This window comes from Notechis scutatus, chromosome 1, assembly GCF_049901735.1.
Source record: "Notechis scutatus isolate UNSWTSFEM ecotype Mainland chromosome 1, rNotScu1.2, whole genome shotgun sequence".
Classification (NCBI taxonomy): Eukaryota; Metazoa; Chordata; class Lepidosauria; order Squamata; family Elapidae; genus Notechis; species Notechis scutatus.
In genome coordinates this window covers 27,869,101-28,106,051 of record NC_142009.1, presented here as the reverse complement: position 1 = coordinate 28,106,051, position 236,951 = coordinate 27,869,101, and the positions used below count along the sequence as shown (strand labels likewise).

At 39.2% G+C, this 236,951-nt stretch overlaps 3 protein-coding genes across 7 annotated transcripts; 2 read left to right on the top strand and 1 right to left on the bottom strand.

Annotated features, from left to right (window-relative positions):
• Positions 1 to 16,884: 16,884 nt before the first annotated feature.
• Positions 16,885 to 181,210, top strand: OTOF (otoferlin). 5 transcript variants are annotated; one of them, XM_087959842.1, is made up of 47 exons: positions 16,885 to 17,214; positions 30,864 to 30,922; positions 63,223 to 63,311; positions 89,502 to 89,601; positions 96,278 to 96,459; positions 119,374 to 119,450; positions 120,391 to 120,517; positions 120,951 to 121,005; positions 121,899 to 122,030; positions 123,484 to 123,546; positions 124,734 to 124,818; positions 125,375 to 125,534; positions 126,935 to 127,121; positions 127,708 to 127,894; positions 128,998 to 129,221; positions 130,057 to 130,165; positions 130,731 to 130,914; positions 132,066 to 132,186; positions 132,570 to 132,670; positions 134,052 to 134,142; positions 136,186 to 136,302; positions 137,026 to 137,178; positions 137,942 to 138,131; positions 139,225 to 139,349; positions 141,136 to 141,270; positions 141,821 to 141,982; positions 143,072 to 143,191; positions 144,010 to 144,171; positions 148,947 to 149,109; positions 150,239 to 150,309; positions 155,581 to 155,610; positions 157,269 to 157,400; positions 158,844 to 158,910; positions 160,948 to 161,105; positions 163,309 to 163,443; positions 164,744 to 164,881; positions 165,965 to 166,092; positions 166,456 to 166,626; positions 167,321 to 167,481; positions 168,141 to 168,283; positions 169,651 to 169,739; positions 171,333 to 171,431; positions 174,621 to 174,862; positions 175,280 to 175,458; positions 176,767 to 176,867; positions 177,101 to 177,304; positions 178,179 to 178,267. In XM_087959842.1, exons 1-46 carry the CDS (start codon positions 17,136 to 17,138, stop codon positions 177,279 to 177,281), a joined length of 5,964 nt encoding a protein of 1,987 aa, XP_087815968.1. In that variant the 5' UTR covers positions 16,885 to 17,135; the 3' UTR covers positions 177,282 to 177,304; positions 178,179 to 178,267. The 5 variants fall into 5 exon arrangements, with proteins under 5 accessions (XP_087815968.1, XP_087815957.1, XP_087815978.1 ...); XM_087959831.1 differs by having other exon boundaries at positions 150,179 to 150,309; XM_087959852.1 differs by lacking the exon at positions 177,101 to 177,304 and having other exon boundaries at positions 178,179 to 181,210.
• Positions 181,211 to 184,441: 3,231 nt separating this feature from the next.
• On the bottom strand, positions 184,442 to 211,941 carry DRC1 (dynein regulatory complex subunit 1). Its single transcript, XM_087959784.1, has 17 exons — positions 211,704 to 211,941; positions 210,290 to 210,377; positions 209,576 to 209,688; positions 208,619 to 208,802; positions 206,544 to 206,681; positions 204,643 to 204,729; positions 202,535 to 202,657; positions 201,935 to 202,074; positions 200,096 to 200,230; positions 198,140 to 198,375; positions 196,945 to 197,123; positions 196,672 to 196,761; positions 195,586 to 195,672; positions 194,896 to 195,107; positions 189,283 to 189,426; positions 188,358 to 188,460; positions 184,442 to 185,024 (listed from the first exon to the last, which is right to left on the bottom strand). The coding sequence occupies exons 1-17, from the start codon at positions 211,898 to 211,900 to the stop codon at positions 184,962 to 184,964; spliced, it is 2,319 nt and encodes a 772-aa protein (XP_087815910.1). The 5' UTR covers positions 211,901 to 211,941; the 3' UTR covers positions 184,442 to 184,961.
• Positions 211,942 to 218,083: 6,142 nt separating this feature from the next.
• Positions 218,084 to 233,753, top strand: LOC113414548 (uncharacterized). The gene is made up of 8 exons (XM_026671479.2): positions 218,084 to 218,583; positions 222,290 to 222,375; positions 225,985 to 226,012; positions 227,471 to 227,512; positions 228,924 to 228,951; positions 229,820 to 229,850; positions 229,944 to 230,022; positions 233,259 to 233,753. The coding sequence occupies exons 1-8, from the start codon at positions 218,419 to 218,421 to the stop codon at positions 233,751 to 233,753; spliced, it is 954 nt and encodes a 317-aa protein (XP_026527264.1). The 5' UTR covers positions 218,084 to 218,418.
• The last annotated feature ends 3,198 nt before the right edge of the window (positions 233,754 to 236,951 follow it).

Genomic DNA, 236,951 nt, shown 5'->3' with positions numbered 1-236,951 from the left:
GAAGCACTGGTTTTGTAGTTCCTCTCCAGGTGAAACTAGTGTTCCCAGAGTTACCTTATCAGGGAGTTGCAGAGCCTATAATGTAATACATACATATATGCATACCAAGAAGGCAAATAATAGTTCTGGATTTTTTCTCTTTCTTCCCTCAGTAATTGAGCTATAGAAAAACTGGATTTTCTTCTATTTTTTTTGAACTCGTTTTAGCCCAATTGCATTAAAAAAGATGTAAAACTGGTCCACCAGTATATATGCTGAGCATGTGGAGAATTCTTATTAAAAAGTTTCATTCAAAGCATATTTCCTCAAAGACTTATCCATAGAAAAGAAAGTGAGAAGAGATACTTGTTTTCCAAACCTGGATGAGAGGAATCAAGATGAATCCACTAATGGAGTGCTGTGACAACCTGCATTTAGACAGAACACCTGATGAACATTACCAAACTGAAGAATGGAACAGGCAGAAATTTCTTTTTATAGTAATTTTATTAAAGATTATTTTTACAACTGTAAATACTACATACTAAAAAAGAGAATAAAAAGAGTTGAATAAAAGATTAGTCGTGTAAATGTATCAGAAATATATACATCTTGTTTACACTGCTTTCTTTATCATCCCTCTATAACACTTCTGAGGATGTATAACTTATAATATTTAGCCTTCTTTCACATGCTTTTGAACAGGGATCCAATGATTCCTGTAACTGTGCAATGTGCATGCTAATAAAAGGTATTTTGCTGCATCTACCTCTATACACTTTGGCCCTTATTTAAATGGCATTTTCTCTTTTCCTGTTTTTTTTTAAATATTGTATATTGATTTTTCCATGTTTTGTTCGGGAGGTAATGAGGGGTGAAGGATTGTCTACTGATTCTCTTATTACGTAGTTTGAGCCTTGCATTAAATTGGTAATAGACAGCTTGATGATTTTTTTTCTTTATTTTCTCATGTTTTGATTGGCACTTTTTTGCACAGAATTGCTTATCCCAAAAGGGACTACTGTGATGATATGTATGTATGCATCTGATAGAATATGATCAACATAAAGAAAATAATAAAATAATAAGAGTGCCTTTTGATTACACCTGTCATATAGAATAGAATTGTTCCTGAGCTCTACATGGCACTAACCTTTTTATGCTTTCACAAAACTAGAAATCTGGCACTTTTAATAGACTTTGGATTAAGAAGAGCTGATCTACTCCCCAATAGTATATTTTGGTCTTTGGTTACGATCAGATGAGCTTCTTCCCCACAATACACTGCATTTATTATTGCTTATGGTTGCTGGCCTTTTCTTATTATTTATAGGCCCTTATTTTAACGTCAATATTGTGTAATCTGTCTAGAGTTATTTAAGTGATTGTGAAACCCTATAAGTTGATTAAACAAACAAATAAAAATTCAACTTTAACATCAGTACATCCAAGGACAACTAAAGATAAGTTCACTCACAGATTGAATACAAAACAAAGGCAACATCATGAGGACACAGGAGGAGGGAAAAGTTGCCAAAACACAATTATACTATGTTAGGCATAAATGAGAAAGTTCCTAGTTAGCGTTGGTTTTCCAAGCAGTATAAGCCAATTAATTTTGTTTGAATGTTTTTAAAGAATTACTTTTGTCATAGCTGGAATAGATGATTTATTTAGCTTTCCCCCAAGTTGTTGCTTTCTAGATGCATTGAATTTCATCTTTATACTTATACCAGAAGAATTTGGTTATTCTTTTAGGTTTTGTAAAATGGTGATTCCAGTTCACTTGAACAAATTTCTATTTGCAAGGCAATTTAAAATCCATCAGGGCTTCTAGCTTCTACATCAGGAGGTAAAATTCTCATTGTGAGTTTGAGCAATATAAAGCATCCAAATAGATACATAAATGTATGGGAATATCTGTCTGCCTGTCTTTCTGTCTGCCTGTCTTTCTGTCTACCTACCTAGATGTGGCATAGGACCTGGTTACTTTAGTGGACTACCTAACTTGCATAATATGTGCTTGGCTGATTTGATATGGCATGTTTGGGGCTTTGGGTACCTTAAAGAATGCCATCCATTTGAACCCTGGAAGCCCATCTCCGCTGTAACAGTGCCTGCCCTCTAGAACGAGGTTCCTGTGAGATCTGAATGGCCCCCATCTTACTGGTATTTCAAAAGGGCTTAAAAGACCTGGCTCTTCTTCCAGGCCTTTAACAAAGGTGAGTGAAAATAGATAGATAGATAGATAGATAGATAGATAGATAGATAGATAGATAGATAGATAGATAGATAGATAGATAGATAGATAGATAGATAGATAGATAGATAGATGATAGATACCCTGTTTCTCCAACAATATGGCCTCCCCCAATAGGAAGTCCCAGCATGTTTTATAGGCATGAAATGAAATTAAGCCCCCCCCCAAATTAAGGCCTATATTAAAACATGCGAAATGGGGGGGAATGGTGGGGGGGCTTGCCGTTAGGAAGTACTTTTGTGGCACACCCGGATATGGTGCTGCCTGCGTTGACCCCGATACGAAGTGCCCCACCAACGCCAAGGTCAACATCCAAGCCATCGCCGCCTGCCCGCCCAAAGATGCAAGGGGGGGGGAATTAAGTCACCCGCCGAAATGATGGCCCAGCCATTTTTTCAGGGCTCAAAAAAAAAATAAGACCCGGCCTTATTACATGAGAAACACGGTAGATAGATAGATAGATAGATAGATAGATAGATAGATAGATAGATAGATAGATAGATAGATAGATAGATGATAGATAGATGATAGATAGATAGATAGATAGATAGATAGATAGATAGATAGATAGATAGATAGATAGATTCACTCACCTATATATATAAGCCCATCATCATGTCAGTGGCTATCTTTTCCAAGATGTGGCATTTTCTAGTGTTTAAAATGTGACCAGAGAAAGCATTTCCAGGCCAGAATTCCTATTTCTAGCATCAGAAAAGAGATATTTTCTACAAGTAGAAAGTTTCAAAAACAGGGCTCTGGAACTCCGTGTCTATGACACATGAATGCAGTAAAGCAAGTTTCCAATCTAGACTACGTCAGTAGTGTTTCTTTTGGGATGCAGTCTATGTTGAAAATTTGCTTTATTCAACTTTATTTCAAAATTTAGTTTAAGAGCTAAACAGACGTTTGAAGTTCAGCTGGACAATAACATACAATGTACAATATAGATAGTCCTCAGCTTATGATCACAATTGAGCCAAAATTTCTGTTGTTAAGTGAGTTTTGCCCCATTTTACGACCTTTCCTGCCACGTTCGTTCAGTGAATCACTGCAGCTGATAAGTTAGTAACCCAGTTGTTAATTGAATCTGGCTTCCCCAGTGACTTTGCTTGTCAGGAAGGTTGCAAAAGGTGATCGCATGAGCTTGGGACACAGCAACAGTCATAAATATGAACCAGTTGCCAAGCATCTGAATTTTGATCACACGATCATGAGGATACTTCAAAGGTCATAACTCTGAGAAACAGTCATAAGCCACATTTTTCAGTGCCATTATAACTTTGAATGGTCACTAAATGAACTGTTGTATGTCGAGGACTACCTATATATGGAAAAGGATGCTTTATATGGTTTAACGCAAATTCAATGCTATAAATCAGGGATATCAGGCTCAAGGCCCGCGGGTGTTTAGATCTGGCCCAAGGGGCCACCCTGGAAACAGTAAAAGTCCAGTCCGTGGTGCCTCTGTCAGTAAAAAGAGCTAATGAGGCCTGTGCATGCCCCACCCCCACCCCCGAGCTCCATTTCCACTGGCAGAGGGCTGCAGGAGGCTGTCACGGCTGAAAATTGAGCTTGCGAGGGTCACATGCTGCCCCCCATCAGCGCCATTTTTGCTGCCAAAAGGCTAGCAAAAGTGGCATTTGGTCACAAGGAAAGGAGGCATCAAGAAATGTTTTCCCTTTTGCATTTGAGCATCCAAAAAGGGACATGAAAGGAGAAAGGGAAAGAGGAAAGACAAAGAAAAAGAAGGAAAGATGGGAAGAGAACAAGGAAGGAAAAAGAAGGAAAGGGAAAGGAAGAAGAAAGGAGAATGAAGAGGGAAGGAAAAAGAAGGAAAGGGAGGAAGGGAGGGCGGAAGGAAGGAGATTATAATGAGAGGGAGGGAGGGCCTGTGGCAGTGGTGGGATTCAATTTTTTTTACTATCGGTTCTGTGGGCGTGGCTTGGTGGGCATGGCAAGGGAAGGATAGTGTAAAATCTCCAGTTGGGTGGTATTTGCCGGTTCTCCGAACTACTCAAAATTTCCGCTACCGGTTCTCCAGAACTGGTCAGAACCTGCTGAATATCACCTCTGGTCTGAGGGAAGTCCTGCCTTAGCACTTGACCACCAGCAGCCCTGCTGCCCTTTTGCTATCCCCTTGTCTTCTCCTCCTGACTTCTCCTGGTGGTCTCCCATCCTATCACTGAGGATGCTTTGGTTACAAAGCCAGATCTCCTCGCGTGGAGAGAGCCTCCCTCTGACCCACAGACTTTGCTCTCGTGCACACACCATGAGCAACTTGGCCAAGGAGAACAAGAACAGCAGCAGCAGCCTTGAGGAGAAGATAAGCGTAGCTGAGCACTCCCTTGCGGAAGCAGGACTGTGGGAGCCTGGTGCCCTGGGAGCTCAAGGGCTGAGCTGGGTGCTTGCCCGCCACTGCCTAAGGCTCTAGATAGCCTGCGTCGCCATCTAGGGGTCCTCCACATGGCCTGAGAGGGACAGCGAGGCTCCTCTGGAGGACAAGGGTTTGGCCCTCTCCCTGGTCTCGCCTTCCTCAGATGGAGACAGTGGATCCCCCCAGCCCACCCAGTGTCCCCAACACGAATGATATTGAGCTGGCCATTCCCACCCGGTCCCCCAAGGTCAAACACAACCCTGAGGTGGCCCTCAATGAAATCGAGTTTGACACCCTTGCTATAAATGGTAACAGATCTTCATGAAAAAAATAAATTAAAAGTCTTAAGTCAGAATGCAGTCAAAACACCTAAAATAAAATTCTAAAGTTAAAAAAACCAAAATATATACACTACCAATGTAGTACATTTATCAATATTTACACATCCCAATCCTCACTTGAGATATTTTGCTCAATTCATGCTATGGAATTATAATCACACAGCAAATCCTTGTTGCTAAGAGACTGGATTTGGCAAGTAAAAGTGTGACCTTAGAGAGTCTCTGTCTTCCAAAGCAATTAGGTGTCATATATGTCTAAATGATCTGGATTATAAATCTAAACCAAGAATCAAGGTAGAATTTACAGTGGAATAGAAAGTGCTCCACCAACTCATTTTCCCCAAACATTGATGGGCATTCTCTATATCCCAATTTAATGATGTTTTAGAATGCAGGTTTCATAATATTTAAGACTTCCAGAAGTTCTGCCATTTTGATTAATTGTTTTAGCTACATCCAGACCTCAGGTTAATTCAGAAACCAAATTAAGCATATTATGAAATCAGTCTCTTGAGTGTTTCTTCCCTGTAAATTCCACTTACGATAGAACTGCCAAGGGAGCAAACTAGCATCTGTTTAATGAAGCACAGAAGTTAAGTTAAATGAAACTGATTATGGGTTGACAGAAATGAAAGGGTTCATGCAGCCATATTATAATATTACCCACCAGTCCTAGAGGTGGCAGAAAAGCATGCTGGTATATACTGTGCTGTTCCCCGCTGCCTCTAGGTTTTTGATCTGATCCAGTTAAGCATTATTTAGGGAATGGGCTCTTATCCGAGCTCAGCCTCTCAATAAACCATGATTAAACATCACCCAATTTATTGGGTGGCAGTAGGTACTTTAGACTCAAGCACAACTCTCTTCAATGACAGAAGAGTCAGTCAACACCAAATAGCTCCCCCAGACTCCACTGTGAGCTGGTAATGAGGATCTCATAATTACTGTAATTAATTCATATAACAAATCTCAACTTTGAAAGACAGTGGGCCCACCGCAGTGTCAAAATCACAAGCCCCTCTAGGAGAGTTGCTCTGACCATCACTCTGCCCTAAACGGTCATCAGATTAACAGAGTTGGAAGGGAACTTGTAGGTCATCTAGTCCAAACCCCCGCCCAGGCATTTCTGACAAAGGGCAGTCCAGTCTCTTCTTGAAAGCCTCCAGTGATGAAATTCCCACAACTTCTGAAGGCAAGCTGTTCCACTGGTTGATTGTTCTCAAATCCATCATGATTTGCGGCTGCCTCTGCTATATCTCTGTCTTGCTGCTGTAAAATTGGCCCTTCGCCATTTGCATTAGATCCCGACCCTATTCACATTTGAATGTCCTACTGATCTGAGGGAAACTTGCTCATATGCAATGCTCATATTTAAGGCTACATTAAACTGCAGTGTTTAGATTTAGATCTTTTAGTTTATGAAAAGTTTAATAAAATTCGCTTAGTAAAATTCAAGAGATATCAGTTCCAACCATTGGTTATTTTGAATTTCTTGTGCTTCCACCCTAGATTTGGAATGTAAGTGAGGACAAACTACAACTCCCAGCAATCCTACTAAGCATGGCCAATGGCGAAGAATCCTGGGAGTTGCAATCCATCACTCCATGGAGGACTTTTTTACCTTCCACATAGTTCCAATTTAGTCCCACTAAGGACTTTTCCACAGGGGCAATATTAAAGTACTGTCATCTGCTTTGGGAGCCAGCAGAAACTATGTGGCATACACAGAATACTGAGCTCCATTGTACCTCAACAATCAGCAGAATATGGTGCACCAAAAGAGAAAGACAGAAATAGAACGGGGAATGTCTTCAGTCACTGGCATCAGAAAGCCCACGATCTTCTGCAGTCAGTTCTCTGATCCCCCAGACTGATCATCAGGCAGCAAAAGAGCTTTCTTCTACACTTGTCTCCTTCCCACTTTTCCTGCTGTAAGAAGAAATCAACCCCCCCACCTTATCCCAAATAAAATGTTACCCACAAGGAAAAGCCTCAGAAAAGCCAAAAGACCAAGATGCTAATAAAAAAAAACCTGCCTGAAGACCATTCCACATTCCAGGCAGATGCCTAAAGAAAACATTGTAATAAGAAACTAACTTCAGAAGCTGGCACTTAAGGAGATAAGGAGCTTATTGAAAGAGGAAGCCAACTATCTAGATCAGGGGTGGGCAAACTTTTTGGCTCGGGGGCGCATTGACTTTTAAAATTTGACAGACGGGCCGGGTCAGCACAAGATATTTTGGGAATCGCCCTTTCCCCCTCTTCTCCTCCTTCCCCTCCCCTCGGAGAGCCCCTTGAGTCAGGAGTTGCTACCGCTGCGGCTCAGTCGCGTTGCCTCGGGAAGGAAAGGCAAAAAGGAAGATCGCGGCGGTGCTTTGCAACGGCAGCAGCGGCACCGGAGGCTCAGGCTCAGCGGCTCCTGGTTTTGCCTTTTCCTTCCCAAGGCAACGCGGGACTGGAGCCGTGCGAGCTGCGCCTGACGGTAACAACTCCTGACAGCCCCAGCCGGACACTTGAGCGGAGCCGGGCGGAACTGCCTGTTGCTGCTGCCGGAGCACCGCGGGTCACCTCCTCCAAGCAGCCCGCCCTCCCGCATGGGCTTCCCCTCCACCGTGCGGCTCGGGGCCAGGCGCGAGCGTCCGCGAGTTAAAGGAAGCCGAAAGTTGCTGGGAAGTTGGAACTCCCAGCCGAGGCCTTTGCAAAAGTTCTTCTTTTCTTTCCTACCCGAGAGCGCTCCGCACTGTTTTGCAGCTTTGGGGCCACGCTTGGCGCAGGGCAATACGCCACGCCCAGCGATTTTTTTCAGGGGCGGGCCGGTTGGACAGGCCAATGGCAGCGATTTTTTTTAGAGGCGGGCGGTTGGACAGACCAGCGGGCGGATCGTGGCCCAGCGGGCCATGGTTACCCACCCCTGATCTAGATGGTTCCATTCGTAAGGAAAGCAAATACGGCTGGCAGAAGTCCATTCAAGAACAGGATATTTCAAAAGCCGTTACAGCCACTTCGACAGCTAACAAAAACAGAGTCATAAGATTAGTGCTAGCAGCCCCTCGCCCAAAAATCTAACAAGGACATAGCCATCAGCCACATTAAGAATTAACCAGCAAGAATACAAATACAAAAACGAACAAGAATACAAATACAAACATTTCAGAATTCAAAGCTCATATTGCACAGATCCCAAATTTCAAAGTTACAGAACTATATAAGAACCCTTCCACTCACCCAGTTGGTTGGTCAGATGTATCAGAACTGCACACTCTGTGTGTGTATGTGTGTTGGTTCTGTTCACCAAACAGAATCTTTCTTTACAACCAACCTCCATTTTATTCCCAGTTTAGAACTGGACCTGGATATTTCTTCTAACACTGCCATTCCGATAAGAGAAGAAAAGGGGGGAGGAAATTGAGACAATGAATATAGTACTTGAGCCCTCCCCCCACCCCAAAAGTTAGGTTCCCTATACGCATGGAAACAGCAGCTACTTAGTGGCTTTTACCTTTCCTGCTTCCCTCATGCAGCAGGAAGCTTCAGTCACTCTTCCACCACCACTCCATGGGGCTACTCAACATTTAATACCAAGACAGCGGCTATAAAAAAAAAAAGACCCAATTAGCCTTGTCTCCGGTGGTGGGATTCAAATTATTTTTACTACCGGTTGTGTGGGCGTGGCTTGGTGGACATGGCAGGGGAAGGATGCTGTAAAATCTCCAGTCAGGGGTGGTATTTGCCGGTTCTCCAAACTACTCAAAATTTCCACTACCGGTTCTCCAGAACTGGTCAGAACCTGCTGAATACCACCTCTTGTCTCCCCTTTCTCCTGCCCTTCCCCCCACATAGAGGAGGAGAGAACCTGGGTGAGAACAACTCAATTGCTGCCGGTTCTCCTATCTCACCGGGAGATTTTTGTGTGGGATCAGACAATGGGCAGCAGAATGTTTTCCCCTGCTTTCTTCCTTCCTTTAAAGCTGCCCCCCTCCCACCCTCAGCAGATGAGGCAGCGTGGTGCTTAATTCACAGGTAGAGGGCATTTCTTTTGTATTTGTGCCAACATTCCTCATTCATAGATTATGCACTACAATTGAAGATGTCAAAACTCCACCTGTATAGGCTTGCTTTTCCTTTCCCCCTGACAGAAATATCTTTACTAGATCAGAAAACTGCCTGTTGAAGAATATTGCATTATGGTGCGGTATGCTGACTTGACAGCCGCGGATAGAAAGACACTACAGAGGGTGATGAGCACAGCACAAAACATGGTGGGTTGTTCCCTGATACCACTAGATGACATCGCTAGGGCTTGCTGCCTTAGAAGCAGAGGTGGTATTCAGCAGGTTCGGACCAGTTCTGGAGAACCAGTAGCAGAAATTTTGATTAGTTTGGAGAACCGGCAAATACCGCCTCTGACTGGCCCCGCCCCCATCTATTATCTGCCTCCTGAGTCCCAGCTGATCGGCTGGCTCTTCTTTTGTTGCCCTGCACAGGACAACGGAGCTGGAAAGCAGGATAGTGGGGTGGGGAGGGAATGGGGATTTTGTAAGTATCCTTCCCCTGCCACGTCCACCAAGCCATGCCCACAGAACCGGTAGTAAAAAAAAAATTGAATCCCACCACTGCTTAGAAGAGTGAGGAAAATTCTCAGAGATGACTCACATCCCAGTCAGCACTTCTTCACTCTCCTACCATCATGTAGGAGATATAGAAGCATAGCAGCCGCACCAACAGGCTGAGGAACAGTTTCTACCCGTGGGCTGTCAGACTTCTGAACGGAAAATAACTTCATGTCAACATAGTATGATAGACTTGCGGGGCTGGTGCATTGTGCAACAAGGTCACATAATGTAATAAGATTGGGACTGGTTTAGGGACTTCACTGTCCTCACTGATTGGGACTGGTTTAGGGACTTCACTGTCCTCACTGTGAGTTGTGTGTGGGGGTGCATGAAGGGAGGCTCAGCCAATCTCATTGTACATATGTTGTACTGTGACAATAAGGGTAATAATAATAATGATTCCTTCCAACCTATGGATCTGTTGCCAGATCTGTCAGAGTTGGCCAGAGAAGATAGGAGGTGGCTTCTATCTTCCCCCTGGGAGAGAGCCTTGACTTTTTCATTACCAAGAGGTGAATGTCAGGAGACCAGAGCCAGGGGAAAGCATGGCCACAGCAATGCAAGTGATCAAGAAAAGCACCTGCTCCTTAATCTATTGTAATGTTAGGCACCACAGATGGACCACACTGCATGGCTTGTGCCCAAAGAATCCAGATGTCCCCATTTTAAAACTAGAGAAAAGAAAGTTCATGAACCACTCTTAGAAATTCAGGGGTGACTTGAAGAGGATGTCATCCATTCATGTCCTCCAAATAGTGCTGCTGAGGCATCTACAAACTGCAGTTACCAATTCATGTGTGGAACAGCCCCAAACTAACATTTAATCCTTCAGACACGTGTGGCTCAATGTCCACTACTGATGCAGTCAGGAATCTTTGTTGTGATGATAATATATTGACCTTCAAGGAAGTTCCAGGAACCTTTTTAGGGTTTGGAAAGAATTAATGCCTCCTCCTATATCCTTATTTTGATTGTGAAAACGCTGCACATCGTTGCTGTTTTGCAAAGCAGGATTTGCTCTCAAGGGTTGCAGACTGACAATAGAATTCTAATTGAAATGGAAAGTGGTTTGCTTTTAGCATAGAAGATATTGAGTCAACTTTGAATGTAAAAAACAGGCTAAAAGAGAAGGGGAAAGGAAGACATAGTTTCTACAAGCAGTTGCAGAGAACACTGGCTATGTTCAGATTTATGAGAATAGCTCTCCTTCAGGAGCCAAATGCAGGGGAGGTTATGTCCAGATCAGCTACTGCAGGAATCATGGCTAATGTTTTATTTTCTAAATTATCTTTGCACACGGTGTGTCTTGTATAACTTCAGCAGCCAGTCTGCTGGAAATGGGAAACATTTGAGAAATAATGTGAATGCAACACCTTTCCTTTGCTTATACTCCCCAAGCTGTTAAATCAACAAGAAAAAATATGTGTGGCAAAAATTTCTAGCCTGAATTATTCACAAGCGATAAAAATTAACTAAAGATGACTAGCAACCATCCAAAATTTCCCATCCAAGGAATTCTTTCCCAAATGTTAGGAGCCCAAATCATCTATTCCTCATTTCAAAAATGGAATGAGAAACTTGTTAGCATCCATGGACATTTCTTCCCTAGCTGTGCAAAAATCATTGTGTCTTTACAGCAGCCTTTCCCCCATTAGAAATCTTCCAAATCTGTTGGATTACAACTTTCAGATGGTTTGGGTGAAGATAAGTGCTCCTGGAGGCATCTGGCTGAGGAAGTGTGTCTTGTGTATCAAGGACAGACTAACAGATTAACAGAGTTATTAACAGAAGGGATCTTGTAGGTCATCTAGTCCAACCCCTCATTCAAGCAGGAGACTCTATGGACAGTTTGTTGCCTTTCACAATAACTTCTGGGTATTATCTAAAGATGCTGGATGGATGGGGTTAAAAAGAAAAGTTGAGCTTCTATGTCTGTGAGCATATCCAGATGGCTTTCCCCAACTATAAAACATTTCTTTTTATTTGCAATTCAAGAAAGAAATGAATCTGCAGAATCAGTTGTGCTGGGCCAGGAACACCCTGTTAGCTTAGGAACTGGTTTTCAGCCTGTTTGTTACTGTTTTGTGGCTGGGTTCACACCAAGATCCAAGACCCTTGGACCTCTTCTTTAAGTCTGCAACAACTCTTACAGGTCTGTTGGCCCAAAGCAACTTGTGATAAGCAGCAGAAAAATAATTCTGCCTCTTTAGAGTTCCAAAGCCCCGCTGCTACCATTAGCTGAACTTCTCACAATGAGTATGGCTGAACATGCAAAACAATTAAAAAGAGACGGCACAGAAGCGAGGAAGAACACAATCCACACTCTTTTTCCATGTTGCACCTCCATATGTCTGCAGAATAATGCAACAGTTGTGAACTGGTGACAGTTTAGCAGCACCAGAGAAGCCCTTCCTAGGGAGGAGTGGGGAGTGAACAGCAAAGTTTTATTTATTTATTTATTTGGTTTGTCAATTGCTTACAAGATAACAGGTATAAGTAAAAACATAGTTATGAATACTTGGATACATATAAGAGAAATAAAAGAAACAACAGGACAGGGACGGTAGGCACATTGGTGCGCTTATGCATCCCCCCTACAGACCTCTTAGGAAAGGGGTGAATAGTCAATAGTAGACAGTTTAAGGTTACAGTTTTTGGGGTTTGGGAAAGAAACCAGAGTCAGGTAGAGTATTCCAGACCTTGATCATTCTGTTGCTGAAGTCGTATTTCCTACAACCAAGTTTGGTGCGGTTTACCTTGAGTTTGTATCTATTGTGTGCTCTTGTATTGTTATGGCTGAAGCTGAAGTATTCATTGACAGGTAGGACATTGCAATGTATGATTTTATATACTATACTTAGATCGGACTGAAGGCGGCGCAGTTGTAGGTTTTCTAGGTCTAGAATTTCAAGTCTGGTGGCATAAGGTATTCTGCTACGAGTAGAGGAGTGGAGAACTCTTCTTGTGAAATATTTCTGGACTTTCTCAACTGTGTTAATATCAGATATGTAATGTGGGGGTGGTTATCTACATAATTGTCTGTAGATGTCTGGCACACCCTAGAACAGTGATGGCTAACCATTTCGACACTGAGTGCCCAAAGCGCATACGTGCATCCCAAAAATGCAATGTGTGCATCCCCTGTGCATGTTCCCTGCCCTGTACATGCACCCCACACATGCATGAATGTCCCCCGTGCATGTGCATGCATCTCCTGCACATGCACCCCACCCTCACACACGTGTGTGTGTGTGTGTGTCCCATGCATGTATCCCCCGTGCATGGACCCCTCACCTGTGCCTGCGCCCCGCCCCCTGCATGCACAGCAGAGACCCGAAGACCAGCTCTCCGGCAAGAGGCGTGTCTGCATGGATGGCAGAGCTGAGCTGGGGCAGTGATGGTATTTGACTGGTTCTGCCCGGTTCTGGAGAGCCGGTAGCGGCGATGAGCTGCGGAGACCAAACCATTTCTCTCTGCTCTCTGTGTTTGGCCCGCCCTCCCGCCCGGGCTTCCATACTCACTTTAATGGCCAGAATTCGAAGTGCAGCTGCTTTGCATGGCGCAGAATAGTGCCGCGCGGCAGCTGCTGCAGCAACCAGCATCCTACAGGCTTGCAGGAGGCAAGTTAGAACGCCTCAGAGCCTGCGCAAAGTGCGCATTTGGCACGTGCCTGCACACAAAGTGTGAGCATGCACGCAAAGCGCGCCCATCAAGCCACGCCCACCAATCCAGTGGCAACTTTATTTGAATACTACCACTGAGCTGGGGCGACAGCTCATGTGCCTGCAGTGAGGGCTCTGTGTGCCACCTGTGGCATGCCCGCCATAGGTTTACCACCAGGAGTGGGATTCAAATTTTTTAACAACCGGTTTTGTGGGTGTGGCTTAGGTGGTGGGCGTGGCTTGGTGGTCATGTGACTGGGTGGACATGGCTTGGTGGTCATGTTATTGGCTGGGTGTGGCCAACTCAATATCACTCACATCGAGGCACACATCTCCTAGCCTGGCCTCTCATGACTGTGGGGATGCTGGAACAGTCGTAAGTGTGAAAAATGGTCATAAGTCACTTTTTTCAGTGCCATTGTAACTTTGAATGGTCACTCCACACAAGCAAAGTACCAGCAAAGGAGGGGGAATAAACTCCAGAGACGTTCCTGAGACAAGAAGTCTAGTCCTGCCAAGAATGTAATAAGGGTTAACAGAGAGGCAGTTTCTATAAGCAACACCAGAATGTTTCCTTCCTGCCTTCCTTACAGGATTAGCCCAGTAATTTCTTCTAACAACCGGTTCTCCGAACTGCTTAGAATGTTAACAACCGGTTCTAGAGAATAGGTATGAACTGGTAGAATCCCACCTCTGTTCGCCACCCATGGCCTTAGAAACTTCATTTTTTTTCAGTACAGGGAGACCTTATGGCCACAATGGAGCTCAACTGTTCTCTTGATAAGCAAGACAGTTGAGTCACACCCCATTTTAGACCTTTTTGCCACAGGTGTTAAAAGAAAATCTTTTAACTGTTTAGCTGTTAAGTGAATCCTGTGGTCATTAAGTAAATCTGATTTCTCTCATTGAGTTTGCTGATCAGAAGCCACCTGGGAAGGTTGCAAAGGGGATCACATGACCCCAGGATAGAGCAACCGTCATAAGTACATGCCTATTGCCAAGCACGTGAATGTTGATCACATGACCATGGGGATGCTGCAATGGTCCTAAGTGTGAAAACTGGTCATAAGTCACTTTTTTCAGTGCCATTATAACTTGGAGTGGACACTAAGCAAATGGTTGTATGTCATGGACTACCTGTATCTTGAAACCCCAGGAATCAGATGCTCCAAGAAAGAAAATTTCTCCAGTTAAGGACAATGTTTCTCAACCTTAGCAACTTTAACAGATAACAGATAATAACAGATAACAGATAATCAGAGTTGGAAGGGACCTTGTAGGTCATCTAGTCCAACCCCCTGCCCAAGTGGGAGACCCTACACCATTTCTAACAAATGGCAGTCCATGGCAGTTTCAAGTGATGGCATTCCCACAACTTCCGAGGGCAAGCTGTTCCATTGATTGATTGTTCTCACTGTCAGAAAGTTTCTCCTGATTTCCAGGTTAAATCTCTCCTTGTTCGGTTTCCATCCATTATTCCTTGTCTGGCCTACAGGCGCTTTTAAAAAAATAGTTTGACCCCTTCCTCTCTGTGGCAGCCCCTCAAATATTGGAAGACTGCTATCATGTCTCCACTGGCCCTTTTCTTCACTAGACTAGCCATGCCCAGTTCCTGTAACCGTTCTTCATAAGTTTCAGTCTCTACTTTCGTCTCCAACTTTAAGATCTGTGGACTTCAACTCCCAGAATTCTACAGTCAGTGCATCTGGTTCTACCATTTCCATACACTGCCTTATTATTTTATTTATTTTTAAACAAACTTATTGATTGCCCAACTTATATAAGGTGACTCCAGGAGACTTTAATGTCACTCCTGTCGGTTTGTAAGTATCTCGTTAACTCCACCCAGCCACAACTGCCCAGTCTTTCCTTTCACTTGACTTATTCAGTCTTCTTCTATAAATTCCTAACTAAATAAATGTTCATTTATTCTACATAGCATACAAACAAACCACCTCAACATACTTCTTTCACATTTTTTTATTCTGTACCACTTCCCCCAAATGTTTCTGCTTCTACCATAATTTACTTCTGCAGGAAAAGCTGGAATTCGTTACTGGTTAAGTTTGTATTCAATCTAGAACCATTCAGAACCCAAATTTTTTAGCTCCCATCTCTTCTCTTGCTGGTCATACATCTTATAGAGTTGACTATATCAGAGAAAACAGCTAGAATCAATGGGAAGGGGTTTCTTAAGATGTATGACCAGCAAGAGAAGAGATGAAAGCTAAAAAAAATTGGGTTCTGAATGGTTCTAGAGCAGAAGAGAAGCTAAAGGTGCTTTTTCAAAAGGCAACTGAGCTTCCTTTGTTTTTCTTTGAAGATATTTCTGAAGAAGAATTGAAGAAGTTTCTTGGATAAGAAGTGAAATACCTTCAAAGAAAAACAAAGTCAGGTTGCCTTTTGAAAAAGCATCTCTGGGACAACTCTGAATTGGATGACTGAGAATCTCCATAGATAGAATGGAGAAGCCATTTTCATTGCTTATGGCAAACAAATATACCTATCTTTCATACCCTGCATAAGTGTCATAACCTACATAAGAAAGTGCCCACACATTGCAAACAAATATTGCCACAAGCATTCGTATAAAGTACGAAGTATTCTTTTCTTTAATTTTTTCCCACAACAACCTTATGAGGTAGGTCAGGCTGAGTGAAAGAAGGAATAATTAGCCCAAAATTAACCTCTCCTAGTGTAGAGTGAAATTTGACCTTGTTTAGCACTAGACCAACACGTTAAACTAGGCATCTCTCTGAAGTGTCTCACAGTTGTAAAATGGAAAGAGATACAAATGGACAAACTTACTCCGTTTCTTCCTTTTCTTCCATGTAGTAATATGCTATTTGGGCAAATCGGTATTTAAATGGTTTTAGATTTAATCGAGATAATTAAGGGATACCTTCTCTGACCTGTCTCTGAGTTTGCATGCTGGGAACAGGGGTGCAGTCTCTGAGTTTGCATGCTGGGGTGCAGTTCTTCTCCCTCTTTGTGCATTTCTCCTGGGTTGGACCCCAAATGCAAACGCAGAACGGCGGTCGTCGTAAGGTCCTCACGATAAAAGCCACTAACCGAGATCTTTGCTCTCCACGCGCAGGGGGTGCAAAGAGAACCTTCGGGGTTGAGTGTTTTAATGTGTGGACGGATCGATAGAGAAAGAGGTTCGGTTTAGGAGCTTGGACTGAGAAGCCCGACTGCTTGCCTGCCCTTCCGATGCAGAAATCGGCTGGGGAGGGGCAGCCTGAGGACCGAAGCTGAGAACCCCCCCCCCCACTCGATCTACCTTCAGTCCCTCCCAGGATCGCGCGAACCCCGCTTGGCGCTTCTTTGGGGGAGTGGGGACGACTCAGCAGTGAAGCAGTTAAGGTACACCAGCCGTAGCTTCAGCCCCTGCCGGAGCCAGCGTGGTGGAGGGATGCTCCTCCGTTCTCCTGGCTCCCCCAGGCAAAAGTCACCTTGCTTTGGGCAGGAGAGGCGTCGTGAAGCGATCTCAGGTTCAGCATCCTCCTTCTCCCCCTGCTAAAGGCGGTGGAAGGATGGGGAGCGCCCTGCCTGGAACAAGGGACCAGCCCGGGCAGCGCGTGGAGAGCGCCGAGCGGGACTTTCCAGCGATAGCTCCTGAATAATTGAGAGCCAGCAGTCACTTTACTGCTCCCCAGGCAGCCCAATTGGCACAGCAGCTCCGCTTTTACCAGCTCCTGATCTGGACCGAGATGGGAGGAGGTCGCTCTCCGCCTGAAGAGCTGCACCGAGGCTTAGCAGGCAGAGAGAAGAGGCGGGTGACACAGCTCTGAAGGCAGCCCGGCTGGATCCCCCACATCTGCTCCCCACGTTGTACCCATTGCCTTTCATTGCCAGGCTGTAGCGACAACAGCAGAGTGCACTCCCGGCCACCAGCCCACCATGGCCTTAATCGTGCGCTTGAAGAAGGTCACCAACCTGAGAGGCAAAGCGGACAGGATAGCCAAGGTGGCGTTCAGAGGTACATGCCCTCAGTTGTGTGGCACTGTAGCAGAGGCACTCTGTGCGGTGCTGCAAGATAGGTGCCTGTTTGTGTGCAGGTCTGCATGTCCCAGGGAAGGGGAAAGTTCTCTGCAGAGGAGCCTCAACCCTGCAGAACAAGGGAATGACGCTGGGGAAGGATGCTCTCACTCCCCTAGAGCTTGGGTGGCTTCATTCTGGAAAAGAATAACTCGTGTGCCCCCTCACATTTTGCCTGGGCTAAAGCTTCTTGGAGTTGTAGCTGTGGTGGTTTAACGGGCAGGTTCTGGAGTCAGCAAGAGCCCCGGGGATGCAGCTCCCTCCATTTGGAGCCCCATTACATCTGAAGAACCCTCGGAGGTTCCAAACCAAAGTTTTCCCCCTCCAACTAAGACCTGGGAATGGAGTTAGCATGTTATTGTTGACTGTGGTTTGTTTTCTTATTCAAAGAACGATTGTGTTTGCCATTACACAAGTAGAAATCTCTGAGCTTTTGAAGGAGGGCAGACAGGAAGAAGAAAAGTGCCAAGAAGAACTTCAAAGCCACTGAAATGCCACATGCTTTGAAAATGTGTAACATGTGGCACACTCCTGCATTTCTGCAATGCTTCATGTTTTTACAATGAGGTACTCTTTCTGGTGGAGATAGCAAGTGGGTTGTGATAGGGGTAACAAGTAAATTGCCTCCTAAGCAGCGTTTTGTCAAACCCTGACACCAGAATTGGCAGAAACGCATCCCCATTTTGAGCAGGGGACTTTCTCAGCTTTTGCTGGAGATGCCAGGGCTGAACCTGGAACCCCTGGCATACAAAGTATTGCTTTGAGTGTATGCACACAGCTTTGAAAAATACACATTGCCAGTGTTCTCTACTGAATGCTCACTACATATAACAACCCACATTGTTTTTATACAGCACTGCAGAAAGTTTGTGCTCGTACTGATGCTGATTTGCAAAATGTAAACCTTTTGCTCTTAACTTCATGTTGTCTAGGGGAGTAGAGTTAGAGCTGAAATTAAAATGATTGGCTTCACTAAAGTTATGATATACTTGTTTTCCATTAATCATTTATAGCACATTCTAGCATTGCCTAATCATCACTGAGACAACGCTTGCCCCCACCCCTGTTACATTGGCAGAATAAGGGTTGCATTATAGTGAAGGGCATTATAAATGATTACTAGAGAAATGGTCTATGATTTGTAGTTGATATAAAATCTGACCTGACTTTTCTCAATTGATATGTTCTACTAGAATCACAGCTATTGCATGTCACCTCCATAGAGTGTGCATTTAGTATACATGACAACATGTGAACAAAGAATATCACAAATATTATTTCTGAGATATCAAATAAGGTTGTTTTTCTCACATGGGAAACATCCTGGACTTAAAAATGAAAAGGTTTGTATTTTCAGGCGTTTGTATTCTGAAATGTGGAACCAGTCATAAGAAAAACTAATACATGGATCTCACCAACTAAAAAGAAAAATCCACTTGATTTTCTGATGATGTCCAAATTATCTTTGGATCACTAGAGTTAAAGAAACCCAGCTCTCATTTCTTGATAGTTGTCTAACTTCTAAACCAGCTTATCCTTGTGTCCAAGAGTTTGAGAATATAAATATATTTATCTGTAAACTATCTCAGGTCAGGTCAAGCAGCAGACAAGAGTATGTGGAAAACCTAGCAAAATTTCCAAAAAGAGGTAAGCAGGCATCTTAGAATAGAAATATTATGCCAGACACACAATCTGGTGGATTTCTGATAAATTGAATTAGACATGTTGGATTAGATCCTGACTGTATTTGACTGGAATACTCCAACTTAAATTGTCTCCTTAGGCCCACATCAGTTCCAATCAACACATCTGCTGCCCCAATTCATTATAAGGACCAACCTTTCTCCCCCTTCCAGCTTTGAGCAGAAATAAAACTTAGGAAAAAAAATTAGAATTTAAACAATTGATGAGAGAAAAAGAAAGAGAATGCAACCATTTGGGTTTAAGCAGTATTTCTTTACACGCATTTTAATCTTAACTGCTAAAAAATGATGGCTTTTTATTACACTTTTTCAAAAGAATTTTTGAAATAGACAGTTGGCATAATGGGAATGTTTTTATATCTCTTATTTCAAAAAGATGGTGCATGCATATGTGTATATGACTGGTTTTTAAATGCCCGATATCAATTCTGGACACAGGCTTCAAGGACATTTTTCTTTAATAAAAGAGAAAAGCAGCTGCAATTTACATAACCCCCTACATCTAAGGTCAAGGCCAACTTGCAAACAACATCTGTATGTACAATGGCACACTTGTTACATATGAGGACAGGGTGACGTTCCAGTTCTAATACTTAGACAGAACTTTCTATCATATTGATGCTGATTCAAAATAATTTTTCCCAGTTCTTCTTCTTCTTTTTTCAGCATCTTGAATTTTGGAACCTAGCCTCCCCCGTTAGGCTACTCTTGTCAGATTTTACTGCAATCTAATCTGAAGCGCTCCTGCAAATGTTCCTTGCACATGACTTAGTATTGTGAGATTAAGTGAAACGCTCCTCATCCTTGAAAAAAAAATCCAAAGGTTTGAGGCATATTGCACCATTCAGAAAGCGCAGCTGCTCCCTGAGGTTAATACTGTAGATGATGGAAATCATCTTGAGGCATGAAATCCCATTTAATTTTTTTCCTTGAAATGCTGTTCTCTGCTTCTCTGTTATCGAAGATAAGGGAGGGCATTCTGGATATGTTAAGAGGTTCTCCCTTTTTTATAATCAGGACAAGTGGTACACAGAGAATTCAGGGCTAGACGAAGAAAATCCTACAGCAATCTATCCTGAATAGACAGTTTAATCTGGAGTGTTGTGCTGGGGAGTAAAGGAAAAAACCACCTTGTCTTGTCCATGTGATATAATACCGTCTGGTTAAATAAGTAAGAAACTAGTAAGGATTTCCCAAGTTCTGGGACCAATCAACCTACTGCGGGAGATTCTGCCAACAGTAACAAAAGTTGGTCACAGCAATAGGAAATTAAAAGCCACCAAACCATGACATGTGGTGTCTCAGGCAAAGAACCAATTTCCAAAGTTATTATCATCTAGAGCTATTCCAAATGCAATGGGGAATGGCCCTCTACAGGAAGTATCCCTGCAACTATTTTTGATGCTATACAATAACAACGACAGGTCCAAACATCTTGTACATATGCTATTTTATAGGATTTTATTTATGTTTATTTTTTTGTGGAGTTCTGGGTGCTCTCTGGGTTTGCCTGTTTGCTTGCAGATGTTTTATTACCCAACTAGGTTACATCATCAGTTCAAGAGAGTGTGGGATTTGCTCCGGTTTCTATGTAGTTGCTTGGCCCTGCCAGTGTTGGTGAGTGTGTGGTTTTCTCCTTGGTAGTTCCTTGATTGAAGTATTGTTTTCTGCTTGATTGTTTGTCTGGTGTTAAATCCCTGTTTGTCTGGGTATTGGCTGCTGAAGAGGATATGTTCTGGAGGACGTATTTTGTTTATTTTTCTGAATGCATATATGTAATATTATTAAGCTGCAAACTTAGAGGTTTTACAGAAGATTTACACACAATAAACAGTATATTATTTTAGCATTAAAAATGTGCATGGAAGGGCCCTACTGGATCCTTCCCTCCAGTGCCCTAAGTCTCTGCAGTTGGTTGGACTAGGCGCTTATTTCTTTCCCGCCAATCAATCCAGGTTCAATCCAGTGCTCCGTTCTGCCTGCCTGCCTGCCTGCCTGCCTTTGTTTCTGGTTGTTTCGGAGCAGCTTCGGCTGAATAATAACTATTCGCCTCTTTTACTCAGCCGAAGCTGCTCCGAAACAACCAGAAACGAAGGCAGTTAGGCAGGCAGGCAGAACGGAGCACTGGATTGAACCGCGGGCGGCGGGGTGGGGTGAACGGGCGCTTCGGAGGAGCTGCGCCAACAGGAAAAGCCACCCTGCCGGCTTCTTTGAAGCAGTTTCTTCCTGGGCTGGTGGAGGAGCGAGAGAGCAACTGAGAGAGGAACGAGGCAGACACCTGAGGGATGAGGCTGAGGGAGGGAGGGAGACACCTGAGGGATGAGGCTGAGGGAGGCAGGGCCGAGAGGCGGGGCTTCTCAGCCATCCTGCAGGAACTTGTCCTGAGCCGCGGAGACAGCCGTGGCCGCCGCCGCCCAGCGCTCAGTTTTGAAGGCGCTCCTCAGCCCGGCGCAGTTCCTGAATCTGCAGCTGAAACCCTCCATTTTAATGTCCCAATAGAAGAGAATATCTGTCGCTCAGGGTTGCAATGAGGAGGCATTGGCGCTCCCTGAACTTGGTGGTTTGCTGGCAGACGTTTTATTACCCGACTAGGTAACAACATCAGATGTTACCTAGTCAGGTAATGAAACGTCTGCAAGCAAACCACCAAACTCGGACTCTTCCCCCTCCCCCGGTCCTTGAAAAAGTGTTTCTGCGTGAAACTGGTCCCTGGTACAAAAAAGGTTGGGGACCACTGCTTTAAATCAGCCGTCAGGGGGAGCTTAACAGAATTCACATGACTTACCTACATAGGTGGCAGTATTTAGCTAGCCTTGACTCATTTCAGAAAATTGAGCCAAGCCAGATCTGGTTAGTCCAGGAGACCACCCAAAACATTCCAGAATGGAAATTAGATTGAGAACTTTAAAAACACATCCTGGAAGCAGACATTTAATAAACCATGTCTGAATTGTTGCCAAGAATAGTACATAGATATGTCCAAAATATCACCAGGAGCAGAACGTGGTTTGACAATAGCTCTTACTTATACCCCTTTCAGGGTTAAGTTGTACTTAACTGCCACAATAGCCTTTTAATTCCTACAGCTCCAAGTAATAATACAAAAAATTATGGAGGTTAATCTGCTGGACACAGTTGATTGTGTATATTTGCCAGTCACATCTAGTTTGCAGATTACTGGAAACTGGCTGCAGTAATATTATCAGGATCATTTTAACTAATTTTCCTTTTAGGAGATTTTTCACTAAAATTACCTTTCTTAGGCCTGTATTTCTTGTACAGAGGAAAATTCATCAGGAAAAATGTTCGACCAAAGACACATATACACATAGACGATAATTATTCCATTGTGATCTTTTTGTTGTAATTTTTGTAAAAAGGACAACAATAAATCTTGGAAGAAAGATGCAAGTTTTTGAGCAATATCTTGGCACCAATATCTTGACACCATAAAAAGAAAAGATTTGCAAAAGATTTGCAATGCAAAAGAAAGTATTAGATATTAGAAATGGGGATTTTTTTGGTAATGATGATACATTGGCTCAGATTCCAAAGGACTAGATGTACAACTTGTTGGATCTGGCATTTTTCCCCCTGCAAAAGGCTAAATGGCTTACTCTCTGCAATCGGAAACCTCTGCAAGTGAAATTTGATCAACCTGCTGAAAGAATAGCATACTAGCATACTTTTCTCTTGTAATTCATTAAAGTGAATCCAACTCGATGATGGGGAAATTGCTGTTTGCAATCCAAATAGGACTTGCCAAAGATCTTTTTCCAAAAGATACAGGAATAAAACAAGATTCCTGATCTGATTTTCCGAAAAGGATTTGACTGCATAATAGTTATACTTTAGTCTGAGAACTGACTTTGAAAAACAGATGGAAATGTAGGTCTTGTGGTAGGTCATCACACATAAAGAAGTTATGAAGTCTGAAAGCAACCGTCCTCAACCCATCCAGAAATATTTAACTTCTGTTAAACAATGGCTATAAAGTCCAGTTCTGTTTTTGCACACTGTGCTATAGCATTGTTGCACGTGTAATAAAGTGGCAGGGCTTCAACCACACAGTTGCAGCTATTTGGAACTTTAGTTTTGGAGAATTTTGGGGGGAATACTTTAGAGAGCCAAGAAAACAAATCAATGTATCAAATGAACCCAGCATTCTCACTCCCGACACAAATGACCAGGCTCAAATTATCCTACTTCAGATGCAAGATACAAAGTCCTAGCTTTCTGGAGAAGATTTCAATGCTGGGAAAGATAGAAAGAAAGAGAAGAGGGCAACCAGCAGCAAAATGGATGGACTTATTTACAGTGGCAATGGGGGAGCAGTTGGAAGAGCTGAAGGGCCCAGTTAGGGATAGATCATCATGGAGAAAAATCTATCTATTAGTCATTAAGAATGGACAATGACTTGATGGCATGTAATCAATCAAGCTTTGGGTGCCCCTGATATTGAAGCAAGACATTCAAATCAAAACAGGCAAACATGCACATTCCCCCCAATTATTGAAAAAAAGCCTAGGCCAGGGGTGTCAAATTCTATTTCATTGAGGGCCACATCAGGGTTGTGTTTGACCTTGAGGGGGAGTGTATGGGCATGGCCAGGGTGGGGGTGGCTGGGGTAGGCAAAGCCAGCTTGACGTCACTTATGCCAGGGGACACCTGTGGTGGCTTGGGCAGGGCTGGGGAGATCCTCTTGCAGCTCTCTGCCAGTGAAAACGGAGGCCGGGAGGCCCACATGCGACTCTCCCGGGCTCCATTTTCAGTCATAACGGCCTCCTCCAGCCCTCTGTCAGTGAAAATGGAGCCCGCGAGGGCCTCGTGCAGTCCTCCTGAGCTCTGTTTTTCCTGGCAGAGGCACCATGGGCCAGTCCTTTGCTATTTCCAGGGCAGCCCCACAGGCTGGATCTGGCCTGCGGGCCTTGAGTTTGACACCCCTGGCCTAGGCAGATGCAAAGTCAGGCTTAAATACTATCCTAAGAACAACCAATAACAATGAATATAAGGGGCAAAACTTCTACTGCATGTTCACTTTTATACCTACTTGCTTCAGAATATTGTCTTTTTCTTGAGTATCTTCAAAAGGCAGCACTTGATTGCAAGATTCGACCATTTTTGTTCCCTAAGAATGCTTCAGGCATTCAATAAAAAATAAAGATTGGCCCTGGGTTGTAGATTGTTCTATAGCTGAACAATTCCGAGTTAGTGCTTCTTTTATTTTTTTTTTAAAAAAGACCAAACTTTTAAACTTAATTTTTCTTGAAAGAAATGAAACCTGGAGAGGTTGGGAAAGTTGGGAGGTGATTAAAGGCCTCAAGTTGTAGAACTGGGATATCTTTCTGGTATAGCTGCTCCAGGCTATTTCCCTGCATCAAAATGTTCCTTGCTCACAAGGAAACAGAAGCTGCAGATCATAAAATCCCGAACTGTAAAATACAAACCATTAAGAACACCAAGGGAAAAAAATTACACTTCCAATCAATGTCTCATATATCGAATCAAGAGAACACCCACTAAAACGTACTTGCTTAAGGCTGTCTATGAGTCGCCCTGTGCAAATAGGTGGCAATATAATTTCCCTAAAATAAATAAACAAATGAATATGTCTTGGGAAAGATGGTAGAGATGGTCTTGGGAAAGGGGACAGGGATGACTGAAGAGCTGTTGTAGGAGAAGAGATTACTTAGTCCTGAGAAAATGGAAAGGGTGAGAAAGCAATTCAATTCTATCTTGAGTTTGTTTGGTATAAGATGGGGCAGAGAGGCTTTCAAGATTCGATTATGTTGCCCTGCGACAATAAAAAGCATTGCAATAGTGGCAAATATCTTGTAACTTGGGTGACGAAACGTTGGAAAACCAACTCATAAGCTCGGAGAACGAAACTTCACCCTCAATAAAAAGCATTTCTGGAATCTATGCTGCTTCTTTCTTTCCCTTCCCTTTCTTATTTTGAAGGATTGACCTGGCCAAACAATCTCCCTAAAGAAGAGCCCTCTAGTCTGAAAGGGAAGCCAATTGAGATGACTTCTGCTACAGGGGTATTTGTGCAAAGGAGCCCTGGACCAGGAAAGGTTCTCTCTGATGGAGCAATGTTTCCAGAAGAGGAAAGTAAACAGATCAGTGGTGGGATTCAAATTTTTTTACTACCGGTTCTGTGGGTATGGCTTGGTGGGCATGGCAGGGGAAGGATACTGTAAAATCTCCATTCCCACTGTACCACAGGGGGAAGATTACTGCAAAATCTCCATTCCCTCCCCACCCCACTAACCTGCTTTCCAGCTCCGTTCTCCTGTGCAGGGCAACAAAAGAAGACCCAGCCAATCAGCTGGGACTTGGGAGGCAGAGAATAGATGGGGGCAGGGCCAGTCAAGAGGTGGTATTTGCTGGTTCTCCGAAATACTCAAAATTTCCGCTACCGGTTCTCCAGAACTGTCAGAACCTGCTGAATACCACCTCTGAAACAGATATTACAAAGTATTTTTAAAAGAGGGATGATTGGTTCCTCAATAGCTTTTCTTTTTGTTTTTTATTTATTTATCGTCACATTTATATGTCACCCCATTCGTTGTAGCCAGCATTTAATTTATTTATTTTTCTTAAATATTAATTTTTAAGTCAGCAGCCATCAACTATTAGTATCATAGGTATTGAAATGGTCATGGGAAACTACACGACTAGTCCCCAATAGAATGTTTTTACAAAGTAGGTTTATTCAAACAATCTTTGAAAAATAATTTAACTATCCAGTTTAACTCTTTAATTAAATACAAACAGGTACTTACCTAAATGATGGATGTTTAATGTTTGACCCACCTCTTTCAGTCTCTCTTTCCTAGCATCCTTCTCAATTCACTCTCATAGTAGCAGTTCTAAACTTCTGTATAAGTGCCTCATATCTTTGTGCTTACATTTTTTTCTTTTAACAATATGTTCAAAATATTCCTAGTTGATTATTCCTATTATAACACTTTCTTTGTTTCTACCATTGAAAAATGTTGCTTGTGGAGTTTCGGAGATCACTTAAGGGAAAATAATATGAAAAGGGATTCTTCCCAATGATTCCAAATTCTCTCTAGAAGGTTGCCAGTAGTTTCATGCCTCAGACTGTTGCTGTGTAAATTTCTTTTTTATAAGCATGTGTACAAATCTGAAAAACACGTTTGCATGCGCTAGCAATACAAGTTGTGATTATTATATTTTTGTCCCACCATTTTATCTACAGTATAACTCAAGGTGGTTTTCAGTGGGGGACAAGGAATGGAGAATCAGTGATAGATGATGGCTGTTGTCCTTGCTGCTGTTGTTGAGAAAATCCTTTTCCAGGTCTTTTTAGCTAAACAAATCATTCCAAACAGGCAAAAGGAAGCTCAAAGATAGGTTGATGACCAAAACATGGCACTCCTGATTGAAACCACACAATGCACTTCAAATATTACATATTGCAAGGAGTTGTCTGGAAATACGGTAGCCAGAGTTGCTGGTGTGTGTTTTGTTTTGCTGTTTAATAGAGGTTTCTTTCAATAGTGTTAAAACTACGTAAATCAACCCAAGTCAATGAAGTCTTTGATCTTCTTTTTCATGTGTAATTAATATTCCATATCAATTCAGGGCTGGGATATCTCCTGACTGTGCTAGACTTTCTCCTTTCTCCTGGGGCACTGGTTAAAAAGCAGGGATAGACTCATAGAGGAGGGAAACCCACACAGCTTCCTTCAAGCATTCCAAAGCTTTTGTCCATTTACCAAGGTAATATACAGGAGGAAATTATTGGGATGAGGGTGGATTAAATGTGGGATTCAAAGAGAGCCCTAGATTTCCATGTCACTGGAGAACCTGGCACCTTTGTCCTTCTGGTGAAACAATGCTGGATTTCTCCCTGGAGGTAGGGATCAGAAGGCAGTCAACTGCACATTCAGAAGACACATGTTGAAGTGATCTTCAAGCAGGAGGAATGGAGTAATAATAATAAAAAAAATTATTGAAACATCCCCAAAGGAATTTCAAAGAGGGATACTTTAAGAATAGGACAAGAAATGGGGAGATAACTGGTTCCTTCTCACTGATATGATAACGATGTCTTGGTTGTTTCATCAATCCAGTTTCTAAAGAGGCCCTTATAACTCCTCCTTTCTCACTCCAAAATTACTAAGAATGTAAATCTCAACCTTTTGGCCATGATTGTTAAGTGAATCACTGCAGTTCTTAAGTAGATTATGCAGCCATTAAGCAAATCCATCTTCCTCTATTGATTTTACTTGTCAACTAGTGATTAATCATGTGACACCAGGATGCTGCAACCATCGTAAATGCACGCTGGTTGCCAAGCACCTGAATTTTGATCATGTGACCATGGGGATGCAGCAAGAGTCATAAGTGTAAGGATCTATTATAATAGCAATACCAATAGCACTTAGACTTATATACCGCTTCACAGTGCTTTACAGCCCTCTCTAAGCAGGTTACAGAGCCAGCATATTGCCCCCAACAATTTGGGTGCTCATTTTACCCACCTAGGAAGGAAGGAAGGAAGGAAGGAAGGCTGAGTCAACTTTGAGCCTGGTGAGATTTGAACCACCAAATTGCAGGCAGCTAGCAGGCAGCAGAAGTAGCCTGCAGTACTGCACTCTAATCACTGTGCCACCGGGGCTCATAAGTCATTTTTGCAGTGCTCTTGTAACTTGGAAACAAGTGGTTATAAGTTGAGGGCTATCCATATTGCTTGCAAATGATTGAGATTTGTTTGGTATTACTATCATGTTGTGGCCTGCCAGCGACCAGTGGAGCTGGCAGCAGACTCGGACAGTGAGGAGGTTGGGGAAGAACATGGGCCAATCCTGGAGTCTGGAGAAGGCTCTGATGAGTGCAGAGAAAGCAGAGATGGCACCAGAGCCATTTGACAGTTCTCAGCTGCCTTCAGAGTCAGAGATCAGTGGGGTAGAAGAACAGCTGGAGCCTGTTCCCAGTGTGTGCATGCACAGAGCTGCCAGGAGAAGGGAACAGCTAAGGAACAAGGGTTGCCTCAGGAGTAAAGGCTCAGGTGGACAGTGAATGGCCCTCCCATAGGGAATAAAGAGGAGCAAAAGGGGAGTGGTGTTTGCAGGAGACAATTAGTTCAATTCATTAGGGTGAAGATCTGTTCCTGACTTCTTGCCAAGTAATTGCTGCTACAGCGTGGTGTTTGGAAGATATCGGCCTGGAAACTCTCCAAGCCTGATAAAGGTCTGTAGCTGTGAAATCTCATGAAAGACCATTTGCCAGGACTTTGCTGGAGAGGAATTCCCTTTAACCTAAATAAAATGGGCTTTATTGGAACAAGGAGTCTGCTTCATGCTCTTGGAAAGCTTTGATCAGAACATATTACTGATAACACATACAACAATACCAGTTTGCTTTATAGAGAAATGACTGCAAACCTAACTGGGATTAGGTTTCTTTGCTTCAACCAGCACAGATGCTCCCAGAAAGTGGATCTATATGTGTAAATGGGGAGATGATTGCCTGTACCTAGTTAAGTAATAAATTTCCTTTTTTAATTACCCAAATCCTATTATAAGCGAAACTGCGACTGCAGTCCTATGATGCAATTATCAGGGTTTCCTATTTTATAATCTCTCTAGCTATATTTGAATTTTAAACTGAGAGAAAAAGTAATTAACAACAACAATTTCTGCCACACTATGTTACACAACACAATAAAATTGAAAATAAGCATATTTTACTTCTAGAAGGAGGCAGGTTTAATAATAGGCAAGTCCTGCTAGCTTTCAGGGGAGGTTAATTGGGAATTGAGAATATATACAGTATTTTAGCATTTTAATAACGTTTTCCTTTTCTGCTAAACTGAAAAAGTAGAGATCAAAGAAAAGGGTGGGTGAAAAGTAAATTCCATGTTATCATCTTCCCTTGTATGTGTCATTCCAGGATTAACAATTTCTGTTGTATATAGACATTTGCATACTCGTAATACTACGTTCTGATTGGATGACTACTGCCGCCAAACGATTGGTGGTTAAACAACTGCTGCGATTGGTCCGCCAAACGGCGGGAGGTTTAAAACAATGCCATTGGCCGCGAGCTGCGAGCAGCCGCTATAAAAGAGGCTGCCGCAGCTCGAGTTTAGTTGAAGTTACTGACATTTAATAAAGAGCTGATTTCAACTCCAGTCTCCAGTCCATCTTTGTTCCACAACAGAACAATTTCTTTGATAGTTTTATTCCATTCATAAGGAATGGGTCAAGGTTTTTTTAGGTTCTCACCATTGTACATTTAGGCTCCTTTGTTTAATGTTTTCTTTTCCTCCAGCAAATGATTCAATCAAATAGGCTGGAGATGAAAGGGATACAAAAGAATTCCAACTGATGGGAAAATTAGTATCCACAAGTCTTACAGAAACGTCCAAATGCCACCCATAAGTCTGGTCTGATATAGTTAATGGACTGAAAGAGGTTGACTCTTTATATTACTGTTAATAAAGTGAGGAGTCTCAACGAGCTTGAATAATAAATACTTCCGTATGAGGAATTTGGGGGGAAAGACCCACAAGGAAGGCTTAGGGGAAACCTGACAGCAGTCTTCCAATACTTGAAGACTGGTCAGAGAGAAGAGGGGGTCGATTTATTCTCCAAAGCAGGACAAGAAGCAATGGGTCAGGGGGAGATTCAACCTGGAAATAAGGAGGAATTTCCTGATAGTGAGATCGATTAATCAGTGGAATTGCTTGCCTCCTGGAGTTGTGGGTGCTCCATTACTAGAAGTTTTCAAGAAAAGATTGGATGCCATTTGTCTGGGATGACATAAGGAGGTTGGCCTAGAAGACTTCTAAACTCCCTTCCAGTGCTATGATTCTATGGTTCCATTTTGTGAATGGCTCCTCAAGAAAATTTCTTTAGCCTTCCTTAGTGGCCCTCCAGAAGTGGCAAACACTAACCCATGTCCTAGGCTACTGAGGGTTATGGGCACTATATCAAACATCTAGAGGACATTCAGATACAGGGAACTGTCCATGTAGCTCAACGTTGTTTGCCCTGATATAAGAATCCTTCAGAGGATGTCTATCTGACCAATGTTGTCTTGGAAAATCTAAATAAAGCAAGCATCCACCTTGAGCTGTTGGAGGAAAGGTAGTAGAATATAAATTTAGTAAGTGAAAAAATAAAATGATCAAGGATTATGAAATCATCTATATTTGAAGAGATTTTGTGTATAATTTTAGGCTTACAACTCTGCTCCAGAATTAAGTAATGAGACTTGACAGGCTTTAAAGTGACAAAACAAATCATTTCATCATAAAATCCAGGATGTTACAATGAGGTTAGGTACATTGAAGAAGAGAAAGACAATCTTAATGTTTAATGAGATCAGTTGAAAACCTAGCTGCTGCATGCAGACAACACGCTACGCTTGGTTAGGGATAATCTTACTTCCCTTTATGTATCCCAGCAGGTCAGACAAAAAATAGTCCATGTGTTTCTTTCATTTTACAGTAAATATATCATGCAAATACATCAACAGGGTAATGTTATTCAGTAACCATATAAAATATATTATGTAAATGTAACCAGTGACTATTAGGCTTTATGGCTGGTGTGAGATCTCCTGTTTGCCATCCGAATAATAGAAGCTACAGATAATGGAGAATTTCAGCTTTTCCCCTGACTCAGAACAAATCTGCGACTTGACAGTTCCTACTGTTGCATTGGCTTCTATGCAGATAATTAATTGCATGAAAAACATATCCACCTGATAAATTAATTCTATCTTATCTACATGGATACAAAATATGACACAGTGCTTTTAGTCCTTCTTTTACTCTTACAATCAGCTTTGTATTTATGCAGCATTTTATTAAAATAAAAAATTGTTTTCTCTTTGGATTTTGCAGGTCTCTCATTCTACACTCGAGTGCTTGAGAACTGTGAGAATGAAGCTTCATTTGATGAGGTAAGGAAGGAATTTCTGAATAGGAGAAAGGTTATGAATTGTGGCACTTTTGCATTCTCCCACTAATTAAAGATCTGTAAACAAGCCACTCTGTATTCCGTTTTGGCAACTGTGCTCCTTCAGTATACAAGCAAGTCTCTCTCTCTTATGAAATGGGCGACTATAACGAATATGATAAACAAACAAACAAACAGTCTTGAATATCTACAAGATCTGATCTTGAAGAACCCCAGCAATTACTAGATGTACCAAAGGAATATACAAAATTCAGATTCTTTGCTACCATCTAGTGATCAGCCATCTAATTTCAGTCTGCATATAGTAGATCTAAGGATATGAGACACAGTGTGGTTAGTTTTGAGGATCACATGCCTTTTCCTTCGGGGTCTCCAACATTTTTGCATCAATTGGCAATATGCAGAGAATAGGGTGTGAATAAAAATGGCTACAGTGGAAGAAGGACTTGCCCATTCATAAAATGTCTGCTATAATCAAGAAAAAGCCTGTTTCTTTAAATGATTCTGACAAGCTAAAAAAAAAAAAGGATTTATTCAAGAAGTAAACTTCAATAGGGAGGTATTATCCAAATGTTTAAATTGATAATTGAAAAACCCATTTTCTTGAATTAAATGGAGTGTGTTAAACCCTAACAAACTAACCAGAATTAAAACTAGGGATCTTCCCTGGTTTCTTGGACTGTAAAAATAAAGAGGGAGAAAAGTACTTTCAGACATGCATTATTCTGTTCATTTAATCTTACAATAAAGTTAGAGCTAGTACTTCTGGATGTGTTTCTTGTCTGAATTACCTCACAAGACTGAAAGTAATAGATTAGGGCAGTGGTTCTCAATCTCTTCTTTACCATGGACCCTATTTAAATACCTTTTGTGGTTACGGATCCCCCAAGACTTAACTCAAGATTTAAATCATAATATTTCTTCAAGCCTTCGTGGACCTCCTGTGATAACATCATGCCCCCCACCAGCAGTCTGCAGACCACAGGCTGAGAACCACTGGATTAGGGGCTTGGTAATAACACTTTCAAAAAAAAATATTGAAACATTCTTTGATTGCTAAATCTCTACAGAGATTCTCAGTCATCCAGGTCATGGTTGTCCCAAAGGTGCTTTTTTTCTTCAAGAGGCAACTGGACTTTCTGGTTTTTCTTTGAAGATGTTTCGCTTCTCATTCAAGAACTGAAGAAGCTTCCTTGGTGAGAAGTGAAATGTCTTCAAAGAAAAAAACCAGAAAGTCCAGTTGCCTCTTGAAGAATAAAAGCACTTGGGAGATCTTGAGTTAAGTCTTGTCTCTTGGCCACAAAAAGTATTTAAATTGGGCCTGTGGTGAAGAAAAGGTTGAGAATCAATGCCCTAATTTATTCTTTTCAGCTTTGTGAGATAATTCAGGCAAGCAACACATCCAGAAGTACTAGTACCAGGTCATGGTTGTCCCAAAGGTGCTTTTTTTCTTAAGAGGCAACTGGACTTTCTGTTTTTTCTTTGAAGGTGTTTCGCTTCTCATCCAAGAAGATTCTTCAGTTCTTCTGAAGAAGCTTTTTGGATGACAAGCAAAATGTCTTTAAAGAAAAAAATCAGAAAGTCCAGTTGCCTCTTGAAGAAAAAAAAAAGCACCTTTGAAATTACTTGATTGCAAACGGAATATGGGCTAGCAATGTGATGTGACTGTAACAAATGCAAATGCAATTTCCAAACCCTCAGGAGAAATTATTCTTCTTCAGCCTGTTTTGCTTAGAACCCCCTTTGAATACTGTGTGAAGTTATGGGCCCCATCCTTTCAGAAGTGCTTGGTAGACTTAGCGGTTGAGTTCTATGAAGAGAAATTGAAGGTGTTAAGTACATTTAGCCTAGGGAAGACAAGAACAAGAAGGAACATGATAGCACTCTTGAAAGGATGTCACACAGAAGGTCAAGACCTGTTCTTTATTGTTCCACAGTGCAGGATACTGAATAATGGATTTATATTTACAAGAAAGCAGAGTCTGATTAAAGATCAGAAATCAAGTACTAATGATAAGAGCACTTTGCAGAATATGGTTTTGCAAATGGCTGGATGGACTTGATGATCTCAATCACAATGTCCAACTCTATGAGCCATTTCCTGTGAGACAGGCTGCTATACAAATATGATTAAATAAATACATAGATTTTAAACTTTTCCGTTCTTAACCTCCAGCAAAAATAGGAATCTGGATAGAAAGCATACATTGTAATGCTAGGGGGTATTCTACAACAATATTTTGTGAATTAACCGCTTTTTAGTTTCCGCTGTTGATTTATTTTAATCTGTTTGGATCACTACAGTTCCAAAGCACAAAACATATGTTTTAAATATATCAAGTTGTACAAAATGCTAATTCATTGATTGTTAGACATCTCTTTGAAAAATGACAGAATTATCTGGGAGCAACAGGGTGTCAATCTCCCGCTCCCACTTTGCCAATATATAAGCAGTAATGTTAATCATCCTAAGTGACTTCCCCATTGCCCAGCCTGATCCCAGTGCCTTCAATTTAGAAATGGGAAGGATTGGGCAGGATTGAGAATTCAGAAGGCAATGAATGAGATTCCCAGGTAGAGCTAAAAAGACATTTAGAAGTTCTGTGACCCAAGGGTAAAATATATGTGTGTGCTGGTTTGTAGTATAAAAATGAGATCAGCCTTTAATTTTCAGTGGGAGAGGCACCATCCTGTGAGATATATAAAATGGTAGATAATTTCATAAATCAAGTCCTTGTGGCTCCTGAACTTGTTCACAAAGTTTTCCTGATAGCAAAATGGAAACGCTGTTTCCTTCTGGGTGTGTGTGTTTTGTTTTGTTTTGTTTTACTTCCCTGCCTAGCTTTTAGCTTCAGGATTTCCTGGCAGTCTCCTATCAAGTTCTAAGGAGATCCAACTCTAGTTAGCTTTTTTCCAACACAAATCAAATTTGGCTATGACCTGCTACCCACAGTTCTTTGGGATACAGTGATTTCATCAAAGCAGTGTCTCATTATCATAAGGTCAGCTTTGGTGCCTTTTATATTGGCTCGCCATATCACAGCATCTTACAGAAGGAGTGCAGTTTGGTGCAATACTACTTTTGCCATTTCTCTCTTGATCCCTTAGTGAACATCTTTGTTGACATCTGCGGCCAGCAACTATTTCCAGTTCTAATTTCTCTTCTGTGATCTCATTGTTGCAAAACGGCTTGGAGTCTCCTTCCAAAATTGCTCATGAGATCACTAATTTTATGGCACTTTAGTCATCCTCCCATAGGTTCTTATGAAATTTCAGTCATTAGGTGTGGGGTTTTTTTTACTAAGGTTTTGGGGAAGGATGTAGGTCATAGGAGTTTATGGATGCCTTATGTTTATGCATCCAAGTTGCTAATATTACTCTAAAGCAAAAAACTTGGTTCAAGTCACAACTGAATGTATTATATTCTTTTACTGGAAGTCCTGCATTTTAATGTCTGCTGTACATGAGCTGCCTGGGGTTATGTATAGCAATATAAGCTGTTTATGCTGCAAAGAAGTTTCTTTGTTCACATTCTGGATATAATCCTGAGATGATGCCTAGGGCAACCTCCTTATTGCTCAACTCAATGTATGCCTTGTCTGTAATCATAAAGTGCCTGTGAAGTTGTAGAGAATTTCTTAGGTGCTTCTCTCACCATTTATCCTCCTAAATCTGCAAAGCTGTCTCTTCCTCTGTTGTTACATAAACCACGGGTGCTGCAAACCTTATATAACAGCCTCCCTCTCATCACATACCCATTAAAATGCTCAGGTGGTAGACACTATCTTCCCCACCTACATTTTCCTTTTCCCTCTTTTCTTTTTCTCCCTTTCCCTCCCACACTTCACACTGTTTCTTTTCTTTGTGAATTTTACTCAGCTGCAGTCTTCAGAGCCAACTTATTTTATAGAGAGTAAGGCACAAACATTTGGAAGGGGAAACTTGATTACATGTTCAGTGCTTTTGACTAGGTGCAAATGCAGTGCAACTTGTTGCATGGAAAATTATCACCCTACACTTTTCTCATATGGAATCATCTTCCATTTCTTCCATTGTCTTTCTATGAAGCCTTTTCAGAGGTCCCAAATAGCTGTGACCTTAGAATGAGAGTTATTTCACATATACTGGGATATGCAAGTTTGTTTCTCAGCTTGGGGATCTACAGTTGTCATTAAATTAAACATGTCATGCTGGACTATAATGTGATTTTTTTTACTTTTGGTGTATTGTAGAAATTTAGCCACTGTGTTTTGTAAATACAGTTTACAGTTTAATACACTGTGTAAACCCAGTCAGTTGTGATTAAAAGCAAACTAGGAAGGATGTTCCCAGTGATGATGTGTTTCATCCATGTTCCACTAATGCCATCATCTTTGGGCTTTCTTTGAAAGGGTGACATGCTTAGGTAGAATCTATGTATACCTCTATATTTGGCTTTGCATACTTTACAAACTAATTTTGAGTTTGGCTTATTTCAATGCCCTATTCTCTTTGAGGATAAGAAATATATCAAAGAACATTTAAACAGTATGAGATAACCATTTTAAAATGATTAAAATGTGTTATATACATTTTATAATGTAAATGAGTGATTTGTGAGATTCACATAAAATATTTTTTTCTGATAGATTGCTTCATTTTACAGTACAGAAGAAAGAAAATATACAGATAAGTATATTGCTATTATAGGAAACTGAGCATAAATCTGTGGTCTTTGTTCTCAAAGCCTTAATTAGATTTTTATAATGCCCCATTGGATTATTTCCATTGTCCTTTTTTTGTCAAATTTACTTATCTTAATTAACACCAGACCTGAAAGGGGATTTCTGATTTGTTTCCATCCAATGTGTAAAAGCATAATCAAATTATTTAAAATATTAGTCCCACTGTGTTTTTACAACGTATCGAAGTCTTTGAAGTTAATAATCTTCAAACTGTATATGAGGTACTTGGATGAAGAGTGTCTGGACAAAATCAAGCACAATATTAGAAACTTTTGCCACTCTTAGATCAAAGACTGACAAACAATACATATCAACAATTTATTTGAGGTGTATTTTTGTCTTTCCATGCTTACAATCATTTTACAGCAGGCCCTTGTGTATAAAGTATCTGCAGTTCTTGGATGAGTTAAATATTTAAATAAGGCTAAGAATGAAGGTTTTAAGAACATTCTTTGACAAGTAGCAAATTCTATAATGTCATATTGCTGAAACTGAGTTGAGGTTCATCTTACTAATTGTGCCACGGAGAAGGCAGAATTTCAAAAATCAATATGAAGGAGACGAATGTATCCCATACCTTCGAAGCAGATGTTTGCGGAATATTCTGAGACCTTTTTATGAAAATGTATAAGATAAATATCCCTGAATATTTAATTGGAATGGAATAAAAGGCTTTATGCTACCATATTAGAAGTATAGGAAACATCCTTTCTGTCACTCTAAATTTTTAATAATGAATTGAAGGTACAGGAAATGCCAATAAGGGTGTAAAGGTCTCTTGTGAAAACAGCGGTCAAGGAAAGCTCTTTGCCTCCTAACATTCAAGCGTGCTTTTAAATCCGATTCTTTATTCTGAGCACTGAATATCAGGTCAATAAATCCACACAATGGGATCAAACAGGATGAACATTTGCCTGCTGGGATACAGTCCAGCAAAGATGCACATGGCTGTGAGAATTACAGGCTGCCTTGGTGTACCACAGTTGTGGCAAGAGAGCCTTAACTAAGACAACATGTCATTTCTGCAATTAAAACCATTTCAAGAAATGGAAAGTGCTTTGTTATTCTTGAGTAAATCTTTTTAACAGTGTTGCTGCCAGCAAAAATAATCTCTATGAATTGTGGAAAATATAAGAAAAATAACACTGCCACTGTGTTATTGTATATTCTGCCTTTCCTCTGTGAACATGAGTATGTTCCCTAGTTTTATCCCCATAGTGAGGCAGATTGGGCAGAGAAAGACTGATCTTAAATCATCCACGATACTAAATCATTCATGAGATTCAAACAGAAATTCTGTCAGTGTACCAACTGACCAACTCCATACCAATAAACTCCGAGACAATCAGTTCTTCAAAGTTCTATTTTATTAGAGTTGTCATATTGGCCCATCCGGGAAAACCTAAATCTGAGAATTGTGGGTTTTCCCTTCCCAAAGGGGAATTCAAAGATCCATCCCCTGCACCCATCAGTCCATCACATGGCCCAATCAAATCTTCATCCCAACTGGAGACATTCCTCCAGCCACTCCTCTCCAGGTGCAGGGCAACATGTCCTTGATTCTCCGAGAAAGAATGTTGTTATGTCTAATCTTCTACCTCACTATGAAATCCCCCCTCCCAAATTCCCAGGCACTGAATGTGGCAGCCTCAAAGCTTCCAAGTAAAAAATTCATGAAACTCCTGGTTGACTGGGTGGCTGTCATTCTCCAAACTCTTAGTCTAGAAGGTATCTCCTACATTATAATGGGCATATTCTAGTTGTCACAGTAACACATAATAGGTGTTCTTAAACATTTAGAGGAGAACTTCATTGATTGGCAGTTAGAATCAAAATTGTGCACTCAAACATATGAATCTTTACTTTTAGGTTTCTCTAACTCTATTCTCATGTCATGTGAGATGATAGTATAAATACTTATTGGTTCAGGAAGCTTCTGTTTTCTATTGTCATTTGATTGCCCAATGGAGATACAGCAGGTTTTGAAATTTTATAGCAGAAAGTAGAATGGATTAATTCTCAAAAGGATCCAGTCTGACCCTTATTGAAATTGCTTTTTGAACGGGCAAATCTGGCATGCAAGAATGAGAACATTTGTGTTTGATCTAGGTAGGGTTCTGTCACAGTCATATCTACAGTATATTGATAAATCTACTGGCAAGGATGACATCAAAAGGTATGCCTCCAAAAATCCAGTGATTCTTATGTCTGCTACTGTATGTTGTGAGCTAAAGCTTTCTTTTGTGAATCTCTTCAGCTATACCAATGAGGAAAGAGCTCTGGTAGCTGTTGGCATCCTCAGAGTTGACTGAATCCTGATTTTTTTGGAAAACCAAGAGGGGGGGGGGAAAAAAAAAAAAAAAAAAAAAAGAGCAAGGGGAAAACAAGAAGAACAAAAAAAGAAAAAAAAGCAGGGAAAAAGGGGGAAAGGAGGGGGAAAAAAAAAAAAAAAAAAAAAGAAGAAAGGAGAAACCCCCCCCCCGGCAAGGAAACCGCCCAGCACCAAAAGAAGAGAACCCAGAGGCAGGGGGCCGGAACCAACACGGGGGGGACGGCCGCCGGAGGCCCCCGCAAGCAACCAAAAAACCACCCGCCCGGCCCCCCCCCGGGAGAGAAAAGGAAGGGGGGGGGAAGAGGGAACCGCGCAGAAAAAAGGAAAAAAAACCCCACCCCCACGAAAACAGGAAAGAGAGAGAGGGAGGAAAAAAAAGAAAAAAAAAAAAGGGAAAAAAAGAAAAAAGAAAAAACCCCCCAAAAAAAAAAAAAAAAAAAAAAAAAAAAAAAGAAAAAAACACCCCCCAAAAAAAAAGAAAACAAAAAAACCCAAAAAAAAAAAAAAAAAAAAAAAAAAAAAAGAAAAACCGAAAAAAAAAAAGGGAAAAAAAAACAAAACAAACAAAAACAAAAAGGAAAAAAAAACAACAAAAAAAAAAAACAAAACCCCCCGGGAGGAAAAAAAAAAAGACAAAAACCCAGCCCCCCCCGGAGGAGGGGCCGGAGAGGGCAGAAGGGGCCCACAGAACCCCCCGAGAGGGGCCCCGGGAGCGAAACCCCCCCCCCCCCCCCCCCCCTTTTTTGGGATAGCAGCAAAAAGACCTTCCCAGAGCTTTCAAACTTAGTGGGTTTGTTTATGTTTTATTTCTTTTATTCATGTATTTATTGTAATAAGCCAAACTATAGCCAGGAGCTTCTGGAGTATGCAATACTGCAAAAATAAAACAAGAACAATATGCAAAATATCAAATAAGAAGAAAATAATACAAACCAGTTATGAAAAAAAAGGAAGGAAGGAAAGTAGGTAGGTCTTGGTAGTTAAATTAAAAAGCATGGGAGAACAAGCAAGTCGAAATATCTCTTAGAAAAGAATTCCAGAGTCAGGGCACTATTGAAAAAAGCCCTTTATTTATTTCTCACTTTATTCAAAGATTGAACAGTCTCCTGTATGCACTTCTATGATCTCAAACTTTTGTTCTTTGACCATCAAGCAAATAAATTAATAAACAAAGCCTCTATTCAGGGGCAGGGTGTGAGGTCTGACTGAACTTAGAAAGAAGTAGAAGGCATTATAAATGATGAAAATCTAGGCTCATTAGTGAGACGTCATCCATATTTACAAGGTGATTTTGGTCTTCCAAAAATGGCCTGTTTTCACGGGGGACAGGTTGTAACTCCTGGGATGAAAAGAGCTGTGTACTTTTGGTCTCCTTACCACAGTGTGGTTGTAATATTGACAGTGCTGACTTGTCATAGACCTGATTGGACCATTGTTTATTTGCTTAATATAAAGAAACTTACATTAACTCATGAATCAATTGGAGGTGGCTTCTTAGGGTTGTCAGTTAAGTTTTTTAAGCTCTGCTGCCTGCTGGTTGCCAAGCAACTGAGAGGTTGACTTTAGGAGGCTCTTTTGAGTATATAAATTCATATAATTGTTAAACTTTTTCAGAGGCAAAAACTCTTGTCTATCTGTAAAGAAATCACCATTTGGGTAAATGGAATATTTCTTTCGACATTTGATAGAATTTCCCCCACTGTTCCTAATACATACACTAGGATATACACTAGTTTGTAGATAATTTATATTATTTTCTTTCTTTACACTGCCCCAGCCTGCTTCTTCATCACCTTGTACTGATTGATCTTCAGGCTTGGAAAACTGTTTCTAGATTTTCAACAGAAAACATAAAGTCTGCAATCACACCATCACACTAAAGCTTAGGTTAATAAATAACAATTGTTTTGTTTATAGAATATGTTAACTAATTGCTAAATTTCCAAAACATGATGACACATTGTTGAGGTAATTCCCCGTTAGGAGAATGAGCGCATACAGGGAGACGTATTTGAGAGTAGTGTTTGAATAATACACACACAGAACACAGATACACTGTACAGTAAATGTAGGTTTTTACTTCCAGAAAGGTTTAAAGCAAAGTTCAAAATAAGCAGTCCAAAGTCATTCACGGGTAAATCAGTCAGTTTTTCAATCCAGGGATAATACAATAACGAAGTCCAGTGTCAAAAACAGTTCAGTATCAGACTTACATCAAATCCAGAATATCAGTCAGTTAGGAAAAATGGAGGAACGGTAATACTCTCCAACAGAAGGAAACAGAGAGACTTACTAAGACACTAACACTAAGACAAACCAGGTTTCTGGCTCCATCTTATGGCCGTTTGAGAAACCACACCCAACTACAGTTTTGCATTTTCTTAAAGATACAGTTTTAAAATGTTTATCCTGGTTTATATATTTCTAACCCAAATACCTGTTAGGTGACTTATATTCCTAACACACATATTGTACTTTACTACATTTTAGTGCAATAGGTTGTCTCAATTAAGCCAATTGTTAATGTTGAGCTGCAGTCACTATGGAGGAAACAGAATGAAGTTGGAATATAATCCCTCAAGATAACTCTTTGGAAATAAAGTACAGCATGAGTTCTTTTCTTGAGAATCTTTTTTGAGCAATATACCTATGCATGTGACATAGTAGAAGACAGCAGGATTGTCATATGCCTCCAGATTTCATTTGTAGTGATAAAATTGCTGCATACATTCTATTAACAGATTGAGATATACTAGTGGTCGGGGTTGACACTAGTTACATTTTGGAAACCATCTACAGCAGGGGTGTCAAATTCATATCATCATGGCGGTGTCACGTGATGTATTGGGATTTTTCCCCCTTCACTAAACCGGGCGTGGGCGTGGCCAGTGTGTGACACATCCGGCTCGCAAGCCAGGAGTTTGACAGCCCTCATCTACAGTATATTCATGTATACGTTGTCCCCGGAATATGGTTCAGGATCTTTCTGCAAACCAGACTAAGTTTTGTAGGTATCCTGCATTACACCAAAGAATTAAAGGACCCTGATTTTTGCCTCTTAATAGTGAATGATGAGCAAGCGAAAGTTGTGTGATTAAACAATGCTAATGGAACATGTCAGAGAAAACACCCTAATGGATGTTTTTAATCAATTGCAGTAAATAAATTATTTCCCTAGAGGCCATGTACAGTATGTGTGTTGTGTTTGTATCCATAAATGTGTGTGTTACCCACACAAACTTCAATTTCAATTGTAATAACACTTACTAAAGCAGGAGCAAACAAGTCCTCCTGACCATGTGCCATAGTTTGTTTCTTATATTGTTGAGCCAGAAAAGATAAGCCCTTGGGTGATACCTCTAGAGAGGGGAAGAATGAAATGCAGGCCCCTTTTAATTTGGAGGAAGGGTTGGAGGTTAAAGAGAAATGGCCACAAACTTAATGCACCTATTTTACTGGGAGTGTTTTTAAACTAGGGTTGTAACAGTGAATTGTTATGTTCTGCTACAGAAGGCTCTGTAGAAAAGAAATAGAGAGGGGTGGGGGAGCACTATCTATCCTGTATTGGATGTTACATTTCTTTATCTTCCAGTATTTTTATTTGTGTTCAGAGTAGCTAAGCTAGAAGATCACACACACACACACACAAAACCAATTGGAAAAAGTATGTCCCAGGAAAGACTTTTCTCATGTAGTGATAGTTGCATTTCTTTCCTACAATTTTACAAAGTTGTATCCTTTCTTCTGTCCCCCTTGTGCTTTCCCTATGACTTCTTCTGTCTTTTTTCTTATTAGGAACAAAATGATTAAGGAAGCAAAGGTGAAGGAGTAGCACGAAGTTTTTTTTTTTAACTTGGTAATGTAAGAAGCGATGCTGGAAGCATCCTTAATCTGTTAACATCAAACCTGATTATACTCTCGATTTATGAAAATACATATCTAGTTTGAAGGCATGGGTGGTTACTAGGGAGATGCCAGCTGATTTTCTGTGTTTTACTTTGCTGTAGGTAGCAGGCACAATGCCAGCCTGTGCCAGCCATAACACCAGAATGGCTTTGTTTTCTGTTGCCTTTCTGTATGTTATGGTTCCAGGAAAATGTGGGTATTCACTATTGAAAAGTGAAGCTTTCTCATAAAGATAACTTCTCATTACAGCCAAAGGCCAACCTCATTACCAGGGCCAGGCAACTTTGGGGGCCATGAATTCCCTTTGTCCATTTATTATAGGATGGATTTTTAAAATTTGTTAAATGCCATCCAAAGTCAGCTAAGTACGAATTGGGTGGCTAGACATCTTTGTTTAATAAATAAAATATATAATAAATTAAGTGGGATGCCTATAGGTGCAGACAGTGGGGCACTGGACTTGGTTCAAAAATTAAGCTGAACTACATTTCATCTACACCAGAGGTGGTATTCAGCAGGTTCTGACCAGTTCTGGAGAACCAGTAGCGGAAATTTTGAGTAGTTCGGAGAACCGGCAAATACCATCTCTGACTGGCCCTGCCCCCATCTATTCTCTGCCTCCTGAGCTCCAGCTGATTGGTTGGGTCTTCTTTTGTTGCCCTGCACAGGAGAACAGAGCTGGAAAGCAGGTTAGTGGGTGGGGTGGGAATGGAGATTTTGCAGTATCCTTCCCCTGCCACATCCACCAAGCCATGCCCACAGAACCAGAAGTAAAAAAAAATTTTGAATCCCACCACTGACTACATACATGTTATTGATTACTTTCAAGCATTAGGATTGCCCCCCACATATCGAGCAATTTCCCCCCTCTTGCTACATTAACATCTTTTGCTTGAGAGCAACTTTTGAAGGAGCTTCCTGGAGAAGAGTTTGAGGTCTGCATGCAATCCTGAAGCCTCAGGTAATATGCATGCTTGACCTGTTGAAAATTATACATGACTTATTGTCTGTGAGCAGGCTCATTGCAAACCTAAATAGAGGACACATAGATTTCACATTTGCCTACTGTGGATCCTTGGTTCTGTTACAGAATGCTGGATTAATAGTTGGATAGTTTCCTAGGCATCTGACTGCTAAGGCATCTGCGTTTGTGACATGGTTGAGTATGTTTGCTGCAGAGGTGGGCATTTTGCTGAAGTCATCCTGAACAATTCTGGAAAGCAATAGAAGGTGTAGTCATAATGTACACTTGGTGGAGCTGGGATTTTCCATTTCTCACCCTGGTTTATTTTTAGAAGTATGCAGCATTATTTAGGAAGAAATGATGTGAAGGTGCAATGCCGTGATCCACTTTTTCTCTTTGTACACATAACATTTTCTAAATTCCTTACACTTGAATTCACAAAGGGGTTACATAATAAGCCTTATAAAATTATAATTTGCTTTTCACTAAAATACCCACTTTACAATCCTCTTTGATTCTATGTTTATATTTTGAATTTCGTATCTGTATGATCTCTTGATACAAATAGATAATGTTCCTTTTTTGTATCTGGAATGGGAATAATAGATATATGAATGCCAAGGACAATATCTCAATTGGAATGTCCTTGGTAGTTATTCAAAGAATTGGGTTTTATCCAAGAGCCTGGCAAGAAACATGATCTGCATAGTTATGCCCCCTGTGCTATGGCAAAGTATAAAGATGGTAGGATATTCCAACTACTTTGATTCCTAGTTTAGACCAGAAGATCCAGGAAGACAATTCACACTATCTAGTTGGACTTAGAGCAGGGGTATCAAACTGGATTTCTTCAAAGGCCAGATCAGCATTGTAGTGCCACTCCAGGGACTGCCCCCCCCTGCACCATTTTGGGTGGCAAAGTGCTGCAGGTGCCCCGTTGTGGCTGCTCGAGGCAGCGCAGTTTGGTCCTTTATTTCCAGGCCAGCCCTGCAGGCCAGATTTAAGCACAGATTTAAACCTTGAGTTTGACATCCCTGACTTAGAGGATTTGGACAAGTAGGAGAGACATGTGGTGTGCATTTATTCTGTAGCTTTCTTAAGTTATGCTTAATAAAGCTCTTTGGTACTTATCCTGTTATGAGCCTGTTACTCAAATCCTAGAGCATACTGATCATCAAGTACCAGTACACTAATACCACCAAGTACTAGAATAGAATAGAATTCTTTTATTGGCCAAGAGTGATTGGATACACAAGGAATTTGTCTTGGTGCAAATGCTGTCAGTGTACATAAAAAGAAAAGATACATTCATCAAGAATCATAAGGTGCAACACTTAATGATAGTCATAGGGTACAATAAACAATCAAATCATACTAGGAAACAGTCCATATAAATTGTAAGGATACAAGCGACAAAGTTACAGTCATACAGTCACAAGTGGGAGGGGATGGGCAATAAGGAGTGATGAGAAGATTAATAGTAATAGTAATTCAGACTTTGTAAATTGTTGGACAGTGTTGAGGGAATTATTTGTTTAGCAGAGTGATGGCATTTGGGGAAAAACTGTTCCTGTGTCTAATTGTTCTGGTGTACAGTGCTCTATAGCATCGTTTTGAGGGAAGGAGTTGAAACGGTTTATGTCCAGGATGTGAGGGGTCTGTAAATATTTTCGCAGCCCTCTTTTTGTCTCGTGCAGTATACAGGTCCTCGATTGAAGGCAGGTTGGTAGTAATTGTTTTTTCTGCAGTCCTAATTATCTTCTGAAGTCTGTGTCTGTCCTGTTGGATTGCAGAACCACTATATTGTATCAAAAATAGGATTAAAAAACAAAACCATTCTGTGGGAGAAGAGCCATTGCGGAATGCAATATACCTTGGGAATTCTTGGGAACCATTAGGTGACACCATAGGTGTTGTAGAAACCTGAGATGTTTGAACATGGTGACTCTACACCCACAGCAGTAGTCAAATATTTGCAGATTTGGGAGAAAGAGTTCAGAAGAGTCAGGAAATAACCAGAAGGCATATTGCCACTTTAGTTGTTTGATATGCCAGCTAAAACTTGAAACCTGCTCTCAAAACAATTGTTATTTAGAAAGCATCTATAGCCACCCATCTTAAGTATGTATCTGGGCAGCGAACAATATATACAAAGACAATATTTAAAAAGCTATATGTACAAAATATAAAAAATATGTGCCTAATCCACAGAAGATAGGGGTACTTGTTGCACCTCATGACTGGTGGGCTAGAGGTTTATGGGGTTCACAAATCAGTATGAAATAAATATTTAAACAGAATTGGTCTATATTGCTAAGAAAAATAAACAACAGCCAATTAAGAGATAGGTATGTTTTGGGACTAAGAAGACCCCCAATTGTTATTTCTGGTGTTCCTGACAAGCAGAAGGAATGTGCTGTATGGTATAATCATCTATTATGAAAGGCCAGACTCTGGTGTACAGAATGCAGCTAACCTTCAAAGTTATGTGATTTGGTCCTTCCAAGTTATCATTAAGAAACTCTAACCACACTTTCTGATGGTGGAGAACATAAAATAAGGCACGTTGATAATAGATATTTTGGGATTTTCTATGAAATATCCTGGTTTAATTTCCATGTAGAAGCCACCCTGATTTGGCTAAAATGCACATTCTACTACAGTCGGAGATTAATATATCCCAATATATAGTATTTAGGTATCTTTGTTCTGTGGTATACCTTTTGCCCAGACAATTTTATATTATGCAGAAATGCTACATAAATTAGAAATGTAGGTTGTTTGAAGCTCACTTCTCTTCCCCTCCATTTCTCTGTGTGTTTATATAATAATTGTGTGTAATAATTCCACAGGGCTCTCTTGGCTTCAGATGACCTACACTCCATTCATGCATTACATTCATGGAGAAAGTTTCAGATTTGTTGCCAGGCTGATTAGTTGCAAATTCTTACACTGAATTTGATGGAAGCATCCCAGTTAATGGTGTAGTTATTTCTCATATCACATTTAATGCATGTTGCTGAAAATGGAAGCTTCTGCATGTTGCATCTTTAGGAGAGCTTATGAACAACTTGTAAATGGCTTCAAAAGAAATGTAATTGCTTCTGAAAGCTGCCCCAGTCCCTTGGGGGTAACTAGATGGTATTCCTTTTGTTTTCCTGAAGTATACACTCCTACTTTATTTATGACGTTGTTGATGAATGTCATTATTGTTTACCAAAGCTATTGATGCAAGCTGTAGATACATACTCAGTCCTTCTAACACGCTCAGGCAGTGGTGGGACTCAATTTTTTTTACTACCGGTTCTGTGGGTGTGGCTTGATGGGCATGGCATGGCTTGGTAGATGTGGCTTGGTGGGTGTGGCAGGGGAAGGATACTTCAAAGTCCCCATTCCCTTCCCACCCCACTAATCTGCTTTCCAGTTCTGTTCTCCTGTGTAGGGCAACGAAAGAAGACCCAGCCGATCAGCTGGGACTCGGAAGGCAGAGATGGGGGCGGGGCCAGTCAAAGGTGGTATTTGCCAGTTCTCTGAACTACTCAAAATTTCCACTACCTCCAGAACTGGTCAGAACCTGCTAAATACCACCTCTGCACTCAGGCAGAACTATAGTTGGAGAGGTGGCAGTTGTTGTTTAACACATTAACCATGCAGGATTTTTTTTACAGAGATAGGTTCATGGGAATCGGTCATAAATGTTTACTATTGTTTTAAAGCATGGGTGTCCTCTTTTTGGCTTTGAGCAAAGAAGAATTGTCTTGGGCTGCATATAAAAAATATAATACAGCATACACACACACATATATCTATATCTATATCTATATCTATATCTATATCTATATATCAATCAATCTATCTATATCTTAGACTTATATATCATTTCACAGTGCTTTTACAGCCCTCTCTAAGTGGTTTATAGAATCAGCATCTTGCCCCCAACAATCTGGGTCCTCATTTTACCCATCTTGGAAAGAAGAAAGGCTTAGTCAACATTGAGTCTGCTGAGATTTGAACTGCCAAATTGCAGGCAGCTGGCTGTCAGCAGAAGTAGCCTGCAGTACTGCACTCTAACCACTAAGCCACTGCAGCCCTTTAATAATCATATAATAATGTTAACAGTTTACAACCTTGGGAGCTGCATCACTACCAGTATAGGGCCACATGCACCCTGCAGGTTGCAGTTTGAACACGCCTGTTTTAAGGGTTATTTAGATGTTGTTGCCTTCTTTCGCAATCAGTTCATGATTTCCCCACTTTTCTTCTTTCTTTTCTCTTAATGAAGACAACAGAGCCATTAGATCAAAAACATAACTCTGCTAATGCTCACAGAATGCTACACTTGCTTGAGCATACTGCAGCATTTTCTCCAATATAGAGTGAATATATAACAATGATGCAGCCCTTTGTTCTCACAGCTTTTCACTGCTACAAAGACAGCAATTGGTTTAAGCATTTGTTGGTATTTTTGTCTGATTAAGTATGAAGAATATTTTTTAAAAAAACTGAACAAGAATTCCAGAAATTGTGGTCTTGCATTTTACTCTTATTTTCCCCACTCAGAATATTTTCATGATCATCAGACTAATTCCTTGACAAACATCCATCTTTTAAAAAGTATATTTGATAGTAGTGTAAAATATATGCACTGTACTGTAGCTTCATGAAAGCAGAATTTGAGAACCTGGGTCCTTTCCAGTTAAGCTGCCAAATTCTGATGGCATAATGTCTAAAAAAACAGCATTGCCATTTAGAGGTAGGAAAGGCACAATTACAGTACTGGAACATAAGTCATGGACTCAGAAAATATAGACACAGCCATGGAAACCTTGATCCACCCTTCCACCAACATGCACTTTTCAAATGGAAAATCATGATACTGCCTGTATATGAAATGGTTCTGCCCACCTTGCATCATGCACTTCCCTCTCCAAAATATTCTGGACAGAAGCACTCCCAAAGTTTCTGTGGCTTTTCTGTAGCTAAGAGGCATTTCGACCTCAATTGTTTAAAATACGTTTTCCACCCTCCATTCTTCTCATATAGCACCATAATTGGAAAATGGCAGTTGTTCCATAAAAAGTGAAAACTCTCTCAACATAAGCTCAATTTCTAGTGGATGGATGCATGGATGTATTCATATTGCATGGATGTATTCATATTGTTTTCTTGACAACAATCCAGAAATGGTTTTCAATTGTCACCTTCCATGGAAGGTTTTTGTTTTGTTTTGTTTTTCCTTTTTTTCAGTACTGAAATTTCTGGTCCTCTTCCACCCAAAACTAACCTTAGCTTTTCCAAGTTCAGCCAAGATTAGAAGCTGCCACCTCTGGATATTCACAGCATTTCTTTAACATTTAGATCAACCAGAAATACTTGAAAAGGGAGAATCAGTTTTCAGCCAAAAGGTATTGAACTTTGTGGTTTGGACTCATGAGAACAACAGAGATTCAGCTTCCTTTTACTTGACTGCATTTATGAAAAAGCAGCAAAAAAAAAAAGAGTGTAACAGCCAAATCAGTTCACCCATTTTCTCACTTAACAACATGCAGTTTGCACATTTAGCGGATGCTCTGAGAAAAATGATATGGCCCTTGCAGAGGGAGAGGGGGGAAGGAAGAATAGGAGATGCAGCTCCAGCCCCATGCCTGAATTAATATTACAAATTAATCATATCAGATTTGGTGGGGTAGCAGTAAAGATACAGACAGATTAACACAGCATTTAGTTATTCCTTCATCTATTTTTAAACTGATGATTAAACTATTTCTTACAAGTAAATGTGTTCCAAAATCCAGATTCCTTTGGCTATATGAAAAAACAAGCATGTTAGCACTCAACATTTTATTTAAGTAATTTTTTAAAGTTTTTGTTTAAACAACAAAGTTGTTTTTTACAAATCTCTAGAATTAAAATAATCCTCTCATTTGCAAATGCAAAGAATAGTTGACATTGGTACTAATTGTTTTCTCTTGTTTTTTTTCCAGAAAAAAATCCTGATTCATATTAATTTTAGATATACAGAGAGTAAACTTCGACCTCAACTTAGAATAACTTTATTGTCACTTTGAATGTACACTGATCATTAAAATGAAACATTAAAATGAAATTTTGTTGCATACAGCTCTCACAGGGTCTCCACCTCTAATATACTCTACATAAACATGACAAAATAAGTAAATGAATACATACAAAATTACGCATATACCCACATATATTATATGACACCGAGAAACAACACAGTTTGAATGTATACGTGTACATGGCGAGAGAAAACAAATCTTGTGAGCTGCCAGATGGATGGCATAGGGAACCAAGCTGTTACAGAATCTGGTAGTCCTGCTAGAAATACTTTGAAACCTTTTCCCAGAGGGAAGCAACAGAAACAGTCTGTGAAGTGGGTATGTGGGTTCTCTAACAATGCTTTGAGCTCTAAGCACATAGCGCTTATAAGCAGTATCCTGAATGACAGGATCAGAATACTGAACAACAGGATTCCTGGATGACAGGAGTAGCATAGGTTTATAGTGGGTAATCGTACTGTTACGCTATTGAACTTCAAACAAATATGCTGTAATATTTTAGATACCCTGTTCTGGCTGTCAGAATAGACAATTAGCCTTGAAAAGAGTAATGTTGCTACATGCTGAATCTATTAAAAGTGCAATTACCAATTAATCAGATAAGACCATGCCTTCTCTGCCTCTCAATGTTGCAAATTATTTAGCAGATTCCAGATTTTAGTAAAACATTTTCTGTTATATAAATAGCATAATTTCACCAATAAATAGCCATGGAAACCAACACTCTTATTTCTTATATACTATATTATCTGCTTTGTTCCAGACGAACTGTGAATCTTTTTTTTTGGCCAGTAATTTAGATTATCTTGATGCAGGAATTTAATCTTTATTTTTTCTTATAACGATTATACATAAAATCTCCTTATCCAAAGCATCCTTGTTAGTTGACATGTTTAATTGTCAGACTGCCTAACTTAGCAGCCAACTGAAACCTCTATTATTTGCAAGCACTTGATCTCAATGTTCTTTTGATAGCTATCACCCAAGCTGTTTCATTTTAGTATTAGTGCAGCATTAAGAAGCCATGCTTTCTAGTACAAGAACCAGGACAAATTTAAAAACAAAAGAAGGGTCTGCTATATTTTTATTAGTGTTCACTTTTTATGTATATACAGCAAACTGATTTTATTTTCAAGTTATCTTTGCTTCTTTGTTTGTTTAATCATTTGTGGCATTCCTAGCTACTGGTGAAAGTATTAAAGCTTATAACGGCTGGATTCACAAACAGCATTAATCTATAACATGGTTTGGTCTTGTCATTATGAATCCACCATCAAAGCTGGTAAATAGTGGCCTTATGACTACATTGTACAAACTTAACCAACTGAGATTTATTCAATAAAACAAGTTACATAAACCATGACTTAGCACAATGGATGAATTACATTGTGAATGAAATGAATTACATTCTTATTCCTCAATGTCAGCTTAGTTTAAAAATAGCAATGTTTTAAAGTAACCCCAGTCAATGACTTGTAGATCATTAGATTTCAGTTCCCATGCTGAATTACAATCAAACACAGTTGAGTGTGAATAGATTGGAGAAGACTATATTGATAAATTCTGGACAACTGTATTTGTTAACTTACAAGAGACAATTCTTACTATTGTCTTTTGTTATCTCTCCAGTTTCAGACTTAGACCTTAGGGGTGAAATTATTTGGAAAAGGAAAGGATGGTTAAAAGTGCTGTAATTCTGCTTGTAAGAAGAGCCAAAAGTGGTGGATAAAAATGTGCATAAATGAACCTAATTTGTTTCACCTGAAGCTTATAGATAAGCTAAAGAGAGCTTCTATGGTAGTCCTCAACTTAGACATCCATTTAACAACCATTCAAAGTTATAATTGCACTGGAAAAAGTGACATGACTGGACTTCACACTTACAACAGGGCAGCATCTCCACTGCTCACATGTTCAAAATTTGGGCACTTAGCAACCATTGGCAACTTTCTCAGGTGGCTTCTCATAAGCAAAATCAACGAAGGAAGCCAGATTTACTTAATAACCACATGGTTCACTTAACAACTGTGGCAAAAAGGTTGTAAAACTGGGTGCGACTCACTTAATAACCTTCTTGCTTAGCAATAGAAATTCTGGTCCCAGTTATGGTTGTAAACTGGAGGACTAACCTGAAATGGTTAAAGTAGGAATAGAGAGACTCAGGTTCAAGTACACCCTTAGCTATGGAAGTTCAGTTTTTAACTTTTGAACTAGTCCTTCTCTCTCAGCATAATCCACTTCAATATGGTCACAAGTGCAGGGAGGTCCCTGTGGGAGTCATCTAAGTGTCAACCTTAAAGCTGACCTGACCGAGGCCATTTTGAGGCTTCAGTGTTGCCACATTGGAGGTGAGGGATGGGGGGGGGGAATAGAGATAGCTGGGGTTTTGTAGGCAAAACAAAACACTTTCTACTGGGAACCAAGGAAATTCCCACAGGTAGTCGGAGAGAGGAGGAGTGAAGTTACCAGGCAACTAGACTGCATCTTGATTGGACCATATGACTGATTGTTTGGGGAAGGGAGAAAACTTTTACTTTTAATTAAGTGAAAACCACTCAGAGATGGTTTTCACCAACCTGTGCCAATATGATATATCCAAATAAATTATTCTTTGAGGAATCTACCTGCCTTGGAGTTTTGTTCATTATGGGCATATTACTTGGAATCCTGACATTAAGCTCTTAAAGAAAAAGTGGGATATATTTAAATCAAATAAATAAATTATAAAATGAAATGAATTCATGTGCCTAATAAAAAGTCCTGAGCTAGTGAAACAGTTTGCAGTTTGAAAAACCATTAACAAAAGTGTATTTTGAGAAAGAATAATATGCACTGTATTAGGAAACAGTGTGTTTTAAGTATGTATATTGGCAAAATGGAGTACAATATTCTCTTATTCAGGAAGAATATGCACATAATCATGCACATTTTTCCCTGATGAGTTTATAAATTGAATCCAGAAACAGAATTTAGAGTCTGATCCTCATTTTGCTCCTTTGGTGTAAAAGGAAAAGAAGATTCCTTGATGTGCATTCCACTGAGAATATTCTATTGATCTTGAATCTGGATAAACTCACTGAGATTGACATAATGAAGAGTTCACACTTTTTACTTAAATGGCAAAATGTTTTGATCTACTCTTAACCTTTCTTTGTATTCACAGCAGGATTATAGCTTGATTTGCAAACAAATATTTGCAGTGACAACAATAGGCTGCAGCTGGTAGATTGCTTTTGACAGCCTTGACTTGACTGTTACAGTGAAACATGAGAATGGAAGGATGTTGAGAGCCAGATGTTTTGAGGCTGGGAAAACAAATTGTCACTCTTAATAGAGGGCAAAATGGCATTTGGTATGCACCATCTGGAAGGGGGTTCAAGTTAATATATGTGTGTGTGTGTGTGTGTGTGTGTGTGTATGGTATTCAGCTTTGTTCTGGTATTTTCCCACATCATTATAGTTGTGCTTTTAATTGGAAGTATCTAGGCAACGTTTCGATGAAGTCTTATTCATCATCTTCAGGCTTCTGTCTTCAGCTCTGTGCTTCTCAGAGTGATGTGAGCTTGCAGCTGCTTCTTCCTTTTAACTGCTAGTGGGGGTGTGACTTGATTGGTTGGGGGTTTGGCTGTGTTCTGATTGGTTGGGGGGTTGGCCATGTTCTGATTGGCTGGAGGTGTGTTCTGTTCAGGTGGGGGCTTGGTTGTGCTCAGGTTGGTCTTAGTTACTGGGGGATTTGAGCTGGTGAGCTGTGATCTTGCTGTTTGGCTTCGAGTTCGTGGTCGTGCTGCATCTTCATGGTGGGGGACAGTTCGCTTCATGTATGGCTCAGAGGGGTTTGAAGTGACACGACCACAGACCAGAAGCCGCACTGCAGCTGCATCACTACCCACTTAGATTCTGCTGAAACGTTGCTACAACTTTAAAAGCACCACTACTATGACGTGGGAAAATACCCGAACAAAGCTGAATGCCATACATGTAAGTACCCGTGAAAACTTAAGAATATATATATATATATATATATATATATATATATATATATATATATATATATATGTGTGTGTGTGTGTGTGTGTGTGTGTGTGTGTGTATCATCTCTTCTATTTATGCTTTCTGGTTTTTTTTCAATCTCTATGGCTTCTCTGATGATTCTGTGGCTGGGGTTTTCTATAGTGGCTAGAAGTGGCTATAGAAGAGATGATTCCACCAGACTGTCAATCATTTGGAAGCCTGCACTCACAAACAAAAAAATATCCACACCACAAGCCAGGCAAACACCTGGGCACAAACAGATCCCCCCTGATACCTCCAGCTCAAACACACCCCAACCAGGCACCCAGATGAAACCTAGCTTCCTAATAAATGATAGCCGTCCATTTACCGGGAGCCAAGCTGCACTAAAGGCCTCCAATAAAGTAACACAATGTTGCCAGCCAATCAAGATACAAAAAGAGCCAAAAAACAGACAGAAGATATTAGAAACACCAATCAAGCAGAACACAGCAAACTCCAAGACCAATAAACACAGACCAAGACTCCCAACCAATCAGGATGAAGAAAAAACCATTCTGGCACAGCAATAGGCTGCCCCAAATTTAAATCTGAAACCACTGTAAAAGTCTGACTCACAGATGAACACTATACAGAAGCCTGATGATGGCAGATGAGATTCTGCCGAAACGTTGCTACAACTTTAAAAGCACAACTACAATGACGTGGGAAAATACCCGAACAAAGCTGAATGCCATACATGTAAGTACCATGAAAACTTAAGATATATATATATATATATATATATATATATATATATATATATATATATATATATATATATATATATATGTGTGTGTGTGTGTGTGTGTGTGTGTGTGTGTGTGTGTGTGTGTGTGTTTGAAATACTACTCACGCATCATCACAAAATCTCCAGAACTGTAAAGCCTAGAAACTTGAAATTTGGCACGTATGTTCCTCTTGGCTTCTAGGTGCTCACTAAGAAAAGGTTTTTTGAAATGACCATCAGAGCATTGGTATTTCGTATATTATTCTTAACATGCACTGATGCTAAGGCGTTCTAGTCCCCCTCCCCACCTGAAAAGAAATCTGTTTCAAATGCAAAACACAGAGGAGAGGAGTTTCAGTTTCAGTTTTAGTTTCACAGCACCAAGCAGCTTTAGTACAGAACAGCTGAGCTAAGCCATGCCCAGGCTCCTTGCTGTCTCCTTCTTGCTCACACAGCAAATACTCTTTCAGTTTCCAAACAGCCCTCAACTCTCTCACATACTGACAGGATGCTAGCCCAATGAATACTGATGGATGCTGGTAGGCAGAGGCAGAATTATTATTTCCTTATTTTCCTCCCCAAAAACTAAGCCCGACCACATAGTTTCCTAGTGAAGCATGGGTATCGAGCTCGTCCTTGAATACATTGCAGCTTCTGCCTGCTGTGTTTCATTGGCACCAAAGTATGTCATCTTGAGCTGTGGTGGTGGAGTGGCTAGAGTGCAGTACTGCAGGTTACTTCTGCTTGCTGCTGGCTGCCTGCAATTTGGCAGTTCGATTCTCACCAGCTCAAGGTTCACTCAGCCTTCCATCCTTCCAAGGTTGGTAAAAATGAGGACCCAGATTGTTGAGGGCCATATGCTGACTCTGTAAACCACTTGAAGTAAAGCACTGCGAAGTGGCATATAAGTCTAAGTGCTATTGCTATCTTCTCAATTTTGTTTACTGCCCCTGCTGCCTTCTTCATATTTCATTTCTTCTCTTTTCTCCAAGGATAACCTCTCTTCCTTCCTGTAACTCCACTACACCTTTTCCAGGCAGGCCTCCCCTCCAACACTTTTCAACCCTTGTAATGTATAAGGAAAGAAGACAGCCATAGCCAGGGACCGTTGGGCTAAGAGGCAGCTTAGTCTGTAGAAACAATGTGGATGTGGCAAATGTCCTAGAAGGGACCTACTTTATAATTTTGTGAGCTGTAAGGGCAGTGGGGGAGAAGTACACTTTCAGGTTTGCAAAATTATGTAAATGTAACCCTATAATAATGTAGTATTAGTTCACTTGACATGCTTCCTATCAGGGCTACCTCACTAGGCTGACCTTCATTCATTCGTTTGTTCATTCATTCAATTTGTATGTTGTGGAAATAAAAAAAAAAACACCACTCTTTACTTTTGTTTATTTGGCCTATTTGTAAGCCACCACAGTAATAATAAAACTCTCAGTGGTTGACATAGGAAAAAAATAAAGTGTAAAACAAACTCCAACCAATCCCTTTCCCCAGCAGCATTGCAAGGACAGGAAGAAAAGTAAAATATGTCCAGTAGATATCAAATCAACCCCAAATAGCCATAGATAGTTTTACTTGATGGTTCTATTTTGCTCTGATTGAGATACGTCTTCCTGCAGAAAAGCCAAGGGAGATCTCAGCTCCTGACCAGGACATCAACAACCTTATCACTGATGTGGTATGGAAGGGTCACTTGGGGGTAAATAAGAAAGTGCCACTTCTAAGTTGGAATAGATAAAGAACCATTTAGGTTTTTCTAGAGTAGGCTGAGAATAAGACAAAGATGACATAATGAACATATATATTTTTAAAAAGAATTAATCAGGATAATGGCTAGCAAGGCTTTGCCAATGCATGTTTGGTACAATGATTAGATGTTTGAATATTACATACCCCGGAAGAATGTAAGATCTTGCTTTTCTCCAGTTCAAGATCATTGGCCTGCCCAACTTTGTCCTGCCTCCTCAGTATTTCAAATGTTTTTTGTCTTCCTGGCTTTTCCTTGAGATCCTATGGACTCAACCGGTTGCATGTGCTACATTTTTACTTGTTTATTTCCTTCAACTGGCAGATGCTTTGCCAAATCCAGGGAGAGAAAAGTCTTTTGCATTCAAAACCCCATTGCTGAGCTGCACTGCAAGACTACAAAGAACCCATGTTGTTTTCTTGACAAAAACATTTAAATAGTTTGACATTGTCTTTCTTTAGAATGTTTTTTTATTTCTCTGTAATCTTAAGATTTCCTGCTGGATATTTTTTCTGAGTATTAGCCAAGCATGGCTTTGTTTAGCTTCCAAGCCCAGGCGAAGTTGGCCAGCTGCTGCCACCTGCTGAGAGGCTTTCCCACTAACTGTTACCTTTAAACAAAACAGCAAAATCTAGATGCTGCTAGATATTGATCTTGGACCTTTCTCAAAACAACACAAGTGAGACCTCTTATAAGTGTAGGAAGAACTAGGAATCTAATTTAAAACAGACACTGTACAGATATTGTTCTCTTTCTCCCTCCCCCCCTCTCTCTCTTTCCCTCTCTCCCTCCCTTTCTCCTTGCATTTTGTCCAGTGTGATTTAACAGTCAATGCACTCATAGTAAATACCTGTGTTATGAAAGTGCAAACAGTTCATAAAAGGGTGGTTGGCAGGACAAAGAGCCTCTTCAAACAATCTAAATACAAGATTGTAACATTCTGCAGGGTTCTGAAGGTCCATGTAGGTATTACTTTTTGAACCCCTCAATCAGATGGATTATCCTTGTTCTCCAAAATGAGCATCTTCTCCCACCTAGCCATACCCTCAGGTAGATAGCAGTCTCTAACAAGGTGCTGTCCAAATGGATTGCATTATAATGCTCTCATTCCCAGCCATCATTCAGACAGAGAGTAGAAAGGATTGCCTGATCTGAAGGATGAGACAGAATTATATGGAAGCTTTTTGGATACATTTATCATCTGAGCAAGGTCAATATTAACAGGGAGAAGGGCTTCAATATCCTGCTTATAAAACCCCTTTCCTGGAAAGTTGCACCAGGTCACAATACTATTGCCTTCACAGCACCCAACCTCTTACATTGTGATGAGTATTCATTTTGATGTGATTGCTTCTGGCATTGGTGTTTAACCTTGCTTATTTATTGGTTGATAGTCTCATTGTATTTTAATTATTTGCTTTAAAGCCCCATTGACATTTTTAATAGAAAGATATCATAAAACTATAATAATAAATCAAACCACATAAGCAGCTGAATAAGCCTGTGTGCCAGGAAAGTCTATTTTATCTGTCTTCAAATTTATGAGGACCGACCTAGAGTCATATAGAATTATAGAATTGAAAATGATTATCAAGTTCAATTCCCTTCACACTGCAGGATTCATTATACCATTTCTAACAGATGACTTTCCATTCTTTATTTAAAACCTCCAGCAAAATGGAAGAAACTGTTCCATGAGGTAACTATTCTACTAATTGACATATCTTACTGTTCTTCCTAGTATCTCATCTACAGCCTTGAAATTTCATCCCACTAGTTTTAGTCTTACCTTCTGGAGGAAATGAGAATAAGTTCAAGAATAAGTCTACAATATGGCAGGTCTTCAGATATTTGAAAGCTAACAATCCTCAACCTTCTCTTCCACAATAATTATAATTATTATATATGTTTATTTGTTAATTGATGACATGCTGTTTCGCTTGAAAAGACTCTGTTCAAAAATGTATTTTTAAAAGTTATACCCTGAAAAGGAGCAACACAGTACCCTTCTCTTCACTGAAACTGAAATGCCTTGTGTGTAGAAAGTAGAGTTTATGTCAAGAAAACTGTCAACCAGTGCATGGCATGCTAAAAAAATTGTAAGAATAACCCATGTAGTCTATCATCTTTTCTCCCACCACATAATTAAATGCTTTAAGGAATGCCACAAGTAAATTTCTAACATGCATGACAATTAAACGAACAACCAAACAAAAAGTTAACATCTATTAAACTACATTAATTATAGTCGTAACAAAAATATTTGTAAAAAAAACTATGATATTTAAAAACAAATTCCTTAATAAATTCAGCTGAACCCAGAGAACAATGAGAATTGAGATCTACTAGAGTAATAAAACCCTCTTATAAAGCTTAATATGGATGAAAGAAAACTGATTACGATTAACATAAATGGACTTAATTCAGCTATTAAAAGAAGGAAAGTATTTCACAAATTAGATAAATTAAAATTTGATATAATCTGCTTACAAGAGGTACATATTAAAAAGCAACATGAATATATACTAAAACAAGGAAAATTAGGGAAATTATTTACATCGCTGGCACAATCGAAAAAAAGAGGTGTGGCATTATATATTAAAGAAACAATTTTGGCAGAACTAATTTATACAGATGATGATGGAAGGATTTTGATGGTGGAGATAATGGATAACAGCATTAAAACACTTTTAATTGCAATTTATGCCCCGAATGATAAACAAGAAGAATTCTATAGGAAATTACATGCAAAAATAATTGATTTGGACTATGTTAATATCTTTATGATGGGTGATTTTAATGGAATAATTAATGACCGGTTGGACTATAAAACACAGAAAACAGCAAAGAAAGTTAGAAAGATACTACCAAAATCCTTCCTTCGAATAACAGAAGAATTTAATTTAAAAGATGCATGGAGAGAGAGAAATGCAGAAAGTAAGCAATATATTTTCTATTCAAATAGACACACATCCTGTTCTAGAATAGATATGATATGGATGTCAGCAGAATTATTGACTAATGTATGACAGATTGAAATAGAAACAAGCACATGGGCAGATCATAATCCAGTATCAGTTATTTGGAAAGGATACAAGAGAAATCTAGATGGACCTAAATAATATGATTCTGAAAGAAAAAGACTTTAAACAGAAAATAGAGAAAGAACTTGTTTTCTTCTTCAAAGAAAATAGAAAAGAGGATACATCTTTACAGAATCTCTGGGACACCATGAAGGCCTACACAAGAGGCTTGATAATAGATTATGCTAGGAGAAGAAACAGAAAACAGAAAAAGACATTTAAGATATTAGAAGATGAATATAAAAGACTGGAAAAATACTTACAGAAGTCCCCACAAAAAAGACATTAAAAATAAAATGGATATAATTAAACATAAAATGGGACTAATGGAAAAAGAGGAATTAGCACAAAAAATTAAAAGTGCGAAACAGAATTACTTTGAAGATGCAAATAAACCAGTCAGATGGCTAGCTTATAAATTGAGAAAGGAAAGAGAAGCAAGAAGAATTAGCCAATTGATAAATAAAGAAGGACAGGTTTGTTATGGAAATGAGGAGAAGAAAAAAATTATACAGGATTACTATGGATTACTATATTTTCAAGAGAATATTCAAGAAGAAAAAAATCAAGCAATATCTTCAGAAAGCTAACTTACCTCAGATACCCAAAAATATTGAAACAATGTTAGAAGGAAGTATAACGATGGAACTAACAGAAGCCTTTAAAAAACAGAATGCTGGGAAAGCTCCAGGTCCAGATGGGTTGCCAGCGGAATTCTATAAGACTTTTAAGGAAATATTGAATTTTCATATTCTAGAAGTTATGAATGAAGTTATGTTAAAGAAAAGAATACCAAAAACATAGTCAGAAGCGTACATTATACTTACACTGAAGGAAGGTACAGACCTGCAGCAAGTTAAAAATTATAGACCTATATCTTTATTGAACTCAGACTATAAAATCTTTGCTTCAATTTTGGCAGAAAGACTAAAAAGATACTTACATAATTTTATTCATACTGATCAAAATGGATTTCTGCCAAAGAGACAAATCAAAGACAATGTGAGAATCATTTTGGATACTCTGGAATATTATGAAGCACATCCTGAGAAGCAAATGGCCTTGATGTTTCTAGATGCTCAAAAAGCCTTTGACAATGTAAGTTGGCGATTTATTTTACTGCAACTGATACAAATGGGCTTTGGTAAGAAATTTATCCAAGCCATTGAAACAATATATCATGAACAAACTGCAAAGGTGATGGTGAATGGATAATTAACAGAATCCATAGATATAAGAAAAGGGACAAGGCAAGGCTGTCCATTATCGCCTCTGCTGTTTGTGTTAACATTGGAAGTGTTGAACAGGAATATCAGTGAAGAAAAAGAAATAAAAGGAATGAAAATTAAAAAGGAGGAGTATAAATTGCAAGCTTTTGCAGATGACCTGGTATTTATATTAGAAGACCCAATGGAAACAGCACCCAAATTAATAGAAAAAATAGAAGAATATGGAAAAGTAGCAGGTTTGAGAATAAATAAAGACAAAACAAAGATATTAACAAAGAATATGTTAACAAGACAAAAGAAAGAGTTGGAAGAAACTTTAAAAATACAGGTCATGAACAAGGTTAAATACTTAGGGATTTATATTACACCAAGATGCAGTACCCTGAAGGAAGATAACTATGTTAAACTCATACAGCAGATTGTGAAAAGACTTGATGAAATGGGAAAAATTACAACTATCATTGATTAGGAGAATATCCACAATTAAGATGAATATATTGCCTAGCGTTTTATATTTATTCCAGACAATTCCTATTCAATTAGGGAAAGAGTTTTTTAAAGATTTAAATAGAATTGCGTTGAAATATATTTGGCAGGGTAAAAAAGCAAGAGTAAAATTAAAGCTGTTACAAGATGCAAGAATAAGAGGAGGATTTGCCTTGCCCAATTGGGAGCTGTATTACCAGGCGACAAGTTTGATGTGGATAAAGGAATGGATAACACTAAGGAACAGTAGATTATTGACTTTAGAAGGTCATGACTTGCTGCTGGGATGGCATGCCCTTCTCTGGAAAAGGGAACTAAAACATAGGGGTATTTTAGAAGACATTATATTTGTGAGGCACTGTTTTTGAGTTGGGAGAAGATTAAAAGACAATATTACTTAAAAATTCCAACATGGATATCAACTATTGAAGATTTTTCTTATCCAATAATACTGTATATAAAAAGGAACAGTTAGATATGGGGAGCTATTGAATGAAAAGGATGAACTTAAATCTATGCAAACGTTGCAAGAACAAGGTGTAAAAATGAATTGGTTTTCTTATTTGCAAATACAATCTAGGTTTGATAAAGACTCCAAGGCAGAAGGTATTTATGATAAGTTGACTGACTTAGATAAAATTTTGATGGGTACTGATGAAAAGGTAATTAAAAAACTTTATGGACATCTATTAGAATTTAAATTGGAGGAGGAGCAAGTAAAAGAAATGATGATTGCTTGGGGGAAAATTTTTGGATATGGGATTGATTTGGAAAAATGGCAAAAATTGTGGTCTCAAAATTATAAAATGACAATGTCAACTGACATTGTCATTTTATAATTTACAGGTGGCACCTACCCCCGATGAGATTTGCGAGAATGTTTAAGAATAAATTGGATAAATGCTGGAAATTTCATTAGATACCTGGTTCATATTACTATATGTGGTGGACATGTTCAGACATAAAGAAATATTGGACTAAAATCCACACATGGTTGGAAAAAATGATAAAACAACATATAGACTTTAAACCAGAGATCTTTTTATTGGGAGTCATACCGGACATATACAATAAAGAACTGAAATATTTGATTGTAAATGTTTTAACAGCGGCTAGAATTATATTTGCGAAGAACTGGAAAAATGACAAAATACCTATGCAGGAGGAAGTTATCAAAAAAATTATGGAATGTGCTGAAATGAGTAAACTGACATTTGAAATTAGAGAACAAGAAGATAAGCAATTTTATATGATATGGGATTTGTTTTATCAATGGTTGGATAAAAAGGCATGGTAATATAATAGACTAGATAATTTTGTGATAGAAATCTAATAGATTGATATAAAACATAATAATACATAAATAATAATATATATATATATATATATATATATATAAATATAATATATACATATATATATACATACATATACATATACATATACATATACATATAACCACTGGTTGAAAGTATAACATAAATTTTAAGATAAAACTTGGAACATCTTGTATAAAACGATGGAATAAATAGTTTAGTCATGGATGATTAATAACTGATAAATATATAAACATATGTTAGTTTGACAATATGAAGACTGATATAAATTGTGAGTAAATGACTACAAAAGTATAGCACAGAGATATGTAACCAACTGACACACTGTATGTATATAAAGTGGAAGAGGATTTTATGTTTTTATGTTTTTGTATGTGTATGTTTGTGTTTAAAAATAAAAAAAAAACTTTATTTAAAAAAAATAAATTCAGCTTCTTACATTCTTTATCTATATACTATTGAAGTTTCTCCAGTTCAGGGTGTTGGAAATGAATCCAAATGACAAAAACTTGGATTGGTGAAAACACAGAGAATTTATTGTTAAGCTGTTTGCAAAGAGCGGTAGAATCTCAGCTGACCTCAACAAGAAGTTTGAACCAAGAACCACACTTAAGATTTCAATACATTACATTTTATAGTTCTTCTATCCCGACGCCCCCACACACACCCCTCCTACATCGACCCAGTGACCGAGCACAGCTAATCAGAGACGTCTTATGGAGACCACATCATCTCCTTTGATACCTCCCAATGACCACCCATCACACATTTTGCCAACATGGCTTTTTCTTATCTTACTTGGCATTAAAGAATGTTCCTTCGGCCGGGCCTCTTTCTAACGGTCTGAGAACAAAGAAATATCTATTCCTAACACCACCCTTGTTACATATTAATGTTACATCTTAGAACAACATGCATCTCTAACATATTCACCTAGGCAAAGTAAAACTCTGGTAAACTTAAGCAGATGCTTTGAAAAACAAAATCTAACTTCAATTGATTAAAGAAAGTTAGGGCAATGGTTTATCTCTTCTTCTATTGTCATCCTAATCCTGGAGGAAATAGGGGTGGCATTGCTTGATACAGGAGGATGTCTATAGAGAACTGTCTTAATGCTACAATATACTATTCTCTTCATCTACATTTTATTTTTGAATTTTCTTATTTCTAACAAGGGTAAGGGTCCAGCAATTTTTGACAATTCAAAAAAGCATACGCTTCTTCTAAATGATGGATATTCATCATCTCTTTTGATGTGACTTCCAGGCAAACCCAAACATTTTTTTTTTTTATTTTGAAGAATTCCTATGAGATCATTCTTGGAGAAAAGAAATCCTAAAGCATGGAATGTTACTTGAATGTTTGAGCCGGTTCTCATGATAATTAGAATTTAATTAAACAATTTAATAGTATTTTACTATTTAATTTAATAGTAATTTCAGATAGTAAACCGTAAATGATATACAGTATTTTATTGGTACTTTTATAGAAGAGCAACACATACGTGGTGTTGAGAAAGCTCAAGGTAGAAATAGATACCCTGAATATCTTAAAAAAATGTGTCTTAGCATGCCAATTGTCTTCTTGTTGTCTTCCAATATTTCTGTAGACATTCCGATGGCCCATCGCAAGCAGCATTGATGTCAATGAGATGCTGGAGATTCAGGTGTTTAACTACAGCAAGGTCTTCTCCAACAGGTAAGTGATGCACAATGGCAACTAGGATGTATTTGAATGTGTCTTCTTTGGCCAATCTTAGAAAAGTGATGGATGGAAGATAGCATTTCCACAGTGATTCTGATATTTTCAGCATTTTGTACCCATATACATTAAGCCTATTTATTCCACAACACCCTTCTTTAAGAGAAATAAGACATTTGTATATAGGTAGGTGATCTTGAAAACTATGGCATAACAAAAGTTTTGCTACACTGAGACAGCCTAAAGACCTAGTGTGGCACAGAAAGCATTGTGTGTGTGGTGAGTGGTTAGAGTGCAGTATTGCAGGCTAATTCTGCCAACTGCCACCAATTTGATTCTCACCAGGCTCAAGTTTGACTCAGGCTTCCATCCTTCCGAGGTGGGTAAAATGAGGACCCAGATTGTTGGGGGCAATATGCTGACTCGGTAAACTTCTCAGAGAGTAAAACACTGTGGAGCAGTATCAACGTCTAAGTGCTATCGCTACTGCTATTGTCTTCTAGCACTTCACTACCCATTTCATATAATTCAACATTTGCTGCCTAAGCAGCTACTTTATCCTGTTTAATAGAGAGAGTACCAGCCCTGACAAAAGTATCTGAGTACATATAAAATAAGGATGGATACCTTCTGATAGCTGAAAAATTACCACCAAAGGGTTTGTGAAACCTATCTTAGGCCTTTACTGGGCTTACAGTAAAATTGTTATGTTTTTCCAGTCTCCGTTTCAAAAATTATGCCACCGATTTTCAGCAGACGTAATTGGAGGTAACTTTTAAGGCTGTAAAGGTAGATGTAGGGAACGCTTGTAATCCTGGGCCATAAAAGGCTTAATCCTGATTTGTAATAAACCTGTCTGAATATAATAGATATCCTGTTGGATTTGGTTAAACTACAATTTTCCATTACTAATCTTTAGATGAACCAGCAGCCTGATGCTGAGTTCAAACCATAGGATAGAGTAATCCAGTCATCCCTCCTGAACATGTCCTATATCTCCTGCCAAGAGACATTTATTAGGTCAAAATAAAAATGGACTTGCTTTAAAATTGAGAAGAGATTTAGCAGAGGTGATCTCTAGAAAATTCTATGAATTCCTATTGCCAGGAGAATTCATTTGGAATTTTTCTATGGTTTCCATAGTACAGTGTTATTTGGCATCATTTGTAGTAGTACAATGTGAAGTCAATTCTCCAGGTGGGATTATGGACCTTCAGATATGGAGGTGAAATAGGCATCAATGGTGTATCTAATGGCTAGAGCAGCTATGTTGGATGGTTACCATACACTTACTCATCTATGTTAATGAATCTGCAGTAATGAGTATTGGCTATGCTTGGGTTTATACAGGAATCTATTCTAGTTCTATGTGAAGGTGCTAGGAATAACAAAAATCCTTTTCTTGCTCTTTTTCTTGCTGGATCATGCTAGTTTAAAACATGTGTACCATGATCTACTAGATTAGATGGATTTCACCATTCATTCATATACAATAACTGGGTATTTCTACTGGCCATCAATTCAAAAATCTAGTAACAACTTGCTTAAACAAAATGATTCTTAAATGATCGTTTAAGAAAATGCATTAAATAAATGTGATGATGATTTTGACCAGTTTTCCACAGAATTACACATGATCTCTAGTATAAGGTGATGCACCATGCAGGAGATTTGGTTAGAACAAGGTTAATTCTGTAATTTTGGAACAATATTTCAACAACATTTTAACACGAATTACACTGTTAATGCAATTTGCATACAACTCTTTTGGAAACTCTGTGTGTAATACACCAGGATAACTTATCAGTATAACAGAATAACAGAATTGGAAGGGACCTTGGAGGTCTTCTAGTCCAACCCCCCTGCTCAAGCAGGAAATCCTATAACATTGCAGGTAAATGGTTGTCCAATCTCTTCTTAAAAACCTCCATGTTAGAGAACCCACAATGTCTGGAGGCAAGTCGTTCCTCTGATATTAATCTGTCAGGAAATTTCTCCTTAGTTCTAGGTTGCTACTCTTCTTGATTAGTTTCCACCCATTGCTTCTTGTCGTACCTACAAGTGCTTTGGAGAATAGGTTGACCCCATCTTCTTGGTGGCAGCCCCTTAGATATTGGAACACTGCTATCATGTCACCCCAGTCCTTCTTTTCATTAATCTAGATCAGGGGTGTCCAACCTTGGCCATTTTAAGACTTGTGGACTTCAACTCCCAGAGTTCCTCAGCCAGCTTTGCTGGCTGAGGAACTCTGGGAGTTGAAGTCCACAAGTCTTAAAATGGCAAAGGTTGGACACCCCTGATCTAGATATATCCAATTCCTGCAATCATTCTTCATGTTTTAGCCTTCAGTCCCCTAATCATCTTTGTTGTTCTTCTCTGCACTCTTTCTTAAAGTCTAAACATCTTTTTATATTAGGGCAATTAAAACTGCATGCAATATTGCAAGTGTGGTCTTATCAAGGCATCATAAATTTGTATTAACACTCTGTATGATCTTGATTCTATCTCTCTATTAATGCAGCCTAGGACTGCATTGGCTTTTTTTTTTTTTTGGCAATTGCAGCACTCTACTGGCTCATATTTAAGTGATTGTCCACTAGGACTCCAAGATCCCTCTCAGCTCACAGTTACTACTATTAAACCAGGTAGCACTTATTCTATACCCGTGCATCTGGGTTTTCTTGCCTAAATGTAGTACCTTGTTTTTATCACCATTGAATTTCAGTAGGGTGTTTATCCAGGTAGTTCCAAGTCTACTTCAAACTTATTTTTTGGTTTGAATTCAAGCAGTTCTGGAAAATGCAGCCAAACTGCTACGATGAATCCTTTAAGGATTGTGAAAAGGGTATAATTATATTTGAAGTCTACAACAAAAGGCACATGTTATTAAACCTGGTTGAATATGGGCTTGCACAACCGTGATTATGCTGACACAAAGAGTCTGCAGTTTTAATGGGTTCGTGCAAGGCATTGACATGGTATAAAAAGCACCACCCTGTTCCCAAAGTTAATTTAAAACATGAAGGACTCGAAGACTTCTGGGAGTGATAGCTCCTGATCTAAAGTTTCTTTTCTTTTAGTCCAGACATTAAGAATTGATATTTCAATGATATAATATATACTTTGCTTGCTTTTAAGTGTTAGGTTCCATTTTTTTCCAGATCTCCAAGCTAATTGCACAGCATAAACTGCTAATGTTTTATTTGTATACCGATTGTTTAACTCAGTGGTAGTGGTTTCAAAGTAGAAAATGTTTCATTACTGCCTGGTTCTTTTAACCTGTGATATAATGGATTAAAGAGTTAAATCCTGAGTCTGTATATGTATTGGGCGTGAATTTTATCAATAGGTTACAGTCGAGCCAATAAAATGAGAGGCGAGATTATTTGAAGCAGCAAAGCCAAACAGAAGACTACAATCTAACAGTTCTAAGTTGGACAATCAGAGGTCTTGCTTGGTACAAGATGCCATCTAAGCCTTACAGTTATTTTATTTTCAGTTATATAAATTGAGAGTTAAAATCATATTAATACAAAAAATTAGTGCAAAAGAACAACAGGTAAAAAAGATTTCCATTATCAATAGGTATTAAATAGTTAACATAATTCAAAGTGCTTTTTGGTCTATTTTACAACTAATCTTATTGTGCTTATAAGTATTGACTGTATTGACTGTGATAAGGGTATACTCCTTAAATTACTGTGTCAATTTGCATACTTGCCAATTTGCATACAATTTGCACATGTTTGTTTTAATATTTTGGATTTTTATGAATAAAATTACCATAGAAGGAAAGCATAGCAGAGTACTGTAGCCATAGAGGAGGGCAGAGGACTTGTATTCTGAATTCTCTTCTTGCTTCCAAAAATCAATCAGGCATTGTTTCCATACTTTTAAGCAGTTGCTGATACCTTGTGTGTTCAGAAACCAGCAAACTGTTTGCCAATCTCAAACAATGAAACCTTGATAGACACCTTGGCTTGTGGGCAGCTAAAGTGAGGGCTATATATATATATTATGGCATATTGGGCATGTTAAAAAAAAAAACTTCAGTTTTTGGTACCTGTCTGTTCCACTACAACAATTTTTGTCTCCTGGTCTGGTTAGAACTTGTTCTTATTTACTGCATTCCGTTTGCAACCTGTTAAAGTACATAATGCTTGATTGTTTTTTTAAGCATCATGTTGATTGAATTCAAACGATTCCCTGCTTTCTGATCTTAAGGTAAACTTTGCAATTAAACCGTATCATAAAATGTGCGCACTGGTGAACAGACAAATGCTAGATGGGAACACTGTGCAGATGGGCCAGAATTGCTAATTAGAAGTCTCTCTTCAAAGACTAAGTGCACTTCAAAGCTAATTTAGAGTTCAAACCCACACTTCAGCAATGTATGTCAGTCCAGAAATAAAGTCCCATGTGACTCCAGCTGAGATCCTGGCAAAATATTTTTTTTACCATAAATTATAAGTATAACATTTTATTTTCTAATACAGTGGAGGTGCCACATTTGAGCTGCAAAAATCCAACCAACTCAATGACAGGAAAGAGAATTGTCTGCATCTCTTTGCTGCAACCTGGCAATCATCCTCAGTTTTGCAGCCCATGTCTTGCAGCTTTAATTACCAGAATCAGAGTTTATCAATTATTATTATTATTACCTTTATTGTCAGAGTACAACATGTACAGATTGGCTGAGCCTCTCTTCATGCACCTCCCCCCAAACACAACTCACAGTGAGGACAGAAGTCCCTAACCCAGTCCAAACTACCTGTATAGTGAGTACAGGTAGGGACTGAGCACACAGCCCTGTGGGGAGCCAGTGCTAAGTTTCAGGGAGGTGGATGTGACAGACCCAGCCCTCACTGTTCTTGGTCGGTCCCTCAGAAAGTCTTTGATCCAGTTGCAGATGGAAGAGGGAAAATCCAAGTCAGTCAGCTTTTTGATAAGGATGCTCGGCAGGATAGTATTGAAGGCCGAGCTGTAGTCAATGAAAAGCATCCTGACATAGTTTCTGGGTTTTTCCAGATGGCTCGCTACCGAATGTAAGGCAGTAGCTATGGCATCGTCTGTCGGCCTGTTCCCCCTGTAGGCAAACTGATGTTTGTCAAAGTCTGGTGAGAGGCATGTCCTAAGCCGTGATGGCAAACCTATGGCACTTGTGCTGGCACGTGAGCCGCAGGCAAACTTACCTCACTGCTCATGCGCGTACCTCACAACTGATTTTTTCCCCTGGTTGGTTTGAGGCCTTTTTCAGCCTCCCAGAGGCTTAGAAAAAGCCTCTGCAAGGCTTTTCAGGATGAATTATAGGCCCATTTCGTCACTTCCTGTAATACCAGAAGTGATGAAACGGGCCTATAATTTGTCCTGAAAAGCTTTGCAGAGGCTTTTTCCAAGCCTCTGGGAGGCTGAAAAAGGCCTCAAGCCAAATCAGCTGTGAGGTGCAGTGCAGGTAAGGGGGAGGATTGCATGCACGTGCACATGGGGTGTGGGGAGGTCAGCAGCGCATTGCATTCTGGGTGCTGGCATGCAAGTGCATGTGCATTGGAACGTGCCTAATTTTTGGCACAGGAGCCCAAAAAGGTTAGCCATCACTGTTCTGAGGTGTTGGAGAACCAGTCTTTCGAAGCATTTCATCACTACTGACGTTAACACGATAGGTGTGTAGTCATTTAGACAGTTTATTGCTGTTTTCAAAAATTCCCTAGTAGAGTAGCCTTGTTGATGTGTTGAAATATAACAAATATTTTTGTTTATGGGATTCAATATGTCAGACACTGGGCAGAAGAGGGATCCAAATCTTGCATAGATGATATTAGTGTGTTTACAGAATCATCATCATCATCGTTTAACAACCCCATAATCCCATGCATGGTAGAGTCTGGGCAACTGAATAGAGCTAGCAGTGTTTACTGGCTGGATGCCCTTCCTGACACCAATGAGGAGTTTCATTCAGCAGATATATTCTTATTGTGCCGAGAGAGAGAAATATCTGCTGCTATCTAGGATCGAACGCGCAGTCTCCTAATAGTGAGGCAAGAACTCCACCTCTAGGCCACCACACCACTCCTGTGTGTTTACAGAATGATGGTAGTAAATATAGATAAATGCAAAATTTTCAAAGTCTACTTTTTCCCCAACCTCCCACCTGAGTAGATAAGTCCAAGAAGTATTGAAATGCTGCATTACATCAATTAAAGGTCTGGTTGCTATATTCATACAATATACCAACATTTGAGTAGTTTCAAATTTGATCAGGGTTTTTTTTAATAGTTAGTGCATTGTGTAAAACCCATCTCATTAAGTATTCATATGCTGTACAAGCCAAGAAAATGGTTTAATTTAGTAACCTAGTTTATTGTGTTATGAAAAGCCAGCCTGTAAGTAAACTTTGCTTGTCTTTTGTGCAGTTTAGCACTCTAGATTAACTCTTATTCTTTTAGAGCGACAAGAGCATTTAAAACTGTATTTGCACTGACGTAAGTCATAAGAAGCAAATTAGGCCCTCCTCCAAATGTTCTTTGGGAGCAGATCTCTTGCTCCAAAATGGTTATGCACTTTTAATCGGGGTTTGTAAGCTATTAATTTTCTCCCGAGGAAAGAATCACAGCTGATAAAGCCAAAATGAGATACGAGAAATTACTTTTTCACATAAAGATGCAAGAAGCACACTCCATTTCATCCAGTTTCTTTTGCGTCCAAAGCCCGGATATGTGTATCATGCTGAATAGAAGTTTCTTGATAAGGGCTATCTGCTTACCAGAAGGAGCCAGAGATAAAGGAATGACACTCAATGCTGACTTGGGCTGAATTATTGATGCAGCTCTGACTTTTCATTATACAGCTTTGTGTTGGAGCCTTTCTATTCCTGCCCTGGACACTGAGCAGCTTATGGCTAATTAGATGGCAATATGATCACATCTTACTCCAGCCAGGTACTGAGCCTAAGAGGGCAAAACTTTCCTAAACTTTTAACCTGCAGTCATAGCCAGGTTTGCCTGTCTCAAGGAAGACAGGGAAAATGATATTGTTACATAATTTCCCTTTTTTCTCTCCCCCCACAAACATTCTTGGTTGCTTAAAAAGGAAAGTAATGCAAGGAAACCAAGCCACTGGTACCTTGTGTACTGGCACTTCCCTGTACTGAAAAAAAAAAATCCTTTGCCAAGTATGATTTCATGTAATATAAAAGTCAGTTTTCATGGTGAATCATTGATATCATGTCCATTGGAGTTTGCATAATTATTTGGTTCATGCTAACATCTGAAATTGAGGTATCCCTTAATCATGATTACCTCCATCTCTATATTCTTTGCTTATATATATATTAATATTTCTAGTTCATTATAAAGGCAGTATAAACTGAATGAAGGCTTCGGGAGAATCGGTTGTTAACTTCCCGAGCAGTTTGATGAACTGGTTGTTGGAAGAAATCATTAGGGCAGAGAACTGGTTGTTAAATTATTTGAATCCCACCACTGCTGGGAGGGGTACGGTGGGATGGCCGGGGCCAGCCAGGAGTCAGAATTGGGGGTTCTCTGAACTGCACAGAATCTTATCTAGGGGCTCTCCCAGACCCCTGCAAGCCCCCAGCAACCTAACCCTGTACGAAACTAGTCAGGCCACTGAGTAACGCTATATGTACTATATTTATTTTTAATCGCGCCATAAGAATTCACTCTGCATGACTGATCTCCCTAGTTGTCCTTCTCTGAATTTGCTCTGAATTTTCAAGTTGGTGTCTGAGATTTTCCTGCTTCAGATGGTGACGCTTCTTGAGCTGGTGGGTGTAATCTATATGAGTTTTGAGGACCTTATCAGGAGCCATCCTATGAGTGCTTCTATCTTCTGGCCAGATGAAGAGCTATGACCACTTTTCAGTAGTAGCATCCTGGATAGTGAATGCTCTTTCCCCATCTCTTCTGGTGTGAATGCATACTGTATGTTTTTAAACATCAGGCAAAGACATTTTTATTTCCTCCAAGTCTTTTTCAAGTCATTCTGGAGCTTAGTTTTCAACATGTTTTCACTGATGGCAGCCATCCTGGGAACTTCTCAGACAGAAATACTTTTATTTATTTATTTATTTATTTATTTATTAGCCTTGGGCCATATCAAAGAACAAAAATAAATAAAAACTGCTTACTCTGCTCATAAATGCAAAACAGAAGCAACTCAGTTTGGAAAAGTGTGACGCTGACTCCATTAAGGCATTCATCTCTCATCCTCCCTGCTGCAGTTTGTGAGTCCTGATAATTTTCTTTCCAAATTTGCTTGCAAAGAACTCAAGACCTCAAAGAACTGTTGATGGGCAGAACAAATGAAGTTGATTAAGCCAATCAATATTGGTTAAAAGGTGTTTTGCTTGTTCTTTTAAATGTAATTTATTCCAGAATTTTATTTTGATAAAATTATGTATTTTAGCACTTCTATTCTGCCTTTCTCTAAAATTCAAAAGATGACTTTGTATTGTGAGTGATATTTCCCATATGTGATACAGTCTTACTTTGTAAGTAAGGACCTTCAAAAGCTTCCAAACTACATTGTTTTGCAGAGATCCATCCAAGGACATCTACTGTCATACACAGGGCTCAGCTTATAACTTTCTACTAAAGACCTCACAGATTATCAGATCAACAAAGTTGGAAGGGACTTTTTAGGTCGTCTAGTACTACCCTCTGTGATCATATTAAGAGCAACTGTGTTCTCTTCGCTGATGATGTAAAAGCTATTCAACACCAACAACAATACTGCTACCCTTCAAAAAGACCTATGTATCAGAATGGTCAAACAAATGGCAACTTCAAATCTCAACAAATAAATGCTCTGTCTTACATATTGGCAAAAAAAATCAGAAAATAAAATACAAGCTGAATAGTCAAGACTTTGTTGATGATCCAAACTCTGTCAATGACCTTGGAATACTCATCTCTAAGGATCTAAGCGCTAGAACCCACTGTAACTACATAGCCAAAAAGGCATTAAGAGTTGTTAACCTAATCCTACGTAGCTTTTTCTCTGGTAATATCACACTACTAACTAGAGCATACAAAACATTTGCTAGACCAATACTCGAATACAGCTCATCAGTCTGGAACCCACATTACATATCTGATATTAACACAGTTGAGAAAGTCCAGAAATATTTCACAAGAAGAGTTCTCTGCTCCTCTACTCATTGCAGAATACCTCATGCCACCAGACTTGAAATTCTAGACCTAGAAAATCTAGAACTACACCACCTTCGGTCCGATCTAAGTATAGTATATAAAATCATACATTGCAATGTCCTACCTGTCAATGAATACTTCAGCTTCAACCTTGTATACAAGAGCACACAATAGATACAAACTCAAGATAAACCGCACCAAACTTGATTGCAGGAAATACGACTTCAGCAACAGAGTGGTCAATGTCTGGAATACTCTACCTGACTCTGTGGTTTCTTCCCCAAACCCCAAAAACTTTAACCTTAGACTGTCTACTATTGACCTCACCCCTTTCCTGAGAGGTCTGTAGGGGGTGTGCATAAGCGCACCAATGTGTGCTTACCGTCCCTGTCCTATTGTTTCTTTTTATTTTTCTTATATGTATCCATTTCATGTATTCATAACTATGTTTATACTTATAAACATAAGCGATTGACAAATCAAATAAATAAAAATAAATAAAATAAATACCACACACACAAGCAGTAGACCCTACATCATTTCTGACAGATGGCAGTCCAGTCTCTTCTTGAAAGCTTCCAGTGATGAAGCTCCCACAACTTCTGAACTCACATTTTAAGAGCACTTTAGGGTTGTTGAATTGGGAGAAACCCCATCAGGAAAAATGCTCTTCAGAATCAGTCAAAAATGATCTAACACAACTCATCCTCTCCAAAAATTGTCTTCATGCTGTGGGTTTATTAGCCTGGATTTAGAGTTACACTGCTATGTGAATGCAGCCCCCGTGTTTTGTATATGTGAATGAACAATAGGCAGGGGAGAAAGAAATGAGAGGCATGAGGGAGGGAGTTCAAAAGGGGTTTGGAGAATAGGATTTTATTGAATTATTTATTTAGCTATTAAACATATTTATGTGGCTGCTATCTCACAAAAAGAGTCTATGGATGGTGAATTATGATGAAATGTGCTCATGTTTTTAAGATAACAAAAGGGTTTTTAGTTTTCAGTCCCCTTTTCTAACTTCTTAACAGTTTCTCCAGATGATACCTTGCATGCTTTGAAGATGCAGTATTTTCCCTTATGATGATAGTACTACATGAGAACACAACATTGTTCTACAGATCACTGGTGGCAGACATGCTCATAGCTCATATTTGGGAAAGATACTGCTTCCCTCAAAAATATGCTGAGCCTTTCTTGTTGAACTGATGGCACAGCTCTTTTTTCTTCTTCTTCAAGGAATTTGACCCTTCCTGCTGTGAGACAAACAAGCAGAAAAACAGACTTTTCAACCTCATCAGAATTCCCTACAGTTGTAATGGCCAATAAGCAAAGTTAATTAAAACAATCCATCCTCAGCGCTGCTGTAAGCCGTCTAGCATAGGAAGAAGCTAGTGTGAAATGGGGATAGGGGCGGGAGATTGCACCAAGGTTAGAGTGTTAACTGGAAATGTTCCTAGAGTAATGATTTTGTTTAATCCACAGATCAGTAATAGCAAACACATCCTGTACAATATTTTTATGTTGCACAAACTCAGCAGATTTCCGGTAAAAACTGGCTGTACCTCAACATCAGTTTTGGCATAAATTGCAGGGCTAAAATGGAAGAGATGGAAGACCGGGATGCAAAAGCTTCCTCATTTATTTCCACCCATAGCACACCCTTTTTGCTTGGCAAGAATGCAGTGAGATGGGCTACTAACAAATTTAATTTTTTTTAAAAAGATAAATAAAATATTTCTTGTAGAAATAGGTTAGGATGACCCACCTGAACTAGCAGCTTGAGTTGGGACTGTGGCAGGGGTGGGATTCTACCAGTTCACACCTATTCGCTAGAACCGGTTGTTAACATTCTAAGCAGTTCAGAGAACCGGTTGTTAGAAGAAATTATTGGCCTGATCCTGTAAGGAAGGCAGGAAGGAAACATTCTGGTGTTGCTTACAGAAACTGCCTCTCCGTTAACCCTTATTACATTCTTGGCAGGACTAGGCTTCCTGTCTCTGGAACTTCTCTGGAGTTTTTTCCCCCTTCTTTGCTGGTACTTTGCTTGTGTGGAGTGACCATTCAAAGTTACAATGGCACTGAAAAAAGTGACTTATGACCATTTTTCACAGCATTCCCACAGTCATGAGAGGACAGGCGAGGAGATGCGTGCCTCGATGTGAGTGATATTGAGTTGGCCACACCCAGCCAATAACATGACCACCAAGCCATGTCCATCCAGTCACATGACCACCAAGCCACGCCTACCGCCTAAGCCACACCCACAGAACCAGTTGTTAAAAATTTTGAATCCCATCCCTGGACTGTGGTATAGATGAGTCAATCTCAAGCTTGGAGAAAAATAAACGAGCCAGACTTCTAATCAGAACCTGAAATTTATGCCCAGGGTTTACAATTCCAGACATAAAACTACCTGGTAAAGACACCTATCTTTGGTTTGGTTATTTGATGGCTTAATAGTTCCATATGCCCCATGTAGTAAAGCATGGGAGAAATATTCTGGTGATATTCTAGGAAAAATATCATTCTAGGCCATAATGTGCTTAATTAGCAATGTTTTGTGAACCCTGTCTATGAGAGTATAAAGCCCTGAATAATGATTTAACATGCCACAAAAAGGAGGGGATGAATTTATTCTCCAAAGCACCAGAGGGCAGGACAAGAAACAATGGGTAGAAACTAATCAAGGAAAAAAGCAACCTGGAACTAAGGAGAAACTTCCTAACAGTGAGGACAATTAACCAGTAGAACAGCTGTCAGGCTACAGAACTTTTCCCATTCACTCAACTAGAATGAACTTCTGAAAACGTATCCAAACGTATCACAAAAGAATTCTTTATTGAGATGAGACAATTCCTGTAGGAGTTCAAAGCAGGTCCCTCCTGGCTCTATTCTTGTGTCTGAAGGTAACCAATTATGGTTTAGTGGGGGGGAGGAAGCCCCTATAATTAAACTAACTAATGCAACCCAAGAACCCTGTCATCGAATTGTAAGCTTCAGCTAATTTCTAGCCTTGTTGAAGCAAGTTAGAAAAAGTTACTTTTGATGCTGTCAATCCTCAACTTACAACCACAATCAAGCCCAAAATTTCTATTGCTGAATGAGGTAGTTGCTAAGTGAATTGCTGCAGTTGTTAAATTAGTAACAGCGTTGTTCAGTGAATCTGGCTTTCCCATTGACTTTGCTTGTTTAAAAAAAAAATCACAAAAAGTGATCACATGACCCTGGGACACTGCAACCGTCATAAATATGAACCAGTTGCCCAGCATCCAAATATTGATCAGTTGGCCATGGGGATGCTGCAATGGTCTTAAGTGTGAAAAAGTCACTTTTTTCAGTGATGTTGTAACTTTGAATGGTTAAAACTGTTCTAAGTCAAGGACTATTTGTAATAACCTGTCTTCTCTTGTTGTGCCGTTGGGGTTCTCATCAAGACTAGAATGGGACAACACACCCTGTTAGATTATTGTACTTCAAGTCACAATTTCATGCCCTAGGGCAGTGGTTGCCAACTGGTGGCCGCGGCCCACTGGTGGTCCGCGAGAAAATTTTGGTGGTCCGCAGAGAAATCTCACCCTCAGAGCACCCCCCAAAGCAATTAATCCAGGCTGCGCAGAAACACAAGGCTGCGCCCCCCCTCATGGCCTGCAGGAACCCTCCCCACCCACTTACTCCTTACCTGGCAAACTTGCCTGCTAAGTTGCTATTATTCCTTTTTTTTCCTGACCATCAGCTGTTCTGCTGTGCTGGGAGATCATTGGATTTCTTGCTTTCTAGCTAATCTTTAGATCTTGGGCTCTGTGTTTAAGCAGAGCCAAACTTCCCTTAGGATGAAGGTTCTATTATTCAGTGCAGGTAGCCGATGGCAGAAAGATAGATCTCTGAATGAATCTGTGATTCTGTGAGCAACTGCCTGACTGCTTTGCCTGCTTTTGGGTAAAAGTTGCTCTTTTTTAAAATAAAAAATCAATATTTACATAAATATTTATAATATTTACATACAAGCCATGCCCAGCCACACCCACAAATTAGGCCACGCACAAGAACCATTTGTTAAGACATTTGAATCCCGCCTCTGTGTGTTTGTGTGTGTGTGTGCATGAGAGAGAGAGAGAGTGAGAGAGAGGTTAGATTAGATCTCTCTCTCTCCCACCAACATCAGCAAGCCACCGTCAGTCAAAATTCTTATTAATGGTCCCCGGGATTTAAAATTATGAGTTTGGTGGTCCCTGAGGTCCAAAAGGTTGGCAACCCCTGCCCTAGGGTGCAATGTTTTCCTTTTTTAAAAGAAACCTCTTAAGACAATACTGGATCCTATGCACCTAGAATCTAGATAAATCTAGATAAATAGAGTTGTGATTTCCTAATAAAATGCAAAATGAACTATTATCCAGTTCCCCCCAAAGGCATACTATAATACAGCAGATATCGGATATTTATTATTAGTGGAAGTAGGATTGCCCCCCTCCCCCAAATTAATATGAAGTAGTCTCTGTGGAGTCTTAATTCTTGGGACCACATACATTAATCACTGTATTGTTCTTCACTTGAACCTAATCGTGATACAAATATGTGCTGGAAATTATTATTTTTTCTACCCCAACCTTGGACATTGCCTTCATCTCATCCCAGCTCATCCCAGAGTGAGACAAGTCTACCTTTTTAGCTGAATTAGTGTTAAAGGATAGTGTTTGCTCACAAAGTTAACAGCTTCCAATGGCAATAACAAGATATATAAAAAGATTTGTTCCCTGTTAGGTTGGAGGAAGTCAAATTTGAACTTCAAATTAAGGGTTTGGATGTAGGATGGAGTAGATGAAGAGCTGCAGCTGGGCAGCAAACTTCATATTGGTATAGTTTTACCACACCACCATGAGTGGCATGGTGGCCTGGAGATGGAGCTGTTGCCTCACAATCTGGAAGCTGTGAGTTTGATCCTAGGGAGCAGCAGATATTTCTTTCTTTGGGTGCAATGAGTTCTTGTCTGCTGCAAACTTTAGGTAGGCATCAGAAGGGCATCCAGCCAGTAAATACTCAAGCTCTATTCAGTAGCCCCGACTCCACCCCAATGCAAGGGATTACAGAGTCATTAAAAGAAAAAAAAAATAGTTATTTTTTCACCTACACCAACTGTAGTGGACAACACTGGGGAAAGCATCTAAATAATATTACATAAAAGCAGCAGTCAATTCCCCAAATGACCATCCTATTTCTGCTTACTTTTCCCATGTCAGTCTATAATTTTATATTAAAAAATAATCTATTACTCTCCTCACACTTAACACATTTTTGCTGTAAACTACACAGGGAAAATTCCATTTTATAGAGTGACATGAACTTGCAAAAAATTAAAAAGTTATTTTTCTTCCTTTTGTAAATATCTGAAGTTTAAAATTCAAAATATGTATTTATAAGCATTGTATGCTGCCTTCACACAATTCTATGCAGCTATTTCTACTTCCCTATTATATTCACATCTATCATACCTTTTTCCAGCCTAATCTCATTGGGTTTGTTAGTTATAGCTTTTCAGTGCAACCCTCCCCTTCCCCCCTCCAAAAAAAACCAAAAAAAGGAACTGTAAAGAATATATTAATATTTTAAGATCAACAATATAAAGTCTATGTGCTTTTCCTTCCTGGCTAAATGTAGATTAGAATTGTAATTTTACAAAACAAATATCTGAGGAGAAGGGAGACCTTTTCTAAGGAAAGAGAGAATGAAAGTGGAAATATTTTAATATGTTTTAAGATTAAACTTTATAGAAGTTTGGTCTGTATATTGAATTTATATAGTACTACCTATGGTGGTATTCAATTTTTTTTCCTACCGGTTCTGTAGGCATGGCTTGTGGGTGGGTGTGGTGTGGTTTGGTGGGTGTGGTATGGCTTGGTAGGTGTGGCTTGGTGGGCGTGGCAGGGGAAGGATACTTTAAAATCCCCATTTCCATCCCACTCCAGGGGAAGGATATATTGCAAAATCCCCATTCTCACTCCACCCCACTAACCTGCTTTCCAGCTCCGTTCTCCTGTGCAGGACAACAAAAGAAGACCCAGCCGATCAGCTGGGACTCCAATCAGCTGGGACTCGGGAGGCAGTGAATAGATGGGGGCGGGGGCCAACCAGAGGTTGTATTTACCGGTTCTCCAAACTACTCAAAATTTCCACTACCAGAACCTGTCAGAAATGGCTGAATTCTGGCTCCAGAACCTGTCAGAAATGGCTGAATTCTGGCTCCAGAACCTGTCAGAAATGGCTGAATTCTGGTTCCAGAACCTGTCAGAAATGGCTGAATAACACCTCTGAGTACTGCTCTTCTAATACTTATTCCCCAACCCCAAATCCTGCTATGTTTCCTCATCATGGAGGGAGGGATGAGCAAATAACATCAAGAGTATATACCAAGAATATACACTCCCAGTAGGGTCACCAAAGATCTGAAAGTCATCCCAGGTGCCCAGCTAAAGCAAGCAGATACGTACATCTGGTGGCAATGATTCAGGAACGTGATCTTCTTTTAGTGGCCATAATTTGGACCAAGGCAATGGCAAGTCATTTCCGAAAAATCTTTTCAAGAAAACTGCAGGGACTGGTCACTCCTCCCTCCCAAAATAGAATATAGCTAGCAAGCAGGTAGTAACAGATAGCAAAACATAGTTATAATCCTGATGAAACTGCCTGTAGACTTTACTTCAAAGGAGGCCATTATAAATCTCAATTTCCTTGCGGTTAGTGTACTAGGGGCAAGTGACTTATAGCCTTATTGGCATCTGCAGCTCATTATCTACTTTCGTGTGTTCCTTAGCCTAATTTCTAAAGCCCATGCAAGAAATCAGTTCAGTCATCTGTCTCTGTTGCTTAAATGTGAGAGAAGTATCTGCAAGAGAACGACAGAGAGGAAAAGAGAGAGAGAAAGAGAGAAGAAAAGGAGGGAGAATGGGTATCTGCATCCACTTTTGGCCTTGGGGTCTTTGTTTCCATTCTGTTTGTCTCCCAACAACATATTGCTCCTGAACCTGAACCTGAAGAAAAAAGTGTTAGCTATCTCCAACAAGATTAGATTAGATTAGATTCCCTGGGTCTTTTAAGTCTCTTCCCTGTTGTGCTTGTTGCAGATTGCATACATACGTGAAGAACAGACTGGTCTTTATAATCTCTCTATATTATTTTCAGTAACAGAGAGTAAACACCCTGGAATAATAATGCATTTGTGTCTTTTTGTTTTTCTGTTGAGAAACCATTGTGCCAAATAGAATGCTGAAGGAGTTAGGTGTTTTTGGTCTGATCAAGCTTGCACTTATAATTTTAATAGTCTTAATGCATTAATATAGATGAAAGAAATACCTTTGATACCATTTGAAAGAGCTCTTTGTGACTGCCCAAGAGTCAGTTTCACTCTTTCATCCTGCCCTTTGCCTGCCAAGTTCTTCTTTGGTTAGATAGGGATATGATGACATTTGGTATATGATGAAATGAGCAAAGGCTGTCTTTAATCATTTGCCACGTTATGTAGCTTTAGTCTGGAGAGACTGAAAATTTAAAGCACAGTAGGAAAAACAAGGACCTTCTCATAAGGTTGGCTTTGGCAGAAGATAGGGAAAAGTCCTCCTTTTCCTCCTCTTCCTCCTCCTCCTCCCCCCCCCCCCCGGAGATTAGAGATAATGTTTTTAGAAATCGTGACTTCCCTTTCTGCATTGCTTATGGGCTTCTCAAAGTCATCAGGTTGGCAACTAAAGGACATAAAAATATGTTTAGTTTCCTCTTATGCATATAAGAGAAACATAAGAAATAATGGTGAAGGAATAGCTGCTGAGGCAGGTTGATACCTAAAGTACATTTTCTTTCTATTATAATGAAACAAGATAACCACCCCCGCAAATCCAAGATATATGGTTTCCTTCCACTGAAACATCTGGAGTTTAAATTAGGAACCCCATCTAATGTCTTAAAGTTTCAAAATTACCTTGTGAGAAACTCCTGTAGCTCAGATCTCAGACCTACCCTCTTTTAGTTCCTAAAATGATGGCATGCACACTCCATTATTTTGACAATCCTACAGATTAGCTGGCCAGGTGTAACCATCTCCTGCTTTTGCTTAATCAACGAGGCAAGACTTCCTTCCCTCCTTCTTTATGGAACCGGAGACCTTTAATTTGCATACGGATTCATGCTTTTATCTCTCCTGCTCTACTTTGCTGGACTAGTTTACTGAGCCCTGGTGGTGCAGTGGTTAAACTGCAGCATTGCAGGCAAACTCTGCCCACAGCCTGGAGCTCAATTCTGATGGAGCCCAAGGTTGACTCAGCCTTCCATCCTTTCGAGATCAGTAAAATAAGGACTCCAATTGTTGGGAACGATATGCAAATAATGCTTACATTATAAACTGTCCAGTAAGTGCTATAAACTGCCCAATGATTGCACTATGGAGCAGTATATAAGTCTAAATGCTATTGCTTTTAAAATAAAAATTCAGGGGGAAAAGATGTCTATCCACATCTCTTAATCATAAAAGAAAATTAAACAAAACCATCAGAGCCAGAGGAAGCATGCCTCTGAAAAATTATTGATCTAAGAGGAACAGCAGAAAATAGATTTTGTCTGGCATGACCTGCTATTTCTGCCGGTTTTTTAAAACAACTGGCTGGTTACTGATGGAAATGAGATAATGCTCTATCACAGGGGTGTCCAACCTTGGCAACTTTAAGACTTGTGGACTTCAACTCCCAGAATTCCTCAGCCAGCAAAGCTGGCTGAGGAATTCTGGGAGTTGAAGTCCACAAGTCTTAAAGTTGCCAAGGTTGGACACCCCTGCTCTATCAGATCTTCAGCCTTATCCAGCAAAGCTTATTTAGGACCCATAGAATAAAATCTTTCACAGAGCACAGAATATAACCTGTTGTGGCCTGTTGGCCACCGGCCCCTCCAGCAGCCAAATCAGAGGAGGAGGAGGCATGGAAGTCAGAGTCAGCACCAAGGCAACCTGAGAGCCCCAAGGGGGAAGAGGAAATAGAGCTGGCAAAGAGAGAAACAGAGATGGAGCCCGGGACATCCATCAGTCCTCAGATGGAGAGTCAACAGCCTCTAGGTTTAGAGGTGGCTGATTAGGAAGAGGAGGAACAGCTGATCCAGGGCCTGACATGCAGATGCACATAAGGCAGAGGAGAGGAGGGCAGTGGAAATGCGTGGGCTGATCCTTGGGAAGGAAGAGCCACCACTGGTAGCAAAGTCCCACCTTAGCTCTGGGGTTAAAAGGCAGGGGGTGGAGATGAATAGATGTGGCAGGCAACTATTCATCTCCCTGCCACACGGACTTGTTAGCCTGCGGTGAAAGAGAAACTTTTTGCCAGAGCTGCTGGTGCTCCTAATAAAGGAATCATTGATTTAACTTCAGAGGGTTTGTCGTGTTTGGGGAGCTGGGTCAGAACAGAACCATAGAATTGATTGTCACATGATTGAAACCAATATAAAAGAATGTTAAGACAGATTAATGGAGGAGAAGATGTCCGTTCAGTTGCTATTATTTCTGGTTGCTCTATATCCAGCACTGATAATGTTTCCTAGATTGGTAATAAAACATCTGCAAAATAACCACCAAGCTCAGAGAGCACCAAGGACCCTACATATCCAGTGGTCAAGAGCCAGCAGGGCAAAGCAATAAAGGTTTGAATGAGATTCAGAAACCAGATTTGTGGCTTCCAATTAGATCTTGGAGCTCCCTAGAGAACCTTTCTCCACTCATTATTTTTTAGCCCAACCTACTTTATAGGGTTGTTGTTGCAAGGAGAAAATGAGAAGAGCCCTCCCTGCCTGTACATTCCCTAAACTCCCAGAGAAAAAGTAGGTTATACATATAACAATGCACTTTTAAAGAATTAAAATTATATCCAAAATCAAAGGCAGAGTGCCACTGAGTACCATTTACTAGGGAACATGAATAGGAGGCTATTATTGTAATTATGTTGTGCTTGGAGGCTTCCCAGGGGCATTATTAAACTAAGAGACACTGGACTAGATGGGCTTTTGGTCTGTTCTATCCTTCCACATAAATGTTCTTGTTTATGGTTTATGTGCAACTTAAATCGCTATCTGTTTTCAACTTGAGTATCTCTGCTAATAAAGTATGCTTTGTTTTCCTCTTTTCAGCTAAGGACAGAAATTGCAAGTTTTCTGATGCTGTAAAATTAGTTTTCTAATTTGCAAAGTGGGATAGCAATTTAAGGAATCAAAATTACTTGTTTGTTTATTTTTTAAATCTGGATAGGTGGCGCAGGGGGTGAATGTTGTTCTGCTATATGTAGGAGAATTTTGTACCCTCACCTCGGTCCATTGTGCCTAGTATGCAGAGCAGGCAGCAATCCTAAATCTCCTATCTTTTTTTTTTTATGTGTTACACAACATTATATAAAAAACTGAAAACAAAAAAGGGTTCATATGCAAAGATCAGTAACCAAGAAAGAGTACAAACAAGTTGCCAGGGTTCCTACGGATGCCCTAATTAATTCATGAGCCTCAAGCCAAGTTTCAAAAGAAATCCAATTATTTATTAGGAGCAACAAGTCGGCACATTTCCCAAGTGCAGTCGGCTCTGCCCTACGTATTTTACTGCCCACCTATGACTCTGTTTCCCCCCTCCTTCCAGGGTGCATCATAAATCACCCTCTCCAACGGAGCACTTTTTTGGAGTGTAGAAAATACACCTCTCGGCTTGCTCTGGTAACCTGAGATACAATCTTGAGAAAGGTAGGCGTGGAATTTGCTTCTAGTCATAGCACCTGAACTGCTCCCCTCAGATCTCTCCCCTCTCCTTCTTATGGAAATTCAAGAGCAAGCCAGGAATGCTTTACGAGTTGACATAGATGGAAAGCAAGCATTTAGGATGAACTTTGATGAAAGTCACTAGTAGTAATAAAAAGGTTTCTTGAAGTATGTTCAGCACAAAAAAAGAATGAATGTAGCACCTGCTCAGTGAAGATTGAAAAATGCCAACAAAAAAACAGGGAGAGCCACATTATTCAATTCTATTTTGTTTCAGAATTCCCCTGGAAAAAAAGGATGTGCTTCACCAGGAAGTTGTGATGAGGAAGGTGAAGAGGTAGAATAAAGCTTGTGATTGATAGAAACATAGCCAGGAAATACCTTTTTTACTTTGAATAAGTTTAAAGGCTTATATGGGCTGCATCCTAGGGGACAGAAGGATAATCTCAGGGAATACATATACATTATCTTTGATAAAACGCAGAGAATTGTAAGGTGACTGGAAAATAGAAAATAGTCTCTTGTCTTCAAGAAGAGGGAAAAGAAAGATCCAGTCTGACTTTGCTAAGCATCTGAATAAATCATAAAGAGTTTGATTTGTAAGCATGCTGAAGATAATATGGGAATTATTAGATGTTATCTTGAATTTGTCAAGAACAAATCTTTCCAGTGTAACTTTATCTCATTTTTTAAAAAATCAGAAAATTCCTTAATAGATTGTGGGAATGCTTCTATACATAATATATTTTTATTTCAGTGAAGTCTTCTCTCAGGTAACCCCGATGACCAGTGGTGGTATTCAGACAGTTCGCACTGGTTCTTGTGAACCGGTAGCAAGGATTTGGCATGGGCTGTCGAACTGGTAGTAACTTCTGGCTGGCCATGCCCCCGTCCTGGTCACCCGGTCACCCGGTCACCCCTCACTCATTTGTCTCGCCCACCTGATGCACACCTGCCCAGTCACTCCTTAAAGTATTTCTTTTTTTCCCTCCCAACAATCAGCTGTTCCTAAAATCAGCTGTGCCGGAATTCCCCTCTTACTTACTGCTTTGCCCAGGAGGCTTCCCTGAGGCCCAGGAAGGCAAAAAAATGGTGGGGGGTACAGCACCCCTGCCTCCTCCATTTTTTGCCTTCCTGGCCCCCCAGGGGGGGGAACAAAGTGTGGGGGAATGCTGCATGCCCCTCCTATCCTCCATTTTCTGACTTCCTGAGTCCAAGGGAAGCATTCTGGGAGCAAAAACATCCCCAGGAGGCTTCTCTGAGGCTCAGAACACCCCAAAAAATGGGGGGAGGGGAGTTTTGCTGCAAAAAGCAAAAAAAAAACAAACCAAACAAACAAACCAAGCCATGGCCATGCCCCCTGGCCACGCCCCCTAGCCACGCCAACAGAACCGGTAGTAAAAAAAATTGAATCCCACCACTGCCGATGACACAGATAAACCTCCAGGTGGCCTCAACAACTCTCTTAAAAGAATTCAAATGTCCAGCCATCTGTAAGGAATATAAATCCTTCCATTCCACAACATCCAGTCAGAGCTGAAGAAGCTTTGTGGATGAGAAGTAAAATGTCTTCAAAGAAAACCAAGGAAGTCCAGTTGCCCCTTGAAAAAGCACCTTTGGGACAAATATGACCTGGATGACTGACAATCACCATAGACATCTGTCCAATAAAGAAAAGGTTAAGTTTAACTAATGAGAAACATGACTTAGGGAAAATATGATAGCATTCTTCAAATACCTAAAAGAATGTCACATAGGAAGTCAAGGCTTATTCTTTCTTTTTGTTTTGGAGTGAGGTCTCATCAAAGTGCTAATAGTTATGTATCTCTACCTCAACTATGATTGTGCTGGCATGCTGTAGAGACTTTGTCTTAATGTTTAGACTCTGTTGGGTCTGGGTCAACAGCAGTAACTTTAAGAGGGATCTAGGAGTCCTGGTGGACAACCACTTAAGTATGAGCCAGCAGTGTGCTGCAACTGCCAACAAAGCCAATGAAATCCTAGGTTTCATTAATAGGGGGAAAGAATCAAGACCACATGAAATATTAATACTTCTATACATTGCCTTGGTAAGACCACACTTGGAATACTGCACTCAGTTCACAATATAAAAAGATGTTGAGATTCTAGAAAGAGTGCAGAGTAAAGCAACAGGCAGCATTAGGTGCCTGAACATATGATGAATAGATGCAGGAACTGGGTATATCTAGTCCAGTGAAGAGAAGGACTAGGGTTGACTTGATGGCTGTCTTTCAATATTTGAGAAGCTGTCATAAAGAGGGACTCAACCTATTCCCCCTGAGGGCAAGAAAAGAAGCAATGGATGATCGCTTACCAAAGACTGGTCCAACCTAGCACTAAGGAGAAATGGTCTGACAGCAAGAACAGTTAATCAGTGGAATGGTTTGCCTTCAGAAGTTGTGCATGTTCCATCACTGGAGGTTTTTAAGAAGAAATGGGACAGCAATTTGTCAGGAATGGAATAGGTCTCCTGCTTGGGCAGGTGATTGGGCTAGAAGATGCCAAGGTCCCTCTCAATCTGTTATTGAAACTCTGTATCCTATTATTCTATTATTAAAATATAGCAATTCACTTATTGTCTGGTGAAAAGCAACCAGAAAGTACATAACATCTGCACTATGGGCATTGGATTGGCTTCCAATAGGTTTTCAGATGCAATTCAAAGTGCTGATTTAAAGCCATAAAGCTCTTTATAGCTTTACTAATTGTGCGGTCTGTTGTGATCTTAACAGCCAAGAGTCTTTTTGATTATTGAGGTTACAAAAGGGACAAATAAATAAAGCACTTAAGTTTCAGAAAAGCAGAATCCAATTTTAAAACCTCCCTAACAGTAAGAATATTTGACAGTAGATCCAATCATCCAGATTGCTAATATTCTGTCCTTCACTGAATATGTTCAAGCACGAAGCTACATAGTAATATTACTGGAGGCTTTCATTTAAATTCTTGGTCTTGGACAATGGCCTAAATTGGTTCCTTCTCTGGGACCAACTACTTTGTGAGCTGTTGAATCCCTTCAGTTGGTTGCATTCAAGCAGAGGCAGAACAATTATCAGTCAGGGATGCTTCCGTTTGGATTTCTGTACTAAACAGAGTGTTGGATTTGATGGTCAGATACGTCTTTCTAACACCATGTTTCTGTAATTCCCTAGTAAACTTAGAATGCTTCTTTTTTGATCTTGTGACTCTGCTGACCCTAAGTAACCATCAAATTTCAGCTGCAGGAAACAGTGAAAAAGAAAGATGAGTGTTTAGAAAAATATAGTATAAGCTGATATGGACAGTACCTTAAAAACACAGAAACAGGCTAGCCTACTTGCAAGACAACAGGGACCACAGGGTATGCATTATTCATAGTACTGCTGGGGAAATGAAACTAGCAAACATGAGCTGCTCATTTTTTAATAGGCTACATGTTACTTTATCTGTCTACAAGCAGAACAAATGCTGTCACCTGTCAGTTTCCCCAATACAAATGATAGATGAATGAACTTCTGCAGAGGACATGATGATGATGATCATGACAACGATAATTTTTCCATTTCTTCAAAGTAGTAGCAACTGCATATCCTCCTCTATTGTTTTATCAAAAAATTTAAGCTGTTTTTTTAAAATTCCCCATTCTTCTACTCCCCATCCCTGGAATTCCACTCCAGAATATTGCTATCCCTCCCCTCTTTCTATCAAATGTTTAAAACCAGGTTTTGTTTCTTTTTAATCTTTTTTATCCTCATATCCCTGTTTCTCAAGAGAGTATGAAACTTGAGTATGCTCACCTGTCAATTTTTCCTTTCTTGACTTTAATTTTCATTGCCCTTCCTATTCTCTGTTGGTTTCCTTGTAGAATTTTTGACCATGCTTTCTAAGGCTACAGAAGTATCTGATTTTTGCATTTTAAAGCAATAGCTAATATGGAGTAATAGAAGGGCGGATAACATGGAATTGTTGAACTTAATTGATTTTTAAATAAGCCTATCAAATGTGGCAAGATTCAGAGGATCTCAGTAAAACTCTGTGCTGAATGGCAATCCGTGTATACTTTTCAGCACTAGACTTTGGAGTACAAATGGGAATCTGATTGATCGATGCTTCGAAGATCATTATGTAAATCCTACTAATTTGCAAACCATTCTCAATACACGTTCTGCTTTTCCCCTTTTGCATGGAAAAGAGTAGAGCTGTATGGTGTGGTAGAAAGTAACTGTTTATATACCATCAAGTCAGTGTCACATCATAACAATCACATCAACCGATAGATTCTTATCCATGATGGTAGAAAACTCACCACTAAAGAAAACCAAAGATTGAGGAAATTCAAAAACCTGTTTCTTTACTTATAATTAACAAGCAAATATATTGGTCACCAGTGTATCGAAACAAATATCTAGACATCTTGAGTTACGCTATAATTCATAACATCAAGTGTAGCAGCTTGTTTATCACATCCATTTGCCAGTTGGGCTTGTTAGTGCTTTAAGAACCAGTCTGCAGCTCCAGTGAATGACTTCCCTTACAAATGGCTGTCCCTTACACTCTCCAAGAATGTGTCACCAAGTGATCTGGCTGGGCTCCAAGGCTGGTGCAGCAGGATGGAAAAAGAGAGACACAGATGTTTAATTAGGGCATAATTATAATTAATGGTATAATTTCTTCTGACTTTAGCTTTTGGGAAAGGGCAAAATCATATCTGGCACAATGTCCAAATATTGATATTGCAGTCAGAAGCTGGTAGATAGCAACGTGGTATGATTAGTCACAAGGAAGTCTGTGTGTCCCTTGGACTGCAAGGCGATCAAACCAGTCAGTCCTAGGGGAGATCAACCCTGGCTGCTCTTTAGAAGGCCAGGTCCTGAAGATGAAACTCAAATACTTTGGCCACCTAATGAGAAGGAAGGACTCACTGGAGAAGAGCCTAATGCTGGGAACGATTGAGGGCAAAAGAAGAACGGGACGACAGAGAATGAAGTGGCTGGATGGAGTCACTGAAGCAGTAGGCGTGAACTTAAATGGACTCCAGAGGATGGTAGAGGACAGGAAGGCCTGGAGGAATGTTGTCCATGGGGTCACGATCAGGGGTGGGATACGAAAGGGTTAACTACCAGTTTGGGATTTATGAGCTTCCTTGCCAGCTGTGAGCCGCACCTGTAAATCGTCACAAATTGTCATTAGCACCTAGAAGCAGCCTTTGAAACAGCCCTCTTTCCTTGTTTTTTTTAACTACAGCTGTGCCTCGTTTGGCAGCTGAAGTTGAAAAATCAGGAAATAAAGATCCGGTAAGAGCCCAGGTGGGGAGTGGGCAAAAACATCAGCAGACATAGAACTGGTTCTATGTCTGCTGCTCTTCAGAGCTACCGGTTCTACAGAGGTGGACAGAACCGGTAGAAACCCACCCCTGGTCATGATGGGTCGGACACAACTTCACAACTAACAACAAATACCATTGGTTGCTCATTTTTGTTACAGTCCTAATCTCATTATTGTTCTCCTCTAATGCTTGCTTCCTGCTGGTTTCTAGTCCTTAAAAGAATAAAGATGATATGTCAGTGGCAAGAGGATCCCCTGTGCATACTGTTATCATTTCAGCAAAGACATTTCACACAGGGCTGGGAAATAACTCCTGCCCGCAACCTTTAGAAAATGCTGGCAAAGAGAATAGAAAATTAATCATTCTTTGGATATATAGATGGGGCAAAGCTCATTGGGAGAGTATCTATCATTTTCAAAAGGTCCTGCTTTCAGTCTTCAATATTTCCAGTTAAAGGGGAGCTGGGGATGGGAAGGATCTTTCTTTGCCAGAAATCCTGAGAGTAACTGCCTGTCAAAGCAAACAGTCTAGGCTTGGAGAATCAGATGTCTTTCCTGAATGAAGTCAGCTCCCTGTGTCCCGACTCCCTAGCTACTTACAATTATCTACCAGTCTCTCTTCAAAATTTTTACCCTTCAACTGGATTTCCACAACACACTAGACCAGACTAAAACGAGCTTTGATAAGTTGGTTGATAAGTTGATGATGTAAAGTCATAATCTTGTTTATTTGCTTATGTTATCTTCTTTGAACACAGCAATTGTATTTTGATAATCTAACTTTAGAGCTTAAGAAATCACACAAATGCAAATTTATGCTGTCTCTCCTTTTCTTTCTAGCTATTTCTTCCTACAGGAATTCGATAATGCAGAAGTTTGTCTAGCTAAGATTTGTTTTCTAAGAATCTCATTGTCTTTTCTGCTTGCTTTCTAGACTCATTGGTATATTCCAGATGGTCCTGCAGAAAGTTGTGGAAGAAGGACAATTGAATCTAACAGACACCTTGATCGATGACAACAATGTGTCCATTCAAGTAAATATCGTAGTGTTGCCCAAGGGGAGGTGGAGCCATTTTTATTCTGTCCATGGTCTTCTGAGTTGATTGGGTTTTTTTTCCTCCAACAATGGTGTTTCCATAATACTTAGATGAGCAGTTGTGCATCCAGATCAAAATCCAGTCTTTTGCATAGCTTCTTTCACTGCCTATGGATGGTGATGATAGAGGCTTGCAGGCTGTCCTGAGATTGCATTGTTCGTGGGAAAGGGGTAAGAAACAATTTATAGCATTTAGGCTTATATACGACCCCATAACTCAGTTTACAATGTAAGCATTATTTGCATATTGCCCTCAACAACCCTAGTCCTCATTTTATTGACCATGGAAGGATGGATGGCTGAGTCAACCTTGAGCCCCATCACGATCGAACTCCACTCTGTGAGCAGAGTTAGCCTGCAATTTTGAATTCTAACCACTATGCCACCAGGGCTCTGTTAGTTTAAAAATGAGGTGCTGCAATATAAAGCTATCTTTATTGCTTATTTCACAGTTTGGTCTGGTCTTTATGCATTCATGTTATATTGAACCCATAGTAGAGTCACCATTGATTGATACTAAACTTTCCCCACTGAAATCAAGTCACAGGTTGCATACAGTTGACTTTAGGCAAATATGAAAATAATTGGGGATTTCCAATCAGTCCTTGCGGATGTTTGTAAGCCCCTTCAAGAAGTGCTTGCTAAAATCTTTGCCCAACTCCACCTGAATGTCAAGTTCTTGTTTAAACCTCCTCCTCACGACATGGAATGGAGAAATGTTTAAAAAGGTCATAGATCTATTCTTTTTTTAAAAAAACTATAGAATCATATTCTGACTGCATAAGTCCATAGAATTCCATTCCACAAGATCCCAGCTGTTCAAGGGTGCAACTTAATGGATTTATTGGAGAACAAGAAAGACTAGCATTTGAGGATTGTTGGGTTTTAAAAGAAAAAAAACCAGTGCAAGGTGCATTCTTTCTATCTCTCTGTTCAATCAATATTTAATTTCTCTTTCAATAAGTATACACAACAGGATGTACGGTAATATAAAAATCTGCTATTTTATAAATTGTGTTATGAAGTTTGCCTCTGCCTCCAAGGTTTGTTGTTGGGTTTTTTATTTGTTTTTTGGTCATACTTTGCTTTCAAACATTGCTTTTACCATGACCTTACATTCACCCAATTTTAGCAATCAGAGCTTTTTAACCCATGGCTAAAATCACCCAGTGCCTATGTCAGTATAGAAATGCTTGGGTAAGGCATGTAATTTACTACCTTATTCAGTAACCATGGGAACCACACATAGAAAAAGAGAGCATGTTAGGAACCTCCCTTCTATTTTTTCCCCCCTATTTCTGTTGTAGTTCAGTAGACCTGTGTCTGAGTTATCCGGAGAAAGAGATAAATAGAGACTGAAGGTAGAAAGTCATTCTGCAAAAATATTTAATCAGATTTACTGATTTGAAAGAGACTAGGGACGGGTTGCAAAGCTGTGGATTTAAAACATCGTTTTTGCTTTCTTTTGTTTTCCATTGCTCTCTGTCACTGTGGAACCTGAATGTATCACCCCCATTACAGGTCCATCTCTGAGGAGGAATTGCAACGGAGCTTGCAATTTTAAGCTGTTATTTTGATAGCAGGGGAGCTTTTGTTGACATGACTGGAGAGCAGACACAGCACACCACAAAAGTGTCACTTTTGGATTCAGAGGTTTATTAGAATTGAAAGCATAGTGAACAAAGCCTTCCCTGTAGGCACTTACATCACATTGCAATGAGGGTCAATTGAAGCAGTCAAAAGGGATGGCTTGAGGCCTATTGGCCACCTCCCACTGTTCAACATTTCATTATATACCTTAAAACCACAAAATCACATGACTTTCAGGATTCTGCCATTTCTTGTAAATGAATCACTGTTGTTAAATGAATCACTGCAGTTGTTAAATTAAGTTGTTTAACCTGGTTGTTAAGGGAATCTGACTCAGTGGTGGTATTCGACCAGTGGTATTCTGGTGAGCGGGTAGCAGCGATGAGCAGCGGAGACCAAATCAGTTCTCTCGGCCACTCTGCTGTTGGGCCCACCCGCCCCCTGGGCTCCCATACTCACTTTTATCTGCTGAATTTGAAGCGCAGCTGCTTTGCGCGGCACAGAATAGTGCCGCGCGCAGCAGCTGCTGAAGCGACTGGGATTGTGCAGGCTTGCCGGAGGCGAGTTAGAACACCTCTGCACCTGCACAAACCCCTCTGCACCTGCGCAAAGTGCGTGTTTGGCGCGCGCGTGCACGCAAAGTGTGTACATGCGCACAAAGCACGCCCACCAAGCCATGCTCACCGAACTGGTGGCAAAAATACTTGAATCCCACTACTGATCTGACTTTCCCATTGACTTTGATTGTCAGAAGGTCGCAGAAAGTGATTACATGACCCTGGGACATAGCAACCATCATAAATATGAACCAATTGCCAAACATCTGAATTTTGATCACGTGACCATGGGGATACTGCAAAAGCTGTAACTCTGAAAAATGGTCATGAGTCATTTTTTTCAGTGCCATCGTAATTTTGAACAGTCACTAAATGAACTGTTATAAATTGAGGACTACCTTTACATACATACTGTCATGTTTTGTGAGTTGGAATCGAAAGTACATTCCATTCACATTTTCTTCAAAGACTGATGGCTGAAGCTATTGCTGCGAAAAAAATCTAATTGGCTATGGATGCTTTTTGTTGGATGATGTACCCAGAGGTGTGATGGGGGGAAGAAGGATCAAGGATGACAGTAAATTACATATCTCAGAGTTGGCTACACCCAGGTTAGTGCGTAGAATGTTAACTTCAAATAAATCCTCTTTAGTTTTGGGAGTGTGGCTCAGGCTCATGATTTAATTGGAGTAACTGCCGGAATCCTGACACATACATACATACATACATGTGTATGTGTGTTTTCCAGTGTTTTCTGTCACTAAATAGTAAATGTGGCAGCTGATTGCAGGAATTGTATTCACTTCTCAGGCAGCATGAGTTTATAAGTCCTGATGGTTGCAAGAAAATCATGCTGTGGTTTGGAGCCTTGATTTTTTCCACTAAGTAGTCACACAAGGGGGGAAACCTCCCTATATTTTGACATCTGTTGAGATGATTCAGCTACATTCCATGTTTCAGCCACATAAATGCTGTGTTTTATCAAACTTTTCCCTATAGCAATGCAGCAGATGCTGATGACTCTGTAGCCAAAGAAGAAGACTGCATAACAAAAGGGAGGTGTTGTCATGCTTGTTATAGATTAACACAGTTAGAAAGGACCTTGTAGGTCATCTAGTCCAATCCCCCACCCACCCAAGCGGGAGACCCTACACCATTTCTGAAAAATGGCTGTCCAATCTTTTCTTGAAAGCCTTCAGTGATGAAGCTCCCACAACTTCCAAAGACAAGCTGTTTTATTGATTGATCGTTCTCACTGTCAGAAAATTCCTCCTTATTTCTAGGTTGAATCTCTCCTTGATCAGTTTCCATCCATTATTCCTTGTCTGGCCTTTGGGGGCCTTGGAAAATAGCTTGACCCCTTTCTCCTCTCTGTGGCAGCCCCTCAAATATTGGAAGACTGCTATCATATCTCCCCTGGTCCTTCTCTTCACTAGACTCGCCAAGCCCAGTTCCTGTAACCATTCTTCATATGTTTTTGTCTCCAGTCCCCTAATCATCCTGGTTGCTCTTCTCTGTACTTTTTATAGAGTCTCAACATCTTTTTTATAGTATGGTGACCAAAATTGGATGCAGTACTCTAGGTGTGGTCTTACTAAGGCTTTATAGAGTGGCATTAGTACCTCACTTGATCTCGATTGTATCCCTCTATTAATGCAACTTAGGATTGCATTGGCTTTTTTGGCAGCGGCTGCACACTGCTGGTTCATATTTAACTGGTTATCCACTAAGACTCCAAGATCCCTCTCACAGTTCCTGCTATTGAGCCTGGTTTCGCCCAGTTTTTTGTGTACTTTTGGTTTTTCTTGCCTAAGTGTAAGACTTTACTTTTCTCTACATTGAATTTCATTTTGTTAGATACGGCCCAGTGTTCTAGTCTGTCAAGATCCATCTGGATCTTGAACCTATCTCCTGCCAGCTTAGTATCATCTGCAAATTTGGTAAGTTCCTCTTCTATTCCCTCATCTAAGTCACTTAGGAGGACCTAACCTTAAGAAACATGCTATGAAGCTTCAGCCAACCCAATAGGCATAAAATTTTAAACTTGGCCTTTTTAATTTTTCTCAGCCTTGGTAATTTTAAGATACATGGACTTCATTTCCCAGAAGGCCCCAGCCAGATTGAGAAACACGATGTCAACCGTCCCACTCAGTCACCTAGGAAAGACAGACTCCTGGCCATTTGTTTTGCCAAGAATATACTTTGCTGAAGATTAGGTGGCTACTGAAAGAGAGTGTAAGCTGAATCTGAGTTTTTCCTGTGCACACAACACAAAGTAAAGTTCCTTCTCCTCCCATCCCTGGTTATCTGCAAAGGTCCAATCAGATGCTTGTATCTTGCTCAGGAAGCAGTTGCTCGGTTCCCAGCTCTGCATATCACTAATGACCTTCACTGGCTGGAGCTTCTCACATGGCTCAGCTGGGCTTTCATCTCTCCCCGCTTTCTTCGCACTCCAATCTTTCCCTCCTCCCCCACACCCTCCCATGCTAATGTCTGGCTGTCTGCTCATGAAGCTTAGATAGGTGAGATGCCGCCATGACACACGACATACAAGGATCAAGATACATTTTAGCGTTCTATTGTAGGTCCTTATCTATTCCTAATTGGATCAAAATTTCCCTTGCAGTTCTCACTTTTGTACGGAGAAGGAGCCTCTATTTTTCTCCTTTATTCTCAAAGATGTGTAAAGGTTTTTTTTTTAACTTTCTCTTGCTAGCGTTTAGTGGCAGAAACTGCCATTAGTTAGGAGTTATTGTTTTCTGTTACTCATCTTTCCATCGGTTTCTAGTCCTCTAATTGGCCACATTTACCACTCTGAAAAAGCTCGGTGGGAGTAATTCCTCCAGGATAACTTTTTTTTTTTAAAGATTTAATGGATCTGTTGGCAGCCAGAGAGGCTGGAGATTCCTGGAGAAATGCTGATATGGTAAGAAAAAGTATCACCTGGCTAATTTGTAGGTAGAGCTGTGAAAAAACACCATTCACGAGACTTTTGCCAAAATATATCTCTCCGTTGGAAAAAAATGTCAAAAAATGAAATTGTTTCATCAAAGGAAAAGAGAACTGGTTATAAAAATATGCAGGAACCTTTTCCTACTTGGCAATATTTACTTATAAAAGAAAAACTCTCTGGCAACCAACTTTGTAACCTACAGTTGTCCTGTTAACACAGTTGTACAGTTAACCTACAGTTGTTTCCTTCCTCCCAGTGCTTTAGGTTGCTTTTTTAAAAGTTCAGGTCACTGTTTTAGATTGTCTTATGCAAAGGTCACACTAGGTTATCAATTCCACTGTTTATATTAGATGCCTTAGTTTATTTTACACATTAGATCTATGTTTAACAACTATGTGAACTCTTCAATAACCTTACCAGGGGTGGGATGCTACCAGTTCTGCCCAGTTCTAAAGAACCGGTAGTTCTGAAGAGCAGCAGATACTGAATCGGTTCTGTGTTTGCTGCTGTTTGTCCCACCCACCCGCCCGGGCTCTTACCTGTCCTTTATTTCCTGCTTTTTCAACCTCAGCTGCTTTGCACGGCACAGCTGAGGTTGAAAAAGCAGGACAAAAGAGGCTTTTCAAACGCTGCACACTCACGCACAGTGCTTTTCAGCTGTCCGGGTGGCACAGCTGGTGGTTTTTGTACATGCGCGTGCAAAACATAGTCACCAAACCGGTAATAAAACTGGTTGAATCCCACCCCTGAACCTTACTAATCTTCAAGTTGAAACTCAGTCCCTAAGTATCTTATTATTATCCTTATCTCCATTATAATTATAGGATCAATTACTCCATTCTAGATAATAGGGAAGAAATCACATAACAACTATGTATGTATGTATGTATGTATGTATGTATGTATGTATGTATGTATTTGTTTGCCCCATTTTATGTACTTTCTTGCCATAGTTGTTAAATGAATCACTTTTCAGTTGTTAAGTTAGTAACACGATTGTAAAGTGAATCTGGCATCCCCATTGATTTTGCTTTGTCAGAAGGTTACACACCAAAAGCATCCTAAATATGAGCAATTGCCAAGGGTCCAACTTTTGATCATGTGACCAGGCGATGCTGCCACACCTGTAAGTGTGAAAAACAGCCATAAGTCACTTTCTGCAGTGCCATTGTAACTTCAAATCGTCACTAAAAAAAAAAAGGTTGCAGGTTGAGGGCTATCTGTATGCTACTTCAGTCATATAAGTGACTTATACAATCCAATATAGTGCAATATAAATGCAACAAACTTAGAATTCAAGCAATTGATTGCTAACTATCCAAATAACCTCTGCTTGTCAAGGAAAATATCCACTTAGTACTTTCTGCATTTCAGTCCATGAAGTTCTGCAAGAGAGCAATGTTTTACCTGCTTTTTTGGAATACCACGGGGATGGAACCATCCTTGACCCAGGGGAAAATGTGTTTGTAAAGGACGGGGTTCATAACTGTGGCTGTGATTTGTTTTTCTTTCAGACCAGTGTTTCCATTGAGATTCGGTACCAGGCCGTGGATGGCAGCGTTGGGGCTTGGAATGATGATGAATTCTTGGAGAGTCCCAGGGTCCATCCAGATGGTGATCCCTATGACACTGATGTCCTGCTTCCCAGCTACAGGCAGTCAAGCAAGACCAGCACTACAGAGAAAGCCTTCCGGAGGTATTAAGTCAAACCTACAATATAAATACTCTTGTGGAGTCCTGGGTGCTCTCTGAGCTTGGTAGTTTGCTTGAAGACATTTTGTTACCTAATTAGTGAAATTACCTAACTTGCTTAACTTACCAAATTACCTAATTTACCAAAAAAGCTAATGCAATCCTAAATTGCATCAACAGAGGGATACAATCAAGATCAAGTGAGGTACTAATACCACTCTATAAAGCCTTAGTAAGACCACACCTAGAGTACTGCATCCAGTTTTGGTCATCACACGATAAAGAAGATGTTGATACTCTAGAAAAAGTACAAAGAAGAGCAACCAGGATGATTAGGGGACTGGAGAGTAAGGCATATGAAGAATGGTTACAGGAACTGGGCCTGGCTAGTCCAGTGAAGATAAGGACCAGGGGAGATATGATAGCAGTCTTCCAATATTTGAGGGGCTGCCACAGAAAGGAAGGGATCAAGCTATTTTCCAAGGCACCCAAAGGCCAGACAAGGAATAATGGATGGAAACTGAACAAGGAGAGATTAACCTGGAAATAAGGAGAAACTTTCTGACAGTGAGGACAATCAACCAATGGAACAGCTTGCCCTTGGAAGTTGTGGGTCAAGAAGAGATTTGTCAGAAATGGTGTAGGGTCTCCTGCTTGGGCAGGGGGTTAGACTAGATTGCCTACAAGATCCCTTTCAACTCTGATTATCTCTTAGATGAAATATGGGCAAACAAACAACCAAACCCAGGACTCCACAGTACAACCCTGAGCTGTAGATATTCTGTTCCATTGAAAAATGCACATCCCAGAACTGTGTTCTATATCTGCTAATCCTGCTGATGGATTTACTAATTTACCTGATTTCAGATTGTCTATTGAATTCAAGGTCAGACTAACTGCTACCCAAAACTGAATCACTGGGGATATAGCATGAAAATGTATTGCTTCAGCATAGATTCTCCTGCATCTGAACAGCTTAGATGTTGATGTTCCTGGTGTTGGTCTGAGACCTGGTATAAATGTTGCCAGTTTTCAATTGTTTTGGGTGTATTCTGCCCATCTGTTTTGCAAGTAGGAGCACCTTACACAGTATAGCAAAGATCTCTGTTGGGCCAGGCGAAATATGGAAAAAGCCAATTTGTTATATGAAATGGCTTTGAACTATCTAATTGGAGCTGTAGGTCAACTACCCAGATCAATATGTAACCGTTTTGTTGCAGGGCAGAAATACGATGCTTAGTGTTAACAAGCATAATGTACCACTATGTGCATGGTGCATGTGTGTGTGTGTGTGTGTCGACATCCTCATTTAGGAGATCAAAATACATGTTTGATTCTTTCCAAACCTTGACAAGAAAAAAACTGGGAGTAGTTATTCAGAAGAAAAGGCAGCATCCATCAAGTCAAACTTTTACTAAGCTACCTAAAGAAAAACTACAGAGTAACTAAGCAATTTTAAATGCAAGAGAAGGCAAACAATAAATAGCTCAGAAGGTAATCGCACGGAGCTTGGAAATTATTTCTCAGAATGATCTGTCAGATAACTGGCATCAATATGAATTTACTCCATCTATGGCTGTTTTGTAGTTATTTGGGTGACATTTACCACCTGCCAGTAGACTACCAATTTTAAGCTTTTCATTAGCTGCCAAGAAATAATGGCTCAGGCAGCATAAGAAATCAGGAGTTGCTCCTGCAGCCCAAATAGCTCATTAAACTCTTAGAGACTGTCAGAAGTAACAAGCCCAGGGAGAAGAATAATCAAATATGTGGTTTTAGGCCCCCAACTCAATTGGTAGAAAATATTTCTTTGTTATAGCAATATGTATTTTTTGGCTACCATTTATTTTAAGAAGCTTTTCGATTGCAGAGAAATTAGGTTTTACGTAATTATTATGTAATTAAAGCATTTCGCTATTAGAAATGGTAGAAATTGAGTTGACCTTGTGCAAGCATCCCCAATCCCTGGGCTGCGGCAACTGCTGGGCAATCTATTTGCAACCAGGCCCTGTGAGCAATGGGCCAGCATGCATGCGCTATGCAGCTCCACTTACTCAAGTTGAGCTGTGCAGGTGTTCAAGTATACGCCAACCCACTGATTGTGCAAATCGAGTTGCACACAGTCGTGCATGCTAGTCTGTCACTTGTGCAGTCCGGGTTCCCCTCTTCCCCCACCCTTCTGCTGGTCCACCAGGTCGCAAAACATAAAAACATAAAACATCCAAATGATATTTCAGGATTGGACAGTCTTGTGTTTTTTCTAGGATTCAGAGGAGTTTATTGGTTTTTTTTAAAAAAATTAATGATGTTCCAAACTCCAAAATGTAAGATATGATTTTTAAAGCCACCTTGAACATCATAAGATTTCTAACAGAATCTGAGTAAAAAATGTTTTTTTAGGAAAATGAAGGAAAAGAGTCTACTAATGTAATTTTGTTTGCTTTTCAAGAAATGGCATTTCAGGGAGAAGTTGAACTTTCAAAGCTCAGATCTTCTCTCTTTTTCTTGCAGTTTCTGAATCTATGAAACAAAATACACAGAACCTCCTACACCATTAATGTAAGCCTTCATCACGAAAAGCTCAACAAATGAAACAACTGGTTAGCCATCCTCCAAATAATCTCCTAACTCTTGCAAACATATGTACATTTCTTGACAAACCATCACTGGAAAATTTCCTCCTCATCCCCTCATGCACACATACATTTTTATTTATTTTTTCATTCCTTATCCATTGAGTGAAAATATATGTCTCAGTTTTGGCTAGCTGCATTAAGGGTTTCCTCCAAAAGTTAGTTATTGTTGTGCAGCTAAAGTGAATCTATAACAAATTAGTTTTGAAGTTGATGCCCTCTAGCGTCCAAGTGGCATAAAACAAGGGACCGATCTGTTTAGGAAAGAGTTGAAAATTGCATTCCTGTAAGAAAAGCAGTAACAAGGTAAAAGCACTGGATAGGAAAGTCTTAAGCATCTCATTCATCTGTGTAGGTGTATACACCTACACAGTGTACAATAATGCAGTATTTTGCAGCATAAACTGGAAATGCATCTTAGTGCTCTATTGATCAGACATTAATTATAGTTTGTTCAGAGGGAGCACTCAAGGTATCAGTGATACATCATTAACTTACAGTATGCCTTCTCACCCTTAACCCATTCATGGGGAATTTGCCCAGCCGTGCTATTTATCTATCCAATTCATTTATCAATTATCCTAGAATTGCTTTTTCCTGCTCTCAGCATCAATCCTTGATACCTAAAAAAACCCCATAATATACAAACAGCTCTTGTATTGATCCTCATTATTCTAGGCAAGAAGATGATGAATTGTATTACCATAGTGATGATGAACTGCTGGGTGAGGGAGATACCATCAGCCAAGGGTCTTTAAATGCCAGGTATGAAGCTCAGCTATGCCTCAGAGTGACTCAAGTGTGCGGTGTTATGCTGAAGAAAGATTTCTTGGGGATGAGGTGTTTCCCCCCCGCCCAAGAAAACTCCAGTAATCTTATATCATTTACAATTTGCACTAAATGTTAATTTAAGCCATTCCCTGGATTTTTGTTGTGTAAACCTAGCCAGGGAATTCTCATAAATTGCCTTACTGGGTTGAAACAATCCCAATTTACTTTGTTCTGTGTTTTTATTACTTATTATATTGTGTTCAAGAGTTAATTTAGAATGGGGCAACACCTGAATTGAAATCAATCAACCTCAGAAACACACACACAAAAGCAACTTGCAGTATGGCACCAGTTTTCTTTCCTGAATGGCTGACTTATTTATGAGAACATTACATAATTGCAAATTTTTCTGGTGTGCTTTTGCTGAGCTTTATGTAAACCTTTCCAAAGAGCATACACGATGCAAAATGATGTCCTGGTAAGTAAATGTGATGAAGTTTAATCTGAATTCTCAGGAGGGAGGGATTGTGTTCCAGAGGAGCAAAAAACAGAGAGGTTGAGAGAGTTTGGGAAGAAAAGAGTCAGAGCAGCTCCTCCTTAGGACTTCTCAGAGTATGTGTTGAATAGTGTAAGTATTTGCTTTAGTTGGGCAAGATTTCTGTCTATGGGGTGGGATTCAAATTGTTTAACAACCGGTTCTGTGGGCATGGTTTAGTTGGTGGCTGTGGCCAACTCAATATCACTCATATCGAGGCACGCATCTCCTCGCGTGGCCTCTCATGACTGTGGGGATGCTGCAACAGTCATAAGTACGAAAAATGGTCATAAGTCACTTTGTTCAGTACCATTGTAACTTTGAATGGTCACTCCACACAAGCAAAGTACCAGCAAAGGAGGGTTAAAAAAAACTCCAGAGAAGTTCCTGAGACAGGAAGTCTAGTCCTGCCAAGAATGTAATAAGGGTTAACGGAGAGGCAGTTTCTGTAAGCAACACCAGAATGTTTCCTTCCTGCCTTCCTTACAGGATTAGGCCAGTAATTTCTTCTAACTACCTGTTCTCCAAACTGCTTAGAATGTTAACAACCAGTTCTAGCGAATAGGTGTGAGCTGGTAGAATCCCACCTCTGGGGAGGAACAATAAAGGAAACTCCTTAGAAGAACCTCAGTGTGTCTTTTCTTGGCTTTTAGAGCCGGACAGAAGGTGAGGTTTGTTCTGGTACCTCTTGATGATAGAGATTAGGTAGGTAACTAGTAGGTGGTAATCCACTAGGAAAGAATGATGACTGATTTTATGTGGGCCAATCAAGGAGCACTGGGTTTTGGGTGGGGTGAGTTACATGCAAACCAGAACAATATTTGTGCAAGAAGTGAACTGCTCAGTTTGGCTCCAGGCTCAAGAGGAGTTCTACCAGACCTACAATAATAAGCCTAAGGGCAACAAAGCCTAAACTGGAAAATCAGAGAGGGGACTCAGTTCACTCACTGGAGATAACACAGGAAATAAACTTACAGAAGCTAAACACTATTATGTCCTTTCCAAACAAAACATTACATTCCCAGCTTTTGTTTAACCTTTTGCAGATGATGTTTATTTGTTTCTGGAGTCAAGGCAAATGTCTACATACAATTCTGATTTAAGACCAGACAACCTCACCCTTAAGGTCTCTTTCTCATCATTCTCCCATGATGAAATTGCTGTTTGTGTACTTAGAGAGATGGTCCAGAAAGGGCAGATTGAAGCAACTTCTATTCCCCTTGTGGATGGCTGTGGACAGAGTTCCTTGAAACTATGTAAATTCTTAAGGATTCCTCCTCCCATCCCATTCCATTCTTTCTCACCAAATAAACAAGGCTAAAAAGAATTCTGATAGGGTTTTTTTTTTAATGGAAGTTGGCTATCTTAAGGTCAGGGATGGAACAAATAGAAGAGAGAAACAATAAGAGAGCAAAATTGCACAGATGCCAGGCTTCACTCAAAGGCAAATGGATACAATGCTTCCTAGCTATGGGAATTGTTTTAAAATTCATCTGTTTTCCAAGTGGGAACTGAGCACATGCCAGGCAGAATGACTATATTCCCATAAGGTACTTAACAAGATCCGTTTCAATCTGGTGGCTCCACTTGTGCAACTTCTGACAAGCAAAGACCTGATTCACGTAACAACCTTTGCATTCGTCTTCACGCAAAAAGAAACTATAGCTCAACCCACCAAAAACATAACTGTAAAAGACAAACCAGAAATAAAAGTTAAAATAAGCAAAAAAAAAAAAAATAGTAAGAGAACACCTGTCTGATCTTGATGAAAACAAATCGCCAGGGCCTGATGGATTACATCCCAGAGTTTTAAAGGAGCTGGCAGAGGTCATCTCAGAACCACTGCACCATATCTTTCAAAAATCATGGAGCACCAGGGAACTACCAGAGGACTGGAAAAGAACTGATGTGGTTCCCATCTTCAAAAAAGGGAAAAAAAACAGATCCAGGAAACTATAGACCAGGGATCCCCAACCTTTCACGCCGCGGCCCGGTTCCGACATCAGCTGGGCGCCGCCCGGTCCGGCAGTCAACTGGGCGCCGCCATCTTTTATGACGAAAAGGCGCTCCGTGATGTCACGAGCGCGTTGCATAAAAGAGGCGGCGCCAGCGTTGGTGAGCTTTTTCGGTAGAAATGGCTTTCACCCGGAAAAGCTCACGAGCGCTGGCGCCGCCATCTTTTATGACAAACAGCGCCCGTGAGCTTCTACCCGAAAAGCTCACCAGAAGCGCTTTTACCAAAAAGATGGCGGCGCCAGCAACCAGCGCCCGGTAAGGGTTGTTCGCGGCACGTCCGCGGACCGGCGGTTGGGGACCCTGCTATAGACCAATCAGCCTAACATCAATACCCGGGAAGATACTGGAAAAGATAGTAAAAAAACAGATTTGCCAACATCTAGAAAAAAAGTAGAGTAACAACTAGCAGTCAGCATGGGTTTGTTAAGAACAGATCATGCCAAACCAATCTTATTTCATTCTTCAACACAGTGACTAAATTAGTAGACCAGCAAAATACTGTGGACATGATATATTTCGATTTCAGCAAGGCATTCGACAAAGTAGACCACAACCTACTTCTTAGTAAGCTAGAAAAAAGTGGAATAGATAGCACCACCATTAAATGGACTCGCAACTGGCTGGCAAACTGTACTCAATGAGTAGTCCTTAATGGGTCTAAGTCTACATGGAGGGAAGTAAGCAGTGGGTGCCACAAGGTTCTGTCTTAGGCCCAGTACTCTTCAATATCTTCATTAATGACTTAGATCAGGGTCCCCAACCACGGCCGCGGACCGGCACCGGGCCGTGGAGCACTCTTTACCGGGCCGCAAAGAAAAAAAATTTAAAAAATGGCGGCTTTCTTCGCCCGTGAACTGCTGGGATGGGATCAAGGACACAAATGAAAGAAGGAGAGGGAGGAAGCAACCGAAGCCTGTCCTGCTCTCTGGCTCAGCCTCTCAGTCGCTTCTGCCTCCACCAGCCCAGGAAGAAACTGCTTCAAAGAATCGCCGCATCTTCACCGCCGCCGCTCGCCGGTTCAATCCACAGTGCTCGTTCTGCCTGCCTGCCTGTCTGGTTGTTTGGGAGCAGCCGGCTGAGAATAATAACTATTCGCCTCTTTTTATCAGCCGAAGCTGCTCCAAACGAAGAAGGCAGGCAGGCAGGCAGGTAGAACGGAGCACTGTGGATTGAACCGCGAGCGGGCGGGCGGGCGGGTGGTGAAACGGGCGCTCGGGAAGCTGTGGCGACAGGAAAAGCCACCCCACCCCCCACCCCCGGCTTCTTTGAAGCAGTTTCTTCCTGGGCTGCTGTAGGAGCGATAGAGTGACTGAGAGAGGAACGAGGCAGACACCTGAGGGAGGGAGGGAGGGAGACACCTGAGGGATGGGGCTGAGGGAGGCAGGGCCGAGGCGCTCCCTGAACCTTGGTGGTTTGCTGGCAGACGTTTATTACCCGACTAGGTAACAACATCAGATGTTACCTAGTCAGGTAATGAAACGTCTGCAAGCAAACTACCAAACTCGGATTCTCTCCCCCGGTCCTTGAAAAATGTTTCTGCTTGAAACCGGTCCCTGGTACAAAAAAGGTTGGGGACCACTGACTTAGATGAGGGAATAGAAAGGGAATTTACCAAATTTGCAAATGATACTAAGCTGGCAGGAATAGCTAACACCCAAGAAGATAGGCTCAAGATCCAGATGGATCTTGACAGACTAGAACACTGGGCCATATCTAACAAAATGAAATTCTATCCTACACTTAGGCAAGAAAAACCAAAAGTACGCATATAGACTGGGTGAAACCAGGCTCAATAGCAGTAACTGCGAGAGGGATCTTGGAGTCTTAGTGGACAACCAGCTAAATAGGAGCCAACAATGTGCAGCAGCAGCCGAAAAAGCCAATGCAATCCTAACTTGTATTAACAGAGGGACACAATCAAGATCAAGGGAAGTGCTAATATCACTCTATAAAGCCTTAGTAAGACCACACCTAGAGTACTGCATCCAGTTTTGTTCACCACAGTATAAAAAAGATGTTGAGACTCTAGAAAAAGTACAGAGAAGAGCAACCAGGATGATTAGGGGACTGGAGGCTAAAAGATACAATGAACAGTTGCAGGAACTGGGCATGGCTAGTCTAGTGAAGATAAGGACCAGGGGAGACATGATAGCAGTCTTCCAATATTTGAGGGGCTACCACAGGGAGGAAGGGGTCAAGCTATTTTCTAAAGTGCCTGTAGGCCAGACAAGGAATAATGGATGGAAACTGCACAAGGAGAGATTTAACCTGGAAATAAGGAGAAACTTTCTGACAGTGAGAACAATCAACCAATGGAACAGCTTGCCCTCGGAAGTTGTGGGTGTGCCATCACTTGAGACTTTCAAGAAGAGATTGGACTGCCATTTGTCAGAAATAGTGTAGGGTCTCCCACTTGGGCGGTTGGACTACATGACCTTTCAGCTCTGATTATCTGTCTGTTTGAACCTTGGCACAAAACCTTGGCACAAAAAAAGGTCATAAAATCACATGCAACTCACTTAACCCCCTTGCCAGAATCTTGCTCCCTCCCTCCCTCCCCACCTTTTAATTGTAATTTGTATTTTTATTTGTATCAGAAATATTTATTTCCATAGTTTTATTACTTTTAATGTTTTAAGCCATCCCGAGTCACCTTCAGGTGGGCAGCAGACAATCAAACCAATAAATAAACAGCAGTCATAAGTCAAGGACTTTCTTTTATTCAGGTTTTTAGGACTTTTTTCTAGATACAAATCCTCTGCTAATAGGTTGCAGCACAAGAAATCCCCCCTAAACCTCAAAACAAAACAAGAAACACTACCCCATAAATGCAGAATAACATAACATAAATAATAGTTAAAAGGAAAATGGGTAGCAGATAACATATATAATTATAGCCTAGCTAAAAGTTTAAAGAAATCTCAAATCCTCCAGCATCACAGACTCATCAAGAAAAATCCAAGTAAGCTGGTTTTTATTAGGGTGGGAACCATCTATGACCAGGTCCCATATTAAATTGGATTGTCTTGGACAGAGCATGTTTAACTTGTTTTCTGGAGTTGATTACTGGGATTCACACAAAACATTAAACAACAAATAGGTGGGATTTGTACCACTTTGTGAACCACAAAAATATAACAGTTATTATTAACTTATTATTAAGTATGTTAATTCTTTAACTGACTGATTAATTGTGTTAACAAAATCCAACAAAGTAATCTGGGCTGAACTGGCACCCACAAGAAGCTTTCTGTATGCAAAGAATGGGTGAAAAATACTTGCTTTCCAACACCTAAACTTAGGTCTACACAATAATGGTCATTTTTCAAGATTGGAACTCTTCTATTTTCTCCAAGGAATCCTAGAAGCAATATATTTCTTGGGCTAAATTATTTCAAAAATATGAAAAATTATTATTCAGAGGAATCCTCCCCCATCCTGCCTACGGAAAAATAAAGTAGCAAGGGAAGGATTTCATCATGGAATATAGAAATTCATTCAAATCTTCCAGTTACTTTCTGTTCTTGTTTGGTGTACAGAATGATTTTTCTGTTGTTGCCTTTTCAGACAACATCAATTAAAAAATCTTCTCCCTACCTGCTTAGCCCTATTTTGCCATTGTAATGAGGCCAGTGACAAATGCTGTTCCTAGTATTTTAATACAAGACAAGTTAAAAAAAAGCTACTGATGGATTCCTCCAGCTTTGTTTCTCCTTCCATCGTGGCTGTAGATGAAACCAAAGCAACCTCATTAAGATACAGCATACAGAAATTGTTATTGGGTCATGGTCGTGATCATGGCTATGGTAAACATGAGAATCAGCCATGATGAATGGTGTAAACTCATCTCTTTTGGCTAAGCTATTGTTCAAGACACTGTGTGAACCCATATCACAATACAGTAATCAAGTTAAACTTATTGCATGAATGCAGCTAAAATATGGTGGGCCTTTTACATGGGTAATAGCAGCATGTTTGTGTGATGATCCATCTGTCTCAGTGTGGCTGTTTTTCATATGTAAGCAATTAAATATTTTCTAACCAAATGAGCTATTTGTTTTAATTGCACGTATTCTGTATTCATGTCTGTAAATGGAGTAGCTTGGATGAAGATGCGGAAGATTGTGAAGGGTAAATATTATGTGTGCAGCAATCCATGAAATTTGAAAAAAGAGAAATAGTTACGTTTTCTTGACGTTTTTTTTCTTTTTATGAAGCAGCTCTCTTTAGAAGAAGTCCAGCATTGTACATTTTTCTAATCTTTGCCTTCTTGAAAGAAGATCATCAGAAATAAAACAAACAAATCTGTTTTACAGATAATTATAAAATGCAAAATAAACATTGGATTGCATTCTGCTCTTGTCTCTTCTCCTATTCCTGTTTTGGAGATAAGATATAATTTTCATCACTACCATCCACCTATAACGTTATTTTAATACATTTCTCTTTTAAAGTTGTTCAGGATGGGGGTCATTAGTGTCTTAATTATGAAGCTTATGAAGAATAACTTCCTTTTTCATCTGTTCAGAAATATCACACCATTTGGCTATTTTGAATGATCCCTGGTAATAATTTTATAATTAAAGAATATCTACCAGAGAGTAACAGGGGAAATGAGCCCAAGTTCCAGTAAGAAGAAAACAAATGAACTCTATTTATGAGAGCTCGGAGAGAAAATTATTGGAATTTAGAATTCACACAGTTACTAGTTTGGGGAGAGAGGGTTATAATAAGAATGTAATAAATTTTATATTGAAACTTAACTGGAATTAGACACTATGAAGAATCTTTGAATGTGTGTTTCCCTGTCCATAAATACCATCATCTCAGACCTGGATTTTCAGCTTCTTAAACTATTGTGGTTCGGTATAATAGATTATTTAATAAAGAATAAATGAAGAAATAATAAAGAAATTTAATAAATATCCCTTCACATTTTTATAGGCCTGTAAAACCATTTGTGACTTTATAGGGAGGACTATATTTTAGTTACTAATAAAGGTTATCCTTCAGTGCCCCAATCATCCATTATCTTCTTTGATGATATACCTTGGTAAAACTTTATGTTTAAAACTAAAGGAAATATGAGCTTCTTTCTGAGAACACACACAGTTTATCCATAAACCCCAAAGGAGGCTAGAATTTGCTGAACTTTCCTCCGATTAATCTTCTTTCAATAGAAACCTGGGTTGTCATGGGCACAGTTGTGCAGACACCCCGCCTGTGTATTCAAATTGGCCTCCTTGTATTGAAGCCTGCTTGCAATAGGGCCAGCATGTCTTATATATTAATATTTTGAGATCAACTGTGCTGCCTGACCGCCAATATTCCACTCTTTGCTTATCATGGCTGGCCTCTTTTATGTTTTAGGACAGTAAAATGTCAGCAGCAGGACATGATACCTGATCTATGTTTATTTTTAAAAATTAATAGGTAGGATGTAGCTTTGGAGCATAAAACAATCTGGCCCAATTGAATTATTCACGTTTCCTTTCCTTGGGCAAGTTTCCTTGGGCAGCCCTCACTTGGTACACATTTGGTGCTTGCCAATCTCTTATCTTCTGAAGCTCTGTCCATGGTGCTGAATTTAATCAAAGATACCCCCTAGGAGGCAAACTACAGGATAAGCAGAAGACACACAAAATAGCCCCTGCCTTAGAAGATTTCCTTTTCCAAGGCTTGGGAATCAAAGTTTGTTGTTATTGCATGGCTTCTGTGTTTGAGACGGCTGCTTTCAGTTTAATACCAATTTTAATATATTTCCTTTTTTGTATACTTCTACTTGTGCGTGCATGGTGTTTATACTGTGAAGTGGTTTGATAAAATAAAATTATATATGAAAACCTGCCTATATTAGCACAGAAACAATCATGAATGATGGAATTAGCTTATTTCACTCCCATTATTTGCCTAGTTAAAATCACCTTGCAACAGAAAAAGGCAAGAATCTACCATCTTTATCTTATAAATCAAAATAAAGATAAAAACAAAACAAAGAAACATTTATCTGCACAGCTCTCTTCTCCAATTGATCATTCATGACCCTCTTAGAACCATCTCTGGAAGACATGCTTGTATATTTTTTGTAATTCAGGGTGCAAATAATCAGTGAGGAGGATTCTGAGCATTTTTAAAATCAATTTACTTTGTTTTCATGCATTGGCAAAAGATGGAAGAACCTCACATTGTCCTTCTGGGCTAAATCTACTTGTAATAAGCCTTGCAGAAATAATGAGTAAATGAAAGGGAAGGGGGAAGTTTTTAATCCTTCCTTCCTTATGATTAACATATTTTTATACCACATCCCATAGCACATAGCAAAGATTTTCACTTTCACTAATTAGGACCCAAAAGACAGAATTTGAATGGAGGAAAACATCCAGGGAAAAGAAATTTGCCAGGGATAATCAAGAATTTGCCAGGAATAGTAGTAGTAGAAAGAGTTAAAAACTTCTCCCATCCATTGATTCTTTCCTATATAGCCTCTCATATCTCAGCAATTATGAATGGCTACCAAAGCAATGTATAGGCCTGTCCCTTTGTTCTTTTCATTTGGCTTTTTAATCTGCTTAAGCTACCAGAAGTAATGAGAAAAATTATATACAGTTACAATTATTTATTCTAAGGATGATAAACATCCTCCTTACTCTTTTAAGTCTCATTGTGTGATGGATTTGCATCACTGTGTGCATGGTTAGGATAAGAAAAACATCACTTCAAATCATTAACTTACATTGTTGTAACTCATCTGGATCAGTTTTCATAAAATTGAATGTATTTTCAACTGGGATAACTATACTATACAAGTAATATTCTGTGTCTTATATTTATATGGAGTTTCCTAGAAGTATCCAACAGGAAGGCCATTCTTCCAGCAGGAGGTTCTGGGTGGCCATGAAAAGCTCTGTTCCTACTAATTGTTTTTTCTTATCAACTTGAACAGGATTTGTGGATATTTCTGTGGGTTTTCTATGACCATGGAAGTTGGTCCATCATCTTTCCAAATGAACCTTGACTGAATTGGATAAATAAGTTATAGAAAGCAAAAGTGCTTGTCCATTTTGCATGCAAAATGCTCTCATGATTATTGTTGCCAATTTCATTTATCCTAATTGTGATTTTTTTCTTCTTCTGTGGCCTATTCCAGCAAAATTTCAGGATTCCAGAAAAAGAGCCATAATGGGTACAAATCTGTAGCCAGGTATATTAAAAATCTGTATAGTGTTTTGGAAAAGGGTTTTATTCATGCCAATCTCAATTCCAGAATTGATCAAAAAGTTGGGGGTTGTTTCTGTGTTCCTAAAACTATAGCAGATATTAGAGCTTTTCTGAACCTATCAGTAATAATCAGAAAATTATAAGTAACTCCATATGGGTAACCATGCAAGAGTAATAAAAGACTCTGATTCTGAAAAGCCTCTCATGTGTACAGAAGGTGATAGTTTATACTTCAAGATCTTATTTTAGAGGTCAACTTTAGAACTTTTGAGGATTGCCACATGGGTCCTCTCCATTGGGCAAGAGGTTGACTGGAATAACCTCCACTCTTAATTCACACTGTTGAGGTATCCATCAAATGTTCCTGCTATAAAACTTATGTAGGAAGATGTACCCTTGAATCACCAAGGAATTGGTTTCTGATAGGTAGAAAATACTGTTGGAAGAAATGTCCATCTGGGTTCAGTTCCAAATGGGGAGAAAGACATTGGAAACATGGAGGCTGACTGGAAAGATAGTTTATTGGTTGGCAAGACCACATGGGTTTGAAGTCCTGGTGCAGCTGAACACAGGGAATGGAGAGTGAGAGATATTGATACCCTTTCTTGGGCCTTGCCCTGAGCTTCCTGTTCCTGTGGCAAGGGCATGTATTCTATTGGCTGCTGTAGGGGCTATCTGCAAATCCTAGGAGTCTGTCTGAGATAAGTTTGGTTGAACTGTGTTGGGTGATGTAGGGGCTCAGTTGTGACATGTGGTGAGCTCTGCTAATAGATAATCCTATTACATCCTGGAGGGTCATGTCTTAATCCCATCATCCGGGAGCTGAGGTCTTTTGTTTTGTCGATATACTGGCCCAGTCTTAATATGTACCAAATACCTGCTGGGGGAAAGGAGCTGCATGGAGCTGCTTTGTCTTTAACAAGACAAAGGGAAATTCAGGGAAATATAATATTCTGCCTTTTTAATATTTCCTAAAGTATTTCATTCTTCTAAGATAGGTCGGTACTAGCTTTCTTCAATAGCTTGTTGCAATAGCCTGTTGACTCTTTTGACTTCAATGTTTTTCCCTGGCTTTCTTCTCTTGTGCAACAGGGATGACCACAAAAACTCCAGGTACATGTTGGCCCTTCAACTGCAATTCCTTTCCTTTTTTAGCGTGTGCATTCTGTGTGTGTGTGTGTGTGTGTGTGCTTCTTCTCTGCTCCTCCTTTAACAAAGATCTAAAATCAAACAGGCTTTGGAGACATTTGGAGATCTTCCTGTTTCCTTCCCAGCAAAAGGTGTGTTGAGGTCTACTCTCTACTGGAATATCTCTGAAGGACTCCATTGGTTGCTCTCTGAATTTTAGTTCTGTTATGAATTTCTGACAATCTTAAGGGCCAGCAAGAGCCATTTTTCTGCTTTCTCTGCTTTCTTGAAACCTTGGATATCTGAAAACAGAAAACAATCTATCTTCATAGATAGAGTTGAAACAAGCTGTGGATAGGGCTGGAGCCAAAGATTGGGATGCCCCTTCTTTCTATGATATCCCAATTTTCTATTCAGAAACCTTCTTCTTCATTCTCATGCACTTTCTGATATCCCCGGTTGCAAGGAAGGAAAGAAATAGCTCTTGTCAAAGGCCTTAGCTAATGTCTTGTAAAGGATGTTGAAAATAAACGGCTGTAGAATTATTATAAGTGGCTGTTCCAGATGAAATGTTTCTAATCCAAACCTCAACGCTAAGAAACTTTTTGATATCTACGTTGGTTTTAAATAATTCTCCACATTTTGTATTTTTTTAAGTAATACCTCTCCTTGTATGTTTGTATTTCTCTTTCTACCTCCTATGTGTGCATTTGCTGTGATTTTCCAAGAAAAATGTTTTTGCCAAGTAATAAAAAGAAGTTGGATTATAAGACTTCATTTTTGAAAGTTTCATACAGGAAGTTGTTGTTTTTTTCTTGTTGCATTCAAGCAAATTGTTTCTTAACCACGTGATTGTTTCTGAATCGTATTTGTACTTTCAGAGATAAAATTAAAGGAAAAGAGAAAAAACATCACCATTTGCCATTCAGGTAGCTTAATACATTCTATTATTTCCTTCTAATAATTCCCAGCTTAAATACCTAATCCTCAGCCACAATGGTATAGTTTCATAGTGATATCCATAGACTGAGGATTTTATTTTTCAGGCTGATTAATGTCAGTGAGTATTTGATAGACGAAAAGCTAAGCCTTTCAAATCAACCACGTCGGGAAATATGTATGGACTGAGACCAATTACCAAATGTATCACTGCCTTCTGGGCTTTGCAAATAGCTCAAGACCCATCCCTCTTTGGGACACTTTGTTCACTAGGGGACAATGTGAATGTACTGTTAATACTCAGCAAGATCATGATAGTGGTGGTGATGATGTACATCTTGAATTAGGTTATACAAAATGTTTTTAATTTGGAACATCTCAATCTCAAGATGATCCTTTTCAAATTTGAAACAGATTGTACTGATCTTAGTGGAAACGTTCTGACTCCGTTCCCACCATTCTGGATATATTCTGGGCTTGTGAGATAGCTCTGTTGTGAGTTCAAAACAAATCCTTGGCACACATTGTCAGTAGAGATGGTAGTTTTTAAAAGTTTTGTTGTGTTTAAGATTACAATTGGGTGAAAATTTTAGAGATACTCAGAAAGCACCATTACCGAACGGTGATGGAATGCATGGCCTTGACTCTAATGTTGAACACCCTTGTTTACAATTCCTGCCCAATATTTGAATTACTCTGGCATAGTTAATATTGTTACCAAATTCTTAGAACCTCCATAGGATTTGCACTCTCCCAGTTTGTGAGCTTAGTGAGCTTTCCCCCAAATTTTCAAAAAGTTGTTCTCTGCAACTCCATTTGATGGATAATGAGCTGCCTCAATTTTTCTCCACCAACCTTCACATTCTCTAAAGTAGATTTTATACTTCGGCAAAATAAAAAGTAATACACATTTTGTGTGGTATACTCATCAAATTCAAAAAAATTAAATTTTATTTTAAAATAAAAAGAACAGAAGCTTCACAGATAGCCCACTGTAGAAGTCATCATGTGGTTAGAATCCCTCTCCAGAATTCATTATTATGCCTTCTAGACCAGAATTCATCTTTTGTTATCATTTTTGGTATGGAGGCTTTGGTGCTTTGTAGTACCACAGATTACTGAAGCAAGGTCCTCTGGGTTCAATGAGATTTACAGTATTTCTAGGGAAGTAGATTAAAAACAAAAACTGCAATTTGTCATATCATTTTCAGGAGTGTAGCAAGAAAATGTATATTGCCATTCTCATCTCTGGATAACTCTCTGGAGAGAGGATGAGGGATGTAAGAGCTGAGCTGCAGAAATAGACATGGTCAAAAACTGGAAGCAATGAGACATCCCCAGATCTTATGTCTTTCCCATGATCTACAGCCATCAGGATTTTTGTAATTCATATCCTGTAGGCTTAGATAAGATTTTGGGGTTACAATATATAATCATTCTTTTTCTTCAACTTTATCTCCTTCACTTATTGGGAGAATAAAGTGTACATTCCTGAAGAAAGAAAAATGGGATTTAAATGTTTTTAGCTTGTGGCTGTTCTACTGATATTATCTTATGAAATAACCTCCTAGTTTTTTTAATTAACTTTTTATTAAAATTTTGGCTTTTTGCTTCCTGCCTGGCTCTGCTCACCCATTTCAGCAAGACCAAGGACAAAAAGTAGGTTTCTTTGTCATAATCTCTGCCTCTCTTTCATCTAAACTCTGTTATGCAGCTTCTTCTGTCATTAGTTAATGGTCAGAAATCAGAACATCTTACAATAGAATTCTGTTACTTTCATCACTATCAACACAGAAGGGGGTTCAGTAGATGAGCCCTCATTTGTCATATTTTTAAAATAAAGAGGCAGAACCTAGATGTAAGGCTGGTATATGCAGAGGTGGGGTGCAAATTTTTTAACTACCGTTTCTGTGGGCATGGCTAGATGGGCGTGGCCAGGTGGTCATGTGCTGTGTGCCCCCCCCCCACCCCGTTTTTGCTCCCAGGAGGCTTCCCTGAGGCCCAGTAGGCAAAAAAATAAATAAATAAATAAAAATTTTGGGCCTACTGGGCCTCAGGGAAGCCTCCTGGGAGCAAAAACAGGGTGCAGGGGACCGCACTGCACACAACCCCGTGCCCCATTTTTTACCTCCTGGGCCTCAGGGAAGCCTCCTGGGCTAAGCAGTACAACAGTGAGTGGCGGGAAATCAGCTGTGTCGCACGATTTAGATTAGCTAGAAAACAAGAAATCTTGCTTTCTAGCTAATCTAAATCGCTCGGCACAGCTGATCTTTGGAAAACAGCTGATCGGGGCAGGGAAGGAAATACCGGTTCGCTCCCAGCTGATCTTCTGAGTTACCGGTTCACTTGACACGGGCCAAACTGGTAGAATCCCACACCTGGGTATATGTCCATAATGCTTCATTTCACTTATTCTTTATTTATTAATCAAATTTACTATGGCCACTGATCTCACCAAAGGCAACTCTTGGCAGTGAACAAAAATCAATAATGAAAAATAAATAAAAACAAAAAATGTGCAATATATAAAACCTTATTAATAAATAACATAAAAGCAAAAATACAAATGTCAGGAGAGGGAGGATTAAAATGTCCACCTCAACAATGGAGCCATTAGACCAGGCCCCTGATCACCTGGGAGCCCCAGGTCTGACAACATAGCTAAGACATGAGGGCTTTTTGGAATACCAATTCCATGTTTCATTTGGATAATAAACTTTCATATTTATAAGGCACAATAAAAAGACAAGGCATCATTTGAAGATCATATGGTCCTTCTTGTTTGGACAGCATGAATGTGTAAAACTCTGGATCGATTTTTTTTGTGATTGAACCCACTAACTGTCCAAATCACAAAAAGTACCACTTTGTTTTCCAAATCCACTCTCCTCTGAAATGTTGATGTTTGCTTTAATTAGTTCCAATTGTCAAAATTATCTTTATCTGACTCTCTGTTCAACTTGTCAATTACCCATAGCTGTCTGTCTGTCTGTCTACATTTCTACCAATGTACTTACCTATCTCACATGGGCACATTTCATAACAAATGGATACTGGAGATTCCCCCACACACACACACAACTTTGTACAATACAGTAGCAGAGTCAGTTTCGATTGATGAACTGGTTGAATACCTGATCCTTCCAAATGCCTTTCCATTCCCAGTAATATCACACTAGATCAAATTATACTTTCTAAAATTTGATCTAGGTGGTTAAAATAGGACAATGTGATTATAGCAATAACAAGAACACTTAGATTTACATACCGCCCCATGGTGTTTTACAGCACTCTCTGAGCATTTAACTAACGTCAGCATATTGTCCCCAAAAATTTGGCTTCTCATTTTACTAACCTTGGAAGGATGTAAAGGGGTGAATCAACTTTGAGCCAGTCAGGAATGAACTCCAGGCTTTGGGCAGAATTTGCCTGCAATACTGCAATTCTAACTACTGAGCCACCAGGGCTCCTTTTTGATTGGTCCTTTCTAATCTTGATTGGGACTGCTCCTTTCTTCATCTTGGCAAGAGGTCAAAAAGGTAACTCTTGGTCTGGTATTTCCCAAGCATTTCTCCCAGAGAAAACTCCCATGTATCCAAGGGGAGGGCCCTCTGTATCTTTAAGTTTAATATGGATAGACTACAGTTGGTAAACATTTTCTATTCCCAAGGTCACCATAAGGCAAGCATTCTACACCCAAAGAAGGTCCAAGATCAAATATTTTTCCATCTAATCTTGCACTGTTCAATCAAACTGGCAATGACTTTCCAGGAACAAGGCCTTTCCAACCACCTTAATCTTCACTGAACTTCAGGATTTTGTTCCACCCCAAGTAGTGGGTGATTTGTTCCACCCCAAGTAGTGAGCTATCCAGAAGCAAATGACTTATTTGGCTTAGAAACCTATGAACCAACCGTAAATTTTAATCTGTCCTTGATCTTTGACCACAAGATAGATGACCTTTATATGATAATTTCTTCACTTCAAAACATTTTTTGATGTTAGAAAGGCAGATTTAACTGTGAATAATTCATTTCCAAGCCGTAATCAGATTCATGCTTCAAATTAATGTGGAATTAGAGAAGAAGCCATGGTTGGCAGCCTTGTGGCTCTTTTTTTTTTTTTTTTTTTTTTACCAAGCATGAATCCTGAGCTCAGATTAGATTTTTTTTTTTACAAAAAAATAGTGTGTACATTCTGAACATCTATTTAGGAATAATGGAGAAAACTGATAACAGCCCAAAGACCTAAAAAGCAATCGCTCCAATCTAAGTTACTAAATCATGGAAACCTCTTCGAAGGCCATGATCCATGGTCCTGTGAGGAGAAAAAAAGAAAACGTTGCTGGGAATCTGGAATGGCTGCTATTCAGCCTTTGCCAAGCTGTCTCAGGTGTTGTCATCCAATATTCATGAAGGGGATGGTATCAATTCTCTGCTAACACAGCTGGTTTCCTAACTACGCCATTCCTTCCCCTCCGTGCTGTTATTTTTTGGTGGTGTCCGAAAATGGAGGGAAACTGGGCCTGAGTTTAATGACGCAATCGTCCCAAAATGATGTAGGAGTAGGAAATGGACCAGGAACTCTTTCCCCCATCTCAGTAACTTCCTGTCCCTTTCAAACTACCCCCTCTCTTTTGTGATTGTAATTGTGAGATACAAGTAAAGAAGTCTGATTCTACCTTACCTGGAACAGGTAAGTAGTCACTTTGATTTCTTAATCTCTGAAAGGTTTATAGGAGTGTTTGTGCTATGAATGCGTTGGAGAGCATCTATTGGCATATTTGAGATGTCATCCTAGAATAAGATCATAAGTGTACTTGCATGCGGGCATTGCATTTTATATTTTTAAAAACAGAGTGGATACAAAGAGTATGACCAAGGCACTATTTAAAGAGAATGAGCTCCTTGACAGTGCTTAGCTGATCCTGTTGTTCCAAAGAATGTTACATGGTATTCCAAAATGCTAGATATATATTTTATCTTCAATTAAGCCCATTACTCTGAAAAAACCGATTCTGATGTGCACTTGGCTGGTTCACCCTCTGAGGCACAGAGTGGCTGTTTTGCCCTCCTTTTTCATGCTCCCTGTATGTAGAAGATAATTCCTTTGTCAAACAGTGTCAAACAAACAGATAATGTCAAACAAATCTTTGAACATGATCTTAATAAGGACCACTGTAATACAGGAGTTTCCAATCCTTCATACGTAAGTGGTCAGTAGAGGGGGTGTGAATAAGTGCGCTAATGTGCCTATCGTCCCTGTCATTGTATTTTATTCTCTTATTCTTGTTCTCATTTTTGTTTGTCAAATTCAAATAAATAAATAAATAAATAGTATCTGTGTGACGATTCCAGGAACAGATTATAATTGTAGTCTGTCTGTTAGCTATCACCTTCTCCATTAGCTCATGGGAATTAAATAAGAAGACCTCCCCAGTGTGTGTATATGTAAGAGAAATTTCACTATTGCTTTTAATAGATGTTGTCCGATAACCTGAGATTCAAAATACCTGACTCAGATGACAATCTGCCTTCCACCAATTGCTTTGCCTCTGGAATCCCATTGTACCTTCCCATCCTTCCATTTCCTTGCTGCTAACCCAACGGCATCCCTCACCCATCACTTCCATTGCATTCAGACAGATGGTCCCCTTCCCTGTTCTCATGTTTCAAAGGAATGTTAATAATTAATTAGCATTTCATTGTGCACCAGCTGACTGCCTTAGGAAAGCTCTTGAAAAATTATATTGAAAAATATACTACAGTAAAAGAATCCCTAAAAACCTGTCAATTCTTCCCTGTTATTCCTCATGTTAAGTTTTAGAAGAAATGCTTGATGTCATTTTTTTTCTATGAAACCTTTGGTTTAATTCCAGATGGCACATTTCCTCCTGAAAGGCCCATCGGGTTTACTAGGTTTTCTTCCAAACATGAAGGTATGAGAAGATCCAAGTCCAAACATCAGAAATTCATTTTGTTTTCACATTTCCTAGTGCCCTTGCTTTTCTCTCTCTTCTTTTTTTTTATACTCTGCTTTTCAGAGTCTAAAGCCTTCCAGGGAGAGCCTAGCCCAGTTTGTCAGTTGTAAAATGATATGCATATGGACTCCATTGCATAACAAATAATGTAGTCGGCATATTTTGGGTAGCCAAGGAATATAATACACAGAATGGTGACTTCAAGACAAATAGAGCAGGTTCATTGGTGTGTGTAATTGATTTCATTGGCATTTGGGTATCTGCTTTGTTTGTTTAGTTTTTCTGACATGAATTGTTTAATTGCCTTCAGAAATGAGCTCTTTTTGTTGCATGGACATGTTGCGACAATAACAATAAAAATAACAATCAAAGAAAGGGAAAGAAGGAGTTACATGCACCTGCAGCCTGCCAATCCTTGGTATAAATAGGAATTTTTTTACATAGAATCCAACAAGGTAAGGAAAGGAAGAGCTTAGGAAATCAATTAATTGAATCCGCTGCATAATGCCACAATCTACTATTATAGCATCCTCAACAGACTCAGCTTCTGTCTGAACACTTTAGCAAAGGGGAGTATATTTCTTTCCAAGGCAGTCTGTTACACAGTTATATCATTTTTTACTGTTAAGATTTTTTTCCCAGATGTACAACCAAAATCTACATCCTTGTGATTTAAAACCATTATTTCATGTTTACTTTCTTTCCCAGCAAAATTATCATGGATTATATATGCTATGGCCAACATAAAAGGCAACAGACTGGGGATGGTTTAAAATAATAAACAATGCCTGCCTTCCTTCCTTCCTTCCTTCCTTCCTTCCTTCCTTCCTTCCTTCCTTCCTTCCTTCCTTCCTTCCTTCCTTCCTTCCTTCCACCCTCCCTCCTTCCCTCTTTCCAGCCAAATGCACAGATTTCCTAATTTAGCTGACAACCAAAATTGTTTGTTTTCCAAAAGTATTAGCCTGTTTTCCATCCCCAGAATTAATGAGGCTAAAAGACCTTTTCCATTTTTGGGGGACATTTTTGGAGTTGGAACAAAGAGCAAATCAAGTACTTCTTGCCTTAAAATCTGCTGAATTCATCCTCAAATAACTTTGAATTCCAGCTTCCCGCCACCTTTGGACTATTGTTAGGGGAGGATAATGGGTGATATAGTCTTACAGCTTTTGTGGATCCCTACATATTTCAAGAGGTCAAGCTGCAGAAGATGCAAAGCTGGAAAATAATGGCTAAGGGTCCAATAGAATATAAATAACTCAAGACTGAACTGGGGAGTCGTTGGTGCCCTTGGAGCTTGGTTGTTTATAGACATTTCATTACCCAATTAGGTAACATCATCAATGCCATTGTGAATGGGATTTGCTTAGCTACTAGTTCCAATAAATATATTTCATGCTTAGAAAACAGCCGTTGTGTCTTATAAAACCTGTTTGGATGAAAACTTCTCACTGAGAATTAAATATGTTTATCTTTTCTTGAGACAACTTTTCAGTGGCTTATCCCAAACTACAACAAATTCTAAGCAGGAGGAATGCATGTACTCATATTTTTCTCTTGTTTCCTTTCCCTCACTATTTCCTTTATTTGTCTTTCTCCTCGGTTTGTCTCTCAACTGCTTCTTGGAGAAGGGATCTGCCTTTTTGATTTATGTTCTGAGATGAAATAATGATGTTCATAATGTATCTACTTTGCTTACAGAGCTGGAAGAGGAGTCTTTTCAGCCATGAAGTTGGGCAAAACACGTCCCTCAAAGGATGACCATCACCGAAAGCAAGGTGTACACCTAAACTTCAATCCAACCAGTGAATTACTACAATCTTGTTATACCCTGAGCCTGCAAATTTGCAGTTTCAGGCTGGGTGCAAGAGATGGGTACTCCTTTGAATTCAAATAACTCTGTGTTCATTTTGTTTTAGGAAAGCCAATTTCCTATATTTACTTGTTTACAGATTGATCGATGATGATCAATTGAATGAATGTATGATTGACTGTCTGATTTACAATATGTATACAGCCTGTTCCAACCAAAAGGAACTTTGGGCAGGGGACAATGAAATCCTATATAAACAAGAAAAATGCAACATTTCATTATCAAAATCCCCAGTAAACAATCAAAAACTTTATAGGTGCTCAATATTTGAAACTTTCCTAAGAGTCAAAGCACTGCTTTGGTTAGTTCAAAGAATGCCAATAGGATAAGGACCATCTGTCCTTCCAGCAAAGAGTATTTCATAGAATTGGATTTCTACTGAGAAAGTCAGTTGGCTCGCCCAGATGCATAAACTTTTTGACTCTTCCATGTATGTATCAAAACTGCCATTCATGATTACATTTCTTGCTGCCTCTATACTTCTCTGAGAATGTGGGGCAAATAGCTTTTAAATAAAACAATCTAGATCAATTCTCCCTTATTTGGTGCAAATAGCTTTTAAATAAAACAATCTAGATCAATTCTCCCTTATTTAGAATCCTCCAGAAGTATGAATTATTGCCTTGCTAGGTAGAGAATTCTGAGAGCTGACATTCACCTATCTGGAAGATCCAGTTTGGAATATTCTCATCCAGGCACTTTTAATAGTGCCAGTTCTAAATTATATCATGACTGGATCATAGCTCACCATACATGTTTAGGTTTCTCTCACCCTTCTTGCCCATTGTTAAAGTTTTGTGATAGTCAATCAAATGTTATAACAATAACTTGTCTTTCCTGGACAGATCAACCAGCTATTTTGGAAGCAGAAGATCTGGACCGTAAAGCAATGCGACTTGGCGGTGGCCTGGATCCAGATACTATCTCCCTGGCATCAGTCACAGCTGTGACCACCAACGTGTCTAATAAGAGGTGAGTATAATACAACTCAGAAAGTGGAGATCAGATCTACACATGTCAGGATGTAAAAAAGGTGTGAGGAAAAAAAGAGAAATGTAGCACTTAACATTAGAGGCAATATATTAACCTATTAAAATATTTTATTCATTTCTATTCCACCTTTATTAACAAATAACTATATTTTATAACCTTTTGCTTAAGGTTCAAAATGACTCATCAAATTTATTACTCCTTCTGTACAGGGTTCAGATTTTTGCCTGGTTTATCCATAATGTTAAACTATAAGCCATCATTTGCATGTCACGATGGATAGATTTACATGTTGTACTAATCCCCAATGAAGCCAACCACACATTGTATAAATTATACACAATGGGTTAAATATTATATTGTTATTTATTATGTCATTTTTATTATCTTTCACTATTATCATGGTCTTTTTAAGATCCAAGCCGGATATTAAAATGGAGCCCAGTGCAGGAAGACCGATGGACTACCAGGTGAGATGGTTCCAGTCTCTCATTTGTGCTATGGAAATAATATGGGAGTCCAAGGTTCCCACCACCACAATCCTTCTCCATCAGCATGAGTATCTAGGCACCCTTATTGCCACCTTTCACAAATTGGTACGCTTCGTAACAGCTTGTGTGTCCCAAAGCAGGAATTGTTGAAGGCACATCTGGTGGGGGAAAGTGATATTAGTGCATTTAGTACAACTCGGAAGCAAGTTGTGCTATTGCAGCATGTTTAACCCATGCTTAGGAGATCTGTGCTTGATTGAATCAATGCAATTGCTTTGGTTCACACAATATTCTGAAGCATAAACTTGCCAACCACAATTTAACATAGTATGAGGATATAATAAATAGCATTTAGCATTTAGGTTAACATAGTATATTGTGTGAAGCAGCTATATTCTCCATGCTGCTGCTAGCTGACACTTAATAACAGAATAGAGCTGAAAGGGAGCGTGGAGGTCTTCTGATCCAACCCCTGGTCAAGCAGGAAACCCCATACCAGGGGTGTCAAACTCGATTTCATTGAGGGCTGCATCAGGTTTGCCAGTCCTTCGCTCTTTCCAGGGTCAGATCTAAGCACCCGGCCGGCTGCATCTGGCCCATGGGCCTTGAGTTTGACACCCCTGCTCTATACCATTTCAGACAGGTGTCTGTCCAGTCTTTTCTTAAACACCTCCAATGATAAAGCACCTACAGCTTCTGAAGGCCTTAAAGATACTGCAGATTGACAAGCCTTTCTGGCTTTTGCAAAGCAGCCATAGGTAGCACGTAGTTTTCTTCTTTTAGGAAGAAAATGAGTAGAGAAAAATTAGAAGGAAGATGATGGCTCCTTGGGAATGAATCTAACAATGTGTTTCTTTTTCTTCTCTCGCCAGGTCAGCATCACAGTAATTGAAGCACGGCAGCTGGTGGGGCTCAACATGGATCCTGTTGTGTGTGTGGAGGTGGGAGATGAGAAGAAGTACACCTCCATGAAGGAATCAACTAATTGCCCCTACTATAATGAGGTTAGCTTGCTACCTGTAACAACTGACCTGTCAATTCCTTCTAGATGGATATTTAGGTTAGAGAAAAACCCAACAAATAGGGAAAAAGATGTTCCTCATAGCTGTCAATGAAGCAGGAGGGCTGAAGGGTCGGTCACCTATCTTTATAGGCAGCAGAGAAACTGACCCCAAGACCACAGAATACTGGAAAGACGTGAACTGAAGCATCTTAGTCAGTACTTGGGAAAAAATCCTGATATAACCCTGTTTATGACTTTAAGTCAACAAATTGATTGATTGGAAAGAGAGAACAAGGCCACTGGATATGATAATAGCTAAAAGTGTATATCATGTGACCAAAACTAAAGGTTCTGCTCTTTCTACTTATTACAAGTGGAAGATTAGGCCGGTGCTGGATTTTTGTCTTCATCCACACCTCAAGATTGCTATCCTTTTAGTCTATGTTAGCAATTTTCATTTCTGTATGGCACTGGGGTTTCCAACATAATCTGTGGACTCAGTATGCCCAAAGGCACCTCTCTCTAAACATTTTTAGAAAATAAAAATAAAGGGAACGAGCGGTGGGGATTGGACTGCAATAGACTTGAAATATGTTCATTTGCCTAGAGATGGCAAATTTGGGAGAAACTTATTAGTTTTCCCTCTGGTAAGTGATTATATTCCCTTAAACCAATCATTTATGCCCATGACATGCTTACAAAATTTTGAATGTACCCACTGGTTGAGAAATGTTTCAATTTCTAGTATAATAATAATTTAGGGGTTACAATTCACAAAATAAAGTATTATAATTCCATTAGCCAAACTGTAAAATTATTTTCATTTAATTTTGATTCTCAGATTATGATTACATTAACATGCTTTTTCATTATTTAGAAGTACCACAGTCATTTATTTAGCCTTACCATTTTCCCCCAGTCTCAAAGGTGCTTTTTCAAAGGGCAACTGGATTGGTTTTTTGTTTTTGTTTTTTTTTCATTTTTTGAGGAGGAAGAAGAAAACATTTCGCTTCTCATCCCAAAAGCTTCATCAGTTCTGATGGCAGGGGGATGGAAGGTACTGTCCGTTAAGATTGGATGATGGGAAGAATAGGTTCTGTTGAGAAAAGAAAAAAAACAGTCCAGTTGCCTTTAAAAAAAAACAGCTTTGAGACAATTATGACCTGCAGGACTGAGAATCATCACAGATATTTTGTGAGAAAAATCCTGGGGCTGCCTTGACATAGGGAACATAGGTCTTTCTCAAATTAGCACCCCATCCCTAGATTTGTTCTATCACTGCTTCTATTCTGCCTAAAGGCCATATATATTTTTTTAGACAACTGTAACTGTAATGAAATATATCTGGAGAAAACAAAATGACTTACTATTTACATTTGATTCTTTATTACTGATCTTTTTACTATAAAAGACCTTAGTGACCCTTTTATCTCTCTCTCTTTTTTCTATTTCAGTATTTTGTCTTTGACTTTCACATTCCCCCGGATGTCATGTTTGATAAAGTTGTCAAATTATCGGTGAGCAACGTTTACCTCTCAGTTGGAATAGTCTCTGAAGCATGACTGAAGAAGAAAGTATTCCCACTTTGAAAGATGGCAGGCAGACATGCAGCTAGAGTAGAAAGGGATAAGTAATGGGGAAAGTATCTCTCATTTGAGCTGAGCTTGTAACCTGATGACTTCATATTGAGCCCTGGCAGCGCAGTGGTGAGAATGCAGTATTGCAGACCAACTCTGCCGACACACACAGTCTGTAGACGCTCTTGGTAGAATGGCTGAAGATGTTATTTATTTAGAATCACATTTTTGACAGCACAGCTGTCTTGGAGATTTAGTAGAACTAATAGGAAGAAATTATTGCACTCAAATGACAAATCTTTTTAGTGAGATACGTGTAACGGCTGCATCATTGCTCTCCTCCTGAGATTAGCAAAAAGAGAATAAAGGATAAACAAGCAGAGGGAAATGTGGCCCTTAGGGTAATGTGAGCATTTGCTTAATTTGAATAATTTAACAGAATTAGAGAAATTATGTTTTTGGTAGCCTTCAATATATGCATGCAGCTTTGGGTTCATTAACACTTCACCTGCAGAAATACATCCTTTACTGACATTAATAGGGCTGTATTTTAGTGCCTCTTATATTTTGCAAATGCATATCATTTATTTTATATAATTTATTTTCTTAGTTATGTTTTGAACATAAACATAACTAGCAGTGGGCAGTGTAAATGTCCAAACAAGGAAATAAAGTGGAGTGGAATGGAATGGAATGGGTGAAATGAAGGGGAGGGGAGAAGAATGAAACGGAATAGAATAGAACAGAACAGAATTGAATAGAATCGGCATTAAGTCAATCCATTAAAGTAGAAAAAAACTAGAGGAAAAAATATAATCCCAACCACAATTGCCTTATTTAGTCACATGACTTTATTATTATATAAAACAGTGACTAAAACATTACTCCCTCTCTTAAATATTGTAAAAATTCCATTTAAGAGATAGTCAGATATTCAAACACTCAGAAAAATAAGAAAGGTCTTTGCTCTACACGGATGGGGGCCTTGAGGCGGAGGCAGAGAAATCTCCCCGGGGAGAGCATGCCACAGGCACTCTGGAAGTGCCTGCTTCTAACTCCAAGGCAGGGTTCCTGGCAATCCTATAGTCCTCTGTGCCTGAAATTACCTCTGTTTTGTTAACCTGTAGGTGATTCACTCCAAGAACATCCTGCGCAGCGGAACCTTGGTGGGTTCTTTCAAAATGGATGTGGGAACCGTTTACACCCAGCCAGGTGTGTAATGCAAAAAACAACAACAACCCTATTTTGTGGAAAAGCCTCTTGCTTTTTCTGGTCTTGGAAATTTTGCTTGGGAAGCACTTTATGTCAAGAACTCATTTCCATGCAGTTTCCCAGGTCTCTACTCCCAGGAGCTATTAAATATCCAGTTTCTGCTGACTGTATTACTAGATCCATCCGCTTCTAATGTAGCCTTTCATCAATGTCCCATCTGGCTGTAAGACCACAGCAAAAGTGTAATTCTTGTGGCCTCCCTTCTCCTCCAGCATGGCCATGGGACTCTCAGAAGCATTGCTTTCCACTTTTTAAATGTTTATTCTAGTTTATTCATCTAAACAAAGTAGATTACACTTAACTAGTCACTAGTTTTGGAGGAAAGCACATTCATATGATGGAATATAAGACTAGATTTTAAAAAATGTTATTCTGCTGTCCTCTATAGTTCTATTCAGACATGATTTTTTTGCAGCAAACGTTGTTTTAATGGGGTGTTACTCTTGTCAACAGGATTCTAGCTTATTCATAGTTCTTTCTTCTCTTTTCCTTGCAGAGCATCAGTTCTACCATAAGTGGGCCATCTTGTCTGACCCAGAGGACATCACAGCTGGACTGAAAGGCTATGTAAAGGTTGACATCGCAGTGGTGGGCAAAGGAGATAATATTAAGACACCACACAAAGCTAATGAGACAGATGAGGATGATATTGAAGGGTGAGAAGTAGAAGCTGCTGGGCAGGGTTGGTTTCACCCCATGTTATTAAACAATCATGGTTTCTTTCCAGATCAACTCTGGATGTGTTCTGCATCTGTTTTCTGTTTGAGAACTTAAGAGAAGGAAAAACGCTCACCTTGTCTCTCCTCAAAATCATCTCCCACTGTTCTATTGGCTTCATCTTTTCTAGACCAAGAAAGCTGCCCTTCTTTTGTAATGTTCGTTTCTTTATTTTATGTGGTTTTTGCACTCTCAAATATCATATCTCGTATTAGTTTACTTATGTTTTTTTTAAACTTATTTCTTGTTTGTTTATATGATTTATATAGCCACCCATCTCAGGCTGGTGAAATCGTGAGACAGATTTTTTTTCAAGTAACCTTAAATTAAAAAAAAATAAAACTGGGCAAATCTGTACTATGAAAATATTACTTTCAAAGCCCCGAGGGGGAAAAAAAAATCTCTTTTCTGCCCCTTTGACACTGAGACAGCAAAGAAAACCTCCCAAGATTGAAAACAAAGGAGCAATCTAACTAGGTTGAAACAACTTAAGAAATATTCCTTCATGTCTTCTGTGTAAAAAAAAAAAAAAATTCCCTTCTAGTGCAGGAGGGCATCCTTTTCGTAGCTGAGCGTGACATCATCACCACTGCCACCATCATAATTAAAATTTTAGCCATGACAAAATGGTAAGGAAATAACATGACATTATCAATAGATGTGTGGTAGGCTAACTGTTGATTTCTCTTTTTCGGTTTCAGGGGGAATTTTGACTTACAACAGTTCATTTAGTGACTGTTCAAAGGGCACTGAAAAAATATGACATAACCATTTTTCACACTTACAACCATTTGTAGTATCCCCATGGTCATGTGATCATAGACGTGAAGAAAGGTCATAAAATGGCAAGAGAGGTTATAAAACGAGCCAAAATTCACTTGACCCCTGTCTCACTTAGCAACCGAAATTTTGGGGTTAATTGTGATCATAAGTCGAGGACAACCTATATAGTAAGAACTATTAGAAGATTATTACTTTTTTAAAAAAAAAATCTTCACCAAAACTTCTAAAAAACCTCGATTAACTGGTCCTGCAGTATAATCAAAGGGGATCATGCTAATGTTGTTTCAACAATTTTCAGCTCAATTTTGGCAGTATCATGGCTATCAAAAAAGAACTAAGGCAAGATGTAGCCCATGGGTTATTTCTGTTCTTACACACTTTTGCTCTGTGGTATACAGATTGCCCGTCTTGACCCATATCCACTTTTCATGACGCTCTCAACTAGGTTACAGTTTTCTTTGGTTCCTTGATGGAGAAAGCCTACTAGACCACCTGAAGTACTGCTTTGAACATAACTAGTAGTCTTTATTCATCCTTGGTTTACTGTGTCTTGCAGGAACCTACTGCTTCCAGATGGAGTTCCTTCAGAAAGGCAATGGGCTCGCTTCTATATTAAGATTTATCGGGCAGAAGGGCTTCCACGCATGAACGCTAGCATCATGGCCAATGTGAAGAAAGCCCTCATTGGGGAAAACAAAGACCTGGTGGATCCTTACGTCCAGGTGTTTTTTGCTGGACAGAAGGTATGTGATATCCGGTGGGATCTTGATGGATCAGGTCTCACAGCCATTCATGTTTATTTTATATAAATTTGATAAATCAATAAAAATAGATAAGTTTGATCGATCAATCAATAAATATGTTTATGTTATCCTAGCATAGGAACTGACATTTTTAGTAGGGACCAGAATATCAAAATGCCAAAATCATAGTCAGGAGTTTCATTCAGTCTGAGTACTTTAGAGCAGTCTTTCCCAACTGATGCTCTCCAGATATATCTAACAAAGATCATGCTGGTTGAGGTATTATGTGAATTGACCTGAAACAAACTAATGGCACCGTTAGATTTAAATTTAGTCTCAAAATGTATGTTTTCAGCATTTGAATATGTGAAATAATTTGCTTCTAAGCTATTACAAGAATGCAAGGGAATCTACATGTGCAGATCTCTTCATTTGCCCAAGGAATAGTAATAATAGAGCCTTCTTCTTCAGAGATGCCGTACCTTTTCATACCAATCTTGAAAGAGCAGTGGTAGAAGAAGGTTAAGAATATGGATGCCAATCTACCAAACTCTAAAATTATTTCAATCTTATGTCCATGGCTCAGGGGAAAACATCTGTTCAGAAGAGCAGCTATGAACCTGTTTGGAATGAGCAGATAGTTTTTGCAGAGATGTTTCCCCCGCTCTGCAAAAGGATCAAGGTCCAGATCCGAGATTCTGACAAGGTCAATGATGTGGCTATTGGAACTCATTTCATTGATCTGAGGAAGATCTCCAACGAAGGAGACAAAGGTAGGGGAGGATGCAGACGTTCTGCCTTCAGACACCTCTATTTTTTGCCTACTTAATGGTTTTGTTCCTATTCTTCATTTTCTCGTTCGTTGTCCCCAAATCTAGTTATGTTTTTCTATTTACAACAAAGGTACACAAATGTCTTATAATAGGATGCATTTTTAAAAGACTTAACACTTCAATGGGTTTGATTTACTCACTCTATACCCCTCATTGCTAATATCCTGGCAACATTTTCTGACAACATTTTCTTGTCCAGCTGCATTACCTTCAACAAGATCACATGAAGTGTTAACACCACTTTAAAATGCCTTGGCAAGACCACACTTGGAATATTGCATCCAATTTTGGTTGCCACAATATAAAAAGATGTCAAGACTTTAGAAAGGGCGCATAGAAGAGCTACAGAATAATTAGGGGACTGGAGGCTAAAACATATGAAAAATGGTTGTAGGAAAACAGTTGAATATGTCTGGTTTAATGAAAAGAAGGACTAGGAGTGAGATGATAGCAGTGCTCCAATATCTAAAGGGCTTCCACAAAGGCAGAGCAAGAAGCAATAGATAGAAAGTAATCAAGGAGAGAAGCAACCTAGAACTAAGGAGAGATTTCCTGATAGTTAGAACAATAAATCAATGGAACAACTTGCCTCCAGAACTTGTGGGTGCTCACCAACACTGGAGGTTTTTAACAAGAGATTAGGCAACAATTTCTCTGAAATGATATAGAGTTTCCTGCTTGAGCAGGGAGTTGGAGTAGAAGACCTCCAAAGTGCTGTCCAACTCTGTTATTCTGGAAAAGAAATGAAACTACTAGGTTTAAAACTTTGGAAGTAAATAGTAAATGATAGGCCTGAGCATACAGAAATTACCAGATCAACTCCTCTCTTAAAACCCAAAAGAAGAAAAGATATAGCAAGAGTTAGAGGAAACAATAATGGAGGAGGATAGCTAGCTAGAAGACCAATGGTACGAGACATTAGTGTTTTCTGTTGATGCCAGTATTAGAATAATTATGGCAACATGTGTTGCAAATGAACCAACTGAATTGTTAAAAGTCTTTTTGGAATGAACATTTTATCCAATTCTGCTTATCTCTACAAGGTTTCTTGCCCACGTTTGGCCCTGCCTGGGTAAACATGTATGGGTCCACCCGCAACTATACCCTGATGGATGAGCACCAGGATTTGAATGAAGGCCTGGGTGAAGGGGTCTCCTTCCGAGCCCGTCTGCTTCTTGGTCTAGCAGTAGAGATCTTGGATACCAGCAACCCTGAAATCACCAGTTCCACGGAAGTTCAAGTTGAATTAGCAACTCCTGTCAGTGATGTACGTTTCCTATGTTGTAATAACTACAACATCTTATGTTCTCAGGATATCACACAATCACATTTAGTGGGGAAGCCTCCCTTCAATAGACTTTAGTCCAGGGGTCTCCAACCTTGGCAACTGTAAGCAAAGCTGGCTAAGGAACTCTGGGAGTTGTAGTCCACAAGTCTTAAAGTTGCCAAGGTTGGAGACCCCTTCTTTAGTCCATTCTTCATTGCAAATAGCTCGATTTTTCAGTATGACCCAAGACCGGTCATGTTGATGAAGACCTAAGAAAACAACAGAGTTGTGTTTCAGCAATATGGCCAAGAGGTGCTTTATGTCTGGGGGTTCCAGGTTTGATTCCTCTGAATGCACAAGTTTAAACTCAATTGTCAGTTAGTCATAGTTTATTGGTTTGTTTTTTTTAAAAAAACAACCCAAAATAATTCACTGCTAAATTGTATACTTTGTGTATACAAAACCTCTGGTATGTCCCCATGCCACCAAATAAGAAAAGAACTTACTAGGTAATCTTTTAGAGTTGGTGAACCCCTTTAAAATGCTGAAAATTGTTATGGATACTCTTATAAAATGCCTGCTTAGGAATAACTTATTTCTGCACAATATGTCTCCTATGGTGGACTGCCCGTTTCAATTGGTGGACGGCTTATTTCAATTGGTGGGCATCCAAGGGATTATTTGCAGACATAATGCTGCCTCTGACTCCATGACTCCATGTTTCCTACCTATGATATTGACCAATGATCTAAATAAATATGTCACTTTCATGGGTTGAAGTCCTCCACCATAAATCATAAAACCTGCTGTGTTTATATCCCACCCCATCCCACAGAGCTGCACAGGCAAGATGGAGGAGTTTTTTCTCTTTGGATCCTTCCTGGAAGCTACCATGATTGACAGAAAGAATGGAGACAAACCAATTAATTTTGAGGTCACCATAGGTTTGTGAAGGGATTTTGTGAAGCATTGGGTATGGGTTAAAGAGGGAGATTTGCTTTCTGCAATGCTATACAAGCAGAACTGAAAGTATGAACTGGCTTTTCCAGGTGTCTGAACAAGAAGGATGAACTTGCATAATTGCTCTAGTCAGCTCTAGTCAAAGCTCTGCAGATGTGGAGCATAAAAAATATGGATCATTTTCATTGAATAATGACAGGGGAGCATGAACTTGAAAATTGTCATGTTGTCATGAGAATGATTTGTATAATATCAGTCTTATTCAAATTTTAGATTCTATGTTTCTTCCATTGCCTCTCTGCAGGCGCTATACATAACATTAATCCATTAAAGTATATCTATGAAATCTCCTGCGATGTTATCCCAGACACCCATTCCTTGAGTTTGGGCCTTAGGGTTATTCTCATCGAGCCCAAAAGCTTAATTCAACCTTTGGGTAAATCCAAGATACCATGGTATGATTAGGCAAGGCTCGGTAGCTCTAATAAATGGTATAATCTTTCCATTCTTCATCCTACAGAACCTGATTCCCTTTTCTTTTTTTCCAAGGCAATTATGGCAATGAAATTGATGGCATATCCAGGCCCACCATCAAGAAAAAGAAAGATGGTGGGGATGGCAATGAGGAGGAATCTGAGCTGCTACAGAATGACAGTGATGAGGAGATCATTATGGATGGGGAATTTTTCTCAGTCTCTACTTCTCCAGCCCTGAAACCATTGATTACTGACAGGCAAGTGAGATTGGCCACTCTTGTTAATATGAAAGGACATTTCCTTGAAAAGAGGAAGACTGTAGGATCTTTGGTTGGGTGTTAAGCTGTACACTCATGGGTTTTCTTTTCTTTGATTCAGAGATGGGGCAAATGATACTGCATTTCCTCATCTTCAGTATCATGTAGGGGGGATGGCAAAACCCAGAAGACTTTTGTGCTTAGCCTTTGTCATGGTTGCATTTACTTTTCCATCAGTAAAAGACCAGATCTTGAAAATTTTTGTGCCAGTTTCCATGTAGCTCATAAGGTAACAATAAGTCTTTGTCTTTGACTTACAACCACAACTAAACCCCAAATTTCTGTTGCTAAGCAGGACATTTGTTAAGTGAGTTTTGCCTCATTTTACAACCTTTCATGCCACAGTTGATAAGTGAATCAGAGCAGTTGGTAAGTTGGTAACATGGTTGTTAAAAGAATCTGGCTTCCCCATTCACTTTGCTTGTCAGAAGGCCACAATAGTTGATAGAATAGAATAGAATAGAATAGAATAGAATAGAATAGAATAGAATAGAATAGAATAGAATAGAATAGAATAGAATAGAACAGAGTAGAGTAGAGTAGAGTAGAGTAGAGTAGAGCAGAGCAGAGCAGAACAGAACAGAACAGAATACTTTATTGGCCAAGTGATTGGACACACAAGGAATTTGTCTTAGTATAAATACTCTCAGTATACATAAAAGAAAAGATACATTTGTCAAGAGTCGAGAATCATAACGTACAACACTTGATGATAGTCATAGGGTACAATAAGCGATCAAATCATACTAGGAAACAGTCAATATAAATCGTAAGGATACAAGCGACAAAGTTACAGTCCTACAATCACAAGTGGGAGGGGATGATCATATGACCCCCAAGGCACTGCAACCATCATAAATATGAGTCAGTGGCAAGCACCTGAATTTTGGTCACACGACCATGGGCATGCTACAACAAGTGTGAAAAACACTCATAAGGCACTTTTTTCAGTGTTGTTGTAACTCTGAATAGTTGCTAAATGAAATGTAAGTTGAAGACTACCACTATTAGAGAAAAGCACAAAGAGGAGGTGGGGGGAGCTTTTATGATACTGAATGGAAGTATGTCACTCTTTTCTCTTGCTATTACAGGAACTATTTTCACTTACCGTATTTTGATAAGAAGCCTTGTATTTATATCAAGAGTTGGTGGCAGGACCAGAGGCGACGTCTGTACAATTCAAATATCATTGATAAGATTGCAGACAAGCTGGTGAGTTTCTGCAAGGGAGACAGGAAGATGAGAGGAAGATGGGGGTGGGTTGGAATGTAATGCCTCTGGAGTTATCATCACCTCCTTTTAATGACCCCATAATCCCTTTTGGGGGGTGGAGTCTTGGCAACTGAATGGAGCTGAGTATTTACTGGCCAGATGCCCTTCCTGTTGCCAATATGGAGTTTTGTTCAGCAGATATATTCTCATTGTGCCCAGAGAGAGAAATATCTGCCTCTACCTAGACTGAACTCACAGCCTCCTGATTGTGAGGCAAGAGCTCTACCTCTAGGCCACCGCATCACTTGAAATGTCTCTGGAACGACAGGTGCAAATCTCCCATTGTAGCCCTGCCTACTGAAAAATAACTTCTGCTCCTTTAGGAAGAAGGCCTCAATGATGTGCATGAGATGATCAAAACTGAAAAACCACATCCAGAGCGCCGTCTCCGAGGAGTGCTGGAAGAACTGAGCAGTGGATGTCTGTAAGTCAGGAAAGGGGATTGGGGATGCTAATGAAGTTATCTTTCCCTCCTGAGGGAGTAGGCCTCTTAAGGACCTTGATTTGAACAATTGGTGAGGTTTATCTCTAAGATGGCTCAGTGGTTAAAGACACTGAGCTTGTCAGCTGGCAACCCAGGTTCAAGAGCCGAGCACCATGCAACAGGGTGAGCTCCCATTACATACCTCAGCTCCTGCCCACCCAGCAGTTTAAAGCCTGCAAATGCAAGTAGATAAATAGGTACCACTTTGGTAGGAAGGTTAACAGTGTTCCGTGTGCTTCGACATATAGTCTTTCTGGTCACCTAATCATGGAAATAGTCTTTGGACAATGCTGGCTAAGAAATGGAGATGAGCACCACTACCTAGAATCAGACATGACTGGACAGCGGTATTTTTTCCTTCACTTAAAAAACACGGCAGTAAAATCAGTATGTATTGTCTGGATTGGTCTTGTTTTGATGGATTCAAACAATGAACTGTCTCTGAATTTTACTTCATCTTCTCCAAATCATTCCTTCTTATGAAGGTTCCAGTAAAGTAAGGATGGTCAGCCTCTTTATAGTTTGAGTCCATGTGGTCAATTTCCGTCCATCCATCCATCTATCCATCTATCCATCTATCTACCAATTCTAGACATTTCTGTTAACATAGTCAAAAGGCTTTTGGAAACTGCATAGAATTGTTAGTCAATTAGTCATATTGGCTTCTAAAACAAAAAACTACCAATATCCTGTATAATGTTGCTTTCCATCTGGAAATTCTAGAATATTAGTTAATTGTCCACAGCTTTAAAACTTATTTCCTTGAAGAAGGAAAGATACTTACCGCATCTTTCATTTGTTTCTTGTAACAATGTTTTGTTATTTTGGCTCTTTAGAGAAATTTAATCTCTCCTTTCTTTCTTTTCAATTTTAGCTTTAAGTACCACATGCTGAATTTTTGAAAGTATTGTACCACTTCAAAATTAGTTTTGTTTGAAAGACCCACTTTGAAAAATATAGAAATCGTTGTCTAATTAAACATGTATATATTATGGAATATAAAATATTTTCAAGGGTTGCTAAGAGCAGAAGTAGATGCTATCTTGGTACATAATAACTGCAGCCTGGCATTTTGGAAAACAGGGAAATTCCAAGAAAGGAAAAAGAGCAGAAAGGAAGATGTATGTGTCCCATTCCACAACTCCTTTTTGTTTCTATCTACTAGTCATGCACCCCCTTACCCATCATCATTTTCTATCACCAGTAAATTTGTTAAAATTGCTCTTTTATATTCAATAATCAAATATTAAAGGATAAAAGTTTGAGGACTGAATTTTGTAGTCACAATTCTCTCTTTTTTCACAATATCCTCTTTCCACAGGAGATTTGTGTCTCTCTCCAACAAAGATCACAACCACTCCTCCCGGACACGTCTGGACCGGGAAAGACTGAAATCCTGCATGCGGGAACTGGTGAGCACCCTTCCTTCCTTCCTTCCTTCCTTCCTTCCTTCCTTCCTTCCTTCCTTCCTTCCTTCCTTCCTTCCTTCCTTCCTTCCTTCCTTCCTTCCTTCCTGTCAAGGTGATAATTTAAGAGCTGACTAGCTGAAGCAATGATGGGAATGAGTCAGCAGGATCTTTGGCTGTTATCTCTTTAAGAGCTTGTGTAATAAGAGGAGGCCCTGTTAGAGTGTTTGCAGTATGCAGAGTTTTTTTCCCTGCTGTAATTGCTGTTTGTTTCGACACAGTTTGTAGCATGTGTATGTATAATATTCCTATTGTAGATAAAAACCAGTATTTCATTGTTGTACTCTGTTGTACAAACCACTGTTGGTTTTACTTGCTCCTGGGTTGATACATGTGATATACCTGTGCAAACTTCTTTTTCTTCCTTCCTTCCCTCCTTCCTTTCTTCCTCCCTCCCTCCTGCTTTCTTTCTTTCTTTCTTTCTTTCTTTCTTTCTTTCTTTCTTTCTTTCTTTCTTTCTTTCTTTCTTTCTTTCTTTCTTTCCTTCCTTCCTTCCTTCCTTCCTTCTTTCCTTCCTTCCTTCCTTCCTTCTTTCTTTCTTTGTAATGCACAAAATATTTCATAGTGCGTTGTCAAGACACTGGGTTAGAGATTCTACTAAATGATTCATTTGAATCATGATGTTTTATAATAACTGGCATCATCCACATATTTATGGTACCTTATCCAGAATCATTGGATAGCCTCTTTGTATAGATGTTGAATAAAATAGGCCAGAGGGTCAAGCATTCTACATTAAAGGACCTGATAACTCACTCTCTCCTCCCTCATAATTATCAGATGGGATTATCCACACAGTAATTAGCATAATCACCATAAAATGTTGCTCACAATGTCTTCAGCTAACCTGAAAGGATATTATGGTCCACAGTTCTGATGGCCACTGAGAAATGTAGGACAAAGATGGATCACTCTTTAAACTCTAGCCTTGCGATAAGTTATCCATGCAGGCAAACGGTGTAATTTCTATCTGAACCCAGCCTTGAATCCAGACTGCCTATGGGCAAATAAACTTTTTCTGGGAAATCTGTAAATTGCTTTACTATCACCTTCATAGACTTCCCCAAGAAGGGAAAATTGAAAGAAGATGTTAGTTCTTGTAACTCATTGGGTCCAGGGCTGGGCTATTGGAAAGGGAAACAACCTGGTTTCTCTTTCAAGACAGACAATCTCTCCCCCATTCTCACAATGAATCCTCTTCTCAGAAGTTTTAACCAACCAGGTAAGACTTTATAGATGGCAAAACTGGCCAAGGAGAAAATCAGACCCATGTTCTTGAGATCCACAGGCTCACACGTCCCAAGTATTGCAAGTTATCACTTTTGGACCCTGGATATCTGCTTTTTTAAATCCAAGAGAATACCATCAATTTTATACACCAAAGTCCAGCTAAAGAGTTACAATGCCCCAATAAAGGCAAATAAAGACAAGCCATTAAGAACACTTCTCTCCAATGTGCTTTTTGCATTCATATCCCAGTGAGCAATTTTAGGCACCAATACTGCTTCTTTCTGAATCACTGGAAAACCCTAAGCCTCAAATATGGTCATGCTAGGCTCATGGAGCAAAACCAGGTTTAGGAATACACTGTAGAACATGAATTACATTCCTTAAGAATGTACTCTGGTTTCTGTTCAGATTGTATAAATCTTAAAATCTTTTCTGTTAGAATAATCTAACAGGATAGTTTAGATATTAATAAAGAATATGAAATAGAACTCCATTGTTCTGTGGTCAGAAGTAGGCACTGGTACATTAGATTTTGGCAGTGGTTTGCTCTCCAAGCTTCTTTCAATTTAGTTTCTGAATATTTTGTTGCCAGACTAAGTAATATCAGTAGGATTTTCTTGTCCTGTTCCTCTTTAGCTTAAACATGTCTTATGTGCCAGGTACATTAGGTGCATCCCCTTCTGAATGCATATTCTTGCAGTCTTTTGTTTTGTCTTTCAGCCTCATTTCTTTTTCTCCACTTCTTTTTTCACCCCATAGGAAACGATGGGCCAGCAAGCTAAGACCATGAGATCTCAGGTGAAGAAGACCACTATCAGGGACAAGCTGAAGCAATCCCAAAACTTCCTACAAAAGCTGCGGTTCCTTGCAGATGAGGTGAGACTAAGTTTTATTCATTCATAAAGTTGTCCCCCTTTATATGTACACCTTGGTGTGAAGGATTTATATGTACACCCTGGGCGTGAAGGATGATTCAAGTCTGCAGGGGCATACAGAGGCCTGCTCCTTGCAGTACTGTTTTCGTTTCAATCAAGGAAGGAAATAGCTGCAGATTTGATGGTGCAACATCCGTGTTATGGGGACCAACACTTTAACCCTCTGTCCTGAATAGGAAGGAAGATCTAAGTGTCTATGGAGACTCTCAGGCATCCTCATCAGGGTTATCCTGAAAGTGCTTTTCCAAAGTCACTTGGACTTTCTTTGTTTTTTCCTTGAAGACATGGAAAGTAGAAATTCCCAAAAGTTTTTGATCTCTAGCAGAGTTCCATATTCACAACTGAAATGGATAAAGAAATGGATTGAGTGAAGGGATGGTGCTTTTTACTACTGATTCTATGGGTGTGGCTTGGTGGGCATGACATGGCTTGGTGGGCGTGGCTTGGTGGGCATGGCAGGGGAAGGATACTGTAAAATCCCCATTACCTCCCCACTCTTGAAGGAAGGTTACTGCAAAACCCATTCCCTCTCCACCCCACTAACCTCAAAATTTTTGCTACCGGTTCTCCAGAACTGGTCAGAACCTGCTGAATACCATCTCTGGTGCTTGGTTCATCATGCCCACCAATCCCTGTTCTTCTTCTCTCTGCCTGTCATTTTCAGCCTCAGCACAGCATTCCTGAGATTTTCATCTGGATGATGAGCAATGGCAAGCGCATAGCCTATGCCCGTATCCCCTCCAAGGATATCCTCTACTCCATTGTGGATGAGGAAACAGGCAAAGACTGTGGAAAAGTGAAGACGGTTTTCCTCAAGGTGACTTAATGTGTCTTTCTCTATCTGACTAACATTTCGTTTTCTACCGTAGATGGGGGAAGAAGGATATGAGAAACATGTGTGGAAAAAAAAAAAGAATGGAGGGATATAAATTTGCCAGGATATTACAATCCTCCTTATCCACAGATTCCCCTTTATCTGTAAGGCAACAAGGGTGGAAGTGGTCCTGTGAATTTCAGCTGAAGCTTTTCACAATCCAGAATTGTTGAGAGCTTCATCATGTAACATGTTAGGAACTTAAGAAAAACAAACAAACATACTGGCAACTTTCCACAGACTTTGCAGTTTGTTGCTGCAATTCAGAAGTTATTTCTGCTACAACAGGCTGGTTCAGCATTCAGCGGGGAAGGCAAAACCTGAACCATATATTGAAGAAAAATAATGTTTTGCAATTGGATATTTGTGTTTTTCCAAATCCAGAACATTTTAGTCATTGAAAAAATATATACATTTGATAAACCCAAAATGTTAAACGTGTTTAATTTTGAGCATTTAAACATATAAGAAGACTTTTTTTTAAAAAAAATTCAACCCAATGTTCTTTGATTACAGTGTCAGTCATTTCCAACCAAATTTAATGGTTTTGCTAGTATTTTTTTTAAGCTTTGGTTTAAATAGTAGTGTTTGTGATAACTTCATGAGTTTCAGAACTCAAAAATGGGAATAAATTAGAAGGATTCTGATAGACTGATGAAAACACAACCTGTTAACCTGTTCCCTTCCTTGACTCATCTTTTTTCAGTTACCTGGGAAAAGGGGATTTGGGCCAGCCGGCTGGACAGTACAAGCCAAAATGGAAATTTATTTGTGGCTAGGACTCAACAAACAGAGGAAGGATTTCCTCAGTGGCCTCCCCTGTGGCTTTGAGGAGAAGAAACTTCCTGCGGGACAAGGTCTCCTAAATTTCCCACCCATCAGCCTCCTCTATACTAGTAAGAAAATATCTCCTTTGTTTTTGGTGGGATGGGGAGTGGGGACACAAGGCACAGACAGGATTTCTTCTCTCACACAATGCAGAAGTGGAAGAAGATCTGTCAAAACACAATACAATTAATACAATTGAGCAAGTCCAGAAGTATTTCATGAGAAGAGTACTACACTCCTCTGCTCACAACAGAATACCCTACACAACCAGACTTAAGATTTTGAGCTTGGACAACCTAGAACTACATCACCTATGGTTGGACTTAAGCATAGTACACAAAATTATCTGCTACAATGTCCTACCAGCTTCAACCGCAACAATACAAGAGCACACAACAGATACAAACTCAATATAAACCGCTCCAAACTTGATTGCAGAAAGTATGGCTTCAGCAACAGAGTAGTCAATGCCTGGAATGCACTACCTGACTCTGTTGTCACATTTTCAAACCCCCACTCCTTTACCCTTAAACTATCCACTATTGACCTCACCCCATTCCTAAGAGGTCTGTAAGGGGCGTGCATAAGCACACAATTGTGCCAACCGTCCCTGTCCTATTGTCCCCATTTATTTGTACCTATTTCCTGTATTCATATTCATGTTAATTCTTATATCTATTATCTTGTAAGCGATTGACCAATCTAATAAATAAAAATAAATAAAATAAATAAATAACACATTTTCTGATATAAAATGATGTTCCCCCCCAGCAGTTCCAGACTCAGAGGTCCCTGGGGTGGATGGATCTCATTTAAACATTAGCTGCTTCGATGTTACTTGAATGGCAGGCTAGATTAATGTGGGACCAGGTTTTTTTGGCACTCCACAGCTCCATCTTCCAATATTCTGTTGCTTTTCTTCCATAATTTGTCATGCAAAATGTTGGCATTCTGCTTAACACTGTAATGAGGCTATATCTGAGAATATATCGCCAGCGTTATTAAGGTGCATGGTTTTCTAGGTATTAATTTTGAAAACTGATCCCGGATTCAAGGCAAAGGCCTATTGCAAAAATGATTTCATTCTTTTTCTTTTCCCCAAAATCTAGTCCTGCATCTAATCCTGAATGTAACCAATAATCTTTGTCCTTTCCATCACAGAGAAACAAGTCTTCCAGCTCCGAGCCCATATGTACCAGGCCCGGAGTTTGTTCGCTGCAGACAGCAGTGGCCTTTCTGACCCTTTTGCCAGGGTTTTCTTTATCACTCAAGGTCAATGCACTGAGGTAAGATGGCAGCTGCCTGACTCAAGAAGTGTTGCTGTAGGCCAGCCTTTCCCACTCTTTGTCCTCCAGGAATGCTGTGTTACAATTCCTAGAAACTCCATTTGAGACATGTGACAGCTGTGCTACCTAGAGTAATGGAGGTTACCACATCTGGAAGGTGCAGCGTGTAGAAATTCTGTTTTTGGTGATTTATCAGGGGTGCCTGCAAGGTAAAAAAAAAGATGAGATGGTACCTTCAAGGGTGTGATCAAAACGTTGCCTGTTTTTTACATGCATCAACCATGCAACACTGTAGTCTATGCCAGAATTTCAGAATGCCTTTGCTTGGTAGTTGCCTGGTGATGTGTCTCAGATGATGTTCCATGTTATTGGCTACATATTCAATGGGGGGAGTTCTTTTGTTCGTTCACTCATTCATTCATTCAATTTCTATTTCAATTTCCATTTCAGTCAGTGATTCTGGGTGGCTTACAATTCAAAAAATATGCAATTAGAACACTTAAAACATTTTAAAATAATGAAAACAATGTACTCATTCATCCTTCTAAATCCGTAAATAACGTAGGACTAATTCTTTATCTTTATACATAATTTCTTTTATGCATTCTTTCTTCTGCTCTATTATGAAAATCAGAAGTCCTGCTTCATGATGCTCCAAGCATTGTCAACTCTGGTGCAGCATTGCGTGCCATTCCCATGTCATCATAACATCCCTGGTATCTTCTGACTGTTCTACTAGATGCCAACACAGTGTGTCATTTTGATAAAGCTATGTCATCTGGTTGGGTCAAGGAAATAGCACCTCCTTCCTGGCATACCCACCTCAAAGAGATTCAGACAACCCCAAAGACCTGGCTTTCCCCCCAGTTGTGAAGGGAGTATACTGTGATGTGGGTGTGTGGGTGTGAAATATATGGATCAGGCATTGGTTATAGTGACTCAGCATTCTTCTTTTAACTTACTTATGTATTTTGTTGCTATTGTTGTTATTATGCTAAATGAACAATCATATATGTTTGCTGAATTGATAAATAAATAATATTAATAATATTAATCCATAAATAATATGGATAAATAATGTATTTTGTTGCTATTGTTGTTATTATGCTAAGTGAACAGTCATATATGTTTGCTGAATGGATAAATAAATAATAAAAATTCATAGTTATTCTAGAGTTGCCATAAGATATATGTCAATGAATGCATGAGCTTATGCATGCATATGTAACTAAAGTAACAGTAAAAAGAAACAGCATATTTATAGCAACAACAAAATGTTTCAAGACTTTTTTCCCAATTCCATGCTCCATTCTATTCCATTCTTCATTGTCTGCTTGTTTTCTAGTCAGTAAATATTCCATGCATAACAAGCATTTTTAGTTCTCTTTGGACCGTTTGACATCTTTGTTCCTTACAGATGGAAAATTTCCCCGTATAATTAAAGCTAATTATACATGGTGTCCTTGAGTAAATATGTTTTCAGCGTATTAGATATGCTCATTATGAAAGCCTTTTGTATTTCTCTAGAGAAAGAATTCCATAATTAAGATATGGCCACAGAAAACAACTTGACTATGAACCAAACAAAGTCTGATTGAAAAAGGGATCAGAATGCTGAGCTTAGTATAATAATGTTAAGTTTCAAATTCAAAACAAAGTGAAAGATTTCTGTTTTATATTAACAACAACAACCAAAACCCACCCTGTAGAATGGAAGCCAAAAGAAGATGTGGAGATGAAGAAGAGATATTGGACATATTTAATTTTTCGCTATCTCCACCCACAGGTCTTGAATGAAACACTTTGTCCTACCTGGGACCAATTGCTGGTATTTGACAATGTTGAGCTATATGGAGAAGCACATGAGATGCGGGATGACCCTCCCATTATTGTCATTGAAATCTATGACCAGGATACCGTGGTAAGAGAAGACTAGTGAGGCAATAGTCCATAAAACGAGACAGAAGTTCTTTTTTTACAGGTATTTATTGTATAAATTTAGAAGCCTCCAGTAAGAACATCTCCTGGTATCCCTCAGGAATATCATTAAGTATCTATAATTATCACAAATTATCATTATATATTTCTTAATGTAATGTAATATATTGCTGTTTGGCAACTAAACTAGATAGTTAGGGGCAGGCTCAGGTCCCGGTTCTTTCTGTACGTCTAAAAATGTTGTAAGGAAGGGACAGTTCATCAATGAAAAACAGCATCACTCCTGCACTGCTGTATGCATTTCTCAGAGGTAAATAGTAAGCATTTATTTTTGAGGGAGGCTGAGATCTAAAGAATAGCTTGTCTGGCTACTTTAATCCTGAACTTTTCATCAATTTATTTCCCTGAGGGTGGACTGGAGATCAAGATGTAAATAGTCTTGTTTTGAATAAAATTTCAACTGGAAGGCACCCAGCAGTGGTCCTTTGGAGCTCCTGGGAAGGATTAGGATGATGATTTCTGTATATTTTCAGGGGAAGGCTGACTTCATGGGCCGAACATTTGCCAAACCTGTGGTAAAGATGTCAGATGAGAAATATTGCCCTCCACGTTTCCCGCCTCAGTTGGAGTATTACCAGATCTACCGGGGTAACTCAACTGCTGGAGACCTACTGGCTGCCTTTGAACTCCTTCAGGTAATGGAATGAAATGTGGTGTTTTAGAGTACAAATGGACTATCCAGGCTTGAAACCTCATTAGGCAAATTCATTTGTTTCAGAGTTAATCCTGGATGTAAAACATTCTGGTTGATGGAAGTGGATGGGACCCAAATTGGGATGGGTGTTGTCCCCTGCCTATCTGAGATATTTATTGGTAGTGTTTCATATTCTCCCCTAGCCCCCTCACGTCCATTTAAAATATGGTGGATTTAGACAACAAAAGCCACTTACTTGTCTCACTGGATAAAATGGGGCATTTGTGAAAGAACAAGAGGCAAAATAATTGAGTAATATACTTGCTATCAAGGTAACTCAGACTTTTCTGCAGATGGATTGCATAGAGTAAGCCCTACAAATGGAACCCTCATACGACAGAATCTTATGTTATTTCATTTCTGAAAATGGACATTCGTTTTTCCATCTTCTTTTCTATTTGAGAATAGGGTTTGTTTCATGGATCTCCCCATTTCTCTCTTCCACTGCCCTTCTCTCATATCCATTTTCTTAGCTTCCTTATAATGAGAAAGGCAGATCTTTCTGGCGGTCACCAATCATTTGTGCTGCAAATTAAGATGCTTCTCAAATTGTCTGGACTGTTAAGATCAAACAAAATACTTGTTATTATGCCTTTGTGTCTCTTAGTCCAAGGATCTATTTGCATCACGCATTGTTTATCACTTGTTCCTTTTATTTTGCATCATTTGTGCTTTCCCCTGTAACAGCTATGCCATTGCTTGTTACCAGCCCTTTTCATCCTTCAATTAACTTCTTTTAAATCCCAGATAAAATGTTGTAATTGGATTTTCTTAATTAGCTAGAAACGAAGCAAGAAGCACTAATGTAATTTCCCTAAAACAGAACTCTCTGTGTGTGTGTGTGTGTGTGTGTGTGTGTGTGTGTGAGAGAGAGAGAGAGAGAGAGAGAGAGAGAGAGAGTCTCTAGACCTCCAAATCATAGGAAACTTATAAATGAAAACTACCTTCCCCACAGACAATGCATCATGCTTGCAAAGATTAAGATGCTAAAAAAGTAGAATCTCTCTCATATCAGCCTTCTATCTTCCAGATTGGACCAGCTGGGAAATCAGATCTGCCTCCCATCAGTGGACCCACAGATATGGAGCGGGGTCCTATCTTGCCTGTCCCTCTGGGGATTCGCCCTGTTCTGAGCAAATACCGAGTAGAGGTAATGTGAATTCTTTGGACAACTATTGTGAGTTTGTAAGTATCTGTTTAGCACCAAATCCATATTGCAGACCATATTATAGGCACCCTCAATAAACTGATGGTTCCCTTTGGAAAACTGTTTTGTTTATTTATTATTTATTAATCAAATTTCCATGCTGCACATCTCCCCTATAAGACAATTCTGAGTGGTTATGTGAACTGTCAGAGGTATTATATGGAATGAAAACATCTCTTGCCTTTATCTTCCAAAGCAGAGTTGATTACTGGGCACAGATTTACAATCTTCTGTATGTTTGTGTGTGTCTAGATTTTTGTATATATACTGTATGTCCCCACATCAAACCTTTGGTTTTATTTTACAAGAAATAGAACAAAATGAGAGGTTGGAAGATATAATTACATATATACAATCATGAGCAAAAGCATCATGGGAAACTTATGAATAGTAATTTAGCTGTGAGTCAAATAAATATCAAAGCAAGAATTTCAACAATTTAGAATATATATCTTTTGAAACCTTTAACATTTCAGCCCTTGTTTTATAACTAAATTAACTTAAACTGAGCTTTTCCTTTCCCATGTAGGAGTGTTAGGCCAACAATATTCATAATGATGAAATTGTTCTATTATTTGTTTCTTAAGGAGTTTCTTAAGCTTCCTGGTAACATTTCTTACATTGTCTTGTTATATTTCTTAAATATGTATGTTAATTGGATTTGCGTTGTTTACATCCTTGGTCTCTTTATCTTTTTGGCGTTTCCAATTGTCTAACTATAATAGACTCCTCTTTTAATCTCTGGTTCAACTTCCTTCTAGATTTTGTTCTGGGGATTGAGAGACCTGAAGCGAGTGAACTTGGCCCAGGTGGATAGACCCCGAGTGGACATTGAATGTGCTGGAAGAGGGGTCCAGTCATCTCTTATTCAGAATTATAAGAAAAATCCCAATTTCAGCACTTTGGTCAAATGGTTTGAAGTGGTGAGTTTTTCTTCCCTTCGTAGGGAAGCAGCATAAGGAAGAAGGGAATTGAAAGGACAGCCCTGATGGATCGCAACCTAATCTAATCCAGCATTCTGTAGATATCATTCTGGATGCTCACAATGAGATGGCCTACTCCCACTGTTGCATTCTAACAACTGATACGTCCTGTCCATCTCCTTATCCTTTCCCAAGGCTTCCTTTCCAGTGGTGGCGCAGTGGTTAGACTACAGTGCTGCAGGCTACTTCTTTTTTTTTATTATTAAACAAGTTTTATTCAATTTTTCACATAAAAACAAAACGCTCTTTTTAGTGGATCATCACTTTTACATACAAATATGACAATAGTTATACATTCATATATGCATACTTAATTCTATTATTACATTTTCCATTCCAAACTTTCAGAAAAGAGAAAAACAAGCAAATTAATCCTAATCTCTTACATTAATCTCAATCCAAACATCCTTTCATTTTATTTCAATTATTTCAAATATAGTCCTTTAATATTTATTTTAAGAATAAAAATAACAATATATGTTTGCCTAATAAAAAAAATTACCAATGGCTCTCCTTCCTTTTAATAGTCTGTATTATCTTATTAATTTAATTGGTTCTTTAATCTGTCATATTTTCTTTTCCTCATACATTTTTTCTATAAATTCTAGATTAATACAAGTTTTAACACAAGAGAAAAAGAAACAAGCATATTTTTTCTACCTCTCCTGATTTCACAAGTATTCCCCTTTTTGATTACCCCCTTTTCTGCTTTGAGTGTGACACCTCAGTGGTTGAAATATACCTTTATTCCCTCATCTTAATTCCCAATAAACCTTTATTTTTAAGTAGTTACAATAATAATCATTACATCTTTTCATTTGGATTCCGCAATATATTTTTCCCCCTTAATTTTATTTCTAATTTCAAAAGAGTAAAAGGGAAAAAAAATTGACTATTTAATTCCCGGTCACTGATATTGACCTCATTTTTAAACATCTTCACATTCATTTCAATTATTACAATTTCTTCAATAGACCTTAACTTTTCTTTTAAAGATAAAAATAAAAATGTATATTCATCTAATAAGAGTTATCAGTATCTATCCCTCCTTTGATAACCTATATTACCCTCTTTTCGAAGTATTTTTTAATTGCAAATATATTTTTGTTACCCCTTGTCATCCTGCAGAATCCCCTTTTTAATTAATCAATCATTATCTCTATAAAAAAATTTTTTTTCATCATTTTACTATTTCTGTGTTTCTGTATTTCCTGCGCCTGTTTCTTACTGCCTCTCCTCCCCCTTTTTTTCCCATATCTTTTCTCATTCCAGTTTATATCCCTCTCTTTCTTAATATCTTCCTTTCCCCTTTTCTGCTGGGTCTTTCTGCTTTTCCCGACTTCACAGGTATTCCCCTTTTTGATTACCTTCTTAAATATCAACTTTTTAGCCTTCCTTCTTTCCCCTCTTCTTTGTAGTGTTCTTTGTGTTAATTGTTTATTTAAGATGGCTTCTCCTTGAGCCGACTCCTCCTCCTCTGAAATTCTTTCTTTTTGTTCTTCAAACTCCATTTCACATTTCTTCTAACACAGAGCAAAGTGATTCACCTCTTTCCTGTAGTAATTCTTTCATATTTTTAAGTTCCATTTGTAATTCCCGAAGAGATATCATCATTATACACTCTTATATTTTATAATCGTTGAAATCCACAAAAAACACTTTTACTTTCCTTCTTTCTTCTTCAAGTTTTCTAAAGTTCTCAATTGTTCCAACCCAGGGTCTATACCAAAAACATCAGTCAATCCCACAGTCAGTCTTTCCTTGCTTTTTTCTTTATTCTGGTTCTGCTTTCACTTTCTAAGATTCTTACTTTGTTTCAATATTTCTTTAACATTGCATCAACACAAGTTCATAAAGAAACAGGATGTTTTCCGTTTTATTTGAATTTAAGTTTTTGTCCACAAGATGGCACTCTGCGTTATACAAAGTCTTCACCTTTTCCCCTATTTTATTATTTAGGGTTTTTCGAACCTCAATATTCCAAAGCAATCCAGTCTCCAATTTGTAAATGTTATTATTATTATTTTTTGACAATCTTAAGTCCAGCTTTATTTTATGCCTGTTTATTGCCAAAATATTTTAATCCAATTTAATTAAGTCTTTAGTTCCGGCTTCTTCCTTTTCCAGTTCGAAGCCCTGCTTAGCTGTCAAAATTATTTTCTTATTTTTTTCCTGTCCCTTTGTATTTTTGCCGCTCACTTTTCTTTTCTTAAAAGTTCAATGTTGCCTTAATCCCAGGGTACTTTTTGTTTGGTTGTTTTGCCCAATTGTCCCAGCTCAGATGTTATCCACCTCTTTCTTCACTCCTGCACAAATCTTAGTCCAGCTGAGTCCTCCTCTTCAGGGTGGCCATTTTGGACCACCGCTTCAGTCGTCTTCAGGGGGGAAAAGACCAAGCCCAGAAGGGGAGATGCGGCTCCCCTCAACCTGGCTGGCGGCTTCGCCTTACTCCACCGCCCCTCCAAGCCAGCTTCAGCCCCTAATCGCAATGATCGGGGCTCTCCAACAAAAGAGCATGGACCATAGCCGCGGACAGTTGCGATCTACAGTCCATCAGCGATAAGGGTTCAACCTGCTGTGCTGCAGGCTACTTCTGCTGACTGCTGGCTGCCTGCAATTTGGCAGATCATATCTCACCAGGCTCAATGTTGACTCAGCCTTCAATCCTTCTGAGGTCGGTAAAATGAGGACCCAGATTGTTGGGGGCAATATGCTGAAACTTTAAACTGCCTAGAAAGAAGTGTTAAGTCTAAGTGCTATTGCTATAATGAGGCTGAAATGTTAGACTATGAGGAATACATGTGCTCTTGCAATCTTTCCTAAGATCTTCCCATAGTGAAATGACATTGAAAAAACTTAACATCTGTCACTCTCACTGCCTGGACAGTAGAATACCTGTAATTCAAGGATATCACATGTTTATTTGACTACAATACTAAAACAATGTAAGGGGAAAATCAGATTAGAAATATGAGTACATTTCTCATAAGATGTTGGTGGCCTAACCAGGCCCAAGGCAATAACAATGTTAAGATTAACCAAATATTGGTCTGACCCATATCTATTTACTAAAGACTGGTTAAGTGGTCTTGGAAGCAGACAATGTTTTGATGAGTTGCAGATTCAGCTGTGTACAAAGCTCATACTGATAATCCAATAGACGTCTTTGGCACAGAATCTGATCCTCCTTGGCTGCAGTCTTACTTTTACATACCTAGCAAAGGCCCCTTAGAAATAAGGAGGTTTTACATTTATTTAAGTCATGCATAGGGTTGTGCTGTTAATACAGAATCTGATTATAATTTTACTGCCAGAAATGGTATGCAAATATTTATACTTCAAAATAGCTGTTATATATAAAAGGACGGATTCAGAAATGCATTTTATGTCTTGGAGCATTAATCTTACAGTAATAGCTTTCACATCCTTCAGCAATAAATAGTTCCCCATCCCACCCCAAATTTAGATGTCATAATTAAATCTTGGATTTAATCTAAGTCAGTGTAGTCATATTCTAAATGTCAAATGAAAATTAGGCACACTTCATATTTGATATAAATTGTATCATTCAGCACAGGGCAGAACACTTGATCAGCTGGTCAACAGCTCAACCAGGTTAGATTCGGGATAGCTATGACAAGATGGCCTCTCTTGATAGCTGTTTGAGTATCCACAAAATTCTTTTTGAAAGTGTTTTAGCTCACTCTGGCAAAGATTCTTGTACACAAAGAAGAGGAGAGCTGGCTAATGAGAACCAGAAAACAAACAATGGACTCTCCAAAGGTGTAGAGGGTCTGTTGAAACTTATTCTTCCCAGTCCCTTAAGCATTCAGGAATTGGGTTTGGAGATGACAACAGACTTCTAGAGTTTTTAAGCAATCCAAACTAAGAATGCAACATTCAAAATAACATACTTAACCAAGGACGCAAGCTCTTCAGAAGTAGCAGTTTGAAGCTTTCTCTTCTGCTTTCTCAACAATAGTCACCATAATGACTGTTTTAATGCATCTGGGGAAGATTTCCCAGCTTAAGGAACCAATTCTCTTTGTACCTCAATACCTTGTTGAATCAAGGTCAGGCAATGTAAAAGGATGAGAGAGTTTGTTTGTACAGGCCTGATAAAGTTAATTCAACAGGTATTTTCTCTGTCTATTTCTATCTGTTGACCTCTGGTATCTACCATCTCCCTCAACCTTCTTCTCTCACACTTACTCCTTTGTCAAAGCAGCCTAAACGCTCCATAGAATGAATCTACAGGTAGTCATATTCTGCTGCTGTGGTTTACCTCCCAAAAGGTCTAGTGTTTTTCCTTCACTATTTTCATTAGAAAGTCCAATTATGTTGTGAATTTGGACTATTCCAAATTTTATCATTCTTGTTACAAATACTATATGTATATATCAGGAAAAAACTATGTGAAAATCCTAAGAGCTATTGTAAGTAAGCTAAGGTTAGCAGGATAAAGTTCTCCAGGTGTTTAGACAACTCACTCATCCTGCTGGCATTGACCATGCTAACTAGAACTAATGGGAGTTGAAATCCTAAACTTCTGGAGGGCATTCAAGATGCCTATTTTAGTGATACAGACAATATGTATTAAGCTTGATAAATCCATAGCATTTATTTAAAACACACTTATGTTTCCTCTGTGCCTCTTTCTTAAATACCAGAAACTGATCAAAATTCATGATTTGTATATTTATTTTTCTTTTCAGGATCTGCCTGAAAATGAACTCCTGCACCCACCCCTCAATATTCGTGTGGTGGATTGCCGTGCCTTTGGGCGTTACACACTTGTGGGAAGCCATGCTGTCAATTCCTTACGGAAGTTCATCTATAGACCTCCAGATAAGAAGACTCAGCACTGGAGCACAGCAGGTAGGGAATGAAGAGGAATTCATGCTATGGGAAGAGATGGTAGGAGAAGTTCAATTGGCCAAGAGCATGACATTTACTACATTCTAAGTATCCAGATGACACTGATAGAAGAGAATATTTGTAGCTCAGGGTTCAACTGTGGAGTCCTTGGTGCTCTCTGAGCATGGTTGTTTTCTTGCAGATGTTTCATTACCAAACTAGAAACCTCTTCAATGCACTCCACTGGTAATGATGAGGTTACCTAGTTTGGTAATGAAATGTTTGTAAGAAAACATCCAAGCTCAGAAATCGAGGAATCCAGATGATAGTTTGCTGGCACAGAAGAAAATGGGAAATGTGAGGGTAAATGGCAAAATGTGATTTAAGAAGATAGCAAGATAGTGAAGAGATTATGTTCATAGCTCACAACAGATAAGATTTCTAGATGAGGTCAGTCAACACTCTAAACTCAGTTGGAATAGCATTGAGCAAATTCAGAGTGTTAGGAGATATTGTCTTAAGCACATTATGTGAATTGGTCTCTAAATAGCAAAATGTAATATAATTTATTTGTTCAGACATAGCAGATTATGGGAATATTTAATTATATTTTGTTATTTAAAGTTTTAAGAGTTAGTATGTTAGGAGAGTCATCCTTATATTATCTTTAAGAAATAAAGATGCGGTGTATCTGTGACTTTGCTTCCTCCATCTCATATGTAGCAATATTCAATAATGGCTAAACTTAATTTATTCCAATATTTGGCCAGGTGATATACTCAGCAAAATTAGAAAATCAGCTATATAAAACAAAACAATTGTGATAGATAAGTCCATCATAGTGACCACATATATTCAATATTTCTGTGTGCCTCTTCTTATTGTGGGTTTTTTTTCTTTTAAACCCCAAGTTCCTCTAACAATTTCTTCTACATGTTTTCAAACAGGTTTTCATTCTTCGATATTATGTACTTTAATTCATCTTCAGAAAACTTCCATGCTAAAATATTTCATATATCTGTGCTCTTTTTCTCTTTCTCTTTCCTGTGTGTGCCTCTGTTTTTTCCCTATTTATTTATTTTCTGTCCAGCTAAGCTTATGAGCGCCTATCTGACTCTTGCAAATGGGGGGCCCTACTCTCACCCCACAGGTGAAATTGTGGTTAACATGGAGCCAGAGGTTCCCATCAAGAAGATGGAGACCATGGTGAAGTTGGAAGCGGTAAGAGGGATCGAGGATGAGCTTCAGAAGTCCTAAAGGGTTTGATGCATGGCACCCAAAAGACTGAATCTCTGATCAGTCTTTTATTCAAGTAATGAAGTCTGGTTTTGCTCCTTTCCATCTGTCTTTTGTTTTTCTTTTGCTGCTCATGTCCTTTGTTGGAAAATTACTGTGGGTAATTTACAGCTCAGTTTACACTCTGCAAACTCCCAGAAACTATGGCTAGGTCTGTCCATGTGTTGTGAGAGTAAGGAGTTTTTATAATGTCTTCTGACTGCTACTGGTAGTTGATATTCATGGATGTGCTCTCCATTCTGCCTATCTATTCTATATATAGCTGTTACCAGTGGTGGGCTGTGACCAGTTTAAGCGTGTGAGCGCATGCTTCACCCTGCATTCAAAACCCACCAATTTTAGCCCCTAAAGCAGGGGTGTCCAACCTTGGCAACTTTAAGAGTTGTGGACTTCAACTCCCAGAATTCCTCAGCCAGCTTGCTGGCTGAGGAATTCTGGGAGTTGAAGTCCACAACTCTTAAAGTTGCCAAGGTTGGACACCCCTGCCCTAAAGCTTACCACCGGTGAGTAAAACAGCTGAGGCACGGCAATCCCGTGCTGCATGAATCAGCTGAGCTGAAAAACGTGGAAATATAGGGCAGAATAGGGCGGGGGCAGGGGGGCGGGGCCAGCTGATTGCAGGAACTATCCGTTCGCTAGAACCGGTCCAAACCTGCAGGAGCCCATCATTGGCTGTTACAGTCCTTACACTGTACGTTGTAGATCAGGGGTCTCAAGACTTATAGACTTCAACACCCAGAATTTCTCAGCCAGCCATGCTGCAAGTCTTAAAGTTGCCGAGTTTGGAGAGCTCTGTTCTAGGTCATTTCTGTATTTTTCTTCTTAGGCTACTGGGTCTGGTCTTTTGGTTTACTTAAAATGATTTAGAGGCTTTAGTTGATTTGTGTGCCTAGGTGATTTGTGTGCTGTGGTGATGCCTTGTGGGTATAATAATCTGTTGATAATTTCTGAGGTGGTTTTGATATGTGTAGGGTTATCCTTTTTGTTGCTTGTATTGGTTGTAATGTAGTGGTTTGAGAGTCAAGCAATTCTGGGTTACTGGGATGTCTTTGTACTTATCTGAATAATGTCTTCTCCAGCTCTGTAATGGAAAGCTGGATTGTTATTTTGGTAATGGAGTGCCTAATTAGTGTGAATCGTTTTTCAATAGATTCACATTTCTAATTGGCCATCATTTCCTCTGCTGATAAGAATATCCAGAAAGGGAAGGGTAGTAGATGGTTTTCTTCTTCCCTTGTGAATTTTATTCCCTTGAAAATGTTGTTGATCTTTTCATGCGTCTTCTATAGTTGTTCCTTTTCGTTATGAGGGTGTTGTCTGCATACTGGATCCATTCTTTTGGTTGTAGGTGCATTACGGTCTCTGCTATGAGTCCCAAAAGTGGTGATCTCATGAGTGTTCCTCTGATTTGTTGCTATATTAATTCATCAGTTGTTTGCTTGTACTCTTCAGTAAGGGTACCTTTTTGAGATGGAGAGCAACTCTGGCCCTTATGAAGTCTTGGGGGAGTTACAGAAATGGGTGAAGATAGTGCATACAAACCACACCTTTTCTTTCACATGGATGGCACACTATATACTTAGAATTCCTGGGAAATAATACATGATTGAGGTCTGCCTCTCCCCCTACACACACACACACACACACACACACACACACATATCCTTAAATGATCCTTAAGTTTTCCTTGCCTATTTTTTAATGGAAAAAAATTAAGTTCTTAAGAAAAACTGTTAGGTAACAGAGGTTTTAACCTGTTCCTTTTCAAGTTCTCCGTTTCCTACCTGTGAATGGTTCATCCCCCCCATTAGAATATGCCATGTGCATTTTCTATATTTGATAATCTGACCCAAAACTCAATGAAGCATGACGTTTTTTGCATGTGACAGTTGGGAAAAAAAAATGAAAAATAAGAGTTCTGTCTCATACTCAAATGCACAGAGCACACTTTCCATATGATAGGATATCGGAGAAAGAAACCAAAGTACCTCTCCTCATAGCAACGATTTTAGAAATAGCAGTAAATTTAACTTCCAAGAAAGCATTGGTTGTCTTCTTCTTTTTTTTTAATGTCGAAGGGATATTTCTGTGCATGTACTTAACCGCATCTCCTCATCTGCACTTCACTCAACCCTTCACTTATTGGGAAGTGGGGGGTTAATTAAAAAACACAGTTCAATCAGGGAACATTACAACACTCAAAGCAACATGGAACAAAATGTTCAGCCCAAATTTCAAAACACAAAGGTTTTTATTTAGAGCTTTGAACACTTGAACCCGCTATTTTGAACTCAGAACTGTTACCAGATGTTCTCCAGAAACATGACTCAAGAATGTCTCCAAATATACTGTATATCCATCACAGACCAAAAGGTGTATTCTGATGAATTGAGGTCCAGTAATGACACATAAAATGTTCCAATTCCACTTAAAATATGTTTAATAAAAAAAAAAACCATTTAAATTTAGTATGTACAATTTGGGATTGTACATATTTGTACAAGCTACATTGTATGTATGTTTTTATTCTAATATGAATCACAAAAGCAAATATATAATTAATATTCATAATCTTAGTTGGAAAAATTAGCAATCAGTTTCCAAATATATCAACGCATCAACAGAAGGATAGTATCAAGACCATGTGAAGAGTTAGTACCTCTTTAAACTGCTTTGGTAAGACCACACTAGGAAAACTGCATCCAGTTTTGGTTGCCACGATAGAAAAAATATGTGCTCTTGAAAGAGTGTAAAAAAGATCAACAAAGATGTTTAGAGGACTGGAGACTCAACATACAAAGAATGGTTGCAGGAATGGAGTATATCTAGATTAATGGAAAGAAGACTAAGGATGACATGATAGCAGTGTTCCAATATTTAAGGGACTGCCTCAAAGAAGAGGGAGTCAACCTATTCTTCAAAACACCTGACAGCAAGACAAAATATGATGGATGGAAGTTTAATAAAGAGAGATCCAACCTAGAACTAAGAAGAAATTTCCTGACATTAGAACTGTCAAATGGAATGGCTTGCCTCCAGAAGCTGTAGATGCTCCATCACTGGAGCTTTTCAAGAAGAGTTTGGTCAAGCATTTCTCTGAAATGGTATAGGGTTTCCTGCTTGGGCAGGGGTTTGGCCTAGAAGGTTTCTAGGGTCCCTTCCAACTCTGTTATTCTATAATTCTGTAAAAGCAGTGCAGGGAATAAAAGGATTTGTGGAGACTCCAGGTAGTCTTGTCTACCTGGCAGCTGAAAATGAGGCAAAAGTGGAGGCTTAAAGCTTCCATGCTGCATAGAGTCTAGTCAGAGGAATATATGAATAAAAAACTTGTTGGTTTGTTGCATTCAGTTAAAGGGCAGAATACAAATGCATAATCATGTCTAGGAACTGGGTTAAAGTGTGGGAAGCTCCATTTCCAAGAAGAAATCTGGAAAGACAGGTAAAGCCTTCAGAAGATTCCTTTTGTACAATCTCATTAATCTATCTCAAGATTAATTGAAGAAAGGCGGACAAGGTCTAATCCACAAGACAAAAAGCAGTTTAATTATAGTGGTCAATGAAACTTTGAGACCCAATTCCTGCACCACTCTGTCTGAAATAATGTAGATTGTTCTGAATGTGCCTTAAAGCATAGCAAATTCTTTTTAACTGATGGGAGCAAATGATTTCCTCTCTGAGTTTTTCTCCTTTTTGCTATTCAAGTCAGGGACTCAAAACCATTGGCTTTCTCAGCAAGGAGTAACTGATGTGCCAGCCATCAAAGGAGCTTCCTAGCCCGGCGAAATCTATAGGACTAAATGCATAATGGATTGCTGTGTATGGAACATTGTTTGGAAGAGTCTACCTAGCTAGCAAAGAAATAAAAAACAGGACCAGCAAAAATGATTGAGCATCCTAATTTGGGAGTGCTGGTTGGATAAGCCCATTGTCTCAGCAGCCTCTTTGCAAGCTTCCCACAATATGTTCTCAAAATGATAAATGTATCTATTGGGCCAAAAAAGTTGGGCTTCTTCCCCTTCATTGATTTATGACACTTTGGTTTCTCAAAAGGTTTTTTTTTTTTAAATCAAAGTGTTATGTGGGCATGAATAATATTTAAGGAACGTTTATCATCCTTGGAAATGCCTGATCTTCCTGGTTACCAGTTGTCAGTAAAGAGGCTCATATTTTTTTTAAATGAATGTAGTGCATGAAATGGGGAGGGGGAAAAACATTGACAAGCCCATTTTATTCTGGTATTTAGGGAAGGGTGTGTATTCTGTTAGTCCTGACATATTTAGTATGACATATAGATCATCTCCACATGCTTTCCTAGTTTATGATTTCCTTTACCAGAGGAACTTTTTTTTTTCTTTTTCACTTTCATGAACATTAAATCCCCTTGCAAGACTTTTGTGCAATACACATCTTCCTATTCCCCAGAATGACCTTTGGTTTCTATCTTACCCCATGGGGAGCCTTCTCCAAAGTCATACTGGGAAGAGTGCTTGCTTCATGCATTTCAAATCGAACATTTTGGCAAGCATTGAAACAGTACATACTTTCAAAATGAGTGTCCTCCTGACAGCGTTTTTGTTTTTTTTTTTTGGTTTTTTTTGAGTTTGGCATGTTTTGCTCAGTGGATGGTAAACAGCTGGATGACAAGAAAAATAGAGGGTGGGAGAGTGGCAGGATACCTTTCAACACGGCAGATGTGTTGAAGCCAGAACTCAGATAATTCCTAGTCACTGTAAGAAGAACGGCTGCTGTTCCAAAACATATGGAGGGCATCCGATAGAGAAGACTATCCAAGAGACCTGAAGAACAAGTGGTAGAGACTTTCAGAGAATCTGTGGTCCAGTGTTTGCCTATATGCTCTATAACTGATTTGTGAATTGATGATCCTACATAAAGCAAAATAAAATAAAATAAAAGCAGTTTGTCATTAGCTATTCTGCATGTATGAATTAGAGACCTAGCAAAAAAATCTGGACAGGACAGTACCCTAAGTTTCTTCATCCATCTGTAACATTCCTTCCATTGATTTGGCCTGTGTGTTACCTTCCTTTTTTTTTTTTTTTTTTTTGGTATCAGATATGTGCTTGGGTTTCCTCCATTGCTCAAAGATGCTGTACCCCATGTCCTGCAGACAGCAACAACTCTCCTTCATTGTATTAACTCTCCCTTGTTTTTCCCCATTCCTTTCTCTGATGACAGAATTCTGATGCTGTTGTGAAGGTGGACGTGGTAAGTGACAGCTGTGCTTCTATGTGCTGTACTAAAATACCTTCTCTGGCATCTGGAAACAATTTATAGCAACATTTATCTTCTTAAATTCAGGGAGTAAGCTGAAGTTGCTCCCTTCTTGGAAGGCCTATGTATAATGAGAATAGACCTGTAAATATATTTGAGACTGATAGATACTCACTGCTCTTCCTGAAGATTTGGGAAAAGTTGTTGCCCAGGGTCCTTTGCTCTTACACGCACATATATGGGGGGTGTAGGGGAGAGAGAGAGAGAGGGAGAGGGAGGGGGAGGAAGAGAGGGAGGGAGAGGGAGATCTCAAATTGAGAGTTATTGTGCACTGCAAATACACACACACATACAAACGCACACACAAAGATGTATACAAACACACGGAGAGACATAGAATTCTCAGCCTATATCATAAATTGTAGTTTTAGTGTAGTGAAAAAATGTTGGGGAGATATAGATACATATAGAAACAAACACAAATATAAAAATGATTTTGGGCCCATGGCAGCAGGCACTGCAATAAATCAGTTAGAAAATAAACTGATTTATTGCAGTGTCTGCTGCCATGACCCAAATTCTTTTTTATATGTAGGTTTGCATATATTTAATTAAATATTTTTGCAAAGTTACATGATGAACATGAACAAATTGAAAAGAAAGAAAAAGGTAAAGGTAAAAATGATAAAAACAGTAGAAACTGAGAAAGAAAAAAAGAAATACTTAAAAAAGCAACTTCCAATCTTCTTTACAGACATACTTAATGCCCTTTTTCCTCTTCAAAGTTACATAATATAGTTCCCTTCTCCCCATATACAGGTCTTTTCAATCAGTACATTCACCATTTATCCATGTTCTGAAAACGTGCATCCCAAATTTATTGACTGAGTCACACAAAATGCCTAACCTAGTTAATCAATTAATCAGTTTTCTGGATTTGCAGAATACATTGATCCATTCAAACAATAAGTTAGTTCTTAACATATTCTAGCACCCTGAAGCCAGAGAAGCTGTAATTTCTGTTTGGAGGAAGCTACAGAACTTCCATAAAATGCATGTGTTGGGTGAATTACAGCTAGCAATAGCACTTGGCAATAGCACTAAGACTTATATATTGCTTCACAGTGCTTTACTGCCCTCTCTAAGAGGTTCACAGAGTCAGCACATTGCCCCCAACAATCTGGGTCCTCATTTTACCCACCTTGGAAGGATGGAAGGCTGAGTCAACCTTGATCCTGGTGAGATTCAAACTGGCAAATTGCAGACAGTCAGCTGAAGTAGCCTGCAGTACTGCATTCTAACCACCGCAACTCCTACAGTATAATTCTCCTATTTTACAAAAGGAAAATTAAGGACACACAAAATGCTGCTGCTGGGGACATCTAAAAAGGCACCAGGAATGCTATCTGTGACCCACAGGCCAAGATAACTCAGCTATTCTAGTATAGAGCACTGTTTCTCAACTCAGCCATTTAAGATGTATGGACTTCATCCCAGAATTCCTCAGCTAGTGTTGAGAAACACAGGTATAGATGTATAAAAATTAAAATGTCATTGATTGAACGTGTCTCTTTAGAATCTTTGGCAGAAATTTATTTTCCATTTCATAACTATCTCAGCTAGTGTTTCACTTCTTTTCCACTATCCAACAGTCAGAAGAAGAGAAGGAGAAAAAGAAGAAGAAGAAGAAGAAAGGAAATGCAGAAGAAGTTGAGGATGAGGAGCCTGATGAGAGCATGCTGGACTGGTGGTCCAAGTATTTTGCTTCCATTGAAACTATGAAGGTGGGCAATCACTGGCAAGCAGGACAGATGTGGGCCCTGAATTCTTTTAGATATCAGAGGAAGAAGATTTCAGAACTATCCAGTAATTCACCTGGCAATATTATCCTACTGAGATAAAAGACTATGTGAGAGCCAGTCTCACATTTCATTGTTCATGGACAAAATATACAAATTAATTCAACTCTGTATTCCTGATTATTAAATATACTTGGCCTTTCCAAATTAATTTGTTTTTAAGGCATTGTTAAAAACAATCCCAAAGCAATCTTTTTCTATTTTTAGATTAGATTGGTTATATATTTCTACTATTCTTTCCTTGGGAAGAAAATTACATTAGTATGTCACCTCCCTCCAGATTTCATACTCTACATTCTGAAAAACTATCTGAATCTTTATAGTGCTATAACCAGGGGTGGGATTCTACCAGTTCGGACTGGTTCTATAGAACCGTTTGTTAAGATTCTGCGCAGTTCGGGGAACCGGCAAATTGTGCCCCCGGCTGGCTCCACCCCCTCTGCCCCTCCCCTCACCACCCAGTCAGCCCTTTTTGCGCATGCACAACATTTCACGCATGCCCGACATCACTGACTGCGTTCTTCCCTGTCCAGTCCCTCCTTAAGGTATTTTTTTCCTCTCCCAACGATCAGCTGTTCCTATGATCAGCTGTGCTGGGATCCCCTTCACTGTCTTACTGCTTTGCCCAGGAGGCTTTCCTGAGGCCCAGGAAGGCAAAAAATGGACGGTGGGGAGCAAAAACGCTCCCCCAGGAGGCTTCCCTGAGGCCCAGAAGGCCCATTGTATTATTCATTGTCCCAAGCCTTCCAGTTAAAGGGTAAATATAGGTCTCTCTCAGTGGTGGGATTCAAGAATTTTTACTACCAGTTCTGTGGGCATGGCTTGGTGGGCATGGCCATGTGACTAGGTGGGCGTGGTGCTTTTTTTTTTTTTGCTTCTTTACAGCCATCCCCCCACCCGTTTTGGGGGCCTTCTGGGCCTCAGAGGAGCCTTGCGGGGGGAAGGCGTTTTTGCTCCCATAAGGCTCCTCTGAGGCTCAGGAAGGGGAATCCTGGCACAGCTGATTGTCAGGAGGGCAAAAAAGAAAGAAATAGTTTAGGCGAATGTCAGGTGGGCAGGGTGAAGCGAGCATTGGGCAGGAGGGCGACTAGGTCGGGGGTGTGGCCAGCCAGAACTTACTACTGATTTGGTGACCCATACCAAATCCTTGCTACCGGTTCGCTCGATCTGGTGCGAACCAGCTGAATACCATCACTGATCTCTTCAAGACTGGTGATGGCATGATTCTTTGCCATGCCACAGGAGGTATTGCATTTGAATTCACTTTTCTCTGTATTTCTGTAGCCTGGTAAATGATTACTGTCCATGTATCGAAAAAGAAATCGTGCTATATTTAACCATCCTATTGGCTACCCTTCATTTTTCTAGCTACTTCAGCAGCAAGAGGCAGCTGCCGCAGAAGCCGAGGAGAAAGAAGAGATGGACACCACTGAAGGTAAACGTTTGAAAATTAAGAAGACGAAAAACAGGAGAGGAGATCTTGTGATTCTTCCCTTACAAAGAAAACTCTCTCTATTTTCACTGTAGCTCTTTAATTAAGGAAGTACTCACCTGTTGGTTGATTGATTGTCTGTTACAGAACAATTAAAGACCAATACATAGTAATATTTAGCAAGTCCCTATATTGAGAATGGCATATGGTGCTAAAGTAAGTACACAAGAAACTGTACAAAAGGACAATATCCTTATGATGATATATAAAGATTTCCTCTTTGGAGTATGTGGGAGCTCATGAGAGTTTATAGAATAAATTAGTAGAAAATATGAAAAAGTATCCTTCCCCCCATATAACAGCCATTTGCCATTCCAAATCTCCCTCTTAATCTGTTGCTGTGACCAAAAGATCACTTTGAAGAAGACAATTTTACATACATGCATGCAAGTAATAATACAGCATACTGTATATTGGATCCCCTTAAAGCTTTAGTACTTTACTGAGTGGCTATGAGCAAAAGCAGAACCAGGCTTTATATACCTTGAAACGACTATGCACTGCACACCGGAACAACTAGACACAAGGACAGTTTTCCCCCGAAAGCCATCACTCTGCTAAACAAATAATTCCCTCTGCTAAACAAATAATTCCCTCAACACTGTTCAACTATTTACAAGGTGTGCACTACTATTACTGTTAATCTTCTCATCACTCCTTATCCCCTCCCACTTGTGAATGTACGACTGTAACTTTGTCGCTTGTATCCTTACGACTTATGTTGACTGTTTCCTAGTATGATCTGATTGCTTATTGTACCCTATGACTATCATTAAGTGTTGTAGGTTATGATTCTTGATTCTTAACGAATGTATCTTTTCTTTATGTATACTGAGAGTATTTACACCAAGACAAATTCCTTGTGTGTCCAATCACACTTGGCCAATAAAGTATTCTATTCTATTCTATTCTATTCTATTCTATTCTATTCTATTCTATTCTATTCTATTCTATTCTATTCTATTCTATTCTATTCTATTCTTTCATGGGAAAGAAGGGCAAAAAGGGGGAGGCAGAAATAGTAGAAATGACAGCATGATATAGGAATATTGTAGTAGTTAAACACATCCGTGTGACTTCATTGCTTATCCCATCCTACCAGGTCAGCATGCTTTGAGGTATGGTCAGTGAACAGAAGCAATCTAGTTAACTAGGCCACAGGCTTCTGATGATGTTCCCTGTTGCCACTTGTAACAGAGTGTCATAGGGTAATTGTGTTGATTGTTAGTAGAGCAACAGCTGATGATGCCAACACCTTGTTATTCTTACCTAAAAGGGGTGTCAGCCATGGTATCTTTTCTCTTGATTTGGTTCTGGTCAGGGGTGGGATACGACAGGGTTAACTACCAGTTTTGGATTTCCTGCAAGCTGCAAGCTGCGCCCCTGTAAATCAGCAGCAGCAGCTGCCTGCAGAGAAGCAGCATTTGAAACAGCCCTCTTTTCCTGCTTTTTTAACTGCAGCTGTGCCTCGTTCGGCAGCTGAAGTTGAAAAATCAGGAAATAAAGATCAGGTAAGACCCCAGGTGGGCGGGTGGGCAAACACATCAGCAGACATAGAACTGGTTCTATGTCTGCTGCTGTTCAGAGCTACCGGTTCTACAGAGGTGGACAGAACAGGTAAAAACCCACCCCTGGTTCTGATTCTTGCATTTTCTACCTCTGTAAAGGTACTTCAACTCAATTATTTATTCTACTTATCAGTTCAGGTAATGAAATGTCTGTCCAATAAGAAGCCACAGGGCCCCAAGAATACACTGAATATTCTTAACCAGCACAAGGTGCTTGCTTGCATGATTATTTCAGGGCTGGAAGCTAGATCAGTATTGCAAACTTTACTTTTTACTAGCTAATTTTTCTGTCAGCTTTCATGCATGCCATGGCTGATTTTTTGTTGTTGTTGTTTTTTTATCTCATGCCTTCCCTACTACAAACTTTTTTATTCTTGCCATCTATATCTGCTGTTCTTCTCTGGGAGTTTAGAAATGAGACTTGATGACTCTCCTATAAAAGGCTCAAAAGGCCAAGGAAAGACCAAAGACAAAGTCAAATTATCCAAAGAGGACAAGAAGAAAAAACAGCAGCAGCCCCAGCCAGATGCCCCTGAAAAGAAGAACAAGCAGAAGATCGATGAAATGAAGGTGAGATGTTCCCATTCCTAATCCAAATTAAATGAAAAGCATTTTATCCAGTTGTAATGTTTTAGCTTTGTATTTTTAGTCCTTAATTTTCTGTTCAAGTCCCTTTGAAATGAAAGGGAACTCTAAAAGAATCCAAAGTGAAGCACCATTCAGAATTCAGCTCATGTGGTTCTGGGAAAGGCGGAGGCCAGTTTCCCAAATGAAATCCAGCATCTATTACTACCGATCAGAATAATTAACAATTAGCAGGCAAACCTCCCTTTATTCTAGGTGTGCTGAAATGTAGTAGTGCGTGCACAATGGATAGGCAACTCTTATCAATGGTCCTTTTATAACCCCTTTGCTCTATAAAGAGCATGCCTGTGGTGCTACATCAGGGGTACAAACTCGCAGCCCATAGGGTGGATGCGTCATGCTCTGGCCACGCCCACCCATTTTAGCAAAGGAGGAAAAGTTGTGATACATCCCATGATGACAACGTGACACCATGAGTTTGACACCCCTGTGCTATACTATCACCAAAAGGAGCAGGGTCAGAATTTATGCCATGTGGTTTGCAGAATGTCATTAAGTATGAAGTAGAATGCTTTAAGATGTCCATAATATTCCACTTGTAGTGCTGGCAAGCCCTAATGTGCATTCTGAAAGATTTAAAATCTTATCTCTTCTCATCTCTAAAGAGTTGAGAAAGAAGGAGCCTTGGTGCTCTCTGTGCTTGGTTTGTTTTCTTGCAGTTGTTTCATTATCCAAAATTGGTAACATCATCAGTGCTAGTGACATGCATGACTAGTCACTAGCACTGATGATGTTACTGATTGTGAGTAATGAAACATCTGCAAAAAAACAACCAAGCGCAGAGAGCACCAAGAACCCTTCATTTCAACCCTGAGCTACAAATACTCTCCTTTATTAATTGAGAAAGACCCTCCTCTGAAATCCTGTAGATGAGTCAGTGCAGACAGCACTGAGCTCAGGAGAAGGCCTTTCCCATAACCTTCCTTCATGCACCATTCAGAAATGCAACCTTGGGGAAGTCATTGCTGCTTATTTATAAATATTTTTGAATTCCAGATTACATGGTCATGTTCTTAAAATGAAAACAGTGCATGACTTGGTGTTATTAGAATTTACTGTACTCAAAAGTACTATCAAAAGCATTTACAAGGGTAAAAATATAATCAAACAACACAAGTTAATTCTTGTCCTAAAATTGCAAAATAAAAGAAAAGCCTATTGTGTAATATTTCCTTGTGATAGTTAGTTTTGACAGGCTAAGAGACAACATATTTTTGTTCTTTGAATGTCCTCTTAGAACAAGATATTTAAGAGAGATAAAACTGCCATTAGGTAGAGAGAAGAGTCTTCTAGTAAATCTACCATTTCACAGTCAGAAATTCTGAAGAAAAGGAATGTCAACCTAACTTCCCACCTATCTCAGCTCTGGGGAGATTTCAATCATACACAAAATTACTTGCAGTTCCTTTTGTTCATCCATTTCTTCACTGCCTTTCAGCCTACTTTTCCACATGTTCTGATAGGTCGTGCTGATTGAAAATGACAATTATATTCAATACATCTAAAGGTTACCACACTGAATATAACTGCTATAGATTGTCAGTGTGCCTTACTGCAATGATTAAATAGGTTGACCTAATTTTAAATTTTTTTCACATTCTTTGCTTCATTGTTCTTTTATTTTATTTACAAGGAAGTGTGTTTCTGCAAAATAACACACACACACACCCACACACACCCTTGCAGTATCACAGTGGAATTCTGTATTGTTTAGATGCTGTTCATCAATTATGAGAGTGGGAGAAAAGAAGATACAAATGAAATGAAATAAAACTTGTGACAACAATTATATTTTGCAATGTCATAAATGATGATAAAAATATTTATGACTTTCAGACTGGCAAGAAAACTGGAAAAGAAATAAGGAAAAGAGATCTCATCAATTTGGATGGTTCTGTTATTGCATATTATTGTATGCTTATAGATGTTCTCCATATTTTTTTTTTCATAAAAAAGGATCAAAGACCATATTTTGAAGCTGGCGGTGGGCATGACTGTGCATTATATCTCCTACGTTAGCAAAATATCTTAATTTTGACCAATAAGTACTATTGCTCCTGAATAAGTCCAAATATGTGATCATAATAGTCAGAGGCCCAAATTATGTTATTTGTGCCATCCTAACTAGGTGTATCCCAAAGAACTGGAGACAGAGTTTGATAATTTTGAGGACTGGCTGCATACGTTTAACCTCCTTCGTGGGAAGATTGGAGATGATGATGACAATTCTGCAGATGAAGATCGCATTGTGGGAAGATTTAAAGTAAGTGTAAATTTCACTTAGTTATTTCCAATTTCATTAATCCTAGTAGACTATTGGCAAGCCAGAGAGGCAAAGAAAGGATCTGATTTCACTCCACTTTTGATCTGAACAGAGAATTTGTTCAGTTAAACTTGTCTTGTTTTAAAAGAAAGATCACGGGGATTTAGCAAAATTAATGGAATGAGTGAAAAAATGGATAGATAAATCAGGAATGTTAATCCAAATTAAAGAGGAGAACAAGCCTTTGAAATGTTATTTATTTCTTTCTTTATTTATTTATTTGATTTGCCAATTGTTTACAAGATAATAAGTATAAGTGTATACATAGTTGTGAATACATGAAATGGGTACATGTAAGAAAAATAAAAGAAGAATAAGAGAAACAATAGGACAGGGACGGTAGGCACGTTGGTGCGCTTATGCACGCCCCCTACAGACCTCTTAGGAAAGGGGTGAGGTCAATAGTAGACAGTCTAAGGTTAAAGTTTTTGGGGTTTGGGGAAGAAACTACAGAGTCGGGTAGAGTATTCCAGACATTGACCACTCTATTGCTGAAGTCGTATTTCCTGCAATCAAGTTTGGTGCGGTTAACTTTGAGTTTGTATCTATTGTGTGCTCTTGTGTTGTTATGGTTGAAGCTGAAGTATTCATTGACAGGTAGGACATTGCAATGTATGATTTTATATACCATGCTTAAATCAGACTGAAGATTCTTCTCCAATATATACACAGTGCATCCTTTCTTGCATTTGCTTTGGGTAGAGAAAAGCGTGATTTCTCTTGTCTACACTAGGGGAGAAAAGGCCAATGAAAGAATTGTTTGGAATTGCTCTAATCATTCTCAGTATCCCCATCAGTCAAATTTACAGCAGAGCATTTGCAGATTGCAAGAGCAAAATATGCCATATGTGCTATTGTCATGACGCTAGTTCAGCACTAAGGATTTTTTTTTTCACTAACTTTGCTGAGTAGGTAAATATTTTGTCACCATTCCAACAGCTGAAAAAATAATGTCTCCTTAAATACAGCTCTCTTGTGGAAATCGTAAGTTTTTGTAAATTACTTATTTATTACATTTTATCTTTTTTATTTTAAAATATTCCCAAGTGTGGTGTAATTCCATTAGAGCCACAAAAACTTTAATTCTACTTGTATTGTTTAAACTTACTGGTGGTGTTGTGTCACAGGCCTGGTGCAGTTGCCAGAAGATGGAAAAGGAGAGCTTAGTAGCTTCTTGCCTTCTCTGCCAAAACCTAGATGGACTTTTAATTGGGCTAAAATTTTGTCTTCTCTTTCCCAGGGGTCCCTGTGTGTTTATAAAGTGCCTCTTCCTGATGATATCACCAAGGAGGCTGTATATGACTCTACTTTTGGCATGTTTCAAGGAATTCCAAGCAATGATCCCATCAATGTGTTGGTCCGAGTCTACATTGTGAGGGTGAGAACAAATGAGATACAGCTTTCAAGGCCATATTGTTGCCATATCTGTTCCAGCTCTGAAGGTTTGGACTTCCATGTTTTATCTAGAAGGTCTCAGCCTGGGTTTGCTCTCTGCTATTGAGTACTGACTCCCCAGATTTTAGGAAAAATGATTTGTTGCTATGCCTTGCCCTGAATAATTAAGAACAGCTTTTATCAGCTTGGGATGGGGGGGGGAGGAGAAGAAGGAAATTAAGAAAAAGGGCCCCAGGAATCTCTGAAATATTGGAGTGCTATTCACCTGAGGACTAATATGGTAAATGTATTCTATTTTGCAGGCCCCTATACACGTTTGCTCTCTCAGTAGGGTTCATGTGCTAGCTGGTTATTGGGCCAGTATTGGTGGCAAAATTTTGAAATTCCAACTCTAGAGCAGATGTGCCGTAAGGTCTAGTATGTCAGACTACTACGGATTTTCCTTTCCCAGTGTTCATTTTTTCTAGGCCTCTGTCTCATAACTTCTATACTTCTTGAGAAGCTCAAAGCACCCCATCTAACTGGCCAGCCAAAGAGGTAGAAGAACTCCTTGTGTCCCTATCAGAATTGCTTTGTCAATTTAACACTTGATTTAATTTAATGAAAATACATCATTAAAGCAGCAATATGAAAATCTGGAGCAGCAATTATCACCAATAATGAAAACAGCATAAAACCACAATAAAAATAGCAGGAAAACAATTAGGGTTTAAAAACACTAAATTTCGACCAATAAGACTAAAAAAATGTATTTTCGTAACACTAAAAATACTAAGTAAAACTTGCTTGGAAAAGTTTCTTTAGAGCAAGTTCCCCAAACTTTTCAGCTCATTGACCCCCTCGTGAAGTTTCAGACTGTTCATCAATCCCCAAACTTTCATTGTATGAATATAATTAGATAAATATTTAATAAATACTACAAATAACAACAACAACAACAACAGTAATGGAGAGTCCCATCAACCCTTGAGGGTTGACATTGATCACTTTGGAGAGCCCTGCCTTACAGGAAGTACCATCAGTAAAAAGCTTTTTTCTCTTGATTGTTGGTTGACTTCCCTTCCAGGCTACTGATTTGCATCCTGCTGACATCAATGGCAAAGCAGACCCTTACGTTGTCATCAGATTGGGAAAGACAGATATCAAAGACAAGGAGAATTACATCTCTAAACAGCTGAACCCAATCTTTGGAAAGTAAGAAGTGGTGAACCAGGATGAGTGTTAAATACTACAGGGTTACATGGAAGCCAGTTAAAGCATTTAGATGTTATTTTTGTATAAAAAAACAAATTACTAGATGCTACCATGAAAAATAGGAGCACATATGCAATGGCATGGATTTAATGAACTAACTTTAGTGCAGCCCTGAATCCTCTAAGTTATCGTTTTTAGTTCTACATTTTCTTGCTCATTTTAGTCATAAACATACATCGGGAACAAATTTTCATCAAAATAACCAAAATAGCCAAAGGATGTCTTTTAGGTTTCTGCATAAGACTCTCCATTTCATGGAAAAGTTGATCCCATTTGCTGTTGTTCCTGTTTCTTTCTGTATAGATCCTTTGACATTGAGGCTACATTCCCCATGGAATCCATGTTGACGGTGGCTATTTATGATTGGGACTTGGTGGGCTCGGATGATCTGATTGGTGAGACAAAGATAGATCTGGAGAATCGGTATTACAGCAAGCATAGAGCAACATGTGGCATTTCTCGGAACTATGCTGTGTAAGAATAGTTAACCTTCTCATTATTTTAAAAAGTTAAAATAATGTTCTAATGATACTCCCCAAAGCCAGCCCTTTCTCACCCAAATTATGGATCTACCTTTTGATAAGAAAATACCTATCTCTTTGGGAAGATATAAATCACATCTCTGACTTCCAAATCTGCCTATGTCTTAGGAAGTCTTGTTGATCAGACTGCTATATGAGTTTGAATATTTTAAGAAAGAAAATTTTTAGGAATTAAGGAAGCTCTTTTCATCAAGCCATACTGTTGGTCATATTATTCCAACACTGACTGCTCATGATAGATAGAGGGGATAGAAAAAAAATCTATATAAAATATAATAGGATTTTGGCACACATATGCCCCAATTCAACAGATAAAGCACCTGCTTTGCATGTTGGATGCATTAGCTATATCCCCTCTGTCTATCATATGTGGTCAGCTGAGGTAAGTAGTATTCAGATGTAAGCGAGAATAGTGTTTCAGATCCAGATATAGCCCATTTGCTTAAGATGAGCTCTTGGTCTCATTTGTATATCAAAAAATACTTTTAGGTCAAAAATCACCCACTTATTAATGCAATCTTATAAAACAACATCCTGATTTTAAAAGAGCATCTGTTAAAGGCGGCTTTACAAACTTGTGAACTCACAGACCTGAGGATTTGATCTGACAATCTTTCTCTCCGCAGGCATGGATATAATATGTGGCGAGACCCCCAAAAGCCTACCCAAATCCTATCCAAGCTTTGTAAAGAAGGAAAAGTTGATGGTCCCCACTATGGCCCTGGAGGCAGAGTGAAGGTGACCAATCAAGTCTTCACCGGCCCCATTGAAGTAGAGGATGAAAATGGTAAGTGCTGAAAATCAAGGCACTTCAATGATGCATGAGTTTATGAAGCATAACCTTGTATTATTTTATAACTGATTTGCGTTATTATACTGTAAAAATATTGACTTTAGAAGGAGACATAGAATCCACAATCCTGAGAATCAAAGGTTTATCTTCCAAAAATCAAAATCCTCATTCTTGTGGCTGTAAAGATATACTTGAAAATGTCCACAATTATTAGAGATATGTTAAATCAAGATTGAGACTATGCAGTCGTTTGAGTTATAAAGGAAAAAGATATCCAGGCAACTTTCTTACTCACTTTATCTTCTTTTTCCTCTGGTGATTAATAAATAAAATAAAATTATTCAATATAAGCAACATTATACTAATTTATTTAATTTTCAGAAGGTGCATGTGAAAACTTTCCATTAATCTTAACCCAAAATTTGGATTACTTTCATTCTACTTGAACCCCATTATTCAAGCAGTTTTGCTAATATAATCCTTTATTGTAGTATATTCAATTGTATTTTGCTTTCATGGGGTGGCTTGGTTTTTGAACTTGTACCTTGCCCAGCATCCATCTGGATGAAGAAGGACTAAATAAATAACAAAACCAACCTTGGTTGCATTCTTTCATTGCCTCCGAGTCTTTGCTGTGTTCTCCATGCTTGTAGGTCAGAAAAAAAAGACAGATGAGCATTTGGCACTGACTGTGTTGCACCACTGGGAGGGAATGCCCCGTGTGGGCTGCAAATTAGTGCCTGAGCATGTGGAAACAAGGCCATTGCTGAACCCAGACAAGCCAGGCATTGAACAGGTACTTAGCAATATTGTTGTCTGCACATACACTGTTCTGTTGGCCTTGCACATCAGTTGTATCTGCATTCTGCTACAACTTCTGTTTGTGTCATACTCTTTCTTATAAAGACTAAGCATAACACTAAAGAAGACACTTTTTGCATAAACTTATGACATTTCTTAATGCCTGTGAGTCTGATCAGATCACTGTCGACACAGTCGTAAGATGTTGTGATACTCACCATTGAAAAGGAGTTTCTAAAAAGCTTTGGAAAGAGTTTACCATTATAACATTTTCTGAGTAGAAGTCCACACTGGTTGTAGAGGAGGCCTTTCCTTTTTTTTCATTTGTAAATGAAATGTATTGAGTTAATATTAAGAACTTCAACTGACCCATTAAAACTGTCTCCTTTTATGGGCTTTGGGGTTTGTTGCAACATAGGACTTGTAGACCTGAACCTCAGAGGAGGTGTACAATCCTTTTAGATTTAAATGGGAGTAGTTCTTCTTCCTGCATAGCTGACACATTAGAGAAGCTTTACACAAAGCTTGCATAGGAGCTGAAGTTACTCACTTCAGGGCTATCTCAAAGAGCACTAATTTTGGATGCCACATTTCTTAATAGCTTTTTCCTTGGAGATGCAAAGGACATAACTCTCCAGGCTGGAAATGTCCTCAGTCCTTCTTGGCACAGCTCCTATTCCTCCTTGTTCTTTTCATTTTGATGCTGAGAAGGTGAAAGAGCTTAGTAAGCCTTTAGAGCAGGGCTGTCAAACTCATGGTGTCGCTTTGCTGTCACATGACATTTCACGACGTTTTCCCATTTGTGGAGCTGGGGTGGGCGTGGCCTGCGCATGACGCATCCAGCCCGCGGGCCAGCAATTTGACACCCCTGGGTTAGAGAAACAGTTTTCCCAGTGTTAATCAGTTGGACAGAAGGAGAGTCCACTGTTTAGCTCATTAGTTTACTAATATGACAACTGTTCAGTGGCAAGAAAATGGGAGTTAAGAGTGTGAACTTGGTTACGGGTAACAAGTTTCTCTGAAAGAACACATGTGTTCCTTGAGCCACCAGTTGATTGAATAGAATGGTAGAATATGAGTGAGTTACTTATTAGAGTCTCTGTTCTGAAGCAATGTATCACTGAATGCTAATTGCTGGACTGAGAAAGCAATAAAGGAGGGATGTTCCCTTTGAATTCATCTTATTTACTTAAAAGAAGTGTCCCATTGTCCATAATTCAAAATTAATCACCTGGCTAATCTCATGTTTATAAAATATTGGGATGAACAGGGGTTCATGGATTCCTGAAAATGGAATCCAGCGGTAAGAAGTTAAACTTGGGGACATCAGGAACCAATAACTGGGTCTTTCCAATGTTGCAGGGACGGCTGGAGTTATGGGTGGACATGTTCCCGATGGACATGCCGGCACCAGGCCCTGCCATTGACATCTCACCAAGGAAACCAAAGAAGTAATGCCTTGCCCTAGTTTGGGTGAGGGTGGGGTGGGGTTCTACTTGGAAGGTCCTGATGGGGTCAGTGCATGCTGAAAAAAACAATAAATCTTCCAGGTGCAAAAGGATAAGTAATGTATGACTAGAACTGAGAAATAGGGAAGAGGGAGAGACAGAGACAGAAGGAGGGAGAGAGGGAGAGAGAGAGAGAGAGGATAAAGTTGTAATTAATTAAAAATGTTTTTAAATATAATTGAATGGATGGAGAAAAACATGTTTATAGCATTTTAAAAATACTGATTCTGTAGGAAAAGATGCATTTCCCATGAAAAGATGAATTTGGTTTAAGGAACTGCCACATATGCAAGAATCCCTGTCTATAACCAAAAGGACTGCTTTGAGTTCAGATCTGAAGTGCTACACAGTCCTTGGAGTTGACTTTTCTGATGGAACAAGACAGATTAATTGTCATGCTTCACATGTATAAGTTCAGCCTTTTCTTCTATCCATTAAAGTGGCCGCAACCTTTGTTCAAGCTTCCTCCTGAGCCAGAAAAAAGAAGTTAATGCTTTAATGAATCCTTTATTAAAGTTGAGGCAACTCTTAAGTAGCCACATTTTTTTCCAGTTTATGCAGAAAGATAAACGTGGTCACTGATTCATGAATTGCAACTGAATAAACAATTTATTCTAAATGTTTTAGAGACATGGATAATCCTAAATAATAGACAATAGTTAAATTCATCACCTATCACCATTTTTGGTAATAGCTGTTGTCTTCAGGTTTTTCTTGATTGATTATCTATGAACATCTGATTGTTACTGTTGGAAGCAAGTTGCTACCTTAGAGAGATTTTGAATGAGAATTCTTCAGGACTTCTTGAGTTGATTATTCAAGTCAACTACTCAAAAGTCTTATGCATATAAATACAGATTATCATTATTAGTAAAATATGAGAAAGGTAAGATGACCACATAGCCCTGTATTTTTCTGACAGTCTCATATTAAATTGTAACATGAAAGTTACCTCTATACAGATTAATAAGGAAGCAGTAAGAATTACTTTTTCTCCCAGATACCCACCTTAAACTTGGTGGGAAATTATACTGTTTTGGAACATTATTTCAAAAACAAAACAGATTATATCAAGGCATGGGAATTTGAACCTTACCCTATTAGAGGCTGGGTTATGGACAAAATCAATAGGCTTTCATTTGGTTCCCACCCTAATCTGACTAATGCAACCTTATTTGTTAATATGTCTATGAGACCAAAGACATACTGGCCTGTCCTTAGTCACTAAAAGCAAATTTGGACTGAAAAGATATCTGATGTTTCTTTGGAGAAGTAGGGGGCAAACATCATTTTGAATTTGAGGAGTCCCAGCGGATGCTTTTCAACTCTAGTTAAAGTCCAAAACAACTGAAGAGAAAACTAAATAAGCCCAAGATATAATAGTCTTGTTCAAGCAGCTCAAATCTTGCTGAGTGAGGGTGGATGTCTTAAAAGTATACGCATGTTATTTTTATTGGCAATCTTATACCCCCAAGGTCCACTTCCATCTTTCCTCTCCTCTGCTCATCCCTGTCTCCCTTCCTTCCTCCTTGCCAGATATGAACTTAGAGTAATAATCTGGAACACTGATGAGGTAGTCCTGGAGGACGATGATTACTTCACTGGCGAGAAATCCAGTGACATTTTTGTCCGTGGGTACGTACATGCGGCTCCTCAAGGCCAATTGGGTATTTGTGTGTGAGCTTTCTGTGATTTTGGTGCCGCTTGGCTCTCAGGTCTCTGCAGAGGATGGCTGATTGTTTCATAGGCAAAGCATCTGCTCTGTGCAGGCAGCAGTAATGGATACTTTGCTTCTGTGTTCTGCCCCTTTCTTCTGTTCTGTGTGTTTTTGTTCTTGTGTGCCACTGTCTGCTGTGCGTGATAGCTAGGTGTAAGCTTTTGGCAATTCCTGAGAACTTCAGTAAAGTTATCCTGGAGATGATGAAGTCAGACATGATGAGGAGTTATTGACCAAGGCTTACTACTCAGCCCATCCAAGAAATAGGACTATATGAGTAAGAGAAAGTACAGAGAAGTTTCCTTTTGATCCTTTGTAATTCCTGTGGTGGAGGCACCACCATTTAGATCTGCCTAGTGTACCTTCCTAGTTTTCCATAAGGAATTCCATAAAGTTCCATCAGCTCTACCAATAATTTCCCATACAGTAGGGAGATAGTAGTATTGGTAGAGCCGAAGAATGCTTTCAAAGTAATTTCCCCTAGCAAAGTACAGTCTGTGGTGAACTAGAAGCATTCTGGACCATCTAAAGATATTTTTGCTGTTTTGACTTCTTTTGTTTCCCATTTATTAATAGTCTCTTTACAAAGTATTGCTTCATATGTCCAACTACATTATGTGCACACTTAAAAATGTGAACAAGTGTTGGAAAATCTGTGCATCATAGAGTAAAATGAAACTTTCTGATTGTCTCTAAGTAAGGAATCCTTGAGTTATTTTATTACGTGCATGCCAATCTCTCTTATGTGACATAGGAACTATAACATAGTTTTACTGGTCGGACCAAAACACTACTATTGAATAGAAGGAAAACAATGGATCTCATAAAGCCACCAGTGACTTATACAGAAAAGAAAACATTTGAACATCATTTTGATATGTCGCCTCTTGTTCTACTTAAGGACATCAAGAGGGGCATTTTCATTCATATATGAGTGGAATTGTCAGTGCTCCAGTGCACATGCACATTCAATCATACTTAAGCCTGAGGCAAATGATCAGAAACATCTAAAATAACAGTAGAAAACTAAGTGGGCATATCCAGAATTTTCTGTTAGCTAAGCAAATAGCTTAGTATAAACTGTTCTGCAGAATATTTAAGTAACTCAGAAGCAACTCATGGGCTGATCCTGGAGGGAGAATACTGGTCTCTTTTTCCTTGATCCTTCTTATGGTAGATCATCACAAAAGGCTCCAGAATAAGAAGCTTTTGACTCTTAGTCTTAAGTGGTTCCAAAAAGGACATATACAACACAAAATAGTAATGGATTATGTACTCAATCCTGTTCAGATTTTTTTCTACTTAAAAAAAAATCCTTAGTAATTTTGGATTTTCTCTTCCATATTTGCCTAGCCCAATGCCATGTGGTCTCCAGACATTAGAATAATAAAAAAGCCCAGTCAGCTGTTGTACAACAGAACAGTTTGAGATTCATGATGGTGCAAATATTTGATTGCTAGAGGGCAGGGCAATCATGTGCCTTCCATTCAAGATGCATCCTAACATTCCACTGATATATTTTTACACCTTCCCAGTTAGATGCACTTCTGCCAAACCATATATACACACCTTGGAGTGAACTGTATGATACATGTAAAGGGTGATTTTCTTCTTTCTGACTGAGTGTGGAGTGTTCTTGTCTTCTGCCTTTCTGCATGTTTTGGGAAATTGAAGCAGTAGTGTGGGTGTTCTGCTTTTTGTGAACCACAATTCTCAGTACAAGAGGCGGAGGCCTGGCTTGGCAAGAAGATTGTGCGGATGGGATCATTCAACAAGGATGGCTTGCTTCTCTATTGCATGCTTTGGAGGATGGGAAGAACATTTTGGACAATCATTTGGGGACATGTCAGGCAAAGCCTCTTTTTTGAGCAGAAATAATTTTACCCCAATGGAATAAGCAACCTCACAGAGGACATGGTCTATTTTCAGCTGTATCAAGCAGAAACACTCAAATGCTCAGCATGAAACTCCTGGGGAAATATATGAAATAATTTTGATATAATGGCAGAATTTCCTGATATTTGACTTGGTTTTGGAAAAACATCATAAACTCAACACTGGTAATAAAGGCAATATTTCAAGGCTAAAGCTGAAAAATGACTATTTTTAGCTTCCAATAATTTATTTGGAGGTTCAGAAGGCTGTTTGTATGGGAAGGCAAGGTTGTTTCATGATTAAAATATGAACACTTCTGGTATCCCCAAATGAGTGTTATTCCTTGAATTCCAATGGGAAATGTTCTTGACATGTGCCATGACAGGCAACCCAAGAGAAATAAAAATTACAGAAAATACTTCCTTTCTATCTCCATTCTCTGCTTAACAGAACAATTCCAAATCCTATAGAATAGGTATGAATTCTACTTAACATATAAAAATTCACTTTAACATTAAGCAATGCAATCATGTTGTGAAATAACAATTTTGCAGCTTTCATTCAGAGTAATCCAAAGTACTCTCTGGATCACTTGGACTCCTGAAGTGCATGACTGTTGCATTTTGAGGTCTTTGCCATTACTTTTTGTCACTTACAACACGGAGTCATACTCAGGGAGAAGACTTTTTAATCCAGTATTCCTCAGTATGTTTTGTCTCTGTGAGATAGGTCAAATCAGAAAACAGACACTTCAAAGATTACAGGAATGCTGCTCTATTGTTGTAGGGTATAACAACAGAATCTTAAAATCTTTTGAATTTCTTTCTTACACTTTCCATTTCATCATGATTAAGATTTTTTTTCCTCTCCTTTTGTGGCTCATCTGTTCTTTCATTAAAGTTGTATCTATATTCCATTGGTTCCTTTTAAAAGTATTTGGTTTGCATTAGTCATTGCCCATTATCCTGCTGGCTGTGAATGATGGGACTTACAGTCCAACCCATAGAGAAGGTACTAAATTGGAGGTGGATTCACTCCACATCCTCATGGTCTCCTCCATCTCCCTGCAAACAAAGCTCTCCATCTTCCCAAACTACTGTATATTTTGCCATCCATCTCCACTGCTGATTAAGTTGGCCCAGAGTGAACTTAATCATTCAATGATATGGCTGGAGCTTATTTTCCAATCTCATCCTTTCTTCTGATCAGCTACCTTGTTTTTGTTCATGCAGGTGGTTGAAGGGCCAGCAAGAAGACAAACAGGATACTGATGTCCACTACCACTCACTGACAGGAGAGGGCAATTTTAACTGGCGCTACATCTTTCCTTTTGACTACCTTGCAGCAGAAGAAAAGATTGTTATTTCTAAGAAAGAGTCTATGTTCTCCTGGGATGAAACTGAATACAAGATCCCCTCCCGACTCACATTACAAGTGTGGGATGCTGATCATTTTTCTGCTGATGACTTCCTTGGTATGTCGGAGGCCTTGATTGCTGATCATGTTCAACTTCTGGAAGGCAGATGTTCCTGGTTCAGAAATACAACTGAAACTGAAGAGGGGCTGGCATAGGGGATGATGGATAATCCTCTCAGGAATAAGGAATAAGCAGAGTTTAATACTGTGGGAATGTCATCAGTTTTTTGTTTTATCAAACTGCACCAGTTATAATGAAGATGACATACATTAATCTGAGACTCGTTAATTTTAGTATTTTGGAATGTTCCTTTAAAAATAGAAGTGGGCCTTACAAATTCCATGTTCCTTTTCAACTTAAAGGTTGAGCCAAAGAAACATAGAACATTATAGTATTTTGATTTATCTCTGGAAGTCCTTGTCTCACAGCTAAGGGAACCTTCAGTATTCTTCCTTTCTCTTCATATTCCCATAGGAGGCATTGAGCTCGACTTGAACCGCTTCCCACGTGGTGCTAAGACAGCCAAGCAGTGCAGCATGGAGATGGGAACTGGTGAAATGGAGGTGCCCATGATCTCTATCTTCAAGCAGAAGAGGGTGAAGGGCTGGTGGCCCTTTTTGGCTCGAAATGAGAATGATGAAATGGAGATGACGGTAATGTTAATGTGGGATATCTGCCATTGCTGTTTAAAGAAGAGAGAGATATGAAAAAACCTAGAGCAAGATAATTGGAAAAATGTTATTTTAGACCATAGGAGTGAAGGGGAAAGTTTCTAAACAGGCCCAGAAAGATGGTAGGAAATTATGAGATAAGCAATAGCTCACAAGTAAGGACAACTCACATAGAATAGCATCCCTATGGAGCATTCCTCAGATTGTGTGGCCTTATAATAATACCGTAGTGCTTCCTTCCAATTCTTCATGTTGATGGGTAGATCTTAGGGATAAATATGGTAGAGAGATGAGCTTACTTGAGACATGCATACTCTATTACCAAAGCAACAAAGGGTAAAAATACCACAATAAGCAGATAGCATTTGTAAGTGTCTCACACACATTTCCTAATTCAGAGAAATATAAGAAAGAGAAGGAGGTGTATAATAAAACTTGCAAGATTTGATGTCAGTGCTACTACGTAGTCCAGACCAAGACATAATCTCTACAGGAAGGATAAAACTAATTTTATTGAGATGGGCTATATTAACAGAATTTTACAAGTGTCATTGTGCTGTACCTCTTCCCCTTTCCCCTTTCTGTAATTATATTTCTGTGAATTAGGAAGGTGTCTGAACCACTTATGAATGCTGTCATAAGAACCATGGTGGCGTAGGGTTAAATGTAGTACTGCAGGCTACTTCTGCTGACTGCCATCTGCCAGCAATTCAGCAGTTCAAGTCTCACCAACTCAAGGATGCTTTAGCCTTCCATCCTTCTGAGACTGGTAAAAGGAGGATCCAGATTGTTGGGGGCAACATGCTGATACTGTAAACCACTTAGAGGGGACTGTTAAGCACTGTGAAGCAGCATATAAGCCTAAGTGCTATTGCTATCCTTTGGTTGTGGATTTAAGAGGTGTTTACCCTTTGTTGCTTTAATAATAGAGCTAGGATATGTTAACAACATGTGAGGTTGGGCCCAACCCTCCTAATCTTTTCATAATGGCCTAAAGACATGGCTTTGCCAGTCAGCTTGGAGCCCCAGTATGGGAACAGTGCAATGGAGGTGGTTGATTAATAACAGATCTCACCTTCTCCCCACTCCCCGTCCTCTGGCTTGTGTCTTTTGATTTTAATGTTTGATTTTATAAATAAGTAAATAATAAATAAATATTTCTATCAAGATCATTTCCATACTTTTTTACAAATGTTTATCCAAATTCACCTGTACCTTTATCTTATTCATAAACATAGCCTTTTTCATTCTGAAGGTAACCCTCTCTGTGATCTTTTGATCTCTCTGCAGGGCAAAGTGGAAGCCGAGCTTCATTTACTGACAGCTGAGGAAGCTGAGAAATGTCCAGCTGGATTGGCTCGTAATGAGCCAGACCCATTGGAAAAACCCAAGTGAGTGCATGGGAAAGGATGATGGGAGCAGGGATATCCTGTATCCTGTGGGGATACTGAATTGGGGAGGCCATGGGAGAGTTTATAAACACACGGTACTATGGCGGCAAGCAAAATTGGACTGCCTCTATTGTCATCACCTGTCCTTCCCCATGACTCCATTCAGTTTTCCTGTCTTTCTCTTACTTACGTGTTCTTGGCCTCTCTCTTCTCCTTGCCCCACCCTGCCCTAGCCGCCCAGATACCAGCTTCATCTGGTTCCTGAACCCTCTCAAGTCCATCCGCTACTTTATCTGGCATACCTATCGTTGGCTTCTGCTGAAAATCCTTCTCCTCGTTCTCTTTCTCCTTATGGTTGGCCTCTTCCTTTACTCTATGCCTGGCTATCTGGTCAAGAAACTTCTCGGGGCCTGAGTAGGCTTCCTTCTTTGCCCAGGGTATTTCTGTTTTTCCACCTATTCATGCTTACAGTATCATTTTTGCCACAATAAATCCATTGTAAAACTAGTCCAGCTAAAGTGATAATTTGAAAGGATAGCTTGCAAATTATAATGCTGCCATTCCCCAAGTTAGTATGCACGTTCTTCTCTCCAAACGTATGAGGGTTTGCTAATGTTATTGAGTGGTTTTGACATATTCAAAGATAGTTTTCCTGATTAATGGATCAGATTGTTGCAGAATGGAATCAGGCTTGAAATCAAGCCATGGAACTGAATTCCAGTCCTAAACATCCAAGAAAATAAAATTCTTGGTGAGGAGAAAAGGAAATTCAGAAAACCTCTAACTCACAAAAATCCACCCAAAACTTGAGGAGTAGTCCACTACACTCTTCCAAATGGTTGAGCCTTGTGTTATGAAAATTGCATCCCAACATCCTGTGTCAAGGAATTATGGATGACAAGCTGCTTTATTAGGGCTTCTGAAGTAAGATTGCAAAAGATGAATCTTTTTTGTTAGCTTGGCATTAATGAATTGTGACCACCAAGGCCTGGATAGTACCATATCTTGTACCATATCTTGACTGATATAAAAGGATTTGTCAAGTATCTGGTGGATGATGAACAAGGCTTGTTGTAGTGTTCGATTTAGCCTCTCATCAAGAATTTTCTTGTGCCATCAGACCAACAATAGGATAAATGAGAAGGTGCCGAATCTTGCTTATTTTGGTAGCTTTGACATATTTAAAGAAGCAACTTGCTATTAAACAGTGGGTGTTCTTGGGATGGTAAGTTGTAGACAAAAGTTGAATGAATCATCTCAAAGTACATTGTTATCCCCATTAAGCTTAGACATTTTCTTTTTCCTTTTCAGTCGTCCAGACACATCCTTCATCTGGTTCCTGAATCCACTCAAGTCTATCAGATACCTCATTTGTACCCGTTACAAATGGCTCATTATCAAGATTGTCCTGGCTCTTCTACTTCTCATCATGGTGGCCCTTTTCCTTTACTCCATGCCTGGTTATATGGTCAAGAAACTTCTGGGAGCATGAGACAGCTGCCCTATTCTCCCATTTCTGACCCGATTGTCAGAAACAACCTTTCATTTCTGTTTGGTAGCTTCCTTGTGCATTTTTGGACCTTTTCCTTTTTTGGATTTTGAAAGCAAGTCAGATCTAGAATGGCATAATTGTTGCTTTATGACTTGAAAAAGGGAGTGTCCCTCCCTCCCAAGGTTCACTATAAGTTCCCTTTTCAGCAGTTTCCTTCAACAACTTTAAGCCTACCCTCCCACATTTGTTGTTGCCTCAATTTCCATGTCCTCCATGAATGAATTAATCTTAAATGGAATTACCGTGACAACCAGGGTTCCATTTTGTGTGGATTGCATTTATCCCCACTCCCTTTTTTCTCTTGTTTTCTTCCTTTGCTGATATCACAAAGTGTGTCTCCTCCAAAAGCTGAAATTTCAAAGGATTCCTGTTCATATTATATTTGGAGTGATCAGCTACTTAAGAAATCTTGACATATTTTCTTGGAATCTGATGCTGCAGTTTCCCCTTACTGTGAAAAGAGATTGCCCCTGCTCCACTGACCATGTAACAGTTTATTGCAATGGAAAGTGGAAAAGCTTCCCCTTCCAATGTTTTGCATGAAAGCAGCTAGCAGCTTCTTAGCTTCAGACAATGAAAGGAGATGAGCATTTTGTTTTGTCAGAGTGTGTAATGTAGGAGCAAGAGTTTGAACTGCAATGGACCCACGCTGTGAGTTCAGTCCATAGGCAATTATTATTTTCCTCATTTTTGTTCCTTCTTCACAATTTGTTGTGAGGTGCATATTATACTGAAATAAGCTAAAATTGACACCCTTCAAGACCTAATTATTAAATAAAAAGAACAGGCAGTTCTTGCTCAATCTTGAAGCATTCAATGCTTTAAAAACATCCTGGAATCATTGCAGAAATGTTGTTTGGATATGCACCTGTGTACACAATTATACTCCATTAATGCAACTGGGAAATAAAAGAATTTTCATTTTTTAAGATGACACTACAATGGGATTGGTTGTGATCCCTTAGACAGGGTTTTTGATATTTTCCAGTTGGAGCAACTGGCAAATCGAGCTTTGAAGAAGAACATTGTGTTTCATAGAGGGCCAAGAAATTCTTTTGAACTTCTAATTATCAGGTATAAAGCTGGTAAACAGCTGCTTTTTATAGTATGTGGTTTAGCAGGAAGTAGAATCAGTTGCTGAGACAACTCCAGTTGCTGAGTCTAGAACAGGGATGTCAAACTTGCGGGCCGCGGGCCTGATGCATCACGTGCTGGCTCCACCCCTGCCCAGTTTTGTGAAGGGGGGTAAAGTCCCAATACGTCATGTGATGTTGCCATGATGACACGAGTTTGACACCCCTGGTCTAGAATAAGGAGTGTGGTGGGGCTGGGGAACACATTATAATTTCTTATCCTATTTCAATGGAAGATTATATAATTTTGAAGTATGGGTCTGCTGGCGTAGCCCTCTGCACAGGATGAGGGCAGGAAGGATGGAGTGAAGTGTTCAGCTTGGCCGGTTAAACTCAGATTATGCTGTGGGAATGTAGGCAATGCCAAATGATACTGAAGGACACTAACATGGCCAATTCATATTATTATCATTTAACAAAACTGGGTATCTCTTCAAAGCCCATACATATTTAGTTTAATTTATCCTCCCACACACATTCAGTTGTCTCCTAGAGAGAGGACCGTTTAAGAGCTTCTTTCTTAATTCAAAAGTCCAGTGCTCATAAGTACCATCACTTTAACATGAACACATTAAGATGGTGTTCATCTTATTCTCATTCTACATGTTCCTTAACCTAGAATTAGAATTAGAATTAGAGTTAGAATTCGTATCTATTCCTAATCATTATGGCACCAAAATGCCGAATTGTGTGTTGTGAGTGACAATACAATTCTGTCACTTTGTACTTGCATTATGCACTGGAGAGTGCAGGATGCGATGTCACAACACATTTTATCACATTTTATCACATGCTACCCTGCCCCCGTGCCTGCCGGTCTTCTGGTACCTTGGAGACATAATGTGTATGTCAAGTGTGGATGTGGACTTTAGATCACTAACACATTTTCTTGCAAGCCAGTTGCAGAAGCATGCAAAGAGGGAGGGGGGACAGCTACAACTCCTTCTAGTTTTTAATGGTAATAATTGTTTCTGTCAGACTTACATTATGAGTCAGATACCTCTCCCAAACATGTGCTCGATAAGCAAGTCCTCCATGCTATAGTATCATAAGGCAACGGTCACCAACCCTTTTGGCACCATGGACTTGTTTTGTGGAAGACAATTTTTCCACAGACCAGAGGGAGAGGGATGGTTTCGGTTTCACTCACCACTCACCTCCAGCTTTGCGGCCTGGTTCCTAACAGGACACAGACTGGTACTCGTCCATGGCCCGAAGGTTTGGGACTCCTGTCATAAGGGACCTGCAATAGCTAATACAAGCAAAAAAACCTGCCTTATCAGGAGGCAAAGATAGCTTACAAGTTGGAAGGAGATGTGATGTCCTAACCTTTAACTGATCAGATTTCTAGGGAAAAAACACATAGCACAATTGCACTGCCTTTTGCTGTTCTCTTTCACAGCGTAGCACAAAGTGAAGTTTCTGTATTTCGTGCTTATTATTTCCTGGGTTGTGTGAAAACTATTGCTTTTATTTCCTTAGAGTTGTGGGGTGGGGTCTGATATTGGTAGGAGTATTTTTTTTTTCTGTGCACTGTTAATATAGTATCTCTGGACCAAGAGAAAATCTGTATATTCTTTAATAAAAATGGATCACTGAAAGCAACAGACTCCTGTGCTTAATAACTGCATAGGGGAGAAGATGGGGAAAATTGCAGTATTCATCAAGATAGGAAATTATATCTGCACCCTGCATCAGAAAAGTAGTTCTAAATTAAGGATCCCACTTTTATTTTACAATATCTTGGGATCCTGGTCATGATGCCCTTAAAATGTACACCCAAGCTTCTAAAGATGGCAGACCACCTTGAGGAAAACAATAGCACTCTCACTTCTTTATGTGAACTAGAATTTTCTGGATATGCTCAGTTGGGTTTCCTTCCAAGAACATCTCTGCCTTGCAAGCACATTCTGTGCTCTCTCACAATATGATTTCCAGACACTTGGTCTTCCTCTTAGTGGTTTACTAGTCCTTCTTGAAATCTGCCACATATCTGCACATTGCTATTATTTATAGGCTGTAAAGCACTGGACTATGACAACACACTTTCCACACTCTAATGATCATGGTGGAACGAAGCATCTCAAGCTACATGGCTTAATGCAAGGGAAACACAATCTTGGTCCTACAGCACAGTATGTCTTTGTGACTTCTTTTTTCCATCAAAGCTGCTATTCAAGTTCATATTCAGCGGTTCTTTGGGATTATATTTCAAATATTTCAGAATGATAAAAGCTGCAATCTTCAGAGGCTCATGCTACCATCCAATTACAGACAATCCACCCAAGTGTTGTCACATGTCTCCTTAGGTAACAAGGATGCCTTATCCCATGTTGTGCTAGAAATCCCCCGAATGTTGTTGCCGTGAATTGTGGCCCATTGTTGGATAGAATTAAGTCAGGTAATCCATGTGTTGCAAAAAGTTCCCTGAGCTGTCTAATGACGGCTTCTGTTGTGGTGGAGTGCATGATGCTTACCTCTAGCCATTTGGAGTAAGCGTCTACAACTATTAGAAATGTGTGTCCTTTGGTTGGGCCTGCAAAATCAATGTGTAATCTTGACCATGGTCCCCTTGGTGTTTCCCATTAGTGTTTTGGTGCTGTGGGGGGTGTTGGCCTCGATTCCTGGCAGCTTTTACAAGTTGCCACCCAGTCCCTTATTTCCTTATCCATCCCTGGCCACTATACATAACTCCTTGCTAGGGATTTCATTTTTACAATACCCTGGTGTCCCTCATGTAACAATTCTAGTATACATTTCTGTAAATTGTCTGGTATGACCACTCGATCTCCCCCTAGTACGCACCCCTTCAGCATTGAGAGTTCTGTTTGTCTATTCTGGAACGGTTTGACAGTCTTGTCGATCTCAGTTTCTGGCCATCCTTTTCCTATCCAATTTAAAATCCGCGCCAGGGTTTTGTCTCTAGCTGTTTTCCTAGCGATGTCTGCTGCCATTATGGGGAGGTTTTCTAATGTCTCTATTTGAAGGGTCGATGTGGTTGGTGCTGGGTCGTCTTCTATGTCAGGTAGAGGGCAACGGCTAAGCGCATCAGCATGATTTATGTCCTTCCCGGGTTGGTAGGTTAATTTGTAGTTGTAGGCAGCCAAGAATTCCAACCACTGCGTCATTCATGGTGACAGTATGTTAGGTGTAGCTTTGTTTCCTGCGATGATGCCCAGGAGTGGCTTGTGGTCTGTGACTAGTGTGAAAGTTCTCCCGTAGATATATTCATGGAAACATTTTATTCTTTCCCATCTGGTAATACGTGGCTGAGTATAGCGCCGACCCCGAAAGGTGATGCATCACAGGTTAGTGTTATTGGAAGTGTTTTGCTGTATTGTATTAGTATGTGGTCTGATGTGATCAAGTTTTTTATCTCCTGGAATGCCGTTTCTTCCCATCGCCCCTAGGCCCAGGTTGCTTTCTTGTCAAGCAACCTGTGTAGTGGTTCCGCAATGGTTGCTTTCTGTGGTAGGAATATATTATAAAAGTTAATGAGTCCTAAGAAAGCTTGCAGATCAGTTTTATTTGTGGGTCTGGGGGCTTCCTTGATTGTTCTGACTTTATTTTCAGTGGGTGGATTCCTTCACTGTCTATAAGATATCCTAGGAATTCAACTTTGCCGGCGGCTAATTGGCACTTCTCCTTTTTTACTTTTAGTCCTGCCTCCTTGAATTTGCCTAGGACTTCCCTTAGGCGGTCTCACAGTTGTTCTTTGTCCTTGGCTGATACCAGGACATCGTCAAAGTATGGTACCACCCCTTTTATCCCTTGCAATAGGCATTCCATTAAGCCCTGGAACACCCCTGGGGCAACGCTGATGCCAAATTATAGTCTGTTACATTTGAATGGCCCCCTGTGCATCACGATTGTCTGGGCTTCCGCTGTTTCAGGGTCAATGGGCAACTGTTGGTATGCCTGTGTGAGGTCTAGTTTCGCGAAGACTTTTCCTCCCCCAAGGGAATGTAATAGATGCTGTACCACTGGAACCGGGTATGCCGCTTTGTTGGAGTGCGTGGTTAAGGGTTGCTATGTAATCCCTGCAGATGCGCACTGACCCATCAGGTTTAATTGGTGTAACAATTGGGGTTTCCCACTTTGCGTGGTCAATTGGTTCTAAAACCCCTTGTGCGATGAGTTTATCCAATTGCTCATCGATTTTTGGTTTTAGTGCGAAAGGAAGACGACTCGCCTTTAATCTTATAGGGGCTATGTTTGGGTTTAGACTAAAGGAAATTGGGGACCCCCAGTACTTACCCAGTTCTCTGTCGAACATGTCCCGGAATTCTTCCATCAGGTCGTCTTCCCACTCTGTCTTGGTGATGCTGTTTAGCCCTGTGACTTTGATTCCTAATGGTGCAAACCATTCGAGTCCCAATAGGCTAGGTCGATTCCGGTTGACTATGGCTAGTGGAAGGACTCTGGTGTATTTTTTGAATGTTACTTTGAATTGAGCGGTACCTACTATGGGAATTTTGTTCCCCTGGTAGTCTTTCAGCATTAGTGTTTGTCTTTCGAGTCCTTCCCAGCTTATGTCTGGTATCAGTCTTTTTATGGTACCCCACGATACCATTGATAAGTATGAGCCTGAGTCCACTTCCATCCAGCACGGCTGGCCTTCTATGGTGATCTGGACATATACTTTCCTGGCGTTTGTCGTGTTGTCATTTCTGATGGTCACCGTCTGCTGTGTTTCAAATTTCTTAAAAGTACCCCATTCCGTCAAAGCTGCTATTCAAGTCCATATTCAGTGGTTCTTTGGGATTATATTTCAAATATTTCAGAATGATAAAAGCTGCAATCTTCAGGGGCTCATGCTACCCTACAATTACAGACAATCCACCCAAGCATTGTCACATGTCTCCTTAGGTAACAAGGATGAGCCAGAATAGTGTTTAAATGTTTATTTGTCATTTGACTTTTAATTCTTTTGAAATGTTCCCCCTGCCCCAAAAGAAAATACTTGTTTAGAGTCAACAAGACATCTTGTTTATATAGTCTTAAATTTTTATAAAGGGTAAAGTTTTCCTCTTTTCTGAAATATGTCAGTGTGGGCTTCATCAAATCAGATTGAGCTGTGCTTTGAATGTGTATCAGAATATTTGCAAAGCAGATTTAATGTGCCTTAGTTTTAGTTTTAACTTAGTTTTAGTTATTCTCTATGTACATCAGTGCTGCCATCATTCTAGAAAACAGCTGTGTGTTCTCAATTTAACTCAAGGATAACTAACCTATGTGTTTTCAAAGAAGCACCTCAAAACAACTGAGGGGCTTACATGCTGAAATTGTTTATGCCCACTTTTGCCTCTTGGGGACTTAAGTGGGTTTATCTGTCTAGTTGTAAAGATCCAGGGAAGTAATGAGAATACTGGGGAAATAACCAACCCACACCTCTTGCACGGAAGATTTTCATGGGTTATTCATCTGTAGATGTAGTAGGTGGGTAGGTGGAATAAGCAACGCAGCATTTGCCTGCAACAAACAGAAGCAAAGAGATTAAGGCTCCAGCTCAAGGTACATAGGTTTTATTAAGAATTAGCTCTTGTTCCCAAAATCTACAGATTAGATTAAATAAATTCTGTTCAGAATGATTCTAGAGTCTATGGCTGCCTCTCTCTTTTCTCTTTTTTTTAAACTAAAGCCTATAAAATTGTAAGAGTCTGTATGAAATAAGCCAAAAATAGACTTACCGTGTTTCTCCAACAATACGCTCCCCCCAATAGGAAGACCCAGCATGTTTTCTAGGCATAAAATGAAATTAAGCCCCTCCCCCCAAATTTAGGCCTAGTTTAAAACATGCAAAATTGGGGGGGGAGGCGGGGGGGGACTTGCCATTAGGAGTGCCCAGCGGGCAGCTACGCCTCACCATCAGCCGCTCCTAACACCATGGGGGAGCACACAGGGCTCCCTTACCTGGGTCAGCAGGCAGGCAGCATCGGCGTGGATGTCCAGCAGCATTTCAGCCGCTTCTCAGGCCTCCGTAGCTTCCACGGTTCCCACCGGTGCTGGCGCCTCTCTCGCCAGCGCTGTCTCCAACAACAGCGTCTGAGTCGCTCCTGCTTTTCCCGTCCCCATAACATCAGGAAAAAAAAAACATTTTGAGGTACCTGGGAGCACCGTGAGCTGCGTTTTGGTTTAATCCCGAGCGGCTGGGTGGGCATAAGAGCCGAGTGAGCGTCTCTGCTGCTGCTGCTACGCTTGGTGCTCCAGCCTCGAGCTCTGCAAGTTTGCAAAAGTCCCAGTGTGCAGCCTGTTCCTGCATTCCAAGCGCCCAGGCTGAGCTGCAGCTGTCCCTCTCTTGCCAGCGCCATCTCCAATAACAGTGGCAGCAGCGGCGGGAACCGTGGAAGTGTTTCAGCCGCTTCTCAGGTGGGGGAGCTGCCTCCGTAACTTCCACGGTTCCCGCCACTGCTGCCGGTGTTATTGGAGACGGTGCTGGCAAGAGAGGGATAGCTGCAACTCGGCTGAGTGCTTGGAATGCAGGAAACAGGCTGCGCACCAGGACTTTTGCAAACTTGCAGAGCCCAAGGCTGGAGCACCAAGCATAGCAGCAGCAGAGACGCTCGCTCGGCTCTTCTCATGCCCACCCAGCCGCTCGGGATTAAACCAAAACGCAGCACGTGGTGCTCCCAGGTACCTCAAAATGTTTTTTTTTCCTGTTGGTACGGGGACGGGGGAAAAAGCGGGAGCGACTCAGATGCTGTTGTTGGAGACGGCGCTGGTGCACGAGGAGGGGGGGAGAAATTAATTCACCCCTGAAAAGACCTCCTAGCCATTTTTTCGGGGCTCAGAAAAAAATAAGGCCCGGCCTTATTTTGTGAGAAACACAGTAGTTCAGTATTTTCTTTTCTGCTAGCTGTCTGTGGGAATACCACAAGAAAGATAATGGCCATGAGATAGAAAACTACTTTAGCCAATAGTCTTGATATTGCGTGGCAGCAAATTCATTATACTAACCAAATAACTTCATGAAGAAATCACTGGTTGCCTGATCTTCTTCCAGTTGGCACCACTGACTGGTACCACAATCTTGCTAATATTGAGGTAGGAGAAATGGGATGGGCTCCCAGCCTAAGACTTTGGTATTGCTTTGTGTCTAACAGTTGCTCCAATTTTACCGCCTTGCTATATACTCAATTATAACAATGGGTGTAAATACCATGAGACACTAAATGAAACGGTCTGGTGAAGAAACACAAATTCACTTCTATCTTAATCCACATTACATTGATTCTTCACTGGAGAGTTTTATGCTTACTAGTTTTCACACTTATCACCATATAGCTGTCAAATCCACTAACAGCTGGGCAACATAATGGAAGCAAGAATTGAAGATGTCAGTAAAGTATCTTTAAGGATAATGAGCAAATATAAACTCTTGCAAACTGCAAAAGAAAATTAAAATCCTCATTCATTAGTGAATTCCTTAAGGCAGAGTATCAAAACATTCCATCCTGGTTTTCACAATCTGGACTAGTTCATGAGGAAAACTGCTAATAGACTCCTATCTTACAGAAGCTTATATGTATTAACTCTCTCAGCCTCCCCAATGCCTCTCATATCAGCTACAATTTAGGGTCTGGACAACATAGAAAATGTAATACTTGGATTAAAAAGCAGTGCATAATAGGAAGGAGATAGTAAGATGACAACATACTGTGTATTATAACTGACTTAATATGCTAAGCAAGTAAAGTTAACATCACTGAATCCAAGAAAATAAAACGTGAAGAACTGCTGATGTCTAAGCTGACTTGCAACCATATAAACTACGACAAAACTAGGACAGAAGCCTTCCATCCTTTTCTACAAATTTTATTTTGATGGAAGATTTTATACTGATTTGAATTTGATTTATTCCTAAGCATTTTCAGAAATTTTAGAAAATGCTGTCAAGGTTTTGCTGCTGATGTAGCTTGTATATTTTCAAAATACCACTGCGTTTTTAAAAATGCTTTGTCTGAAAATTATCCTGCAGAAAGTTTTATGGCAGGGAAAATGACAAACATTACCAAATAAGCATAGATCAGTATAACTTAAATTCAGTGTGAGAAAGTTTTTGCAAACAAGATGCTGGATAGGTCCTGTAGGGATTTTCTGGCCTAGTTACAGGTACATAACTGGCCTGGCGTATAACAAAAAAGGCCTTATGTAAGCACCTTGAAAACAATGCAGTGGTTGCCAAGAGCCTACAGGGGTTTATCATAAATAAGTATTCAGAGAGAAATCTTTTCTCCTTCTTTAACAATATACCAGTGGAGAAGGGGATTTAATTCACCTGCATTTCAACAAAGCTTTTGATAAGATTCCATATAGCATTCTAGCATTATGAGCTGCGGTGGCGCAGCAGTCAGAATGCAGTACTGCAGTACTGCAGGCTACTTATGCTGACTGCCGGCTTTCTGCAATTTGGCAGTTCGAATCTCACCAGGCTCAAGGTTGACTCAGCCTTCCAGCCTTCTGAGGTGGGTAAAATGAGGTCCCATATTGTTGGGGGCAATATGCTGACTCTGTAAACTGCTTAGAGGGGGCTGTAAAGCACTGTAAAGCAGTATATAAGTCTAAGTGCTATTGCTATTGCTATTCTGACTGACAAGTTGTTAAAAGTGATGTATATAAAAATGGGGCAGTCTAACTATGAAGGCTGCAGGTTATACCATTTCTGCAAAATTCCACATAGAGACCAGATGGACTGCTCAGACACAGGATTAAATTAGTTTTCCTGCATCTTGCAGAGGATTGAATTATATCATCCCCTTACACCTCCACAATTGTATGATTCTAAGTTTCTACCCATTTACTTACTGGGGATTGTAAATATTGCTGTAACAGTATCTGAAGTTCTTCATTCTGCTGAGTCAGCCCATCAGTTTCCTCAATCAGCTTTGCCCTCAGAGTCAGAAAATGACTAGACAGGTGGAAAAAAGAGAGGAGTCCTTCAAAACAGTAGGGATAACACTGTTGTTAACTGCAGACTTTGGAATGGGCAACCTGTGAACTGCATGGATCTCCTACACCCCTTCCTCTGCCCACAAATAATCTCCAGAGCTCCTCAAAGTAGATATGCCCAAACACTGTTAGTGAAGTACTGTGGCAAAATGGGTGCCTCAGGTATTGAGGAAGGTTAAGGTTCCTATATATCTTTTAAAAAAAAAAGCCAATTTTTTTCTCTTTGGGAAAGATGGGAAGGGTGAGAAACTCAAGGGTGCCTTGAGTCATGTTCTCCCAACCCTCCTCATACATTGGGTTTTTATTTTGCCCCCTTACTCCAATATTATTGGAACGTTATCAGTCAAACTCAATAGCCCAGAGGTGAGGTATGCAGGATGGGGAGAGTTATGCATTCTCAATAAAAACATACTGCTTTTCCCTGTCATAGGGAGATGAACCCATTAAAACTGGGCAAAAGAAGATCCACTTCCTAATAAACTAAACAAGTAAAGAGGAGAAAGTCAGTATTTTCTGTTCATCTTTCTATAAATTTGCATTAAAAAGCCGGTGGTAAGACTGGCATTGAACTGGGATGATTAAAGTTCATTGAAACTGAAGAAATACGTTTTCTGCTATCTCATCTCAAGAAACTACTCATAACACAAGTCTCTAGGATAAGTAACACATTAGCACACTTTGGTACAGATTATTTAGCTCAATGTGTCTAGTCCACTCCTTGTATCTGCAGACGTTGCCCTACTATTGCTAAGGGCATGGATGTGCAAATTCCATCACTTACTAGTATTTTTGCAAGGCAACAATGAGAGCATCCCACAGCTTCAGTTTTCCATCTGGGATAACATGAGCCAATGCATCCCAATATTCTGAATCTTTAGAGTTGTCCCGTTCTTCATGTGCTTTCTTTATCTGTGGCCACTGGTCCCTAGAAGTGGAGGAAAGAGCCACTGGCTGATCATTTGATCTGACATAAGCAACTTCCTACTGCATTAGCCCTTAATCTCACATCACAACCTAAGAGAAGGCTTCAACTTAATTATTCTATGCTATTCTCACCAACTCAAACATTTGCAAGATGAGGGGCTGAGTCACAATGGTAGAATGGAGATCTCATAATGCGCTGTTATTTTGACACACTGTGCATTTGGTGACTTGTCAGTATTCAAATCTTGATAAAAATGTCATCAAATATAGCAATGATGGAATCCCCTCCAATCGAGACGATTAAATGCATGGGGCATTTAATAGTTTACCACCCCCGCCCCCACTTGCTCCCAACCTTCCCTAATTTTTATATAATTCCAGCTTATGACAACACAAAAACAAAAATATAAAACAAAACACTAGGAAATTACTAAACATTACTAAAGATATTTAAGACAATAAAATCTTCATTAGCTTTCAAAAGAAATGTTCACCAGTCAACAATAGAGTTACTGTAACATATTCCAATCCGGTTAATTGATCAGCTTTGGGGTTGTTTGTTTTTTATCTGTTGAATCATGAAAAATGTTGAATCATTTGTGCATCTGGGAAAAAACATAGAATAGGATAGACGGGATTTTCTTTCTCTATTTTCAAAACCATATTTCAATCCATTTGAGGCAGTACCATTTGTACTGAGCATCAATAGCTCTCCACAGTCCCAAACTGGCGATGCCAGAGACTGAACTTGAGATTTTATGTGTGAAAAATTTGTACTTCACCATGAAAACCTTTCTGCTTCTACACTTAGACTGTGTTGTTTCTCTGTGTCATATAATATATGTGGGTATATGCATAATTATGTATGTATGTATATATGTATATATGTATGTATTTAGTCATGTTTATGTAGCGTATATTGGAGGTGGTGACCCTTTGAGAGCTGTATGCAATGAAATTTCATGTTAATGTGTCCGATTAGTATACATTCAAAGTGACAATAAAGTTATTCTAACTTAGCCAAAAATGCCCTGGCAATATTTTTCTGCTAAGTCTCCACTATAATAACAAAATAAGTAAAATGTGTAATGTTTCATCATCTTATTACATGACAGGTGAATCAAGAGGCCACTAGGTGAAATTAAAGAAATATGTATGGCCACTTTAGGTAGATCAGGATAAGCCCCTTCCCCTCCAGCCTTATCTGTTGTCATTTTGCTGTTGTCCCTTAAAAAGCTAGGCACAACAATGATCTGCTGGTGGTCTTTTATGCAACAGCCCTAGACTGTTCAGCTGGCAATACAATAATTGCAATCTATGGCACTTAACAGAAATAAGCGTTATTGACTACATAAAGAAAGCAAAAGTAGGGAGAGAAAAACCTAAGTAAAAATGCTGCTTATGACTGAGCTTCCTTTGGGCCTTGGAAGTGTTTGTTTTTCAATCCAACTCAGAATGACAGAATGGAGTATCAGAGGAGGGACACTGGAAGGAGCCTAAAGATGATGGACAGTCTGCAGTCGGTGATGTGCTAAAGAATAAGATCATGGCTAGGGCAGCATCACTTAATTAACACTTTGGAACATATGCAGAAGGATCAGGAAAAAGGACATACAGTTACAACAGTAATTTGGTACAGGCAGTTTTGGGTCAACTCAAAATGGCTGGACAGTACTTCAGTTCATTTTACACTTAACAGGGAAAGGCCCTATAGCAGGGGTGGGCAAACTTTTTGGCCCCGGGGCCTCACCTGAAGCTTTAAAAAATTTGACAGGCAGGACCGCCACCTGGTGTAAAAAAATGCCTGTCATTATAAGTCAAAATCAAATGAATGCAATCATTCAATCATTCACATCAAACCTTAATTCTGTACCAATCTTGGCTGGGCAGATTAAAAGACCAACTTGGACCGGATGTGGCCCACGGGCGTGGTTGCCCACCCCTGCCCTATAGTATAACCTTTCTCTCAGTGGCACTACTTATTTGGACAATCATTTAAATATGAGCCAGCAGTGTGCTGCAGCTGCCAAAAAAGCCAACACAGTCCTAGGCTGCATAAACAGAGGGATAGAATTAAGATCATGTGAAGCATTAATACCACTTTATAATGCCTTGGTAAGCCCACAGGTGGAATACTGCATCCAGTTTTGGTTGCCACGATGTAAAAAAAGATGTTGAGACTCTTAAAAGAGTGCAGAGAAGAGCAACACAGATGATCAGGGGCAGGGGTGGGATTCTACTGGTTCTGTCCGGCTCTGTAGAACCAGTAGCTCTGAAGTGCAGCAGACATAGAACCGGTTCTATGTCTGCTGCTGTTTGGCCCGCCCGCCAGCCTGCCCAGGCTCTTACCCGTCCTTTATTTCCTGGTTTTTCAACCTCAGCTGCCTTGCGAGGCACAGCTGCAGTTGAAAAAGCAGGAAAAAAAGTGCTTTTTCAAATGCTGCTTCCCTGCACGCAGCGCTGCTCAGTCCAGGCTGCAAGCTGACAAAGATTTACACACACGCGCAGCATGCAGGGAAGCAAATTGTAAATCACTGAACCAGTAGTTAATCCATCGGATCCCACCCCTACTCAGGGGACTGGAGGCTAAAACATATAAAGAACAATTTACTTGAAGTCAAAAGAGTCATCAAACTATATGTACCAACAACAACTCCCAAAACAAAACAAAAAAGCAGATTACCCATAACAATAAGGAAACTTCAATCCAAAAAGAGATCACTCTGGCGGAAAAACAAATCTGGTCACGTTGCCAATTTCAAAAGCCGATACAAAAATTTATGCCACCAGATAAAGACCGAATGCACCAATTATCACATTAAACAAGAGGAAAACCTTCTAAGCACCAATTCCACCCGTGCTTTTTACAATTTTGTAAACAACAAACTAAAAGACTCAAGGTCCATCCCACCCTTGATAGGACCCGATGGTAAAGACTGCAACGACGACATCATTAAAGCCAACCTCTTTAACACATTCTTTGGCTCAGTATTTGTAAACAGCAACGGATCATGCCCAGTATTTCCTAGCCGTACCACAGATAACAACAATGATCTAATACATATCGATTTTACAGAAGACAATGTTGAAAAAGCACTACGCAATCTAAAACCATCTCTATCTATTGGACCGGATGGAATATGTGCCTACTTCTTAAAAAAGCTATCCACTGCCATAGCCAAACCTCTAAGCATAATCTTTGAAAAATCTTTCAGGACCAGCTCCTTGCCTAACCTATGGTCACAAGCCACAGTCATCCCCATCTTCAAAAAGGGAGACCCAAGCCTAGTTGAAAATTACAGACCAATCTCCTTATGCTGCGTCACCTGTAAAGTCATGGAATCAATTATTAACCAATCCATCATCCTCCACTTAGAGACAAACAACCTACTCTCCAATAAACAATTTGGTTTCAGAAAAAACTATCCTGTAATCTGCAACTCTTACACTGCAAAAACATATGGACGACACAACTCGACCAGGGCAAAGCAATAGACGCAATCTACATAGACTTCTGTAAAGCCTTTGATTCAGTGGTACACGACAAACTACTCCTAAAAATAAAATCCTATGGTATCTCTGGACAACTGAATAACTGGATAGAAGCATTCCTGGCAAACAGACAACAAATGGTCAAAATTGGGAGCGTCCTATCAAATTCTGTACCTGTCAATAGTGGTGTCCCCCAAGGCAGTGTCCTAGGACCAACTCTCTTCATACTCTACATAAATGACCTCTGTGTGATCATATTAAGAGCAATTGCGTTCTTTTTGCTGATGATGTAAAGCTGTTCAATACCACAGACAATACTGCTACCCTACAAAAGATCTTGACTATGTATCAGAATGGTCAAACAAATGGCAACTTCAAATCTCAACAAATAAATGCTCTGTCTTACATATTGGCAAAAAAAATCAGAAAATAAAATACAAGCTGAATAGTCAAGATCTTGTTGATGACCCAAGCTCTGTAAAGGACCTTGGAATACTCACCTCTAATGATCTAAGTGCTAGAGCCCACTGCAACTACATAGCCAAAAAGGCATTAAGAGTTGTTAACCTAATCCTACGTAGCTTTTTCTCTGGTAATATCACACTACTAACCAGAGCATACAAAACATTTGCTAGACCAATACTCGAATACAGTTCATCAGTCTGGAACCCACATTACATATCTGATATTAGCACAATTGAGAAAGTCCAGAAATATTTCACAAGAAGAGTTCTCCACTCCTCTACTCGTTGTAGAATACCTTATGCCACCAGACTTGAAATTCTAGAACTAGAAAACCTTGAATTACGCCGTCTTCGGTCTGATTTAAGCATGGTATATAAAATCATACATTGCAATGTCCTACCTGTCAATGAATACTTCAGCTTCAACCATAACAACACAAGAGCACACAATAGATACAAACTCAAAGTTAACCACACCAAACTTGATTGCAGGAAATACGACTTCAGCAATAGAGTGGTCAATGTCTGGAATACTCTACCCGACTCTGTAGTTTCTTCCCCAAACCCCAAAAACTTTAACCTTAGACTGTCTACTATTGACCTCACCCCTTTCCTAAGAGGTCTGTAGGGGGCGTGCATAAGCGCACCAACGTGCCTACCGTCCCTGTCCTATTGTTTCTCTTATTCTTCTTTTATTTTTCTTATATGTACCCATTTCATGTATTCACAACTATGTATACACTTATACTTATTATCTTGTAAACAATTGGCAAATAAATAAATAAATAAATAAATAAATGCAGGGAAGCAAATTGTAAATCACCGAACTAGTAGTTAATCCATCGGATCCCTCCCCTACTCAGGGGACTGGAGGCTAAAACATATAAAGAACAATTGCTGGAATTGGGTATGTCTAGTTTGATGAAAGAAGGACTAGGGTTGACATGAATAGCAGTGCTTCAGTATCTCAGGGGCTGCCACCAAGAAGAGGGAGTCAAGTTATTCTCCAAAGCACCTGAGGGCAGGACAAGAAACAATGGATGGAATCTAATCAAGGAGAGAGGCAACTTGGAACTAAGGAGAAATTTCCTGACAGTTGGAACAATTAATCAGTGGAACAATTTGCCTCCAGATGTTGTGAATGCTCCAATACTGGAAGTTTTTAAGAAGAGAAATGGTATAGGGTTTCTTGCCTGAGCAGAGGGTTGGACTAGAAGACATGCAAGGTCCCTTCCAACTTTTCTATTCTGTTCTATTCTATTCTATTCTATTCTATTCTATTCTATTCTATTCTATTCTATTCTATTCTATTCTATTCTATTCTATTCTATTCTATTCTATTCTTCTATTCCATTCCATTCCATTCTATTCTATTTGAACTTGCACCTATTCCTGGCTGTTTGTGAGCTTCATATGCACGACTACCAAGTCAACCTTTGGTTTTAATCCATTTGTTACCTTTTGGGCAAATCCAACACCCCTACCAGGCCTCATTTTTTTCAATCCAGACCTACCTTGGTGTCTGGAATTCCTGCACAAATGCCTTGAGAGCCTTCAAAATGTCATCAGGATGCATATAAATTGCAGAAAGGGGCACTGTTGTAACTGTGGAGCTTTTGTCCTCTTCTTGTGGTTCTGCAGAAAACTCCTTGTCCTCCTCTCCTAGAATCTCTGCATCTCCGGATAGCACTTTGACAACTGTATCTGCCACTACGGTTTCCAAGTCCTAAAGGAAAATGAAGCATTCTGGGAGAACCATACCGTATGTCCCAACGAAATACACAGAATATTCAACAGTCTCAAGAGAGCTGAGATGTATATGTAAGTGAGAGTATTAAAGAAAAACGAAGAGAAATAAGACATGAATGAAAAGGTCAACATTTCTGAAAAGCAACCATAATCCAACATTCGCTGGTATTGGTTAAAATACATGACTGCAACTAAAACAATCCTAAGACAGAATGATTATTTTCGCCACTTCATGTTTCTCAGCCTCCAGAAGGCAGAGATGGGGGACTTTCAACTTCGATGACATCGCATAGAGAAAGTCCATGGGAGGTGGGAGTAGACCATTAAGCTAGAACAGAGCTAAGACTAGTGTGATGAAGCAAGTTTTGATGATTGGATCACTGTACAGATAAACCTCAAGGTGCATCAGATTGAAAGTCATTGTGTTCATTAGTTGAAGCCCCCATCTCTATTACCTGTGAACCAGCCATCTTCTGAGCCTTGAAATTCATGAAAAACTCCACCATTCGATACACATCGTCTTCACTGTCAATGGACAGGGCCTATAGGAAAGTATAAAAACCTAAATGGGTGCTGACAGGTCAGCTAGGAGGTGGTGTAAGGAGTCCAGTTAGAACTTAAAAACAAAGGCTTAGACATTTATAATCCTGGCAGATCTAAGTCCTAGAGCCCACTGTAACTACATAGCCAAAAAGGCATTGAGAGTTGTTAATCTAATCCTGCGCTTCTTCTCCGGTAATATCACACTACTAACTAGAGGATACAAAACATTTGCTAGACCAATACTCGAATACAGCTCATCAGTCTGGAACCCACATTACATATCTGATATTAACACAGTTGAGAAAGTCCAGAAATATTTCACAAGAAGAGTTCTCCGCTCCTCTACTCGTTGCAGAATACCTTATGCCACCAGACTTGAAACTCTAGACCTAGAAAACCTAGAACTACGCTGCCTTCGGTCCGATCTAAATATAGTATATAAAATCATACATTGCAATGTCCTACCTGCAAAGGAATACTTCAGCTTCAACCATAACAATACAAGAGCGCACAATAGATACAAACTCAAAGTTAACTGCACCAAACTTGATTGCAGAAAATACAACTTCAGCAAGAGTGGTCAATGTCTGGAATACTCTACCTGACTCTGTGGTTTCTTCCCCAAACCCCAAAAACTTTAACCTTAGTCTGTCTACTATTGACCTCACCCGCTTCCTAAGAGGCCTGTAGGGGGTGTGCATAAGCGCACCAAAGTGCCTACCGTCCCTGTCCTATTGTTTCTTTTTATTTTTCTTATAAGTATCCATCTCATGTATTCAAAACTATGTTCTTATTCTTATACCTGTATCTTGTCAGCGATTGGCAAATCAAACAAACAAAGAAATAAATAAATAGATTGTACAAATGTCCACCTTGGGGTAAATAGGAATAACTGCTGGGAGAAAATCAGTTACCAAGGTAGCACGTATAGGCCCCAATCCCAAAGGACCAAGTACATGTTTTCCCAATCACTTCTGCAAGAGAATTCAGGAACTTACGGTGAAGATGGAGTCCAGCTTCATGAGAATGCGATCAGGCCTCTCTAGAGGTTGCAGGAGACTCCGAAGCTTGCTCTCAATCAAAAAGCCCTGGCAAAGGAAGCAGATACAGAACACAAGAAGGGAAACATCAATTGTTGGTCTGACTAATTCCTAGAGCTGAACTTGGGACATGGCTTTAAGAGGATATTGTGACATAGCAAGGCCCCAGCCTCAGAAGCAGACATCTGCAGCCAGTGATGAACCCCACGTTTCCTCATTTTCCCAGCTCACCGACTCATCACATAGGAGCTCCAGAACATGCTTGATGGTCTTTCTTGAAATAGACCAAAGTTTCTTTGATTCTGGTTCAGATTCCACACCCTCTTTATACTCCTCTTCTAGGACTGCTTCATTCTCTTCTGGTGATCTGCCCCCTGATGGGGAAAATTGCTGCTGAAGTGATTGACTTGCTAGAGAAAAAAAACAGAATCTGAGGCAGCAGCATAACAGAGAACTTTCTTAAACACATAAAGCAATTATATCAGCTGTTCTTTATTCATTAATTTTTAAAAAAAGAAAAATCAGAAGTCTAACACATGCCATTTTAACAAATCAACATACAGCATCCCTCATGTCTTAATTAGCATTAAAAACAGCATTTCGCCTTTAGAAATGTCACAAATATTCATCAATTTGTAGGTACTATTTGACAAAACAGGATGTTTGAGGAGGGGAGATGTTACGTGATCAGAAGTATGGGCTTAATAACTTCTCTATTTATAAAAGGACTGTAAAAACTGAATCCCAAAATTACACGCGGCCCCCAAAATACTGGATTCCATAAATTCCTTTCCAAGTTGCCATCATCTTGCAATTTTTTATACAGCCAGATTGCAGAAATTATAGAGAAGTTAATAGAGTTATCTAGCTTTCTGAACTGAAGGTGAAAAAGTGCTTCAGAGCATGTATCGGCATGAGCATGGCACTTTTCTGAAACCCTTTAAAGCAGTTGTACTTTTTTCTATGATCAAGTAGCTGCTCTTAAAAGCTGCCATATGATCCTGGGGAAAAGTACAATTAATATTTGGCTTAAGCAACTATAAAAAGGTGTCCATCTGTGTTAGTCAAAGTACAATATGTAAAACTGGAATGTCCAGGTATGACTGCATACTATGCGTTATGCACATGTCAGAAAATTAGCCTTCACGGGAGTGAAATTTGTAGTATTGCAATAGCAGAATTTGCCAATTCTGAGAGAAAAAAAACCTCTCATCCTTCATTTCTGAGGAAACTATGCAATTGCCCTCATTTTTGTCTCCCCTTCCTGACGTTCATGGCTCAACTTACTTACTAAATAAATCCCATTTTTATAACAGGAAACAGAATGATTTATACAGGCATTAGCAATGTGGTGCAACTTGTCTCAAATTGCATCAATCATGCTGCCTTTATGCGGAATTCCACAAAAGTTTCAGAACTTGCTTACTATCAGGTGTGATCACCTCACGGGCCAGCTCATTGGCTGATTTCAACTGCTTCATATGCATGATAGGTCCCACATTGTGCAGGAACCAGCCATCAGGTTCAGTCCAGGGTAACCCCAACTGCTGAGTATGGATGACACGGTCAGCATCAAAGGCTTTGCGAATCAGCGCCTTGGCCTCTTCTTCATTCATCAGCCACACATCCAGGAAATGTTCAGCATCCACAATGGCAAAATGTCTGAGATAACAAAAGAGATGCATGACTCAAAAACTTGAATCTATACTCAGAAGTATCTATACTCAGAAGTATCTATACTCAGAAGTACCAACATTCAATGGTTAGCTACAGATCAATAGTGATGTAGAAGTCCCAAGATTCAGATCCTGATGATGAGGATGATGATGTCATCCATTCAGTCATGTCCAATTCTCTTTACGTCTTCCAATCTTGCATTGCTTCTTTTTATTGTTCTATGCTGTGTCAGATTTGATAGTGCAAATCCTAATATATGCAGCTAAATTGCTCAGATCATACAGTATATCATGCCAAACTCTACACCCAGGTTAACAAAGCATCCTAACATGCCATATCCAAATAAACCACCTATTAGATTTAATATGATGGAGTGGTTCAGACAATATGCTGAGCAAATGGCAGGATTCATACAGCAAGCTGATTGAAGCCAATATACCTGAACTGCTCTCATTGCTAAGCTTTACTGTACCTCAGGAAGAAGAGCAACAGCTGCCTTCACTTGCCTAATGTACAGCAACTTAAAGAAAACAACAGTTGGTTTTCCTGGCATCACATGCCAGCAAAAAAAGAACAATTATTCAATTATTCTTTTTTTAAATATTATTATTTAAAATAATTTCCCAACAGGAAGAGGCAAGTTTTGACAGATGATTGCTCTACCTGCCTGAAGGATCAGCCACTATTTACTTGACAGAATGCTACAATGACTGATCCAGAGGTGATAGTGAAGGAAGACCTCTGAATAGAGGTCAGAGAGCTACAAGAAAAATAGTGAAAGGAAGCAGCTCTCATACGTGAGTTTTTAAACACGCACCTTGCAGTTTTGAATGCAGAGCCATGACTAAGAGAGCACTTCTCCCACCTCCATCCATGGGTGATGGTGTGCATTATGATTTGAAAGTTGGTTCTCTGAAAGCTAAGTGACTGATGTCTTCTGTTATACTAGCTAAAATAACTAAAAAAAGTGTAGTTTGACCAGAGGTAGGTATGCTTGGAATACTTTAAAGTGGCCAAGAGGAACTGGACAAATTCCACTCTGACTCCATCATTACAAACATTGAGGTGGAGGAATGTGTCACGAAAAGAAGAAAAATACTATTATAATATCCATGGATTTGTTTGCCAGAAGGCAGCAGTAAAGGTTGCAAATGGTTCTCACACAACCACAAGGATGCTATGACAGCCAGAACTTTCAAAGACGAGTCGTAAGTACCACTCATTCAACACCTGTCATAAATTGAGTCATTGAACAAGCAGTTGTTAAGCTAGGATCACCTGTATGAGTTTAAACTGCCTCCATGGTGGGCTGGTGATGAGATGAAAGCAACACTGTGAGATTATGTCTTTTAATGGTTAGTAATGTTTTGTGTTGCAGTTAACAAGTCATGAGGAAGAGTCATGTGTAAAAAGAAGCTTGTGTGGTTTGTGCTTCAATATGTTATTATATATATGTGTGTGTATGTATGTATGTACAACACAATTGTGACTTGTTCTTCTAGTTTTATAGTGTAATTTGTCGGAAGTAAACAAAAAGAAAAGTTCATCCTTTACACACACCCCAATATGGATTTACAGGATTCTTGGTGTAAAGAACACAATTCTTCATCTGTTCTGAGTATAACTGAGTGCACAATTCTAGCCCAAGCAACAAAGTGTCCCAAATTGCCATCATCTGCCCCTCATTCCAATGTGTAGTCCACACCTCATTGTTCTCTGCAGGTCCTTGTACTGCTCTACAATCCGCTTATAGTCCGCTGTCAGTGTCATGTTCTCTTCCCGATACTGCTTGACCTGCTTGGCTAATTTGAGGCGCTGGTTATTGAGCACATCATGCAGCCTAAGAAGCAAAGAGACAGACACATCTATTACAAAGAAGGACAGGAATCAATGCCCAAACCAAATTATACCCACGGCAGTCAAGAGACCAAAAAAAGGGTCTTAAATCCTTTAGAACTCAAGGTTTGAAGTATTTCACCACATTGTGGCAGTAAGAGTTATTAGGCAGAGTTATTAATAATGGATTTCATTTGTTCATATATCATGGTTTTTAGACACTACAATTTTATATTACCCTCTGAGAATCTGAAAAGCTTCTGAGGATATGTATTCAGGTAATCTTCGCCTTACGACCTTGTGTCCAAAATTTATGTTGCTCAACGAAACATTCTTCACATGAATTTTTCCCCATTTTACAACCTTTCTAACCACAGCTGTTAAGTGAATCGCTGCAGTTCTTAAGTTAGTAACATAGTTGAATATGACTTTCCCATTGACTTTGCTTGTCAGAAGGTCACAAAAGCGGAACACATGACTCTGGGATACGGCAACCATCATAAATATGAATTAATTGCCAAGCATCCAAATTTTATTCATGTAACCGTGGGGATGCTACAACGGTCGTAAGTATAAAAATGGTCATAAGTCAATGTTCAGTTCCAATGTTCCACCCAACTTTGAATGGTCACTAAATCAACTCTTGTAAGTCAAGGACTATCGGTACTTGGGTGCATTCTAGCATAAAGTTCAGAATATAGGTAGCCCTTGATTAATGACAGGTCACTTAACAACTGTTTGAAGCTACAATAGAGCCCCCCCCAAAATACTTATGATCAAATTTCAAAGTTACAACAGTTTCACACACACACACACACACACACACACAATCACACACACACACACACACACCTGAAGCCATGTGTTCACATTTGGGTGCTTGGCAATTTACAGCTGTTTGCAGGGCTCCATAGTCTCACATTTTTCAACATATTTTGCTGGTTTCTGATATTTCTTGTTTCTGGGGGTGGAAATGCCCCTAAAACAGATTCGTTTAATGACAGCTGCTTAATTCAACAACAGCAGCATTGGCAACCCACAAAAAAGGTCATAAAATTGGGTGCTGTTACATGATGACCCATATAATAACCACAACAACTACAACTGTAATTCCAGGCTCCATTACAGTCACAAGCTGAGGACTACCTGTATTTGCATTTCCTTTCCAGGACAAGGAAAAATAGTGACTGCGGAAGTGTCCGATGCAAAAAATCAGGGCCAGATGTTAAGTTCCAATTAAACTGATTGTCTCAAAGGTGCTTTTTCAAGAGCCAACTGGACTTTCTTGTTTTTCTTTGAAGATGTTTCGCTTCTCATCTAAGAAGCTTCTTCAGCTTCAACAAGAAGCAGCTTCTTGGATGAGAAGTGAAAGTTCTTCAAAGAAAAACAGGAAAGTCCATTTGGCTCTTGAAAAAGCACCTTTGGGACAACCATCCCCTGGATGACTGAATCTCCATGGATAATTAAACTGATTTGTTGCTCGCGCCTATGCACAGAAATCTAGTCGACTAACAATTAGTACTATTTTTGTGCTAGTTAAAAGGGTTAACAGAACTCAAGAGAGTTGGACTTAGTCTGCTGGTGGCAACATAGAGACTCTAGGCTGATTACTCTTTTGACTCAACCCCCCCCAGTCTCTGCTATTCCTTCTCCTACAAACAGGAAGCAATAAAAATACAAAGCAAGGAAGCTGTTCTGCTACTCTTACCTATTGAGCTTCCGCTTCTGTTGGGATTTGATTATGGTGTTCTCATCATCTCTCTTCTTCAGCACTTGGAAATTATATTCCAGCTTCTCTTGATTTAGTTGGTAGATGGCTTTCATTTGCTGGAGCTGCTGCTCCAGGATCTGGTACCACAAATGAAAATAATGCACTGTTACAACTTTGTAATAGCAGAGCTGTACTAGTTTAGGGAAGCAAAAAATCAGGAGTGTAACAGCACTTTTTCGGTAAAAATTTTTATTAAAACTTATTAGTCAGAAAAAGATGCTTATGGGCTTCTTTTTTTTACACTGAGTGGCAAGCCAGGATTGTGATATAAATTCCACTCATGATTTTGCTACAGGCTGAGCAGCAATAATGCTACCCCTTTAGTGCTTTCATCACAGGTCAACAACATTGCCTACTGTAATACCTTAAGGTGCCAAGATGGAGCTTTCCAAGTAAACACACTGACTAAAATATTTAGCACCCTCGTCTGAAAACTTTTAGCACCACATTCCCAATCTAGGTAACTAAATTGGGAATGTGGAAAGGAAATAAAAAAAGCAGAGCTATTGAGAAGAAACCAGAGGTGAAAGTTCACACCTGCACATCATGCTCCAATTTGATCTTTATAACATTGTACTCCTCAGCATCTTGCACCCGTAGTTGGTTCAGCTCCTGTTCATATTCCTCCACCTTCTTCAAGCGAGCCATCATAAAATCCAACTTTAAAAGGGGGAAAATATGTTAAGTAGGGCTGTAATTAAAAATAGCCAAAGTTCTCCTCTAGACTCCAGTTGATTATATGCCATTAAGTCATGATCACACAGAATTTCTCTGTGATGATCTGGTTCTAACCTTCAGCTCTTCTAACATACCAACTCCCCATACACACAAATCTTGCTGTGCTGCTTCATTTGGGGGGGAGGATGCGAGAAGGTCAGGAGTGTTACCCAGAGTATATTTTCCCAGCAGGGTCACCCAAGGCATAAAAGTAATTCCAGCTGCCCAGCTAAAGCAAGTAGGCAGCTGCATTAAGCAGCAGCAATATAGGAAGATGCCAGAGGCACATAATCACTTTAGTGACAATGGCAAAGGCATCAATTCATACTACATAGGAGAACACAATGGTAAACCACTCTTGTATTTTACCAAGGAAATCACAATGATATAAAATATAAAATTATTGGTTTAGTTGGGAACTTATGCTTTGGAAATTCATTCTTTTCTAAGTTCTCACTATTATTTATTATTTATCTCTCTATCGATCTATCAATTGATCTATATCTGTCTGTCTATCTATCATCTATCTATCTATCTATCTATCTATCTATCTATCTATCTATCTATCTATCTATGTTTCCCTGAAAATACAGCCTACCCTGAAAGTCCTAGCTTGCTTTTTACACATGCGCCCAATATAAGCCCTACCCACCCCCAAAAGCCCTAATTCAGATCCCGCCCATTCCAAAGTATATAGGTAAAAATTAAGCTAGGGTGGGGATCGGGGTGGAGCTGCCCTACTACTTACCTTTGGACAGTTGTAACTAGGTCTCACATACCCTGATACCTGCCTTGCCGGCCCACGTCTTCTGCAGCCAGCAAGGCTGGCAAAGCTTTCCTGAAGGCCTCTGCAGCCGATAACAGAGCTCTTGATCAATCCAGAGCTCTGTTATCAGCTGCAGAGGTCTTCAGGAAAGCCTTGCCAGCCACAGAAGAAGAAGTTAATTAGGGCATCTGTCAGAACCCTGACAGAAGGCCTCTGACAGCAAAAAGGAGGCTGGGGGTGACGCGTGCAAGTGAGGTTAGTCAGTGGATTACATCCCCTGAAAATAAGACCTGGTGCCTTTTTTGGTGGCACAAAAATTATAAGACAGGGTCTTATTTTCAGGGAAACATGGTAAGATGCCAGCCATATTGTGGTTCAAGGTAACTCATGCTTAATGATCGAATGATGCACTGTTGATGTTTACTAGTTTGCTAATGAAATGTCTGCAAGAAAACAACCAAGAGAGCACCAGGGCCCCCACACTTCAATATACAAATGTTCTCTTCTATCAGCTAATGATCTGTTCTAAAAAATTTCTATATATTAGCATCATATTAGCCTATACCCACATTGCCAAAGATAAGGGCAACATCTCCTTCCTTCCAATTCATGCCATTTCAAAGATTTTAAAATAATTTTTCCAAGGTTTTTTTTTAAAAATAAATACAGTGTAGTCAGAGGCAATAACATTTACTACACATACTTTTTTTGGGGAAAACACTTTTCTTACCATTGTGCGCATCTTCACACATGCACTTTGCGTCAAGTCTTCTATTTCCCATTATGAAAGACATAATGGCAGAGATTAACCAAGAAAAATTAAGAGAGCCTGTTATGTTCCAGATTTTAAAATATAAAGTCACCTTAAATTACACTCTGGAGATCACATCTAGGCTTCTTCTCTCTATACTTATTCACTCTCAAGCATCGCCCATTAATTGAGCCATCAAAAATCTTGATATTGGCCAGGACTTTTCCTTAAATATTTAATATTTAAACTTTACAAAAGATTGTTACTCAAGTTTCCTCTGCAAGCATATCTTTTCCTCTTATATTCCAGCTATTGCCATATACCTTTCTTTTCTATCAGCTTTTCCACAAAGAATTCTCTTGTACCATCACTGCTCCCTGGGATCCAACAGAACAAAAAAACCAAAATTACCTCTTGTCGGTTGAGAGTTTGTATGGCTTGCTCCCATTTCTTTTTGTTGTTTGCGAGAAGTTCACGACGTTCCAGTTCAAAGGCTTTCTGGGGTGGGGGGAAACACTAAGATTTAAACATCTACGGAGATCCTCAGTCATCCAGGTCATGGTTATCCCAAAGGAAACTGGACTTTCTGACTTTTCTTTGAAGACATTTCGCTTCTCACCCAAGAAGCTTCTTCATCTCTGACAGAGCTGTTTATCTTTTCCCAAAGCTGCTTTTTCAAGAAGCAACTAGACTTTCTGGTTTTTCTTCGAAGACGTTTTGCTTTTCGTCCATAAAGCTTGAAGACTAGCTTGAAGAAGCTTCTTGGATGAGAAGCAAAACGTCTTCAAAGAAAAACCAGAAAGTCCAGTTGCCTCTTGAAAAAGCACCTTTGGGATAAGATTTAAACAGCTCTTAGTCTAAGAGTAAAGAAGTGAATAATCTCAAATAAGGCTAGAAAAATCTCTTTATAGAGCTAACATTTTAATGATAAAATGGATGCCAACTCCTGCACTGTAACCTGAAGTACAATTGGATTACACAAGTGGGCCTTTCCCAAGTAAGATTGAGTGAGTCTCAATTGACAATATTTTTAGAACAAAGAAGAGAACCACTTGTTCAGTTACATGCGGTACAAATTGAATCAGTCAAGACTTCTTGTTCCTTCTAAACTTTTAATGGTTTTTGAAATAGTTTTCACTGTTAAAATGTTATGCTCCTTCTACATTAACAGAACAACAGAGTTGGAAGGCACCTTGGAGGTCTTTTAGTCCAACCACCTGCTTAAGCAGGAAACCCTATACTTTTACACACATCGTTGGTCAATCTCTCCTTAAAAACCTCTAGTGTTGGAGCACACACAACTTCTGGAGTCAAGTCGTTCCACTGATTAATTGTTCTAACTGTAAGGAAATTTCTCCTTAGTTTTAGGTTGCTTCTCTCCTTGATTGGTTTCCATCCTTTGCTTCTTGTCCTGCCTTCAGGTGCTTTGGAGAATAGCTTGGCCCACCCACCCCCAAAATACTTTAATTCATTTTGTGTTGTATTCTTTTCCTATTGTGATCAATTATTTACTGAATATTTGTAATTTTTATCTACTCCACTCTTAGCCAAGATACTGTTTGTATTTGGCAAACAAATATAATAGTAAACTGATACAATGCATATGCCTTGTAAGTATTTCTCTCTCCACTAAAGAATTAAGACTTATCCCCAAATAATTGTATTAATGTTGATTATTTAGTTGTAAACTCAGAATAGAAGACCTATCATATGAATTATTCCTATTTTTGCCTTCATGTATGTCACATACATAGATGGCATAATAATCATGTGCCCCATTCAGTGTCACATATGTGAGATGGACGGCCATATAAATTTAATAAATAAAAATAAATAATAAAAATAAGACCAGGCTTCTAGTCTTAAATCCCAGTATTGACTATTCATTTTACAACAGAAAACAAGAATCTGATAAAAACAGTTTTCTTCAGTAGTGTCTGTAAATTATGGAGCTTAATCTTCAAAATTATTAATTTACTATCTAGTCCCCTTAACTTTTGAAACTGAATTGAATAATTTAGCTGAACATGTAGAATTGATAAAACATTATTTCCTTAGTGTTTTACTATTTTGTTTTAAATTAATTTAGTACTGTCAGTAGTTTAACATTCTTTATCTATTTTAGATAAAGATTAACATATAACAAGCTATTTATAAATTAATAAGAGACAAAATACATTATATATACATTTTATTGTTTTTCATATAATGCTTTATATTTTCTCTATACAGCATTATATGTTCTTTCTCTTACCTTTTGTACATGCACAACAAACAAAATTCATGTTTTTCTAAAAAAAAAAATTGTATACCTCTATATGCAAAAGTTCTCGACGGTAATTTTTAACGAGATTTCGGATCTGTTCTTCCATTCGCTCCAGCAGCAAATTAATGTCTTCATTCTGTTTCCTAAGATCCTTCACATACTGATCATCTTTACTCTTCAATTCCTGAAAAAGCAAAATCAATCAGGAAAGCAAAAAAAATTTAATTCAGAAAAATAATTAATTGTGGCATTGTTCCACTGTTTACCTGTGCAAAACTGAATGCTGTTCAGCAAGCTAGAGGATATGTTCAGTAATACAATCAGTCAAGGCCTAGCAGCTGCATTAGCACAGCATGCAAAGCTTGGTTAATTGTGATCGAACTTTAATAGCTTAGCTGTTACAGCTTAGCTATATGATCCCAGTGTGCTTGGTGAGTTTCATGGTTCAATATGTAGTGCAAACTCAGTAAATAAGCCAATTCAGAAACCAATTCAAGCTGATTATACCAATTTAGTTAATCTACCTTCGCCCCCAAATTTTTTTGTAGAAATTCATATTTTTTAAGGGCAGGAGACTACACTCCCATGGATGATCCAAATGGATAGGGAAAAGATGAAATGGATGTGACTTATGATGAGACTTATCCTTCACTGTCACACACCCTGCTACAAAGAGACATCCTAACCCTCACAGGCACATGTTTATTCAATATGCATACATATCTATTTTTTCCTCATACAGTATCTACACACGCACGTTGGACTGTATTTTCCCACCCTTCCATACACACACAAACACATTTTCTTCTTCCCCTCTCACTACTTCCCAATGCATTGATCAAAATCGATGTTTTCCCATATGCTTTTCTCCCCAACACTTTCCCAGAAATAGGCTCAAAATCACCATGCTTATGGCAGCAAAAGCAGTTATCATTTTTCAAAGAAAATATCCTGTAGTTTGCCAAACAGCTAAACATTAAAAAACTGCATGAAATCACATTTGAGGGGATAGTGGGAGAACACAAATATTTTCAGTCATCACAATGTGGTGGTAGATTAAATACTCTCAGCATTTATGGAAACTTTAAAATTTATTATCAGAACTCAGCAGCAAGTTTGAAAATGGCTCTGGGGATCATAATCTCACCATTGGGAGCCACGTGTAGCTTGTTGGTCGTGGACTGTACACCATTCTTTAAAGCATCAAATAAGGTGCTGTTAACTGTTTAGTCCAATTGCTGCTGAGGATATTACTTTTAAAAATCTCATATTTCTTCCAAAGATCATGGCAAAAGAAATAGCTCCCATTCACATTACTATGCTTACCACTTGCTATTTTTTCCAGTAATAGTACCCAGCTGTGAAAAGCCATTCCCAGAGTATCATCTGGAATTTATAGTTTGTTGCGATGACAATCTATTTTACTTCCCAGGCTTTTCAACTTTTAAAAAATAGCAAATATATCAGATAAGAATAAAAGATTTATTTTACCTCAGATATTGCCTCAGAATTATAGGAAGGAGTGGACCATTTTGTATTTTATGGGGAATATAAAGACCACTGATGATTTTTTAAGGGGTGGGAAATGCACATAGGCACCCAAATGGGTCATTAACAAACAAAAATATAATGGAGGAGAACATATGAGTTTCAGCTAGAATTGGTTACTCCCTCTTAACAAAGGGAAATAGAGCTGGGAGGTGTCTGAGAGTTTGCTTGTATTTTTCCTTTCAGTGGTTATTTTATATAATCCCTGCAATTAGCCAAATCATGTAATTATTGGGAAGAGAAAGGGGGGAGAGGGAGAAGGAGAGGGAGGGAGGGAGGGAGGGAGGGAGGGAGGGAGAGAGAGATGAAGATATATACAGTATATGAGAAGAATTCTTGCCAAGGTAGTTTACCTAAACTACCAGTTTTACTTAGCAAGGGAAGTTTAGTATATGTATCTAAAGGTCCTTCTATGTGAGATCTTTTGCAATACAAACTATTATAATCTTCCTCTTTAAAATTCCATTCTCTAAATTCAGTGTTCTTCTTAGCATGGACCTTTCAGCATGTCCCTGCAGCCATATTTGATAAGAGCAATCTGATTGATGTATGTACACTAAGCATGGATCCTACCTGTTGTAACTCACTAATGACCTTGTTCTTCTCTTCAATCAGCAATGCACAGTGCTGCTGCTGTAGATTAAGAGCCTCCCAGAGATCCTGGGGGATGGTCTTCTGTTTGGCCTTGGCCCACTTGGCGGTGATCTCATCAAACTTGTCTAAGTTGGCCTTGGCTTCATTTTCCAGTTTCTCAACCCTGAGAATAACAATCCTCTAGGAAGTTTACTCAAAGCAAGCTAGATGAAATTCAATTCTATTCTATATGAAGATTAAAAACTCATAATTTGTTGGGGATTGCCATGGATCATGAATAATCTGAAATGCTCCTTGGAACATTAATCCTGTTCCTTCCTCAGTCTTTCTTTTTGATGGAAAAACCAAGCTTCAAATAAAAAAATTTATACAAAGCAGCCTTTTCTATTCATACTCTTTGTCTGCTGGTTCTTGTAGTTCATTCAAGTTCAAGCTAATGCATTAAAATGAAGTACAGATGTCATGTTTAATTTCTACTCAAAAGCAAGGATATCTGTGGGGGATGGGATGGGATGGGATGGGATGGGCATTACAATTGTCGAGGAATATTTATTTGCAGACCAAGACAAATCATTAAAAATACCTCAACGACACATATATGGATAAAACACAGAAACATATAGACATATAAGAGGTCTGAAAACAATTAGTAATATGAAGAGAACATCAGATGGCTTCTATAAGCCATAACTATTAATAAAAAGTTTACCATCATCTTGAAGGCATCTTTCAGTGTACACACAATGTATTTTAAAAGATGCAGGGCTCTGGTTGTATAGTTACAGCTACCATCTTGACTTTTTGGCCCCAGATGCCCCAACTCAAGGGGAAGGTGCTTTATTAAGACAACCCTAACACTGCGAAGTTTGATTTTTATCCTTCTTCCACGTCCTAAACACTGCACAGTTCAAAGAAATGCTAATACAGAGGTCTTACCTTTGCCGAGTCAGCTCTTCTTCCTCTGATCTCCTGTGTGCCTCCCGAGAATCAGCTGCCACCTGGATATTTGTTACTAGCTGTGTGCCATCAAGCAACAGTTTGGCCAATCTCTGAAATAAAATATGCAAGAATCAGATTATACATTCATACAAGGTACCAAATTCACTTATAGACTTAACCCATTTCAGGATTTGCAGAATATAATTAATATTTGAGGAATATTTGTCTCTCCCAGGTTACATCTACCTGTCCCAGAATGCAGGCAGGGAAGGAGGGGCATATTCAGTTCCCGTCTTCTAAGGAGATTCATCTGATAGAATCCTGGAGGCAAACATTCACTGTCATGGCACCTTCTCTGTGGAACATCTCCCCACCCAGGTTGAGATTGGCTCTGATCGTACTGATTTTCTAGCAATCCCTTAAACCTTGATTTTGTCAGCACACCTGAAGATCCCATGAAAGTGGGGGTCCCTATGAAATGGCTACACTGTAAGATCTCGAAGACATTTTCCTATGGTTTTAATTATATTTATAATTAATTGTTCGATTAAATATGTTTTTCAAACTTCTTTAATAGTTGTTAAACACAAACTATTGAGACATCAAGTTTCTGTCTTATTCTGCCTTATTGGACAGGCTATGGAATGAATAACGTTTCTCCATATGTCATACATTTTGATTCACACGGTGATTCCCTAATTCTCCACTAACCTGTCTACTGTCCTCTATTTGCTTGTGACTCCTGCTCTGTTCCTCTTCTACAAATTTTTTTGCATCTGGATCTTCCCCAAGGGCTTCCCTAAAATGTAGAAAACAAACACAAATACCCATTTAACCTATGAATGGTTTACTACTACGGATACCAATAAACAGCTAATCTGAAGCAGGTTCCCAATAGGTTTAATTTTCCCATAAGAAAAAAAGGCAAAAATCAAGATGTTAAAACTAAGAGATACCTCACCATATAATAAGAGATACCTCACCATCCCACTCCCTAAAATCCTGACACTGAGTGCATTCTAAAAGCCTTGCATAGAAGCATCTGTTGGTATTCATAACCCACCATTTGGAGCCAACTTTTAGACAACTTTTAGACAACACATTTGTTGTCTGTTTGATAGGAATGCTTCTATCCAGTTATGCAGGTGTCCAGAGATACCGTAAGATTTTAGTTTTAGTAGTAGTTTGTCGTGTACCACTGAATCAAAGGCTTTACAGAAGTCTATGTAGATTGCGTCTATTGCTTTGCCCTGATCGAGTTGTTAGTCCATATGTTTTTGCAGTGTAAGAGTTGCAGATTACAGGATAGTTTTTTCCTGAAACCAAATTGTTTATTAGAGAGTAGGTTGTTTGTTTCTAAGTGGAGGATGATGGATTGGTTAATAATTGATTCCATGACTTTACAGGTGACGCAGCATAAAGAGATTGGTCTGTAATTTTCAACTAGGCTGGGGTCTCCCTTTTTGAGGATGGGGATGACCATGGCTTGTGACCATAGTTTTGGCAAGGAGCTGGTCCTGAAAGATTTTTCAAAGATTATGCTTAGAGGTTCGGCTATGGCAGTGGATAGCTTTTTAAAGAAGTAGGCACATATTCTGTCCAGCCCAATATAGAGAAGGTTTTAGATTGTGTAGTGCTTTTTCAAGTCTTATTGGCGTTGAGGACCAAGTTATTGTCTCCACACCATGAAAGCAACCGGTCCACCTCATCTCAGTAGGCAGACTCATCCCCCTGGAGATTAACAGTCCCACCACTGTTGTATCATCTGTAAATTTATCAATAGTATTACTAGCGTGAGTGGGAATGCAGTCATGCACATGAAGAGTATAGAGTAAGGGACTCAACACTTGGGTGGATTTGGGGGATGAGAGGAGAACAATTAGGATGAGATTGACAGGGCTCGAGGATTCACATAAGTTCGCCAGCATTTTACGACCCGTCACGGTTACCTCGTGGAGGAAGCATTTATTATACCAGTTGCTGTGGATTTGCAATTACGCAAAAGACCGGCAGATTTTCCTTTCAGGCTTCAATTCTTGCAAAGCGCTTTGGGGGTTCGTTTTAGGATCCCCGATGCGAATCAGGTGCGTCTATTCCCCCATCCCGCCCCCTCCATCAAACCGACCGTCGTTTCGTCTCCAGGCGGGCGGCGATGCGAACGCGGCGGGCGGCGATGCGCTCCAGGGGGTCATCTGAGTTTAAATTGGCCAGCTTGGGACGCGGGACGGCGCCGCTGCCAACGTCCCGGCTGGCCCCGCCCGACGCCTCCGCCTCCACGTCGACCTCTGTCCCGGCTTCGCCTTCGGCTACAGGGGCGCTCATTTTGGCGGCCTCGGTACTCCGCCGGCCTCAGCAACCGCCTGTTTCCGTTACCTTGGTAACAGCGTCTCTAGCAACCCAGACGGAAGGCCTGTCGCCTTCTACGGAAGCCGATTGAATAGCTGCCTGCTTGCTATTCCTATAGAAATGAGATGACAAAGTCCCTGTTTCCTCTTGAATTCCTTTGCGGGTCTCTGTAGGCTCAGAGGAGGTGATAACACCAACGAGTTGTCTTTGAGGAACACTCTAATGGGTCACATTTAGAATAGAATAGAATAGAATAGAATAGAATAGAATAGAATAGAATAGAATAGAATAGAATAGAATAGAATAGAATAGAATAGAATAGAATATTCAGCCGATGGTTTAACAAAAGATGGTTCTTAGAAGGAGAATCTAGGGATACCTTGAAATTTGGCTGATTGACTGGTGACAATCTTCTTACTGTGATGGTTTTATGTTGTTAATGCAAGTCACTTGGATGCTTTGGAAATAGAACAGCATATAAGTCAAGGTGAATGGAAATAAATGGAATTTTCTTTTTTTTCTTTTTTTTTCTTTTTAATAACAAACAAACACAAACACAAAACAACAAATAAACCTTATTTCAATTGTACAGTGTGTCAGTTGGTACAAATTTCTTGTGCACATTATCAATAGTGTTTCCCTCTTAAATTTAAATTAATATTTTATATTATATAAATATTATATATTATATTATTCAACTTTCCATGTTATATTATATTATCATTACCTCATTGTTAGAGTTTAATTACAGATTCATATTATTCTTTTCGAGCCCACTTCAATTTTTACAAGTTCAAGTTCATATTATAGTTTCTTCTATAATAATTATAACATATCATTACTATTGTATTATATTTATTATCTTATATTAATATATTTCATTTTCCTCTTAACCATTGATAAATCCCATATTTTTATAATATTCTTTTTCTTCTTGCTCTCTAATTGCCAATGTCAATCTACTCATCTCTGCACATTCCATTATTTTCTTTATTGCCTCCTCTTTTATCTGAATTTTTTCATTTTTCCAGTTTTTAGCAAATACAATTCTAGCTGCTGTTAAAACATTAATAAACAAATAGATCAATTCTGTACTGTATCATTCAGGTAAGATACCCAATAAAAATATCTCTGGTTTCAAGTTTATATGCTGTTTTGTCATTTTTTCCAGTCATGTATGAATTTTAGTCCAGTATCTTTTGGCTTCCACACACGTCCATCACATATGGTAATATGATCCAGTTAACTGATGACTTTCCAACACTTCGCCAATTTATCCTTAAACATCCTTGCTATTCTTGCTGGGGGTAAATGCTACCTGTAAAACATCTTATACAAGTTCTCTTTATATGCTGTCAACATTGTTAATTTATAATTTGAAGACCATAATTTCTGCCATTTTTCTAGATCTATTCCATATCCAAAAATTTTCCCTCAAGCAATCATTGTTTCTTTAATTTGTTATTCTTCTAATTTCACTTCAAGTAAATAACCATATAATTTTTTAATCATTCTCTCATCAGTACTTGTTAAAATTCCATCTAATTCAGTAAGTTCATTATAAAACCTCTCTGTTCTGTTATCTTTATCAAATCTAGAATATATTTGTAATGACAACCAGACTGGTATTTTCATATAATGTTGTTTCCTTATTTTCTCCCATACTGTCAATAATGCATCTCGAATATAGTGTCTCCTAAAATACCTTGTATTTTATTTTCCTTATACCTTAAGAATGAATGCTATCCCAATAGCAAATCATGACCTTCCAACGTTGACAATCTGATATTCTTCAAACAATCCATTCTTTCATCCACATTAATGTTGCTGCCTGGTAATATAATTCCCAATTGGGTAATCCAAAGCCTCCTCTTGTTCTAGCATCCTGTAGTGATTTTAATTTAATCCTTGCCTTCTTTTCCTGCCATATATATTTCAACATTATTTTATTTAAATCCTCAAAGTATTCTTTCCCTAGTTTAATTGGAATTTTTTGAAACAAATATAATATCCTTGGTAATATATTCATTTTAATTGTAGATATTCTCCCTATTAGAAATAATTGTAAATTTTCCCGTTTTTTCCAAGTCTGTTATAATCTGTTGTTTTAGTTTATAATAATTATCTTCTTTTAGTGTTCCACATCTTGCTGTTAAATGTATTCCTAAATATTTAACTATTTGTAATCTGGATATTCAGTCTCTCTGTTAATTCTTTCCTCTGCTTTTCCGTCATGTTCTTAACTATAATCTTGGTTTTATCTTTATTTATTTTCAATCTTGCCACCTGCCCATATTCTTCAATTTTTTTCTATCAATTTAGACACTATTTCCAGTGGTTCCTCCAATATGAAAACCATGTCATCCACAAACGCTTGCAATTTATATTCCTTTTTTATTTTCATTCCCTTTATTTCACTATTGTCTCTAATATTTCTGTTTAACACCTCCAAAGTCAATACAAACAACAGTGGCAACAGAGGACATCCTTGTCTAGTTCCTTTTTTAATGTTGATATTATCTGTTAAATCTCCATTTATCATTATTTTAGCAAATTGTTTATGGTATATTGCCTCTATTGCTTTAATAAATCTTTCTCCAAAACCCATTTGTTCTGTAAATAAATGGAATTTTCATTTAAGCCCTGGACAAAGGATTTGGGAAAATGAAATACTAGCAACAGAACTTGCTAGAGTAATGCTATCCATTCAAAGCCTCCTTTATGTCATTATTTCCTATAACGATTATCAGAAACTCCTCACTATGCTGTTATGAAGAAACCAATATACAGTAATTACATTATTTGTGATTCCTCATTATACATATATATGAAAATAGTTAATATTACTTTAATTAATAGTACTATAAATTATTATAACAAACACAACTCCTTAATGGTTCCATCAACCCTTGGGACGGGGGTCAATATTGACAACTTTGAAGAACCTTGATCTAGACAGGCAACTATAGCTAGGTCTACTTTAAAAAATATCCCCCACCCCCACCCCACCCCAGTTTTCAAGTCACAGAGAGTTTGACACAGTAATATCACTGGGAAGTTTTAGAAGACTGCAAGCAACCTGAGATGACATAAAGATTGCCCAGCCCTAGTGTGAAAGCTAGTAAGCTTCCCTTCCCTTTTGCTCTCCTTATGATGTTATGTGTGATGTCATTCATAGTTAGAACAGGTTGCCAAGCATCTCTTCAGATATCAGATTGGAGTACTAAATTGTTTGGATAAGAGACGTTTTGGGAATCTATACTGAACTGAAGATAGCTCAACAAGCTATAAACCAAAAGCCATCTGTGGTAATATATTCATTTTTATTTTTATATTCTTTTTTCTGTTCTCCATGGCACAGTATAATAATAATTGTCTCCATAGTTAATGCGATTCTGGCAATACTCAGGGAAAAGGAAAGCTCACATCCTCCTCCAATTTGGTAAACCTTCTCCAACTTGGTGTCCTTCTCTTGTGTTGGAACTACAAGACTGGATTTGGGAGATGTAGGTTAAAAGATCAAAATACAATATTTTGATGGGTTTTTGAGAAGCATGATGATTTATGGAGGCAAAATAACAGAAAATAGATATTATAATGTAAACAACCTAGCTGGGATCTGCAAACATATCCATGTGTCTGCTTATTTGGTTAACTGTGAAGGTTCCTGATTTTTATCCTCACTCCACTAAAGAGATAATTTTTGCAATTTATCTTGAAACTGTTATACTCTTGGTAGTAATCTCAGAAGTAAGGCATAGCTTCATTTCCAATGCCTGACATACATCCATGTTACATCCTTTTGCTAAGAAAGAGTCATAAAAGGGAAAGAGAGACATTCCATTCTACCACTGATGAAACAATAAAGAAAGGATGTGAAGGAATGAATGAAAAGGGGAACAAAGGATTTAAACATTTTCTCTGTACTGGAGAAGAGGATATAAGGTATTTTCAGACCATAATATGAATGTTATATTTGTGCTTCTGAGCAACAACAGAAAATTTTTCAGTACAGTAATATCACAAACGCATCCACATACCAATCCTGGCTTATCTGTACACTTTGAACTTTGTCTGTGAGGTCCTGATCCAGAGGTAATATTCAGCAGGTTCTGACCAGTTCTGGAGAACCCATAGTGGAAATCTTGAGTAGTTTGGAAAACCGGAAAATAGCACCTCTGACTAGCCCTGCCCCCATCTATTCTCTGCCTCCCGAGTCCCAGCTGATCAGCTGGGTCTTCTTTTGTTGCCCTGCACAGGAGAACGGAGCTGGAAAGCAGGTTAGTGGGTTGGGGAGGGAATGGGATTTTGCAGTAACCTTCCTTCAAGAGTGGGGAGGTAATGGGGATTTTACAGTATCCTTCCCCTGCCACACCCACCAAGCCATGCCCCATCAAGCCACGCCACACCCATCAAGCCATGCTCACAGATCCGGTAGTAAAATTTTTTGAATCTCACCACTGTCCTGATCTCACTTAGATAAACTGCAGAGGCTGACTTCATGCATTTGCTTTCTTTAACAAGATGCTCAATTAACTCATAAAAAATTAATAGTTTCATTAGCATAACAATACATTTGATTTTGACTTTCATTATTGTTTGTTTTGCAGAAAATGGGCTATGCAAAGCCAGCCTGCTTGATTAGTTTAGGATTCAGCATGAAGGGGAAACTTAGCAAACATATTCATTTTAAAATTAAATTAAGTACATGATTAGTCATTCTTTCAATGGGAAAGATGTTCGTTGACCCTCTTCCAGACTTAAGTGTCTGGCACATAAACATTCTCTGATCCAGATTATTGAACAGTGGAAAATTGTAAGAATATTTTTAAAAAGGTCTGCTGGAGCAAGTTCAATATTCTACACACTGATTGAGAGATGATATTCTCTTCCACTGAATTTCTTAACAAATAGTATTTATAGTGTGCTGTCTGTGATTCCAGAAGAGAAGCCAGAATCTCTAGTATTCAACTCTAAAAAAAAAAACACCACTGCTCTGAAAAAAATGCAAAATGAGATTATATAGACTTTCAGGAAAAGCTGCCAGTTTAAGCAAAAAGCAACCAAAGGAATACATTTATATAAGTGGACAAATGAAAAAAACAAAATGTTAAACAGTTATATTTATACTTATCAAACACATCTAAATTATATTAAAGTAACCAAAATAATGATCCCCAATGCATTTTACAACTTTTGAGCACACCTAATGTTTGGAAATTGAAAGTTGAAAATTTTGACACACTCTAAAAGGGGGAAGTAAAGGTATAGTTTCCTACAAGTTGACCTCAGCTTTTGAAGACTTCATAGACTTTGTTTACAAAGGTATAGAAATAGTCCTGAGATTTCCTGGTAGACTTCCATCCAGGTTGTTTCCAGGGCTAACCCTGCTTGATTTTTCAACATCAGCCAAAATCAAGTGTAAAACAGATTCTTATAATACAAGGATAAATCTTAGTAGGAATAATTGCTTGAAAAATGACTCCAGGGAATCTGGATCCAACTCCAAAACTTTGCAAGCCAACAAGGAGCAAGGGAGATAGATCCCTCAGCTAGAATTCTAACCATTTACCTATGTAATAATTCCCCCAAAAAGTGTGCTTAGGCAGAAATCATCAGTTAAAATTCAGCATCATATTTTGGTGGTGATTCAGCATCCTAGCAGCGGCATAATATTTTCATCATAATTTTATCTTGATTTATGTTAATAGTAACTGGTGAGAAAATAATCAAATATTTTTCAAGCAGATAACTCATTGGCTCCATCCACAGGTTTGCAGTATTTTTAAAGCTACAGAGAGATTAATAGCACTATTTGAAGCCAGCTCTTAATGTCATTTTCTTTTTAGAGAGCTGAAGCTAAAGAAACCAAGAAAATGTATGTGAGGCACTTGAATCTTTTTACTGATTCAACACGGGAGAGAGACCAATGAACTCATATCATCTTCTGATTGATTCTTTCAAAACTTATTTTTCTAAACTTACTTTCAATGGATTCATTTTGCTGTTGAAGAGAATGAAGATGGGAACATTTGAAGACTGGCAAATGAATGCACCAAAACATTAATATATTTTGAGTAATGGTACGCTTGGTGAAATAGAAAATCCATTATAAAGCCAGTCTTTTATTAATCTAACTCAAAGATCACCTGAAAAGGTACGGGCTTTGAAACCAAAAATGAAATGTACAACTTAATATCTCTCTATGTTAAGCAACTTACAATAACTAAGTTGGAAGAGTGGAGAAGTACTTCATGTATGCTTGGGGTAAAAGCTTTGAAGCTTTTTTGGCTACATTTCAGTTCTCCATTCTCCATCTTTGATTTTAGAATTAATCGAGCAGTCCATTTATATTTAGGGTGTATCAAGTGATCCATCCCTCTCCAGTAATAGAATGATAAGGGTCGGTCATCCCTCAGATGTTGCTATGGAGACTAACTGCCGCCTGGAATCTTCAAAGAAAAATGACTTTGGAGTGAAGATGTCCCTTCCAAATGATCCCTTACAAGAGCTATGAAGACTTTTCCCGTTGTTCTTCAGCAACCCGCCACCGCCGCCCTTTACGAAACAGCAACTCGCAACCATGTTTTGTCTCTTGCACATTCTTCACTCCAATTTGTTTGCCGCTTTCACATGATGAACCTAAATTAAGATTCAAGGTGAGTTGAAAGGGAAGGAAGGAAGGAAGGAAGGAAGGAAGGAAGGAAGGAAGGAAGGAAGGAAGGAAGGAAGGAAGGAAGGAAGGAAGGAAGGAAGGAAGGAAGGAAGGAAGATCATACCTGCAAAGCAAAGGCTTTACCTCTAACATATTTATTTTTACAGTCTCTTAAAGGGGTGTTTTGTAATGGCACCTACCATGACATCCACTTTGAGAATAGTAGCCTTTCTGGGAGTGTAATCACAGCATGATATTAAAATTCCAATATGTGGCCTGTTCCCCCAAAAAATCCAATAACCCCATCTGTATTTTTGTCCTATTTCAAAGAGAAAAGTTCTATTTCTTTATATAGTTAACTAAAATTAAATAATTCCACTGAACATAACAGGACAACTTTCGAAAGATATACTTAGTATTTTAGAAGTAAACATTTACAGTTGGTTGGATTATTTCATGTCATGAATATATTCCAATAGGTTTGGTTCTTGATGAAATCTTGCAAGAATCTAGTCACAAAAACCTGTTGGCAAAGCAATAGTTAAATCAATTAGTGTTATTGTTATACTTAGTATTCCTAACACCATAATATTAAACTGTGTTTTATAAGGTCGTTCTTTTTCTTCTTCTTAATCTTCTTAAACAAATTCCTAACAACCCTATGGGCACATCATCGAAATAGGCTGCAAACTTCCAAACTGTCTTTCTAATAAAATTATCTGGAGCAATTATTCATATATGTAATTAGCTCATTCTTTATTATATATGTTACCACTTCAAAACTCTTTGAAGAATATAATATAGTCAGATTATAACCAAGCTGTTAAAATAATAATCTGGCATGCCAATTGCTGAGATTGAACTGTTGAGAATGCAACAGGCCTTTCATTGTATCTTACAGGAAACACGTATCCATGAAAAACAGGAATAGCTTATTTTCAATTTGCACAGGAAACTTCATTAGTTCTCACCCTGCATAGAATTTTCACAGATAAGATTTTTTAATTAGCAGGGCAAAAGCAGAAGATCTCTGTTAGCATCACTTAAAATTACTCTCCTACGAATAACATTGGCTTGTTCTTGGCTTGCTTTTTTATGGTTGAGAATTTAAGCCTTTAAAAGATTTAACATATGCCATGGTTGTTAAGAGGAGATTTAATTCATACTGAACTATTACAATTAAGAAACTAAGCTTTAAAATATTCAGCTTATACCATGGTTGTAAGAGGAGATTTAATTCACGAACTAAGGATAAGGAACACCCACATACACTTATAAAACATAATGCTATGACTTTTGAGGATTATTCATCCCAAGTGACCAAGAATGTATATCATTTTTTCCATATCAAAGAACCATGGAAATTGCTCCACTTTTGAAAGGTTTGTTTTTGTTTTTGTCTTAAGTTCTCAGCGTGAATCTAATCTGCCTCCACTTTTAGGCTCATGTCCAATTCTGTTAGGTAACGTCACACTGTAAGATCCAGCTACATTATTTCCATGGAGATGTAATATCTTCATCTTGAGGAAGGAAGCTGTCAGCCAAACTATGAAATTTTATATTGCAGAATTCTACAAACCAAACGAAATACAACTAAAAACATATCTTGGTTATTCCTTTGGGGAACAGTGAAAAATATTTAAAAGGAGTTACCATTTGCTACGCAGCATGTTGGGAGAAAGCTGAAGCAAGAAAAATTGGTCACCCTAGAAACCAAACTTAAACAAATCTTAGAATTCAGATAATTTACCAACATCTGTCAGTATTAATGTTACAGTCAAGACAAGATATGAGATACATAACAAACTGCAGATTTTTTTGCTATACTGAATCAAGCAAGCAAACAGAGAGTCAGGGGGAAAAGCTTTCATGTATAATAAACCTCTGCAGTTGAGAACATTCCACATCATTTTTGTAAAACCTAGCCTTCCTTGACACTGGCACTTTCCAGATGGGTGGACAATTCTTAGAATCCTCCATCTAGCATGTCTTTTATTAAGAATTCCAGGAATTGAAATATATACATCTGAAGTCAATATAATTTAAATAAAGTTTAATTAGATGGATGGATGGATGGATGGATGAACAGGCAGACAGACAGATAGTAAGTAGCATTACACAAATTCAGTCTCTCTTCTTTACAATTGACATGACTTTCTCATATGAAAACAAGACCATTGAGGTCCCAAAGATGCTTTTTCAAGAGGCAACTGGACTGTCTGGTTTTTCTTTCAAGACGTTTCACTTCTCATCCAAGAAGTTTCTTCAGCTCTTTGAGCCCATTGAAGCCATCATGGAGAGAGCCATAAGTAAAGTAGCAAGTGGCAAAGTCCTGTTCTGAATGTGTAGATAAAGAAATAAACAAAATCTGATATTATAACATGTAGAAAGCAAAATAAACAACAAGTAGAGGGAATCCTGACAGGGAGAACGAAGCACCAATTATCGATAGTACTTTTAAAACAAAAGTATAATTTCTTGAGCGTGTCTCTGAAAGTTACTGCTGAATTGTAATTTTGAATATGATAAGGCAAAACTGTGAAAGATAAGGATGTAAACATATTCAATATATTTAATGTACATTTCATTAAAATTAATCAAATTTATCTTAGTTTTTAATTAGCTTGTCCCCTTTTGAACTACCTTCTAAGACAATTTCCATATTGATGTCAGTGAAAGAATCCTCACTAAAACATTGGCTTCGCACCCTCTGTAAATACTATGAAAAGGTCAAACTCCCATGAGTCAAAGCAAATTCAGAGGGCCTACATGTAGTACCCTTGGCAACAAAACAAACAATTTTCCAGGATTTTTTTTTTAAACCTTCCTACTTAAGTCTTCAGCTCTAGGGTTTCTTAGCGCTTCAAAGCGCTCTTTGCCAATTCCATGTAGCTTTTTTCAACGTCTCTGAAGGTCATCTAGGTTCTAACAGCAATGTCATATTAGCAACAATACACACAATGACTGGGGTGGTTCCCATCTGCTTGTATTCATGAAATATAGGGAAAGGGTGGATGGGTTTGGCAAAGCTCCTAAGAAGGTTTGCCTGGATTTCCTCCTAGTTTTCTAGGAGAAAGAGATAAGAAAAGGCTGAGATTGGACTGTACAAAATATCAGTAAATGCACTTAGCCCACCATCAAATAATAGGCTAATAGGCTACATGTTGTCTCTCGACCATACCTTTTGCATCCCTCCAGTAGATAAATACCCAGTGATTCTTTGTCTCCAGCTGATGGATGAAGGAGTGGAAAAGACTTGCATTATGCCTGAAATACAGCCAAAGGAACATCAATTTCAATGACCTTTGCCTGTAGCTAAACATAATCCAAGAAATTTAATTCTACAAATTGCTTGAATTGGTCTTTATTTAAAATTTTGCTGGAATATCAAAATAGGACAAAGTTCAATAGTTAAAGGCTTGTGCTTTATGTAGTAGAAGTAGAAGATGTGCGGTTTACACTTGGATCAAAGATTAGATGTTCAGCAGTGGGACATATTTCAAACTGTTCTTTCTAAAATAGGTTGGTTGATGGGCACCATTTAACAACACAAAGACCTTTTAGGTTTGCTGACATTGTTTCTTACATTCTTGCTCTACTACATCGTTTCAGCAGACCACAAATGCAACCCATTGTTTAAAAAAAAATCCTGAGGAACTTCATCCAGAAACAATCTTCTTACATAGTTGGTAATTATTTTTTCTCAATAGAGGATGGACAGGAGGTCAAAGCCAGAGATGGACTATGCAAGCAAAGATCAAGAGAGCTGCTGCAGTAGTGATAAGAGCTCAGAGAGGTAAGGATGTGGTGCTAACTGAAGAAGTTTCATTTCAGTATGTTCACTCAATTATCATCCTCTTCATTTAACAACCCCATAATCTCTTGCGGAATGGAGTTTGGGCAACTGAATGGAGCTAGCAGAGTGTTTTAATGTCCAGATGCCCTTCCTGTCGCCAATGCGGAGTTTTGTTTAGCAGAAATATTCTCAGTGTGCCCAGAGAGAGGAATATCTGCCTCTACCTAGGATCAAACTCACAGCCTCCTGATTGTGAGAGGAGAGCTTCATCTCTAGGCCATAACACCACTCCCGTGTGTTCACTCAACGTATTTCATTAAAACAAAGACTCACTTGCACACTATGGAAATCTGGTTGTAGTGTTAACGTTTGTGATATTATTCACTGTTAAATGTGTTGTGTAAATCCATCTGGTTTTGTTATTTTATGATTCAGTGTATTGGACAACTCGGTAAATGGGGACTTGAGCAACCAGATTATGATATGAGAACATAACCACTGAATCTGGGATATCTTCCATAGGTTAATTTGGAGCCATTCTTTTGTATGAAATCATGTCTATTCAGGGATATCCAAAGGATATGTTTAAAGTTCAACTTTTTTTCCAAAAGGAATACCAATTTAATTATGGATAGGTGAGAAAAGTAGGAAATCAATTTCATACCAATTTGACTTGAGGTCAGCCAATCTGTATCAGCCAATCTACCCTACTGGACAGCTGTTGTGGGAAGCAGAGGTACTATTCAGCAGGTTCTGACCAGTTCTGAAGAACCGGTAGCAGAAATTTTGAGTAGTTCGGAGAACCGGCAAATACCACCTCTGACTGGAGATTTTACAGTATTCTTCCCCAGCCACACCCATCAAGCCACACCAACAGAATCGGTAGTAAAAAAGTTTGAATCCCACCACTGGTGGGAAGGACTGCTGCCTTGAACTTCTGAAGGCAAGATAGAATATAAATATAACAAGCAAACAAGTTGATATCTTTTTTTTTTTAATAAAGTTTTATTTGGGTTTTCACACACACAAAATACAAGTAAAACATCTTTTTTTGAAAATAGCATGGTCCCGGGTTGAACTTCTTTATACAGACACAAAACTCAATTTCATGCTCCTTTTTGTATTCTATTCCATATCTTATACTATTTTACATTTTCTATATAGTTTTCCCCTCTTTTAATTTTCTCAATTTTATTTTGATTATCTCATCTCAATTCAAATCATTATATTTATACTTTTGTCTGTTCTGTTTCAATTTCATATTATCTTTTCTCATTAAACAAATTTTCTCCTGTAGTTACTAATTGGAGTATGACACCTTTATATCTTTTAATTACATCCATTCAACTCTTATTTAAACTTCAATATATACCTTAAGTTTATGACCTTCAATATAATACATAATACATAACTTCCAATCGAATTCTGCTTGGTACATTCTTATGATACACACTATATTCTTTAAAAAAAAAGAAAGAAAGATTGTAAATATATGTAATTATAAACCCTCATTTCATTCCAGTTCAGTTCTATCATTAATAATTATTAAAATCTTAACATCTTTAACACTTCTTTTCAATTAAATATCATGCTTCCTTAAAAACACATATAATCTCCATAATTAATTTTTCCCTTATTTCTCTTCACATGTTTTATAAATATACCTTTTGCTACATTTATTTATTGACAAGCATTCCACTGAATTACGATAGCTATTTTATCAGACATTTTAATCATACATTGTTTCATATTTTCTAAAATTATTTCTGTTTCTAATATAACCATACTATCTTATGTACTTTTGCAGAATCCCTTTTTCCATTAAGTTTTCACCCATTATCTCTAAATAGACCCTGTTTCTCTATATTTTGCTTCTGTCCTTTATATCTTTCTTTTCCTTTCTTTCTTCCCTCTCATCTTCTCCCTCCCCTTTTTACCCCCTTGTCTCTCTACTTCTAATTCTCTCTTCTGCATTTACCTCTTCTGTTGCTTTCTGATTTTATACTTATTTTTCCCTCTATTTTTTTTTTTTTGGAGTTGTTTTTCCCAATCTTCAACTTTCCATTCTCTTTCCCCGCCTTTCCTCCCCCCCCCCATCTAAGATTACTTGTTCATTAAAGATGGCTTCTTCTTTGTCGCAATCTTCTTGTTCTGCAGGCATTTCTTGTTGTTTCTCATAATTCCAAATCTCCATTTCTAAAAACTGAAATATGAAGCCAAAAGAACCTCTCCCTTCTTGTGCATCTTCTTTGTACTTTTAAAGTTCCATTTTCAGTTCTTCTAAAAGTGGAGCCATTTTAAACAGTTTTAAAAACCACCCAATTGATTTTAGTCATTCAAAACAATAACCAAGAATCCAGAAATCATCAAGTAATCCAGATAGTCCCGAGTTATATCTTCTTATTTCTTTTTCGACTTTCTCTTCCTGGGGTTTTTGTTGCAATATTTCAGTTAGAATGTATCTTTTGGAAGTCTTGTTGAGATTTTGCTGTAAGTTCTTTTTTAATTCCAGGCAGTCTCCTCCCTTCCAGATCCTGCCCTTTTATTCTTTTTCTCTCCTTTCCTGTTTTCAAAAGCTTTTAATTATCCAGAAATCTTTATTATCCCTTTGACTTTTTATTTTCAGCATTAAATGCCTATTGATGTCAAAGTGGATTTTTCCCCAATTTCTTGCTTAAGTCTCTTAGCTGTCAGTATAGGAAAAGGAGAAAACCAAATCTTTTCCCTTTTCTCTCTCCTTCGCAGCTTAAAAATCTGCGAAAATTTAAAAATCTGCGAAAAATCTGCGAAAAATAGGGAACAATGTTATTGTTTTTTAATAGTTTCAATTCCAGGGTACCTTATTTGTTGCTTTTGCTGTTTGACCCGGTCAACCAAAACTTTCTCTTCTTATCTTCCTCCTACACATTCTTTTCCAGTCGAGTTCTTCTTTGTGGTGGCCATTTCTGACCACCACTGCAACCGCCTTTGGGAAAGGGAGTAATGGCCAGCTGGGGAGGAGAGATGCAGCTCTCCTGAACCCTGCAGGCAGTCTCCCCCCTCTTCACCACCTCTACAGGGTGGCTTAGCCCCGAAACCAGCCGGCTCGGGGCGCTCCAGCGGCGAGCACGGATCGAAGCCTCGCAGAGATGAGGTTTTGGTCTGTCGCTGAAGAAGCTCAAACCGGAAGCCCCTTGATATCTTAATTTTTGATGTAGCAAGAATAGAGAATTTTCCAGGATGAATCTTAAATTTGAAAATGTTGCAGGGGAACAGAACACTACTAGAGCTTTGAAAATTAAGTTATTATGGTATAGGGCAAATGAATCAATGAAAACATGAGAAACAAGTTAAACCAAAGCCAATACTATAGTAAAAATGAGACACTGAAAGAAACTAGACTTATTTGACCACCCCCAACAATTGCAATATATTGCTTTTTGACAGGTTTATTGGGTCACCTTTTTTTACATTTTGCAAAAGAGCAGTGTGAGTGTGTATTAACAGCAAAACTTTAAAACAAATCTCTATATTCAAATCTTAGCAGAAGGGGAGACACTAAAAGGTGGGAGAAACTTTATCCTGATGATTGATGCCCTGTTTTAATGACTTGGATATTTTATTCCCCAGAGAAAAAGCAATGAAAATGGAGTGTTTGGTAAGTGCAGGCTTCATATTTTATATTAAAAAATATCAAGCATTTTAGGGCACAGTTCTGTGTGCATCTTGCAGCTTTCTGTTAAATAAAACCATAGTTCCGACTAAGCCCTGTATACAGTATCCAGCATGGTTGTGCTAGGACAGCATGCAATTCACTGGCATCTTATTTATGGTCTCCGGAGTCCTATTCCCCAAAGGCATTTTTTTTTAACTTCGGAAAGGGTATTAAAAAGCAAATCAAAGAGGTCTGCATTTTAGAAGCTTGAGGCACTTATTTATTTAACCTCTTAAAATGGGTCCTGACCCATACAGTGAGCTTGTTTCTTGACATGTCATGCAAAGCCTGAAGTGGCTTTAAGGGCCAATGAAAGTTCTGGATTCTTGATTTACATTCAGGGTAGCACCTAAAGTTAGATTGAGGCATCCCAAGAAGTAAGGGCTTGGTTCCCTGGGAAAGGTAGAGCATGATGATTTAACTGTTGATCTGTGTTCCTATAAATAGGAAGGAGAGACAAAGCGGTCATCCAGGCCCTGAATTAACCATCAAGTAAAATAAGCATATGCTTAGGGTACCAAGGAAAGGTGGGACACCACTTTTCCCCCTGACCCTTAACAGATTTAACAGATAATCAGAGTTGGGAGGGACCTTGTAGGTTATCTAGTCCAACTCCCTGCCCAAGCAGGAGACCCTACACCATTTCTGACAAATGGCAGTCCAATCTCTTCTTGAAAGTCTCAAGTGATGGTGCTCCCTCAACTTCCGAGGGCAAGCTGTTCCATTGGTTGATTGTTCTCACTGTCAGAAAGTTTCTCCTTATTTCCAGGTTAAATCTCTCCTTGTTCCGTTTCCATCCATCCTTACCTCTTTATTTGCCAAAGTCAGCTTCAAAGTATTGTGTTTGAATTTTTTCCTTATAACAATTGTATTAAAATGCATTAAAAGTGTTTAAAATTTGCATGTTTATATTTTCCTAATAGTAGTGAATTCTCTTTCAGCATTTATTGAGTTTTAGTGTTTTGTCAGTTAAACAATGGAAGGACAGTTAAACAATTGTGGGACTGTGTTTAGGGTACCAATCCAGCCCAGATAAAAACAAGCTAAGAGTAAATTCATCTAGAAAGCATTGGTCACTTGCAGCTATGGTTGCAATAAGCTCTAAGCTGGTAGAGTTCTCTTAGCTTTAAGAGAAGGTGAACCAAGGGCGGGGGGGGGGAAAGGTGATATTCAGCAGGTTCTGACCAGTTCTGGAGAACCGGTAGCGGAAAGTTTGAGTACTTCAGAGAACCGGCAAATGCCATCTCTGACTGGAGATTTTACAGTATCCTCCCCCTGCCACCCCCACCAAGCCACGCCCACAGAACCGGTAGTAAAAAAAATTGAATCCCACCACTGGGGAGGAGGGAAGAAAACGCCTCCAGAAATGGCTCACTCTGTGTTTTCTCTGTTATCTTTCAGTTGAAGAAGGTACTGGTAGAAAACCAACAGTTGAAAAATGCTGTAAGTGTTGCTCTTCTGTAAGCTAATGTAAGACATAATACTTATGTTGTTGTATTGAAACTAACTCTATAAAAGTGAACTGAAACAAACATACAATCTTACCCCCATCTTCTATGACCTCCATCCTCCTCTTCCTTTTATTGCTTTATTCTATCTATAATAAAATGAGACTGAGGGGTGGGGGGGGGGATATAACAATGTATTATTTGCAAACATTATAAAAAAACACAGTAATCCAAGGAATAAATGAACTACTTGCTTCCTCAGTAAGGGTTCCTCCTTAAACTCTTGTTTCTTATACTGAAATTGGTTGAAAATGAAACGTTTCTTCTACGCTGATCATAGTGATCGCTTGGCTTTCTGCTCAAACTATACTATAACCACTGCTTCTTTACATTTGCCACTTAGGCCATGAAAATAAGAAGCAGTTGCTTTCGTTTCTGTGGGTGGGTCTTTGAGGACATGTGTTATACCCTTCAAATTGACCCCTACTGATACTTCAGTCCTATCTGATATGACTACCAGCGGGCAGAAAGAGAAAGGGAGGGAGGGAGATGTATCATTATTCCTTTGACTTGGATTAGAAGAGAAAGCTAGCAGAACTTTTGTCAGTTGAGGGGGGTGGAGCAGGAAGAAACACCCCCCCCAACTCTCCTAGGATCTTAGCTCCAGGGGTGGGATTCTACCAGTTTGCACGTATTCACTAGAACCGGTTATTAACATTCTAAGCAGTTCGGAGAACCAGTTGTTAGAAGAAATTACTAGCCTAATCCTGTAAGGAAGGCAGGAAGGAAACATTCTGGTGTTGCTTACAGAAACTGCCTCTCTGTTAACCCTTATTACATTCTTGGCAGGACTAAACTTCCTGTCTCAGGAACTTCTCTGAAGTTTTTTTTCCCTCCTTTGCTGGTACTTTGCTTGTGTGGAGTGACCATTCAAAGTTACAATGGCACTGAAAAAAGTGACTTATGACCCCTTTTCACACTTACGACTATTGCAGCATCCCCACAGTCATGAGAGGCCAGGTGAGGAGATGCATGCCTCAGTATGAGTGATATTGAGTTGGCCACACCCAGCCAATAACATGACCACCAAGCCACGCCCACCCGGTACATGACCACTAAGCCACACCCACCAACTAAGCCATGTTCACAGAACCGGTTGTTAAAAAATTTGAATCCCACCCCTGCTTAGCTTGGAGGAGTGTTTAAAGACAATGACGAGAAATCTTATGAGTTCAATGACTTTGAATCCCTACAGGATTCAGTTTGTCAGTTTGGCAAGTCAAGATCCAAACTTAGTGGAGTGGCTGGGTAGGTTGTATATTACTAGTTGGTCTATTGTCAGAGATGCCCATGTCGAGTGTAACAGGAAAAGCCACCTGGATGAAACTTTTGTGTCTCTTTTCTAGGTTGTCTTCCTGAAGCAGCAGAATAAGGGTAAAGCTGTCCTCTATTTTGATTCCATAAAAAAAGACACCTTCAGGCATAACTTGATGTTTTCAAGTGTTTGTAAAACAGCCAACCACATAATCAGCTAAATGTTTTACAACCAATTTTAATGTATTTCACGGAAATGACCATTGACAACTCAGAAATTAGTTCCAAGCATTAGTGGGCCAAGTATTTAGACTTATCTTCTTGGATATTGGGCAAACCAGGTTGACCCCCTCATAATGTTATTATTTAGTAATTGTTAATTTCTTGTTGGGATTTTCAGTGTTGCAACTATTGCCAACAATATGCTTGTGAACTCCCCACACCCTCATTTTGGCCTCCCACAGATTTTTCCACACTCTATTTTTTATTATTATTTTAAAGTATCCTTTTGCTTGCAAAGAAAAATATTAGAAAAGAATCTGGCATGCTGCAAAACACCACCCTCTCCACAATCAATTTTATTTCCACATTTTCAAATGAGAACTAAGAACTATTACTTTTTAGAAAATAAAAAAATAAAAGGTTGATGCAATGCAGTGCTGCTGTAAAGAAACAGATGCCTTCACCAAAAATAAAAGAGAGGTAAGGCAGGATTTATAGTGAATATCAAAGAGATGCCCAATAGGGTGGCAAGGTGCAGTCTTGTAGCCTGCTTCAAATAAGTTGGTGTTTTGTATTTGGATTTACCCATTAGGACTTGGTTGAAAGATACTTCTTCCCCCTACTGCATCCCCAAAAACACTGGAAAAACCTGATTTAGGGAAATCGGGTACCTTTTTTTTTTCCACATCCTTTGTTGAAAACTCAAAAGCAACGCAGTTTACACAAAGCCCTGAGTTTTGACTGATGGAGCCTTTTTCCTTTCCAGAAAAAGACAGCAATGTGGATGACTGCAAGAGGTCAGTGTCAGTAGTAAATCTACAATCAAAGAGGTGAATCTCTGAGAAACAGCAGACACCAAGTGTTCTTTTTCACTTCTCTTTTTTTGTAAGGTCCAAGGATAAACTTGTCTCTGAAATTGGGACTCTGTTGACTGAAATTTCATTTCTCAAAGAAGCACGAGAACAACTGGTGAGCTTTTTGAATCAAGATGCTCATATGCCTTGAATTTATTCCTTGTCTTGTTCATTTATACCTCATATTAGGGATATACACCCTAGCAGAACGTGCAACGGCAGTCTAGCAGGCAGGAAGATATGTGTGAGATAAAACGTTGTTGTAGCTTACACTCAGTAAGACAGATACACTGTGCAAGTTAAATAGTTTTTATTCCAGCAAGAGTTATAGCATAGTCAAAACAGTCCATATATCATACACTAAGTTCAGTCCATCCGGGGTTAATCAGTTTGCAAAGTCCAGTGTAGAAAAAGAGTTCATTAAACTTACAATCAATCAGTCCAGTGATATATCTCTTTTGCAGTCAGAGATATGAAGAAAAATCAAACCCCTTTTTCTTCTCTCAGCAAACACGCAGTTATCACCATCAATTCATCATTTGTCAGCAATCCAGTAAAAGCCAGGGAAACAGTGAGCTCTCTTGCTCCCTCTTATGGTGATTTTACAACTGCACCCAAAAACTTGGTTTACAGTTTAAAGTGATACATACACTTAAACTCACTAACATAGTTTATATATTATTTTTTATCCAAACTAAGTTAGGTAAACAATGTTATCCCTAACACCTCATAACTTGGGAGAATTCAGGGATGACACACTTATACCCTCTAACCCCATCTGAATTGTTCTTGAAAGGATCTGATTTCAAGACAGATGCTCTATACTAGAGGTGGGCAACAATGGCCTCTTTATGACTTGTGGACTTCAACTCCCAGAATTCCTGAGCCAGCATGGCTGGTGTTGTGAATCAATAAAAAGTAACTAGGCCCAAATGCAAAGCAGGTTTGGAAAGCCTGCACACCTGATTGGTCCTTAAACAACAAACAGGGATTGGTCCATAACAAGCCCCTGATTGGCCAATATTAGGACACTTCTTATTGGGTATTAGTTGAACTTGTTTGCACATATTATTGGTTAATAGGGTAGCAGCCAACCCTATAAAAGGGTTACTGCTGCCCATAGCCTTGCTCTGTTCTGTTCTATCTACTGTTATTAAAGAGTTTGAAGTCACTGGTCAGATGTCTGGTCTCCATTATTCCCCAAACTTAACAGCTGGCTCAGGAATTCTGGGAGTTAAACTCCACAAATCATAAAAGGGCCATGGTACCGCACCCTTGCTCTAAACCAGGGGTGTCAAACTGGCGGTCCACGGGCCAGATGTGTCACAGAAAGACCACACTCACCCCAGCTCCGCGAAGATGAAAAATGTTGTGATACATCACATGATGTCACTGTGACGCCATGAGTTTGACACCTGTGCTATAAACCATTAATTGCATCTAGTTTTCTGCTTCATTAAGTGATGTGGCTCACATAAATGAAACTGTCTTTGTCTCCCATTTAACACAACTGCTCCAAATTCTCTTTGTTCCAAAGCACATTATAAAAACTCCCCAAAATGGAGCATAAATATTGAGAAGAAATGAAAAAGAAATAATAGTTTTGCAGTCTGGCATACACATCAGCCTCCTTCCCTCCCCTTTCGCAAATGCAGGAATCCTTTTTGTTTGTTTGCTTGGATTTTTCATCCCTGCTTCAGGAGCCACACACGAACATATCTCTCTTGCCCTTTCCTTTTTGAGAGTGACAGGTGATTCCTTCAAATAACCCAGCCTCGATCTCAGTGGATTGCATATTGGAGAAACAATGAGGATTGTGCTGAGGAATATGCTCTCAATGGAGGAGGCCTACATGCTCAACAGAAGGAAGGATTTAATAAGCTCAAAAAGACCCAGAGTGACATATACAAACACATGCAGATGCACATACTCTAGCCCAGGGAGAAAAAAAATTACAGAAAGTCCCACTTTCCTCATGCCCAGCTTTCCCATTTGTAGTTCTCATACCACATGTATTACTCTTTTTTGAATCCCAGGGTCCATTTTTCAACACTTCCCTATTGTATTCCCTATTGCTTGGTGGTATTTTCAGTTACTCCTAGGAGTGGGATTCTACGGGTTCTGATCTGTTCAGGTGAACCGGTATTTCCGATGATCATTTGGCCCCGCCCACCCACCCACCCACCCGCTCTTGCCCGTTTCCTGTGCTTTATTTCCTTGTTTTTAAGCACAGCTGATTCGTGAGGTAGACCGGTTTGCCACGCATCAGCTGTTTTACTCACTGGGGCTGCAGCAGAAGATAAGTATTATAGCTAAAAATGTTTTTTTTTTCTAAATGCTGTGCGCGCATGCAAAGTGCACACTCACCGAACTGATTGTTACACCGGTTGAATTGCACCACTGGTTACTCCCCCAAATCCCTGGTCTTGGTGCTCAGTTTAAGCACACTCTTTTCCTCATTCATGTCAAAGGAATGATACAAAACAAAGTATAATAGACCAAAAAACAACTCCAATGCATGCAGACAAAGTGTATCAGATTTGGAGAGGTGTAAAATGGACAATGAGGCTTTTGACCGGAAAATTCATAATTTAAAAAGAATTCACTCCCCAAATTCCTCTCTTCTCCAAAGCAATTATTGGATTACTCCCTAACCTAACAATGACCTTGTTTTTGGAAGGTTTGTTTTAATCCCCCGTAAATTTCATTCATCAGTTCAAATATTTATCCCAAACCTAGGTGAAATACTGGGTAGTCAAATGGTAAAATGTCAAGTGGATTCAGCATGGTTATGAGGACATAAATGTCTACCATAAAGCGAAATGTTTTTTGTCTGTGTTGAAAGTGTGTGACACAAGCTCCCCATATTAGCAGTGTTGACATATTGGTTAGAATGCACTCCTGCCCACTGCCAGGAGTTAGATCCTGACCAACTCAAAGTTAACTCAGACTTTCATCCTCCCAAGGTGGGTAAAATGAGGAGCCAGATTGTTCGGGGGCAATATGATAATTCTGTAAACTACTTAGAGAGTGTAGTAAAACACTATGATGTGGTATATAAGTCTAAATGCTATTGCTGTTTGCTTAATATAGGGATCCCCAATCTTGGCAACTTTAAGACTTGTGGACTTCAACTCCCAGAATTCCTCAGGCAGCATAGTTGAAGTCCACAAGTCTTAAAGTTGCCAACTTTGGAGACCTCTGGCTTAATAAATTTGTTTTAGACTTGAAAGGGAAGAAAGCGCCACCCTTAGTTGTGATAGGAGCTGTTTCTGCATGAATAAAAAGGATGAAAAAATTTGTGAACAAAATATATTCTCCTGAGTTGTTTGCTCTTGTGTTTCTTCTCAGAGATTTAAGGACCCTGAATCCAGGAAAGAAACTACTAAAGCTCTTACTGAAACCATCCAGGCCAAGCTGGAAGTAGCCCATGCTAAAATAGAGGCTGCTGAGGCTAAGAAAGAAACCTTAGAAGCTCAGAAGATCGCTGAAGAAGCTAAAGAATCGGCGGAAGCAGCTCACGCTCGGGAGGACAACCTATTGTCCTATGTCTCCAAAGTAGCTAGTTTGGCCTACCAGCAAGCTGCAGAGGCAGAATATGATTGTGTCCAAGCTCGGAAAGCCATGGCAGTAGCAGAGGCCATCCAAGTGGCTGCCTTCACTGATAGCAAGGTTCGCCGGAACAGCAAGGAGAAGTATCATCGAAGCAATCGGAGTCATGGGGAATGCCGGTGTCATCACCACCACCACCATCACCATCATAGCCAACATGAGCGCCGTAGTGATTTGGAGACCCAAAGTGATCTCATCCACTCTGAACCAGAGACTCTGAGTAGCACCCGATAAAGCAGGAAAGAAGGAAACAGGGCTGGGTGGGGTGGCTTGATAGTTATTGTCATTTGAGGAAGCGTGCAGAATTAAAAAATTTGTTTGAACCATGGACAACTGATTCATTTCACAGGTGTGTTTAGCCTAATGAAGACAAGGTTTAGGGGAGACAAGATAGCAGTCTTCCAATACTTGAAGGGCGGGAGGTGTTGATTTATTATCCGAAGCACCTGAGGGCAGAACAAGAAACAATGGGTGGAGCTTATCAGAGGGAGATCCAGCCTGGAAATGAGGAATTTCCTCACATTGAAAACAATTAATCAGTGGAATGGCTTGCCTCCCAGAGTTGTGGTGCTCCATTGCTGGAGGTTTTGAAGAAAAAATTAACAACCATTTGTCCAGGATGCTATAAGGACTCCTGTCTGGCCAGGGATTGGACTAGAATTCCTACAAGGTCCCTTCCAGCCATGTGGTTTTATGATTTTTAGCCCGTAGTCTTTCACTACTTCCCACAGTTTGCATTAGCGCTTCTATTTTTCAGATTTTATAATGAACTTATAGAGATCAAGTAGCCATGCTCCCTCCCCATGCCTGTATGTAGTGGTTTTATAAATATGTATTATATTATTATTATTATTATTTATTTAAAAGTATTGGCCACCCAACTGGGATGGGTTTCAGTAGCCCACACAGAATGACTCGATTCTTCACCAGCTCACGTTCAAGCTAAAAAATAATGTAAATATTTTTTAAATAATTCAGGATTGAAAGACACTTTTAAGAAAACTGTTCCAACCTGCTATAGTTTAAAACAAACATTGAGAGACGGTGAAACTCCACAATTCTGTGTTGTAATGCAAAACTTTTTTAAAAAAATAAATAAATGCAAAACTCAGTCTTATGAGTATTTCCAAACTTTTAGCCTCCCTGTGGGACAAAGGTTGCAAAAATGTTTATAAAACCCAGGGCTCTATTTTGCTCTGCATTTCATAAAAGCATCAGTTGTTTATCTTAACCAAAGGCTACATCTTCCAGCCAAACAGCGCTCAGTCCCCTTCTCTAATCAGGACCAGTTATCTTAAAAAACAAGCTCAATTCTTAATTTGTGCTTCAGGGGATGGATGATGCAGTTTGTCTGTGCCAACACCTGCAACAATTGTTTCGTTTCAGGCTCCTGCCTCCGAATATGAAGAAGCAGAGAATGAAAAATTACATCTTGGAACCTTTTTTATTTAGTGAATATTCAGCAGGTGGGAATGTTTCAGGAGGAAAATATTTTGAAAGTGGAACTAGGCCTTAAAAACTCAATCACTAGCAAAGAACTACTAAGAAATGGTGGAGAAGGAACTGCACCAGAGTTATGGTGTCTCTCCTCCTCCTTTTCCTGTACAATTTACTTTCCTTGCACTGGACATCTTAGTGGTTTTATAGAAAGGTTAGGGGAAAATTATAGATAGAGACATATTAAATGGTATCTTCTCTGCTTGTCACTCAGCTTTAAAGTGTTTACTTAACCTGCTGCAAGAAAGAATCAACTTGAGAAAAACAGAAATAATTTGGAGAAAGATTAGAGCTGATGGTCAAATGGAACACAACTGATAGTTAAGGAAAACCCCAAACTTCCAGGTTATGGAAGTCTCCACTGGGAAAAATCTTGAAACCCAGAGCAGATAGTTAACAAAAGCAGGTGTTTGGTTTTTTAAGAGTCTAGTGTCAGAAAGTTTGAAGCATATTATGACTAGAAAGAACAAGGAGTTCTTAAACATTTGAAACATCCTGGAAACCAGAAACATTAGGAGACCCTTGAGGTAAAGCAGGATTATTGTCCATTATTTGCTGTAAGGGATTGCTGGAGTTAAAGTGAAAAGCCACAGAGAACTTCAATTATTTCTAGAAGTGCAATACACAAGTATCTCCAAATTGTATTCTAAAACAATTTTCTGCAGTTTGAAAAGAAATACTTTATTCGTTGACTTAACCAGTTCATTTAATAAACTACTTCTGTTCATAATTTTGTATCAAATAGTGATACTAGCCTGAGGCCTAAGTCACCGTGCTGCTGAGTTTCTAATACAAGTGTTTTTTAACCTTCGTGGCTTGAAGATTGACTTGAACTCCCAGAATTTTCCGCCAGCCATGCTAATCACATCTACACATCCAGGGGTGGGATTCAAATTTTTTAACAACTGGTTCTGTGGGCATGGTTTAAGTGGTGGGCGTGGCTTGGTGGTCATGTGACTGGGTGGTCATGGCTTGGTGGTCATGTTATTGGCTGGGTGTGGCCAATTCAATATCACTCACATCGAGGCATGCATCTTCTCGCCTGGCCTCTCAAGACTGTGGGGATGCTGCAATAGTTGTAAGTGTGAAAAAGGGTCATAAGTCACTTTTTTTCAGTGCCATTGTAACTTTGAATGGTCACTCCACACAAGCAAAGTACCAGCAAAGGAGTGGGAAGAAAACTCCAGAGACGTTCCAGAGACAGGAAGTCTAGTCCTGCTAAGAATGTAATAAGGGTTAACAGAGAGGCAGTTTCTGTAAGCAACACCAAAATGTTTCCTTCCTGCCTTCCTTACAGGATTAGGCCAGTAATTTCTTCTAACAACTGGTTCTCCAAACTGCTTAGAATGTTAATAACCGGTTCTAGCGAATAGGTACGAACTGGGAGAATCCCACCCCTGTACAAATCTCCAAGCCACCAAGCCACCACTGTTGGCGGCAGATACAGTTTTCATAGATCTTAAACAATACAATAGAGAGTTTAAAACATCTAAGCTTCAACATTTTAAGAAAGGAACAGTAGAACAACTCTGTATATGCTGGAACAGTAGAATAACTCTCTTAGCTACGCATGTCTAAGGTTGACTTTTGCAAATATTTTGCAAGGGTTGAACAGGCTTTTCTGTTTCAAAATTTCAAATTGTCTATTACCACTTTCTGCTTTATAATCTATTCTGAAAGATTTGGGAAGAAAGATTGCATGACAATGTGTCTGAGGAATCAGTTATGAATCCACTCTAGAATTAGTTGAATGCATGTATTTTTTTAAAGTGAGTGTTCAAGAGGATGAGAGTTTGTTATTAAATGTGATAGATTTATTCCTATTCTAGGCTCTATATAATTCTGCATCTATGGAAAATGACTTCTGGGGGCCCATTTCCACTGGTCACTGACACTGTTTTGAGTTCGTGTATACTGCCACTGTATCACAAATAT

Coding starts and splice junctions, on each gene's coding strand:
- OTOF (XM_087959835.1), top strand. CDS start 17,136: ATGGCCTTAATCGTGCGCTTGAAGAAGGTCACCAACCTGAGAGGCAAA. Junction 149,110..150,178: donor TCAGCACTGGAGCACAGCAG/GTAGGGAATGAA, acceptor TTTTCTGTCCAG/CTAAGCTTATGAGCGCCTAT. Junction 171,432..174,620: donor AGTGACATTTTTGTCCGTGG/GTACGTACATGC, acceptor TTGTTCATGCAG/GTGGTTGAAGGGCCAGCAAG.
- LOC113414548 (XM_026671479.2), top strand. CDS start 218,419: ATGATCCCTTACAAGAGCTATGAAGACTTTTCCCGTTGTTCTTCAGCA. Junction 218,584..222,289: donor AACCTAAATTAAGATTCAAG/GTGAGTTGAAAG, acceptor TTTTCTCAATAG/AGGATGGACAGGAGGTCAAA. Junction 226,013..227,470: donor CAATGAAAATGGAGTGTTTG/GTAAGTGCAGGC, acceptor GTTATCTTTCAG/TTGAAGAAGGTACTGGTAGA.
- DRC1 (XM_087959784.1), bottom strand. CDS start 211,900: ATGAGCGCCCCTGTAGCCGAAGGCGAAGCCGGGACAGAGGTCGACGTG. Junction 200,231..201,934: donor CAGAAGCGGAAGCTCAATAG/GTAAGAGTAGCA, acceptor TTTGCTTCTTAG/GCTGCATGATGTGCTCAATA. Junction 196,762..196,944: donor AGCTCCTATGTGATGAGTCG/GTGAGCTGGGAA, acceptor TTCCTTTGCCAG/GGCTTTTTGATTGAGAGCAA.